We start from the raw sequence: 248,044 nt of genomic DNA on the forward strand, positions 1-248,044 counted from the left end.
GCCTCACACTTGAATTGTGCCTTTCTAAACAACTTGTTCTGTGTTTCTCTGAAAATATTCATCTTGTTCGCTCGGTCTTGGTAGTCACAATGAACTATCGATCCTGACCATAGCCCCTTTTTATACTAGTCGCAATGCAGTCTCCAGCTTGTACATCTTTCCTTTTTTACGTTTTTTATGTCCTGTTCTGGAAGGTACCGTCTCTAAGGTACCGTCAACATTGTACCGTAGTGTGATGGGTGGAAAGGCCATAGAAAGGTAAGGGCAGTGCGGAGACCATCGAGTATGTTCCAGAATAGCTGAATCTTTATAGATACATAGATCCATTCGTAACTTCAGTCCGCAAGCGAAACACTGTACCTCGTATCCCAATCCTGACTCAGATCCCAAGTAGACAAATCCTGTTCTAGCTAAAACATGCGAAGAAGGTAATCCTTCCCTATCCGTAGGCCATTTCTGAAACGTGTCCAATCGACGGGCACAATCACAATAGTCAGGTAAGAAGACTGGAAAATGGTAGGGTTTGAACTTGGAGTTCTCATCGGGTTTCTCACTCGATTCTTGCTGTGGCGATGTCATCTTTCTGGTGGGGTAACTATCCTCTTACAACCAATGTTTTATACCAACGTGTTCATACGGTAAGGTGAAATGATCGGGAAGTCGCACTCGCTTCTGGTACACGATTTGATAGACTTTTTCCAAGGGCCGACTGACAATGTGGTGAGTGGGTAAACGTACAATCTTGTTCGGTTGATATGTGGTCACTTTAAAGTGTCCATCCTCTCCCGATTGCAAGGCTTCTTTCAATACCCCAAAGTTGACCACTCGACTGGTACGATAATTCAGAGTCAGTCCTTTCACTTTGCACGTCGTGTGCACTTCTCCTTGTTTGTCACGGTATTCGTAGTCGTAATTTTTGGGACCGCCACTGACGAAACTTAGAATCTTGTCGTCGGGATGCTCGTCTGTCCAGGCTCCTAAACGGTCTCCTTCGGTGTCAGGGTGATGTTGAATCGGGTGATGGATGTAAATGCAACTGTCCGTGTCAAAGTACAGGACGCGTTCTTCTAACAGTTCTAAAGCTTCGTACAATTTTAAGCGAGCATGAGCTGTCACATAAGCCGCAATGATGACGTTTCCAAAAGGGTCGTCTTGTACAAAGTCCAGATCTTCTTCGTAATTGACCAAGATCAAATCCTCGCGAACGACGTCCACGTGTTGCATGTACTTGGTTTTGTCGTGAATCATCTGGAAGTAGCAGGAAGGTTCTGTCAAATATTCCGTCTTGGGTAAACACGGTCGTTGTGCCATTTTACCCCACAAGCAATTTAACATCACTTTGGCAAACGATCGCCTGCCTTCGTTTTTTTCGATGTGGTCTAAAGAGATGCCTTCTTGTTCATAGTATTTCTCTTTGAATTGTATTTGGTCTTCGGGAGTGTGACACCAGGAAGGATAGCCGCTGGCTTCTTGTTTCAGTTTCAAAAAGGCATCCACGTAGTCGGCGAAAATGCCTTTCTGAGTAGGGTCACCCTTGTGGTATTGTTGTGTCTTGGGAAAGTGGCAAATTTCATACACTTCTAACAGTTGGTATCCCATGTCCAGAGCTTTGAACAATTCTACGCTGACCCAGGTTCCCGTCAAGGCACGTTCTTCCTGGGTATGCTGACAAGGTTGGTCTTGGTTGCACGTTTCGGCACAAGTACGGTACAAGGGAAACATCAGTTTGCCTTGACAATGGTGAGGTAAGACGGGATGGTATAGGTTCGTGGGAGGCAAAACTTTGCACTTGATCAAGCCTTCGTATTGTCGAATGCTTTTCAGGTCGATGTGTTCCGTCAGCAATTGTGGGTGCCCTACAGGAAAGCGACAATATTTGCACACGTAGGGATACAGCGAACACACGTCCAAGTATTTGATTTCTTCTCCTTTCTCTTCGTCGGCTTGGTACAGCAAACAGGTGGCATTGGTCCTTCCTCCGTACAAACTATCCCTCGGGTTCAACGGGTCCATGAACTGGTAACTTTCCACGAGGCGTTTAAACTAGGGATCGGTTTTCATACTGTGATCGTACTCGTGTTCCCACATTTCCACCACTTGGTATCCTTGCTGTTCTAACTTTAGGCGCCGCTGACAAGTGTCCTGGTACAAGTCTTCCATGGTTCGTTGCAAAAACTGATTTTTAGTGCCACGGTCAGGGTAACAGACGGGACATCCGTGAAATAAGCAACCGTTAAACTCGTACACGATCTTGGGGTTTTCTAAGTCCCAGCCATCGACCGAATACGTTCCGATGGTCTTTTCGCCCCCTCCGTTGCGGGCATGCTGAATCCACTTGTCTTCCTTGTCGCACAAGTAATGTAACCAACGTAGGGCTTTGACCGAGTATTGACGTTTGACATAGTGGGTCGTTTGAGGACTGATGACAGCCACGGTGTTTTCAGGCATGAATCGTTGTCGATACACTAAGGAACACGCTTTGGCAATGGTGCAAGCTTCTTTCAAAGGATCGACCCCTCCGTGTTCCATGAACAGTTCTCGAAATTTTCCACAGCAACGCCGTAAAATGTCCACGTCGGAACGACAATACTTTAGCATTTCTTCCTGAAAGTCGAAAGGGTCAGAGGCGTGAGCCTGGTACCAAGCGTAGAAAGCTTCTCGTTCTTCGGAACGCATGTTGTCGGGGTCGTAATAGTGAGCCTCAGGCAAATGGGGTAGAACGGCGTGTTGATTGGCTTCCGTACTGAAAAAGTGTGGAAAGTAGCCTTTAGCCATTTCTGTCATTCCAAACGTTTTAGGCATTTGACTCAAAGGCATGGCCAAATAGCTCATCGAATCTTTAAACTATACTTGTCCCACTTGCATGAAAATGATTTTGGCTCCGTTCAAAGTCACTTTAGGACGTTCGGTGCCTTGTTCCGTATAGTACCTCAAAAGAAACTGTCCATCGTATCCGGAGAAATTGTGAGCCATCACCGTGGCATGACGATGACAATCTCGGTAACGTTCGATGTCCTCTTGGCTCCACGTCTTGTCGACGGGGTCTAAGACCCATTGGGCAAAATCGGCTAACGTGTTCGGTCCCCGAAAGATTTTTTCACGTCCTCCAGGAATCTTGCTGCAGTGAGGGCAATGACTGAAGATAGGTTCTTGAATGCACTTCTCGCACGCTCGATGAGCCACGCAGAAATTAGGAATGTGAATGCCGGTCTCTTGCATGCATTCGAAATCGAAAAAGATGAAATTGCCTTTCTTCTTGTGACCATCCTCTTTCTCTGGTGGGGGTTGGTATTTTTGCACGTAACATTGGTGTTCCAAGTCCACGATGTGGTGACAAATGTGACATTTTTTCTTTCCTGAACATACGTTTGCCTTGGTATTATTGGTACGTATGACTTGTCCACACATAGGGCACAATCTCAGCAGTTGACAAGCACATTTCTTCTGTGAACCTTGCGTCTTCAGATGTTGTTGGTAACAGGTAGGGCTGACAAACGTGCGCAGACAAGTTGAACAAGGCACTGGTTCTTCGCTCAGACAGGGTGAAGAGGCCAAACATCCTGAGCATTTCAATCCACAATGCTTGTGTTGCTCTCGATTATTATAACCATGGTCACATTTCTCACAGTAATAACCGTATCCCAGGAATCCGGTGATACTGGTAATGGTATCGAAATGGTCATCGTGATAATAAACATGAATGTATTTTCCGTCCTTAAAATCTTGCCCTCGAAACAACAGAGGCCTGCGCATTTCTTGAGGGTGCACTTTCAAGGTGTATCGTGGAGCTAGGGCATCTTGCAATTTTTGCATCTCAGGAATGCCACAGGGTGTGTCTTTGGATAGGCCAGCTTGTTGCAACAGGAGTTCTGCTTCGTTTCGTTGTTTGGCTCGATAGGAACGTTGAATAGTGTTCCAGGTTCTTTTCCATTCTACCGTGTCGTTCTTGTTGGCATAGGTTCGTCCCACCACGATGGCACGGGCTAAACACATCTGGTCATGAGGATTGTGAATTTGGACAAGGCTACGCTTAATGCTGCGAAGCTCGTTCACCAATAACATCTTTTTGCGTCCGGTCCCTTGAGGAGGAGAGACGTGGGTCATGTCCAATGTGGCTTTTCCATCGGTGATGTCAAACTGGTCATTAGATTGTTGCACGTGTTGAATCTTGTCCATGACTTTGGAAGCGGTCAATTCTGCAGGGGTGCTAAACTCGATCCAAACAGGGGATTTCAAATCGTCGTGTTGTATGGAAAGTCTCAAGCGATCGTCTTCTTTGGGTTGACATTGTCGCTTGAGTGCGGTGAGCAAAGAATCCCACACCCCAGTGATAAACACTTCTGCTTTCTCTAACGGCACTTCAGCCTTGAAATCTTTAAACTTCACTGTGTATTTGTAAGCCGTGGTTCTAAATTTTCTAGAGGAGCGCTTTTCCGTCTCTCGAATGGAATAGTATTTTTCAGGGTTGACTAAGGGTGGTGAACTTGGTTTAGAGGGTTTGGATTCTGCTTCACTCATGTCCTCTTCAAAATCACTGGCATGAATTTGTGCCAAGATTTCAGCCCTGGTACGAGGCGATAGATCACGTTTCTGCCTCTTACTTTCTTCTTCTTCTTCTTTCTTCTCGAATGAATGGGATCGTTTCATCTTCGGAAGAAGAGAGGGATTCTTCAGAGGAAGAAGAGGAAGAAAGAAGACAATTCTATTTACAAGAGGCAAAGAAACAGGAGAAGAAAAGAAGAAGGGAAGAAAATGAGGAAAAAACGGTGAAGAAATTCAAAAAACAGAGAGACTAAACAAGGAGAAAGAAGAAGTGTATGAACTTTATATTAAAGTGTTCTGTTGTGAATTGTGAATTGGATTGTAACAATGGATAAAAGAATAAATTAATGATATAAGGTAAGTGTCTTTGAGTTTTGATTTTAAAATAAGAAGCTACACTCACGCACTCATACACAGACACGTACTATAAGGGTAAAATGGGTTGGTTTATTATTTTTTTGAGTTATTGGCAAATTGAAATTGTATTTCTTTTCGAGAAATGTGAGTGGCCCTGAAAAGGGCCTTTTTTATTTCGGTGTAGGGGTGAGTTTAAGCAATCAACTTTAACTGCCTTAAGCCTTTGCCACGGCCAAGGCCTACTTCTGGGCTACGTAATGTTGATGATGATGACTGGGTTGAAATCACTAAGGGTGGTACGGTAGGCTTAGTCACAGGGTTGGCGTGTTTAGCTCGGGAAGGTCGTATTCTCTTCGGTCGTAATAAAGAAGTCTGATACATTTGTTTCAGACTTCTTAACTCCGCTAAAATGTCCAACAGTACCGTGACCGTTTGATTTTCACCCTCTTGTTTCTTTGCTGCTGCTACTTCTTCTTGCTGTTGTTGCTGTTGTTTTTTTCTTACCTCTTCTTCTTGCTGCTGTTGCTGTAGGAGAAAAGCTTGTTCCGCTTCCTTTTGTCGTTGTGTAAATTTCTCCAATTCTTCTTTCTGTCTCTGTCTAAAATTCTCCACTTGCGGTAATGAAGAAGGTAACGAAGGTTCCGGAACAAATTCTTGCGAGGAGAGAAAATCCACAAAATCCCAATTCACCTCTTCTGAAAGTAAGTCCGGGTTCCCTTGGGCAGTCTCCCCTGTTGGTGCACCCCAATGGATCGTTTTCTGAATTTCCGTCATGTTGAATCACTGTCGTATAGATTGACTGCACACAAGCACTAGCGAATCTATATAGACCAACTGACGTCACAGACTGCTCTCTTCGGATTGGATGCGAGCTGACTGAATTTTGTAACGCGTGTTTGGATTGGTGAATGAACTCAATCCGTTTCAATCCTTCCTCTAGCTATAAATAAGCGCAGTTCACTGCACTGATTCACCTGTTCTCGGCGCCTCAACATGTGGACCGATGTGCACTCTTCAACGCTTGTGTCAACGATGATGTTCAGGACGGACATGCTCATGTATGTCCGATCCAAGTGGACCGTTGTCCACAGGACAAACACCAGTCTGTGGATACGTAGGATCTTCGTTGAAAGACAAGGATGCCTGAAAAGAGTGCTGATTTACGGGCCAACAGTGAGACGCAGCCTAAGAACAAGAAGAAGACCAATGCGGTGCCATTTATGTTAATGAATACATTAACATAAACCCAAAGGCACCTTTTCAGGGCCAGCCATATTTCTCGAAAAGAGATAGCCTTTCCATTGCCTACCCCTTTTTTTAAATTTAAAAAAAAAAAATCCCATGTTAAATTCCCTTTGTACGTATATTGACCCACGATTTTTCGCCATGTTAAATTCCCCTTGTACGTATATTGACCCACGATTTTTCGCCATGTTAAATTCCCATTGTACGTATATTGACCCAGGGGGGTCTGTAATGCTAATTCCCATTGTACGTATAGTATCCCCCTTCACTACTTCCGTCGCCAGTACTGTATTAAGCAGTTTTTGAAGACATATGGTAAGCCGCCACGATGGTATTTGAGCCTGGATCCTGTCCGTTGTCTTCAGAGTTTATATGGACTGTGGTGTCTAAATCAGTGTTCTTTATAAAGAGTTGTTCTCTTTCAGCAGCTACTGTCAAGGACTTTATACCTTCCCTAGCGCTCCGAAAGCAAACCAAATCATATATACTCAACAGCATCATCAGCATCATTATCGAAATCATCATCATAGTCATCAGCATCGACCACTCCGATGGCTTCAGTAGTTAGAGCTCAGTTTTCTTGTTCCCCATGTAATCTGGCGAAATGTGTTACGAACGTAGGGCTACCCATTAATAAACATTGCTCTCTGTTTTGAAATAAACAATATATCATATATATATTTATATGTTTACATAAATGAATTAAATCTTATTATCTAATCTTGATGCCATCTTCTGTTTGATTCTAAACAATGATCAATTCGATCTAAATAATGCAGTAATTTCACATCATCCACATAGATCCCATCCATATTAACAAACTAAATTGAAATTATCGTGTTGACATTGTATATATATATTTTTTTTGTGTGTATATATAAATAAAAATGTATGTCATACCTTCTTCAAGCGTTCTAAACCCATCAGATAGGCGAAAGAAGACCCGTCACAATCACACAGACATAGTCCAGGGGTATTCTCCCCCATAATTTGCAGTCTGGTTCATCAATGCCCTGACGTGTAGTGCGCCCACGTCTGGCATGTCTAGAAAATTTTCGAAAAGAAAAAGTCAAATGAATTTTAATGGACATTTATAGTATTGTATTACGCCATGCGCCGTAATCCTACTGTCAACTTTTTTTTATAAAAGCTTTCCAAGAATATTAGATTATTATATTCGGCAAACAAAAGGAAATTTTAGACCACATATTCGAAAATAAAACAAGTATCCCCTTCTTTTATAACTTATCTAAATTATGGTTAACATATATTTGAGCTGACATTTACATGTGTGTATGTATGTGCATGAATATGTATTTTGACTTATTTAATATTTTATAGGAAGATAAAATGATTAACATTTTTATGCTTATTAAAGTGATTTCACGATATTAAAAAAAAATAATAACTAACGTATTTTACAAAATGTTTTTATAACGTAGAATGATAACGTATGTGTCGTAGTGAAAAACACGGAAATATGGTAAAGTTCAAACAACGTCTAGCCATTCCTCAAGACACTTTATCTTAATGCAATCATTTTCATTGATTTAAGGAGACAACATATAATTAACACAGCCTTTCAACAGAAATTAATAAATTAGGTAAGATGAAACAGTTACATACCTCACAGTAAATACAGTCCGTCTTACAGTCCAGAGAACAAACACAACAAATATACTTTTTCTACATTTTCTCAGCGAATGCAAAGTAGAAATAAAAGCAAGAATATACAGACCGCAATATATAATTTTTCATCTAGAATTTGTATACGCAACAATTATCATTATTTTTTAGTTCAATACAAACTATGGATTGGTGAAGATATTCTTCTTTGATGTCACTGTTTAGACATGGTCACAAATCTGAAACTCAGTAATTAATTGTAAGATAATTACCGCATTCACAATTTTCCGTATGTTACCTACACATCAATGATTATTTAATATTGTGCAGAAGAACAATTATAATAAACAAAAGCGTGAGAATCAAGTCAATTTATCCATCGTGGACATTACAATATCGGCTTTGACTGAAGTTGACAGATAAAAGAACCGCAATCGGCTTATTAATGGTCACCTTGCGTATGCCAAATGTACATAATGATATCTTGACCAGTGCTGACGAAATTTTCTTTTAATCCAATTTAGGCGAATGAATGCTTTTTCCTTCCAGAAAGACTTCAAAGTCAATATCCTTTCAAACTTTATAAATCTTATTGCATTTCATAAAATCGAAGTAGTGATTTAATAAACGAACCTAGAAACACTCGTTATAAAAACTATATGTTAAATGATTTTGAAAATCAGTTATTACACACTATAATTTCATTTGTAAAACAGAAATGCTATTCGCAACCTTTCGTAACTATTCGCAACTTTTCGTAACTTTTCGCACTTTAGTCATGACTAAAGTGCGAAAAGTTGCGAAAAGTGCGAAAAGTTACGAAAAGTTACGAAAAGTTGCGAAAAGTTACGAAAAGTGCGAAAAGTTACGAAAAGTTGAGAAAAGTGCGAAAAGTTACGAAAGTGATAAAAGTTAAGAAAAGTTTAGAAAAGTCACAAATACGAAAAATTACAAAAAGATGAAAAACAAATAAAAAAATTAATGTAAGCTAGGACGAGAAAAGTTGCTTTTAATTTATTATTTAAGCTTCTTTTATTTTACCAAAAGCTATACTATATCTAAAATTACATTAACTGTTTTTCACGGATACTTTTATTTTGAGTCTTTTCCGCCATTTTTGGAGATTTGGGTGAGGCATTGATCGCAATATATTCCGATGTCAACTCTACGCGCTCGGACGTTTGAGTCAGTGAAACCAGGGGTACAAAGTGGTTGGGAATCCACAGTGCTTTTCTTTTCTTGATGAAACCGTTCTTGTTTGCAGTATTTGTGTTTGTCCACATGATGGTCATGGTTGGTTTCTCTTGATCAAAGAACATAATTGTAAATACACAATTCAGTTTGACAAAGCTATAATTCTTCGACACATTCATTGCAGGGTACACGGATTCTACTTTCAAATTTAACAAATTTGACAAGGCCATCATACAAAAAAAACTGATACAGACTTTCCAAGAGTTGGACATTCCTGACATTCATCGTGAAAGTCAGGCGAGCACAGTACAAAGCCCGAATACATGGGATGTTTCTGAATTTTTTCTTTGTTTAGGACAAGTTCGATGCTGCATCTGTAAGGGAGTTCTATACTTTTTGATTCGTTGCCGACGAGGTAGGTGGAAAAGGAGTTGAACAGGCAGTCTCCGTCACCAGTACTGTACAAAGCAGTTTTTGAAGACATATGGTAAGCTGCCACGATGGTATTTGAGCCTGGATCCTGTCTGATACCTTCAAAGTTATTATGGACTGTGAGTTGTGAAGTGGGCCACCCTAGGGACAATGGGAATTACCATTAAAAACACCCCTGGGACACTCTAGGGACAATGGAAATTTAACATGGAGAAAAACGCTGGGCCACTCTGGGACAATGGGAATTTAACATGGAGAAAAACGCTGGGCCACTCTAGGGACAATGGGAATTTAACATAGAGTTTGGGCTTGTCTAGGGACAATGGGAATTTAACATGGGAATAGAGTTTGGGCTTGTCTAGGGACAAGGGGAATTGAATATGGGATTTTTTATTTTTTTTTAAAAAAAGTTTTTTTTAAATTTAAATTTAAATTTAAATTTAAAAAAGGGGTAGGCAATTGAAAGGCTATCTCTTTTCGAGAAATATGGCTGGCCCTGAAAAGGGCCTTTGGGTTTATTCTGCTTCTTCTTCTATTTCCTCCATTTCCTCATCCATCCCCTAATCTTTCCCCAAATTCCTTTGTTCTTCCTTTTTTCTTTTTCAGGTAACCAGTCTGGGTGACCCATAGCCCTGAACTTCTCTTGTATCTTGATCCAATTTTGATTGACTTTGTCAAAGGCCTCTTTCTTCTTTATTGTTTCCTTATCCTGTTTTTCTTGACTCCATTTTTCTTTTATCTTTTTCACCTCTTCAGTCATCACTTGTTTCATTATTTCTTCTCCTTTTTTCAACCTGTTCAGTCCCCTCTTCATATATGACAACTCCGTCCAATACACTATATGTTCTAGGAAGGACTTGGATGACATAATCCAGTGCTTCCTTCAAACTCCCCACTCTGACATAAGGTGGGTCAATAAATCCTCTTGATTTGTTGACTTCATCTTCTATCATTCCTTCTATTATATGTCTGGCGGTTTTTATACGTTCGACTTGACTGGTTACCAAGTGTTCTTTATCTTCATACTCCCATTCCTTTTGTATCCTTTCTATAGCGTATTCTGCATCTATTATCCAGAAATGTCACTTGCGTCATCTTGTCTAGATTATTCTTTGTAGAATGGTTTGAACGATTTGTTGTTGTTGTTGAGTTGGATTATAGTGGTGTGCGCTCGCAACGAGCATGTACCACTGGTTTGTGGTGCCACAAGCACCTTTTTGATTGCTCCTGGGGGAAGGAATGGTGCCACTTCCTCCAGGCATTTATGTGTTCACAGAACACTTTTTGATTGGGCCGTCAGGTCGAAGTACTTTTGTGTACATATCAACCTGATTGTAAGGCCTATTATTTGTTTGTGTTTGTAAGAGTGGGATTGGACCCAGCACGCACTCTGTCATTCATTTGCATTGATGAGCGACCAGTGGGATTGGACCCGATCTAGTTCGCGTTTTAATTTATGATGCGTGCACTGCACGTATGGGTTTTGATGTCTGTCCGTGGTAAGGGGTGAAAGTGGTCGGGCTCGGGCGGAGTTGTCTTGCCACAGGTTAGCAGGGTTTTTCCGATCCAGGATATTTGTTCTAAATTTCCGTCTTTTGGAATTTGAATAAAAAACTGTGCTGTTTTTAAGAGTGGTAGAGTTTATCGAGGTAGATGTTAGCTAATAGGTGACAGCAATTTGATTGGTTTGTTTTGCAGCATTGTGCTGCTGGCCCTGGATGGAATTGGTGTTTTTTCCATCTTATTGAGTAATTATTTAGGGTCCTATTTTTCTAGTTATAAGTTTTGGTTGCAGCCTTGTGCTGCTGGCCCTGATAGTCATTGGGTTTTTTGACTACCTTATGCTTGTAATGTTTTGGGGTATTGTTCTATGTTATTGTTATATTTGCAGCATTGTGCTGCCGGCCCTGATAGTCGTTGGGTTTTTCGACTTCCTCATATGTGTAAGTTTTGGGGTCTTAATAAGGGTATCCCTGATGGTCTATTCTTGCGACCACCTTATGCGTTCTATTTTTGGGATTACATAGTTATATCTAGGTTTATCTTGGCTGTCACCTATGTATAGAGAAAAGAGTTTTTGTAGCTGTTGGTTAGGATGTTAGGAGAAGGATAGGTAAGGAGGAGTGGAGTAGGATTTTATTTTCACCACCTACCCCCCTGTACATTTCTTCCTGGTTTTTGTACTAGTTTTTTTTTATGGTTGGTGTTTTTTATTTTATTCTTGTTATTTGTAAAGTTTTATCAGCCAGTGGATTTGTTTTGATTATAATTGTTTGGATTTATCCTTAGTTTGTTTTAGTTTATCAGGTCCCTGAACGGTCGTGTTAGTCTGTGAACCCACCAGATCTATCCGGCCGTCCCAGTTCCTAATTAATTGTATTTAAATTTTTGTATAAAGTTCGGTTTTTTAATGAAAGTAATTCCTTAGTTTGTTTTAGTTTATCAGGTCCCTGAACGGTCGTGTTAGTCTGTGAACCCACCAGATCTATCCGACCGTCCCAGTTCCTAATTAATTGTATTTAAATTTTGTATAAAGTTCGGTTTTTTAAAAAATAATTCCTTAGTTTGTTTTAGTTTATCAGGTCTCTGAACGGTCGTGTTAGGCTGTGAACCCACTAGACCTATCCGGCCGTCCCAGTTCCTAATTTGTTATATTTAAATTTTTGTATAAATTTCAGTTTTTTTTAGGAAAGTAATGATATTGTTGTATGTGGTGTTTAAGTTGGGGTTTGTGCTATTGAGGAATTCTGGATATGTACTCGTCGATCCTATTTTATTCTGTTCAGTTTTGAAAATTTCCCTTTCTTTCCGTAATTTATAACATATGTTAAAGATATGGTGCAGGTCTTCAGGCTCCCGACAGTAGTAACAATTTGGGTTGTGAGGTTTTGGTCCTATGTGTTTTCCGTAGCTGTTGGCCAACTTGGTTTTTCCTGTATAAATTCTATTTATTACTTTTTGATCTTTCCCTTTAAGTAAAGGCGGTTTTCAAACACGCATACACTCACACTATTAATAAAGAGTTAGTGTTTATATTCACACTACTCTACCTACACACATTGGCAAATTAATAGTTATTTCTTTTCTAGAGTATTGGGTAGCCCTGAAAAGGGCTGTTTTTTGTTTGGAACTTCATGGGCACCTGGTTAATGGTGGCACCTTCCAGGCCTGGCGCCACATACACATCTTATCCCCCAGTTACTTTTTACCTTTTTGGGGGAGAGAGCAGAGGCACGATATGTGGCTTCAGAATCCCAATTTTCGGTTTCTGGGATTCTGAAATTTCTTCTTCTTCTCTCCTTTTCCTCCTCCTCTTCTTCTTCTTCTTTCTTTCTTCTCTTCTCCTCTTCTTTATATTTTCTTTCCTCCTCTTCTTTATTTCTTCTTTCCTCCTCCTCTCTTATCCTTCCGTCTTCCACAATGGCTTCCGCGGCCAGTTCATTCAACAGGCGCCTGGCATATTCCAGATGCACATGAAGTTCCAACATTTTAGCCAATCTCGTGTTCATTCTTCTGGTGGTGGTGTTGATCAATCAACAAGGGTAGCTAGACTGCCGAGCGAGTTTCAATTTATAGTGAAAGCGCGGACGTGAAGGAAAACATCCCCCTAAAAACATAAAATTCATCTTACCTAGATCATGACCAAAAAAAAACAACGCGCGGACCTAAAAGAAACACTCACTCACTTTTTCAATGCTACCCATCACTATTTTAAATTTTTTTATAAATCACATCAATATACTATCCACATACGCAAAGCAATCCAATCTAACTCGAAATATACACCTCAAACACCAAAAAAGACATTATTTTAATCTACTATTGACCCAAACTTACGTGAACTGTTACTAACACAAACACACAAACACATGCACTCTCACTATCAATAAAGAGTTAGTGTTTATTTTCACACTACTCTACCTACACACATTGGCAAATCGATCGTTATTTCTTTTCTAGAGTATTGGGGTAGCCCTGAAAAGGGCTGCTTTTTTTTTTTTTGCTATGGCATTCTTTTTTTTAGTTTCTAAGAATGCGATGTCGTCTGATTATAGACTTTCTGGTAATAGGTCTGCTTCTTCGGAAAGAGAAGATGAACTCTTTGGTGTCGATACGGCAATCGACAAAGCCTCTGTCAGGTTCAGGTTGCTGCTGCTGTTGTTGTTGTTGCTGTTGCTGCTGCTGCTGCTGTCTCTGAAGTCTGCACTTCTCTGTCCATTCTTCTTTTTCCCTGTTCATTTCTTCTCTGAAGAGCTCTTCTATCAGGTCTTCAGTGACTTTTAGCATTCTCACATTCTCTATTTCTTCTGGCTTCGGTATCAGACTGTGTCTGACCCTATGCAAATTCACGTAGGCTTCGTTGAGTTTAGCTAGTTTGGAGCACATCTTCGTAGGAGGATGAGTCGACAATGGATGGTTAGACTGGAAACAACCCCGGTTCTTAAAGTCAAAGCGCGGACGTGAAGGAAAACATCCCCCCACACGGTTTTCGAGTCGCAACGTTCAATGAGTGTCATGAGAGGGATAGTAAGAAATGAAAGAGCATCAATCCAGCATTCTTATAGCTAAACAAACCACAAAGGCATTTTTTTCAAAACACAACATTTTTTATTCAAAAATCACTTAACACTAAACAACAACAAATGTAATATTTTTTAACAATAATCCAACATGATAACATCAAACATTTTTTTCTTCAAAACATCAAACATTTTTCTTCAAATACAATCTACTTTAAACAGGGCTGACAACGTTGTGAATGAAATTGTGATTTCCACTGTTGGAAATCATTAGGCCATTGATGGACACTACGTTTCCTAGCTTGAGACAAAAGATAAGCATAATGGTCACAAAACCATCGATCTACTTTCACATCGTTTCTAGTAGAAGAACGAGGATCAAAATGAGTCACTAAATGTTCTAAGGAATAGCCCAGGCTGCAATGATGCAGAAAATACACACAGTACTGTCCACACACCAAGGAATCTGTGCCTTGTAATTTCACATTATTGAATCGGGTGGTCTGAGCATTTCTTCTCATAAAGTCGATGATATCGTCTTCCAAAGGGGGCAATCCGTACGAATCGAAATATTCCACACATCCTTCTTGAGGAAAGTAAACGGCTACCCAGTGGGTTCCTGGGAGATGACTGTCGTCCGTGTTGATCACGTAAGCTTGATGGTCTTTAGGTTTGCGATGAGGGAGTTCATCTTTAGCACAGACGACAGGATTCCAAGAAGCTGTATACGAACTGTGGTTCAAAAGGTAATAAAGTTCCCAGGTATCCATGTTTTGTGTGTGCTTTTTTTCTTCTTCACAGGTAATAATACGTTGTCAATTCGATCCTGACTTTTTGCTTGAAAATGTCTGACGAATAAACGGTTATTCGTTCTGTTTCCTCACTCTGATTCAGGAGAGATTCGATACGATGGATCTCTTGAGTGGTTAATGGTGGACAAGAATGTTCACGCAAGTCTTTATACCACTGATGCAACACGTCTTTGTCCGAGATGAGACTCCAAGATTCGTCCAGATATTCGTCCAATTTTTCTTCTTGACTCAGCATCAGACATTTATCGTGTTGAATTTGACTGGGATGATCGTTTTGACATCCATAGCAATTTTTCTTGCCCAATTCCGTTATTTTTTCAGCCAAGTGTTTGGCAAAACAGGAGACTAAATGGGCTTCTTGTTCTGGCCATCTCGACTTCATCATGATCACTTCTTCTTCTTCCACAGTCTCCTTACATTCCATGTCCAAAGTTTCTCCACTAGGTAATGAGGGATAACAGTCTTCCATGGTTTCTAGTAATCTAAAATGACTTCTCTCAAACTGTTGATTTCTATCGTATTATCGAATTCGGCATACAGGATGACGTTCACTGTGTGATCTGGAGGTGGATTTGCAAACTGAAGTTCCACACGAATCTGCCCGGATTTTATAGGATGGAAATGTCCCTCGTCGCTGCCTTGGTCTGGAGTGAAATCAAAACCCCACAAAGCATAGCCTCCTGCATAATCCTCGTACGTAATACCGTGACTGGTGTTGGTTCCTAACTGTCCCGTGGCTTCGTACAGGGACAAGTACGATCTCAAATAATTCTTTGCGACACCAAAGTTGGGCTCAAAGGGTCGGGTACACAAGGTCTTGCCGTCGCGACTGACTTCGATCTTGGACACATTGTAATGTTGAAACTCAAAAGGATTTTGATCGTGGGTTCCGTTGAAGGCTGAATTCCTGACGATACCAACAATCAAACGTTTGGGTAACTGTCCTTGGAACAGATGATCTTCGATCATAGATCGCTGTCCAGCAGGAATGGTGAACGTTTTCACTTCTACGCGTCGTATCGGATACTTTGCAGTCGTTCTGCTCAACGTCTGACTGACGTCGTTTCCCACTTTAGGTAACACTTCCACACGACGCACGTAAAGTCGGGCTTCTTGAATGATAGTTTTGTATTCGTTGTTATGGGCCATCAAAGGGAAAGTGGCACTGCTACGATTCAGTCTCAGACGGATATCCACCCCGTTGAGCAAATACTTTTCTTGTAACCACATGTCCAAATGCAAACGATCCATCAGTTCTAAACTTCGCCCTTGCAGAATTTTCTTACGACGGTCCTTAAACCCCACATTGTGAGGATTGTCATCTTCTGTCAGGACTGTGTCGCTAAACGTGCCTACACCTGCCGTGTCAGGTTTCCATACCACGCAAGCATCCAGATGAGTATTCTTGGCTTCTTTTCCGTACGTCAAGAGATTTTCCAAGTAGGCACGATATGGGTAAGTATCCATGCTGCTGCTGACTAGTTTGTTATTCAAGTACAAGTCAACTTCGCTAAATAAGGAATGCATGAAATTGTTGACAGGAGCTACTCTAGCATCGCCTCCTGGATTGGTGTTGTCCGTTTTGATCACTTTCACTTTCAAATACAGGTAACTGCTATTCAGATCGATGTAATCTTCGGGTTGTCCTTTGATTTCAAACTCGATGGGAGCGGATTCCGTCAAAGAGGAGACGGGATGAAATTCCACCCACTGGGATTCTTGCATCGTCATCATGGTGGGGGGCATGGCAAACAGATCCAGTTCCGTCTTGGAACAAGCGCAAGACTCTCGGTGCATCATTTTTTCTCTTTCTAAATAATCGAAAACGTCTAAGTCTCGAACGGTTCTTCTTTTCTTGGCCTTTCTCGCTTGAAGTCTGGTGAAACGGTGTTTTCTTCGTCGTCTCTTTCTGCCTTGTCCTTGCTGAATGCCCGACTCGGTAGCGTGTAGGGCATTTATAGGTGTTCCTCGTCGGCCCAAAATGTCTTTACCTGTTGCAGCAAGACATTTTTGCCAGCCCTCATGAAGGCTTCTTTAGGGTTTTGTTTGTCGATGATGACATTTTGGAGAAATTCTTTGCCTTGCGTCAGTGCCGCATCTTTCAAGGCGTGCAATCCGCGTGTCACCATCGGTTTCAACACCGGGTCCACCGAACGAAAGGCCGATTTTAACATATCTCCTAAACCGTGTCCTCGCTGTCGAGCAACCCCTCGGTACACTGGATACATGACTTACTTACGAGTCGTGAGAGAACCGTTTTCGAAAATGGAGTTTCACCGTGACTTTTCCTTTGGTGAATGGAATATTTTGTCCCAAATCTCCTTTTATAGCAATGTTGACCGTGTCCAAATACGATTTGCTGACCGGTAAATAGTGAGGATGGACAAATTCGCGGTGGACGTGGTAAGTGTTTCCACCTTCCTCGTCAGCGTTCGTGGCAGAATCCACTTTGAAAGGAATGACACGTAGTAATGGCACGGAGGTGTGTCCCACCACGTTATACTCCACCACATCGGAGTACACAAACATCAAATTCAGTCCTTGGTTCAGTTCTACCGGGGCACGAAATAACTTGCTAAAAGACTCGTTGTCGTAAACGATGGTTGATTCGTTTTTCTTCATCATGGCCATTCTCATGTCCATGTCTCCGCCCAACATGTCAAACAATTCAGGACAAAATAAAATGGACAGGATTTTACTCCATTCAAATTTCATCAAGAAGCGACGAGCTGTTTTGTGGTATTCCATGGTGACACTTTTTTTGACACTTTCCAAAGCTTTCAGAAACACGACATTAAACCTGGAGGTAATGGTGCTCACCAAATGTTGACCACTAAAATAATACCCTGGGGGAATGAACAAGTGATAGGTGGTGTACTTTTGATTTTTTGTGCCAGGGGTTTTCTTGTCATATTTGCCATAGGTATCCAAGTACTGTTGCAATTGTTCGTCATCAACTTCCACATCAAAAACATTTTGATTGGGAAGGACATTGAGGACTTGGGTCGGATGAATGATTTCCACTAAAGCCACTTCCCAATGGGCTTCGTGATCTAAGGGGATGGTCTGAGGTAATTTGGCCGTGTAACAGCACAACGTGTTGTGGGGAAACACCTCCATGGAACTGTCACTGGGTAAGGTTAAGTAAAATTGGTTTTGGTGACTCATAATTCCAGAGTTCTGTGGCTGTCCGAGGGGATATTACTGGACGTCAGAGGCGTGTCTCCGTCTAAAATGGGGTTCTGATTGTGGTTGTTGTTGGAGTGGTGACTGACACTGGCACTGGACACAAGGTTCCCGTTCGAGGAGAATTTCAGGGAGGGATTGGGAAGCAGGTAACCGATGCAACTGCTCAATAAAATGGTCCACAATTGTTTGTCTCCTTGTTGCAAACTCAAATTGGCAATGGCTGCCCCGATGACACAATACACCACGAAGATTTGGCAGAAAAAGACGATTTGCGTTTTAGGCACACGTTCTCCACACCACACCCACAAGGGTTGTTTTTGTAAATCTTGCACAGAAGAACTAGGTGAATGAGGAGTTGTCGACGTAGAAGCTGCGTCTGTGTGAAAGGGCATGATGGTCACTTCTTCTTTTTATAGTCGATGACTTGCGAAGCGTCGATCCAAGAATCAAAACTGGGTGGATATCCTTTCCAACGTACTTTGACTTCTTTGACACGTCGTTTGCCCACTTTACGGGTTCTGCGTTCGAGAATGCTTTCGATGTCGTACACGTCGTCTTCTTTTTTGGTGACACGTTGTAACTCGGGCAAATAAAACGTTCCTTTGAGCACTTCTCCGTTCATGTCTTCCAATTTATAGACGGTAGGATGACGGCCATGCACTCGTCCAGTGACGCGAAACAATTCGGTCGTCCAGTTAGGTAAGTAACCTTTGTCAAAAGTGCGTTTGGTTTTACCAATGCGCACCCAATCTCCTACGGCCAACACTCCACTTTTCTTGGGGACAGCCCTCGTCGGGGACGTACCAAACAGGCGCTCGAACACCAGCACTTCGTTCTCGGGAGTCACGTCTTGCGGGGCACGTCCGATGCTTCGATGGTAAGATTGGTTGTACGCTTGCACCAGGTGCGGTAAGATGTCTATGTACATCAGAGTGTGGTGATGCGTAAAATATTTCCACATGCGTTCTTTCAAAGTGCGTTGAAAACGTTCCACGATGCTGGCTTTGGTTTCGGGATTCTCGGTGGTAAAAAAATGAATGTCACGTTTCTTTAATTCTTTTTGGAAAGCTTGGTTCAGAAATTCGGTGCCTTTGTCTGTTTGCCATCGAAGAGGGTGACGACCGCTTTGTTTCAACACCCGTTGCAGGGCTCGCACTAACTCGCTGCTCGATTTGGAAGTCAAGGGCACGACCCAGGCAAATTTGGAAAAGACGTCGATGACACAAAACAAATATTTGTAGCCACGATTGTAGCTGGACAAATGAGAGACATCGGCTAAATCGGCTTGCCATTGATGATCGATGCCTTCCACTCGGGTGCGACTTCTGGCAAACTTGAGACGAATGGGTTTGTGTAAAGTGTAGGTAGCTTGTTCTTGCAACCATCGTTGCACTCGAGGTAAACAGAGACTTTTCAGTCGTGTTTTGGCAGCACGATACAATTTTTGAACTCCTGCGTAACCTGCAGGATGGGAGGGATCGTAGTAAATGCTGGCTAAGACTTTTTCCATTTTTATTTTTTGTGTTAATAAGACACCCACTCTTGGAGGATGCTACTCTTTTTCTCTTGGGGTACTTTCTTGGATTGCAATGCTTTGCGTGTGCGGCCGGCAATAGGTGTTGAAGAGGAGGAGGATGTCTGAGTGGGGGATATCGGTTCTTGTTTCACTTCTGTCTTCACTTCTGTCTTCACTTTCTTTTTCTCTTGTGATGAAGAAGGGGTGGCCATCATCTTTTTAATCCATCCAATTCTGGAGGTAGGTGGTGTTGTTAACTTGCGTACTTTTTCTGGTGGAGTTTGAAACCCTTCTTCTTCTTCTTCTTTTCCTTTTTCTGTCTTGGTCACTGGTAGTGATGGTACTGGTACTGGTACTGGTGATGGTGCTGAACTTTTCATCAAGCTCTTAAAATCTTTCAGAGTGGGTAGAGCTGTTTCGTCTAAAGCTTTCTGGTGAAAGAGTTGCAGTCGTTGCAAGAGTTGACCGTACTTTTGCGATTTTTCTGTTTCGGACAAATCTTGGCGATCCATCAAGGACTGCAAATTCGTGTTGTAACTGGGACATCTCGCTCAAATTGGGATTGGGACGTAAATGCGGGGTGCGTTGTTCTTGCCAACGATGGTATTCCATCCATCGTTTGTAAGGCACTAAAGCTAGTTTTCGTCCTTCCATGGGGTTGTCAGGGGTCAATTCTGAGATCTTGGGACTTCCGAGGGTCTTTTTATCTTGCTCCCACCAGTCCTCCCAACATGGTTCCCAAGACTCCTTTCAGTATGGGACCTAACAAGAGGGGTAAAATACCTCCACGTTGGACCAACATGTTCTTCTTTTGACGAATGGGAATTTTCTTTCGAACCATTTGGCGAAGAACGTGACGATGTTTGCCTAAGCATTGTTTCTGGTGTTTGGACAAAGGGATCGTGCCTTTCAAGACGTTCAAACAACATTCGCACACGGTATCGATGACCTCTTTGGAGACCGATTGAATGAGTTTTTTTCGTAGGGGTGGAGAAACTTTGGACAGGACAGATAACATGTCCCCATGTTTGACTAAACGTGGTGGCAGTCCTTTCCTTTTCTTTCCTTGGGGTTTTCTGGAGGGTGACATCTTTGAGTCTTCAGGAGCACCAAAAAAACACTGATACCGTACTTGGTCACACGCCTTTTTTTATACTGGAACGCGTCGCCACTGATTGTCTTTACGTCGTATCAGTTTGAGGACAGGCATGACACGTCGTGCAGGGGTACGTAACGGACTAAATCGAGCCAGTTCTTGCTTGGACAAATCCAGTAAACTTTGTAACATGCCCGATCTTTCATGGACTTTGATTTTGGGAGAAGGTACTTTGTGAGCAGCAGCCACTGCCGCTAAATTGGAGGGTCCTGCCACTGGGGAAGTTCTTTTGGGGGTCATCACCGGAGAAGTTCTTGGTGTGATCAACGTCTCCAAGTACTCTTCAGTTCTTGGTGTCATCAACGGAGAAGTGGATGAACGTGAGGATGCCGGAGACGCAGTCACTGCCGTGGCAGATCATGGTTTGCGAGTGTAAGGTTGCGTCCTGGCCGAAGTGCCTCTCTACGACTAGTTTTCTTCTGTGGGCTTTTCTTTTTCTGGGGACTTTTTCTCTGTTTCTTTTTTGGGGGGCTTCTTTTCTTTTTCCGGGGTGGTGGTGTCTGATCAGAGGAGGGTCCCGCCACCGGAGAAGTTCTCCTTGGGGACCTGGTCTTTTTCTTCTTGGGGCTTCGTTGGACTTTTTTCTTGGGTATAACTTTGGGGGCATTAGGATCCCATCTTAAGAGAGAGCGAATGATGACCCCTCCTAGAGTACCGCTCCCTCCAGGTTTCAAAATGATTTGTTTTTTGGTTTGAGTGTCGATGCGGGGATCGGCCAGTTGGACCAAAGCGACTTTGTTTCGATCGAAAAAGCGTTTGATTTGATGAGGAATCTGAATGATTCCTTGGAGTATTTGACGTGCTGTCACCGTGAATCATCGTAAGACTTCTTTGAGACTAGCTTCTAAGACACGAGCTCGTATTTGTGGATTTTTTTCTCGACTGATGCCATACAAGGCACGAATCAATTTGACGGGAAGATGCGACTGAAGGGACGTCATGTTGACGTTGTGTGAGACAGACGAAAAAAGGTCTGAGGTTTTTATAGATTTTTTTATGGGGAGTGAAATTAAGTCGAGGACGGAGACGTGTACAGGACAGGCCCTCCGTCTTGGCACCAGTGGTGAAACAAGTGGGTACGAAATCGCAAATCCTCGGGGGTCGTAGGTTTCAAATCGACGAGTAAATAGGCGTGTGGCGTTTGAATGTTTCGATCGAAAAAGCGTTTGATTTGATGAGGAATCTGAATGATTCCTTGGAGTATTTGACGTGCTGTCACCGTGAATCATCGTAAGACTTCTTTGAGACTAGCTTCTAAGACACGAGCTCGTATTTGTGGATTTTTTTCTCGACTGATGCCATACAAGGCACGAATCAATTTGACGGGAAGATGCGACTGAAGGGACGTCATGTTGACGTTGTGTGAGACAGACGAAAAAAGGTCTGAGGTTTTTATAGATTTTTTTATGGGGAGTGAAATTAAGTCGAGGACGGAGACGTGTACAGGACAGGCCCTCCGTCTTGGCACCAGTGGTGAAACAAGTGGGTACGAAATCGCAAATCCTCGGGGGTCGTAGGTTTCAAATCGACGAGTAAATAGGCGTGTGGCGTTTGAATGGCATCGTCGTACGCCTGAGTCAGCCAAGGCGTTCCTAACTGTTTGGCTAAGACTTGCACTTGCGATTTATCTCGAGGGCTTTTAAACAAGACCACGTAATGCGCATTGAGACTGATGTTGCGATGAGCTTTACTTTGTTGAAACAAATTTTAGGTGATGTAAACGACACTGGCATTACGGTGATGCCCTTTGCGCGTGAACCACAGTTTAATTTCTTCTTCGTCTTCTCCTAACATGTCGTCGAAATTGACCAAATGGGTTTGACGGGAGTCAGAGACGATGCCGTCGTCTTCTTTAGGAATGCCTTCCACAAACACGATGGAATCGCCTTGACTTTCTCGCAAGAGGCTGTACGCCGATTGCCACTCTTTGTAACACCACACGATCCGTTGAGGTGGCCGATCGATCAAATGATGTTTATGTTCGATCAAACGTTTGACAAATTCGGTTTTGCCTGAACCGCTAGGTCCAGCAATGAGCATATTAAAGGGATGGCGAAGATACAAAGCCTCACAACTGGCAGGATCTAAGTGTTCGTCGATGACTTTGACAGTAGAGGAAGAGGGAGCGGAGACAGCAGAGGTAGCCATTGTGATAGAAATGTCACTTGTGACACGAAAACAAACAAGACAAGAGTTTATATACTTTTTCAGAACAAGTAGTATAAGAGAATGGGAGTTCAAACACAGTATGCTCATACAGCACTCAACAAGAAAAACTAACAGCAGTAACGAGCACAAATGACGAGGAAGGGTTAGCAAGTGGAAATCGAGAGAGACTCAAGGAAGGGTTAGAAATGGCTGTAACGGGGTTTTGTGGAGAGTGTTGGAAACCGAGATTGGGAAATCTGAGGGAAATCGCGGATGAAATCGATACGGAAATCGAATCAGGAAGAAACAATGTGATGTGGGGCTGAGGAAACTGATGTGATGTTGTGTTAGGTTGGAATCGAAGTGTGTTGGCGGTGTGAGAAAAATAGTGTAAGAGAAATTAGATATTAGAGAAAGAGATATAATATAATGACAATGCACCAGACTAAGATGTATCGGAGCTATCGAACTGTGGTAGAAGCTGAACAGTCGCTGGTGAAGAATGGGAAATTTAGATCAGTGCCGATCATACAACACTATGGGGGACAACACGAGGAAAAGTTTCATGTGAGGGACTGTAAGTTTGATGAGAGCACGAAAGAGATATTTAACAACTACTATCTTGGAAAGACAAATGTCAACGAGATTATTCCGAGATGCTGTACAAGAAAACTTGTTGTTGATCTAGATGAGAAGAAACCTATCAGCGAGATCATGGCGATGTTTACGGCGGAGTATCCTGGGTTGGAAATAGAGATCTTTGAAACCAGGGGAGGATATCTTGTTGTTGCCGTGGGGAACATTGTTGACTATCAGCAACACAAGAGCGAATTGAGGAAACTATCCGAGAAATATGGTGAGAAATACGTTGATGCGAAGGCGGGGTTAAACAGCTTGAAGTTAGCTGGGACGAAATCAGACAAAGTTGGAAGCATTTGTAAAAGGTCACTTAGTGGGGCCTCTGTGTTTGATTCGTTAGTGACGGTACACGGAGTAGAGTTTGATTACGTCGACTGGAGAGCTAAGCGAGATGTTGACGCGGGGGAAATATCGTTGGAAGACATTGAAATGATATCTACGGCGCTGACTGGCGAGAGAAATCAAATAACTGGGATGGTTGGGACAAGTGGGCGAGCACTAATATACTCGAAACGACCTGGACACTTTTGTGTGATTTGTCAGCGACGACACGGAGTCGATGGGAAACATATCGCGGATAAGTGTGATAACTGTCTTATTTATGATTATGATGATCATTACATTGTGAAATGTCCGAGAAGCGAGTGTTGGAAAAAACTCGTTGTTGACAAGAATGATTTGACATCGCGAATACAAGCGGGAAGTGATTGGCGAATAAACAAAATAATATCTGAGCTGCCTGTGCCGGAGAGAAATGCAAAATATATAAAGTATTTAGCGAGGTTTCAGCGACGGAAATATCCTGGAGAAATACCGACGAGAACACCTACGCTAACTTAAACTGAACCGCCAGTGCACGAGGGTGGAAAAGGTTGTAGAGAAATTTATGGGGATTATCTGGATGGCTCTGCTTGCGGAATGGGGAAAACTGAGGCAGCCATGAGAACGATATCTGAAACAAAATCGGTGTTGTATCTCAGCTACAGAAAAACACTATCGATTAAAACCTCAGCGGACAATAACTGTAAAATTTATTCTGATATCACCGGGGACATAGTGTTTGAGAATGATAGCAGGAACAGAGTTGTAGTGCAAGTGGATTCCCTGGAAAGAGTTATGGGACACCCAGATGTGCTGATCTTGGATGAATAGCACGGGCTTCTACGGCAGATGTTTGACAAGAAACCAGCAACGAGTAAGCGGTTGTGGGACGCGCTGACAAAGCTAATAGCGGCGAAAAATACACAGATTATCGCGTTGGAAGCTTACGCTAATGACAATGATGTAAAAATCTTCGAGGGTATGGGAAGAGAAATGAAGTTTATCGTGAACGACTATAAAATTGATACCGGAAAGATTTTCACGGAAGTAAATTCACACGATGACAATTTAATGTCAGCGCAGAGATATCACGAAGATAATCCGGAAAAGGGTGTCGCAGTTTTTACTCACTCGAAGCGGCTAGTGGAAGAGTATGCTAGACAATTCCAGCGATGGGGTTATTCAACTAAGTATTATACCGCCGAAACCGACACTGTGCAGAAAAGAAAAGATTTCTCTGATCCGGTTGGGGCTTTCAGTGATGTTCGGGTCATTATTTTTAATGGCACACTCGAGGCCGGAGTGAGCATAGTCAGTGAGAGGTTTACTCGGATGCACGTTATGTCGGGGATGATGGGGTCGGTCGAAGCAATGATTCAGTCGTTGCATCGCTTCAGAAATGTGACCGAGATTTATTATTCTTCGAAACAAATAAATTACTTCGGCAGGGGAAACCCGAATTTGTTGACTCGCGATGATATTCTGGCTAAGGTTATGAGCAACGACAAGAAAATGACCGATGAGGACAGGAAAAAAGAATTAAGTTTGCCATCTGCATCTGAAATTAATAGTCCATACGGGTTGGCCTTTGTTGAGGTCCGGCGAGAACAAAACAATTCGACAAAATATTTTAATCAGCTAACTGTCGAACTGCTCACGAGAACAGGATACAAATGTGTCACGGCGACACCAGATGATTATCAGACGTGGAAAGTCAAAAGAGAAAACAAACAACAGCAGGCAGTGAACAAGTTAGTAGATGAAATAGTGAATGACGACCGCGTTGATCCTTGGCTGAAAATGACGCCGGGAGAGCGCATGTTAGATTCTGTGAAATATACTGGCAGAAATAACAACGAAATCGCCGAAGAAGACCCAGAAGAAGACCCACTGTTGTATTTGTTGGAAAACGAATCAGAAGAGCCAGCGATAGCACCGACGATCAACTACTGCAAGTATAATCCGCACGAAGAAAATGTGAGCAGAAAAAAGTTTTATTACACGTGTGAAAATTATCAGTGGGATTTCAGAAACGGACCACCAGAAGAGGTTCAGAAAGCGCATGACAACATAAAATACGATTTCGCTGACTCGGTGGAGAAATTGTATCTGATCACCGGCGACATAAGATTGTATGAGATAAAGACGTACGCGGACGTGCTGCTGAAAAATATCAACGGGGTTACCGAGACGAGGTCATCGCGCAGTGCAAGTTACCACCGTGCGTGAGTTATCAAGATCAGGTCGAGGTCGATCTTAACGAGGCAACAAAAATAATTTTGAAATCGCCGGAGAAATATCGGGCAGCGCTCAACGAGGGCGTGATTCGGACACAAAATGGCGGGGAACTAAATACGAGATCAGTGCGCGAGGGACTAAAACAACTGTACACGAGATACGGAGGAAAAGTCGTATCTAAGGATAGCAGGCACGCCGACAGAGGAAAATATACAATACACTATCTACAGCGACCGAAGCCAGAATGTTTTGACCTGCAAATGTGGCGTGAGATGATAATTGACGACGATGAGTCGCCATGAGCAATCAAAGACATTTTAGCGACCGACGACAAGAGTGCGTGGATGAAGTTCTTTATCTGGAGACACAATAGATGGTTTGAGCGGTTTGATCAGGAGTAGGTCGACATAGAAACGTTTGTCAACCAAAGTAAAGATGGGGGAACTAGCAAACTCATTTTCTTTTCTTATGTATTTGCTAGTTCCCCCATTTCTATCTCAACTCTAATATTTATGTGACCGCGATGACATCAACGACGAAAAAATTAGCAAAAAAAAAATCATCGCAACGAACTCTAAACATGAGATGGGGGAACTAGCAGACTCATTTTCTTTTCTTATGTATTTGCTAGTTTCCCCACTGTATTTAGCCAAATCATGTCGTGACTGTTGTCGTTGATGCTGTATTAGACATAAGATATCAGATATAATATAACAGATATAACAATGCTTTACCAACCAAATAAGGCTCGTGTTAGATTTGATTATAGCGATCTCAGAAATGACTATGGTCCTGATAGAATCTTAGGTGATATTGATACTAATCCGCTTCCTTACGATGAAAGGTTTAATCTCAAGATTGTAATTACTTGGAACGGATATATTCATGTGATTCCCACGAAATTGCCGGATGATGCAACCGAGCAAGAACGAAATTGTTGGAACAGCGACCACGATAACGTTGTTGATGCGCTGCTGAAGGCGTATAATGTGTCTGAGGAAAATCGTAAAATTCTTTGTTCATCCAAGAAACCTTTTGTGGTAACCCCAGATCAGTGGGATCACCTTGTGTTACCACCTGGCGAATGTGAAGTAAGAAAAACTTGTAGTTGCTGCGGTGAGAAGGCTCGCCCGCGCGCTTAAAAACAGCGTCGTAACAACAAGAAGTGGTAAAAAATATATATTATTTTGTGTTTATTGGGCCGTTATTTCCTGCTGCTGAAATTGTTGTGGCTGTGGTTGTGCTGGGTTTTTTTCGGCTGGTATCGCGCCAGAAACTCTTCGATGGTCGGGACCTTTGTGCCCCAGTCCAACGACCTCAGTTTCCGCTGGTTATAGTAGTTGAGCGAGGCCCTATAGGCGGTCCGACCACAACCTTTACAAATTTGTATCTTACCACGGACTCCAATGCCGCACTTCAATCACGGTCTTGCGCCCGCGTTAGCTCTGGTTCTCAATGCGTAACCGTGAATTGCACAATATTCGCCTACACATGGTTTTTCACAAATCACTGTCGAGTTCACGAATAACCATTTACACTTGTTTTCAGGCATCACTGTGCTATATACTACATTAGATTATATGTCTAATAAGAAATATGATATAATAATTATCGATTGCATCGGCAAGACAAATGCTAAATGGCACAAATATAACTTTGAATCAGAGATAATTGTCCTGTGATGGTTTGTCGTGGCGATTGTCTGCAATTTATTGTCTGTCGCTGATAAATAAGTGATATTAGAAAAATGATAAATTCCATTTGAATAATAGTATAACATATAGTCTAGAATGTCAAGTGGAATCAAGGCAGCCATGCAACGTCGTCGTGATGCCGTTGAAAAACTGAAAGCACTTGTCCCCGGTCGTGTAACGTGGCCAAAATCAAATGCGCAGCTCGCAGAAATGTTGGCCAAGATAGAATTTCTTGAGAGGCAACGTAGTGTCGTGGCCGAGTTTAAACATCAAGAACAACACCGACTTGATAAATTTCATGTCGAGCAATCGTTTGACGGGCTTGATAATTATTTTAAATTTATTCCCGATTCTGTGAAATACAGTCGATTTGACACCAGAGATCTTCGAAAGATCATTCACACTGTGTTACCACCTGTGCTGGAAAAACATCCGGCGCTGAAAGTTGATGTCGCTTATGACGTTGAAATGCGGGCGCTACATGATGAAACAATACGACAACAACGATTTCTTAACGCGAAAAGTCAAACAGTGTTAGCGACGGCCGATCTTGATCGTGTCGCTGATGCGTTCCATTATGAGATCAGAAACCGGGTCGAAGAACATGAGGCCGAGCAATCAGGCTGGGCGATTGAGGAGGTCAACAGTATAAACGTTACCACATCTGCGTTTAGTATGTCTAGGGCTGGCAGTTACTGTCCGCTGCCGGAGGCTATCATTGCCAAGCGGGCTTGTGTCAACGTGAAGAACAGTGACCAGAAGTGTGTGCTGTGGTCGTTGCTGTCGGCGCTGTATCCCGCGGCGAAAAACCCAGACAGAGTCAGTAATTATACTCGTTATCAGCATGTACTTGATCTGACCGGAATCGACTTTCCGACTCCTTCAGAACAAATCAGACGAATCGAGACACAAAATCAGAATTTATTTCCCAGCGGTATTAACGTGTACACGCTTGATGAAAAGACTCTCAAACCAATTCCGCGCGAAATATCTCCCACAGCGAGACATGTCATAGATGATTCAGCGATTAATCTGCTAATGTGAACGACCACTATTGTTGGATAAAACACTTTAGTCGGTTTGCAAGTTCATCAGCGACTGCACACCACGGTAAGATGTATTTTTGTTATAGTTGTTTCACAGGATATGCCAGCCAACAAAAACTTGCCGAGCATAACAAATACTGTTATGAGTCTGCCCCAGTTGCTACTCCGACCGCCGACAATAACGTTCTGTGCTTTCGGAAATATCAGCACGAGAACAAAATGCCTTTTGTTATCTATGGTGACTTTGAATCATTTATTGTTCCCGTGATCTCCAACCGCAGGTCACGACACACTAAACGTGTGCAGCGACATATTCCTGCAAGTTATTGTCTAAACACAGTCTGTGTCGCCGACAAATACTCGGTGTTGTCTCCGGTTTATCGAGTCAGTCACCGCGATGATCTGCCGCCAGAGGTTCACATGTTAAAAAATTTATTTGCAGAACAGGCACGAATAACAAAGATACTTACCGTCGACGACAAGTACACGAAATTCGGATCGTACAAGTCTGCGAACACTTGCTGTCGCTGCAGAAAACCATTGTCCGAGGCAGAGAAAGTTCCGCTTGTCAATGTTTTCGCGGACAAATACATCGGAGCTGTTCATGAACGGTGCATTCAAATCCAGAAGTTTATCCCGGTTGTGTTTCACAATCTTCGAGGTTATGACGGACACTTTATTCTGCGTGCACTTTGTCATCCTGAAATAGTTAAGTACTGCGACGATAACAATATCAAGATCGGTTGTATACCAAACAACTCGGAGAGACTGTTATCACTGACTATTGGCAATCTAAGATTTATCGACAGCATACAGTTCATGAACTCTTCGCTGGACAATCTGGCACGAAACTGTGGTGACCTGCGGCACACCAAGAAGTATTTCCCAGATCAATTTTGCAACGAGAAGATATTCAAGGGAATATTTCCTTATGAGCACTTCACGGGGCCGTGGATCTTTCATGAGCGCTCACTTCCGCCGCGAAAAGCATTTTATTCTTCGTTGAACAACAGCGATATCACCGATGAACAGTATCAACAGGCGATTACCTCATGGAACAATTTTCACTGCGAGACTTTCGGCGACTATCATGACGCGTATCTGCAGTTGGATGTGCTGTTGTTGACAGATATTTTCGAAGAGTTCAGAGTAACCTCGATGACGCAGTATAAACTTGATCCAGCGTACTATTTCTCCGCGCCAGGTCTGTCGTGGGACGCGGCGCTGAAACACTCTCGGGTCAAACTTGAACTACTCACTGACCCTGACATGTACTTGTTCATCGAGAAGGGGACTCGCGGCGGGATATCGACAATCACAAAAAAATATTCTTGCGCCAACAACAAATATCTTCACGACTTTGATCCCACCTTCGATAGCAAATTTATTTGTTACTTAGATACGAATAACCTTTACGGACCTGCTATGTCAGCGCCGCTACCTTATGGCGAGTTCAAGTGGATTCCCCCGGAAGAGTTTAATATCGAGCACAACGACCCTGATATTGGTTATTTTGTTGAGGTCGACGTCGAGTATCCCGCGCAGTTACATGACCAACACAATTGTTATCCGTTTCTGCCCGAGCATATTTTGATCAGCGACGATATGTTGTCGCCGCAACAACTAGCACTGCGAACAAATAGCGGATGTCCTTACAATAAACTTGTGCCGAATTTATTTGACAAACACAATTACATTTGTCACTGGGCGCTGCTGAAACAAGCTCTTGATGCTGGCCTCGTCCTGAAGAAAGTTCATCGTGTGCTGAAGTTCTCACAGCGACCTTGGTTAAAGTCGTACATAGATGCTAACACCGCACGAAGAACAGCCGCGAAGATTGATTTTGAAAAGGATTTCTTCAAGCTCATGAACAACTCTGTGTTCGGGAAGACCATGGAGAATGTTCATCGGCGGGTCAACATCGAAATAGTTAACAATGTTGTCCGGCGAAATAAACTAGTCCGCGACAATAATTTTCAGCACACCAAGAGAATCTCGGACAGTCTTGTCATGATCACAAGAAAACAACGCACAGTTAATCTGAACAAACCGATTTATGTTGGCGCGACCGTGTTAGATTTGTCGAAGACTATCATGCATGACTTCCACTACGGGTTCTTCAAAAAACATTTCCCGGCGTCAACGTTGTTGATGACCGACACAGATTCACTCGTGTACGAGGTTACATGCGACGATCTTTATCAGGAAATATTTAACCACCGCGAATTGTTTGATCTATCAGACGTGGTCGGTCAATTTCGTGACATAACCAACAAGAAGGTCATTGGTAAATTCAAGGATGAGCTCGCGTTTAGACCGATTCGTGAGTTTTGTGGGCTTAGATCAAAGATGTACGCGCTGATCACCGAGGATGACGTCACAATAAAGAAAGCCAAGGGAGTCAATAGCGGTTATGTCAAAACTAAACTGTCTTTCGACGACTACATGGACGCGCTGGCAAGGACACCCGGCACAGCACTGAAAACTCTGACGACACGAGGTTTCAGATCATACCGTCAAGAGGTTGTCACCGACGAGATCACAAAAGTCGGACTAAATAACTTTGATGACAAGAGATTTACTCGCGACGGAATCAACACAACAGCGCTAGGTCATTATCGTAATTTTAGTTGATGTTGTCGATGATACTTTTCGCAATCTCATCTTCAGCTGACTCTTGTTGATGCAGCCGAATCTGCTGCGTCAGTTTAACGCGATCAAGATCGTCGATAATTTTTCGATTTTCTTCAACGATTTTGGTGACCTTATCATACCGCCGACACAACTTTTCATTGTCATCCTGTGTTTTTTTTATGCTGGTGCGAGTAGAATCTCGTGTCCGAAGAAGTTCCTGGAGCGCTTCGTTGTCGCGATTGATGCCAGTGCGCAGCAGTTTGATCTCGTTTTGTTTTTCTTGTGAAATTTGTTGGTACCGTTGTATCTCGGCGGTGCAGTCAGCGACGGTGTCGCGCAGTTGTTGTAGCGTCAGATCACTCTCGTCACGTTGTTGACGTAACCTCGCGAGTTCTTCGGCGTCGTTTCGTGCCGCAGTTAATTCCTGTGCCACTTTTTCTCGGTCAATATTAAGTTGTTCTAGCTCGCTGATGGTGATTTCTCTCGTGGCAATGTTATTCTCCAGCGCGACCTTACGCAGATTCATCGCGGCGAGTTTCGATTGTTGTAGCGAAAGTAGCTCATCGAGAGAGTTAATAGCTTCTTTGGCAGCGTTGGCCCTCTCATTACCGCCCCCGGTGATCCCTTTCAGCGCCGCGGGAAACTCGACCACGTTGTTGTCTCTGGCCCAAATTTCATAGCACCGTCGCGTCCCAATGTGATATCGCCGACAAATGTCAATAACCTTGCACTTGCCACGAAGTTGAAATATTTCGAGCTCTTGCTTCGGTGATAAGTATGTTGCTCGGGCAGGCATTGTATAAAAATCATGACAAAAATTATGACGACAACAATGACAACGTAAAAAATTATGAAATTTATCGGTTGCTGCTGATGTCGATGGAAAAATCATGCGGGTGTGTTGTGAAAATCATGTAAAAATCATGGCGAAAAAATAATGACAACGATAATTATAGAGATATGAATAAAACCGGGGTTCCTCGGAAAACCAGGTTTTTCATCACACACGATGAAAACCTGGAAATAATTCGAACCGCTATGATTTCTGAAAGATCCATTATTATCGTCGATTCCAAGATTCTTCCCTAATTTTCATATCATTATGTTATCGTTGCCACTCTATTCTTTGATGACACACCGCCGAAAAAATAAACCCTCGCGGTGTCATACTAACAGTATAATAAAAATTGTACAAGAGATTTTAACAAATAGTAATTGTTATATAAATGGCCGATGATTCAATATCTCCTGAACAAGTTGAGCTTGCCACGTACAGTATCACCGCCGATTTTCAGGATCTGATAGTCAGGGTGGAAAACCTCGAGAAAATCATAGCTGATCTTGATGCGGAGATTCAAGCGTTTCAAGAAGCACAACGACAAAGAAATTAATCCGACCGAACAATTCTGCCGCGCTGAGCCAACCATCTTGTAACAAAATTGTGATACTCTCTTGCCCACAGTTCAAGCTGATTCTTGGGGACCCAAGGATCCGGAGCATAATTACAAACATCAGCGTTATTGTCTATGGTAAACCGAAACAACGACAATAACTTCTCATCGGGCACAGTTTTTTGATAATCTTCACTGTTGCCAGCACGATTAAGATTTTTTACGTAATTTTTCCAAATCAGTCTTCTTAATGATTCTGTCGATCTATCAGCTATCGGATAAAAAGTAAGCTTTGTTCCATCAGGTCCTTTTTTTCAACAATGACTCCACGGCGGGGATCTTTCTTTATTTTTGCTCGCAATAAATCATAGATGTTAAGCTTGTTATAAATTTCATGAGCGACATCTTCTGGTTCGTATCTAATAATTTGCTGATGTAACTCTGTCATTATCTGTTATATTATATCTGTTATCTAATTACATCTTTGATGTTTGTCGGGATTCTGCGGTCCGGGCGCAAGACCGTGCTTGAAGTGCGGCATTGGAGTCCGTGGTAAGATACAAATTTGTAAAGGTTGTGGTCGGACCGCCTATAGGGCCTCGCTCAACTACTATAACCAGCAGAAACAGAGGTCGTTGGACTGGGGCACAAAGGTCCCGACCATCGAAGAGTTTCTGGCGCGATACCAGCCGAAAAAAAAAAACCACAGCCACAACAATTTCAGCAGCAGGAAATAACGGCCCAATAAACACAAAATAATATATATTTTTTTACCACTTCTTGTTGTTACGACGCTGTTTTTTAGCGCGCGGGCGAGCCTTCTCACCGCAGCAACTGCAAGTTTTTCTTACTTCACATTCGCCAGGTGGTAACACAAGGTGATCCCACTGATCTGGGGTTACCACAAAAGGTTTCTTGGATGAACAAAGAATTTTACGATTTTCCTCAGACACATTATACGCCTTCAGCAGCGCATCAACAACGTTATCGTGGTCGCTGTTCCAACAATTTCGTTCTTGCTCGGTTGCATCATCCGGCAATTTCGTGGGAATCACATGAATATATCCGTTCCAAGTAATTACAATCTTGAGATTAAACCTTTCATCGTAAGGAAGCGGATTAGTATCAATATCACCTAAGATTCTATCAGGACCATAGTCATTTCTGAGATCGCTATAATCAAATCTAACACGAGCCTTATTTGGTTGGTAAAGCATTGTTATATCTGTTATATTATATCTGATATCTTATGTCTAATACAGCATCAACGACAACAGTCACGACATGATTTGGCTAAATACAGTGGGGAAACTAGCAAATACATAAGAAAAGAAAATGAGTCTGCTAGTTCCCCCATCTCATGTTTAGAGTTCGTTGCGATGATTTTTTTTTTTGCTGATTTTTTCGTCGTTGATGTCATCGCGGTCACATAAATATTAGAGTTGAGATAGAAATGGGGGAACTAGCAAATACATAAGAAAAGAAAATGAGTTTGCTAGTTCCCCCATCTTTACTTTGGTTGACAAACGTTTCTATGTCGACCTACTCCTGATCAAACCGCTCAAACCATCTATTGTGTCTCCAGATAAAGAACTTCATCCACGCACTCTTGTCGTCGGTCGCTAAAATGTCTTTGATTGCCCAAGCAGCAGGGAAGCTGGACAGACCTTTGCATTCCCACAAAATAAACCTTCCTACGCAAACTTTCTCCGTAGAAGCCTCAGAAAGCAAAAATAACGCCTTCTACGGAATCCAATTTTCGTGTATCTCAGACAGAATGCATCGGCGGCGTATTCAGGTGTGTCAATAAACATAGCGCCCGAGACAGGAAAATAAATTATCGGGATAAATTTGCTGTAATTGGGGCCTGCGTCTCATGAATAAATTTGATCAAGGCCAATTCGGTACCGACTCCGTGGATCATGAAGATTCATCGTGATGAAACCATGCGGCGTTGACTGAGCGCGACTGAATAAATTTTTAAATTTATTTATATCCATGTCGCCGTTGCACCAGGTCTGATGGATATTTCTCAGCGTGTGTGTGTCCACGCCGTTGAACACAGATAAAATGTTGCAATTGTCCCTGATCACCTTCGGAATCTGCGTGTACCTCTGTGTCACGTAAATAACATCGGTGTTCTTGTGTCTGCCACGCGAGAATATCCTGGCCGGGTTAGTTTGCTTGTCCAGCATAACATCATCGAATACAACAAGATTATTAATATCGCCATCAAGATTCTCAACAGATGGGGCTTCGTTGATGTCCGTGATGAATTCGATTGTGCCCTCATCGGTATTGTCGCTGAATTCTTTTAATACTTGATAACAACGCTGATCGTCCACGGATGGTGCAACCAAGTACAATTTGTCCCATTTCAGCCATCGCATGATCAAATTCAATAACAATTGTGTCTTGCCAGATCCAGACGGGCCAATGATTATCATTCTGATCGAATTTGGTAATACCGCATTATGTTTCACCTGTTCGCGTCGCTTCGTGGCTGAAAAATCAATTACATTCATGTTACTAAAATACATGGATCTATATTGTGTTAAGTGTCGCGCGCACACAGCCACGATAAATCCAATCGAAATCGTTACACGCAACAACAGGAACGCAATTGCAGGCGAATGCGAAGTTTGCAAGACACGCAAGTTCAGATTCGTAAAAAAAAACCTAGAATCGGAGGAGACATTGCCGCCTCCATGAGAAATCTACCTGGGTTACCTTGGGCGAAATATCCTGGAGAAAAACATCTGCCAAGATACAATTACTGCGGACCCGGAACGAGGCTCGATATCAGACTTGACGAATATAATCAACCAAAGCAAGGCGAGGATCCGGTAAACGCTATCGATAGAGCTTGTTACGTTCACGACCTCGCATATCGCAGCGGAGATTTACAACAAAGACATCTCGCTGATATCAAGCTAATTCACGCATTAGACGCGATTCCTGATAAAAGTTTCAAAGAAAAATTGGCATCCTGGTTGATAAAAGGCGCGATGAAAGGCAAATTAGTATTCGGCGCTGGTAGATAATAATGGAGCAGATATATTATTCTCCGCGAGGATTCTGGCGAGGAAAATCAGCAATTGACAAACTCGCTAAGGCTGCCAAAGTAAAATCATCCGTCGCCGAATCGTGGTTATCGAAACAGGCAATCTGGCAAATATATCTCCCTCCACCTAAAAAGATACCATATGCGAGTTTCACCGTCAGTGTTCCCAACGAGGTCCATCAGGCGGATCTTATGTTTCTTCCTCACGATACCGTCGACGGAGTCACATACAAATATGTGTTGACAGTCGTACAAAGAAGCAGAGCCATTATCGAATAAAACAGCAACGGAAATTGCTAAAGCGTTTAACGAAATTTATTCACGATCCCCGCTAACATGGCCGAATCTTCTTCAGGTTGATCCAGGTCGAGAATTTCTTGGCGCGGTTACTTCACTGATGAAAAAGAACAACGTCAAAATCCGACGCGGTATTGTAGGCATTCATCGCAATCAAGCTATCGTTGAAAGATTTAACAAAACGCTCGCAGAACGATTATTCGGATACCAATACGCGCGTGAATTTATTCAGGATAATCGATCTCACGATTGGGTATCAAGATTGCCTCATGTAATTAATGCGCTAAATAACGAGATAACTCGAACAATATCAATGAAACCCGCAATTGCAATTACAAAATCGAATATACCTCTGAAGCGAGATTCCACAATTCAGCCTGTACTAGGTAGCGTCACGGTCAGGTATTTATACAAAGAAGGCGAGGCCGAAGGAGGCAGAAAAAGAGCAACCGACCCAACCTGGAGCGTTACAACACATAAAATATCCGCCGTAACAAGATCATCAGGAAGACCAGCGATTTATATCCTGGATTCGCTAGCGCCACAACGCGGATTTACCAAAGAAGAATTACAAATAGTACCAGAAGATACTCAACTACCGCCAGCGTCACTAATGTGACTCATTCGAATTCGTCCTAGCTGGGATAATTTTCTTACTCTCGACACGGCCAAATATACCAAATTTGACCAAGATATTCTATCATCGACGATCCAAACTTGGCCATCCACAGTTAATCCTTGCGATGAATGTATCGTTGTTGCGTATCCCAATTTCCATGGCGATTTTTCTGCATTTATCGCATCGTTGACAAAATTAATATCAACGAATATAATATCATTCAAGACCAAGATCTTTTCCTCTCCGCATGGCAAAGTAACATTAACATTTTGTCGTGGAGTATTAGCGGGCCTATAGCACAATGGTACCTGCAATGTCGGAAATTTCTCACAATGCAACTTGAATAACATTTCCTGAATAATATCACGAGTAATTTTCCTACTAGCAACGATCAAATGATCAGGACGCCACAAATTTAGAAAATTACTCATCGGAGTTTCATCGATTATTTTCCTCATGACGTCACACTGAATCTTATTCGGTTGTAATCGAATTAATTTTTTAAATTCGGTCAGTAAAGTATCTGTCGATCTATAATCGGCGTCAATTTCCTCGTAATAATCAACGAAACTTCTGAGCCACTCGTGAGGCGATTCACCATCAATCGGATCGGGCTGGCCATGATCGCCGCACATTATCACAGCGGTATTTTTCTCCTCCAGCCAAGCTAGGATCGATTTTAATAAATCTAAATTCACTGTGCAAATCTCATCGAATATTATGATCTTGTTGATGTATTTATTTCCCATACGCGCCGAGTCCCATGATCCGCCGCTGTACTTGAAATAACTGTGATACGTGCAAGAATCAACGCCGCGTTGCTTTATTTCTCGCGCTAATCTATGAGTCGGAGTCAACACGATCATGTCAGAATTCGCAAATAAATTTATCGCTCGCGTTGTTTTACCGCTACCACCAGGTCCATTTAGGTAAGTAAATTTGCTGCGTGAAATTGGATCAAACGCAGATGCGGCTGTCGAAGATTCTTCAAATTTACCCTTGTGGAATTCATCTCGATCTTCAACATCCGCGTCTTCGCAATAACCTAGAATATCCTCGTTTTTTATCCTCCAGGTTCCCCAGGGGCCGCCATCGGTGATTAAATTTTTCAGCCTGTATTGATATTTTTTATCGATATAAAATGAATCCGTGGCGACCCTTACTGCGATATCAGAAAATTTATTTATCATCGATAGTAAATTTATACTCACATAAGCAAGCATCGTCGATCGCAAATGCGTATATTGCGCTGATTCTCCGTCAAGGTAACTAATCACGGTACCTAACTTTGTTCCATCAATGATAATATTTTCTCTGTTGCAAAATATTCCTCGCGATACCGTATCGGCGATTATAAAATCCATCTCGGCGTCGTTGATAAACAACCTAGCGTGTCGATGCTTGTGATCAACAGATCCGCCTTGAGTAAATTTACCAATAATTTTTCTTCCTATATCTTTCGCGTTATCACAGTCCGTCGGTAGCCACACATTGGTCTGTTTTCTGTAGGATATAATCGCCTCGCTCACCGTCAACGACACCAACATCGACGAATCTAGCATATATCTCAACAACACCGTAGGGACCCAACGACGCTGAGATAAATGCCTGCCAAACCAAATATAACAAATTTTATGTAAATTTTCAGCAAACTCGAACGACGTTACGCAAGCGAATCCGGTCATGACAAAATCAGGCAACGACCCGTTAATTGCCACTCTTGTCATCTCGCTGGTAGGATGGCCGAATTTAGCAAAATAATCTGCACAATCGCCATATCCGAGGAAACTTCCAGGATAACACGCGCTCATGTCGACGGAGATCATATCTTCGAAATCGTACCTGGTGTTCCACAATCCGCCATGGCCGTATTCGACACAGCTAAGTTGAACATCGGCGAGAAATTCGCTCCTTGTAGGCTTCCACGAGTTTTTCTCTCTAGCGGCGTGAGCAGCAACGGACGGAACTGTAAAGCAATTCGTTAGTAATTGATCAGGATTCGACGAATATTTCACCGCCAGATTTCTCATCGACTCGTGAAGTATCTCATCTCGGTAAATATCACCGCATGGCAAAATAAATTGATCGTATCTTTCCTCGCTCGAGAACAACCACATCGATATTGGATCGGATGCGCTTATTTTTCTGATAAATCTGAACATGACATCGGAATTATTCTCCGCAGGATTCTCTGTAGAATCCACGGGATAAAATTTAACTACACGATCCCGCGGAAATATCATCACCGATTGTGACCACGCATGTGAATTGTGATCAACAATTTCGATTGGTGTTCCTCGAGATCTATACGGCGACGAGTATAATATTTCTCCCGATAGAGTTTTCACTGTGATAGGAAATTTAAGTTTTTTACTCAACGCAGCAACGTCATCCACCGATGCACCATTAGCAACAGTCTTATCCCACGCATTAATTTTATCCAACCTTAATTGTGTCAGACCAGATCCACGTCGAGCGTTTTTCATGTGTTCAATAACACGCTCGGCCACGCAATTTATTATCGGTGATTCTTTCATTACGGGCAGGTTTTTCACGTCCGGATTATTATTTAGCCGATAAATTCCATAAACAACAGCGCTGGCTGGATAAAATCTAGCATAATAAGGACCGTCGATTCCAAGTAACAATCCGGGCTTCGAGTTTTTATCAAGAACAACGTTTTTCTTACCACCGCGCACAGGATCTCGTTTATCGCGAATAATCCAAGTATCGTCAGGCATTTGTGCGATGAATTTTATTCCAAAAATAAATCGCTCCTCCTTGTGTTCGTTTTTTATATGCTCGATTATTTTCTTAGCTCGTTCCAGATTCATCGTAGCATCAATAGAATTTGTTTTCCAAGTTGACCAAGTGTGAATAGCTCCGTCATCAAAGAATTCTTTCTTCGCTCGATCAACTTCAGGAATATATTCTGCCTCATCAAGATCAAATGCATCCATGATTATATTTTAGACAAATGTTTAAATTATAATGAACCAATGCAAATGGATATTGATCGGATCAACAAAATTTTGTGACAAATTCTGCAGAAGCGATTATTGCGGTGCTCACATACATGCGATTCGGCGTGGCAGTAAAGGACCACAGCGATGTTTAGTTTGTCAAGTTGGCACTCGAGGGAAAACTCGATTGTGTTTGGCTTGTGGAGGGAAGAATTATCGGGAACTAAGGCGATATTATGAAAAAAAATCCTCGTCGGTGATATCTTGCGAGGAAGATTATATTAATCGATTTAAGGCAAATACGATTTAAACAAATGATATTTTTATAATGAATCCAAAATCAACGATTCCAGAATCAACAATTTCAGAGGAAACGACATGCGAGTTTAAAACTCATCCTACGATCGAGGGTTACGAATCATTGTCCAATGGTACCGTTAGGCATGTTAAAACAAAGAATCGTGTTGGTCATGCTTGTAATTCGGGTTATCTTATTTTTACCATCAATAAAAGCAAAAAAGGAAGATGCGCAGGTTATTTTTGTCATAAGTTTGTATTCGAATGTTTTCGCGGTCCAATAAAAGTTGGTCTTGTTATCGATCACATCGACGGAGATAAACTTAACAACAAACTATCCAATCTTCGGGCGGTAACTCCAAGTCAAAACTCTAAATTTGGTAATACCGGTGGCGGACGGCGACCAGCTAAGACAGTTAAATCAGTAAATCAAGAAACAAACGAGGAAATTGTATTCACATCGATGAATGCCGCTGCAAGATATTTTGATATTAATCCAGCATCGGTGCAACGTGCGACAGAAAAAATAATCAACGCGACGTTCTCCTATAAACTTGGTGAGTGGATCAAATTTTATTATGTTCCGATAATATCCGAAGAAAATTAATTGAAGATTACAAAGTTATAATACGAAATGAACGAGGAAAACGTAAACAACATCATCGAAGCCATCGAGGATCTGAAAAATAAAAATGTAAATTTATCTTCAGATTTGGACGCAGATAAAATCCGGTCCGAATTTGAAACAATCGTCCAAGGAAAACTCGAATACAGGTACACGCTACCATCCGAATACAAATTCATAAAGAAAATCCAAATTGCGATGTATCAATCACTTGCGTCTGTCAGTGATGATCAAATCGAGGATTTTGTTAAATTATCGACGCTGGTAGAAAAAGTTAGATCGAGTTTATCAGACGAGTACGAGTCAAGAAAAATTACTAGCTCACGTGTCAGGCAGCTAAAAAAGCTGGTTGACGAAAGTAGAATCAAGGATTCTTGAGATTCTTAAAAATTTCTATCACAAAAAAAGCAAATTTTATTCTTTTTTTTTTATTTATTTACTGAAATTGTGCAATTTTATTAATTTTGACTACCATTTACCCCATCAAATTTACTAAATTCTACAAATTACTTAATTCGACGGGTATTTACCCCAATAGATTTACTAAATTACACAAATTGCTCAATTTGACGGGTATTTACCCCATTCAAAAACATAAAATTATACAAATTTCTTAATTCCCCTTATTTTATTTTTTTTTTTTATTTATTTACCGAATTAGTTTATTTACTGAAATTGTGCAATTTTATTAATTTTGACTACCATTTACCCCATCAAAAACATAAAATTATATAAATTGCTCAATTCGACGGGTATTTAACCCATCAGAAACATAAAATTATATAAATTGCTCAATTCGACGGGTATTTAACCCATCAAAATTAAAAAAATTACTTAATTTTAAAAAATTTCCTGGTTTTTATTTATTTTTTTGGCCTATTTTTTTCTGGCGGATAGATTTTTAAATCCTGAAAGTGAAAAATGAAAATTTTTACGATCTTATTAGCAAATTAATACTTAGCGTTTCTCCGCGTATATCAAGTAAATATCCATTTTGATCCGTTAGTTTGAAATTTATTCTCGTCAATAATCGATTATGACATCGCAGGTAAAACGGATTTACTGGCTCTTTTATTATCAAATAACCCGGAGAGGCGCTAGGCGAGAACGAATACAAGATAAATCCCTGTTGTGCCTGCTCTGATACAGACGAATCCACGTTGTAGCTACCTTCAACAACATCCGCGTGAAGATAAATCGCAATAACCTCCGTTACGTTGACGATACCTGGCGAGATATGCCGTCCCCCTCCGGTCGGATCATTATTGTGTCTGAGAAACAACGCTAATTGTATTTTTTTAGTCCACGCGGCATGTAATTTCGGAAATAACTCATCAACAGTATCAGTGACGGATTTTCTCATTTTATCAACATCATAATCGGGAAATTTGAAATTTGGTAGCGTTTCCTTAGTTAATCCAAATACTCTCATGAATTTTTGTTTTTCTCCTGAATTTCTGATCAACTCGAATTTGCTAATAGGAAGAATATAATCGGCAATTGATATATCGTCGATTATCGCCTGAATGAACATGTCGTGATAATATTCAACATCATTCGCGAGTTGATTTAAAATCTTCACGCGTTCGATAATTTCGCTACATGAACCTGATTTATTTAAGATGCATTCATGAAAGGATTCCCGCAATAAATTTAAATGTAATTTATGTTCTTGATTAAATTCGTTGATGGTTCTTCTTATCGAGGTGCCTTCTATGGGGAATATTTGCCTGTTAATGTTGGTAGCGTCGAAGATTTTCACACCGGGGGGAATTTTGGGAAGAACCAACCACGATAGAATTTTTTCATTCCTAAAAGTAAAAGCGAACATCAACATTTTAAATTTGTGGATGTTCACGAGGCTGATGGCAGTGTGGATCAAAGACTTGTGTTTGATAGTTCCGTACCACCCTTCATTGGTAGTAAAATCAGATTTTTTTGGCTCCGGTAGTTCTGGAGGAGCTTCCTCGTGCCAACCTGGAATAAAAACATCTGATTTTTCTGGTTTTGCCAGAGGTGCGATTTCGGGCCAACCTAGCACGGTCCTAATCGATGATTGGTAAATATCAACGACATATGGCGATTTTACTTCGATAATCGACGACAATGTTGGCTCATGTGTTAATATTTTTTTTCCTGGCTTAGCATCGCCGGTTATATTTGATATCCTACCGGTAAGTTCCCTATCGATTTGCTCAATCTCGTAACTGCCTGTTGGTATGCCAACGACGATCCAATCGGGGGTTCCATCAGGTTTGTTTTTGTTGGCAAAAACGAATGAATTATTTGACAATAATCTACCGAACGATTTCGATCTAATATTGGGCCAACTGTTATAGACGCGTAACTGCGACAGCGCAATTTCCTTGACGCTGATTGGTGCTGGAAAATCTATGCTAAATTCTGGCTTGGTTGAGCTTGCCGATATCAGCGTTGTTATCAGCGGCGTCGTGTTTGTCACGATTTGAGCCAGTTCGGACATTATTGATATTCATTTGTTCAATCTCGGAGTAAATGAGTATCATTGTGGAAAATTCTAGATCGGATATAACGCCGTCGTTGAGACTCTCAGAAAGCAACGACGATAATTTCGAATACGCCTCGTTGATCTGAGATAATTTACTCGTGTACAGGGATAATTTCTCATTCGTGCATGAGTATATTTTTTTTGCGATGATATTAAGGACGCCAGCGATTGTCGTTGTTGATGATATTACTATCGTTGCTACGATTGGCGCGATTGTTGTTACCGCGGATAAAATTATACCTGCACCGGCGACTATTGCACTTGCCGCGTACACGGCGACATCGATGGTAACTAATCTACGCTGGTATTTTTTTATTTTTATTTGGTACTCGTCGAGAAGTTTCTTTAGCGAATCCTGCCACGAACGCGCTTGATTGTATCGGTAGTCCGATGCGGTCATTTATTAGTTAATTTATCTAACCAATTGCATTCCATCCGGATAAATATTCGAAAATCACATAATATGCAACTGATCCTGTGGTGGTTCTATCTGGCGGTTCTAGTATGAACCTTTCCAAGGTATTTCCAGCCAGCGAAATGACTGAAAATCCGGGATGATATTCATGAATTTCATTAAGTGAGGTTGTTACCTTGAAATTTATCTTGGAGATAAAATATATTCGATATACGCCAGTAATTGGCGCAATGAAGTCAATTATATTGTCATAGGGCGTCCAAATAAGATTCTGTGTTTTTACCACAAATGGTACATGGCAAGGAATATTTCCTGTTTCTACCTCCGATGGTATAATAATACTCGCTAATCTTCCAAAATTCACTGACGATATTTTTGTGTTAATATCGCTAATTTTTGTAGATGCGTCGAGAAGTTTTGTGTTCAAGTCTCGAATTTCTCCGTCGTACAATGATATATCTATCTTTTGACGCGCCAATTCACGTACCACGTTAATATCCTCGTTGATTTTAATAATATCCTCGTTGATTTTTCTCACACTTTCGCTGAAATCGTCGTGTGATGTTTTATCGCTTTTCTGACTCATCATGGTTTTTATTTCGGTAATATCGGCGAAAACGTTAGTAATATCCTTGTTGATTTTTTCTACCTTATCATTGAGATCATCGTGCACGGCTGCAGAAGTGTCGATGAATTTTTTTATATCCTCGTCGAGTTTTTTACCAAGTTTACCTGAGGTATCGTCGAGTTTTTTAAGATCGTTATTTAGCCTGTTAATTCTTTTTGTCAATCTGTCCTGAAGATCATCGTATAATACCTTATCGGCCTTCAGAAGCAACTTTGCAGATAATTCGTTGTCCTTTTCTTCCACATCCGCGATATTGGCCTTCAAGGGTAACGTTGCTAAAAGATCAGTAATATCAGCGATAGATTTTAGTACTAATTCTGATTGACGAGTAAATTGATTGATATGATCGTTATATTCGTCTCGCTTGATTATATCGATCAATTTCACGTTGCTTGTTTGTAATCTTCCTTCGCGGCTCTGAAAAATAGCAACTTCGCCAGGATCTACTTCTGACAACGATAGAAGATTATTAATATCATCTCTGGTGGCGAATTTTGATAAATCGACGTCAGTCAAATCAGCCTCTTCCTTCTTCCTGTAGATAGATCTACCGTAAATGTCGACCATTATATTTATTTACGGCGTATTCAAATACAATCCTGTGATACGGACCGGATGATTTTGAAATTGCGTCGAGAACGTTAATTGATTCTGGGCCGCATATTGGTGGATCCGTTAGTGTCTGAGTCGGAAATGTCGAGTACCAAATCGGAATATTTAGCTTCGATACGTAATTGATGAACTCTTTCGGTGGCGCTAGTCCGTATGAGTCAAAGTAAACAACTTCACTAGGATTAATCGCGTAGGCAACCCAGTGCGTGCCATGGCCGGTATTTGCATCGAGATTTATTATTCCTGTCTCGGTGGTGTTTGGTTTTTCTGGTAGTTGATCCCGCATAAATACGCCTCTGAAAAATTTTATTTTTTTTTCTTTGCTTCGCTGAGTAAATCTAAATTTGAATAGGGCGCGATAATCTTCTCAGGCCGGATCCGTACGGGGGTCGTCTTAGATAAAGGCCGCTTCCCTTTTTTTACCGTATCGCCCTCCAATTATATTTTTTGCTAATTTATCGCCTGCGGCTCCGGCCGCACCTAACCCTACCGCTTTTGCAATTGCCGGAAGAGCCCCGGCTATTAGTTTAGGAATAGCGGCTAGGAAAGGGAAAAATCCACCCGTTTTGACCATGTCTCTGATAGCGCCTATGCTGAGATTCACGTGAACGCCAGAGTTCGCTGATTTGGCTTTGGTGAAACGTTCGCGCTGGCTCTTAGTTAGCGACAGTTTGTTGGACCCGCCCTGAATTTGATCGTTTCTCAGAGTCAATTTCACACCGCATCGCTTTGCTGTTGCTGTCTGAAGTTTTTTCATCTGACCCGGGGTCAGAGTTACGCTGACGTGTTCGTATGGCATATTAATAATCGTTTAATCTAAATTTAGAAATCTAGGTTTTATCACATTTTCTCGACAGGTGCGTCGATGACTCTCATTCTGCCACTGATGCCTTCTAGGATCAATGTTCTATCGCTGAGGATTACCGCGATTGTTTTGTGATTAATTCCACCCGTGTCAACTCTGGCTTTGAAATGGATATCAACGACAGATTGTTTTACCAAATCAAGATCCTCCAGGGAAAAGTAGTAGATAGGATAAAGTTTATTAAAATCCAGCTGTGATATTTGTAATCCAGTATCGATATTTTGATCGCGACCCATGAAACTTAACAAGCGATGATACGCACGAGCCGTCGAATGATTTTCAAAATCGATTGATATTTCCTCGGAGGGTTCTTGTTGGCCATTTACTCTTAGTGATACATTTGTTGCTCCAATGTGATCAAATATCATGTGACTATATAGTTGATGATATCTACTGGTACGCAAAAAAGCGACAAAGATATGCCTAGGTGCAGAGGTACCCTGCTGCAGTGCAATACGCCAGGTAAAATCACCATTAAAATTGATAGTTGTGTAATCTGTTGTTGTTGTCAGCCATGACATGACAGATTTACCACCTTGGTTCATGAATGATAATAGTTTTTCTTCCTCGATTATTGATGGAGTTATCGCTGGCATCCACAAGGTAAATTTAAGTAATTTTACCTGGCCGTTATTTTGCGCGGCATCATTAGGACCTATTATACCAGTAGCGTAATCGACAGCACCTTCTCGCCAGATAGCATCGTTGCTATTTTCTTTTCTAACAAACGCAATTGTATGTTTTGCTCCGTAAATAATTTTCCTGAAATGTCTGCAAAATCCGAATATATGGGATAAAGGAATAGCACAAGAGAATCTTCTGCGATCTGGTGATAGCATAGACTTTCGAGTGGCAAATCCGAGATTATAATCAGGATAAGATTTAATGATCATATCTTCGATACCAGCTGCTGCGGGAGGAGCGGCGCGATCATTGGGTTGTCTGATAAGGAACGGCCTACTTTCGGGACGATCAGAATTATCCTTGGCAAACATCATACTAGGGCCAGCTGATCTAGTAAAATCATCCGAGTATCTAGCTAGACCTATAATCATTGTTGCTAAGTCAGCATCGTTGGTAATTGACTCAATTTCTCTTCCGTCAATCATGTAAGTGGCACTCTTGAATAATGCCATAATACCGTTGTTAACAAATCCGACCCTAAAATCTGCTCCATAAGCAGTATTATCCATTTTAACAACTTCCCCGATAACTTCGATATATGCCTCAGATGGAAGAAAATATCTTGTCGTATCGTGGACTTGGATTTCCAAACGATTAGGTGTGTTTGGTTCAACTGCAACGTACGAGAAATACTGAAAATCACGCACGGAGGTGTCCTTACCTACAGGCTCATCCATGTCGAACACTTCGTTTGACACTTGTGCGAACATTTATTATTAAGAATTATCGTCTAAAACGAAGACCGCTACCCGAAATAAAACTTGTATTTGCAACTTCCTTTGCTAGATTATTTGCGAAACTTGTATTTGCAACTTCCTGTGCTAGATCATTTATTTTTTTATTTGCTGCGTCGTTTATAGCTTTACTGACATTAGCAGGCATTTCGCTGGTGCTAGGTAATTTGACTGGTTGCTTTTTTTTACGCATTAAGTTTGATATTTTGCTTTTGACAAAATTGAAGCCTTTACTGGCCAAATTACCAACACCGGAAATAACAGTCTCGCCAATTTTTCCTATTGCTTTTGATGCAATTTGCTTAGCTGCGGGTCCGATTTTAGGGACTACTCGCGTGACGAGGCTTCCAACAATATCGCCTAATCCGTTACCGTGAATATATTTATATACGGGCAATCGAGAGTTAGCTACGCGGACCTGTCTAGGTCTGCGTTGATGTTTGTGAACTATCATGTTATTTTAATTGTGTTGTTTTAATCGATGAGTTCATCAACGAGCTCTTTGTAAATGTAGGAGTTAATAATACCGCCGCGAAATAATCGCTGGCAAATATCTGAGGCCTCGTTGATTATTTCATGAGAGTTATTTCCGGCTCGTTTTCCTCCTATTAGTATTTCAAGGCGAGATACGTCGTTGACAACACTGTCAGGACAAATTGTATATCCGCTTCCTATTTTAGGATCACTCGGTGGTGGCGTGCTTAGTCTAGGATCTGGTGGCGACGGTGTTCTTTTTCTAAGTTTTAGTAATTGCTCTATTCGTTTTTTGTGTTCATCGATCTCCTTTAGAAAATTTAAATATCCGTGGTCATATAAATTCATTGGCTTCCTCAAACTACCAAAATAAATTACAGCCGGCCATGTTCCTGGTCCGATTGAATCAAAGAACTCGTCTCGTAAAAACATCATCCTGTTTCCCACAGAATAGTCCGAAGCAATTTCTAATCTTGTAAAATCATCATTGAGATTATCAATGTGTTTTTCCTTTAGGTATTTATCAGCAGATATAATATTAGGATCAGATAATAGTCCCAAAAGATTTGAAATTTCATCCTCAGCTAATCCTTGAACTTTCTCACTCCCATTTTTTTCTTTCTGAGGTTGAGTTCTTTTCTTCGGTCTAGCTCCTAATTCCTGTGGTTGAATTCCTTCTTCAAATTCCTGTGGTTGAATTCCTTCTTCAAATTCCTGTGGTTGAATTCCTTCTTCAAATTCCTGTGGTTGAATTTCTTCTTTTAATTTTGTTTTTTTCTGTCGGGATTTAGGTATTTTCTTGTTATGCAAATACCTTCCAAGTGCATTTTCCAAGAATTGAGTATAAATTGGATCAGAGATTTTCGCTTGAGATAATTTAAATCTAGCTCGGAATAACGTATTATACCAAATTCTTCGATTATTTTTTTTTTAATCCTTCCGGTGTTAAGTAAGCTTGCCTACTGTTGAAGGAATCTTCCGCAAATGTACCAAATTCAAAAAGATCGTCATGGCCAAGTCTTCTAGATTTATCAAATTCTTTAAATAGTTTTGCCAATGATTCCCAACCATCATCGGTGAAGGTCTTAGTAATTTTCCCGGTAAACTCTTTTTTTACAACTTTTTTATCTTGTTTCTTCTGTGGCATCATTTGTTGTTGTATTGGCAAATTCGGCAATGTTCGTGTGTGTTCCTCGATGTCTCTCAACACGGGAAGAATTCCGCGTTTCCTGATATCCGAATCTTTCTCCTCGCCAAAAAAGACTCGCTCGGTTACTTCGGTGACCGGCTTCAACAATTTCGACGATAATTCGGTAAATCCCTGTTCTGCGTCCTCGTGTTCTCGAACTTTTTTCTTGAATAATTCTTTTGCTGGGATAAATTTCTTTAGTGCCACTAATTGTTCTCGCGCTAGTCTAGCAGAATGAGGCTCTCCAACTGTGCTAGTTTTCCGACTCATATTATTTTAATCAATGTTGTTTTAATGTGACGTGAAATGACAGACGCAGGCCCCAATCACAGCAAATTTATCCCGATAATTTATTTTCCTGTCTCGGGCGCTATGTTTATTGACACACCTGAATACGCCGCCGATGCATTCTGTCTGAGATACACGAAAATTGGATTCCGTAGAAGGCGTTATTTTTGCTTTCTGAGGCTTCTACGGAGAAAGTTTGCGTAGGAAGGTTTATTTTGTGGGAACGCAAAGGTCTGTCCAGCTTCCCTGCTGCTTTGCCCATGGCGACTCATCGTCGTCAATTATCATCTCACGCCACATTTGCAGGTCAAAACATTCTGGCTTCGGTCGCTGTAGATAGTGTATTATGTATTTTCCTCTGTCGGCGTGCCTGCTATCCTTAGATTCGACTTTTCCTCCGTATCTCGTGTACAGTTGTTTTAGTCCCTCGCGCACTGATCTCGTATTTAGTTCCCCGCCATTTTGTGTCCGAATCACGCCCTCGTTGAGCGCTGCCCGATATTTCTCCGGCGATTTCAAAATTATTTTTGTTGCCTCGTTAAGATCGACCTCGACCTGATCTTGATAACTCACGCACGGTGGTAACTTGCACTGCGCGATGACCTCGTCTCGGTAACCCCGTTGATATTTTTCCAGCAGCACGTCCGCGTACGTCTTTATCTCATACAATCTTATGTCGCCGGTGATCAGATACAATTTCTCCACCGAGTCAGCGAAATCGTATTTTATGTTGTCATGAGCTTTCTGAACCTCTTCTGGTGGTCCGTTTCTGAAATCCCACTGATAATTTTCACACGTGTAATAAAACTTTTTTCTGCTCACATTTTCTTCGTGCGGATTATACTTGTAGTAGTTGATCGTCGGTGCTATCGCTGGCTCTTCTGATTCGTTTTCCAACAAATACAACAGCGGGTCTTCTTCTGGGTCTTCTTCGGCGATTTCGTTGTTATTTCTGCCAGTATATTTCACAGAATCTAACATGCGCTCTCCCGGCGTCATTTTCAGCCAAGGATCAACGCGGTCGTCATTCACTATTTCATCTACTAACTTGTTCACTGCCTGCTGTTGTTTGTTTTCTCTTTTGACTTTCCACGTCTGATAATCATCTGGTGTCGCCGTGACACATTTGTATCCTGTTCTCGTGAGCAGTTCGACAGTTAGCTGATTAAAATATTTTGTCGAATTGTTTTGTTCTCGCCGGACCTCAACAAAGGCCAACCCGTATGGGCTATTAATTTCAGATGCAGATGGCAAACTTAATTCTTTTTTCCTGTCCTCATCGGTCATTTATTGTCGTTGCTCATAACCTTAGCCAGAATATCATTGCGAGTCAACAAATTCGGGTTTCCCCTGCCGAAGTAATTTATTTGTTTCGAAGAATAATAAATCTCGGTCACATTTCTGAAGCGATGCAACGACTGAATCATTGCTTCGACCGACCCCATCATCCACGACATAACGTGCATCCGAGTAAACCTCTCACTGACTATGCTCACTCCGGCCTCGAGTGTGCCATTAAAAATAATGACCCGAACATCACTGAAAGCCCCAACCGGATCAGAGAAATCTTTTCTTTTCTGCACAGTGTCGGTTTCGGCGGTATAATACTTAGTTGAATAACCCCATCGCTTGAATTGTCTAGCATACTCTTCCACTAGCCGCTTCGAGTGAGTAAAAACTGCGACACCCTTTTCCGGATTATCTTCGAGATATCTCTGCGCTGACATTAAATTGTCATCGTGTGAATTTACTTCCGTGAAAATCTTTCCGGTATCAATTTTATAGTCGTTCACGATAAACTTCATTTCTCTTCCCATACCCTCGAAGATTTTTACATCATTGTCATTAGCGTAAGCTTCCAACGTGATAATCTGTGTATTTTTCGCCGCTATTAGCTTTGTCAGCGCGTCCCACAACCGCTTACTCGTTGCTGGTTTCTTGTCAAATATCTGCCGTAGAAGCCCGTGCCACTCATCCAAGATCAGCACATCTGGGTGTCCCATAACTCTTTCCAGGGAATCCACTTGCACTACAACTCTGTTCCTGCTATCATTCTCAAACACTATGTCCCCGGTGATATCAGAATAAATTTTACAGTTATTGTCCGCTGAGGTTTTAATCGATAGTGTTTTTCTGTAGCTGAGATACAACACCGATTTTGTTTCAGATATCGTTCTCATGGCTGCCTCAGTTTTCCCCATTCCGCAAGCAGAGCCATCCAGATAATCCCCATAAATTTCTCTACAACCTTTTCCACCCTCGTGCACTGGCGGTTCAGTATAAGTTAGCGTAGGTGTTCTCGTCGGTATTTCTCCAGGATATTTCCGTCGCTGAAACCTCGCTAAATACTTTATATATTTTGCATTTCTCTCCGGCACAGGCAGCTCAGATATTATTTTGTTTATTCGCCAATCACTTCCCGCTTGTATTCGCGATGTCAAATCATTCTTGTCAACAACGAGTTTTTTCCAACACTCGCTTCTCGGACATTTCACAATGTAATGATCACCATAATCATAAATAAGACAGTTATCACACTTATCCGCGATATGTTTCCCATCGACTCCGTGTCGTCGCTGACAAATCACACAAAAGTGTCCAGGTCGTTTCGAGTATATTAGTGCTCGCCCACTTGTCCCAACCATCCCAGTTATTTGATTTCTCTCGCCAGTCAGCGCCGTAGATTATCATTTCAATGTCTTCCAACGATATTTCCCCCGCGTCAACATCTCGCTTAGCTCTCCAGTCGACGTAATCAAACTCTACTCCGTGTACCGTCACTAACGAATCAAACACAGAGGCCCCACTAAGTGACCTTTTACAAATGCTTCCAACTTTGTCTGATTTCGTCCCAGCTAACTTCAAGCTGTTTAACCCCGCCTTCGCATCAACGTATTTCTCACCATATTTCTCGGATAGTTTCCTCAATTCGCTCTTGTGTTGCTGATAGTCAACAATGTTCCCCACGGCAACAACATGATATCCTCCCCTGGTTTCAAAGATCTCTATTTCCAACCCAGGATACTCCGCCGTAAACATCGCCATGATCTCGCTGATAGGTTTCTTCTCATCTAGATCAACAACAAGTTTTCTTGTACAGCATCTCGGAATAATCTCGTTGACATTTGTCTTTCCAAGATAGTAGTTGTTAAATATCTCTTTCGTGCTCTCATCAAACTTACAGTCCCACACATGAAACTTTTCCTCGTGTTGTCCCCCATAGTGTTGTATGATCGGCACTGATCTAAATTTCCCATTCTTCACCAGCGACTGTTCAGCTTCTACCACAGTTCGATAGCTCCGATACATCTTAGTCTGGTGCATTGTCATTATATTATATCTCTTTCTCTAATATCTAATTTCTCTTACACTATTTTTCTCACACCGCCAACACACTTCGATTCCAACCTAACACAACATCACATCAGTTTCCTCAGCCCCACATCACATTGTTTCTTCCTGATTCGATTTCCGTATCGATTTCATCCGCGATTTCCCTCAGATTTCCCAATCTCGGTTTCCAACACTCTCCACAAAACCCCGTTACAGCCATTTCTAACCCTTCCTTGAGTCTCTCTCGATTTCCACTTGCTAACCCTTCCTCGTCATTTGTGCTCGTTACTGCTGTTAGTTTTTCTTGTTGAGTGCTGTATAAGCATACTGTGTTTGAACTCCCATTCTCTTATACTACTGAACACGTTTATTGAATGTTTTTTTCAAACATGAATACGAAAGACAAAAATACATAAAAGCCAAAGGCTTAAGTACAAGGATAAAAGGCACATGATAACCATTAACGTGGAATAAACACAAGTGTCTGTACAACAACATGTTTTGGGTAATGTTCTAACCAGTTCTATAGTAGGGGTTAAGGTCACACAAGTGTCCTCCCGAAAGGGTCTTTGAGGCCTGTCCACGACAGTCCTGTCCTGGGTGACGGGTTCTTCTGGCACCGTCACTAACACGGGTTGAAAAGTAACTTTTTTCCTTGAACAACTCTCGTGCATACTGGGTCACTTCTTGGGTCCAAGCCTCAAAATCCCATTCTTTCCAGGCACGGACATCTGTCCAATGGGCATGTAAGTCACAAGCTACACACACATCGTCATACACGTCTTGGGTAGCTAAAAGTTGACGAATCTTTTTTTCCCGTAGAGGTCGAGAAGTATCCAGATGAAACCGCAAGGCTTTGAGCAAAAGGAGTTTTTCGTGACCATTTAAGGCCATTGAGGCGGTAAGTACTGATCGTAAAGAGTCCACAAAGAATCGGCTGGTAAACGAAATCCCAGAAAACAAGTCACTAAGACACACACCACTTGTCGTCCCAAATTGAATGGATACAGTTCTTGTAATAATCGATGGTAATGATCCACGGTTTGAATATGGTCATTGAGTTCCTTCCACGGAATCTGTTCAATCACTTGTGACATAATCCGTGGCATGGCAGCCTAATTTTATAGTCTCTTTGTTTCGGAAGCAATACAGCTCTCGGTAAATCCTTTCTCTCAACTCCTCAGGCAAGCCCAAAATGTTCTCTTGTAAAGTATCCATAAGTATATACACTGTTTTTGGAATCGTTGGGTGGTGGCCAATAGCCTCGTTTAACTTTGTGCCTAATGTAATATCCACTCATAATCAGTCTTCTTGTACTTTGGAACAAAGCATAATTTAAAAACGGTTGAATCACTTTGCGTTTGCGTTTCACTTGTATTTTGATCAGTTCTCGGTAAATGCGTTCTCTCAACTCCACAGGCAAAGCAAGAATGTTCTCTAGCAAAGTATCCATGAATAGGTCATACTAAATCCTCTTTGGTCTGACACAAGAAATGTACTCTTTGCACAGACATGGTTTTACTTCAGTGTCGAATTTAAATCGTTTAGTCACTAATCTACACATTACAATTCGTTCAGAAGTTTCCTCTTTCACCAAGTTGACATTGTGTTCAAGATGTTGGTAATTCGTTAACTCTTCCTCTGGAATTCGATGCAGTAAGTTTACAATGATGTAGTAGATAGAATCGTCCATAACAAACCAATCCTTTTTAAAACCAGGGGATCGTTGATCAATGTCTGTCCAATGGAACACTTTCAATTGAATCAGTCCTTGTATAGCCTTCAGGTACCAGTGGTTCAAACACCGGTGACGTAACGGATGCAATTGTTCTTTACGTTTCACTTGTATTTTCACCAGCTCTCGGTAAATGCGTTCTCTCAACTCCACAGGCAAAGCACGAATGTTCTCTTGTAAAGTATCCATGAACAGATTATGGTAAGTTACTTCAATGTCTCGGTCCCACTAAGGGTAAGTAATGACAATTCGGTGACCATCGAGCATGTTCTACGTAGGCCGAATCTTGCGGTTCCCAGTGGTGAAGTGACACACCGCAACTGAAACACTTGACTTTATCTCCTTCGCCCAAGTAGAAAAATCCGGCTCTGGCTAATTCTTCGGGGGTCGGTCCTCCCAGATACTTAGACCATTTTCCTTTAAACGATTGAAGACGATTTTCAAAGTTGCAGTATTCCGACAAACGCACAGGGAACGAATATTCGTCTTTCACAGGTTCGTTTCGATGAGGGTTGAGTGACATGGGGAGGAGTTTGCTCAGGGCTGGATGACATCCGTAGGGGGGTAGACGTGAAAGTGTACATTCCCCTTTAAACCCAGTAAAGTGTCCAAGAGGACGAGTGTCATCACTTTCGCATCCCACAGGTTTGACACGCACAGCATCCCTTTCCATGATAGAGGTAGTGACACTAAAGTTCCCATGATGCTTTACGGCATCGCTAAGGTCACAGCGTACAGCATCGTACCCATCGCAAGGCTCACAATCGCATTCCACTTCCGAAGCCTCACACTTGAATTGTGCCTTTCTAAACAACTTGTTCTGTGTTTCTCTGAAAGTATTCATCTTGTTCGCTCGGTCTTGGTAGTCACAATGAACTATCGATCTTGACCATAGCCCCTTTTTATACTAGTCGCAATGCAGTCTCCAGCTTGTACATCTTTCTTTTTTTACGTTTTTTATGTCCTGTTCTGGAAGGTACCGTCTCTAAGGTACCGTCAACATTGTACCGTAGTGTGATGGGTGGAAAGGCCATAGAAAGGTAAGGGCAGTGCGAAGACCATCGAGTATGTTCCAGAATAGCTGAATCTTTATAGATACATAGATCCATTCGTAACTTCAGTCCACAAGCGAAACACTGTACCTCGTATCCCAATCCTAACTCAGGTCCCAAGTAGACAAATCCTGTTCTAGCTAAAACATGCGAAGAAGGTAATCCTTCCCTATCCGTAGGCCATTTCTGAAACGTGTCCAATCGACGGGCACAATCACAATAGTCAGGTAAGAAGACTGGAAAATGGTAGGGTTTGAACTTGGAGTTCTCATCGGGTTTCTCACTCGATTCTTGCTGTGGCGAAGTCATCTTTCTGGTGGGTGACTATCCTCTTACAACCAGTGTTTTATACCAACCTCTTCTTCTTGCTGCTGTTGCTGTAGGAGAAAAGCTTGTTCCGCTTCCTTTTGTCGTTGTATAAATTTCTCCAATTCTTCTTTCTGTCTCTGTCTAAAATTCTCCACTTGCGGTAATGAAGAAGGTAACGAAGGTTCCGGAACAAATTCTTGCGAGGAGAGAAAATCCACAAAATCCCAATTCACCTCTTCTGAAAGTAAGTCCGGGTTCCCTTGGGCAGTCCCCCCTGCTGGTGCACCCCAATGAATCGTTTTCTGAGTTTCCGTCATGTTGAATCACTGTCGCATAGATTGACTGCACACAAGCGCTAGCAAATCTATATAGACCACGTGACGTCACAGACTGCTCTCTTCTGATTGAATGCGGGTGACTGAATTTTGTAACGCGTGTTCGGATTGGTGAATGAACTCAATCCGTTTCAATCCTTCCTCTAGCTATAAATAAGCGCAGTTCACTGCATTGATTCACCTGTTCTCGTCACTTCAAGTTGTGGACCGATGTGCAATCTTCTACGCTTGTGTCTTCCATGATGTTCAGGACGGACATGCTGATGTATGTCCGATCCAAGTGGACCGTTGTCCACAGGACAAACACCAGTCTGTGGATACGTAGGATGTACGTAGAAAGACAAGGATGCCTCAAAAGAGTGCTGATTTACGGGCCAACAGTGAGACGCAGCCTAAGGACAAGAAGAAGACCAATGCAGTGCCCTTTATGTTAATGGATACATTAACATAAACCCAAAGGCCCTTTTCAGGGCCAGCCATATTTCTCGAAAAGAGAATGACTTTTCAATTGCCTACCCCTTTTTTTAATTTAAAAAAAAAAAAAAAAAAAATCCCATTTTCACGTTCCGTTGACATACATTTGAATTTGTTGCAATGCGACGGTAGTCGAAGTATGCCGAAGTAAGTTCAAGTAGGTTGAGGTTTGGGATATGTTTCTTGAACGAAACGAACCGTTGCTTACAGTTTCCAATAGACATAATATATTTTTATTCGTTTCGTTAAAAAGTAATATTTCAACTTTATCCGATTTTGGCATTCTCGGCTTTCATCGCCTTGCAGCCAACTGAAAAGTAGGCCATAGAAACTTGAAAACGGTCCATTTCTTTTGTGATAATTTGAATTTATTAGAGAAAAGGCACCATAGTAAGTAAAGTCTTACTAAAACATTATAACTTTACTTTGTAGAAAAGCGTCATTATTTTATTTGTCAGTTGTGTGAAATATTCCTGAAAATTTTACTTTCGTAACGATGTTAGTCGACATCAAACCACACTACACGGCGCCTTTAGTTAGGCTGTAAGACCCTGACGCCAACAACATAAATATCAGCGTCGGGTCTTACAGGTAGGACTACCTGCCACCTACTCATGCCAGTTTATTTTATCGTGTAAGGGCTTAATAAATTTAAAATAAGCCAAACTTCTTTCACAACATGATTATACATATGTAGTAGATTTCTACACTGTTTGTTTTTCTGACTTTATTGATGACTTTCTTTTGCTCCATTACATGATATGGGAATAGTTCGTAGCCTCAACCACAAAAAGTTGAGGCTACGACATCGTAGCTAGAGGTGATGAAAAGTATGTTAATTTGTTATAGTACTAGTGAACTTTATTCATGCATGAGGCACATACTGATTATTTTAGCTGCCTTGTCACAGGAAAATATTCAAATTAGCTATTTCTTGTCAAAAATGAATGTAAAATTTAGGGGTTGGTGGCAGTGTTGGTTCAGTATAAAGTCACCAGTTGCACCAGGAATTAACCTGATTACTGCAGTCAAAATCTCACATGTATGCTTTCTACAAAAATGATTAGTTTGTTTTTATTTGTATCTTCAGTGTAAAATTATTCTCATTTTTCTCCAATTGGTCATTGTTGGATGAAAATTCATCAGATAGTTTTGTATTTTGACACCCCCATAATTTTTCAGGTAGAAGGCATGAACCTAATTATCACAAGCCTAGCATTTATAAATTCACACAGAAGCGAAATCTGTAATGTGGCTGAGATTTACTTTGAGTTAGGCTTGGAAATGGGTTGGCTTTTTGGTGACTGCCTGTCATAGCTAGACGTTAGACGAGCATTGGAGATTAAATGCGTAGTGTGTAGACCTATATGCATCTGGACAGGCATATTGCGGTTTGCTGCCAAAATCACTATGAGCTATGATGCTTCACTACCCCTAGGAAAAATGTTATCAGTTGTACAGACCCAAACTACATTTGTGTTAAATACCATTCATTAGTCAACTTTTCTGTCTAAAATTTGTTAAACTATGTTTTAAAACTTATATGAAAATTTAAGTTTTCAATAAAATTTAGTTTAAAAAAATTAAATGTTTATTTAATTTGCCATTAAAATTTAATTTATCAAAATTTGTAACTTTCAAACATATTTTCAGACAGGACTTATCTTGTATTACAATTAGGTTTTTACTGCATTGAAAATTTCCTAAAATTAAGGAAGATATAGCAAATTTAGTTTTGGTTTCTCAAGAGCACTTGGACCAGAACTTGCACCCTGTGGAACACCAGCACTACATACTTTCTCACAGTGTCACATGTTTTGTTAGCAAGGAAATTCAGAAAGACTTCATGTATAAAGTTCAAATAGGTATAGCATGCAAATATAAAAGTTTGAGTAAAATTGGCGTAAAATATGGAGCCTGTCAGGAATTATGTCACAATTAATACTTCCAGTTCAGTACCCACGAATGTTGTTCTAGTCTATTTTTAGAACATTTTTTCCTGTCTCATTTTGATGGTGATAGAAGGGTTTTATTTATGCATTTTTTGTAGGAATTTAAAGGTAACTGTTTATTCCTGATAGTGTGAGCTCAGGGTGTTGTTGTCTCTGTGTATGTCAGAGACAGTGCAGGGTGAGTAATAAGGCCTTGGTGATGATCCGGAAGTGAAATCTGTGTTCTGTTTACATGCTATGTTGACAGTCCAGCATCTCAAAAAAGAGCAGGTCAATATTTGACAAGAACTTCACCGTGTAGTCATCTTTCAAGGTATTTTACATTAACATATGATTTACATTGATTGTCACACAGTGGAAAGGTCAGTACTGAGAAACAAATGTAGAGAACATATAGTAGAATTAATTGTATTCTATGTCCTTCTGCTACAGAGGTAAATATCTAAAAATCTAGATGATTGAGGGGTGATGAAAAGTATGCTAATTTGTTATAGTACTAATGAACTTGATGCATGCATAAGACACATACTGATTCTTTTAGCTGCCTGTTCACAGGAAAATATTCAAAATAGCTCTTTCCTGTCAAAAATGAATGTAAAAAAGGAGGGGTTGGTGGTAGTGTTGGTTCAGTGCAAAAGCCACCAGTTGCACCTGATTGCCGCAGTCAAAATCTCGTGTGTATGCTTTCTACAAAAATCGTTACTTTGTTTGTATTTGTATTGTCAGTGTAAAATTATTCTCATTTTTCTGCAATAGGTCATTGTTTGATGAAAATTCACCAGAAAAACTGTCCATTGAGACCTTAAGAACCGGTGTCATTTTTTTAGTCTTGTCAAATGTGATTCTCTGTGTCATAAATCATTTTATTATTACCTCCATTTCTTGAATCTGTCATAGTTAGGTATTCCAAACATACACTTCCTACAGATTTGATAGCACTTAATCATAGTAGGAGAAGGGAGTTAACTCAGCACTATTAGAGTTACCAGGTATTGCTCCTGATCCATTCTCCTAATGAACAACAAAAGCCTTGTAAGTTTCATGCAAGGTGATTTAATTAAAACATTTCATATACTTATTCAGTTTCTCAATATTTGCAGTACATACTTAGTATATTTTCCAAATTTAATGATGAGTGCCTTAATTTAATGCTTTTTACATACATATCTACTCATGATGTAATGTTTCAGTGTATAGATTTCATCTTATTTCCAGAAATTTAAGTTATAATGACCTATATATAAGAAGTTCAGGGTTTTATTTTCCTGTAGGCCTCAAGGTGTATTGGAGCATACCTGCTGAAGTGATAAAGATTTCCTTGGTAGTCAGCGGCACCAACTTTTGTGGAGCTTTCACAAAAACAAATGTATCTGGATCAGCATCATTGGAGTTTTTGGTGAGTTATTTGAAATGGATGCCCCTTTTTACATTGTAATATTTCTCCTCCCTTCTTTGAATTTGCATGATTTTCTGTTTCCTTTAGATTTGATTCTATGCAGGTTAAAATCACTAGCAAAACAAACTTCTCTAAATAGTGGCAGGATCAGCAATAATATGTGATGGCCAGTGGGAAAATGTGATGCAAAGGTGACCTTCTTAGTGTTCTTAAAATACATTATTCATAAATATTGTTTTATCATCAGATGGGCTGAATCTGGGTATAGAATTTCATAATTTAAATTTCCCAGTTGATGTGGTTCAGTTTGCAAAGATTGGTCCATACATTTTATGTTACCTGATGAGTTGCCTCCCTTACAGTCTATCTAAGATTTCTCCGTTTTAATGTATATTTGACAGTCTTCATGAAATCAGTGAGAGAGTTCTGGTCAGGTTATATATGCTGTGCATCGTTCATATTTTGTTAAGTACTTAGCATGCACATTTTGCAGTTATTTTACAGGAAAATCAGCTTGGCTTTTTTTGTTACATCTTTTATTCCTTACATTTTGAGATTTCATAAATTGTACTATTTTTGTTCTAAGATCTCACAGATATCACCAGACACTAACACTACACGCTATATTAGCTATGAAAAATGATGACATTGACTTGTTATAAGGAAACTGTATATTTAAGCTTGGAAAGTAAAATGAAAGTATGAAAGTGTCTCATAGCTTTTGCTCTGTATCATGGCTCTCAATCATCGACAAATGCCATACATCATAGGAAACAGACAATTTTGAATTTTACACAGGTTGAGGTTGCATTTTGTTCAGAATTGCCCAAAGTTTTGAAACTGAGAAGCGTTTCCCTTAATCCGACTGGCATATAAATTCTTAAGAACCGGTGTAATTTTTTCAGTCTTGTCAAATGTGGTTCACTGTGTCATAAATCATTTCCTTATTACCTCCATTTCTTGAATCTGTCATAGTTAGGTATTCCAAACATACACTTCCTATCGATTTGATAGCACTTAATCATAGTAGAAGAAGGGAGTTAACTCAGCACTATTAGAGTTACCAGGTATTGCTCCTGATACATTCTGCTAATGAACAACAAAAGCCTTATAAGTTTCATGCAAGGTGATTTAATTAAAGTATTTCATATACTTATTCAGTTTCTCAATATTTGCAGTACATATATAGTATATTTTCCAAATTTATTGATGAGTGCCTTAATTTAATGCTGTTACTTATATATATATATATATATATATATATATATATATATATATACACATGATGTAATGTTTCAATGCATATATTTCATCTTATTTCCAGAAATTTAAGTTATAATGACCTATATATCAGATGTTCAGGGTTTTATTTTCCTGTAGGCCTCAAGGTGTATTGGAACATACCTGCTGAAGTGATAAAGATTTCCTTGGTAGTCAGCGGCACCAATTGTTGTGGAGCTTTCACAAGAACAAATGTATCTGGATCAGCTTCATTGGAGTTTTTGGTGAGTTATTTGAAATGGATGCCCCTTTTTACATTGTAATATTTATCCTCCCTTCTTTGAATTTGCATGACTTTCTGTTTCCTTTAGATTTGATTCTATGCAGGTTAAAATCACTAGCAAAACAAACTTCTCTAAATAGTGGCAGGTTCAGCAATAATATGTGATGGCCAGTGGGAAAATATGATGGAAAGGTGACCTTCTTAGTGTTTTTAAAATACATTATTCATAAATATTGTTTTATCAACAGATGGGATGACTCTGGGTATAGAATTTAATAGTTTAAATTTCCCAACTGATGTGGTTCAGTTTGCAAAGATTGGTCCATACATTTTATGTTACCTGATGAGTTGCCTCCCTTACAGTCTATCTAAGATTTCTGTTTTAATGTAGATTTGACATTTTTCATGAAATCAGTGAGAGAGTTCTGGTCAGTTTATATATGCTGTGCATCATTCATATTTTGTTAAGTACTTAGCATGCACATTTTGCAGTTATTTTACAGGAAAATCAGCTTGGCTTTTTTTTACATCTTTTATTCCTTACATTTTGAGATTTCATAAATAGTACTATTTTTGTTGTCAGATATCACCAGGCACTAACACTACACGCTATATTAGCTATGAAAAATGATGACATTGACTTGTTATAAGGAAACTGTATGTTTAAGCTTGGAAAGTAAAATGAAAGTATGAAAGTGTCTCATAGCTGTTGCTCTGTATCATGGCTCTCGATCATCGACAAATGCCATGCATCATAGGAAACATACAATTGTGAATTTTACACATGTTGAGGTTCCGTTTTATTCAGAATTGCCCAAATCCGAGACCTACAAGTGTGTTTGTGTGTGTGTGATTTGGATTTTTAATGTAGCTTTAACTTTTTCAGTCATATCGCTACAATGTCTGCAGTGCGGCAGTTTATAGTGATGTTTTGCAATGGGACGCCATGCTGCAGACATGTAGCATGATGTCCCACCCAGTCACATTATCCTGATACCAGGCCAACCAGTCCTAACACTAACCTCATAATGCTGAGCGCAAAGTACAGCAGCTGTTAGTACCATTTGTATAAGTCTTTGTTAGGACTCGGCCGGAGATTGAACCCACGACCTCCTGCATCCAAGGCTGATGCTCTAACCACTAGGCCACCAGATCGGTCCCAAACCTACTACGAACATGGACAAGAAAAAAAGATAAATCATTTGTTTTTCTTCCAGTGGAACTGTACTTGAACATTGCAGTCAAAGCAAATGCACATGCCCAAAAATGCATTTTGATATCACCCAACAAAACGTGGTATCAACAACACCAGAAAAGATAAAAGCCCTTTTGGGGGTTCATATTGATTTGGGAGTTCTTCCAATACTAGCCCAAGATATGTATTGGTATAAGGACAAACTTTTCCATCCCTCCTGCATTGAACTGAAATTTAGTCGCATTAGATTGAAAACCTACAGAAATATTTTCATGTGACTGACACAAGCATGTACATGAATGGAGTGGACAATGTAGATAAAACACGAGCATCATACAGCAATGCTAGAAAGTCTGTAAAATGGTGGAAGTATCTGTTTTTGTTTCTTTTCAAAATTTTGACAGTAAATTCATCTCAGCTTATGAATGAATCACAGAACCATAAAATCACCACCAAAAACAATAAGGAAAGAGCTAGAACCTAGAGTTTCAAATGGAGGACTTGTGGGTAAAAGGAAAAGGGAAATAGAAGTTCAACGCCCACTTCAACAAGTACAGATGTGGTCCATGATCATGCTAAAAAAAAAAAAACCTGCAAAATGTTTTCACACAACAAGGTTACAACTGAACAAACAACTGGATGTGAACAATGTAAAGTTAATCTTTCACAAATTGTTTCCAACCATACCATAAATTAAAGTTTTCTGGATTATTTCAATGAAATTAAGGACAGTTTACCTGATATTTAAAAAAAGTGATGGACATAATTTTGTAAATAGGGTATAAATAACTGGTGGAAGTCTTGGACTGATACCACAAAAAAATATATGACTGGGAAGATAAATTTATCTGTAACAATTGATGAAAACTTGAATGAATTTTATTGGATAGAAGATGAGAAATTAAGGTAAGAATGAATGCATGTGCATGATACTTACAAAATGTTCTGATTAACTAAAAACTCTGGTAACAGTACTGAGGCTGAATGAATTAAGCAACCGGGTGTTTCATCCCAGTCCAGAGTTCCTGAACCTGCACATCTGGATCTTTTTAAAATACGCCATCAGGAACAAACAGTTCTTGCAACAAAAGGTAGCAAGATAGCTCCTCCACCTTAAAGGTGTATGAGGGCAGTGGAATAAATTTTCACAGTGATGCGCACAAGAACATTGTATAAAAACAACTGCCAGCATCCATACCTCAGTAGCTAACTTTATGTGGCTCTTCAACGATAAACAGCACCAATCACATTTAAAACCTATCTTTCCGTGATGACTGGTACACTGTGTTATTATAGAAAACAGGATGTCAGACAAGCTAAAGAGCTTAAGAACTATTTGATCTTCTGTCCATTTTTAATGACACATGTCCAGTGACGATGGATCCTTGTCTAAAGTGTAATCTATCATAGGTACTAATCTGGTTGAACAAGACCCATTTGAACTGCTGCCAAGAGCTTCATTTGCTCACCTCACATGTAGGACCTGTCTGCATGCAGTTCCGACAAGATTGGTCAGTATCATTCATGATGAGCCCCTGCTTTTACCATTCATGGCTAATCAGACTTGGGTAATAAATTCCAGTCTACTCTGGAAACTTCATCTCAAAGTCACCTATCGGACAAAATGCGAGCTCTGTTTTCATACTTAAGGATGACTGAGCCCGTTGTGTCGATTGGAATCATGCCTCATCTTACCCTCACAGAGGTAAAGGACCATATAGCAACACAGATGTTTGTCCTGGAAAAAGTGGGTTATTCTTTCTGCTTGTTGGAAATGAATTTGCTTCACATCTCTGCTCAGAACAGTTGCCACAAACATGCATATAAGCAAAACTGCTCTCTAATTGTTATTATCCATGGAATGGAAGTCCAAGTGCACTTCTCTAGTTTATATCTCAGCTGGTGGGGCCATGGCACAAAAAGTTACCTTCCACAGTTACATGATAGCTTGGTAAGGATGCAGCTTTACTGCTTCAGCTAGATTTGCAGGACGGAAAAATTTTCCCTTTCAAATGCCACTCCCAGACATGTATAGTCTATTTTCAAGTCCGGTTATCTAGAGGCTGTCTCACCTATCTTAATAGTCTCCCTGGGGTAAGGGGATGTATTACACATACAGCCTCCCCACAGTTACATTCATATAGAGAGCATGCCTTCTACTCCAGTACTAGGGGCCACTCACCAATGATGTATTGTTATGCCGGTATATCTGGTTTAAGTCAACAGCATCAACTTTAGCATGTTTACAGCATGGCATTTCTCGTTCACTGCACCATCGTAATATATATCTTGTTCATGAAGTGAGCTATTTCATGCAACTAGGAATGACCATATTAGTTATATGTACTTTTTATGCTTAAAATGCCCCAGTTTTAATTCACAGATATGTAGACTTATTTCGGCAGATGTGATTTGAACGTTCATTCATGTGAAGCACATGTTGTGTATTACCACTACGATGTGTTGTCGACGGATGTTGGAAGAAACGTATTTTGAACTGATTTGAGATTTTGATCACAAGGCTTGTCTACTTACATCTTAAATGTATGATGCCTTGTGTAGTTGCACTTTATTTCTATCATTTGTGTGAAAATCTGTAGAATTAATTCTTTAGCATGTCCCGTGTTGTTGGGTCTTCATGTTTATACGATTACGTCACTTTCAGCATAGAATATTTGATGCTTGATTTTGATTGGTCAGTAAATCTTTCTTGCCCGATGATCGCAAGTGCTAAATTCTGATTGGTCAATAATAAAAGTATAATAGGAGGTCAGCGTTTACGAACTTTGTCACTTTCCAGTCTTTGTCCAAGGCGCTAAATACAAAAATGGCTCAACCAGCTTTAAAATCTGATGTGGCTATGGTAAAACACATTTTAAAGCTGTTTAACTAATTCCATTGCATAAAATAACACTAGCAGAGTGTTATTTTGTGACTTAGTAAAATGACGTGTTTTGAACTTATTTATTTAGTCATTTAAAGGAGACTAGAAATCAAAATTTTCCTTTTACGTATGTAATTCTCTACAGATTTTAATTCGACTGCAATGTTTATAAATTAAATATCGTAAGCGGGTAGTGATTATATTGCGTGGAAGATACCACGATTCCGTAAATTACCGAGTTTTTCCGAGTTTTGATGAGACGACAGATCACGTGGTACCGTGACGCTATACTAGCCAGTCCTCGAATACAAACATAAACATTGGCGAGCGAGGCAGACAGGAGACCACATTTGGGATGCACATTCAAAAGTTGAATCTGCAGTTTGATATAATAGTTTATGTACTGTACTGGTAAGTGCTGAAAGAAATTTGTTAGGCACAGGCCCCGGGCTGGTGACTTAAATAAACTAAAGTCCTGAATGAAATTCCACAAGCCCGGACAGTTCATACCTGTCAACTCTCAAGCCGGGAGAAAAACCTCCCGATTTTGGGAGTATTTCCTCATCTACATCCCGATCTCGTAATATCTCTCAATTTTGCGCAGCGAAGTCCCGATTATTACATTATGTCAGTCAATTTTCATTTGTCAGAAGAAAAAAAAACCCAACCCAAACCATTTTTAAATATAACGTATGCAATCCACAGTCTAAACTGCCACACTGCTGACATCGTAGCGATATGAATGAAAAATTGTTAAAGCTACGTTAAAAATTCAAATCACACGCACACACGTCTAAACCCGGCACTGGACGAAATAATTAATATCATACAACAGTTCTTTTCTTTCTTTTTTTCTTCTTCAGTAAATAGAACGTGAAGATTAAACATTATTCAAGTAAATTTCAGACTTTTTAAACAACTACAGCAGTACTATAGTAAAAAAAAAATAATTACAAGAATAAAATTGTCACCAATTAGCTTAAATGAATGATCACGTTGAAATTTTCTCTGCAAACAAAATCTCATCTCCATTTCCGCCAAGGAAACTCGGCCAGTTAACACCTGACATTCCTCTACCGTATATGAAAAGTTTAATTACCACGATTAAATTTCAAGGAATAAAACAAAATATACCATGCAGTATATGTGGCCCTAAAGCACTAATTCTGAATAAATATTTTATTCAGCAAACAGTGTTACATGCATTAAGACTTAAACCAAAGGAAATAAGGTGGGGCATAAAACTTGAGAAAAACAGTTGCCACATGTACGGTAACTTGTGACTGCAGATTTGAACTGTTAAAATGAAGTCCATGGCATCGTAAGTAACAACAAAATAGGCATCGTTTATTTAGTAATCAATTGCTGGTGCTTACACACACACACACTGTCGAACATGGTTTCTTTGAAGTATGTCCGAAGGGCAGTCGTTTTCACAAGATCAAGGCAAGGATAAGGATTCTGTTCATTAGTCACACCGGCTTTATTGTTTGCGTACTTGAATCAAAACTTCAGCTATTTTGCAATTTAGCCAGAACTGACCAGAATATGCAAAAGGGGCTTGTCATGGGGGAATAATAAGGCGTATCACAGCGAGAAAAGGCATGTCAAATGGGCGGTCGCACATTGGGGCAAGGGGGGTGGGGTGTCAATAGCCCTCCCCCCCATTGTCAGACAGTTAATGTGAAACTTTGACCTTTTTATAATCGCTGCTTTTTAAACTGCCCAAGGAATAGTTTTATTTCAGTTCCAATTAATACAGATTACCGTTTATGCATACTACATGTAAACAATGCATTTTTTTTTTTTAAAAATTAATTTTTATAAGATTACTGAAAATTGCGTTTTCTCGAAACACGACAGGTTTAGATTCTTATTTTTAGCAAAGCTTCCATTTGATTAAAATCAAATCTAAATTTCACCTAGGACAGTGGTGATTTGATTTAGATTGTGCCGTGTTAAGGCATGTATGTCAACATCTTGAAAATACATTTACTCCTTTCACCAGCGCGATCAAAGTTTCCTCAGGCAAACAATTTTTGTTTCGACAAGCCTGACGGGCACCTCACTTTGAATACAGGATGGGCCGGAACTAAAACCAGAAGGGTCCAGGGTGTCGGGCTATCAGATTTGTTTTTAGCACTGCTGTTTTAGATAAAAGGTATGTGGATTGATTGTTGCATTTTGTGGTCACTTACTCGTCCTTCTGCTTATTTTCGTAACTCACACGTTTAACTCTTTTCCCAGGATTTAAAATGTCCAAAGGTATGTCTGGAACAGCGCCAACTTTTAGTCTAGGCCTAGCATTTGCGTATCTTTGAGCTGCTATTTTTTCATGATCCCTCTCGTAACATTCCTTTGAGAAATGTAACGAGCACATAGTGCTATATGGTGTTGCTTTGAACTCGACTCGTTTGTAATAATGTACCCATTCTTTCATGATGCCTTTATATTTCGAAAAAGAAAAAAAAAATATGTCCACAGGCTTTTCTTAATGTTCTATTACACCCGTAAGCAACGCAAAATGGTATTGTCTTTTACTCTGGCAACTCCCACTTGGGTTGCTGGAGTCGCTACTATGACGTCACATTCCGAAAGTAACCGAATAGGCGCGGAAATTTTGCATACGAGGTCACGGAAATTCAGCTCCTAGAAGATAGGCCAATATTTAAATATTGGCATTACGGTCGCAGATAATACTTCAGAATAAGGTTTTCTGCTATAGTACTTTTATTATTATTCTATATTTCCATTGGTTTCTGGTCTCCTTTAAGTATAAGGTGAATAACCTGCATCTGCATATAGCAATGCGCCTATAATGTATTATTCCAAATTCACAAACATTATATTGATAATTTATTCCTTTTATAGAATTTACACTTTTGGTGTGAAATTCAATAAATAGAACTTTGTCGTCTGCTTGTGAGCAAACCATTATACCAAGATGGGTATAAATCATAAAGGCAGTGAACCAAACATGCTTGGTGCACTCTTGCACCCAAACCTGAAACTGTGAACCATAACCATATGTTTTGGGTGCATCTGCACCCAAACCTTAGAAACATTGAGCACCAAAGACTATGGTGCACCAACAATGGTAAACCTTGAACCCAGATTAGGTTCTTTTATTTCTGTTATCCCCCCCCCACCACACACTTTATGAATGAATAAAGAATATATTAGAATGTATTGAACACCAATAGCTTGTATGACTCAATACTAACCATGTTAACAGTGCATATAAGAAATAACAAGATACACATGAGTATTTTAGTCTTTATTGCTAATTAGTTGCTTGACACACTGCTTTCTCGTGCACTTGCATGCTTCAGTTCTCCATTTAGAAATACTTTCAGTTAGAAAAAACATGTAATTACTTGCTACTTCCTGTTAGTTATAACGTATGTTAACAAGCTTTATGAACAAATTTGTGTTTTACTAACACATTCAGCTTACACTAACATTACTTTAGATCATAATTTATTGCATTTCATAATGTTAGTTATGCTATAATTTCACAATCATTTCCCATCAGTCACTTGAGCTGATTGGATCATCTTTATGTCATTAAATAATGTTACCTTCATTTGACGCCTCTGTTCATTAATTGCACCCTTAGAATAAGATCGTTCCCATAGAATATGATAGTATATCCTCAAGAGAACCAAAAGCTGATGACAAGACGGACCCTTTCTCAATCTGTTGCTGTCCATGATGGGCGACATGACAGATTTGGTGGCAGCAGTGGGAAAACTTGTTGTTGAGATCCTAAGAGTTATCTACCCCTGAATGAATAATGCAGTTTGGTGGGACTGAGTTATTTCCCTTTTGATGTAAAACTATCTGGCGAAAGCTACGGACCAGAGTTATATACCTTTTTGGATATATATTCCTTTTGTGGGAGTTATTTCCCTTACATAGTTATTTCCCTTGGGGATGTGATACTCTATTCCTATATTGATCGAAACATTTTTTATCAGTGGTAAATTTGAGGATTTGATACAGGTGCATATTTCATCCAAGATTACATTTGTGAATGATGATGAAACCTCCCTTGAGGAGGAATGTTCATCGAACACTTCAGAAAAACATTTGTCTGATGTGCAAGATGCTGAAGAGGTGGGGATTGTAACTTCCAAAACCTCTATAACTGATACAGTTCAAGCGAGACTACTTAGTATTGAGTCCAAGATAGAAAATCAGTTTGCTTTAATGTGGCAAAAGATGCTGGAGAAATTACATGCAAACCAAGAGAGTTTGGTGCAGTTTACTGAAATGGCGTTTTTTCGCATGGACAAGGAAATCTCGGTTCTAAAGTCGCAAACTCACAGTGTGGGTTTTAAAAATGACAAGACAGGCGGAGGTGACCAAAACCCACATTCTGAGTTGGTGACTGATGTGAGACAACAGCAGATGCATTCCAATTGCATCAGAGTTGATTCTTCTTCCAACAGAAATACAGAGGATTTGGATCCAGAAGAATCATATATAATCTCTAGGCATAAGAGTGAGCCTAGAGGTACTATTAGTTCAACAACTGGGTATGTACCTCAGAGCAATTCATATCAGTTTAATCAGCACCGTTTGCTGCATCAGGTGCAGGGTCAGCTTGATCAGTCTGTACTGAATGGTTTGGCATCAAGAGGTAGTGCAACAAATGTTCATGATCTAACCCTACCCCACCCTGTACAATCACACAGTCATAAAAGTAATGGATCTTTCAAAATGAAACCCCAGTTGTATGACAGAACAGAAGACTTAGATGAATACTTATCTCAGTTTGAGATTGTATCATAGCTGAATAGTTGGGATTACGACTTAAAGTCCTTGTATTTGGCAAGCAGCCTCACTGGGGGTGCACGTGCCTTACTAAATGAACTAACATCAGCTCAAAAGCATGACTACAACAATCTTGTTAATGTACTTGACTTGCGATGTGGTTCTCTGAACCGAGCTGAGATTTTTAAAGCCAAACTACAAACTCGCACAAAGCGAAATGATGAATCCATATCAGAATTGGCACAGTCTATTAAAAAGTTGACTCACCAAGCTTATCCAGGAGCTCCTACAGCAGTAATTTCCACTTTAGCAAGGGATCATTTTATAGATGCACTCTCTGAATCTGACATGCATCTGAGAATTCGTGAATCACGTGCTAGGGATATCAGTGATGCAGAAATCTTAGTCACACAGTTGGAAGCTTTTTGGCTTGCAGACCACCACAAAACACAGCGTATCCAGTCTGTTGATTTTATAGGTCCTGAAAGTGGTTTGTCAACCTCAGGTAAGGCAGAAAATGGTAAAGCTCTGCAAAACATGGTAGATAATCTGTGCCAGGAGATTAAGTCCATGACTGCTGACCTCAAGGGTAATATTGAGTCCAACCAGACCAGCTTCTCTGCATGTAAACCTGAAAAATTAAGGACAAGCATCAGACTTGGCAGAACAATCAGAATAACAGTACAGAGAGACAAAATCATTATAAATCACAAAGAAAGAATAACAAAGGTTACAATGCGTGGAAGGGCAGTTCCTATAAGCCCAATACAGGCTACAATAAATCAGAAAAAGCTAAAGCTGAGTCCGCACACTTAAACTTGAACCAGTCGAACACAGGGGCCAATGTTCGACAGGGAAATTAAGGCCCAATGCCATTACCATTAGATCGTCTAAGTATGGTGATGAGGGATTGTTTGTTGCAACTCAAGTTCAAGATGTATCAGTAACCATGTTAGTCGATACTGGTGCAAATGAGACAGTTTTGAAAAAGGATATTGTTGATAAATTTCCACACTCATGCGTTGTGGAGATTGAACCAGTAAATTTGAATTTAGTGACTGCAGCTGGTGAAATTTCACCATTTCTTGGAAAGATCAATGTAAAAATTAAATTAGGAAAACATATTTTTATGCATGATGTCTTAGTGGCTGATATACAAAATGATGGAAAACTTGGAATTGATTTCTTATCCAATGTAGGATGTGACGTATTTTTAAGAGAGAGTTGTCTGCTTATTCGAGGAGATAAAATACCATGCTATCATTTTACAAAAGATGTCAAACCTACCATCTGTAGGATTGCAGTTTCTCAAAATGTAGAAATTCCCCCAGAGACTGAGATCATTGTTCCTGGGAGGTTTATTGACCTTGTGGTTAATATTCAGACTGGTTTTGTTGAAGCCATGCCACAATTTGTTGAAAGAACAGGTTTGATGTTAGCTCACACTCTGGTAGAGACTCAGAGTGGCATGGTTCCTCTCCGCATTTTGAATCCTTCAAACCAGACCTGCAAAATATACAAAAACACAATTGCAGCTAAAATGTGAGACAATGGAGTATGCTTTTGAAGAAGAAAAATGTGAGGTGGGCATAAATATTCACAATGTGACTACTTCTGATGTTTTACCTTCACATCTGCACGACATTTTTGAAGCTAGCTCTGAGAAGATGAATGATGATGAAAAGAAACAACTGCAAATGACCTTGATTAAATATCAAGATGTATTTTCAAAAGACTCCAAAGATTTGGGGGTTACAAACTTAGTTGAACACATAATAAATACTGGGGATGCTGCACCCATACGCCAACCCCCTCGTTGCATTCCCCTTGCAAAGATGAAAGAGGCAGAGGAGGAAATCAAAGATATGGCTAGTAGAGGGATCATTGAACCATCAAATAGCCCTTGGTCTTCACCAGTTGTGCTGGTGAGGAAAAAAGATGGGTCTACACGCTTTTGTGCTAAGCTATTTTCAACTCTTGACCTGAAAAGTGGATACTGGCAAGTGAAAGTTGCAGACAGAGATAAGCATAAAACAGCATTTTCAGTTCCTGGTAGTGGCCTGTGGCAGTTTACAGTGATGGGTTTTGGTTCGTGCAATACACCAGCCACATTTGAGAGACTTATAGAAATTCTTAAAATTCTAACCCTGCGCAAAATACGACACTGTAGAGGTGGCGCTATACAGTTTCGCATTTTGCATAGGGTTAGGATTTTAAAGAAAAAGAATGTCCCCGGCTTTCCTCACTGGTTATACTGGCTATTTAAAAAAGACCTTGTATATCTTAGGTATAATGCAAAGAACCTTTAATTCCCTTTATTTTGGTGTATGATTGATGGGTGTACTATGGGTTATAGAGTATACAGCTTGGCCTTACTTCAAATGTGCGCCTTTCAAAAAAGCGCTAGCTCTACTTGGTCATTTTCACTTCCTGAACTTCAGAGGTAAATTGTATAAAAAAGAGCCGATAACTTTTTTTACATTTTATATATTTGGTAATTCATTCATTGCACTTTCAGAAGCTGGTATTGTCTAGTCTGGCAAAATTCATTTTCCCTTTTTTAATAGCTGCTATGTATAGTGTACTTTAGACTAATTCAGACTGACTTTTTAACACAAGGGAGCAGTCATTTTAGTTAGCAGTGTGCTTAAATCATGTAAAATTTCCAAAAGTACAATATCCAAAAGAAATATCATCCACATTACATTAATGTAGCATAGAGGTATGCAAACATTCTCTCCACTGTGCATGTTTTAAATGCGAACTACTTCACCTTACATACGTCACTCTCTCAAAAGTACATATTATCTGGTGAGCGCCACCATAAAGAAGATGTAGGTATTATTTTTGTATGATTTAATTATGTTTATATGGCTGAAACATTTAAGTCGCAAGCATCAAAACAATCCTTATGAATAATTCTCCTGCCTTTTTCCCCACAGAACAGTAATTATGAGTGTCAGAGTCTCTAACAAGTCCAGCCTCCCCCCCCCCCATGATAAAAGTGAGCTATTTTAAGAATGCACATTACATTTTGTAAACATAGCAACCAATGTTATGCTGAATGACAGGAAAATGAAACTAGCCAGATATATTTCTGAGATATCAACAATGAATTTTACAATTAGAAAAGGGAGGTAACTCATCAGCTTCATAAAGGTCAAAGGTCAAAGTGTAAAATATTTGCCTATTGTTTAATATGGAAGAAGCGAATTCACTTTCTCTTCATTTATTTTTTATTTCATTGCAAGTAAATGAAAAGAAACATTTTCACCATATATTTCTGTCACTTATTGCAACAGTTTTAAATTTAAGTTGACTCTATTCCTATATTCTAAGTCTTCTAATTTCCCCATAATTAAGGTCACTACTCACACAAACATACCTCATGGCAAATTATGTAAGCAACAGAAAAATGATCATAATTAGCTTATTTTCATGCTTAACATCAATATGAATGTACCATTTTATTCAGAACATCATACATAATTATATGAAAATAAAAAATAATAATTGCAAACATTTTTTTATTTTCTTTAAGGTGGCGCTATACAGTTTCGCATTTTGCATAGGGTTAGGATTTTAAAGAAATAGAATGTCCCCGGCTTTCCTCACTGGTTATACTGGCTATTTAAAAAAGACCTTGTATATCTTAGGTATAATGCAAAGAACCTTTAATTCCCTTTATTTTGGTGTATGATTGATGGGTGTACTATGGGTTATAGAGTATACAGCTTGGCCTTACTTCAAATGTGCACCTTTCAAGAAAGTGCTAGCTCTACTTGGTCATTTTCACTTCCTGAACTTCAGAGGTAAATTGTATAAAAAAGAGCCGATAACTTCTTTTACGTTTTATGTATTTGGTAATTCATTCATTGCACTTTCAGAAGCTGGTATTGTCTAGTCTGGCAAAATTCATTTTCCCTATTTTAATAGCTGCTATGCATACACACTGCTAACTAAAATGACTGCTCCCTTGTGTTAAAAAGTCAGTCTGAATTAGTCTAAAGTACACTTTGTGCTTAAATCATGTAAAATTTCCAAAAGTACAATATCCAAAAGAAATATCATCCACATTACATTAAGGTAGCATAGAGGTATGCAAACATTCTCTCCACTGTGCATGTTTTAAATGCGAACTACTTCACCTTACATGCGTCACTCTCTCAAAAGTACATATTATCTGGTGAGCGCCACCAGAGCGACACCTTACTGATGATTTCACAGGATTTGGTGCTAGTCCCTGTATAAAGGGAGATCACTGTAACTGCCAGTTAGTAGGGCAGATAACTTTTAGCTTTTTAGCCAAAATGTTTCAATCTGGAAGGGCTGGATTTGCAAGGTAGTAGTTCTCTTAAGGGAACTATCATCAGGCATGTATTTATGAAAAAGTATATTTTACTTGAAGAAGGAAAAAAACTTAGGCTCTTACTTTTTTTAATTTTGGATAATTTAACTGCACATAAGTTAATCTACTTTTAATTTACATAGAAATTGCAGGAAAGCAAAGGAAAGTATTACACCTGTGGGTATTTCTTTGCATTATCTTCTATTTACCATACATGCTCTTTCAAGAAATACAAATCAACATTTTTAGTACTTTATGAAAACAAATGAGATTTATATGAAATATTATATTAACCTGAAATCATGACAATTTAAGTACAAATGATTCTCATGGAAAAGTTGAAAGAGTGAAAGTTAAACTTTTGGAAAATATTTTATTATTTGTCATTTTCCCTAATTTTAAGCCAATAACTTTTTTGGGATGTGAATAGGGACCAGTATAAATTACATTCATCTACATGTATATGATTTACCCAATTATTTCAGATGGAAATGTTTACACAGTTTCAGCTGAAGTTTTTGGAGTTTGAAATGGATGTAGTTGTGGAGGTACCTTGGACTGATGGGTCAATCCCTCCAGATATTTGTCAAAGGTGAGACTACCAAACTTTCTCTTTTTAATTTTCTCATCTTTGCTCTTGCCTTTCTTATCATAAGATACATGTCCCTTTTGATCGCATGTTTTGCTGCTGTTTCTTGGTTCCTTTTGACTTGGCTATACTTATTGTTTTTCCTTGGCATTTCTCTGTATTTATTCCAAAAATTCACCTCCCAAGTCACAAATAAATCTTAGAAGATGTGATCTGTTATATTTGATGACTGTGGCTCTCATTTTACTTACTACACAAGGAAGGAAAGATTTCAATTTTATGTTATGGAGAGTACTGGGGTGCTGACCTGTGTGCAAGCACTGTGGTTAGTGACTCCATGTATCTGCAGTCTGTGAAAAGTGTAGATAGACATTACACCATTCCCTTGATAACTGTTGTCCTGATAACCCTAAAACCTGTTTATAATGTGTGGTTAGTTGTGGATGCTGATTTTTATTAAACTTAAAAGTAAAACCTAAAAAAATCCAAACCTTGTGTACATCAAGAAAATCACGATCAAAATTGGTAACTGAAACTTTGATATATCATTAGTTTTATTATTGTTAAAAATGGTCAATAGTACCCAGAAAGTTTAATCATCATGAAATTCTCAACTTTTAATATATATTTTGTTCATTTTTTTTCCAAATAACATTCTTAGTATGCCATAAATATTCTAAAAAAATTTGATTAATGAATTTTGTCACTAACGCCAACTAGAGGCAGCACATTAATAAATTAATACAGTTAAATAAGGTTTGTCATGTGAAATTTGTGTTCTGGTTCTGTTGTTTAGTTCAGTTTAAGTGTAATCATCTTAAATGAAGTGTGCCCTCTTGTATCCAAACATGAAATTTGTCAATCTACTGTACAGCTATGTCCATGAGTATTTTGTGAGAACCTAATTAAGTGCCAACTATGTTTTGATATCTAACTTGTGGAAGTAGTTGTTGAATTGTTGCACAGAATTAAATGGAAATCTGCTTTGTATCATCGTGTTTATTATGTATCAAATCAAATAAAGGTGGACTGGTGGAATCAAGGAATTTGCAGTCACAGTCTTATGTCAGCTAAACTTATTTCATTGGATCAATTGAACATTGTTTCAAATATTATTGTGTAAGTAATTTAATTGAACTACTTTAAATTAGCTTACTGTTATGTATATATTATGTATATTTAATTTACATTGTTTGTTTGTTAGTTTTTTTAATTATTTTTATATTTCATTACTTGCTATTGTAATGTAACATTATATGTTGCATTTGACCTTGTCCAGAATTGAGTTCATTTCTGCTTGAGCTTAATTGACCTTTTTCTTTAAATAAACTAATACATAGCTAAATTATTCTCCGTGTGTATAGGTTTAAAATCAGAATTATTATTAATAGAAGTAAATATGTTTATTTGGGTCAAGGTCTAGGTTTTGGAATTTACCTAGTGTATTTGACATAATCCAGGTTCTGGTTTCTAATAATAACTAATATTTTTATTTTGTAAACATCAGGATCATTCTAGAAGGTTATTTTTGCATTAGGTAATAGTTTTTTTTTAAGCAGTCCAAATTGTGACCTGAGATGAATTAGAGAACTATATAATCTTGTAACTGAGAGGAAAATTAATTCATGCTTTAAGATCTAGCACTTTCAAGTTATATTAATATGTTGTGTCCAGTTGGGCTGAAATTTATTTCTTCAAATTATTGAATTCAAGTGAATATTTTCTCTGGAAATAAAAAAGTGCTCTGATAAAATTCTTTGACAGAAACATTTACTGGAATTTGTTGTGAATTTAAACCTGGAATTATATTGCTGTGATTCAACAAAAGACTGTTGACACATCAACACTGAAGGAACTTCCACAGACACATAATCATCATTAGTTTTGGATTTAATTTGGACTTCTTCTAAATTTTATTTAGGACTTTAATTATTAGGACTTGTGTTTCTAATTCTAGTATTATTTTGGGATTTAATATGTAGTACTTAAGTTCATTTTTATTATATTTTTACATTGTATTCTAAGGAAATAAATTAATTGTTGAACTTTACAAAGCTTCTTCCTTTTCACTCATTTATGTTACTTATTTTAAGAGCATAGACTTGTAACAATTTATATTGTGTGCTTGCCCTTTTTCCATGATTGAGGGTAGAGTTTTTGCCTTCATGACTGTTTTGCCTACTTGATTTTTGTTGTGATTATAAGTGGTAAACAAGGTGTCTACCAAAATTTAAGTTCAGGGTCTAATTTTGTTTAAGAGTTAGTGAAATTTTCCATTCGTGTTTTTGAAAATCTGTTGTGTTCTAGGTCAAATGAGGTTTGTATAGAAAGAGGTTTGGTACCAAATTATTCATTGTTGTTTTATGATCAGTCTGTGGAGTCATTTATATTTGTGTTGAGATATAATTTGGGAGAAGTTATTTGTTTCAATTATTCATTACAATTACAAAGTGTTCATTGGCTTTTTGGACAAACCACTACTTGGATATTATTGAGAACTCATTCAAAGCCTTCCTGGATTATATCATTGTGGTACTGCAGGACATTCAAGACTCATGGTACATCAGAGCATTCTAGATTATTGGAATTTGTTGAGAAATCTATACTTTTGGACATGTGATTGAACATGTAGAATTATTTTGATTTAATTTGCATTCTGGAGAAATAAATAATTTATTGAATTTTACTTAACATGCTGGTTTTGCTTCTTTGTGTTGCATAGTTTAAGACCACAGAGTCATAACAGAAATTGGAGATCATCCAGGATCTGAATTTCTTTAAAACATTTGAAAGACATTAAAAATTGTCTTTAAAATTTAAATTGACTTTGTTTTGGAATTTTCATTGCCACTGATAAAGATTTTAATTTCACACATTTAAGAAATCTTTAGTGAAACAGACAAACTTTCACAATGCCATCTAATATCAAGAACTTTCTTTTAAATTCTACCCAGAAGGGGTTAGATTCTGCAAAAAAGGACAAGTTGCTTGAGCTTGCCAGACATTATGATATTTCACAAGTGAAAGTGTCTTTAACATAGCAAGAAGTAATGAATATTTTGGTTCATTGGGAAAGGAAATTTTAAATGGTAATGCTTTGGGTTTGATTAGTAAATCTGTCTCTGGTATTGATAAGATATCAAAGGAATTACAATTAAAAAGCCCCAGATGGAATTAGCTAAGCTTCTGCTTCAGCAAGAAATAATAGAAAGCAAATAGAGAAAGAGGAAAAGGAGAGGCAAATACAAATGCAGAGATAGGCATAGAGAGAATGAAGAAAGGGAAATATTGATGCACAGAGAAAGAGAGAGAGAGAGAGGAAATGCAATATAGATTAAAAGAATTACAACTGGTAGGCAGAAAATACTCTCTGTGGCCCTTTAAACAAGTTTATTTTTTATGTTAATAGAAGTACATGTACTGAGTTAGTAACCACTTTTCAAGTAAAAGAAGCTGAGAAATACTTTATTCACTTTGAGAAAATTGCTGAAAACTTGAAATGGCCAAGAGAACAATGAAATTAATTATTACAGAGTGTACTAATTGGCAAAGCTCATGACGTCTACACTTCATTGTCACTACTACAAAGTGCTAAGTATGACATGGCTAGGGAATGTAGGTACATGTAAATGGGTCTTATTGACAGCTTGGTTTATGAATTGTAGAAAAGAAACTTGAAAAACCTGGATCAGATTTGCATGGGAAAAAGAACAACTGTTTGGTCAGTGATGCTCAGCTAAGAAGGTTGATCAAGATAATATAACCTGGGACAGCTCATAGTAATTGAAGGGTTCAAGAATTGCATCAATAATGTTGTCAAGACCTATCTTGATGAGCTAAATGTGGAAACTTTTGGAAACTGCTGCTCACACAGCTGATGATTATTCCTTGACTCATAAAGTTTCATTTGTCAATAGGTTTTCCTCTCAGCATTTTTATTTTGTGGTAAAAACAATCAGCTCAGTCTTGTACAAATGCTTATAAATCTCAATCTGGCACAACTTTTAGAAATAAAAATAAGACTGCTCAGAAGTCTTTATCTCTTCCTATGTGCACTTATTGTAAAAAGAAAGGGCACATCATTTTTGATAGCTACCGATTGATAAATAGGCAGCAGAATAAAGACAGAGCTATTCCAAATGCTCTTAATTTGAAGTGATTAAGGTGATGGTTTGGTATTGGTTGGGTCAAATAAACCCCAGTCTGATTGTGTCATGGATAATTATGAACCATTAATCAGGTGTCATGCTATCAGGTGATGTGAGTACAAAGCTGCCCCAAAAATATAGACTTTAGCTTCATCTGTTAGGAAAGCGAAAATAACTTTGCACTTGGAATTTTTGAGATGTTCTATAAGAGACAGAAGTTTATGACTTTTGAGATCTTCCCTCACCTTAGCCAGGTAGTTCTGACAATGTTGTGTTGTAGCCCAAGGTGAAATGTATTGCATGCAGCGCTGATACCAATTGCACTGACAAATTCTTGTACATTGACTCTTTCCAGAGCAAGTTATCACTGCATGATTTCCACAAATTACCATTTGATGATGAAAACAAAAACTTCTGTTTCAAAACTGAAACAGAAGTATTTAAATAGTAATATGTGTTTTGAGAATAGAATCAGAGAAAAGCACTTTCTAACTTAAAGAACAAAAAGAAATGAAGATTTTTACTGCTGTTTTGTGCATTATTTTCTTTATAACACCTGTTTGAAATCATAAGTGAACCTATAATGGTGGACAATGCTGTGTCTAGGAAGTACCACATCATTAGATTAGATTGTCTGTTTTCTTAAATTATTGGACAAATAGGCTGCAAAAAGTACAAAAATCATAAAAGCAAAATCAAAATATTATGTGAAAGGAGATTTAGCCTAAAAATTTGATCATATAGGTCAGAAATGTACTGGACAATGATGTATTTTGGAATTTGAAAAACGCTGTAAGGTCAAGGTTGTTTTGTGACATCACTCATTTTTGTGAAAATACAATAAAGCAGAAAAGCCAATACTATTTGATCAATTCTACACGTATGTTGGCAAATAATAAAACTATAAATTTGCAATCCTATCAGTGGACTATTGAAATAAAGCTAGAAAGTGAGTGGTTATATTAAGAAAATCCCGCTTTCTAAACATAGATGCACTTTGTCTAATGTGTCATGCATAGCACATATGGTTGTGACATTTTGGTTGAAAAGAAGCGTCTGGTTTGTTCATGTAGTGATTTTATTTGCTTTATTGCTTTGTCTGTGAATAGTACAGTAATGTTTTGTTGGGAACAATGAAATTAAGACAAACAGTATGGTATGAAGACAGTCTTGTGCATTTGCAGTCATGTACATGTTAGAGGGCCTGTTTCAAAGTAGTCTTGAAATCTTTTGTATTGCCATTTTAAAGTGGACTTTAAGAAGTTAAGAATATTCTTGCTTAAATGGTAGTTGAGTAAGCATTTTACTAACTTGCAGTTACAATACTGTAATCTGGTTACTCCTATCAGTTAGAATTAATTACAATGTACAGTTTCAGCTGTATATAATACAATACATTAGGAAGATACACTTCTTTGGAATAAATCTTTCACTGAATTTCAAAACACAAATATATTTAGAAAAATAGCCGATATGTTTTATTGCTAGAATTAGTCATCATACGATTGAGTGAACAATCGTTAGTCATTGCCTTGTACAATTGCATAACCTGCTTAGATCTTCGGGTTCCCTCCAATTTCACTGTACTATTCTCTGTCCTTTTGCCCTTTTCTTTTCCTTCCCTTTTCTTTTTCTATCCAACCTTCCTACTGTTTCACCTCCCTTTGATCCTCTTTCTTTGTGTGAGTAGGTGGTTATGTAAGCATGTAGATACACAGCTACTTGATTGCATCAGTGCGTAGGTACATCTGATGATACATATGAAGATATGTCTGAAGAGCTGTTTTCCCCTTTTAAAACAAGCAGAGAACACCCTAAGTTTTCTGTTGGCTATTCTACAGGGAATTGATCATTACTCCCCTCTCGTCATCAGATCTTACTTTCGGTATTGAAACAGATACCAAAGCTAATAGTCGGCCCAAGCATGGCAGACCAAAACAAACATAGTTCCATAACATTAATGTACTTCCTAATGGCTAATTCATCACTTCGCATTAACACACGAGACAACAGTTCTCCACTTGTCTCAGTTACACAAATGAATGAATGAAAGTCATTACAGGTTGTAATTACGCTATTTCAGCGAATACATACACTCAAGTCTTTATCATACGTGAAATCATTTAAGATCGGTGAATTCAAATGGATTCCCGTAACTCATATCAGTTATACATGAATTCTTAGAATACCCAATTCCTATACAAACAAGACAAATTCAAACAATTCGATAATCTCATATAAAGAAGATTATTGTACGAATTCATATATATATAAACACAACACAGTTATAGTCATATCAAGAGAATTGATTTACGAATTTAAACAAACTAAATTCATGCACATATTATCAAATTATTCAAGCAAGACATTATATTAGTATAAATGAATTTCAGGAAATTTTGACACAGATATCTTGTGATTTTCTTGCTTCTACAGGCAAATTGTGACCATTGAACCTTCAGACCTCTGGTCCCTTGGACAAGTGTTTTACAAGAGAGAATATCTTTAATATTCCTCTCGGAGTCCACGTATGTTTACTCTTTCAGCAAAGCTTAGACTAATTAGATTTTTCCAATGTGGCGATATTAAAACTAGGAAATTTAGTGTGGGAAACACGCCCTTAATTTAGCTTAACCAATCAGGTTTAAATATATTTGCCGCCTTTTATAACTAGGCACCAAATCTGGGGTCAGTTTGACCTGTAATCTCAGAATAACGTTATGGACAATTTCAAGTTTTTACAGTTCCACTATGAAATTGAAGTTTAACCATGTCCCTAATATTCTGTCTCACTGCTATATAAACAAAAGTGCAATTAGGCTCCCGACCTGACATTTAGAAATTCAGCGCCTGTCTCCATAAATCTAATTAATTCTTCTCTGGTTTCAACTAATGTGTTCTTCATAGATTGAAAGAAATTTGCCCCCTCACAAATACCAGGTCAGGAATTTTTGGCTGTGTGTCAGGCTAAAATGACTTTTTAAGGCACATTATAAATGTAAATGTCTGGTGACATTTTTCTTACTTTGTACACTTTTAATAAAAAAATTAAATATTTGCTTCCAGATTAGAGAAGTCCTACCATTGATAACTATGACCATGTCTCATAGTCAGTCACCTGTTGGAACTGTAAAATTCATTATTAGCATTCAGTCAACATTGTCAAGGAATTTTAGTGTTCTCCTCACTATGACGGCAAAGGAAAAGACAAAACATCTTCCATTGCACACAATTTTAATTTTTTTCAAGAAGGCAGTCTTAGCACACATTATACACAATGCAGTGCTTTTTGCCACAATGTGGTCACTTTTCTAAAAGAGTAATAACATTACTTTTTCAAAAAATATAATTTCCTTTATACCATTTTGCTAGACAATATCGAAACATGTGATATGTACAAAACTTTTGACAGAAATTATTTTGCACAAAATGTTTAATAAAGGTGGCAAGGGTCAGTTTTGTAAATTTGCCCATCAAATTTCTTAACTTGAAGGCTATGGTGTGACTTTTTGAACTATTATTGTGTAATAATTAAAGCTATGGATATATTTGTGAATTTGGTCTCCCTGGCTTGTGTTCTTCTTGAAATTAATGTGAGGCATGTACATCTCATATAGTCACTGCACAGTATGTAGCCAGTAAAATACCAAATTAGTCAGCTAGGAAGCAGAGCTAGCCAATTATAGCAGTAGAAATGTTGGTTCAAAGCAAGTAGAATATCTAGAAGATAACTATTTTGAATTCAATTAAGCTATTAAGTACACAGTGTTTTTCAAAATTATCACCTAGGGAAGGGGGTAGTGTTTGCACTGTGAGCATCACCTGTTCTCAAAAATGGTCTTCAGACTTGAAAAATGCATGTATAAATTTGGGGGTGGGGTGAATCAACTTTTTATTCATTAAATTCCCACTGACTTGTCAGGTCAAGTGAATGTTATTGAAATGTTTGGCTTTGTTATACTTTTCCAATACTATGGACCATTTTGACCTCACTCGTGTATTTTTTTTATATATTTTATATTATGCAGGTGTATGTAACATTAAATTTGTGCATAAAAACTGTTCATTGCACCCGTTTATGTCTCTCAAGTCCTGGACCAGAGAGCATCGGCAGTGGAAGCATTCAGCTTCCAGTGGGATCATCTGTTCACATGTGTCTTTCCATGTTTTCAACTACTACCTGAAGGTCTGTAAAAATCTGAACTTCCACAATCATGGGTCATTGATTTCTAAACCTGTTAGATCAACCCAGGTCTTGAATCTTCTATCATAATACAGGGGCTCTGTACTACACAGCTCACCACACATTCTTCACCTTCATGTTTGGCTCATCTCAGGCAATCTGTATGCTAGAACAAGTTTTCAGGCATCGTTGCCAGCTGCATCATTCAGGCCAAGAGAGCTTCGACATCCAAGGTCTATGATGCCAGGTGAAGAATCTTCTGTGATTGGTGCAGTAGGAAATACATTAATCCTAGCTGACCCACTGTTAACATCCAATGTTGATTTCCTATTGTTCCTTTCGAAAACAAAAAATGTTCACTATAAAGTATCAAGGGTTATTGAGCAGCAATTTCCAACACATAAAATTCTCTAAATAGGTATTAGCAAACAATTTGGAATCACACTTTGTTGACCTCTACATATTTTAAGCTGAAGAGACCTGTCTCTGCTCTCTTTCAACAGATTGAGTCTTTCTTGTGTTTTATGATCTTGAACCAAAAACCCCTGTGAACTACCAAACAGTGCCTTCTTTCAAGACCTCACACTCAAGACTGCTTTTTTTATTCGCTGTAGTGTCTGTGAGAAAATGCAGCCAGGTTCATGCCTTGTCTGTTGACACTAGCTGTCTCTGGTTAGAGATTACAAATCCATTTCTCTCCTTTGTCAGCCAGGATCTTTATAGTCCAAGAGGTTTGATCTATTGGTGCCTCATGGGCCTACTTTATTTTCTCCATCTTGGAAGATTTTCATGAATGCAGCGCTTTGGCATTCCTGAACTGCCTTCTCCTTTTACCTCTGCTTGTTGCCATCTTCTGTGGCCTGTGTTGCTCCTTCAGAAGGAGGGACTGATGTTGTAAGAGTCGATCACTTCTTTCACAAAAGGATCATGTCTGACACTCCTCTCATTTAGCGAGGTGGTGCACCTTACATAACAAGCATATTATTTTTTTCTCTGGGACCTAGCATTGTGGCAACATGTGACCCAGAGAGACACCACTATTGTATACCATAGACCTCTTCCTCAATGGTGAGGACATTCCATTTCCATTGGTTTTTTTCTATTACCATTCCCTACCCACATAACTGAATTCAGCTGCACAATAGGTAATGTATCGCTGCTATTGAAGTTTATGGTCTTTTTTGTTGGGGTGGTGAGTAAAACTGATTTTATTTATTCAATTCTGCATACCCGTTGATATTGTTGAATACCCTCCTCACACCCCATTCTGATGTCCCAAGGAATCATCTCTGAATAAGGTGACCTTCTACATGTGTCTGAGGCCAGGTGCTTGAGTGGATTGCGTTGTACTGACATTTGTCCACTCTGTGGAAGGATCTATTCACATTGAACAGATGGTGAGTTTCGAGTTTAAAAAGTTTCAAGCTGCACAATAGCAATGGGTAAATATTGCATAAATGAAATTAATTTCCCCCCCCAAAAAAAATAATTTTAAATATTAAAACAACAAAGAATACCATGAAAAATTATTACATTCTTTATATTTCATTATACACGTGTCTTTTTATGATGTCACGATGATACATGTTTCAGAAAACTTCTTTTGTGACATTTATGTCATTACTGTTAAAAATTCCTGGGGAGAACAAGACAGTGCATTAGATAATAATTGAAGCAGCATTAAATCAACACATTCGCTTGTGGAGGTACTTAATGATAGGGTTAAAAGATAAATCCTTAAAGTAAATCTACTATTTACAGTTGATACCATATACACTCTTCTATCCTGGTATTACATTACACAAGAAATATCCTAAATTCTCTGTTGAATCAGAACTTATCTAGTTGTTAGAACTGAGAGGAGTAACTTCCTGGAGGCAAATAGCAGTGTCAAAATGACACAAAATACAGGCAAAGAGCAATATCTTCTGTACTATTAAGCATCAAATTCTAACAGGAGAAAAGGTCTTTTGTTGCAATCTGGTTAATACCTCCTGGCTGAGTAGGTCTTTTTAGTTATTTTTTTTATTTTTATTTTTTTTGGCTGTCAAAGATTAAAGGTTTCATTTTACCCTTTTTATGGAGTTGGGTTTTCAATAATTCCCACAAGTGTGGCAGTGCATTTAATTTATGAAAGATCTGAGTCATTAGCTTTAGAGGGTTGAGTTTTACCACTGCGCTTAGTATACAAATCACTTATAATGTTTGCCCTTTGCAAAGTCAACAACAGTTGAGAGTTGTGTTTAAACATTACAAGTATCAAAGACAATAGTCTGTATAGGGTACACTTGTTATACCATAGGGTGGCACAACATCACAAGATATGTTGGTAATTGTTGTATATTACATATTATTCATTTGTGTCTTTTTTTGACATTTGCTAATTTCTTTATGGTAGCTTTAATTTGCTAAATCATATTTCTTCAGATGTAGTAAAGATATTAGTTTGTGAGATTTGACATGAAACTTGAAGTATGTTACAGGTAAATGGTACCACTGAAAATGTTTAGTTACAATTTTTTGATTTATTGTGCATGTGGCTGATTAAATATTTTTAATATCTTATTCATATCACTGATAATGTGCCTTCTGTATTACTGGTTTTAGGTTTTCTTCCATTTTAATTGTGTCTATGTACAAGTGTGTGGACATGTATATATGTGTATGTTACTCACCATGATCATAATACATTTTCTAAAAGGAACTGGAAATTCAATTTCTAAAAGTGGTAAAACATTGGACTTTTTCTTTGCTTGGTTGCTAAAATTGTTGAATAAAGTTAATAAGTGATCATGTTTGCATAATGCCCATCACTACTGTGATTGAGACCGCACCGGTGGCCTAGTGGTTAGAGCATCCACCTTGGATGCAGGAGGTCATAGGGCTTGATCCCCGGTTGAGTCATACCAAAGACTTACAAAAATGGTACTAACAGCTGCCTCGCTTGGCACTCATCATTAAGAGGTTAGTGTTAGGACTGGTCGGCCTTGTGTCAGGATAATGTGACTGGGTGGGACATCATCTGCGGCATGATGCCCCAGTGCTAGACATCAGTATAAACAGCCACACTGCAGACTTCATAGCAGTATGACTGAAAAATTGTTAAAGCTACGTTAAAAATCCAAATCACACACAGCCACACACACACTCACAAGCACACACACACACACACACACACACTACTATGATCAGGGTGGTATAAACTGGGATGAGCAACACCTGGTACTAGACCAATGTCTCAGTCTGTCAAGAGGCTTATAGTGAGAATTTAGAACCAGGCAAGTGTATTTTCTAATTGTGTCCTTTTACAAGTGTGAACATATAATCGATCTTGTTCATTGTCCCTTTAAAATGTTGTGTTCCCAAGATTTGGAGAGGGGGGCAGACACAGCCCCTCTCTCCCCACCGGTTCTTGGGAACCCAAGTGCAACATTGCTACTGTATTTTTTTCACAGATGCATATTTTCTAATCCAGTGAAATCCAGGGAGCAGAATAAACAAACCCTTGAACCTTTGCTGTCCCCTATATTCCAGTGTAAAATGAAATTTATTTAATATTTGCCTGATTTCTAACATTGCAAGTTTATGTGTGATATTCATTTAGTCATATACCTTGTATACAGACTAATTAAGAAAATCTCTGCAGATTTTATGCAAATTAATTTTTAAAAGAAACTAATTTGAAAATGTTTTCTTTAGTTTGCATTGAATGGTGAGACTAAATATTGAAGTCTGATTGTTGTTGTGGGGTTTAACGCCATTTTTCAGCACATGATAGGCTATACATGGCGGCCAGTATTAAAGATGGAGGAAGAACCAGGGAAAACCCTGGAAAGAACCACCGACCCACAAGAAGGTACTGTCAAGCTTTCTTACCTACCCACATTGACCAAACCCGAGACTTGAACCCACGCAGACAGAGGTGAGATGGCAGTGATCTATAACAGAGAGCGCTTTAGACCACTCGGCCACTCAGGACCCCTGCTGAATGCAATGAATCATGATATAGTGAGAGCAAAAACAGTGATGAAATGTATGTAATTCCTCTTGTCCTTGGTTAGTATTAAACACACACACACACACACACACATGGCAATTGTATTGTAATAAATACGATATACTTGCCATGCATTCAAAAGCAAGACAAAATTTCACAAATGTAGTCTGTAATAGCAATTGGTCTACATAAAAATCCGATCCAAAGTTGATTTTTTTGTTTCACAGAATTTATGATTTTTTAAATCTTTTTTTTAGTTGTAGAACTAATACATCAGAAAAAAATCAGATTTTCTATTATACTTTGCACAGGATATCATAGACCTTAAAATGCTTAGATATAAGATGTACAATCACATGATCATCAACTCTTAGCTTTGAATGTTTCTTGAGTATTCGATCTTTTTCTTTTTTTGCATCAATATTGCACATAGATTACAAAATTAGCCTGGATTCCTTGACAATTTGTAACAACTTGTTAATTCTTTGTCACTTGAATTGAGGGAGACTGCAAGAGAATTTTATGTTTGCATGTATGAAGTAAGGAAAGCATGTGAATAGAGAAAGATGTAATTATGAGTGAACATATCTGTATTTGTGGGTGACAGCTTGCAAAAAGTTAAGAAAGCTGTCAGCTTATTTAACAGTTAATAATAACTAGTTGAACCAACATCCTTCTCAATACCGTTGTGTTGGTCATATTTGGCTAAGTATCAAAAGGACTGGCTATTAAAGCCCAGATATTTAACAAAAGTTATATTGATACATGTGGTACAATAATGTTTGGTTATTAATAATGTACCTTTAAAGTGGGCCCTTCTTTAAGATACAAAAACTTACATGAACCTACTGGCAGCCTTATAGTCTGGTCAGCACGTGTATGTTGATTTTACATCATGACCCTTTGGGACATTTTGGAAAAATTGACACACTGGAAAGCAAACTGTAGTGTTTGTGTGATTTACATAATGCTCGACTTGTAAAAGGCCATTTCTGGGCCGTTCCTATTTGCAATTTGAGAAATTTAGTTGCTTAAATGCAGTTCCAAGTTTTAAGTCATTTTTGTTTTTATGTGGATTTCATTTAGTGGAAATTGAAATATGAGACAAAAACTTTGTTTTGGTTTTGGAGAGTAGGGGCAGAAGTGATAATGAAAGAAAGAAAAGTTCAGAACCAAATAAAGTTTCCGATCTTATATATATCATACAGGTTAGAGACTTGTGTGTACTCTCTAAGCTTGAATTACAAGCAAGGAGTAAAGTAACATAGACCCAGACCCAGGTTGAATGCTAGTACATGTATGTGTATAACAAAACAGATAAACCCAGATGCAGCTTAGCTTGTATGTATAATAAAAAACAAAGACCTACACCCAGCTTGACTCACAGGTACGTGTATAACAAACATACTAGATCCAGACTCTGCTTGGCTGGAAGGTATAATAAACAACATAGACTTAGACCCAGCTTGAAAATTTGGTATAATAAACAACATAGACTTAGACCCAGCTTGACAATTTGGTATACTAAACAACATAGACATGGACCCGGCTTGACAATTTGTTATAACAAACAACATAGACTTGGACCCGGCTTGACAATTTGGTATAACAAACAACATAGACTTGGACCCGGCTTGACAATTTGTTATAATAAACAACATAGACTTGGACCCGGCTTGACAATTTGTTATAACAAACAACATAGACTTGGACCCGGCTTGACAATTTGTTATAATAAACAACATAGACTTGGACCCGGCTTGACAATTTGTTATAATAAACAACATAGACTTGGACCCGGCTTGGCAATTTGGTATAACAAACAACATAGACTTGGACCCGGCTTGACAATTTGTTATAATAAACAACATAGACTTGGACCCGGCTTGACAATTTGGTATAATAAACAACATCTACTGAAGCTCCGCATGACTCATAGGTATAACAAACCACAACCTGTGTGTGATTTGGAATTTTAATGTAGGTTTTACAATTTTTCAGCCATATAGCTACTATGTCTACAGTGTGGCAGGTTATAGTGAAGTCTAGCGCTGGAATTTGTCACCAGAAACTTTATTCTGACAGTACATTTTCTTTCTTCATATGGATTTGTAAGTTGTTGACATGCCACAAACTACTATGATTTTATGCTTTAAACAAACTATAAGAACAACATAAAAATCCCTTTTTACAATCAGACTCAATTATGTGCTCAAACTGGTTAACAATCCTCAAGTTCTGCTATCCACTGATCCACGAAGAATTTGAATTTGAATAGAAAATCTTCTCTGCACACCATTCAGGTAATTTGATTTATATTGGTTAGATGATTTGCGGTTCAGTGGTTTGTAATTTATTCTACACACATTTATCCCATGATGTGCAGCGAAATTTAAGAAAGGAGAATATTAATTTAACTTAGAAGCCTCATTAATCAGCAGAATTAGTTGAATTTGTTTCTGTGTGACAGAGAAGAGACACACACACACATACTGTGTGAGATAGTTTTTCTTTCTTTTAAGGAAAAATGATTTCCACAAGTTAAAATTTCATATTGTAATAGTCTTTGTAATCATCAACAAGCAAAAACTTAATTAACAGTGGTCCCGGATGACTGAATCATTTAAAACACTCATCTTTACCAATCATTGCCATCTCATCTCGGTCCACATGGGTTCTTAAGTCTTGGGCTCAGCCAGTATGGGTATGTAAGAAAAATGCTAGTAGCTTCCATTGGGTCAGTGTTGGTATTCCTTACTGGTGTTTTCCTGTGTTTTTCCTCCACCAATTATTCTGGCCGCCGTGTATATTGTTCACTGAGAAATGGCATTAAATCCTATAACAATTTAGTTAAACTTATTGTGGTGTGATGGGTTGTTATGCCACCACTATGGTAGGTGTGTTATGGTTGGGGTGGGGTACTCCCAATATTCTATTTAAATTATTATAGAAGTCCCACCAGGCTCAGATTTGCTTGGAAGTTAAATTAGTGAAAGATAGATGTAAAGCTCCAAGCCCCATGTCAGCAATATCGACAGTCAAATGATTAAATATACAAAAAAGTGAAATTCAATGAGTAACAATTTAATGCCAATTCAATAGTCAAGTTCTTTGTCCTCCAGAAAGCTTCCTATGAAAACACAAAGATGGTACAATATTTTCCTTAGCCCTCTCATCTCACATTACACCCAGCCTATGGTCAGATAATGGCTATTAAATTTCTTTGTTCATTCATTCATTCACATCAAAATACTCATATGTTCTTGTATGGTAAAACAGCGTTGTAATAAAAGCACAGTATCAATTACTTTTCATACATACATCAATAAATTGTGTCACATAAGTACATATTCTTAATCCCATTATAATAAACAATATCACAGCAATCAGACACATTTCTTTACATTGCAACTCATACAAAATACACAAATATTCAAATATCCATGCTTTGATATATCCATACATCCATATTAACTAATCTTGCACATTTCAACCATTTTCCAAATTCATAATTCAAGCATGTGTAAATTCTAACATATGAATAAATGCTCTTGTTTACTACAAAGTAACCTAATAGCAAATTACAAAATTAATTTTGACCACAAGTTAACAATCTGTGTAATTTTCTACATAATAGTCAAATAAGCCTGTAAATGAACACTACAAAGGTAATTCTACGTACTAAACAATCGTAGTAATTAAGTATACATTCTACACATGCTTACAATTACAATGCCATAAAATTCTGCAAAAATCGAGCAAATAACTTACTAACCTTTATGAAGCTTTATCCTTCCTTAGAATCTCCTGTCTAAATTTTACTGCCAAATTACAAGTGGCTTCCTCTGAGTAACCCTATATTGCTGAGCTATCTTCCTAGCTGAGACTAAATTTTTGCTTGCTAGTTAGAAGGTATAATTCAGATCAAAACTTATCACACCCTCTGTCTCAATTCTGATTGGGTGTCACTGTGACCCGATGCAATCAAACTTAGTGGACAGTGTCCTCTCACTGTCTGTCCACATGGAGATGGATTTAGAACACGCCCCGTTTCCCTTTTGTGGGTTCCTCTGATCTTAGGACTAAGCTGTAACACGTAGGTGGGAAGTTGCACAATCTAACGCCTGTTGCGATTCATGATGCCAGATTTTCTCTTTGTTCACGGTAACCTTGCATAAGAGATTAACTCTAGCCTGCGGCAATGTTTAGACATCAAACCATGGCTTGTACTGATACCTTAGTTTATACACGACTTATGAATTGGGGCTGAGCAAACGTGAAACTTACAAAAGAAGAAGATGGTATTTGATTTGGTCTGATCTAGTTTTTGCTGAGATATACTTTGTCACTTAACACGAAAGTTTACTTGTTAATACCAGTCCATTGCTTCTCAGACATTAATCTTTAAAACAATATTTATCCTGTAAAATTCTTATCAACCAAAAATGACTATGCATTATGTTATTATTTCTAATAAATCATCATGTGTGAAGTGTATGGTAAGTAAGGTAGATATATGCAAAAATTGTCATTGTTAAAATTATACCTACCTGCACCTTTTTAATCTCAGTGAAACCTAGAGAGCAGAATAAATAAGAGAAGTTATATGAGACTCCCAAGCCTCAAAAGAGACTGTGGCCTCAGTGGGAAATCCCATGTCAGAGAGGCCCATAGGTTAACTTGTGGAGGATTGTGTGTGCTCAAAGTGTATATGTAACCTCAAACAGTAACAGTGTTACAAGTGACTGACTATAATGGGGGTCTGTGTTTGAGTTGACTTCAAAAATGCCACTTTAGGTAAGAATGGGAAATTAGGTGTTAAATTTGTCCATAGGTTTAACATGGGAATGGTTTTATAGCCTCAGAAGGGTCTATAGCCTCGGAAGTTTTTATGATGTCAATAGGGTTTATAGGGACATTTAAGGAAAATGTAATGGTTACTTTGTAATTGTTTTGTGCTATCTAGATAGACCTAATTGGAAATGGTGATGATCTGACAGTCAATATGGCCACCGAATATATCATGTTGACAATCATTTTAATGCTTCTGGAAAGTCATATCAACATGGGGGCCCTGAGTGGACGAGTGGTCTAAAGTGCTCTCCGTTACAGATCACTGCCATCTCACATCTGTCTACGTGGGTTCGAGTCTCGGATTCGGCTAATGTAGGTATGTGAGAAAGCTTGTCAGTAGCTTCTCGTGGGTCGGTGGTTCTTTCTGGGGTTTTCCCCAAGTTCTTCCTCCACCATTAATACTGGCCGCCATGTATACCTATCGTGTGCTGAAAAATGGCGTTAAACCCTACAACAACAACAACAACAACAACAACATATCAACATGAGATTTTCACCAAAAGACTTCTTATGATATTTATTTGGTCCACATGAAAACGGTTCTGATCTAAATCCAGGATGGTCGTCACAGCAGCCATCTTGAAGATCTTATTGCTGCTCTACTTGAATGGAGTGTCATCTTCACGTGGAGTTTTTCAGCCGAAGACCTGGTGATGTCATATTGATCTAGAATTAAAATAGTGCTGATCTTGCATCAAATATGACTGCTAGTCGGTTTCTATATTGAAATTCTTCACATTGCACAAACATTTCAGAGATGGTTTCAACACTTGGTTTGTCTTTAATTCTTTGCAATTCTTTTTGGCCAGTAGAGTATCAGTCCCTTTGAGGAATATTTGTGGCTATTGAAGTTGTTGTTATTGTGTTTTTACAGAACATGTGAGTAAAACTTCATGAATGAAAATTGTATACTTAGGAGTGGCCCTTTTATGTTGTGGGGGAAAAATAATTAATCAGTTTAGTTGGATGATACCCATCTAAATATCTGTCTCCCTAAAATATGTACACTTTTATCTTAATTGTACTGATTCAAAAACTTTCATACAAGAAATGCTGTGGTTTCCATTTACATTTGAAATATTTTTGAACAATAAGCAACCACTACATAACTGGAATAAATATGACCATCACATTTTACCAGCAATTTGCACATTTTAAGTCGGATATAAATTAAGAATAAAATAATATCTTCACGCACACACACACACACACATACATATATATATATATATATATATATATATATATATATATATATATATATATATATATATACACATACATACATACATATAGGTTGGGTAGTTCTAGAGTCAGCAACTAAAAACAATGAATCGCCTGACTTTTTTTTCTGGCCTCATGCAATTTTGTGTCTTTTTTTTGTGATGTTCCTTAATACACTTTGTAAGTTGGTTTGTTTTTTTAACAATGAAGGAATTCACTGAACACTAATGAAAAATGGGTCATCTGAGAAATACACTGTGTACTGATCAGGGTCCGTTTTCTTAGGTTGAATCGCAAGTTTAGCAAACAATATAAATCCGGATGTATCATCAGGTGTCTAGTGTCCTGTCTTGAAATTACAAGTACAGAAAACTACAATAACACACACACACACAGACACAGATGCGTATCATGAAACTTAAATCAGGATCTTGTCTCTTTGCCAGGGCTGACGGGGGGGGGGGGGCAACTGGGGATATCTCCCCAAGGACCGGGCCTGTAAGGTGGCCCGAGCTGAACATTTTTTCATTTTATATATAAAAAAGTTTGGTTTGAACAAGAACTAGTAGAGGCCTGGGTGTTTCTCACCCCAAGGCTGTGATCGTTCTCTTAACAGCCCTGCTCCAAGCTTGAAAGCACAACTATAACAAACAGCGCAGATTATATTGATTGACAGGTATAACCAACAGCATATACCTCGATCTACCAGCAGATTTTGTATTCAGAAATCTTGTTCCATGCTGTTTACAGTTGGGTAAAGGTATTACATAAACAGATGTGGTATTTGTGCAACTATGGAACTAGAAAGCTGATAGGCATTTAGATATAAGGTGTACCAAACAGTGGTAGGTCAGGGGTAAAAGCATTGTACACAGGAATTGCAGTGTGGTTTAATTTGGGTACCTGTCAGATAATTTCTGAAGTGCATCTGTTCTGTTCTGTGGGAAAATTCTGACTATGTTTCGTCACATTATTATGGACCACATAACCAAAATAATGCTAGTGTGTATATCTTCATTTCCTTTTCAAATTTCAGTTATTTAAAAAAAATTATAGTACCCACTGTATCATGGTTCTTTATATTAAGCTATTCTCAATATATCATGATTCCATCTATAGATCACAGTAATCAATATAATGTGGTTTGGTACATAATGTGGTTAGTGGTTATGGTCCCTGACTACCATGTTACAGTGAGGGAAAGTTTTAATAGCATTGTGAGATCAAAGAAATGCATTTGTAGAAGACAGATCAGTAGTATCAATAACAGGGAAACAGTTAATTAATGCATTCATGCATAATACTGTTTCCATATTGATACAAGAGGTGAAGAATCCATACAAAACAGTACCTGCCATTTACGAGTTACTTTAATCTTCAGAAGTCATGAATCATTATTAGTTATTTGCATTTTTATTCTTTAAGTTAAGAATTTATCTGAGACAGCTGTCACAGGCATATACACTCACTTTTATCAGATTTAAAAAAATATTTTATTATATTAATAATATCTACTTGCCTTCTACAAATGAACACAATGTGACTAACTCATTTTTTTAAAAATCTGCCCCTCCCCACACGATGCTAATTATTTTATCACATCAGCATGTTCAGCTGATGATACGATACATAAACATAAAGGAAATATTTCAAACTTGTTCCTCATGTATGATTTGAATGCTTACCAGTCATTTAATAACTTTGTCATGAAGCTTCTCTGTTGCTTCATATTTTGTCTACATGGATTGAATTTGAAGGTTACACTTTTGGTGTGTCATGCAGCCAAATGTGTTACTTTCAGTTCTGATTGGTGGTTATTGTTTCTTCATGTCCAGGGTAAAACAATAACAATCAATCAGAACTAACTGTATCTAAGTAATATACACTGTGTAACACATTGCAAGCATTGCATCAAAACTTTATCCAAAGAGATACAAAGCAACAGATAAACTTTTCACAAAATATGGCTATTTAAATGATCAGTAAAGTGTTCAAGTTGTACATTGGAACAAGTTTGGAAAACGTCTCCTTTTATGTTGATATTATGTATTCCATGGCTGACTGTGCCAACAGGATAAAAAGAAATCTTGCACAGAAATTACTTATTCAGTTTTGAAAATAACAACATAATGCCTTCCAAATTTACCTGAAGATATGAAATAAGATGATCATTATAATTTTTCCTTTAATCAGTGCATAAATATCTTTGATATCTTAAATTTCAACATTTTTGGCAATATGACATTGCCTTCGTCAGTTACTACTGTTGATCATTTGACTTGTTATGGTCACATGATCATAGGTAGTGTAGATGGGTGATGTTACACGGGGGGAGTGAATGTCCCTCCATATTTGGTTTTCGTTATCTAGGGGTTGACCGCCCTCGATGTTATTGCCCAGTTCGAGTAAATATAAATATAAGTGGTGAAACTTATAGGTGGAATAGATAGAGATCTGAGCAGGTATATAGAACAAACCAACACGAGCCCCCGTACATGTAAACAAACAATTTAATCAATTACATACAAACACTGTGAAAATTCATTACATCAGGAATGTACTCTGCTTTTAGAAATTTAACTTTCACTGAAATACAAAGAAAACGCAAATAGATTAAAATAAGATAGTCGATCTGTTACTGATAGATTTAGTTCATCATAGGATCGAGTGAACAATCGAAGTCAACGTCTTGTATGGTTTCATAACCTGCTCGTCCTCAGTCTGTTTTTGCTTCCTCTGTCGCTGTTCAGACCCCTTGGATCTCGGGATGATACTTTCTACCACCCGTCTCAGGACACTCTCAAAATACTTCTTCAGAGATTAATACATCGCAGGGTTGCGTCACAGGATTATATGTCTCACTGCACTCTTCTCTATGCTTCTCTGTAAAGGTCTCAGAATAACATCCCTCATTCGTTCTATACGTCTCTGGAGCTATTTTCTCCCTTTGCTGTCAACATTTTCTCCCTCTAATCGGTAAATTAGTTCGTCGGTTCCTTTCAACAATCATTCCCCTTTTTGGACAACAGTTTTATGAAAATTTCTTGCAAATTTCCGGAGTCATAACCTTTGGGTCTCCTCTTGTAGGAAAAGCTTAGACTGATTAAAATTCGATGCGGGCGATATTAAAACCTATGAAATTTTGTGTTGGAACACGCCCTCTCATTTAACGTACCAATCAGAATCAAATATTTCTGCTGCCCTTTTCCAGAGGCGCCAAAGTCAGGGTCAACTTGACCCTGGTAGTCTGAGTAACAGAGTTTCTGCATTCTCTCAATTGTGACAACTTTACCATGAAAATGAAGTTTTCCTTGTCCTAAAGTGTCCGCCTGGCTGCTGTATAAACAAATGTTTAATTAGGAACAGAATTCTCCGTCTAAAGGACATTACCGTACACGGTAGTATGGCGATATGATACACGCTTGTCTCCATAAATCTAATTAATGGTTGTCTGGTCTCAGCTAATGTATTCTTGTTAGATCGACATAAAATTTGCCACTTCACATAGGCCCCCCCTTGAAGAGTAAAATCAGGGATTTTGCTCTCCAAATTTTTGGAGATCTAATCTTATTCAGTTACACGACCTCAGGTGAACCCTTCACCTCAGACGTCCCTAGTCTACTTAAGCAGTCAGCTCCTACATTCTCGCTGCCTTTAATGTATCGTACCTGGACTTGGTACTGCTGTAGAAATAATGACCATCTCATTAGACGTCCATTTGTCAACTTAGCTTGAGCTAAATAAGCTAGTGGTTGGTGGTCAGTTTCCAAAATAAATTTTCGTCCATACAAGTAAAGTTGAAATTTAGTTATCCCAAAGATAATTGCCAAGCATTCTTTCTCAGATACCGAATAATTACATTCTGCAGTCGACAATTTCCTGCTACTGTAAGCAACTGGGAATAAGCTTCCGTCATGCTCTTGTAATAACACTGCCCCTAAACCTCTATCACACGTGTCAGTACGTAAGACAAAATCTCGGGTCACATCAGGCAATTTCACTACTGCGTCTGACGTCAGTCTGTCCTTTAACGTCTGAAATGCTCGTTCACATGCGTCTGTCCATACAACTTTAGTCAGAGCTTTTTTCCGAGTTAAGTCAGTCATTATAACTCTCATGTCTATCATAGCTTGAATTTCATTTCGGACAGTTTCTAATTTTGCATAGGGTAGCGGATATGGTTTTAACTTCACTGGTTTCTCATCCAGTAATTTCAGGGTGAACTCCTCCAACCCCGTCTTGCCAGGTCGTTCTGTCAAGACGCTTGAATAATCTTGGAGTAACGACTCCACTTCCTTACGTTGCTCTGACGTTAACATCCCATCAAGCACAACGTCGACGTAGGTTTCTTCCCTCGTCAAAGGACAACTAGAGAGTACTTCCGCCTCTCCTCCGTTGTCGTCGACTTCTTCTGTTACAACTGTAGCTACCACGAACTCTGTGGGTGTTTCTCTTTCACGGTAATGTTTCAGGAGATTTACGTGGTACAACTTCTCCTTGTCTCCTACCTGGATACGGTAGTTCTGTCCACCTTTTCTCTCCGTTACCACGAATGGTCCCCTCCATGAGACTTGAAGTTTGTTGTGTTCTAACGGTAGCAACAACAACACCTTGTCACTCACCTCGAAGTGACGTTCCTTCGTCCTTTTGTTGTAATATTTGGCTTGACGTCCCCTTGCGTCACAGAGATTCTCCTGAGCCAATTTCGAAACCTCTTCCAGCTTGTTGCAGAGATCAACAACATATTGGTATGTTGTTCGCACTTCCTCCGAAGCTTTCTCATCCATCCATAATTGTTTTAACACAGCCATGGGTCCCCTGACTGTCCTTCCATATACTAATTCAAAAGGTGAAAAACCCAAACTTGCCTGTGGCACTTCTCGATACGCAAACAGTATCGCGGGAAGGTATCGATCCCAATCCCTAGGTCGACCTTCACATAGCTTCTTCAGAGCCTGTTTCAATGTCCCATTGAAACGCTCCACCAAACCATTACACTGCGGGTGATACGGGGTAATCGTCAGGTGTCTAATAGATAGTAATCTATTTACTTCTTCCATTACCTGGCTCACGAAGTGCGTCCCCTGGTCAGTCAGTATCTCCTCAGGGACACCAACTCTAGGCCAAACTCCTAACAAGGCCTCAGCCACCGTGACTGAGTCAATGTTCTTCAAGGCCACTGCCTCTGGGTACCGAGTGGCGTAATCTACTATCGTTAATATATAACGATTACCGCTTTCTGCCGCCGGCTTTATCGGACCTACCAAGTCCATTGCCACCCTCAAGAAAGGTTCGTCAATCAGTGGGGTGGTTCCTAGTGGCACCGGGTGATGGGAGGTCTTGGGTGCCACCCGCTGACACTTGTCGCACAACAAACAATACCTTCGAACATCCCCATACACACCTGGCCAGTAGAACTCCCTCACCAACCTATCTCTGGTCTTCGCCACGCCCATGTGGCTTCCAAGTAGACCCTCATGTGCCAGCCTAAGCACTTCTGCTTGTTTCGCTCTGGGCACAACAACTTGCTTGAACGTATTGGTCCCTTTCTTGGCGTACCGATACAAAATACCGCGTTTCGTCACGAACTTTACCTCACCGTCTGGCATTCTCCGTATAGACCCATCTTTTGCATACCTGCGTACCTTGTTGAGAGACAAATCTTCCTCTTGAAGTTTCCTCAACTCGCCAGGTAGCAAATTGTCTATGGGCGAAGTCGTGGGTCGTAGCGGCTTTGACCCTGACCTTCGCTTCATAGCCCTCGTCTCAACAGACCCGACGTATACAGGTGTACACGTCATAGGGTTAGGTTGCGGCAACACATACCTACACCCTAATATTACATCATGAGACAGTCCCGACAAACACGCTGCTTGAATTCGTCCCTTTACATACGGCGAATCAAGATCAATGCTAATGACCGGAAGCGAATCCTTCGTCCGGTTAGCAAACTGGACTTCAACAGTCTCGCCTGTATAATCCCCAGGCTTGACATACTTACTATCCACCAAGGCAGGATAACTGCAGCCAGTATCATACAGTACGGTTGCCCTCTCACCATTAACCGTAGCTACTGCTGTATTAGTCAACTCCACTGTTTCTTGTCTCTTAACAGTGTTTGGAGTTACCGAATTAATCGTTGTCGGACAATACTTCCTACAGTCCTTAACGACATGGCCTGGTCTGTTGCAGCCGTAACACACCGGCTCACCTTTCCTCCCCGTGACATCTTTCTCTACCCCCTGAATCTTCCCCGACTCATGGAAATGTTCTCGGCTGAGATTTCCGGCCCCTGGCCTCCCACCATTCTGTCCATTCTGTCTTTGGGGTGCCACCTCAGTGGTCTTTCTATGCTCACCGATTCCAGGTCGGTCCCTGCCACCCCAGGTGGTTGGACGCGAGTGCGCGCTCTCATAGCGCTCGGCCATCACGTTTATGTCATCCAAGGTCGAGAACTCACGCTCCACTAAAAATACTATTAAATTCTTCCTGTACGTACTTAAGACGTGCTCTTTCAAAATTTCTTCGCGTATGCCTTCATACGTTAGCGCGGTGCCAGACATTTTCATCCATTTATCAAAAATTAACGCGTACTCGGCTATGGAATTGCGCGTGCGTTTCAGTAGCCTTTTTCGACGATTCCCTAAAGAGTTTCCAGAATGTTTCTGCCGACAGCTCATAGTGCCGTAGTAGTGCTTTCTTCAGAGCATCGTAGTCGTCTATCTCCTCCGGTGTCATATTGTGGTAGACGTCTTTCGCGGCTCCCTGTAAGAATGCTGAAACATTGATAGCCCACTGGTCTCAGGGTAGCTGATGAACCAGTGCCAACTTTTCGAACTGTGTCAAAAAGTTGTCAACAATTTCGTCCTTGTCATTGAACATGGGCATGGTGATCTGTATTGGTCATCTGTCTTCAGATCGTCCACTTGTGGACCCTGGACGTTCGTTCAGATCTTCACCCCTCCTGAACTCGGCTTTGATCCTCAGTCTCTCCATGGCTAACATATGTTCGTGTTCTCTAGATTTCTCCTCGGCCTGCAATCTGGCTAATTCAAGCTCTCGCTCACGCTCAGCTGCTTGTCTGTCTTTCTCACGTTCATGCTCAGCTGCTTGTCTGTCTTTCTCTTGTTCCGCGGCTAATTGCTCCTTGTGTTCCCTAACACTTCGTTCGACAAATTTAGCTAACTGAGTTCCGTCGTAACCTAATTCCTCTCTTCCTATTGACTTTAATTCCCTAACTAATTGTCTGTCTGTCGCCATCCTGGTCTACTTGTAAGGTGACACAAGAATTAAGTCTTTTACCTATAACTTAAGTTTTACTGCCCTATCTGAAAATAGCCCCTCACGTATTTATCGTATGCCTGACTCAGTTAAACCAGACGGTCCCTGTACCAATCAATCAATAAATAAACAGGCAATACGCAGCTGGAATGCCTCCCCAAATTAGTGCAGCGCTTAACCATTAACAAGGCGTAATTTATTACTGCGGGCTTTGCCTAAATATCTCTTCTCACAAGAGAATACAAAGGAAATTTTCCACTTTACCCCACAAATTTAGAATACGACTTGATAGCAAAGGTATGTGTCTCAATTCTTACAATATTCTTGTCACAATATGAAAAGAAATGGCAAGAAATTAGCATGCACAATATATATATGTATAAACAAAATAGCAGACAATGACTCGATTCACTCAGATCCTTATTTCTTATAGTAATAATGGAATTATCACTGTCTAGATACTGATTTTGTTCTATATTTGCTCAGACTCTTTTACTCGAATGAAAATGTTCTGATATCCCAGACGAAAGCTCCCAAATTGTTACACGGGGGGAGTGAATGTCCCTCCGTATTTGGTTTTCGTTATCTAGGGGTTGACCGCCCTCGATGTTATTGCCCGGTTCGAGTAAATATAAATATAAGTGGTGAAACTTATAGGTGGAATAGATGGAGATCTGAGCAGGTATATAGAACAAACCAACACGAGCCCCCGTACATGTAAACAAACAATTTAATCAATTATATACAAACACTGTGAAAATTCATTACATCAGGAATGTACTCTGCTTTTAGAAATTTAACTTTCACCGAAATACAAAGAAAACGCAAATAGATTAAAATAAGATAGTCGATCTGTTACTGATAGATTTAGTTCATCATAGGATCGAGTGAACAATCGAAGTCAACGTCTTGTACGGTTTCATAACCTGCTCATCCTCAGTCTGTTTTTGCTTCCTCTGTCGCTGTTCAGACCCCTTGGATCTCGGGATGATACTTTCTACCACCCATCTCAGGACACTCTCAAAATGCTTCTTCAGAGATTAATACGTCGCAGGGTTGTCACAGGATTATATGTCTCACTGCACTCTTCTCTATGCTTCTCCGTATAGGTCTCAGAATAACATCCCTCATTCGTTCTATACGTCTCTGGAGCTATTTTCTCCCTTTGCTGTCAGCGTTTTCTCCCTCTAATCGGTAAATTAGTTCGTCGGTTCCTTTCAACAATCGTCCCCTTTTTTGGACAACAGTTTTACGGAAATTTCTTGCAAATTTCCGGAGTCATAACCTTTGGGTCTCCTCTTGTAGGAAAAGCTTAGACTGATTAAAATTCGATGCGGGTGATATTAAAACCTATGAAATTTTGTGTTGGAACATGCCCTCTCATTTAACGTACCAATCAGAATCAAATATCTCTGCCGCCTTTTTCCAGAGGCGCCAAAGTCAGGGTCAACTTGACCCTGGTAGTTTGAGTAACAGAGTTTCTGCATTCTCTCAATTGTGACAACTTTACCATGAAAATGAAGTTTTCCTTGTCCTAAAGTGTCCGCCTGGCTGCTGTATAAACAAATGTTTAATTAGGAACAGAATTCTCCGTCTAAAGGACATTACCGTACACGGTAGTATGGCGATATGATACGCGCTTGTCTCCATAAATCTAATTAATGGTTGTCTGGTCTCAGCTAATGTATTCTTGTTAGATCGACATAAAATTTGCCACTTCACAGGTGATAATTCAGGCCCAATGTCTGTCTCACCTTAACTTTTTTGCCAGTCATCATCTGGAACACAAGAAGTCACTAATGAGATTTTGATTGCATCGAGCTAACTCACATGTCACTGATGAGACAGATCGAACTGAAGATGTAGAGCATCTGAAAGCTGCACTAAGTGTAAATGGCTATCCAGAGTGGATTTTCAGAATTCCAGATAAGTAAAAAAACCAACCCCAAATAAAACCAGTAGTGGCCCAAATAAAACCATCATTGGTATGCCATACATCCACGGTATATCAGAATTCCTAGCTAGAGTATTCAGACAACATGGGATTAACATATGTCACAAGTCATACAATTCTTTAAGAGAACAACTTATATGTGTGATGGACAAAACAGATTTTTTTTTAAAATGATGTGTGATTTTTCATGTCAAATGTAGCGATTGTGAGAATGTACTATTAGAAACAAGGTTGAATTTGTAACATATGAGCATTGTAGCAATATGGGACATTGATTGTCCCCAATCAGACCAAGGTCATCACATCTATGAACAACATACAGACAAGGAGCATGAAGGAGCCAATTGAAATATGACAGCAGAGGCCAACACCAAACAGGGATGAGGGGCTTGATTTATGACCCATCTACTCCATCTCATTTTGCATGACCATAATAAACACATGATCAACAGTAGTTGCTGATGAAGGCAGTGTGATATTGCCAAAAATTTTGAACTCTAAGATATTTTTGCTCAGAGTAAACGAAAAAATTAAAAATCATGAATTATCCAGAGCAAGGAAGCAGCCTTTTCAGTTTTATGAAATAAGATATTTCAAAGCATTCACGCAGTGCAAAACAAATGGCGTGGTCACATGAAGAGGAGCCCGGCATCTTATCAAATGGAGCAACCTGACATGTCTTAAAGGTTGAATTAAAGTCACTGAAAACTAACTGGCACTGGCACTGATGTATAGCTAGCAAAAAGATTTATTGTACATGTACATTACTAAATATATTTGACAAATTCATATTGGTTATATTATGTGTATCTCACTCATAAAAATACATTTATGTTCACACAACATTCCTGATAGTGAACTGCAAATAAAACTTTTTAAAATTAATTAAAGTTTAACTAATTCTTTTTTGGTTGCTAAAATTTTAACTAAAGTTGATTAGTGATCATCTGTAGCCTTACAGCAAGAATTTAGTTGCTGACAAGTGCATTTTCTTCAAAACTCTTATCTGTTCACTAGGGGTGTAACACTATATCTTTATATTGGTTCATATTGATACACTCATAATGCAATCCTTGTCACATCAAATTCCTTCATATCAATATTTTAACCCTAGATCCTGTTAGATATACTGGTTGTGGAACCTTATTTGTTTACTGAAAATATTACTTCATATTAAAAAAGAGTAAAACCTGTAAAATATTGTGGTTTAGTATTTTCTTACGATCAATTACTGTTGAACAATCATTAGCCAGAGCTTTTGATATCATTAATACATTGACTGTTCGTATTGCATAGCATAACTTGTTATTCTGGGTGGAATTGCCCTCATCAGTGTAATCAGAATTCATCCTTCCTTGGATCAATCACCAGAATTCTGGAAAGAATCCAGCACATAACATAGACCCAGTCTGCTGCCCATGTCCCTAGCACATATGTGCCATAGACGTCATCTTTTTCCTTGATGCCCTTTGTAATTGCAAGTTCACGAAGTCACCCTGTAAAATATGTTTCTTTTCTAGCATTGAATTGCACATCAATTTTGATTAGTGTTTAATAAGTGTTTCCATATTTTTCAGAGTTTATTTTTAATGTGATGTGATTTGTATTTTTAAAGTAGCTTTAACAATTTTTTCAGTCATATCGCTACAATGTCTGCAATGTGGCAGTTTATAGTGATGTCTAGCACTGGGGCATCATGCCACAGACATGTAGCATGATGTCCCACCCAGTCACATTATCCTGACACCAGGCTGACCAGTCCTAACACTAACCTCTTAACCGGAGTGGTCTCAGAGTTTGTTATCTGTGGTCCTTTATTTAATTGTGAAAGATGGATGCTTACCTGAAGTTTTTCTATGCGTTTATTGTCAGTGATCTTGACAATGCCCCGCTAAAGTAACCTCCTCACTTCATGGCTGGTATTACTATTTACCTGTTTAATTGTATTTTATTCATGCTTTCTTCATTTCCAAACCTGAGACCTGTTTTCTCATTGATTAGTGAACATTCTTTTATGTAGTGTGTTGAGTTAGCTTGCATAAGGGTGCACTCACCAACTTTAAAGTAATTAATTAAATATATTTCTTTTGTATCTAGTATTGTGTCATTAGTTGTCCCTGACAGGGTTAAGTACTAATGCACTTTTTATATTAGAGTGAGTTACTCGCACTCCCTCTTTGTGTTCTTATTAATTCAGAGAATTAATTTTGCCTGGTTTTTTTTCCTACTTAGTAAAGCAACACTGTATTCATTAGGAACAACTAGAGTGGTGTGTTGCCATAGGCTGCACACATCTCCTTCATCTTCTTAAAACCCATGATTGGCAGAGTGTGTGTGTCAGTTTGTAGGCTTAATACTATAGGTAAAGCTGTATGGTTATACGCTGGATAGCACTCTTTGTTTATTACAATTATAGTGTACTGCATACATATATATTTGCAGTACACCATGTGCATGCAAGTTCTCGGGGCCCTGAGTGACCGAGTGGTCTAAAGCGCTCACTGTTACGGATGACTGCCATCTCACCTCTGTCTGCATGAGTTCGAGTCTCAGGCTCAGCTAACGTTGGTACATGAGAAAGCCTACCTGTAGCTTCTCATGGGTCGGTGGTTCTTCCCTGGGTTTTCCAGGGTTCTTCCTCCACCAATTATACTGGCCGCCATGCATAGCCTATCGTGTGCACATGACATTGTTAGTACTCACGCTTCTTATTCTTTATATTCTTCCTTGTCATCATACTTGTAGGAAATGTCAAAGTAAAGCATGGGAAAGTGTAGCACACAAAGGCCCCCAATGGGATTCTCACACCACATGGCTCTCGTGCAAAGGATGCAGATGGACAGAGATTTGTCCACTCTGCTGCCTCTGGGCTGATAATGTACGAGACCCACTGGAAAAACATCAGTTATATGAAGGGAGGAGAAAAGGACCTTTGTCCTCTATTCTCCAGTACCCTGTCTCCCTTGGGTCTATCCGGGGTCAGAAAGTTAATATCCAGCCCTTCTTGTTTGGATTCTGCCTGTTTGGGGTCCAGGATTTCTCCCAATGGAATGATGAACAGAGTGGAGAGTTATGCCCTCCTATAAGGAATGAGACATTTATAAACCCAAGGGGGGGATTATGAGATGAGCCTCCCCTATGAGAGAGGAGCAGTGCCCTTTCCAAACTAAAAGGGAGCAGAGTGAGATGCCCCTCCTGCATGAAACAGCAGCAGCCTCTCAAAGCTTGTAAGGTGAAAGGTCAGGCACACCTTCCCATGATGAGGAGCCGTAGCCTTTCCAGAATCAGAGAAGAAAGTGCCACACACCCTGCTATGAGGGAAGAGCAGTACCAGCTCCATGTCCTTAGCTTAGTGGCTTAAGAATGTCTTTCCTTCCCCACAAGGGAGGTGAATCACTAATCCATAGCAGTTAGCTTTCAGGCAATTTACAGATGAAGCCTTCCTGGTGTACCTCAGTTATGCTCAGTTGTTCCGAGTAGTGATCCTCCTACAGATCTAATTTGCCTAACTGGTCATAAACTGGTTACTGGTCAATGACTGGTGACCAGTCACAAGTTAATGGTCACTGGTGACAGGTTAGCAGTCACCAGTCATAGGAACCCCATTAATACAGTGACAGGAATAGAGTTGAAACTCTTCTTGTCAGGCTATCAGTAAACCCATTTTGGCCTTGAGAGTCTTTGTACATATACCCAGAAGGGGGAGGGGATTCAATCAGCACCCCCTCTTTTTTCCCCCATATCCCTCAGAATCCTTATAGGATGTGGGTCATTGCTTTAAAGGAAGTGATATATCCTTCCCTTTCATACCACCATGGACTTCTTGGCCTTGAAATCAATGAAGGGCTGATGTTACCAGTCAGCACCTGACATCCCTGCCTTACTGTGGAGCCCAAGAGGTGGGAGAGAGGTAGGCCCTCTTCCCCCAGTTGTCTCAGAGAAGATGAGAGGCATTCTCATCCTTGAGTAGTCTACAACTAGGGACAGTCCTCTCACTCAGTGGTAGGAATCTCAGGACATGACTTCTCAAACCCCAAAGTTGGGACAATCAGAATAGGTTCTTATACCCAGTTAATGCATTATACATTTGTTTAGAGGGCCATAGGTAGATGAGCGGTCTGAGGCACTCACCTTTACAGATCACCAACATCTCACCATGTTCTGTTTGGGTTGGAGTCTGAAGTTAGGCCAGCATGGGTACATGAGAAAGCTTGCCAGTAGCTTCTAGTGGGTCAGTGGTTCTTCCCAGGATTTTTCCAGGTTCTTCATCTACCTTCTATACTGTCTGCGACACATATCCCACCTTGTGCTAAAAAAGGGCATTAACACTCAAAGAACAACAACAAGCATCTATTTAGAAAGAGAAAATAAAGTATAGGTAGTGTCTTTTCCTTCCGTAAAAAGGCTGTGGTGATATTTTGGCATCCACTATTTCAAGGTAGATCCTTGTAATGACTAAGAGAGCTTCTCAGTCCCTTACTGAGAAAGACTTTTCATTTGTGAAGATTAAAGCCTATGAGGTTTGAGCCATTGCTACCTTATGGACCTGTCTAATTCATTCATCATTGTAGGATGTAAAAAACAATAGCATTTTGGTAGCCTCATGTTGTCTTCTTCTACCTTCATTTCTTTTTGCACCAGAGTGTTAAGTATATATGTATTGTGTCTTGAATATTTTTCTTCATCATTATAGATTTTAAGGGTCATATTTTATTCATCAAATAGATAATTTGATCCATAGTTATGAGTTTGTACTTTAAGATAAGGTCATTTTGTTTGTAACCATGTTTATTTGGAAATTCTGTAGTCTGCCTGATTTCCAATTAGTTGGATGCTAAAATTTCAGTCAAGGACTTAATCTTGTTTACATGTTAGAATGTTCTGCAAATGAACTTAAGGCTCTCAGCCTGGTTCTGTTATTGTGTCTTAACTTTTTATATATAAGGTTGTGATAAATATAATCAGTTGTTCTTAATCTGTAGTTGAATCGGTGTTTTAGTTGTGTTCAATTATTTGAGAGGATTTATTTGTTTCAATTATTCATTGGAATTACAAAATGCTCACGGACTTGAGGATACAATAACTATTTTGGGATTATTATGAATTCATTTAAAGATATTCTGGATCTGGATTTTACATTTGTAGAAAGGTTGATTGGCTGGCATGCTGTTTATTTTTGTCCACTGGACTCATTTTAAACACCATTTTCAGGCTCAAAATCACCAACTGGTATTTCCATTAACACTTTTCTAGCTCCATTAATCTGATATGCTTCATAACTTTAAAAATTATTGTCATTGTAACTATAATCATACAGTAATTCTAAATGAAATCGTCATCTGATAATCAACCATTGTGGGTTTTCTAAGTAGACTGTAATTTAAACATGATTAAATGACAAGTATAACAAATAACATAGTCCCATATTTACGATCACATATTACATGGACATATGATGTACTCTCCTAGCTTGAATAACATGTATAATATGTTTAAGAACATCCACATTTGCATGTTTGTCCTTGCTCCATTTTTTAACATCTTGGTAATATATGGTAGTTATATTGCACTCAAGTCTTGCCAAACCAGATTTCTTTTCTAGTTTTGTCAGTCTTGCTCTCATATTATTTCCATTGCTTTCTGGTTGTGTAAAAAATTTGAGATTTTCAATCACCATATTTTTTAATCAACTCTAATTGACTCACCTAAGTGGTACCACTCTTTTGTAGTGACTGTGTTGTTATTATTCTATGGTCTTTAAAAACTCATGAACTCCTGGTGCCACGTTTGTACATCAGGAGCCAGTACACTACTTCTGAGCTCTGTAGCATCAAGGTCATTTAAGATACACCAATGTTGGTGGTATTACAGAAATGTAGACAGATGTAGCTCTACAATGATACCAGATATACAGGACTTTATCGCATTACAAAATACAGAGGGAAAAACATATTTTTTTTAGACTTGATTTTTTTTATACCAAAAGTTCACCCGTTGTCTAAATCTGATTTTTTGTTCAGATTTTAGACTTTTTGGCCTCAGATCTAAGGCAGACCAGTCTGAACTGCACACAGACAGGTCAAACTTTGCAAAAAGTAGGATAAGATTGGGATTTGGAGTAACAAGTGGCCAGGACACAAAAATGATAGGTCGTATAAGCAAAAAAAAAAAGGAGAAAATGAACTCCAACTTGTACCCTTCTACACATGCTTGAGAGACGTTTTTAAGACAACTAGGTATCAGGCTGAACAAAAATCTCTTGGAAGCCAATTTATTTGGATGCGTTCAGAAATAGCCCCCCAAAAGTGTCTCATTCGCATTTCAGGTGAAAATGACAAAATCTCTAGTGGTTAAATGAGTTAAACTAAATAACAGAAGAAAGCCAATACCAACAAGTTTTGCAAAATCCAGCAATTTATTTCCCTAGAATACAAAGTAAAAATATAAAAGGATGTTACAGTATTGTGAATTAAATCGAAATAATTCTAAACGTTCTATCACAAGACCACAACTGTTATCATTTCTCTGAATTAATTCCAATCTAGAATGTGCTGAAGTACCAATGGTGTTGATGTATAACAGTAATATAATCTAGGATGTCTTTGGTTGAATTCATGATAATCCCAAAATAGTGTTTTAGTCCAAAAGTCAATTAGCACTTTGTAATTCCAATGAATGATTACATAATTCATCCTTAATTTTATATGAACACAACAGTAAATAACACCATGCTAATCTTCAGATAGGAATGAATACCCATATTTACCGTATATTTTTGGACACCATTTGTTTTTGGACACCATTTTTTGGGGGAAAATGTAATATTTAAATGCCTTGTAAGTTTTCGGACATTGCTCTGCTGTAATTTTTTCTACAATTTATGTTTTCGGACACAATCTAGGAAGATCTGTTGCTTTGTTTTATTGTAAAATTCACAGCCTGTTTACCGTTAATTTAACTGATACAAAGTTCACTTCATTTGGTAGCCAATTGTTTATTGTGATCATGAACTTCCATGAACTAATATAATTTAAATTTTTTAATCGTATGTATATATTTATTTTTGTCTGCAGATAGATAAATAGATAAACATTGTTATATTAAGCCATACACAATAAGTAGCAATATCAAAGAATGAAATGAAATATGATTTAATGCTGTAATATATTTAAATATATTATTCAATATCAACTAGCTTGTCCATAGCCTTTTGTAGGTCCACGGTTGAAAAGCCCTCAAATTCTGTATCGCTATCATCATCCATATTGTTTAATTGTTTGTCATTTCTGATCAGCGCATTTTCACTTCTGCTCAGATTGACACTGATGCCGCACACCTTGAAAGATTTAATTATCATTGTGCGCTTTTCCTTCAATGTGTCCATGGCATTTACAACCCAGTCCAGTACAGTCTGTTTGCTGGCTGTCTTGATCCATTCGTTGCTGCTTTCATTAGATGATATTAATGCATTCGTAGCATCCCTGATGTATTCCGTCCACCTGCGGCAGAGGTAGCTCTTGACAGGTTTATTGATGCTCACATCAAGAGGTTGCAATTTGGATGTGCAGCCTCCAGGTATTATTGCTGGCATAACGTTTCTGCACTGCAACTGTTTCTTCACATCATCAGTGATGTGAGCCCGGAACGAGTCCGTAACTAACAGTGATCACTCTCTTCTGGTGAATGGCAAATAAATTTCTTCAATCCATCGCAGCATTAGCATTTCATCCATCCATGCTTTCTCTTGAACTGCAATAATCCACCCTTTTGGTGCCTTCAGATCTAGCTGTCTCTTTCCCTTGAAAATAATCATTGGAGGTAATACGTCACCAGAACCTGCAACAGCTAAAATGACAGTGACGTGTCTCTTCTCCGTGCCAGTGGTATGAATCAGGATGCTTTTCGTTCCTTCTTTGTCCACCATTTTCCCTGGCACAAGATCAAAGTACATCGGTGTCTCGTCCATGTTAATATTAAACATATTGTCCTCCTCACGTCTATCCATCTTTTGATAGTAAACCTCTTTGTAGACGATAAATATTGACTGTGGGTGCTAAATGTTCGGTACATCGTGTGATCTTTTAATGAAATCCAGATGGCTGCATTTTATTTCCGAACACACATGTCAAAGAAATCCCACAAGTTTTATTATTAACAATTATCACCTAGACACCTTGAAATCTCCGACATACCAGTACATCAAAACAATCTTTGAGCAGTCTATTGTTTCGAGTCAGCAAGCTCTACTCATTTTGAAGCTACCCTTGGCTAGGTGGGGAGAAAAAAAAAGAGAGAACCACAACAAATAGACCACCTTTATTTTAATAAAAAAAAAAATACCAACATATTAATCATGCCAACTCGTATATTGCAACTTGCTTGTTATTTTTACCCTTCCTATGCGTGCATACAACACTCACCCCATATGGAGCCTCTCACCCTTGGCGCTCTAAGATTAGCCATCATACATGTACCGGTATTTCTACTCTCGATACTAAAATGTTAATGTCATAAATATCTTAAAAATTATAATTCCAGAATCTTTTTATTTAGTTTGCATTAATATCTTAATTGCACAGAAATTAAGCTTGCACGTGTTGGTAATGTAGATTTTAATGATCACCAATTAGCAGAGGGTTAAACTGTGGATTGCAAGATTATATAGTAATATGGCAATTCTTTTGGAAAATATGCACACAATCGTGGCTTTAATACATGTATGGCTGTGTTTTCTGGTGGATGGACATGTATCACATAGACAAAATAGGCAAGTAATGCCTGTTTTTCATTCATTATCCTTTCCGTGGTGCTTGACAAAATACTTGTTTTACTTTATGACAGCACGTTGTCATGTGAGCTAACAGTAACTTCGTTACAGACATGGGGGGGGGGGGAATAAATATATCTTCAACTGTATGTTTTTGGACACCTAATTAAAGAATTTGATATGTATTCGAACGACAAAAAAGGTAACTATTTGTTGCAATCCGAAAACATATGGTAAATATGGTAATGTTTGTTTACCTTTACCTTATATAAAACTGAAGATGCAATATCAGGTTGATTAAGTTTGCTTCCAGAACATTCTAAGGTCACAAAGGCCATGTCAGCATGTTTAGAAATTATAATTATCTTAAAGTACAATTTATAATCATGGACTCCAGTTAGCTATCTCAACATCCTATTTACAAATGACCACTAGCTTAAACTACAACCTACAATTATGGATAAAGTTTAAAACACAATATAGATCTACTTAACACTTGCCCTACTAAAGAAAAAGTAAGATTTATAAAATAAAGCTTTCTTTGACATATTAGTTAGATATGCACATGATAATATAATATTTAAAAGGTGTCTTGTTAATGATACGGAATATGCATAAATCAGTATAGTACTTCTATACATGTGAAAGTGCATCTTATTACAGAAAAAGTGAAAACAAACCAGTTTTGTAAAATTCAACAAATAATTTGTTTGACTAGTATACATTGTGAAAATTTAAAAAAAGCTTACTGTAAACAGTATTGTGAGTTAAATCCCAAATAGTCTTAACAAGTTCTATCACAAGTCCAAATGTTGAAGTTCCAATTGAATTCCAGTGATGTTCCAACTAAACTCTAGTATTGAATGTGTTGGTGTGCCTGTAGTCATGAACATGCTGATGTGCTAATGGCCTGGAATGTGGTGATGTGTGTAATAGTTTTTTGATGTATCAGAATAATATAATCCACAATGTCCTTGACTGAATTGACTATAATTTGAAATTAATGTTTTAGTTTCTAAAAAGATAAATATACCCAAATTAAAAACTGAACACAACAACAATAATACTGATTATGCTTTAGATAGTAAGGCAAGAATGAGTTATTTTTCAAGTAAACAACATTAATATAAAAAGTTAAGACACAATAACAGAGCCAGGATGTCAGTCAGTCTCTTTAAAACATTCAAAGTTGTCAACAAGTTTAAGAATTTCCCAGTGGAAAACTGACGTCCTACCTTCAGATAGAAGTAAACATGTTTACTTCCATTGATAATTATCCAAATATTTAATCTGTACTGATAGAGAAATATTAGCTATGTATTATGTTGTTTATAAAATAATTATTATCCATCAGACACTCCTGTAACTTGATTTTGGATCAAGGTCAAGTTCAAAATACAGATATACGTAACATATAAACATTGAAGAAAGCCAAGAAACAATACAAATTAAATATACATGTACATAAAAATCTGCAATCAGATTATATTTTCCCCACATCCATAAGGTTAATAATGTATTCCTGCAACATCAAACTTAGTCTCAACAATATTGGTATGAAAGTGGGCTTTTTACCCCATTTGCTACCCTATGGGTCCCCGGTCACCTGTCATTGTCCCTACTTCCCATGATAACTTATCCCCTGTGCAACTCACAGATGTTTGATCACTTATATTTTGTCAGGTGAGAGGTTCCACCAAATGAGATGTAAATACACGTTACATGAATGAGCCAGTCATGGGAGTTAGAGACTTGTACGGCTGTCCATATTTCCATAGGGCATCGAATAAGGCGCAAGCCCACTATCATACTACTCTAGTCTCCAGTGATTGCAAAAATTAAAATTCTGCAGAGAGCAAGTCTATGGTAGCAATCAATATATGCATGTTGCACAAAGATTTTTTTTGTACTTGATTATTGTATGTAAATCTGCAATCATGGAGTTTCTTATTGAGCTTGGAGTTGGCTGTGATTTTCCATTGCCACAAGCACAGTTTCAAACTAGTCTCAATGATTTTTTTTTCCTCGATTGTTACCAAGTACAATTCACTGATTGTATTGAGACTGCTCTGTGTGGCTGTGAGTAATTCAGAATAGATGTTTACTCAGGAATGAATTTGCATTGAAATTAACTTGCTAACGCCACCAAAGACACTGGTTGCTAGCAATATAGTTTAGACAATGATACCAACTGGTATACCTACATTGATAGATGTTGTCAAGATTCCAGTCACACCAAGACCATCAGTTGTTGCCACATCAAGCCCGTAAATAACATCTGCGACCAGATATACACATTTGTAGGTATTTTGTTTAAATTACCCCATCCTTGCATAATTACATCCTACGGACTCCACTTTATACATTTTATTCTTCTTTATGAATTATTGAATTCACCTTGCCTTTGGCATGAATTATGTTCTTTGTATACATGATAAGGAGGCTGCGCAAGACTTTTAACTTTTTATCTCAAGCTCAGTTATTGAATACAGGTTCATTTTTAATTTTAGTTTCGGATAACCTTCCTTAATGTATTTGATACTTTGGATATGATTTCTAAGTAATTTTAACGTCAATATCCACTCAGGTTTTGGAAGATGGCAGTCACCATGGACAAAATAAAAACTTGAGAATGTCGTTAACATTTCACTTAAAAATTCAAAGTTTTTGAATTCATTTAACTTATCAATGTTATCTCTTTATTGTTGAATGTAAATCATGCAAGCATCAGCTTTGTTTTGTTTATTAATTCTGGAAATATTTAACATGTATTCTATGACGTTAAATTCTGTACCATATACATAGTCACTGATCATGCCCTTATTATTGGGGAACACTCCGGTGGCCTAGTGGTTAGAGCATCCAACTCAGATGCAGGTGGTCATGGGTTCGATCTCTAGCAGAGTCATACCAAAGACTTACAAAAATGGTACTAACAGCTGCCTGGCTTGGCGCTCAGCATTAAGAGGTTAGTGTTAGGACTGGTTAACCTGATGTCAGGATAATGTGACTGGGTGGGACATCATGCTACATGTCCGTGGCATGATGCTCCAGTGCTAGACATCACTATAAACTGCCACATTGCAGACATTCTAGCGATATGACTGAAAAATTGTTAAAGCTACGTTAAAAATCTGAATCACTCACACACACATACACCCTCATTATTGGATAGCTTTGAGAATAGAATTATTAATCTTTCATCCAAAGACAAGGTTTTAAATGAATCTAATTCTTCAGCATTACTAGACCTAACCACTTGGTAGGTTATGATCACTCCTTTAGTCCTTCTTTTCTTTTTATGCACAGTTTGCCGCCATCTTGCTTCATATGAATGAGGTTTTTCTCTGGTGCCTTGCATCAGTCAGGTACAAACCACATGAAAATTAAAGGAGTATTTAAAAAGGTTTTCTCAGTATTTTTTTTCTTTTCTGTACAAGTATGTTTCAATATTTTATTGAGCAAATGTAACACAAAAACACTTTGTTATTAATTGTGATCCTAAATGAAAATGGGGCCAGTCTGATGTCCAGTATGGCCACCAAAGCAGCCATCATGAAAATCTTACAGTGTTACAGTCTTTTAAAAAGAAAATCATGTCATCATAGATTTTTCATGAGAAGACTTTTTATGATGTATAGTTTATGATCCTAAATGGAAATGGTACCACTTGGACATCTAATGTGGCTGCCACAGTAGCCATCTTAAAATTCTTGCTAACATGGTGACTAGATGGTCCGAATGTAAATGTTGCTATAGTAGCCATCATGAAAATCTTGCCATCACTACCCCTCTTGAATGAAAAGTAATATTGCTATGGATATTTCAACAAAAGACTTATTATGATGTCTGGTTGGTCCTAAATGAAAATGATGCTGCTTGCTTATCCAGCTGCCATCTTGAAAATCTTGTTATTACTACTTCATCAGAGTTGGATTGTTGTGTCAAGATGCAGTTTTTAGTTAAAGACTTGTTATGATGTCTAGTTGGTCCTAAATAAAAAATTTGATGCACAGACATCTAAAACAGACCCCACTGGCCGTCTTGAAAATCTTACCACTACTCCTGGAGGAATGGTCATATCAGCATGTGGTTTTCACAGAAAGACGTCTTTTGATGTTTAGTTGGTCATAAATGAAACTGGTGTTGATCTGACTTACAATATAGCCACAACAATTGCCATCTTGTTATGGCTACTTTTCCCAAAAGGCTTGTCATTTCGATATTGTTCTTTTATGAAAAGACTTCTTATGAATACCGGTATGATGTATAGTTGGTGCTTAATGGAAATGGTACCATTTTTATATTAAATATGACCACCATGACAGCCATCTTGAAATCTTTTTCTTTCTTGCTTCTCTAGCTTGCTTCTCTAAGACTGAAAGTCATATCAAAATGACATTTCCATCAGAAGACTTGTTTTTGATGTCTTGTTGGTCCTAAATAATGTCCTATTGGTCCTAAACGAAATTGACTCTGACATCCACAGCAGATAATTTGAATATCTTTTTATTGCTGAAGAATATCAGAGATTTCATCACACAGCAGTTTATCAGATGGTATGGTCTTATCTTGAGTTTATGGAAATTCTTTGAGGCCAGTTGTTTATCAGTCCCTTTGAGGGACTTGTGCTCTTTTACCTGACAACTTAAAACAAAATCAACCATTGTGATATGATTGATAAAATTATTTTTCTTTTTTCAATTTAGAGCAAGAGTATTTTTATTAAAGCTGGTTGGTTTTTGGTGACTGTAACTTTTGCCCCCCAAGTCCCAGCCCATCTGCCCTCCCTCTTTCCCCTGTCTCCCCTGGGATGGAAAATTATAATTGTCAGTCTCAAAATCCTTGGTACGAGTGATTTAAAACCAGATATCCACATGAGTCCACCAGATATCACCAGTTCTGACAGTATTATTTTACTTATTATTTACACATAGTGGTAATAAAGAATTTAAATTTCAGTTTGGTATGCAAATGAGATTACCATTGTTACACGGTTCACCACTCAGAGTAAAGGCACAGCAGGGGTGAAGTTTTGCCTTAGAAGCCTATCAGAGCTTACTTAAGGTCACAGGATGAAATTATCTGTAAATGCTTTTTATATTTGCTCTAATATTTTTCAAAATGAAAATTTAATAATTTGCCAATTCATGACAAAATGATTCATCAACCTTTTGTTTCCTTTTAAGATATTTTTTATTTTACTTTTTGTAATTTGATGATAGACAGTGCAAGTCCAGCATGCAAAACTATTATTTCTTTCTGCTATTCTTGAGTTGGCCATGATTTTCAATTTTAAAGTATAAGAGTAGGTAAATTTAAGTAATGGACTACATTTCAATTAATATAATCAACTTTTAATTGTATTGAGAGAGTATAAATAAATAAATATATATATATATATATATATATATATATATATATATATATATATATATATATATATATATATATCCTGAATAGAAATTTTAGTTTTTTATTTTAAAAATAGATGTGGTGCATAGTGCATCTTTTACAGATCATTTTTTTAAACAATGCTTATATTTCCAAAATAGATGTAAATTACACTAATGGACTCTCAAGTCATATTTGCCAGTTGAAAGATAGTGTTGTTGCTTATGGTAATGTAAAGGAACAGCATGGTTTTCAAGATGTGTACTAAGAATGAACTCTGAACAGCTCACCAAATCCACTTTTGATCTTGAAAAAATGTGCACTGGGAACTTCATTTGCATAATAAATTAGGGAATGGGTGAAATCTGGTGTTAGAACATGGCATTAATGACAAAATACCAGACTTGGTATATGTGTGGTTTATCTGGTGAGTCAGTTGTGAAACTAATTTGAGGGCAATATTTTGGATAAATGTTACAATTAATTTTTCTACCCCTGAGTTTATCACATTTTATTTCAACTGTTTGATTTCCATTATAACAAGACCATGTCACTGCATAGTAGTGTTATGTGACCACAGAAATGTGCAAGAAGTGCACTTATGATGCTGCATGTGGCGTGCTTGAACGATGTCCATTGACAATGGCAGATTGTAAATTCACAGATAGATCAGCACTGCTTTCAGCCACATTTTGCAGAGGCATAAAAGCCAGTCAGGATTTTACAAATGATCCAGTTTGCCATCAAATATGGGAGCAGGTGAAAAGAAGAAATATTTAAATGACTTGCTCTCAACAACTGCTCAGTTAGAATTTGATCAAGTATGGTGTAACTGTTAAAGATTTTTTTATTTTTTATCAAATCTGACAGACAGCATCTTGGCTTATAGGCCCTGCACTTTGTAGAAAATGTTCAGATGCCATCAAACATGGCTGCTGTTACAACAAAATGAAAAGTTATATGTAACTTTTTAATTTAATTTTGATAGAAAATATCCTGGCCTGTAAGCCATTTGAGTGTATACAGATGATCCCAGTTTACTTTGTCAAGTTGTTACCTTACTAGAAGAAAACATACCCCAAAAAATCCAATGGCTTCTGAAAAACCGCAGACAGAATTTGACATATTTTGACAAAAAGCATATGGGCATTAAGGCCTTTTAAATTTTACAATGATGGCAATCTGCTGTTAATTTTGCTTCCATTACTAGAAACATAAAAAAAGACAACCCTAAAATGACTTCTTAAAAGGTGGCAGACAAAAGTTTAACAAATTTCACATCCTGGCATAGTTTTTAAAGTTTATCTGCCATCTAGTATGAAGGCTGTTACTAAAAGTTAATCAAACAGAAAAACCTTTAGATGTTGCAGTTCACAAAACTTGTTAACTACTATTTACTGGTCAAATGCGAATGTGCTTATCTGTTTGCTAAAAATTGGATGACCAATCTTGGGCCAACTCTGGCCTTTTCTTTTTGGTACAATCAACCAAATACACATCAGTAGTGACTTCTGTAAACATTTTTAAAAGATCTCATATGTATTGAACTTAACTTCGATTTAGAGAAAATAGCAAGTTAAGGATCAATTTTTTTTGTTTCTTAATACATGTACTGTGAATATGTTCTTATTTCACCATTGATAATATACATATAATAAGGAGCTTCACTTCAAATCAGCTACATTTATCAAACTCCTCCAAACCTGCATAGTATATATCTGACTTTATTGATAAGAAAGTTAATAATCTGTTTAGATGATATTACAGCCAGTATGTTGATTTTACAGTAGCAGTGCCAATATGCGACATGCCAAGTGTAAACATTGACTGCTATTGCTTGTTATTTAATGCTCATTTGTATAAAACAATATATAAAGTAAGCAATAGTATCAGAGGTACAATGTAATTGATTGGTTTTAACTTCAAATTACCATAATGTCAGTTCTTTGGAGACAGTTTTTAATTAACACTACTACTACTACTACTTTATATGTATAAAGTGTTACAACTCTATAGTCTTAAACTAAGTAACAGAAAACAAAACCAGACCAAAAACTTTTGCATTTTTCACTGGCCATCGATAGACACGGATGACATTATAACCATGAAATTCAAAGTTATTCTTAATAATAATTGCCATTTAAAGGTATTTGTAATAGTTATGTGTGTTAATTTTTTATGATTATAGATTGTTAGGGGCATTTAGTAATTAGTAACTAGCATGTTAAATACCTAATTTTGTTCATTTTGTGGGTTTGTACTTTAAGATAAGGTCATTTTGTTTCGTAAACTTTTTTGTGGCCTTTTGACCTTCCAAGGTATACAAGAAATCTTGTTGATGAATTTGATTTGATTTGAGTACAGGTCATTGGTGTCCCTCTCAGAAATTCTGGCCTGCCTAATTCCTTATTGGTTAGCTGCTAAAGGACCTAACATTGTTGACAAGTTGGAATCATCTGGAATGAATATTTGAAGCTCATTCTGGTTCTGAAATTGAATCTTAGTATTATATATATATATATATATATATATATATATATATATAAGGTAGTGAGAACAATTGATTACTCATATTTTAATCATCAATCTTATGAGAAACAGCTTTAGTTGTGCTCAGTTATAATGTATAGGATTTGTTCATTTAAATAATTCATTGGGATTACATGGTGCTTATAAACTTTAGGCCTAAATAACTATTTTGGAATTACTTTGAATTCATTTAAAGACACTTTGGATTATATCAGTGCGATATATCAAGACTTGTAGCACATCAAACTATTCCAGACTTTTGGCACATCAGCACAATAGATTGAACTTCATTCAGAACACCACTGGAACTCATATGGAATACTCAGTACTTTTGGACTTGTGATAGAACTTTTCGGACTGTTTAGGTTTTCATTCACTACGTTACAAGATGTTTTTTATTATTCACTTTGTATTCTAGGGAAATAAATGATTTATTGAATTTTACACAACTTGTGGGGTTTATTTTTCTGTTATTTATTTGCAGACCATAGTGTCATTATGAACATAATCAGATTATAAACAGTGACACCCATTAATGAAATAGTCAGTACTAAATGCATTCATGACCTGTATTTAATTTGCTAGTGATGCTAATGTAACTGAGTGGTAACTATATCCACCTCCTATAGATCAAGGTGCAAATTATTTTATTTTTCTTGATGTTCTATTTTACTTTGAATTGAGTTGAAGGAGAATTAAGTTACTGTTTGTATGTTCATATCTGTCATGTTTACAGACAATGGGAAGTTTTTTTGAGACTCAAAAAGTTTGGGGTTGTTTAGGTTCCAAGATGGGTGGCAGTGTGCATGCCCCCAAAAAGCGATGCCCAATTGAGAATAAGCTAACCTTTCATTAAACCTATAAGAAATGATTGGAAATTCAGATCTGAAAATACCTTGTCTGTCTTGTTCAATGCATTTAATACACTTACAAAGAAAAAAATAGTTGGTAGACTCAGTATTGTCAAATATCATCACCATACACATACACATATGTGCAAACGCTCACATAATCACAACCACATTGACATTAAATAAAAACATACACCAAGTTTATGTCTTTAAAATACAATTTGATGGTAAACTATAGGCTTAATTAGATGCAGTCTTGCTATTCTTAATAGCTCACCTGGGGGTTTGAAGGTAATGCAAGTGTCATTAGTGTTCATCACTACATTCACTAGATAATGGATTATTACTGGTGTTTAAACTTTTCTGAATGAATCCTGGTCACAGCCGAACATGAGCATTATCTGATACAATCTGCTCATGAGATTTTCTTGTCTTTATAGAAAAATCAATATACATCACATTTGGGACTGCCCATTTCATTGGGGAAGGGGGAGGGGGCATAATATTTTCAAGTTTAATAGAGGCTTTATAGGTAATACACAGTAATGCTCTGGAATAGTATTCCAGCTGAGATTAGAAATGCCCACTCTATTTCCTTCTTCCAAACCCAATATATTCAGTGGCTTCAGAGATGCAGCTTAAATAAATAAATTCCTTTGTATGAGGGCCTCAAGGTAGATTAGTTTTTAGCTAATTGTGTTACCCTCTTTAAATAAGGTCATTATTATTATTATTATTATTATTAATAAATGCATCTATCCAGTACGGTTGTTAATGCCTTATCAGCACAAATCAACTGTGTACTTATTATTGTCTTTCAGGCAGTCTATTTCATGACTAAATGGTTAAAATCATACTGAAAAACAGAAGTCAGTTAATAATATTTTAACAAGATTCAGATAATGAATAATAATAAAGATGTTGAGTTAAGCTTGTCGAATATGTTATAGATGGTTCTCCTATTTTGACAGACATCGTACACAAAGGAATGACATATTTCAATATGTTGTTTGCAGTATGTGCAAAGAATTAAATGCCCACCCCACACCCCCGTGTTGGTGTGCTTCACAAAGTAAAACTCCATCAGTCAGGAGTTGGGCTTTGCTGATAGCTAATTGCTTCTTGAATTGTCTTCAGAGATGAATTACACTTGAACACTATCCTGAAATAATCATGATGTACATTTTATATATGGAGTAAAATTTGAAATAAAAGAAACACTGCCACTATTCACAAACTTTCATTAATTCTTAATGCAGGTGGTTTAAACATTCTCATTCAAGGCAATAATATGTAATAAATTTTGTTCTTCAACATGGATCTTTTATTTGCCTATAAACTTTACCTTTCAAAATTTCACAATGTCCTCACCCACTGCAGTCATTAAGATACTTAACACTAACTGTGGTTAGCCAGTTAGGTAATATGTGAAATTGTGGTTTATACCGGACCTATTTTTCTTTTAATTGCTGCTACACTGTATTCAATAAATTGTCCCAAGAATAGTTTTACACCAGCTCCAATCAGTATTGTTTACCAGCTATACATGCAACCTGTTATAGACCTATACTGAAGTGGTGGGGTTCTTTTCTTCAGAGATAACTGAAAATTGCCTGTTTTTGAAACATAAGTGTCAGGGGATTTGGGAATCAAATGTCATGTTTTTAGCATGACATGCCATTTTATGACAGGTACATTAATTTTCTGTGTGAATAATCACAAAGCACAGCAGAACATAAATGGCAAACTGCAGTCATCACGTGGGATCTATTAATAAAATTACCTGCTGCTTCAATCAATTATGCAGTACATCTTGCTAGTGAATATGCTTGAGCATAAAAAAAAGAAAATTTGCTTGTTGCAAGTGGATAACGGATATATTTGCTTTGCCATTTGTGAAAATACATCCATTATATATATATTGATTCTTAATATTGGCTAATACACCCCTATGAAATGATCATGAATAATTCTTGAACTGGCATGAACTGCTCTTGAACTTGGTTCATGAACCTTTCATGAAAGTTCATTGAAAGGTTCGTGAACTATTCATGAATGTGCATGAACTGAAAATGGTAAGTTCATGAAATTATGAATTCATGAACTGTTCATGAACCAACAGTTCACAAACTGTTCTTGAACAGTTCATGAACTATTCATGAACTCCATTCATGAACAGTTCATAAAAGTTCACAAACTGGATCATCACCATTCATGAACAAGTGCATGAACATATTCATGAACTATGATGAACAAAGTTTCTCAATGATTCATTACTTCATGAACAGTGCCTGTTTAAAAAAAATTGATTACTTGACAGTCACAAATACCAATTTCATCCTGAATTGTAAAATAACCTTAGATGTGGGGGTTGAATACAGTATAAAATGCAACATATTATCTTAAAAACGGTATTTAATTTCAGATAAATTTTTAATTAAGCAACAAAGAACATGTAAACTGACAAATGATATTCTTTTTTTGTACTCATAGCAACACTTTTTGTATGTTTTGTAATTTTTCTTTGAAAATTTTGCAAGAGATATTGGGACAGCTGTGTGCAATCAACTGTTGAAGCATATTTCATCGTCAAGGGGCTGTCTTTCAGCTGAGGTTTCTCCTGACCAATCTTTTTCCCAGAGACTGACCTAATTGATAACTCTTTTGTGAAGATGTTCAGGGCCTATATTTTAATCAAATCCTGCATTGTCACTATTGAATGTCTCCATCTGCAACTTAAGCTGTTCCATCCGATTACTGTTTGGATCTTTAACATTGCTGCAGCAGTCACAATTTTATGTCTCTTCCATCTTGGCCATAGGATCCTCCAGTTTTCAAATTTACCTAAATATATATCTGTATAATGCATTCCAACTTGAATTATTTTCTTGCACTCTTATTCTCTGACTCAGGATTTATGTGTATACAAGTTTTCTATCGAAATTATAGATTAATTTATTCATTTATTTATGTTACAGTGTATTGCTCTGACTGTGCATTTTTTGTATATTTAGGATCTATTTACACAGGTCCAACTCATTACAGGTTAATGTGTATGTTAGGCCCAGGTCAGTAAATCATGGCTGTTAAGATTCTTTGTATGGGCAAACAAATTAGTCTTTGGATTTGTTTCAGTGTTCCTACCAGGTGTGATAATGAAATAACACCTGTCAGTTTTGCACAATATAATCTATTAGGTCAAGTACTTGGCAAAGGCAGAGTGGTTACAGTAAACAGAACATTAAACAGATAGCTGCCATGAAAGGTAATGAGGTCTCATTTTATTTGATATATCTGATAAGACAAGCTAGTTAACTGATATTGCAGAAATTTATCAAGCAGGGAATAGTTGCAACTGGGATTTGGTAACATGCCTTTTAAATCAATGCCACATTGTATATGCACTCTTTCATAACTATTTAACATTCAAACTCATATCCTTTTGGCGAGGTGAGAGTGTGTTGAAACTGAACAGCATAAACAAGTTGTACTCTTAAACTGGGACACATTACTGGGTAGGTTGATTATTTTTGTAAATTGTTTAATAATTATTTGAGGACAAAATTCTGTTGTTACATTCTCCTCCAAAGCATGTTAGGTATTTCTTGCTAGATATTGAAGAGATTGGGAAATTAGATACCAACATAGACATAATTGAGGACACATTTGGGCTTCTCAGTTCAGCTGACTCCAAATATATGAGCATATCAAAATGTTTGGTAATGGCTCAGATTTCAACACTTTTGACAAATGACTGAAACATGAACAAAGGAATATTGATTAGCACTTATAGCTGGCTATATCATATTTGCTATTTACTCATTTCCTTACAGTAGCTTTCATCTGTTAAGCCATGTGTCTCTTCAGTTGTACCAGAAATAATAGCTTTGCCTTACCTGATAGGAATCTTGAACTGGTATGGAATAGACATGGTACTAATGAATATGTATAGTTACATTTTTTTTATACCAGAACAGTTTATGGAATGGTCTATCATCCATTTGTCAACTTCTTGCAGCTTGCCATGAAACTTAAACACCCACCCATGGTTTGATTGTTGCGAAAGGAAAATAGACCACACTGGCATCCAATATGGTCACCACAGTGGCCAGTTTAAAAATCTTTTTGTAGCAATGTCTGCTGAACAGATGGTCATATCAATATGGAGTTTTCACTAAAACACTTCTTGTGATGTCTACTAAGATCAAAATGAAAATTTGGTCAACCTGGTGTCCCATTTGGCCAATGTTGAAAATCTTATTATTACTCCTGAATGAATGGTCATATCAGTATGGGGTTTTCACATAAAGACTTATGATGTCTTAGTACAAAATTAGTTTGGTCATTTTGCCATGGAGTTTTCACCAGAAGACATTTTGTGATGTATATCCATCATCCATCAATCAACTGTTGCTTCTTCGACCATTAGCACAAATGTTATCACTACTCCTAAACTACTTGGAGGATTGCAGTAAAACTAAATTACACACACATTCATCTGTTGGTCTAAAATTGGTCCTAAATGAAAATGATGTCACTTGGACATCCAGTATGGTCACCACTGTAGCCATCTTGAAAATATTGTTATTGCAAATCCATCTGAATAGATTGTCATTCAGATGTGGTTTCCACAAAAAGATTTCTTATGATGTCCGCTTGGCCTCAGTTGAAAATGGTATCGATCTGATATCCAATATGGTGCTACAGTGGCCATCTTGAAACTGTTGTTATTACTTTTCCTCTGGAATGAAAAGAAATATTGCTAACAAAGTTTTCACCAAAAGACTTCTTATGATGTATAGTTAGTCTCAAATGAATATGGTGTTGATCTGATGTCCAATATAACCACCACAGTAGCCATCTTTAAAATATTGCTATCACTACTTCTCCTAAACAGAGGGGTTTTGCTAAACAAGTTCTTGTGATGTCTAGTTGGTTGTAAATGAAAATGGTGCTGATCTGATGTCCAATATGGCCACCACAACGGCCATCTTAAAATGTTGTAGTTGAGATTCCTGCTGAACAGAAAGTCAAATTGATATCCTTTATTTGGTAACAGTTGAAACTGTTGCAGATAAATTGATGTCCAATATGATCACTGCACAGTTTCCATCTTGAGCATCTTACTCTTTCTGAATGGAAAGTAATATTGACATGGCAATTTTTGCCAGAAAATGTTTTATGATCTCCATTAGGTTCTCAGTGAAAAGGACGCTGATCTGATTGATGTTTAACAATATGGCAAGCACAGTTCTCATCTTAAAAATCTGTTCTTGCTATTCCTTCTGAACAGAATAATGTATTGACATGGAGTTTTCACCAGAACGACTTCTTATGACTTCTAGTTGGGCAAAAATAAAAATGGTGCTGATCTGACCACCACAATTCCCATCTTAAAACCACCAATATGGCCACCACAATTCCCATCTTAAAACCACCAATATGGCCACCACAATTCCCATCTTAAAATCTTGTTGCTGTTCCTTCTGGATTAACATGTGATTTTCACAGAATACTCCGTGTGACCTCTAGTTGGTCGCAAATGAAAATGGTGCTGATCAGATGGCTACCACAGTGAGCTTTGCATATGTATTTGCGACTGTGATAAATATTTTAATTGGAATATATTGTACTAATTTTATAATGATGTTTGAATGATGATAATATTAGTAGTATGGAATACTCCCAGTAACTGTCAATAGTGCAGATTTAGGTTATAGTTTTCATATAAAGAACTTTTGTTTTCTTTTTAATTTTTCTTTCACTTTAAAGCTGTATGAAAATAACTAGTTATCTAACAAGGTATATGTAAATAGCTCATGCTGATGTATATGCAGATGAGAAAAAAGGAAGGGTTGGAATGCAGATATAGTTAGAAGAGTAAATTCATAGACAGATACATGGATAGATAAATGGATTGGTAGATAAAGGTTTTGGAAGTAACTACATTTTTGAGAGATGTTTAGGTAAACTTGAACCAAAAAATGAAACATCTGTGAAATAATTTCATCACATTTTTCTCTGTGTACTTTTCTTTTCTCTGCAAGTTCTTATGCAGATTTAAGTGTCCAACAGAAAACAAAGTAAAAGAGTCTGTAATAATAATAATACATGTAGTAATAATGATCTTATTTAAAGAGGGTAACACATTTAGCTTAGAACTTATCTGCCTTGAGGCCCTCATACAAAGGACATTTATTTATATTTGCTGCATCTCTGAAGCCACTGGATATATTGGGTTTGGAAGAAGGAAATAGAGTGGGCATTTCTAATCTCAACTGGAATACTATTCCAGAGCAAAGTTCCAGAGTATTGGAAACTTTTTTAAAATAACTCCTTATTTGGTTTGGGAATTTTTTACTGTTTGGTAGACATTGACCGCAGGTGGGGAGTATTACCAGGTCGTCTATACTGGAACAGTGATTGTAAATATTCAGGAGCACTATTATGGGATATTCTGTACATTAGTTTGGCTTTTCTCAAACAGATTCAAGCTTTAACCCTTTACCTCATGCAAGCATCTTTGGACTCCTCTACTCCGTTTGCATGGAAGCGCCTTTTGACGTTTCTACTCCATTTGCATGGAAGCGCCTTTTGACATCTGCTGTAAACATCAGCCATTTTAAGCCGGTTTTCGTAGCATCACCTTCAGGGAAAATCCCCTGTTAGATACTACATTCATTTCTGCAAATGACATTTACGCCAGATCACGTCGTCACTGTTTATGAACTGGTCAATATCTGCTATTTAAAGTAACTGGGTCATAATCTCCACTCTCCAAAATGGCGGTTGTGGATTTCATTCAGTACTTACAAAGTTTTCATGATTAGAATCACAACTATGAAAGATTCAATAACATAGGTAAAGGCTCTGATATTGATGTAGGCAGCAATTAGTTTTTATAAACTATCAAATTCAGATGACTTAGTGGTGTAGACGAAGACAGAAAATTTCGAGTTTGAGAAATGGCAGTTATGATTGGTCACGCAGCCTCACTGTGATGACAGTGAATGAGTTCTCTCAAGATTTTAAAGCACATAAAAAATTCTTCCATGAAAAATAATTACACAGCTATAACAATCGGACTTTACTCTTAAATCTTCCCACACATAATAGATGTGTACCAAAAATATAATATGGTTAAAATTGCTGTTAAACATAACATACACTTCATCGCTTAACAGTTAACAGGCAGGCCTAGGCGTATGGAGTCAAATAGGTAAAAGATGTTCTATTTATAGCGCGCTGCACTTTGTAACTATGCTGTATGAGGTAAAGGGTTAATAGGTAATAATTTTAACTTACCAGCTAAACTTTCCTTGCTTTCTTTCTGGATTTATATTAGCCCTAATGATCTTTTTTGAATATGTGCCAGCTTTGCTATGTTTTTATCATTTGAATTACCCCATACTGTATTACTGTAGTCTAAATAGGGTTGTATGTAACTGTTATAAAATAGTTGTTGGTGCCTTTCAGGGAGAAAATGTCTTATCCTACTGAGAAGTCGTAAACTTGAATTGACTTTTTTACTGATATGTTTGATATGTTCAGTCCATGATAGGTTATTATACCAGAACACCAAATAGTCTATAATGACAGACCATTTGCAGATTTTTATCCTTCCATGTCAGACATAATTCATCACTATCAAGATTTGTCCTTTTCTGCTGTGTTGAGATAAGTAATATTTTAGTTTTACCAGTATTTACCACCATGCCATTGCATGTGCACCAGTTTTCCAATTTGTTTAGGGCATTCTGTAAGAAATTTTGAGTTCATGCTTTGTGTTTCAGATGTCTGTAGATGTTATTGAGTCTCTTAGTAAAAGTGGTAGGTCATTAATAAATAAAATGAATAGTAATGGACCTAGAATTGAGCCTTGTGGTACTCCATATCTAATTGTTCCAGGTTCAGACAGAACATTATTTATGTAAACATGTTGTGTTCTCTCACTTAAGTAAGAAGTAAACCATCTAATTGTTCTTTAATCACATTGGTAGATTTTCAGTTTCTCCAAAAGGTTTTCATGATCCACCATGTCAAACGCTTTCCTGAAATCTACAAATACATATCATATTATTCTACCTTGGTCAAGTGCTTGAAGCCATTTATCAGTTAGGGACATCAAGGCAGTCTCACAGGAATGTTTATGTCTAAAGCTTGATTGATTAGGGTGTAACAGCATAACAGCAAGTGTTTGATTAAATATGACATGAATGAGTCATAGACATGTTTTTCAATCAATTTTGACAAGTTTGGTAGTATTGAGATTGGTCGGTAATTATCAGTATCATCCTTAGAACCAGATTTGTGAATAGGAGTTACTTTTGCAGTTTTCCATATTTTGGGGACAGATGAGGTTGCAATACTTAAATTGATTATGAATGTTATGCTATCTACAATAGCAAAGGCAGAAGTTTTAATGAGTCATGGACCAATCTGATCAAGTCCTGTAGCTTCCTTGGTATCAAGTTCACTGAGCCATTTTTTAACAAAGTTTTTTTTATACTGGTGGGATAGAGAAACATACCTCCTTAGAGATTTTGCTGCTGCAGAACTTTTTCAGTTCATTAAAGTTGTTTTCTATCACTGGTTCTTTTAACTCTGAAATATTCCAATATCAGTGAATTTACTCTTTGCACTTTTCCGGGAAGTGCTGCGTCAGCTCATGCCTGCTTCCTCATACATGTACCCTTGAAATGGACAACATCCATCAAAACAATAGATTAATGTCTGAAAAAATTACATGCAGTATGTAATAGAAGAATGCGATACATATAAGCCGTATATAAAGGTACTGATATATATACTGTTGCATAATTGCAAGTGGGTTTGTAAATTTTATTATTAATATAAGGAATGCTTTAATGAATAACAGTTTAGTTCACAAACACTTATTAGTGGCCATTAGCTTAAAGAGACAACTATTTGCACCTGTTGGTAGTTGTCCAATTAAGGATCACAGGTGACATTTTCACATTTTTGTAATCAAAAAGGGAGACAGGAGACAACATCAGAGAGAGAGAAATTCAAAATGGTCTATTGAGGTATTAGAATTTGTCACCCAAAACTATTCTGACAGTACATTTTCTGTCTTCATATGGATTTGTATTCCATTGACCTATGATGTCTGCAGTGTGATAGTTTATAGTGATGTCTAGCACTGGGGCATCATGCCGCAGACATGTAGCATGGTGTCACACCTAGTTTTTGACTAAATGTTTACACTACACTGTCCATATACACATAACAGACCTACTTAAATGTTATCAAATATACACATTGATGTTCACATCACATTCTATAGTATGATATGCTAATTTGTTATTGTTTGAAGTCAAGATGGGTATGTATGGATAATTCTTTTTTATTGCTCAACTTAATTACCTAAGTTGTTGACATGCCCCAAACTACTATGATTTTATGCTTTAAACAAATGAGAAGAACAACATAAAAATCCCATTATACAATCAGACTCAGTTATGTGCTCAAACTGGTTAACAATTATCAAGTTCTACTATCCACTGATCCATGAAGAATTTGAATTTGAACAGAAAATCTTCTCTGCACACCATTCATGTAATTTGATTTATATTGGTTAGATGATTTGCGGTTCAGTGCGGTTTGTGATTTGTGCTATACACATTTATCCCATGATGTCTGCAGTGAAATTAGAAAGGAGAATATTAATTTAACTTAGAAGCCTCAATAATCAGCAGAATTACTTGAATTTGTTTCTGTGTGTCAGAGAATAGACACACATGCATACTGTGTGAGATAGTTTTTCTTTCTTTTAAGTAAGACTGATTTCCACAAGTTAAAATTTCACATTATAACAGTCTTTGTAATCTTCAACAAGCAGAAACTTAATTAACAGTGGTCCCAGATGACTGAATCATTTAAAACACTCATCTTTACCAATCTCTGCCATCTCATCTCGGTCCACATGGGTTTTTAAGTCTTGGGCTCGGCCAAAGTGGGTATGTAAGAAAAATGCCAATAGCTTCCATTGGGTCGGTGTTGGTAGTCCTTACCGGTGTTTTCGTGAGTTTTTTCTCCACCAGTTATACTGGCCGCCATGTATATTGTGCACTGAGAAATGGCATTTAATCCAACAAGTACTTAACTAAACTTTTTGTGGTGTGATGGGTTGTTATGCCAGTACTATGGTAGGTGTTTTATGGTTGGGGTGGGGTGCTCCCAGTATTCTATTTAAATTATTATAGAAGTCTCATCCAGGCTCAGTTTTGCTTGCAAGTTAAATTAGTGAAAGATAGATGTAAAGTTCCAAGTCCCCAGTCAGCAATATCGATGGTCAAATGATTTAATATACAAAAAAGTGAAATTCAATGAGTAATAAATTTAATAGCAATTCAATAGTCAAGTGCTCTATCCTCCAGAGAGCTTCCTGTGAAAACACAAAGACAGTACAATATTTTCCTTAGCCCTCTCATCTCACATAACACCCAGCCTATGATCAGATAACGGCTATTAAATTTCTTTGATCGTTCATTCATTCACATCGAAATACTCATGTTCTTGTATGGTAAAACAACATCGTATTGAAAGCACAGTATCAATTACTTTTCATAAATACGTAATAAATTGTGTCACATCAGTACATATTCCTAGTCCCGATATAATAAACAATATCACAGCAATCAGAAACATTTCTTTACATTACAACTCATACAAGGTACACAAATATTCAAATATCCATGCTCTGATATATCCATACATCCATATTAACTAATCTTGCACATTTCAACCATTTTCCAATGTCACAGTTCAAGCATGTGTAAATTCTAACATATGAATAAATGCACTAGTTTACTAAAAATTAACATAATTGCAAATTACAAAATTAATTCTGACCACAAGTTAACAATCTATGTAATTCTGTACATAATATTCAAATAAGCCTGTAAATGAACACTACAAAGGTAATTCTACGTACTAAACAATCATAGTAATTAAGTATACATACTACACATGCTTACAATTACAATGCCGTAAAATTCTGCAAAAAATCGAGCAAATAACTTACAGACCTTTACAAAGCTTTATCCTTCCTTAGGATCTCCTCTAATTTTTACCGCCAAGTTACGGGTGGCTTCCTCAGAGTAACCCTATATTGCTCAGCTATCTTTCTATGTGAGACTAAATTTTTGCTGGCTAGTTAGAAGGTATAATTCAGATCGAAATTGTTATCACACCCTCTATCTCAATTCCAATTGGTGACCTGATCCAATCAAACTTAGTGGACAATGTCCTCTTGCTGTCTGTCCACATGGGAATGGATTTAGTACATGCCCCGTTTCCCTTTCTTGGGGTCCTCTGATCTTAGGACTAAGCTGTAACACATAGGTAGGAAGTTGTGCAATCTAATGCCTGTGCCAATCCAAGATGCCAGATCTTCTTTCTGGTCATGGTAGCCTTGCATAAGAGATTAACTCTAGCCTGTGGCAATGTTTAGACATCAAACCATGGCTTGTACTATACCTTAGTTTATACATGACTTATGAATTGGAGCTGAGCAAACATGACACTTACGAAAGAAGAAGATGGTATTTGATTTGGTCTGATCTAGTTTTTACTGAGATATACTTTGCCACTTAACACAAAAGTTTACCTGTTAACTCATTCGGCCCCAGCACTGTTTACAATATATCTGCTGCTATGCCTCAGAAGCACAAAGCTGTGTCTAGCTGCTTGTGCCCCATAGTTTTTACCTGTTTGAAAACATCGTGCACATGCATCCACTCTTACCTTAATTTCTCTTCTTATATCCAAACAAAATCCATGAAATTTGCACCATTTATTTCAAATGAATTTGCCGACACATTGATGTAATTTTTCCCCTATTTGTCAAAGTCTTTCACAACTTATTTATATAGTATTTACACAATTATGTGTAATGTTTATCTGCAAGAACTCCATCATCATCGCTGTCAGCATCATCATCTTCGGACGATTCAATCTCAGAAACTTCTATGTCTAAATCTAAATCTCACAAAATATCCAACTGCTGAACATATCTTTCCTCAGCTTGCTCAATATTTTCAAGATCAAACCCGAGAAACTCCACATTTTTGCTCTCATCAAAAATCACTCTTCCGATTCCGCCATCATTTACAATTTTTCATGAACAGAACGCATATAGTTAAACCACTCTCAAACTTTAGTCCTTGGCTTCTGAACAATTCAAATTTCCACAAATGAAAGTAAAATCATTTCTGATTGGTTTAATAGTTGTTTAGTTCTTGGAATAAACGATTTCTAACCAATCAGAGATGTTGTATCTAACACACATTCATCATGCCTGGAGACAGGATCGGCCATTGAATGCAGTAAACAATTCACTACAGGCAGGATCAGCCAATGAATGCAGAAACTGGATCACGCCTACAGACGGGATTGGGGTTGAATGAGTTAATACCAGTCCATTGCTTCTCAGACATTAATCTTTAAAACAATATTTATCCTGAAAAATTGTTATCAGCCAAAAAAGACTATGCATTATGTTATTATTTCTAATAAATCATCATGTGTGAAGTGTATGGTAAGTAAGGTATATACATGCAAAAATGAGCCAGTTTGATATAACATGGACATATCTAGGCTTCAAAGTATCCTTACTGTAACTGACTTGCAGAAACTAACATTAGAATTTACATTAAAAGAAACACTGATATCACTATTGTCATTGTTAAAATTATACCTACTAGGGCATAACCGACTTTTGATCCAGAAATCAGATTCCACCGGATAGTATGAACTTCCGATTAATCGGAGTCGGACAAGGCAGAAACGACCGATTCAGATTTCATTGCTTTTATTTAAGTCGCCGCAAGAGGCCAACTTTATAGGACCAAACAAAAGCCTGTTTTATTTTTATTTGACCGCGACATTAAAGCATGGCGGCAAGATCAACTAATTGTTGAATAAAGTACAGGATGGAACTGGCCGCTTGCCGACATAAATGATTAAGGCGGGAAAATTAAAGCCTGGCGGCAAGATCAACTAATTGTTGAACAAAGAATGGGTCGGTACTGGCAGCTGGTCGACATAAATGATTAGGCTTTGAACTTCGTTGCATTTTGCTATAGTCCTGCCATATCCTTCCCCTTGTGACATCGGTGTGATATGCAAAACGTGTAACACGGTTTAAAAAGTTAATTTGAAAAACCTTTTAATTTAGCATTTCCGATTAATTGAATCGTATCCAGAATCGGAAAAATTTCATGCCCAAAATCCGGAATCGGAAATCAGTAGAAAAATGCTAATCGGTTATGCCCTAATACCTACCCTGCACCTTTTTAATCCCAATGAAACCTAGAGAGCAGAATAAACAAGGAAAGTTATATGAGACTCCCAAGCCTCAAAAAAGACTATGGCCTCAGTGGGAAATCCCATGTCATTGAGGCCCATAGGTTAACCTGTGGAGGATTCTGTGTGCTCAAAGCGTATATGTAACCTCAAACAGTAACAGTGTTACAAGTGACTGACTATAATGGGGGTCTGTGTTTGAGTTGACTTCAAAAGTGCCACTATAGGTAAGAATGGGAAATTCTGTGTTAAATTTGTCCATAGGTTTAACATGGGAATGGTTTTATAGCCTCAGAAGGGTCTATAGCCTCAAAGTTTTTATGAGGTCAAAAGGGTTTATAGGGACATTTAAGGAAAATGTAATGGTTACTTTGTAATTGTTTTGTGCTATCTAGATAGACCTAACTGAAAATGGTGATGATCTGACAGTCAATATGGCCACCATTCTGCCATCTTGAAAATCATTTTAATGCTACTGGAAAGTCATATCAGCATGAGATTTTCACCAAAAGACTTCTTATGATATTTATCTGGTCCTAAATGAAAACGGTTCTGATCTAAATCCAGGAGGGTCATCATGGCAACCATCTTGAAAATCTTATTGCTGCTGTACTTGAATGGAGTGCCATCTTCACGTGGAGTTTTTCACCTGAAGACCTGGTGATGTGATATTGATGTAGAATGAAAATAGTGCTGATCTTGCATCAGATATGACTGCTAGTCGATTTCTATATTGAAACTCTTCACATTGCACAAAGATTTCAGAGATGGTTTCAACACTTGGTTAATGTCTTTAATTCATTGCAATTCTTTTTGGCCAGTAGAGTATCTGTCCCTTTGAGGAACTTTTGTGGCTACTGAAGTTGTTGTTATTGTGTCTTTTCAGAACATGTGAGTAAAACTTCATGAAGGAAAATTGTATACTTAGGAGTGGCCCTTTTATGTTGTGGGGGAAAAATAATTAATCAGTTTAGTTGGATGATACCCATGTAAATATCTGTCTCCCTAAAATATGTACACTTTTATCTTAATTATACTGATTCAAAAACTTTCATACAAGAAATGCTCTGGTTTCCATTTACGTTTGAAATATTTTTGAACAGTAAGCAACCACTATATAACTGGAATAAATATGACCATCACATTTTACCAGCAATTTGCTCATTTTAAGTCATATATAAATTAAGAATTAAATCATATCTTCACACACACAAACACACACACACATATATATATATATACATATATATATATACATATAGGTGGGGTAGTTCTAGAGTCAGCAACTAAAAACAGAATTAATCGCCTGACTTTTTTTTCTGGCCTCGTACAATTTTGTGTCTCTTTTTTTGATGTTCCTTAATACAATTTGTATGTTGTTTTTGTTTTTTTTTTACTATGAAGGAATTCACTGAACACCAATAAAAAATGGGTCCTCTGAGAAATACACTATGTGTACTGGTCAGGGTCCATTTTCCTAGATTGCATCACAAGTTTAGCAAACAATATAAATCCAGATGTATCATCATATAATACATGGACATATTAGGGTCTAGTGTCCCGTCTTGAAATTACAAGTATAGGAAACTACAATAACACACACATACACAGATGCGTATCATGAAACTTAAATCAGGATCTCATCTCCTAGCCAGGACCAACAAGGAGGGGAGCAACTGGTGATATATCCCCAAGGACCGGGCCTGTAAGGTGGCCTGAGCTGAACAACATTTTTTAATTTGATATAAAAAAAATTTGGTTTGAACAAGAACTAGTAGAGGCCCTGGTGTTTCTCACCCCAAGGCCTGTGATCGCTCTCTTAACAGCCCTGCTCCAAGCTTGAAATCACAACTGTAACAAACAACACAGATTATATTGATTGACAGGTATAACCAACAGCATATACCTCGATCTACCAGCAGATTTTGCATTCAGAAATCTTGTTCCATGCTGTTTACAGTTTGGTAAAGTTATTACATAAACAGATGTGGTGTTTGTGCAACTATGGAACTAGAAATCTGATTGGCATTTAGATATAAGGTGTTCCATACAGTGGTAGGTCAGGGGTAAAAGCATTGTACACAGGAATTGCAGTGTGGTTTAATTTGGGTACCTGTCAGATAATTTCTGAAGCACATCTGTTCTGTGCAATTTATTGTTATATTTCTGTAAAGAGAATATGACAGATATGAACTGGATCTTTTGTTTGGTTGTTTTAAAAGTGATGGATGCAATTTGCAGAAATGTTAACTCTCAAAGTTGCATGTGCAATCTGGCATTGAAAGGATAAAGAATATGTTGGTGTGAAATGCGTGGTAAACAATAATATGTTGGTGAGGTCAAAACCTAATGTGGTTAAGTTGTATTGATTTAATCAGGAGGTAATTTTACCGACCTTAGAAATTGGCGACTTCAGGGTCAATCAAAGGTAATTTTATCAACTGAGTATGGCATCTGTGTATTCCTAGCACTTGAAAAGTGTCCCCTTGTTGGGCTCCTTGGTGGGTGGGGAGCACGGGTGCTGAATTTTTATTCAGGACATCATGGATAATTAAAAAAATAAAAAAATAAATGTACCAAAACTGGATCAGAGTCGGATGATGAGCCATGTCATGTGGAATCCTTTCCTTGCTTCATGGTCATCCAATTGAAAGACGAGTCTATACCACTTGCTGCACTATTGCCATTTATAGTCAAAAAGACTATACTTGGATTAGCTGGCAAGTCGAAAAGTGTCAAAAAACTAAAATCAGGCGGCCTACTTGTAGAGTGTGAGTGCAAAGCACATACTGAAAATATCCAAAAAATTAAAACCGTTCACAATATTCCAGTAACCTGTTTCGCCCACTCTTCACTTAATACATCAAAAGGCGTCATTCGTTGCCATGACCTAGCTGGAGTCAGCGACAAAGAAATCATCAAGGGGATGAAAAATGAAGGTGTCACTGCAGTCCGCAGAATTCGTATCAAATGAAACAACAATCTGCAGGACACCAACACTATTATACTCACCTTCAATAAGCCAACAGTACCTAAAGTGGTAAAGTTGGATTCCTACAAGTTAAGGTTCAGATATACATACCAAATCCCCTTTGATGCTACAAATGTCAAACATATGGCCATCATGAAGACTGATGCTCTAGAAGCCAAATATGCAGCTGATGCGGCAACCCCTCTCTTCGGGAACCAGAGTGAAAAGCCGCTCCGCATTGCGTCAACTGCGGCAAGGAACACCATGCTAATTCAAAGGAATGCAACACATGGAAACAGGAGAAGGAAATCCAGAGGGTTAAATACACATCCAGTATCCCCTATCCAGAGGCCAGGAAGCTTGTTCAAGCTAGATCACTCCCCGGCCCATCCTTCTCAACTGTAGTGAAGAGCAACCAAAAAGCAATGAAAGACGCCCAAACTCAAACAAACCCACCTGAATCCCATTCCGACTCGAACATCCCACACGACAAACCCCAGAAAAACTCAACATCGATGCAAACAACATTCAAAAATACTCCAACACCAAGATTACCAAACAGTAAAAAAAAGTCGCAAACAAATAGGCAGCAAAAGGGGTCTGATGACCCCATAAAGTTGCACAATAGGTTTGGAGACTTAGAGGACATGGATGCAGAAGAATCTGCTCCATGTCCTCAAGGTGGCTCCAGACCTAACAACAAAATACACGCCCGTACTTCCTCCAGATAAATAACCAAACAGATTGCCTCCGCGAAAGGTCTAACCTAGCTCCAGAATCTTAATATAAACTTGTAATGAAGAACTCCATCATACAATGGAACTGTAGAGGACTTAAAGCCAACTACCATGATATTCTTCTGCTTTTAAACGAACATGATCCTGCAGTATTAGTCTTCAGGAAACATTTTTGAAAAATACGGATAACATCTCACTTAAAAACTACTCCCTGTTTAACAACTACTCTCAAAATGTTGACAGGGCCTCAGGAGGAGTCTCTGTTATTATGAACAACAGAGCCCCTCATAGCGTCATCCCTTTAAACACAAATTTACAAGCCATTGCTGTAAGCGTCACTCTTCATCGAGTGATTACATTTTGCTCTATTTACTTACCACCAAACACTAACCTAGTACCAAACAAATTAGATGACCTTGTTCAACAGCTTCCCGCGCCATTTGTTTTACTCGGGGACTTTAATGCCCATAACATTTTATGGGGATCAAATCATATAAGTGACAGAGGTCACAAAGTTGAAGACTTTATTTCTAGGCATGATCTGTGTCTATATAACACCAAAACACTGACATATTTACATCCAGGAACGGGTACATACATGTGCATCGATTTGACAATTTGTTCTCCTTTGCTGCTTTCGGACTACGAATGGAAGGTCACTGATGACCTTCGCAGCAGTGATCACTTTCCAATATTTATTGAAAATATTAACTCTACAATTGATGATGTAATTCCACAATGGAATATAAAGAAGGCCGACTGGACTAAATTTGAAACACTCTGTAAACTAGGCTGAATGCAGATACAGTTTTCAATGTTAATGACCCTATTCAACATTTTACATCTGTTTTAATAGAGACTGCAGAAGAATCCATTCCCAAGTCCTCACTGAATTGTAAAAGAGCCCCAAAACCTTGGGTCACTAAGGAATGTAAGGAAGCCATTAGACTATGCCAAGAAGCATTGAAAAAATTTAATAATCATCAGATGCCCGAAAACTTAGATATATATCGTATTTTCCGGGCCAAAGCTCGCCGCACAATCAAAGAAAGTAAAAGAGCATCATGGAAAAAATATATTTCCTCTTTAAACTCTTGTTCCTCTGTTAAGAAAGTTTGGGACACTATACGCAAAATAAACGGAAAGAGAAAACAAAACCTTCTCCGACATCTGACACTGAACAATAACAATTTTAGTTCAAAACGTGACATTGCAAATGCACTTGCTGACAGTTTCTCCAAAAATTCATCATCATCTAATTATTCAGAAGCCTTCCAAAAACTTAAAACTCAAAAAGAAAAGTCACGTTTAAAATTCACATCCAACAACTCGGAAAGTTATAATCATCTGTTCTCACTATCGGAGCTTAGGGAGGCTTTAGATAAGGCCCATGATACATCCACTGGGCCTGACGAAATACATTACCAGTTTTTGAAACACCTTCCAGAATCATCATTAACATCTCTTTTGAAACTCTTCAATGATTTATGGATTACTGGTAATGTACCAAAAATCTGGAAAGAAGCAACAGTAATACCAGTTCCCAAACCCGGTAAAGATAGCGAAGATCCCAACAGCTACCTATTGCACTCACCAGCTGTGTTTGCAAAACCATGGAACGAATGATCAATTCTTGGCTTGTCTGGTACTTGGAAACTAACAATTTAATATCTCCTTTCCAAAGTGGCTTTCGATATGGCCGTAGCACCAATGATCATCTGGTTAGACTGGAAACATTTATTCGCGATGCATTTATCAAGAAAGAACATTTAGCAGCAGTTTTCTTTGATTTAGAAAAGGCCTATGACACGACATGGAAGTACGGGATACTAAATGACCTGCACGATCTAGGTCTAAAAGGCCTTCTGCCATATTTCATATCAAACTTTCTCTCAGAGAATTCAAAGTACGAGTGGGCTGTACCCTCTCAGATTTGCACGAGCAAGAGATGGGTGTGCCCCAGGGCAGTATTTTATCTGTGACGCTCTTTAACATCAAAATTATTAGCATCACCAAGTGTTTGGCTCCTGGTGTGGATTGCTCGTTATACGTTGATGATTTTCTAATATGTTTTCGATCAAAGCACATGCATACAATTGAAAGACAACTGCAGCAAAATACAAACAAGATTCAAAATTGGGCCAATGCAAATGGTTTCAAATTCTCTAAATCCTAAACAGTATGTATGCATTTCTGTCTGTTACGAAGACATCACGATGAACCTAACCTCACTCTGGACGGAACACCTATTCCAGTTGTTGAGGAAACAAAGTTTTTAGGTATTATCTTTGACAGAAAACTGACTTTTATTCCACACCTAAAGATCTTGAAAGCTAAATGCTTAAAAGCACTTAACCTACTTAAAGTAGTAGTGCACACTGACTGGGGTGCTGATAGAAAAGTCATCCTCAATTTATATAGAACGTTTATTCGTTCTAAACTGGACTATGGCTGCATTGTATATGGTTCAGCCAGAAAATCGTATCTTAAAATGCTTGATCCAATTCATCATCAGGGAATAAGACTGGCTCTGGGAGCATTTAAAACATCCCCCTGTGAAAGCCTACTAGCTGAAGCAAATGAACCACCATTATCGCACCATAGAGAAATGCTTTCCGCACAGTATGCTCTCAAATTAAAATCAAACCCTCTGAATCCTGCTTTTTCGGCTGTTTCAACCCAAATACCAAACCTTATATGAAAACAAACCAAACGCCATACCTTCCTTTGGCATTAGAATATCATTCAGCCTTGACAGTACAAAAATAGATCTTTCTAAAATTCAGAAAACATCCATCTCCGAACACCACCCTGGCTACTTAAACAACCAAAAGTACTTTTTACGCTACACGATGGAAAAGAATCCGAAACAAACCCTTATGTCTTCCACAACTATTACCATGAACTCCTCACCGAATTTGAAAACTACACAAGAATTTACACCAATGGATCAAAGGATGAGGAAAAGGCTGCTGCAGCCTTTGTTTGTGGAAACCACACAATGCAAGTTCGCTTACCAAATGGAACATCAATTTTTACTGCTGAAATCAGAGCAATAGACCTTGCTCTGCAACATATAGAAAACAAACGTATTTTAAACAGGATCATCTTCTCCGACTCACTGTCAGTACTCCAGTCACTACACAAAAGAAAACTGGAGAATCCATTATTGAAAAACATACTCGTCAAAAATACCGAGCTGAGTGTCTCCCACAATATAATATACTGTTGGTTACCTAGCCACATTGGTATTAAAGGTAACGAAAAAGCAGATCGCGCTGCTAAAATGGCCCTTACTCAAGAACCATCTGATTTTAAAATACCGTATACTGATTTTAAACCTAGTGTCAGAAAGTCCCTACGTCAGAAGTGGCAGGCATCATGGAATGAAGCATTGAATAACAAACGTCATGCAGTCAAGCCAACTCTAGGAGAATGGACACCTTCCTACAGAAGCTTGCGTAGGGAGGAGAGAGTCATTGCAAGAATCTGAATTTTTGGTCATACTTATATCACCCACTCCCACATACTAAAAGGTGAAGACCCACCGGAGTGCATTTCTTGCAATGAACCATTCACTGTTAAGCACTTTATGGTAGAGTGTTTTGACCTGCAACCTACACGCGATCAGTATTACAATGTGCATGATATGAAGGAACTTTTTGACACTATAAACATCACTCGTATTATAGAGTTCCTGAAAGCAGTGAATATTTACTCTACGCTCTAACTTTTATGCTATCACCTTGTGCAGTTTTATGCAATATATATACTGTCCCTTTTTAATACCTTTTCATCATTTTTCATTAACATACAACATTTACATCCCCCGTTGATGGGGAAGCTTTATTTTGCACCGTTACCATCCTACCGTTTTAATTTGAAATATTTGGTTTTTTTTATCGCTGGTCGATATGAGACTTTTTATAATTTTTAAAAGATTATACATATAACATTTGTTTGGCACTAAATAGCCTTACAGTGCTGATGCGCCATTAAAAATAGAATCAATCAATCAATGTATTGATTTAAAGCCCCATGCATGACATCATGGTAGTCAGCCTTCAGGCTGGCATTGGTTGATCTGACAGTAGGTTTCAAACCTCTTCTCTTTCAGTCTTATATCCAACATGGTAACCACAGAGCAACCGTTGCTGCTCTAAAGATGTTAGGATGATAGGTATACATTATAGGATTTGGATTGACAAATTTGCGCATCATACTCAGAAACCTGTGGACACAAAATCCTGTCTATAAAGGTCACTCTATGAGCTTTTAAGTTTGTCCTTCTGAATAGTTGTCCTTCAATAAGAGGTTAATGTACATAATGGAACTTCAGTTAATGTTATGTTTTAATTAGGTGTCCTTTATAACAGAGTATCTTCTGTGACTGTGATATTGCTTTTTTCTTGTAGATTTAATTTTGGTATTTTTTTAAATAGAATCTTTGAGCACAAAAACTTCAAATTTGAGACTCAGAACTTGAAAAGCTGGATATGATGCAACTTTACTTGGTGTAAGTGCAGTGTTGGAAAAAGGTCTAAAATAGGTTTAAAATAGTAGCACTTAAAAAATCTTAAATGGAATCATAAACTCATGGGTTTTGTCACAAGAATTCAAGTGATGTCTAGTTGGCCTGAAATATAAATTGTGCCAGTATTGCATTCATAAGGCAAAATAAAGTGTTTCCTGTTGTACTGGTTTTAAAATTTGGGTAGGAAGGTTCATTTTTATTGTTAGAAAAACAACAAATATTTAATGTTATTTTTTTGTGATTTTTTGTTGTTGTTTAACCATGGGGGAAAAAGTTTTAGGGTTGGCATTGAGAAACAGGGATGGTCAGCTCACCGGAAACACTTTTTTGCCTAATGACTGTCACAGTGGAAAATTTTAAATTCTTGTTGTTGCTATTTAAAAAATTATCAGAATTGATTTCAACATTCAGCAGTTAAAATGAAATTTTTTGTCTTTTCTTGTTCTCCTTGAAATTCTTTTCAGACTGTTGAGTGTAAGCGTACCCACGTGTCCACTTTGTAGAAACTTCACACAAAGTCCCCTCTTCTTGCAAGAGGTGTGTGGGTTGGCAGATTGTACCTTCTTTCAAGGTGTCCGCTTGACTTGGTTCTCATTATCTAGAGGTTGACCACCCTCAATGTTATTGCCCGGTTCGAGTAAATACAAATATAAGTGGTGAAACTTATAGATGGAATATACAGAGATTTGAGCAGAGATATAGAACAGACCAACATGAGCCCCCATACATGTAAACAACAATTTAATCAATTACATAAAACAGTTGTGAGAATTCATTATATCAGGAATATACTCTGCTTCTAGAAATAAAACTTTCACCGAATTACAAAGAACACAAATATATCTATATAAAGTAGCCGATCTGTTTTCCTGATAGAATTAGTTCATCATAGGATTGAGTGAACAGTCGAAGTCAGTGCCTTGTACAATTGCATAACCTGTTTCTTCGTTCACTCTACTTCCACTGTAGCTGTTCCTTCGATTTCCATAGGTCTTGCCTCTTTCGGTCCTCACTCCCTGCATAGCACATAGATTCATAGATACCTGAATCTCAGGATAAGTACATCTCACTGTATTTCTCAGAATAATACATCGCACCATACGTCACAGGAGCTATTTTCTCCCTTTTAGCTTTCAGTGTTCCTCGCTTCTACTGCCAAATTTGTGCATCGGTTTTCCCTTGACAACAGTTTTACGAGAGAATTTCTTCCAAAATTTCTCTTGAAGTCTTATTATGCTTGTTTTCTCTTGCAGAAAAGCTTAGGCTGATTAAAATGTTTGATGTGGCCGATATTAAAACTATGAAATTTAGTGTGGGAAACACGCCCCTTATTTAGCATAACCAATCAGGATTAAGTATATTTGCCACATTTTACAGAGGCACCAAAGCTGGGGTCAATTTGACCTTCTACGTTGCAACCATTGGTCACTGGAAATTCTCAATTTTGACAGTTTTACCATGAAATCAGAGTTTACCGTGTCCCTAATAGTCCATCTGGCTGCTGTATAAACAAATGCTTAATTAAGAATAAATTTCTCCCCTCAAAAAGACATTACCGATAATGGCGGTATGGCGAATTGATACTCGCCTGTCCCCATAAATCTAATTGTTCTCTGGTCTCAGCTAATGTTTTCTTCATAGATCGCCAGAAATTTGCCCCTTTTCAGACAATTGAGCATCAGTCCATTTAATGGATTCTTGTCTTTCCTGGGATAGGTGCTTTCACTTAATATCAACTTTACCAGAAAATTGCTTTTGAATGAGCATTATATTTTTTTTTTAAATGAACAAAAAAGTATGTCCATTAAATAGAATATTAACAGTTTGATAGAACCCTTCCAGTGATTTGGAGAGACAGATGGGATTGCTCTTGGCAAACAGCTAGGTGAGGGTGTTTGCCAAGGAATGAGTGCTGAGGGTGGAGTGGGGGCTTTCTTCTATTTTTGTTTTTTGTTTACTTGGAGTACTGTGTACTGGTGCAACATTAAAACAAAATCTAATCAAGATAGAACATAGGTGGAACAATGCACATTCTACAGATGTCAGTTATTTATTAGATTGAGTATAATTTCAGAAACAAAAAAAAACCTCTCCAGGTTCATTACCTTTTCATGAATGAAAATGCTATTCAGAACTTGGCCTGTTTGAGAGCATATCTTTTGTTGAGGAAGAAGAATGCCATGATATAAAATGTTCATTTGGTCACCAAGCCAATTTTCTTCCTTTAGGCCTTTTGACAGTGGTGTATGATATATGATTTTACAAGTTATGGTGTTGTTAGTAAGAGAGCTTTTGAACTAAATAATTGATCTTAAGCTATAAAACACACTAAGTGTTACAGATAAGGGTTTTTAATAGTGAGCAACAGGTAATGTTTAATCAATATGTCACTTATTGTTAACATAGTGGTTTGTCATGAAGACAAGCCTTTTGGTAAAACAGACTATTTCAGAGGCATTTGTAACAACAGGTCAAGTGTGGTTTCATGTGTTATACTAGAGCAGTCTATCTAGAGCTAGGTCATTGCACATATACCTTTGACAGAGAAGGTAGACTTGTATTGTAGACCAGGACAAAACCAATTGGTTGGTTCATATTTATGGGAGAGTATACATTTTTCTTTTCTGGAGATACATTTAACAGTAATTATAATTTACCGTTAGTCACATATTATTATCTTTACAATAGCTTTCATAATTAAACTTGATTTTCTTCAGTTTTTATTAAGAGGAATTGAACTAGGAAAGAAATAGAAATAGATTTGTGAGATCTGATAGGAAACTTGATATAAAACACACTTGTAGGAGATAGAAAAATGACACTAATGAATGTCTTCTGAAAAAAAATGATTTACACATGATTAGCTATAGATGACAAATTGCGTTTGTCATTAATTATAGCATTAAAGTTCCCAACTGATCACATCAATGTAACTGTGGTTCTGATCAGTTAAGTGACCAGTGTCATCTCATGGGATCATGGCTTGGCACTTATGGGGGAATTGGAATGAGCTTAATCAAAGAAGTGATGAGTTCCAATACAGATGTTTAGATTTAATTTAGAAAGCCATAAGTATTTAGATACAATATCAATTACCTTTTAGCCATTGATTTGTCCTTCTGAGCCATTACCTCAACAACACATAATTATCAATTGCCACTCCTGTCATTTCTCGTGTCATTAATGTAGTGATTTGCCATGAAGACAAGCTTAAGTTGTTTATACAGACTATTTCAGAGGAGTTTGTTACAATTTGATTTCAAGTGTTAGAGGAATCGATAGAGAGATCATTATACGTGCATATATATATGAGACAGAAGATAACCTTGTTATGCTACCAGGAGTATAGCTCTGGGAAGATTCATAATTTATTATTCAGTTGTATTAACTGTCATTTGCTGTCTAAGCTACTGTCTTTACAGTAGCTTTTGTACACTAAGCCACAAGTGTTTCTTCAGTTGTGATACAGCTCTCCCTTGTTATAACATAACTCATTATAACACGATTCCAGATTTAATGCTGTACTGTTTGTCACAATCCCTCTACAGCATTACTAATATGGCAGGAAGATGAACATTTAAATTTTAAAAGACTCACAAGTGCCCCCCCCCCCCTTATCAATACCAACAGTTTAAATACATGAACAACTCAAGGTAAATTATATAACAATTTAATCAATATTAATAACAAATAAAACTATTCAAGCAATTTCTGGATATAAATCTTCCAATTACACTCCACTTCTAAATTAATACATGAATTGGCCTATTCTCCATTCTTCTTTCCTCCTGCACTCTTTGTGTGCCACTTGTACTTTTTCTATTTCCCAGATAACCCTTTCTTTGCTACTCATTGTACTCCTCCCTTCTGCACCCCTTCTGTACTATCCTCGTACTTCCTTCTTCCCTCTTCTGAGAGTTTAGAGATGTCTCTTACTTGTGCCCTGGGAGCTTCCAGTAGAAGCTTTCTATTTCTTTCCTAGCTTAATTCCTCTGCCCGTTTTTGCAAGTCTTGTTTGCTCAGAGTGATCTTTTCTCCCAGAATATTTTTTTTAAATTCCTTGTATCCTCCACTCCTTTCAGCATCAGGAAACTACAGATATTTCATTGTCCTCCTTGTCTGAGACATTAGCTTCTCCTACTGGTCAGTTTTTAAATTCCTCTAATTCCAATTGTCTGGTATGCTTCGTTTGATGGTCATTGGCGTTCTGAATGGGTCCTAAGTTTTACATGTAACTGTAAGTGCAAAAATCTGGCCTTCCTAGTGACACAAAGAGCTTGAATCATTTGAAGCAACTAGCCAACTCAACCATCTAATTACTGAATAAACACATAGCTGGCTATCCGCTGTTTGCCTCACACCTTTAGTCAACTGTCATAAACCTTACATAACCCTTTAACCAGCAAGAAGTTAAAATCACAGCCATAATGATGGGAAAATTCTGACTATGTTTCATCACATTATTATGGACCACATAACCAAAATAATGCTAGTGTGTATATCTTCATTTCCTTTTCAAAATCCAGTTATTTAAAAAAAATTATAGTACCCACTGTATCATGGTTCTGTATAATAAGCTATTCTCAATATATCATGATTCCATCTATAGATTACAGTAATCAATATAATGTGGTTTGGCACATAATGTGGTTAGTGGTTATGGTCCCTGACTACTGTGTTACAGTGAGGGAAAGTTTTAATAGCATTGTAAGATCAAAGAAATGCATTTGTAGAAGACAGATCAGTAGCATCAATAACAGGGAAACAGTTAATTAATGCATTGATGCATAATACTGTTTATATTGTTACAAGATTTGAAGAATCCATACAGAACAGTACCAAGTTACTTTAATCTTCAGCAGTCGTGAATAATTATTAGTTATTTGCATTTTTATTCTTTAAGTTAAGAATTTATTTGAGACAGCTGTCACAGGTATATGGACTCACTTTTATCAGATTAAATTTTTTTAAAATTCTATTTATAATATAGTTGTCTTCATGATACAAATGAGCACAATGTGACTAACTTATTTTTTTTTAAAGATCTGCCCCTCCCCACGCCACGCTAATTATATCGCATCAGCCTGCTCAGCTGCTGATATGATATATCAACATAAAGGAAACATTTCAGACTTGTTCATCATGTATGATTTAAATGCTTACCAATCATTTAATAACTTTGTCATGAAGCTTCTCTGTTGCTTCATATTTTGTCTACATTGATTGAATTTGAAGGTTACACTTTTGGTGTGTCATGCAGCCAAATGTGTAACTTTCAGTTCTGTTGGGCGGTTATTGTTTCTTCATGTCCAGGGTAAAATAATAACAACCAATCAGAACTAACTGTATCTAAGTAATATACACTGTGTAAAACATTGCAAACATTGTATCAAAACTTGATCCAAAGAGATGCAGAGCAACAGATAATCTTTGCACAAAATATGGCTATTATTAATGATCAGTAAAGTGCTCAAGTTGTACATTGGAACAAGTTTGGAAAATGTCTCATTTTATGTTGATATTATGTATTCCATGGCTGACTGTGCCAACAGGATAAAAAGAAATCTTGCACAGAAATTACTTCTTCAGTTTCGAAAATATCACCATAATGCCTTCCAAATTTACCTGAAGATATGAAATAAGATGATTATTATAATTTTTCCTTTAATCAGTGCATAAATATCTTTGATATCGTAGATTTCGACATTTTTGGCAATTTCACATTGCTTTCATCAGTTACTACTGTTGATCACATGACTTGTGATGGTCACATGATCATAGGTAGTGTAGATAGGTGGTAATTCAAGCCCAATATCTGTCTCACCTTAACTTTTTTGCCAGTCATCATCTGGAACACAAGGTCACTAATGAGATTTTGACTGCATCGAGCTAACTCACTTGTCACTGATGAGACAGATCGAACTGAACGTCTAGAGCATCTGAAAGCTGCACTAAGTGTAAATGGCTATCCAGAGTGGATTTTCAGAATTTCAGAGAAGTAAAATTAAAAAACCCAAATAAAAGCAGTAGTGGCCGAAATAAAACCATCATTGGTATGTCATACATCCACGGTATATCAGAATTCCTAGCTAGAGTATTCAGACAACATGGGATTAACAAGTCATACAATTCTTTAAGAGAACAACTTACATGTGTGATGGACAAATGAGATTTTTTTTAAAATGATGTGTGGTTTATCATGTAAAATGTAGCAATTGTGAGAATGTACTGTTAGAAACAAAAATGAAGAAACACATCAGTAGAAAGTCATCTGTAAAACATGAGCATTGTAGCAATATGGGACATTGCATTGTCCCCAATCAGACCAAGGTCATCTATGGACAAAATACAGAGAAGGAGCATGAAGGAGCCAATTGAAATATGACAGCAGAGGCCAACACCAAACAGGGATGAAGGGCTTGATTTATGACCCATCTACTCCATCTCATTTTGCATGACCATAATAAACACATGATCAACAGTAGTTGCTGATGAAGGCAGTGTGATATTACCGAAAATTTTGAACTCTAAGATCTAGAGATATTTTTGCTCTGAGTAAAGGAAAAAATTTAATAATCATGAATTATCCAGAGCAAGGAAGCAGCCTTTTCAGTTTTATGAAATAAGATGTTTCAAAGCATTCATGCAGTGCAAAACAAACGGCATGGTCACATGAAGAGGAGCCTTGTATCTTATCAAATGGAGCAACCTGAAATGTTTTAAAGGTTGAATTAAAGTCACTGAAAACTAACTGGTGATCTGAAGTAGTACTTTTATCTTGTCAAGGATGAGAATGGCATATGAACAAGTGATAAATCTATATACTGTATGTCTGTTTGTAATCTGCATACTGAAAATAAAACCAAGATGTAAACATATAAAACAGCACCACCCTGCTGCTGACAGGCCTTCAAAAGATTAAAAAGATCATAAAGTTGATATATGTATCAATAATTTATCATATCATATGTTGTTTATCAAGAATCATATAAATATAGGACACAATGGTATATCATTTTGTATCTAGACACTAATGAATAGGTATAGCTAAAAAAATTATTTATTGTACATATACATTATTAAATACATTTGACAAATATTGATTATATGCATCTTCATCTATGATTTAAGGCTTTCAAATGTGTCACATGTATATATATATATATATATATATATATATATATATATATATATATATATGTCACTCATATACACTATCATAATGCAATCCTTGTCGCTTCAAATTCCTTCATAGCAATATTTTAACCCTAGATCCTGTTAGATATACTGGTTGTGGAACCTTATTTATTTACTGAAAATATTACTTCATATTAAAAAAGAGTAAAATCTGTAAAATATTGTGGTTTAGTATTTTCGTACGGTCAATTACTGTTGAACAAGCATTAGCCAGAGCTTTTGATATCATTAATACATTGACTGTTTGTACTGCATAGCATAGCTTGTTATTCTGGGTGGAATTGCCCTCATCGGTATAATCAGAATTCATCCTTCCTTGGATAAATCCAGTACATAACAGAGACCCAGTCTGCTGCCCATGTCCCTAGCACATATGTGCCATAGACGTCATCTTTTTCCTTGATGCCATTTGTTATTGCAAGTTCACAAAGTCACTCTGTAAAATATTTTCCTTCCTATGCATTAAATTGCACATCAATTTTTATAGTGATGTCTAGCACTGGGGCATCATGCCACAGACATGTAGCATGATGTCCCACCCAGTCACATTATCCTGACACCAGGCTGACCAGTCCTAACACTAACCTCTTAATGCTGAATGCCAAGTGAAATAGCAGTTGTTATTACCATTGTTATAAGTCTTTGGTATGACTTGGTTGGGGATCGAGCACATGACCTCCTGCATCCGAGGCACTAACCACTAGATCACCGGAGTGGTCTCAGAGTTTGTTATCTGCAGTCCTTTATTTCATTGTGAAATATGGATGCTTACTTGAAGTTTTTCTATGCATTTGTTGTCAGTGATCTTGACAATGCCCCGCTAAAGTAACCTCCTCACTTCATGGCTTGTATTACTATTTACCTGTTTAATTGTATTTTATTCATGCTTTCTTCATTGCCAAACCTGAGACCTGTTTTCTCATTGATTAGTGAACATTCTTTTATGTAGTGTGTTGAGTTAACTTGCATAAGGGTGCACTCACCGACTTTAAATTAATTAAATATATTTCTTTTGTATCTTGTATTGTGTCATTAGTTGTCCCTGACAGGGTTAATTACTAATGCACTTTTTATATTAGAGTGAGTTACTCGCACTCCCTCTTTGTGTTCTTATTAATTCAGAGAATTAATTTTGCCTGTTTTTTTTTCCTACTTAGTAAAGCAACACTGTATTCATTAGGAATAAGTAGAGTGGTGTGTTGCCATAGGCTGTACACGTCTCCTTCATCTTCTTAAAACCCATGATTGGCAGAGTGTGTGTCAGTTTGTAGGTTTAATACTATAGGCTAAAGCTGTATGGTTATAAGTTGGATAGCACTCTTTGTTTATTACAATTATAGTGCACTGCATACATACATGTATGTATATGCAGTACACCATGTGCATGCAAATTCTCACATTTTTCATTTGTATTGTATTTGTAAGTTGTTTTGTTAGAGGTCCCACACCCCCTCATTGCAATCTGTGTTCATACAATAAAACAGTACATGACATTGTTAGTACTCACACTTCTTATTCTTTATGTGCTTCCTTGTCATCATACTTGTAGGAAATGTCAAACTAAAGCATGGGAAAATGTAGCACAAAAATGCCCCCACACCACATGCCTCTCGTGCAAAGGCTACAGATGGACAGAGATTTGTCGAATCTGCTGCCTCTGGGCTGATAATGTACGAGACCCACTGGAAAAACATCAGGCATATGAAGGGAGGAGAAAAGGACCTTTGTCCTCTATTCTCCAGTACCCTGTCTCCCTTGGGTCCATCAGGGGTCAGAAAGTGAATATCCAGCCCTTGTTCGGGTTCTGCCTGTTTGGGGTCCAGGGTCTCTGCCAGTGGAATGATGAACAGAGTGGAGAGTTATGCCCTCCCATAAGGAATGAGCAGTTCCCTTTATAAACCCAAGGGGAGGATTATGAAATGAGCCTCCCCCATGAGAGAGGAGAAGTGCCTTTTCCAAACTAAAAGGGAGTAGAGTGAGATGCTCCTCCTGGATGAAACAGCAGCAGCCTCTCAAAGCTTGTAAGGTGAAAGGTCAGGCACACCTTCCCATGATGAGGAGCAGTAGCCTTTCCAGAATCAGAGAAGAAAGTGCCACACACCCTGCTATGAGGGAAGAGCAGTACCAGCTCCATGTCCTTAGCTTAGAGGCTTAAGAATGTCTTTCCTCCCCCACAAGGAAGGTGAATCACTAATCCATAGCAGTTAGCTTTCAGGCAATTTACAGATGAAGCCTTCCTGGTGTACCCCAGTTATGCTCAGTTGTTCCGAGTAGTGATCCTCCTACAGATCTAATTTGCCTAACTGGTCATAAACTGGTTACTGGTCAATGATTGGTGACCAGTCACAAGTTAGTGGTCAATGGTGACTGGTTAGCAGTCACCAATCATAGTAACCCCATTAATACAGTGACAGGAATAGAGTTGAAACTCTTCTTGTCAGGCTATCAGTAAACCCATTTTGGCCTTGAGAGTCTCTGTACATATACCCAGCAGGGGGAGGGGATTCAATCAGCACCCCCTCTTTTTTCCCCCATATCCCTCAGAATCCTTATAGGATGTGGGTCATTGCTTTAAAGGAAGTGATATATCCTTCCCTTTCATACCACCATGGACTTCATGGCCTTGAAATCAATGAAGGGCTGATGTTACCAGTCAGCACCTGACATCCCTCCCTTACTGTGGAGCCCAAGAGGTGGGAGAGAGGTAGGCCCTCTTCCCCCAGTTGTCTCAAAGAAGATGAGAGGCATTCTCATCCTTGAGTAGTCTGCAACTAGGGACAGTCCTCTCACTCAGTGGTAGGACTCTCAGGACATGACTTCTCAAACTCTAAAGTTTTCATTCCACCAAAGACACAGCTTCCTTACAGAAGCAGGGGGTCACAGAATTGAGTCTGCCTGCAATGGGAGCAGGACAAAGATAGCCTGTGAGTCCTGGAGTTCAACTCTGAGCAGACTAAGCTCATGCCTCTTATTTTATGGGAAACTTTGGTAACCCCAGCTAGTTATAAGATTCATACCCTTGCTTGACCCCTTAAATCTCCTGCTTTGAACATCAGGGCATCATGTTGGAATTTCTCAGGCGCCTGAACCTTCCTTCCAGTTAAGACAATGGATGTTTTAGAACTCAGGTTGCCAAGTGCATCATTCTATTGAGATACCCAGCCTCAGTCGTATATGCACTTGGGACAATCAGAATAGATTCTTATACCCAGTTAATGCATTATGCATCTGTTTAGAGAGCCATAGGTAGATGAGTGGTCTGAGGCACTCACCTTTACAGATCACCAACATCTCACCATGTTCTGTTTGGGTTGGAGTCTGAAGTTAGGCCAGCATGGGAACATGAGAAAGCTTGCCAGTAGCTTCCAGTGGGTCAGTGGTTCTTCCCAGGATTTTTCCAGGTTCTTCATCTACCAGCTATACTGTCTGCCACACATATCCTATCTTGTGCTGAAAAAGGGCATTAACACTCAAAGAACAACAACAAGCATCTATTTAGCAAGAGAAAATAAAGTATAGGTAGTGTCTTTTCCTTCCCTAAAAAGGCTGTGGTGATATTTTGGCATCCACTATTTCAAGGTAGATAGATCCTTGTAATGACTAAGAGAGCTTTTCAGTCCCTTACTGAGAAAGACTTTTCATTATGAAGATTAAAGCCTATGAGGTCTGAGCCATTGCTACCTTATGGACCTGTCTTTTTCATTCATCATTGGAGGATGTAAAAAACAATAGCATTTTGGTAGCCTCATGTTGTCTTCTTCTACCTTCATTCCTTGATGCACCAGAGTGATAAGTATATCTATATTGTGTCTTGAATATTTTTCTTCATCATTATAGATTGTAAGGGTCATGTTTTATTCATTAAATAGATAATTTGATCCATAGTTATGAGTTTGTACTTTAAAATAATGTCATTTTGTTTGTAACCATGTTTATTTGGAAATTCTGTAGTCTGCCTGATTTCTGATTAGTTGGATGCTAAAATTTCAGTCAAGGACTTAATCTTGTTTACATGTTAGAATGTTCTGCAAATGAACTTAAGACTCTCAGCCTGGTTCTGTTATTGTGTCTTTACTTTTTATATATAAGGTTGTGATAAATATAATCAGTTGTTCTTAATCTGTAGCTGAATCGGTGTTTTAGTTGTGTTCAATTATTTGAGAGGATTTATTTGTTTCAGTTATTCATTGGAATTACAAAATGCTCATGGACTTGAGGATAAAATAACTATTTTGGGATTATTATGAATTCATTTAAAGACATTCTGGATCTGGATTTTACATTTGTAGAAAGGTTGATTGGCTGGTATGCTGTTTATTTTTGTCCACTGGACTCATTTTGAACACCATTTTCAGGCTCAAAATCACCAACTGGTATTTCCATTAACTATTTCCTAGCTCCAGTAATCTGATATGCTTCATAACTTTAACAATTATTGTCATTGAAACTATAATCATATAGTATTTATAAATGAAATCATCATCTGATAATCAACCATTGTGGGTTGTCTAAGTAGCCTGTAATTTAAACATGCATTTGTAAAACTTCCTTTATGCAAGGTTCAAACTAGGATACTGTTACAAGCCAGGGGTCCTTACTTGACCGAGCACTGTCAAACCCTGGTGCGATTCTCGCTAGAAGTCATAAGTTTATCCCAAATTTCCCAAGACTTCCATACAACTTCAGTTGTATATTAGAAAGCCCGATGTGTCCATTCTATACATAAATTTTACTCTAATCAATGCAAGACCACAGATCTCACAACCTGCCAAAATCCACCAACCACACACCTGCATGGCCTCTCTTCATTAAGTTTCTGTACCGCCAGCAGTTCTCGCCATAGAAACTATGCCACTGTCCCTTAAGACAGGGAACTATTTTAACTATGCCACCTTAGGCCAGTCAAACCATGGTTTGCAGGCACCTTTCACCAGGACAACTGCATCACCTTTGCCACCATGGTGACATAAACAGTATCTGCCGAGTCCCTTCTTATTGGTTCCATAGTGTAATTTACCTGTTTCCTATCGTAAATACTGCCACTGCAGTCACACTACCAATGTACACCACTAGATTTTAGTAGGGACTTTATTATTCCATAGACTTTCATTTGGTTTGGACCTGAATCCACTACTAGTGAACCATAGCATCATGGAAACTCACTAAAACTTTACTCTGTGAATTTGCTTCTAGTAATTGGCTAATTATTTCGGACAAAGGAATATCTCTATTGCACTGAATTCCAATAATCAGATAAGTAATCACAAAAATCTAAGTATTCCTTAAAATGGGGCACTATAACCAAATGCGCATACTCCAAATTTATTACAGTATAATGCTTGTTCCAGGGCACAATGTGCCAATCAGATTTATTTTAACATCCATTCATGTCAAGCTGAAGAACTGAGTTGTATAAATAGTTGCCAATAGTTGCCTACCTGAAAAACAAATGTTGTGACAAGTACTATGATACATCACCTGGTGCGACTAATGTCACGAAAAGCACTTTATGGGTGAATGGTTAAATAAATATTTGATACTGCACAGGGCACATTTTCACCTGCATGGCTTTCAGCTAATTTGCAGAAGTTCTCACACATCACTGCTCTCCATATATTTGTACAAATTTTGCATGCTTTGATTTGCACATCCTGGTAGCATCACTGTTAGGTACTTTCCAGAACAATTAATCAACACATGTGCACTAAGTTTCTCTCTTGCTTTGCCAATACTTCCTGTTTGTCTTGCAGCAAAAAAGCTACATTAAGTTCTGATTGGTGGTTATTGTTTGCCCAGGACCAGAACAAACAATAAACACCAATTAGAATTCAATGTAACATATTTCTCTGCATTACACCAGTAGTACAGGCTTCAAATTTGCCCAAAGTAGACAAGATACAAATCGACAGTTGTTAATAAATGATGCATAAAGTACTTGATTATAAATGTGGAACACATTTCAAATGTCTGCTTTATTTGAAGAAGTTGTTGGCATAAAATAGCATGATATTGGCAGCAGGGGTGTAACTGTGTGTTTGATTTGGTTATTGTTATGTAGAGGATGATTGACCTTGGTTTTATAGCTTGGATCAAGTGAATAATAAAAGTATGATATGAAATTTATAGATGGAATAAATGGAGATCTGAGCAGACAAATAGAATAAAACAACATGAGCCCCTGTATACAGAATATAACAATGATATAAATAAAATGAAATTGAACTTTACATTTGATTGATACAGTATTTTTAGAAATAATTCCCAACTTTACAAAAATGCTATTAGCCATTCTGTTTATACACCAGTATGGCAAATTTCATCATAAAATTGAGTGAGCGATTAAACTCAATTGTCCAGCATGCCTGCATAACCTCGTTGCTTGCTGGTCACTCCAAATTCAATGATGTTGACAGGTTAGAGTCAACATATTACTTTTGCTCCTTACTCTCTCTCTCTCTTCCAGCCTCTTTCAGGTCATCAACTGTAATTTGGTTGCCTGCTCTCTGTCCTCTCTTTAACAAATATAGAGCTATTTCCTCTTAAAAAAATAAATTAATAGACAACCTAAATATTTTGTCAGGTTTTTACTTCTGAGATGGAACAATATCCCCTCTCTCATTATGTCAGATATTATCATATCATAGTTCAACAGAAACTAAGTCTAATATGGGTCATTTCACAGCCTGACAGCTCATAAACAAACCCTATTACAAGAAAATTACTGTATCTCCCTAACTGAACTATAACATAATGCAGACACAATAAACCTGTACACCCCGCTGTGAACTATATGTCATTAAATGGATTAATTGTCGGCCAACAGGTGCTAGATTTCTCTTTTAAAAGAATTTACATCTTCATTATACAAATGAAGGAATGAAATTCACTTTTTGTCCTAACTACATTATTTGCTAACAAACACTCCATTGGCCTGAACATACTATAACCTAGGAATATTCAATTCTTAGCATACATGATTCATATCATTTAAGACAAATAAATTCATTCATTTCTCTCAAACTTATAAAATAAAATTGACACATGAAATTCTTAGAATACATGATTCCCATAACAGTCAAGACAACAAATTCAAGCAATTACCTTCTGACTCGTATCAAAGAAATTGATGTATGAAATTGAAACAAGTTAAAACAGATAACTACAGATTTGTATCATGAAAATTGCATGAGACTGAGACAAATACCTTGTGCTTTTGATACTCCCTTACTTCTATCATAGCAGAATCATCTCTGTACCTTTAGCTTCCATGTCCTTCAAACTTTCAGACACTCGTGCCATGGACATTTTATTTAACAAGAGCAGATACTCACTATTTATCCATGGAGTCAAAACTTTTTTCTTCCACACTAAAACTTGGACTGCCTAATCTTGCGATGGAGAATACATAAAACATTGAGTTTTGTCCAGGAAAAGACACTTCTTTTTAGCTTAGCCACTCCGGATTAAATTTATCTAACTGCCATTATTAATAGAGTAACTCTCAATTCTACATGCTGTTAATAAACTGATTTGTGGAATGTTTCATCTTTTGACACTTATTTCAACGTGTACAAAATTGTCTCTGCATCATTTCAACTCTTATATTATCCTATACTTAGACCCAAAATTGACCTCACCTTGTCCATTTGGCTGTTATCAAAGAGACCCTAATTAAAAATCAATCATGCCCCAAACCAGGGACATTAAAACACTGTTGTCTAGTGATTTAACATGGTACCTAAACCCATTCATCAACTTAATTGGTTATGTGTCACACGTATCATGGCAAATGTGCTACAAGAACATCTTCAAGACAGTTACAAAATTTTGCACTGTTACATGAGGAATATTATGAACCACATGACTTTATATTAATTTGTTCAAGGCAAGTGAGTGTTGTCAAGTCTTTTTCATTTTTCTTAACCAAAAGTAGTGCCAATGCCTGTAACAGCTGTCTCAGATGAATTCTCAGTTTAAAGAAAAACAAGGCAAATGACTAATAATTATTGACAGCTGCTGAAGATTAAAATAACTTGCACATGGTAAGTATCCTTTTTTATTGATTTTCCAATCAATATCTGTATCAGCCCAGCAAAAGTATTGATGCATTGATATATCAGTGAATTGTTCACCCCCTAGTAAGTTTTACATCATTAAAACTACTTTTGCTTCTCCCCCCATCCCCCCAAAAATAATAAAAAATGGTGCTGATCTGATGTTAATTTGACTGCTGTGTATGTCATGTTGAAATTCTTGCTATTGATGATTTTCATGAACGAATAGTCAAATCAACCTGGTCTTATCACAAGAAGACTCTTTATGATTTTTAGTTAGTCCTAAATGAAAATGGTACCACTACGACATCAATATAGCTAACAAAGCAGCCAGCTTGAAAATCTTCTTGTTGCTTCACCTCCTGATTGGAAAGTCATATCAAATTGGAGTTTTCACCAAAAGAATGTTTATAATGTTTAGTTTGTCCAAAATGGTGCCTATCTGACATCCAATAAGACCACCTTGACAGCCATCTTGAAATTTTGACATGGAGTTTTTCATCGGAGACCTTTTATGATGTCTAGTTGGTCCTGGATGAAAATGATGCTGATCTGACCTCCAAATGTTGGCTTGCACAGCAGTCATCTTGAAAATCTTGGTTTTGCTACTCCAACTAGAAGGATGGTCATATTGATATTGGGTTTTCACTACAAGACTTCTTTGAATATCTAGATGGACCTAGATGAAAATGGTGATCATCTGACATCCTATGTGGCCACCATGGCTGCTACCTTGAAAATTTTGTTCATGCTACTCCACAACGGAAAGCCATATTGACTTGGGGTTTTTATCAAAAGAATTTTTGTGATGTGTAGTTGGTCTAAAGTGAAAATAGTGCTGATATGACATTCAGTATACCGCCATGGCAGTCATCTTGAAAATCTTGTTATGGCAAATTCTCTAAACAAAAGTCATATTGACATGGGGTTTGCATCAGAAAACTTCCAATGATGCCTTGTTTATCTCAAATGAAAATGATGCTGAGCTGACCACAAATGTGACTGACGAATGGTCATGTTCATTGGGGATTTTACGAAAAGACCTCTTGTGATATTTAAATGGACCTAAATAAAAATGGTGATGATCTGACAGTCAATGTGGCCACCATTCTAATAGCTTGAGAATCTTTTTAATGCTACTCCTCTTAAATGGAAGGTCATTTCCACCAGAAGACTTATGTTTAGTTGGTCCCAAATGAAAATGGTGCTGATCTAAATCAAGTAAGGCCACCAATATCAGCCATATTGAAAATCTTGTTAATGCTACTCCACCTAAAAGTAGGGTCATCTTCACATGAAGTTTTTCACCAGATTCAGACTTCTGGTGATGTCTTATTGGTCAAGAATGAAATATGATTGATACTCTTCACATTATACAAGATTCAACACTCAACAGTTAAAACAGAAGAAATGGTCTTGAATTCTTCAAAATTCTTTTTGGCTAGTATAGCAGAATTCCCCTAAAGAGCTCCTGTGGTTATTGATGTTCTTTTAGCATGTTTCCAGAACATGTGAGTAAAACTTCTTGAATGAAAAATGTAAACTACAGGAGTGGCCCTTTTATGTTGTAAATGCTGGGGGGAAAATTAATCAGTTTAGTTGGATGCTACCCATGTAAATATCTGTTCATCTAAAATATGTAACTTCTATCTTGACGTTTTTACTAATTCAAAAACTTAGATTGAAAAAATACTGTGCTTACCATTTACATTTGAAATACAGTAAGCAACCACTACATAATTGGAATAAATAATATAACCATCACATTCTAGCAGCAATTTGATCTATTATGACTCTATGGTCTTAAAATAAGTAATAGATAAGAGTGAGAAGCAACAAGCTTTATAATATTCAACAAATAATACATTATCATAGAATACAAAGTGAAAATGTACAAGAAAGGAACATATAGTATTGCAAATTACATCCCAAATAATCCTAGGACTACAGACACAAGTCCTAATGATTAATGTTCTGAATAAACTTTAATAGAAATCCAAACTAAATCCAGTGCTGGAGGTATTGGCCCTTGTAGTGGTGATGTGTCAACAGTCTTTTGTTGAATAACAAAACTAATACAATCCAAGAATATATCCTTATTTTAAATTTCACAATAAATTCAAGTCTATGATTTCCAAAAAATGTTATGTTTGGCACTTTGTATTTTCAGAGAAGAATCACTTTAATTAAATTATTTGAATAAACAAATTCCAGCCCAAATGAATTACTGGACACAACAATAATACAGTTGATTCTGCTAAGTTCTTAAAGCATGAATAATTAATTTCTAGAAAAACAAGATTATATAGTCATCTACCTGACCTCAGGTCACAATTAGCATTTTCTATATTAAAAAACCTATTACCTTATGGTATTTTCCTTCTAGAGGCTCCAAATGTTTACAAGATAAAATCTTAGATGTAATTAGAAGTGTTACTAAAATTATGATATAAAATATAGCAAATAACAGATAGACTTGACATTTCATGGGGAATTTCCAAAGTTCTAGACTCAGATAGAGGTAAACATGTTACTAGAAATCCATTGTCAGTGTTTCAGGTCAGGTGGAAAATTAACTTCGATTTTGGGCAAGTCCAAGTCCAAAATACAATTATCGATATCATATAATGAAAATAAAAAAAAAACTAACAATCAAGCAATGCAAATTAAATATACTTAACAGTTAATTTTAAGTCTTAGATAATTAGGAATCATGTACAGTTTTGTGTCTTTTTTTTGGTTTTACATCTCTTAATAAAGTCTGTATTTTGGGCATTTTTTTACTAGGAAGGCATTAATCTACTCAACACTAATAGAAAATGGGTCCTCTGACATGCTGCATGAACTGATGAGGGTCCCTTTTCCAAGACTGCGTTACAAGTATAGCAAACTATATAGACCCAGATTTATTATCATATAATACATGGACAGATCAGGGTCTGCTGTCTTGTCTTGAAATCAAAGGTATAGCAAACTACATACACACAAATGCATCATATAATACCTGGACAGATCAGGGTCTACTATCTAGTCTTGAAATCAGAAGTATAGCAAACTACAATAATGCATATCTACAATCTTCACAAGACTGACAATACAGGTATTGAGATTAATCTTGAAAGCCATACAAGTGCTTAGATATAAATTCACAGATCAATATGAAGTGCCTTTTATCTAGAGATTTGTCATTCTGAGCCATTACCTCAGCAATGGGTAATTATCAATTATCAGTTGCCACTAGTGTTATTTCTCAGGTCCTTAACAGTGATTTGACATGAAAACAACCCTTTTTAATGTAAATAGACTATTAAGAGGCATTTGCTGCAACCACAGTTAAGGTATGGCATGATTACAAGTCTTATACTGTAGGAATCCATCCAGAATTGTATACCTAATGCTTGCTCAAGGAGGATAAAAGGCAGAGAGAATTTACAAAGGATTATGTTGAGTATATCATTTATGTGCAACTGACACAGGGTAATTAACACTTTGACTGTCACTTGTAGATTGTTTATTGTTGGGTTTTTTTTCTCCATAGAATATTCAGCAGGCATCTGGTGTTACACCTCATTCATAAAATTAGTCTTGCCTTATTTCTGAGGACATTTTGAGGATATCCTCATATTTCATGAATTCCTCAATTGTTATTTCAAGAATACTTGTAATTCAGGTCATTTTCCTTTTACTCTCTGATGTTCATACAGCATCTATCCATATAAATATTCAGGGCTGATCAAATGACTGAGCTTTAAATATTTCATATTTTTTGCACCTAAAGGGGATCCGAGTGGCCAAGAGGTCTAAAGCGCTCTCTGAGTGTTATAGATCACTGCCATCTCACCTCTGTCTGCATGGGTTCGAGTCTAGGATTCGGCTAATGTGGGTATGTGAGAAAGCTTGCCAGGAGCTACTCTTGGGTCGGTGGTTCTTCCAGGGTTTTCCTGGGTTCTTCCTCCACCATTAATACTGGCCGCCATACATAGCCTATCGTGTGCTGAAAAATGGCGCTAAACCCCACAACAACAACAACAATTTGCACCTAAAACTTCATATTTTTTATCCAGTCCTTTACATTTTTAGGTTATATTGAAGAAAAGTCAGGGATTCCATGAACAAACTCATTTGGTTATGTACAAGTCTCTGCTAAGGACATTCATCCCTGGAAAACTTTTTACCCCCCCCCCCCACTTATGATTTTTTTCAGGCAGATATTTCTCACATGTCTCTTTGTGTTTTGTTTATATCTGTTACAGACTGGCAGTATTTTCAGTATTTGGTATTCACATAAAAATGTATCGAAAGTGACTTTCTCACAAATTTAATGAGTAAAGAATTCTTCAAAATACAACTTCAGTGAAAGAGAATAAATAACAAAAGATATTTAGAAACATGAACATGTCACTTGGTGTGAAAAAAGTAAATGTGATTTCTCTCTATTCCAACTTCATACAGAAATTAATTCATATATTCTGTTCTACTGCATTGAACAATTACAAGTGTAAACTTTGTACATGGTGCCTTCTTGGTCATAACACCAAGTTGCTGTGTCTCTAACAAAATGTGGCCATCAGTATACCAACCTACCTCAGCTGGTCATTGCATTGTAAAGACAGAAATTGGTTAAACACTAGGTGCACATACCATACACACAAGTACTTTGGAAATGAAGGCTGGGCAATGAACACTCCTCTCCTAAATCTCTTAAGTAAAACATTATTGCTTAGAGTGGACTGAAAAGTAAGACTACTAAGGATGAAATTGCATATCTAGCAGAACTATAACCTTAACCTCTATCTACTAATTCAGCTAAAAGCTCTATAACAAAAGTCACAGGTATGTCAAATGGATTATTCTGTCTTTTATTTGAAAGTAACATCCACTTATGGAAATGACTCTAGTAATGTTTTTAGTGATGTTCTACATAAATTTATGATGATAAAGGCATCTCTGTCTGATAATTTTTGACTGGATATTGTTGTCCAGATAAGTGAAAAACACCCATCTTCAATTTGTGGAGGGGGTGGTGTCCTTGGTGGTTGTGTGCCAAGTGCGGAATCTCTTGTGGGAAGGCAGCTGATGTTTTTGATATGCTGATTAGGGTGAATATTAATAAACCCTCTGGATTGGATGGTATTGGTCCACAAATTCTTAAAATTGGTGCACCAGTAATAACAGTCACTAATGCATATCATAAACTTATATTATAAATATTATAAAGTATAATGAGTAGTAATTTTCCAGAAACACTGAAATGTGCAAAGGTTACACCTATCTTTAAGAAAGGAGAAAAGGAGGACCCAGAGAATTACAGACCAATATCAATTCTACCTGTATTGTCAAAATAATTTGGAAAGCATATTGCCATTCAGGTCTATAAATTTTTTGAAACATACTCTCTATTTTATAAAGTGCAATCAGGATTTAGAAAGTACCACTCATGCCAAACAGAACTTACCAAATTAATTGATCTTTGGCTGAAGGAAATGGATAATGGACATATGACTGGGATTGTTTTCCTTGACTTCAAGAAAGCCTTTGATCTTGTTGATCATGAAATTCTGCTGCAAAAGTTGAACTGTTACAGGTTCGACAATCGATCATTAGACTGGTTTAGATCATACCTAAACCAAAGGTCTCAACAAGTAAGCATTGGAAATATTAGCTCTCAAACTCTCACTATTCATTCAGGAGTCCCTCAAGGCTCAGTTTTGGGCCCTCTCCTCTTCCTTTATCTATATCAATGATCTACCATTAAATAATGAATCCACAAATACAGATTTGCTTACAGATGATGCAACCTTGTATACATCTGTCTAGAAAATGTCAAACAGGAAACGCTTGTAGGTGTCACTGTAGATAATAATTTTTTATAGAATGACCATATTGATAAGCTTTGTAAAACACCGTCATCCAAAATTGCCCTACTCAGCAGAAGCAATAAATATTTACCTATGGAAACTTGAAATCTATACTACAAGTCATATATTCTTCCAACAATGGATTATTGTTCAAATGTACGAGGAAACAGCGCTAAATCTGAGCTTGACAGGATTTATGAACTTCAGAAACTAGCAGCACGTGTAATTTTAGATGCATCTATTGATCATCCCTCAAAAGCATTATTTACAGAACTCAAATGGTTCACAATATATGACAGGATAGATTTTCACAAGGCAGTTCTTTTATATAAATCTCTACATGGAACAGCACCAGAGTATCTTCAGGACTTATTCAGGCCTTTTTCAACACAATGCCAATCGAGATCAATATCACATGGAAACCAAGAACAGAGCAATTTAAAAAGAGTTTCCAATACTCTGGTAGAGTTCTGTGGAACAAATTTCCACTACATGTAAAATCTGCTGAAAATATTAGAGTTTTTAAGAAGAGATATCATGAGCATGTATGTGCTTCTAATAGATAATGGAATTTAGTATTTTAATACTAAACATGTTACAATAAACAGTAATTATTGCTATCTTCATATAATGTACATTGTTATACTCTCCTTAAGAGGGCCTCAAGGGAGAATAGACCTTGACTAATGACTCACCCTCTATAAATAAAGCATTATTATTATTATTATTATTATTATTATTATTATCTGGAATTCTATCTGTGGTAGGATTATCAATCATGTAATCCCTACAACAGTTGGACTCCATATCTGGTACAACTAAAATAGGGACACTGAGTTCAAAATCACACAAAAACGGCATTAAAATCAGATACTCAATGTATCCCAGATAACTCAGAAAAGAGCCATCTGCAGTAGTCACCTTGAGACCCAGTGATTCAAGAGAGTGAAGCACCGGCTTATCACCAAGCAACATATAAAAACTATTTGATGTGGTCGTCACCATGGACCTGCTATCAATAAGGGCAGTAACTGGAACATTGTTTAGATATACAATACAGTACTAGTATTGGAAGAACCAACCGAGTGCTGAAATAGCGTATTCTGGCCGTTAGGATGGTTACTGGCCACTGTATGGCCATCTACAGAGGCAGTTACTCTTAACTGCTGCACTCCTCTGTTATAGTCACGCCCTCTGTTGCCATTATTTTTGTTACCATTCTCCCGATTTCCTTGGTAGTTGTTATGGCCCCTGTTGCTATGGTGGCATCGGTTGTTATAGCTGCCATTTTGGGCCTGTCTGTTACTGTTATCCCGCCCTTTGTTAATTCCAGTCAGTACTCTGAGGAGTAGTGACTGTTCATGCAGCTGTTTAGCAGGAGCGCTGATTTGAGATTCTAATCTCTCCTCGGTTTGTTGGATCCTTAAGTCAAAATCTCTCTCCACCTTGCATCTCTCATTACCGCTTTATACCATGGACTGGTGGTGTACTTTCTTGGGTGGGGATAGGGCCAGCATCCCTTGGCAAGTTCAGCTGGTTGTCGACCATCCTAATTTCTCGCAGTAACTCATCATAATTAGTGATGGAGTAAAAAACTTATGACGAGTGTGGCTCTTGAGGAGTTCACTCCTCAGTGAAGACCAAAACTTCCATATGAGGAGGCCATCCTTATTCTCTTCTCTGATGTGGCCCGCTTTGATTGCAGTCTGGAGAAGTGTCTCCAGCTTGCAACTGAACGTAGTCACCGATTCCCCATCTCTCTGGAAAGAGTTGAAAAACTCTTGCATAATCATGCCATGAGTTGACATATCTCCAAAGGCAGTATCTAGGTGCTTCAGTATGGCTTTAATGGATGCTTTCTCAATTAATGCTATAACGATATGTTTCACCCTGCCCCGTAGAGACCATCTAAGAGCCTGAATCATGATCATTGGATGATATTCAGGTATAAGACATTTTACCTCGAATCTCCATTCGTAGTCATAATGTAATGACACCTTTCTGTGTTGGGTCATCCCCTGGAAAGAAAGAGAACTTAGGTACTACAACAGACGTGTTTGGGGTGGGGTAGCGTTAGCTGCAGGCGAAGTACCCTGGGAACCACCGAATAGTGCTGAAGCACTTACTTGAACCTTGGGCTTAATGTCCACACTCATTATACCAAACTGCCTGAGCGAGCCCCTCCCAACTCCTGCAATTTGAGTGCTTTGCGACAAAGGGGTAGGCTATAAAATCAATAAAGGTCTACATCTTCTTTAAGGTAGATATCAATATCACTTCAAAATTGCCTTATGTATTGAAATATGCTGGCAGTTCTAAATAGCTCCCTAGAAACTGTCTGGCACGCCTGGAAATATCAAGCACAAGCTTATACATATAATAAATACATATAATAAACACATAATCGTGTATACATATATGACCCAAACCTAAATGTAAACAGTACTATCACCTAGCTTTCTGCCACTTTCACTCCTGCATTGAAGCGCTGCAAAATTTTGTGAGTGGGGTTTAAAGCATAGTGGTATGTTAGTTAAGGAGGTCAGAGAACTGTCAAGTCAATAACACGTGATGCCTAATGACTGTCACGATAGAAAATTTTAAAATCTTTTTGTTGCTCTTAAAAAAATATCAGATGTGGTTTCAACACTCAGCAGTGAAAATAAATTTTCGGCCATTTCTTGTACTCCTTGAAATTCTTTTCAGACTGTTGAGCATCAGTCCCTTTGAGGGATTTTTGTCTTTCCTGAGATAGGTGCTTTCACTTAACATGACCTTTATCAGTAAAATTCTTTTGAATGAGTATTATATTTTTTTTTAAATGAACAGAAAATTGTGTCAATTAAATAGAATACATTTTCTCAACTCTTCTGTTTAAACATCTGTGCAATGATTTGCAGGTATCTGATTCATAGTAAAGTAAATAATTGATCTTGACAGCTATAAAACACAAAACCTGTTACAGATAAGGGTTTTTAATAAATTATTTGCAGTGTAACATTACTATCAACAGTCCTTTCAAGACTAACATTACAGCTGTTGAGAATTAATCCTGACAGAAAGCCAAGCACAGGCATTTAGATATAAATTGGGATCAATATCAATTGTCTTTATGTAGTGACATGTTCTTCTGAGCCATTACAGGTAATGTTTAATTAACCTGCCACACTTTTTGTTAACATAGTGGTTTGTCATGTGTCATGAAGACAAGCCTTTTGGTGTATATAGACATTACAGAGGCATTTGTTTCAACAACAGGTATAGTAGGGTGTACTTTCAAGTTATATTCTAGAGGGATCTATCCAGAGCTAGGGTATTGCACATACTGTATACGTGAGACAGAAGGTAGACTTGTAAGACAGGCCCCAGCTCTGATTCTGGGCTTGGCTGCCAGTGTTTGTTCTGTCATGAGTCATGTTGTCAGCAAGTGGGATTTTTACCCCAGTCAAATTTAAGTGCTTTTAGACTGGAACTAACTGTTCCCTCTACAAAGCCCTGTTTCAGATTCCAATTAGTTCTTAAAGGTGGACTCATTTTATTTGTTTTGCTGTGCTATACCTTCCTATCAACCTTTTCTTCCATGTCTATCCTGCACATCTTCCTTCCTATGGTATAGCAGAACAGATGTATAAATCCCACACTTGGACTATTGACATGGGGCCCCGAGTGGTCTAAAGCGCTCTCCATTACGGATCACTGCCATCTCACCTCTGTCTGCGCTGGTTCAAGTCTCAGATTCAGCCAATGTGGGTATGTGAGAAAGCTTGCCAGTAGCTTCTCGTGGGTCGGTGGTTGTTTCCAAGGGGTTTCCCCTGGTTCTTCCTCCACCATTAATACTGGCTGCCATGTATAGCCTATCATGTGCTAACAACAACAACTTGGACTATTGACAGCTATGTTTGCACATTCCAAATGGATTATTCTTTGCAAACAAATAACTTATGTAATTTTAAAGCAGTCTATGACACAATGTTGGTGCCAGTTCTTATTCAGTTCAAGAAAATCTTGAAATCCTTGTGATACCTGCAAATTACATTCAAAATGAAGTGACATTCATGGAACATTATACAAGGTACTGTAGACTGGTGAGAAGTCAGACATTTATGGAACCGTTGTTCATGTGACTTTTGATAGACAAAGATGATATATATAGAAAGTATTAGTGTGATTAATAATTGTTTGAAATTATTTAGCATATACATGTATCAAGATAGTTACCTAAAATTAGCATCCACAAGATTATAAAGTTATTTCTGTGTCTAATTGAAAAGTTTGTAACAAATTGCAATATTGTTGTACCTTAATACCCTGCACTATGGAAAGTAAATTCTCTTTAGGGAGTAGATTTTGTATGTTTGTAGTGTGCGAGGAGGTGTGTGTGAACACAGATGCCACATAAAACATTATGAAAAATACATGTTTATTCCAGTTTATTCAATATTTTGACAAAAACAATAGTATGTTATTAAAATTTGGGGACCAAATTTTGCTAGGCCGGAGAGACATATTATAGGGCTAAATTTAGACATTTCAGGTGCTATGGTATTTATATTAGTTTTAGAAGAGAAGATATATTTGTGTATAAATTTTCTAAATTCTCTACAAAAATTTAATAACAGTATGTCTATGATAGAGGAGTAACTCTACAGCCTGCTGTTAGATTTAGAGGCAGACATTTGGGGTCAATACTATGTTATCAGCAGCTATGGTGTCAGGTTACAGTGCTGAGAATTGAAACAAAGGAGTCAATAGGACAGCTGGAAGATGTGTTTGTAAAGCTAATTAAAATCAATTATAGCAAATTTGCCTTAATACTTAAACATTAAAATTAGTGACCTGTTGAAGGGAAATTTGAATCTCTTTTAGTAGGTTTAAAGTGCTTAAAAAGAGTTGGGTAGTTATATTTTAATTTTGAATTAATTTGCTCAAAGTGTCGCAGAATAGAAACCAAGTGGGTTTTGGACTAAATGAATAAGACAAACACAATGTGTGAAAGATGGAAATTTATTAAATGAATTAATAAAGAAAAATATATGGTGTATAAATACAATGATTCTCTCATGCTCTCAACATATGATTGACCTAATCACTCTACACAAACATTTACACATTGAAAATAAACCAAGAATATGAATTCAATATGAAATACAGATCCAAGAAACCTCATGAACTGCATATACATTTCAAATAATATTATACACTACAAGAGAGATTCACATAATCTCAAGTATGGACTCCGATTAAGATTCAAAATAATCTTATGATATTCAGATGTGTTTCAAATGTTATAAACTATAAGAGCGATTCATATAATCTCTTGGAACACAACTAAGATTCAAAATAATCGTATGAACATAAAAATGCACCCAGTTGGAACAACAATTGAACCAAACGTGTGCTTCTAGACCCTTGTACAGTCGTATGAATCCTTGGGTTGGCCCACACTCTTCAGCTGCTCGCACCCTTCATGGATCCACCACATGTACAGTCATACGTATACACATATAGACAGCATACAGCCCCCTTTGAATTAGCTATGTCTATGTCCGTGGCTCCACCACATGTACAGACATACATACATACATATCGACAGCACGCAGCCCTAAATACTCTGCAAACTCCAGACAGCTCTAAACAGCTCTTGTCAGTTCTGGTTATAGTCAGCCACAATAAAACCAAACTGGTCATAATAGTAAAATCTCTAGATATATGCTAATACATTAACCTCTAATAGCAACTTGTAATTCAAAGTTCAGACCTGCATTGTAATAAATGCAGTATTGCACGATATGACATTACAAACCGAATAAGCTTCGCATATCAAATGAAATATAAATTTAACACTTACCCCTATGGCTGGAAAACAATGGAGAGCGTACACTCCTTGACGTGATCCAAAATGACCAGTGTGTTGGTTAGAAACTGATCTTGATCAGGGTAAAATACCCGTGCATATCATGCTTTTAATGTCCCTCATCGCAAGTAATTTCTGGCGAGGTACATGTTAGTACAGTCGCTTACCTGGAAAAACACTTATTCACCCTAGATAACATTGTACGTATGTACAACGAAAAATAGTCAAATAGTTCTAAGGCAAAACCAAGTTATTTTTTTGCCTAATTCTGTGACATAAAGTTTACAAGTAATTTCATACTCAAAATAATATTGTTGTAAATTCTAACACACAGCATCAGTGGGAAAAGAGTGTGTATGGAGAGTACATATATGGCATTATTTTGGATTAAATAAATTAGGTTCTGTGCATTTTGATATGTAGATTAGAGTTAGATAAAGGGTCTGCACCTAACACAATTAGACCAGAAGATTAGTTTAGAATAGGTCTTCAGGGAATGTTTTCTCTGAAGTCAGCTGTGATTGTTTAAAAAGCCAGGTCAAACATAGTGCAGGGAGTCAGCATGAAGAACTAGAGGCAACAGAATTCCATTAAATATAGAAAAGAAGAAACCCTCTTGCTTGTAACTAATTCCCCATAGCGCAATTACATCAGAAAGGTGCTACAACATATATATGAAGTGTTATGACTCTATAATGTCTTAAACTAGGAGGCAGAAGAAGGGAAACTGACAAGTTTAATAAAATCAACAAACAAATGTATTTCTTTAAGTTAAACTTCACAGTGAAAATTTACAAAGAACTTAAAAGTATTGAGAATTAAATCCAAAATAATCCTAAATGTTTTATCAGAAGTGCAAACATAAAGAATGTGCCCAATTAACTCCAATAAGCTTCAGTGTGCTGATGTATAAATATTCTTGATGTGTTACAGTGATATAATCCACAATGTCTTTAAATGAATTAACAATAATCACAGCACCAAAAGCATCAATTAGCACTAATTGTACTTACAGCAAATAATTAAAAAATTCCTCTCAAATTATGTCTGAACACTGCTATAAACTCATAAATTCCCTAAGACTGATATTAAAAACAGAAATGAAGACTTTGCTTACAAAAACCTATATATACTATTTCTCTTGCCCAAGACACAATAGAATTTCTCAGGGAAAAATCCAGGTTTTGAACCCAAATCAAAGTAAACATCTTTTTAAAGGATATGAGAAAAGAGAGGTAGGCCTAAACTCTATCCTAAATCAAGGACAAATGTTCAACATACAGTATAAATTATATATACATAAGTTACATAAGAAATAATTAACAAGCTTCAGCTTGAATACTGAAAACTTCCAACTTTATTTAATGATTACAAAACACAGCTCTCAATGAAAGGAATACTTTTAGAGCAGAATTATAGTTCCCTTTGTAAGAAAGAAGTCTCTGGCAATGAAGGTCATTCGTATGATGTATATGTCTCTGAAGGTAAGAAAGAAAATGGTCATAGATTTGGCAGAAAAGGAATAAGAATTGTTTGAATGTCTGTCTGCTTGGATGTTTGCTGCTGATAAAATACATGGAATTACAGTTAGTCTTGAAAGTATCAATTGAAAATAAAATGACATAGAAAACCCTCTCAGACTCCTGTTCTTCAGTTTTAAAATATCATATGTTTTGAGTACAAAAATTAGTGTGAATGCGAAGCAGGAATATATATTGGTATATAATTTCAAGAATTGCAACATAATGATGAAGCATAATCTCTCTAATAGTTCATGCCTCTCTGAAGAAAAGCTACCATGCCCCCATATACTTATCTTTCCCAAAGGCTGTCTTCTCCTGGTGAGCATTTCATGCAAGAAATCTTCTGGAATCTGGAAACCTGTACCCCATTTTGTGTCCTTTTCATCTTGACCAGATGACCAAAAGCTTCCAGAGGAATTCAGAATTTGTGGCTCCTTTTATGTTCACAAGGAGAAGCATTGGGTTGCTGACCCCTTAGATGTGAACCACTTTGAAACAGTGAGAGAATAGTACCTATATGTTCCTTTACTATTCCAGTGCTTATTAGAACAAACACTACTGAACAGACAGCTGCAGTTGTTGATCACTAGATGATTTCTACACCTCAAAACTGGCCTGTTTATATGCCATTTTTGACTCATCACTGAACATAATAGAAATTACAGTGGTCTCATACATCATATTATGCCAGACAAATTGTTCATCAACTACCATGACCTTGCTTCAGCTGCCAATATAAGCCAGTCTGTGAAACTAACAGTCTCAAAGAAAGCAGCAGATACAGACATTTGTCAAGTTAAAATGGATTTGAAACCATACCCACTATGCTCTGTTAAAAAAGCAATGTCTCATCTATTGAACATTGGTTAGTCTTGGAGATGGCTATTTTGTACTTTTCATGATCAATCTTGTGCAGCTCATTATGAAAACAGAACCTCAACCCTGAGAAAGAAAACAAATCAACCCAACAATGCTTCAAAGCCCATCACATTCAAAGGCTTTCCAAACAATTCAAAAGATGTATTGTTATTGCATCTTCCACTGTGTGACAAAAAAGTAGATTGAGTATGCAAGGAACTAACCCAGCTAAAAACAATATTCTGGAATGGGTGCTACTAAAGACGACGTTTTGAGAAGAAAGCCACCTGGGACCTGAAATAGAGCTGGACTAGAAATATATCATTATACCCCTTCACAAATGTTTGAGAAAGCAGCTTTGATTGAAAAATTCTGAATTTCAGTAGGTAACTTGGATCTAGACAAAAGAGTTTCATCCCTGGCCTTTCATGATATGGAAGAAATGGACAATGTCAGTATTAATTACTGTATGTCAAAGAAGAAAACTTGACAGTTGACACCTCCAATGAAGAAATTTAATGCATTTCAGGAGCTCTTTCCTAAATTGCAGCAGCTGTCATACATGCATTTATCCGAATAAATCTGAAAATATTGCAAACATCCAGTATGATCCAGATGTATCATGTTATTTGTTGCCTTACATTGATGCCAATGATATGGAGGATGTAAAACTCATAATGGAGAGGAAAAGAATGAAGAAAAAGAATAGGTGGAGGAGGAGAGGGAAGAATATTTAAATGTTAGGGTAATAGAAGACAAAGATATTCTCCATGATGTTTATGTCCACATTGAGGAAATACAAGTACCATTTATGACAAAGATGAAACTGCGATCTGCAGTACTGACAGTAGCACAGTTGAGTATCAAGATCTAAAGGATACACAATTGTCTACACTCATATGCCACTATCCCACACATTTCAGCAGTAACTATGATGATATTACCAAATTAAAAGGGGTTGTCAATGACTTTTTTAGAAGGCTGAACTGAGTGACATGAAAATATTTTGTTTGCACCTGACTAATAGATTGCAAGAAAAATTTTAAGTCTATTGATGAGAATAAAAAGTATACAATATTTCTTCCAAAATTTCTAGTACTGCACTTGAGAAAGTCCAAAATCATGAATTTAATATCAGCCAATGAAGCATCACTCCAACATTCATATACTAAAATAAGATATTATGAATGCGATGAAGACTGCAGTGAATTATTAACTATTGAGAACATCGAAACAGCAACATGAAACATTTGGCGATTGTCATCATCGTTTAGCCTTTACATATCTCAGTTCCCATGATGTTCCTCAATTTCCTGCTACATTCCTAAGCAGAGGAACTAAGAAACACTATGTGTGACCAAGACATTTCTGTTAGCCAGCTTGAAGCGAGAGGGGACTATCTAAGCAATGTAATAATAAAGATGTCCACAGCTGATGAGCAGAGACAAGTGCATACAGTAATCTATTAGGTCATCCCTGGAGAAGATGTATCAGAGATTATGCAACATGAGACAAAAGGAGATATCATCCAGAAAATCTTTCATGGTACATGGGGATAAAGGATAGTGATAATGACTTGGACCATACTTTATGAACAGTCCATCTGTTACATCGAACGAAGGGAATGTCATTAAGTTTTAACCCCATTCTAAGAAATGCATATCACGAGAACAATCCAGATGTGCAGCAAGATATGCTTGATTGTGCCACAGAAGAGATAGGAAAATTCATGTTTCACAGATATACAGCTGGAGAGGGTCTATTAGGTATGACACTTACTGATGGAATCAATAAACAGACCCAAACATGCCAGTAACAGAATAAAAAGATCGAAAGGGTCAACAATTGAGAGGACTGAAGATGTACATAAATACATCATGCAAGAGCATGAAAGAGAAAAGCAAGAGAAAAGAAAAACATTGACAGTGATTGTGGACTGTCTAGACTCTGACATGAATATCTTCCAAAGAATTTTTTAAGCCAGATGGGACACAAATAAATAAGATAGCATGAAAAGAGCTCCTCGAGTTCATCAAGACAATATTTTATATTGGAGCTGCAAAAAAGAAGATTTGCAAGGGCTTAGACAAGTTCTTGACAGGCAATTTCAAGGGTGTTCAAGTTATTATAAAGGAACACATGAAAGATCCAGTTGTGAAATTTGCCAGTATGAGGTTAAAGACAGCCTCTTTGACTAGAAAACAGTACATACAATAAATGTCAGTGGCGATTTATCGCAATTTGATAGGTCAGTTTCCAAAGTTATGACACACTGTTATAAGTGAGGAAAAATAAAGGAGAAATATCTTGCTCTTGAAGGAAGTAAAAGAGGTGATTATTGATTAAACAAGTTTCAATTTCTTTATTGTGAAAACATCGACAGGCAAAATTTTGTTTCTATTCCGGTAGTCACATTGATCTTCTTAAGCATAATATTACCATGGATATATACAGAGGAGCTCTGGTGACAGCATGTAGTTGTCAAAAGGACCTTCAGGACACATGCTGTCCTTTCATGACATCACTAGCGCATGCTTTCCTTTCATGATACCTCTACGAATTCAGTTTGCTTATGAATTGTTAATGTCAAGATGCTGTCTACCAGAGAAAGAGAGAAGTTGAAATGACTAATTTTAATTGGATGCAGGAGCTTGATGCCAAGTAGGCTGATGGAGATACAGAAACAAGACTGGTATCTTTATAAGCCCAGTTTATGTTTGGTTACAGAAATAAATGTCTGGCAAAGAATAATCCTGACATCTACAGACATGAATGTCCCCAGAAAGTGCACTGAGGGAGTTAGGAAGCCCAGATTAATCTCTGATAGTTTATTTATTGTACCAGTATAAGAGATTCATACATGAAAACGATGGCATAGAAAAATCAGTTTTTTTTCACAAGAAAATGTGCTTTCCATGTTAGCATTTCTTAAATTATGATGCGTTCATTTTGTTTAAAATGCACATCCTTTGAAATAACAAATGAATGTGAGTGCATCATTCTTTGACATGACAATTTAGAAAGTTGGGAAAAGAATATTTCATTTGACATTTTATAAAAACATTAAAAAATTTCATATGTGGCTGGAAATTACATTGGTGAGTGTGATTAGTAGATTGATATGACTTAATTATTAAGTTACAGTCATCGGAATCAATTGCGTTTTAAGGTCATTATGTGGACTAACAAGTGGAACTATATAGTAGTTAAATATCAACCAGCAACAACCGATCAGGCTCACAGAGTCAAGTTGATAGCAAAAGACCAGTGAGCTGGGGTGTCATATTACCATGGATAGAAACTATCCACATTCTTGGGGCCTGTCATAAGGGTATTATTTTTGATTTCTGGAGATACAATTACCAATAGCTGTATTTTACCATTAGTAATTAAATTAGCTATTTTCTTTACAATAGCTTTCATAATTACAGTTGTGTTTCTTCTGTTGTAATAAAGATAATAGATTTGTGAGATCTGGAAATAAAATACACTTGTGGAGATATATAAATGTCACCAGTGAATATGTATAGTTAAAAAAATGATTTATTTACACATGATTAGATATATTTGACAAATTATACATCATTGATTATATGCATCTACATTTATGACTTTAGGTTTTGGAATATTTGCATTGTGTCAGTCTGCAAGTTTGTGCACAGTTATACACATATGTCACTGTTTTAAAAACACATCATGATGTTCCTACTGTATTCTTCAGAACTGTTGACTAATTTCAGTTTTTATACTGACCTGTACTACTTTGATCAGGGCTGTACAAACTGGATCACCTTAAGTGAGCAATGTCTCAGTCTTGTAAAGATCCTTACTTTAAGAATTTTGTCCCAGGCAAGTGCATTTTCTTCAAGTTAGACATGCTGTTTTCAAAGTAATAAACTCACTCATTGTGCATATATTTAATCCTTGCTTAGAAGGGATAAAAGGCAGAGAGAATTTACAAAGGATTATGTTGAGTATATCATTTATGTGCAACTGACACAGGGTGATTAACACCTTTCTACTGTCATTTGTAGTTCAAGGTTAATACATGGTTAGCTACCGGTGTGTATTTCTAAGCAGACATGTGCGCGTGTGTGATTTGGATTTTTTACATAGCTTTAACAATTTTTCAGTCATATCACCATGATGTCTGCAATGTGGCAGTTTATAGTGATGTCTAGCACTGGGGCATCATGCCACAGACATGTAGCATGGTGTCCCACCCAGTCACATTATCCTGACACCAGGCCAACCAGTCCTAATACTAACCTCTTAATGCTGAGCGCCAAGCGAGGCAGCTGTTAGTACCATTTTTGTAAGTCTTTGGTATGACTCAGCCAGGGATAGAACCCACAACCTCCTGCATCTGAGGTGGATGTTCTAACCACTAAGCCACCAGAGCGGTCTAAGCAGACATGTTTTGGAGGATTTGGAAAACCAATTGAAGCACTGATTGTCATGCTGGATTTGACCCCCTCAGTTTGTCAATGCTTTCTAAGTTTTTTGTTTGTTTTATTACACATCTTAAAATGTCCTTCTTAAATTCAGATTTTTTATATATTTCTTATTGCTTGCATATTAAAAAATGTAGGGTTGGTTGTTTTTCTTCTCCACAGAATAGTCAGTAGGCATCAGAGATTACAACTCTTTGATATCATTAGTCATGCCTTATTTCTGAGGACATTTTTAGGTTTTCCTCAAATTTAAAGAGTTGCTTAATTTTTTTTGAAGACTACCTGTAATTGAGGTCATTGTGTTTTACTCCATGATGTTTCATATAGCATTTATCCATAAGAGTCATCTTTAAATATCTGCTATTTCTTGTACATAAACTTAATATATTTTATCCAATCCTTTGCTTTAATGCAAAACAAGTTTTAATGAGATTTACATTTTCAAATACTTTCAAGATACTGCACAGTTTTTAGTGAAAAAGAATAAGGAATTAAAAACATATACATTTAGGGCTCTTTTTTGTATTTTGTTATCCTTGTGTTGTTTTTAACCTCTTATATTTTTTTTTAATCAAGAAGTGATGTTTACATTCAGATGGTTTTAAAACCATACTGGTATACAAGTTAGATATGTCAAATGATCAAATGCTGTGTATATGTTTGATCTTCACTTGCCTAATAACTTGACGAAGACTTTTGAAAAGCCTGAAAGTGGTGCCAATAAATAAATACGAAAAGCTTCAGATTGTTGTATTTGGAAAGAGGACTGATTTGTTAGTAAACCACGGGTTGTCCATGAAATTTGGAGGGACAATCATTCAGGAAACCTGTTGGGCTACTCACTTGAGGATATTACCAAGTAGGTCACATTGTTCTGTTAATTACACTAGTGATACCTTTTGGAAAACCTTTTCTTGGCTAATTGCTTTATCTTAGATTTGGAACTCCAGGTCAAAACACAATAATGGCTGCTGTTCTATACAAGAAAATTGTGAACTCAGTACTGCTGTATTGTTGTGAAATTTGGAACAAGCTTCAAAAGAGAGAATTCAGTATACTCAGCAGACTTCAACATTTTGTTCTGAAGAAAAGTCAGAAATTTCATGATCGAACTCACCTGGATATTTATGAGTAACTGCTGCGACTGATAAGAATAAAAGCTGAGATTGATCAACATAAAATCATTCCTGAAAACTTTCTAACCCATCAAATTTTGCTGTCTTCAAACAGACATTTTTTTTATGTCTCAGTGTTTTGTGTACATATATATCAGGTGCGAACTGGCAATATTCCCAGTATTTGATGTTCACTTAAAGATATATATCCAGAGTGACTTTCTCATAGATTTAACAACAAGGTATTCCTCAACAAAAAAAACTTAAGTGGAAGAGAATAGATAAGAAAGCTATTTACAAACATGAACAGGTCACTTGGTGAGAAAGAAATAAGTTTGATTTCTCTCTATTCCAGCCTAATACAAAAATGAATTCCTCTGTTCTCGTTTAGACTGCATTGAACAAATACAAGGGTAAACTTAGAAATGATGCATCCTTTGTTGTAAAACCAAATTTGTAAAAAATGTTACTATCAGTACACCAATCTTCAACATATGACATCCTGTTTTTTTTTATACAAGGTAAGTCACCATTTTCACAGGTGCATTTGTGATCAGTTTGACCTAGCTCTCCATGATTTGGACTTGACTGGGGACATTCTTCCTTGTATAAGACTCCACAGCACCAATTTTACATTAGTTTATTCCAGTTACCATATATTCATTTATAAAATCATCCTAACTGCAGACTGTGCAGACCCTGATCTGCTGTTGCATGATGTGCAATTTGTTAGGAGTATTCAGTAGAACAATCATCATAGATCCTGATCTACAGGTCCATTATGCTACGTCAGATCAGGATCTTTGTTGTTTGCAATTTGACTCAACTTATAAGTGAGTACGTATATTAATTATTCTGATATCAAGAGCAGTTTTCCTTATTTTAATTTTAAAATTAATTTTGTAGTTTTATCAGAGACAGAGTTTCTAGTACAGGTCATGTGCAGATAATGAGAGAACCCAACAAAAGGCACTTAGAATTATGGAGCCACTTCATGTGATAATATTAATACTTTAAACCTGTGATTACTGGGAAATACCAGTATTATATATGAATATAATGGCAAGCAAGTATATAATTATTGTAAATAATCTAATGTATTTTGTCCATGTATGCATTTACAGAGATTTTTTTGTCGTTCTCAAATCGTTGCTTAGATATGCTTGTTTGCTCGCCCTTGATTATTTCTAAGTAAATCTTTTGAACCCAGGAATCCCTGTTTAAAAAAATTAAGCTGGATGCATATTGAAAAAAGAACTAATTACAATAAAGCTTTTTTACTATATAAAGTTCTAAATGGAATTCCCACCACATTATCTACAAGACATGTTTAGCCAGATACACTATACCATAAAATCTACAAGACATGTTTAGCCAGATACACTATACCACAAAATCTACAAGACATGTTTAGCCAAATGATATGTACCAGAATGTCTACAAGACATGTTTAGCCAGATACACTATACCACAAAATCTACAAGACGATTAGCCAGATACACTATACCATAAAATCTACAAGACATGTTTAGCCAAATGAATTGTACCAGAATGTCTACAAGACATGTTTAGCCAGATACACTATACCACAAAATCTACAAGACATGTTTAGCCAAATGAATTGTACCAGAATGTCTACAAGACATGTTTAGCCAGATACACTATACCACAAAATCTACAAGACATGTTTAGCCAGATACACTATACCATAAAATCTACAAGACATGTTTAGCCAAATGAATTGTACCAGAATGTCTACAAGACATGTTTAGCCAGATACACTATACCATAAAATCTACAAGACATGTTTAGCCAGATACACTATACCATAAAATCTACAAGACATGTTTAGCCAGATACACTATACCACAAAATCTACAAGACATGTTTAGCCAGATACACTATACCATAAAATCTACAAGACATGTTTAGCCAGATACACTATACCATAAAATCTACAAGACATGTTTAGCCAAATGAATTGTACCAGAATGTCTACAAGACATGTTTAGCCAGATACACTATACCATAAAATCTACAAGACATGTTTAGCCAGATACACTATACCATAAAATCTACAAGACATGTTTAGCCAGATACACTATACCACAAAATCTACAAGACATGTTTAGCCAGATACACTATACCACAAAATCTACAAGACATGTTTAGCCAGATACACTATACCATAAAATCTACAAGACATGTTTAGCCAGATACACTATACCACAAAATCTACAAGACATGTTTAGCCAGATACACTATACCATAAAATCTACAAGACATGTTTAGCCAGATACACTATACCATAAAATCTACAAGACATGTTTAGCCAGATACACTATACCATAAAATCTACAAGACATGTTTAGCCAAATGAATTGCACCAGAATGTCTACAAGACATGTTTAGCCAGATACACTATACCATAAAATCTACAAGACATGTTTAGCCAGATACACTATACCATAAAATCTACAAGACATATTTAGCCAGATACACTATACCACAAAATCTACAAGACATGTTTAGCCAGATACACTATACCACAAAATCTACAAGACATGTTTAGCCAGATACACTATACCACAAAATCTACAAGACATGTTTAGCCAGATACACTATACCATAAAATCTACAAGACATGTTTAGCCAAATGAATTGTACCAGAATGTCTACAAGATATGTTTAGCCAGATACACTATACCACAATATCAAAACATGTTTAGCCTAACACACACTGCCCAAACCAAAACTGCAAGCTTGTTTTAAAGCTTGCAGCAAGCTTGCCACAAGCTTATTTATAAAGCTTGCGGCAAGCTTGTATTTGGAACATTGCAGCAAGCTTATTTAACAAAAGTGTCATAAGCATGCACAAGCTTGCGAAAGCTTAAGCTTGCACAAGCTTAAGCTTGCACAAGCATGCACAAGCTTGTTATTTATTTACCTAGTACAGTAAGTATACACAAGCTTGCACAAGCTTGTTACTAGCTTGCGCAAGCTTGTTACTAGCTTGTTGCAAGCTTGCGCAAGCTTGTTACTAGCTTGTTGCAAGCTTGCAGAGATTTCTTGCTACAAGCATCTGGGCTTTCAAAAATCACATATGATTGTGTTTTCCCCCCTTCCCAAAAAAAACCTGAAAATGTGAAGGGGGGGCGTCTGAGAGTCCGAAGGCCCCTGTCCAAAAATGCATTTCAGACTTAACTGCTCCTGGTGGACCATATTATCATAATATATTGCAAAGTTTTGCTTCATTCCAATGAAGTAATCTGCATATTTAATGATTAAATAATGTAATCTTATAGTTGCAATGCAGTGGAAAACAAATCTGTTCTGCCAAAACATTAAGTTTAATTCCATTGTTCAAGTTTATTCATTCACTGCAAGTTTACCCAAGGCTGCAGAAGCTTTATGTGTTCCCCTAGCTGCAAGTGTCACGCCCCTATGAAATGATCATGAATAATGAATGAACTTTTCATGAACTTGGTTCAAGAACCATTCATGAAAGTTCATCAAAAGGTTCATGAATTATTCTAGAATGTGCATGAACTAAAAACAGTCTACAAATTGGATCATCATCATTCATGAACAAGTGCATGAACATATTCATGAACTATGATGAACAAAGTTTCTCAATGATTCATGACTTCATGAACAGTGCCTATAAAACAAAATATGATTACCTGACAAGTCACAAATACCTATTTCATCCTGAATCATACAATAACCTTAGATGGGGGATGGGGTTAATACAGTATAAAATGCAACATATTATCTTAAAAACTGTATTTGATTTCAGATAAATTTAAACTGACAAGTGATATTCTTTTTTTTTTTACCCTTAGCAACACTTTTTGTTTGTTCTGTAATTTTTCTTTGAAAAATGTTCAAGAGATATTGGGGCAGTTGCCTGCAATCAACTGTTGAAGCATATTTCATTGTCATGGGACTGTCTTTCAGCTGGGGTTTCTCCTGACCAATCTTCTTCCAGAGACTGACCTGTCTGATAACTCTTTTGTGAAGATGTTCAGGGTCTATAATTTAATCAAATCCTGTCCATTGTCACTACTGAATGTCTCCTTCTGCAACTTAAGCTGTTCCATCCGATTACTGTTTGGATCTTTAACATTGTTGCAGCAGTCACAATTTAATGTCTCTTCCATCTTGGATCCTCCAGTTTTCAAATTTTCCTCCTTAACCTACAAACTTCATCCTCTAACAATTTTACTTTTCTGCTGTCTGGTCTGAAAAAAAGGTAAAGTTAGTTAATTACAGATAATCTCTGATCAACATTGTTTTTAGCTTTTAGCACATTATCATTGTACCCCACTTTACTTACTGGAATAATATGATCCAACTCAAAAATGATTTAATCCCTTACGCATAATACTGAGCATTTATATTATTGCAGAATTTTATCACTGTTTTATATTAATTGAATCTGTCTAGCCATAGGTATAGTCACAGGAGACGGATGTTTTATTCAGTAAAATATGACAATTTTTTTGACAACATCGTTACACTAAATAACCGTATATATTACAGATAACGGTTATTTCATGCTTTCAAATATTTTCGCCATTTTTTATTGATAAAATGCCAGACTTATGTGGTATAGGCCCTTAGTATGTCACTAATGCATCCACTCCGACTCCGCATGTTGCATACAGCTGCTTCCGGTTTCACCACGTTATTTGCACTTTTATTGTGAACAGTTTCACACATTAGCTTCTTTCTTAAGGTTTTTTTTTTAAATTACCAAATTACATCAGATTATAGAAATAGTGATGTCATGTAAAAGAAAACAATCTCGAACATCTCAACTCCTATCGATATCGTACCACGTCTGGTATCGAGAACTGGGGGGTGGGGGTGATAATGTTTAGTGATTTTCAAAACTTCAATGAGCAAGTTTAAATTAGGTCTGAACAAAATCATGTCATTAGCTTGGTTATAAATAATATGATGACATATATGAACCAATAAAATATCCATATAACTTCTACTGAAATAATCACGAATGACCAAGAAAAAGATACTCACTGTAATTTTGGTCATCCAGGCTTGGTACGCTTTTCCGCCTAATTTTGCTCTCACCAAATCATTTCCTTCATATTCTTCAAAATCGCTTCTCTGCACTTCTGCTTACTTTAAAAAAATGATATTGAAAATATTCTCATCTGTCCATTCCATGAAGTCCACGGTTTTTGTTCGAGGTTTTTGCCTAACCATCTGCATGATTTTTGGTTTCTGAGGAAGCTTAACTGTTGAAATCGCGTGCGTATATTAACCAATCATATCACGTCTTTTTTCATAGTCATCCAATCAGGATAATCGTTGTTAATATATTTCGGCTTTTAATGCAAATTGGCAACCAGTGACTAAGTCAATAGAATATGCAGTTTATAACAGTAATGGAGAGAAGAAAAAAAAAATGTTAGGACAAAGCCATTGAAAGCTTTTTAAAGCAAATACATTTTGTTGATGCTGGCCAGAAAATATTTTCCCATATTAATCCAGAAATACTCAGGTTAAGTACACAAGTATTGAATTAAAGATCTGTATGAACATTTATACAGTATATCATTTTAAAAAAAGAAGAAAAAATTCACCTTTATTTAAATTTCACTAATATTGTGAGAAGTTTGTATGATAAATTTTCATGAACATTTTGTGAATATAATGATATAGATATTTAATATACATTTTTTTAAGAAATACCATGGTATTGCATCAAAGTACTTGAATTGTTCATGAACCATTAGTTCATGACATTTCAGAAACTTCAAAGATATTATAATAGTTCATAAAAATTCATCAGTGTGTTCATGAACTTCAAGTACATGATTCATCAAAATTCTTGAAGTTCAGGAACTTTCATGAACACTTCATGATTGTTCATCAAGTCATGAATTTGTTTTCGTAGGGGCATGACAGTGATGGTGCCTGCTACTTGGATACATGGTCTCAAACTTTCACAAGCAATGGATATATATATATATATATATATATATATATATATATATGAAGAAACTTGTTGCAAGCTAGTTTAAATTTACTTTCTGAAACATACAAGAAAGCTTGCGCAAGCTAGTTTTACTTTCTGAAGAAAACAAGCTTGCGCAAGCTAATTTTACTTTCTGAAGAAAACAAGTAAGCTTGCGCAAGCTAGTTTTACTTTATGAAACAAACAAGAAAGCTTGTGCAAGCTAGTTTTAATTTCTGAAGCAAACAAGAAAGCTTGTACAAGCTTGCGCAAGCTTGTGCAAGCTTGCGGTTATATCCAGCTATCTCGCCTAAGCCTGCACTTGCTTGTACAAGCTTGCACAAGCATCCATGTTAGCTTATAAACATCAAACTAGCTTATTGCAAGCTTACCGCAAGCTTGCCACAAGCTTTCAGCAAGGATGCATTTTGGTTTGGGTGTACCACAATATCTATAAGACATGTTTACACTCCACCACCAGATACACTGTACCACAATATCTACAAGACATATTTAGCCAGATACAATTTAGTTACATACCGGTACTTCATTCACTAGGAGCTGGAAGTCTGTGCTACCAAAAACCTAAAATCAGCAATTCAAGAAGAGCTATGTATCTTCAGGGGATGATTTTTGGAGCAGCTTGCCTAAATTTAATACAAAGTAATCAAATTCTGTCAGTGCTTTTAAAGATAAATGTTTTAAATACATGTTCAATAAGAAAAAGCATTTTTTCAACTTGTATTAAATAATAGATTATATTCAATATATTGTACATAAGTAAATTGTTGATGTACCAATAGTCTTTAGTGAGCTGATGCACTGATAGTCTTGATATATGCCAATGATATAATCCAGAATGCCTCTGAGTGAATTCACAATAATCCCAAAGTATTGTTTTGGAACATAATTTCATTCAGCACTTTGTAATTCCAATGAAAGCCTTGTAAATATATGATTCTTCTCAAACTTTATTGGAACTCAACAGTAAATAATTCCACTTGCTGAACTTAAAGGAGGAATGAAAAATTTTGTTTACTTCAACCATACATAAAAACCTAAGACACAATAAAGTCACCAGTATGTGAGTAAAAATTTCTCATCCAGAACATAGTAATTTTGTAAATAAGGCTAGACCTTGAACCAAAATATCAGTAAACAACATTTTAAAAATTTTTAAAAGTCAGGTAGGCCATAGCAACTCTACCCTCAGTCATGGACAAAGGTCCAGCACTTAAAATAAATGTACATGATAGTGGTTAGATTCAATGTAGAAAGCTGTACAGGTATTTATTGCAAACAATAGCAGAAGGTAAAGGCATTGAATTTTGAAAACATATGCATAACTGTTTTCATTTTCATGCCTGTCACACAATTTATGATTTACATCCATTAAATGCATCTAATGTTATTTATTTGCAGAGAAGCAGCAACAAATGAACCAAATATTTTTTTGGGCTGTTCTAGGAATGATGCTTACCATTTATGTATCAGGCAAGTGCACATTTTAACTTAAAGTTAAACTTCTTATATGCTTACCATAAGGCAGAGTGTTATGTCCATCAGTCCATCTGCCAAACTTTCACCAATTTGTTTTTGGAAAAGTACATTAGTTGTCCACCATCAGTAGTTATGAAACTTTGTGGATAGCTTACAAACATGGGGGGGGGGCCGAGTGGTCTAAAGCGCTCTCCATTACGGATCACTGCCATCTCACCTCTGTCTGCATGGGTTCAAGTCTAGGATTCAGCCAATGTGGGTATTATATGTGAGAAAGCTTGCCAGTAGCTTCTCGTGGGTCAGTGGTTCTTCCCAGGTTCTTCCTCCACCATTAATACTGGCCGCCATGCATAGCCTATCATGTGCTGAAAATGGCATTAAACCCAACAACAGCAACACCAACAACAAACATAGGATAAGGAAGAATCTTATCATTTTCAGATTCTAAAGCTCAAACTTAAAATAGAAGAAGGTTTTCAGATAATAACTTGAGTTTTGAATGTATCTTACTAACAAAAAGGAGTAGGAAAAAGCAAACACACAGCATTTAATAAAGGAACAATCAAGTGATATGGCTGTATATTGCTCATAGGTCTATTTCATTATGCCTTGTAGAGTATTTTTTAAAACATTTTCTGACATAAGTGTACATATATTGTACATCATATTCACTTGCATTACAAATTCAAAATAAGGATCACTTTGAACATTAAATAAAAAGGGTTTTGAGATCAATGATTTCAGTGTTCTCCTTGGCAATTTTTTCTTACGTTCATGAAGTAATGGTTAAAAATGTGTTGATTCGTGTACACTTGTAGTTGAGTTTCCATTGTAGTCTAATTTGGTAGGTATTATTATCCACTGTACCACTTTTGCTCAATTAAGATAGACTTGTTTGACCACTATTTTTGCAACTTTATTTAAAGATGGTGACATGATTAGTTACATTGACCTAATCATCCTTGTGGACATCTGCATATTTGCACCCAATAATAAAAATGTATTGATCATGAGCTGCATGAGTATATGGACAGAGAAAAATTTGTAAGAACATGCTCCAGCTAAGTACATCGTTTATTTACATTATAAAAAAATTGTGAGACAAAACATTGGAAGGTTTGAGAATTTGTGATTTAAGTTGTAATGTATTTGTCAAATTGTGCAGGTTCTGCCACTAAATTAGATTATAATAAAATGCATTTATATTTGTATTTTCTCTAATTTCCTTTGGGATTTATAACAAATTAAAAGGGTCTAGATTGGTCAGGTTCTGCATTAAATTCTGAATTTCAGGTTTTTGGGCTAGAGTCTGAATAAACTGTGCCACAAAATTTGGAGTGGGTACTGTAATGTTAATGTATAATTGCTTACTGTTGTAATTTTATTTGAATTGCATTAAACATGACAGGTTTTATTTTGTTTTATATCTGAATTTTTTTATGAATTAAGAAACTATTATGGTAATAGATTAAGACACATTCAGATGTTTATTTTTTATATTTTACATATTAAAATTTGTAAAAATTAGCATTGTGTAATACATACCCATTGTATTGTTTATCATCCTGCCATTTCATACCAAGTTTTAAGCAACAGTGCTTGTATCTTTGTATAACATGCTGTTGCTTTGTATCTTACACAACGATTTAATACCGGAATACAATACATAGCTTGCCCTTATGTTCCAACTTTGCATTTTGTTGGACATTAGTTTCTTCATAGTTGGGTTTATGACTGAGTAAAACTACTCAGATAAGCTCAGCCTGTCTATTTATTATGTCATTTAAGCAAATAATTTAATATCAGTAATACATAGACTGTTGTTATTGCATAACTTACTCTGCAAAAAATACCCTAAACAATATTATCAAAATTCATCCTTCCATAGGGTGATTCCAGAATGTAGGATGGTATTCTTTGTTATGATTGTTGTATTAAAAAACTGTATTAGCAACCTAACCAAGCTGGTTTTCTGCTGATTATTTATCTCCAGTACTTAGATAGGTATGGTTTATGTCATCTTTGATTAACATTATAGTATTATTGGCTGTTTCAATTCCTTTAATCCAGTACTCAACTATATTGCTGACTTTTTGAATTAAAACATCAGTGGTTGTTTTAAATCTTTAATTGGATGATGATACCTGGAAAGGATGAGTTCTTGCTGTTTTAATTAGGGTATTTTAGGCTAAGCAAATACATCACACTTTTACATGATACTTGTATATAAGTTTTTTTGAAAATCTTGTTTTCAGCATTTTCTTGCAGCAGTGTTGAAGCAGGGAGTGGGCAGGTGATACAGTGGGCATAAGAAAGCCCTCCAAGACATCCCCACCTACCTAGCTTGTACCACAGGAGTCTGACGTTTTATCAATAAAGTATGGCAAAATCTCTGACAATATGAAATCCCCTTATCGGTAATATAAATAAACACAAGGAGTGCAAGCGAGACCACAACCCTTCGCTCAATTCGACTTTTTCTCACGTGTCTTTTATCGCTTCAGAATTGCAAGAAGACTGAAAAACTACACATATACATTCAAAAAACAGTAACGTACCAACGCATATCTCTTAAATGACCATGTCCTGAAACCAATCCAGCGAATCAACCTTTATTTTCACCACTACAGTCAAAATCCCTTTCTAGCAAAATTGGCTAGACGGGAGTAGTACATTCTACCAGTTTCTACCCTGCAGTAAATATGCTGAATAATGTGATGAAAGTAATTTCACAAGATAAAATGTTTATCTTGCTTTGTATTTCAGATTGTATCATTTTATAATTTTATTTAAATTTCCAGAACAGAAATATGTACCGGTAGTCAAAGTTTTGATAGCAGAAATAACTGTTGATGTCGTCATCAACCGTCATAAATTTCCCTAATATTCAACGATGATTCTGCGCCATGTTCGGTACAATTATTAGACCCTAACACATATTTACTGCAGGGTAGAAACTGGTAGAATGTGCTACTTCCGTCTAGCCAATTTTGTGAAGGGTTGTGGTCACGCTTGCACTCCTTGTGTTTATTTATATTACCGATAGGGAGATTTCATATTGTCAGAGATTTCGCCATACCTTATTGATAAAACGTCAGACTCCTGTGCTTGTACTGACTGCAAAAGGAAAGATGGTTGTCTCAAACATACTGTATAATAGAAGAAAGAAAGTGTGTTCATCTTTTTTTAAAGAAATTTTCAGGGTTTTCCTTCTTCGAGTATCTTGTCTCTTAGAGTATGGTTAGAAAAGTCTTTTTGTAGATGTTTAAGGTTTCGTGAGTCATAAAAGTGGAGAGTGAGTCATTCCATACCATGAGGTAGGAGCAGAGACCAAATTATACCCTCCTGCCATGGAGGAGCAGTACCCAGTCCTATCTATAATTAAGATGTAAGCAGAATTCACTATATACTAGCCCAGAGCTTGGTGTTGGCTGAGAGTGAGTTGTCCCCACCAAGATGACGGTGGTGCAGGACCAAATTGCTCAGTTAGAACATCAGTCTACCCAAATATTATTATGGAAGAGTGCGAACAAAAAACAAGATCAAGAAAACCTCAATGGTGATCTATGAGTATGACACAGATTAAAAAAAGATCAGAAAAATACATGTGTCATCCACTCTGGGTGGAAAAAGAAAATAATAGGTGATTGCATGTGTGTGCTTATTTTTTGTATTGTTATTTATCCGTGTATGAGTTTTAGTTCTTGATGTATGCAAGAGATGCTGTGTTTGATAAAGAGATCGTTATCATAGATGATGTTGAGCATGCCATTGTCAAAGAGCTATTTTTGCTGTGCCTCTGTGAGTAATATAAGATCTGCTCATATGCCTACCACTTTGGTGAGCAAGATATGTACAATGATGTCTATGTTGAAATGGTATGTATTCACAATGGCATCCTTGAGATCTATACGATTTTCAGTGATGGCATAAGTGAGATATCGGGTTTGGTCCACTTCTTTAACAGGGTCAACATGGTCAGCTATGTTTACTAATCTGTGGTCAGCCATATTTCCTCTATTTTGAGGACTGAGATAATTTAAGAGTCTTCTGTACCCATACATTTCACACAATTCTGCCTGAAGAGGTCATTGTAATAAATGAGTCAGAAATATTGTTTTGGATAACTCTGACTGATGCTTTTGTGTGAGATAGATCTGCTTGCATGCTGCTCCTAAAAATTTCATTGCAGTACATTCTAAAGTTCAAAATCTACAGGAACATTATTCCTCACAATAGTTGCGATAGCTTCATCGAGCACATCTGGGTTGTGCAAGGTCATGTCTGTGACAAATAACTCCATCGTCATCATTGTCATCATCATCGTAGCTGTCAGACATTTTTTATATTAAGAGATGACATTTGTTTAAGACCCCCCCCCCAATTTTCTATTGTATGACTTGTAAAATCTGCACAGAGACATTGGAACCATATCAATGATGAAGTCATCGATGGTTTTTATTTTGTGATTCAGCAGCATGGACTACTTTGTGCTAGTATTGTTGGCCTCCAATTTGGGCTCAATTTTTCTAACCATCATCTGCAAGTCCAATCCAGATAAAATGAGCATGAACAGATTAGCCAGTGCACCCATGGAAACTACTCCTGCTGCAATCACAGCTAAATGTGTTGATATGACTCTCAAAATACACTTATAATGCCTGTATGCATTCTTGTGCATTTAGACTCTTTGATGGTGATAGCAATAATATGATTCTAGCTCATGACGGTCCTCCTCAAGAAAATTATCGTCACTGTCTTCAGAGTTGATGACGGGCTTCATTTCTTTGCTTCTGCATCGACTAAACTTTGCAACAGCAGCTCAGACTGTGATAAATGCTCACTTAAGAACTTTAATTATATCCTCGCTGACCTTAATTTCACTTACTGTCTCTCCAACAACCCAGAGTGGATATCTGTGATTTTCTTCAGCTGATTGAATTTTACAACAGCATATTAGGAGTCACTTTCAGTTCAAGATGGTCGAGATAGTGTTGTACTTTCATGACATGCAATAACCAGAAATCTTCCATGGAATAAGGTATATTTGATAATATTTGTAACATAATAAGAAGACAGCAGATTTTTCCACATTGACATTTACTTTTTCAATGTCTGTTATCGTTGGAATCATAAAATTTTTGTCCTGGAAGTCCACTGACTCCAGCATTTTCTTCGATATTTTTCTCGATCGTTAATTTTATCAAGCAGTTCCTGAGACGCTTTTGAAGGATTCACAAAATTTCCTTGTGGAAGAACTCTTTCTTAAAAACACTTCATTGATGACATCCACATCTTTATATTCTAATCCAGCATGTTAAAAAATATTTCACTGTCGATGGCAGAATGCAGTTCTCTGTTGCCACAAAATCTCTTTTTCGATACCCCTTTTTCCATGCATTCAGTATCTTTTTTTGTGTTTTACATTACCAGTTTCAATATGGCATTAACTATATTTCGATGCAGTTTATGGATAACCATGTGAACAATTCCTTCGATGCTTTTTACCAGCCGTGTAAATTCTTTATTTTTGCAAAATTTAAATACAGCAAAATACTTGTCTATAGAGTCTCTGAGCTGCTGTTGTTGCACATGTCCAACTTGAAGATGAGACAGTTTTATCTAGTTGTGTTTCCACAGTTCATGAGCATTTTCTGCTGATAACTTACAAATTTCTCACCTGATTGATATCTGCATAAATTCCAGTGGTCTGTTTGAGCATGTGATTGTCATTTCTAGCATATAATGCATCCTGCCTGTAAGTATCATCGAACGATAATTGGTAAAGTTCAGTAGCTACTCTGACAATTTCCACCATGGTTAAACCTATATTAGCTGGATAATGGTAAAACAATCCACTTATGTTAGGTCGTTGAGTGTAAAAATTTGGAAATAACTTAACCCAGGATTAGAAAGTTCTGCCATGGGTGCAGTAAACTTAAAAACATGGAATACTTTGTGTACGTGCTTGCAACAGATATGTGATATTCAAGCTCATAGAACTTAGGAGAGGTACCATTATAAAGAGCATCAGCAGTGCTATCTGGTCTTATTCCATCTCCCACCTTATGAAAATGTGCTGTGTTCTGGAGCTGCACCCACGCACTTGAAATTATCAGATGGCTAGTGCAGCAGGTAACTGCATCTGAAGCCGGAAAATGGATGTAATTCCAACCGTGGCCCACTTGTTTCCAGCACTGGACGACACCAAGTGATTTGCAAAAACATAATAAGCCCAGTAAGAGGTTGAGAATTCCAATGATGCTGATACAGAAACTTCACACCAGTTTCCACTATTTTCTGTGAATGACAGAATATGCCCAGAGATGTTTATGAAATGGCAAATATCCATGTGCATTTTCATGGCTGTCTTGTTCAGGGTTCGCACAGTACCTTGAAAAGTACTTGAATTTTTATTCATCCTTGAAAACTACTTGAATATCATTTATACCTTGAAAAGTCCTTGAAAATAAGCATCGGTCCTTGAAAAATATATAATTAATTGGCAAATGAGCGTTAGAGAGTTTCTTTTCATACCATTATGTCATGTAATCAAAATAAAGCTGTTTGCTATCGGGTGGTTTACAACACGTGAGCAATCAGATATTTATAATTGCATGTGGACCTGATTATAGAGAGCAATAAAAAGTGAGCAAATCTTTTCCAACGATCATTCTTCATTGATTTATTTTCTGCATGACCGGTACAGCTTTGTACTTTAAATCATGGCAAATCAGCAGTTCAAACTCTCAAAACAAAAGATAATGAAAAACATACACAAAAATGGTCACAATTTGTTCTTATTGTACATCCAAGCTTCTGATTTTTGGCATATGATCTAAAATTCATAAGTTTGCCGAAAGTCAATTGTTGGCTTTTTCAGCATCGCGACCATTCTTTGGGCATAAATCATGGCTGTAGGCCTGTTAACAGAATGTACTTACAACTACGTGTAACTGTACCTGTACAATTTTGATCAGTGATCATGTGACAGCAGATATAAAAATTAGATGCAGCAACAAGCGGCATACTTTTGCAGCAGACAATTTTAAGATGCCATGTGAATGCATCATATCATGTGTCAAAATTATTCCAGAAATCAATTTTGTCCACCACGTTCAACTTCATGTGTGCAGATTATATATTTGAGTGTAGAATCTAAAGAAAAGATTCTACTTTGTCTACTTCTTATCCTTCCATTTTATTTTGTTTTTCATAGGATGATTTGTGACTGTCATACAAGCAGTCTCTGATCTCCAGTAGTTGTACTTGTTATGTAGTTGGAGTTAAAAATTTAAAGAACTGTTGAACCTAGTGTACCTTATTTGCATGTGATGAATAGGTTTTTTTTTCTTCATGTAAAAATCTGAATTCATTTGTTTTTCTTAGAAATAAAGTGTTGTTATTCTCCTAAGATTTTATTTTTAATTCTCTATTATAAAATTTAAATCCTATTGCACAAATATTAAGAAGCCCCTTGTCAGGAAATTACAACATTCTCACTAATCCTTTAAATGGCCATTGATAAATATACCTAATGTGCACTGGGCGTGGGGATCCTTGAAAAATTGATAAAGTCCTTGAAAAGTACCCTATTGTTGTTTGCCATTGGTGGATAATCTGTCACTAAGATTTTAGCTCCAATTGCCACGATGAGATTTCCTGTGAGTGTTTCTCCAGCGGTAGATAATTTTGTGCCACCTGATAAGTTCAACAGTGTATACAATATCACCTGGGTGTTATCCATAATAGACCATGTGGTGGGAAGCCAGTATAATTTTTCGTTTTCCATTGATGTTGTTCTCATGTTCAGCCTGATATACACTCTAACTCATCTAGAATTCTTCTGTGTTGTTCCAGATGGAGGTGATGAAAGATTGCTAGTAACTTGGCTAGTCATAGATAAATTTCCAGATAGCACACAGTTTTATCATATTTGTTAGCCAGTACCACATCAAGATCTGATGACAAGATGACTTGAGAAGATACAAGAAGAGCCTGTCCTGTTGGAGCTGGTAAACCATACAGACTTGTTCCTCCCATGTAAATAATTTATGTCATTTCTCCTCTGGTCAGTGATAACCTTGTTTGTGCCAATCTATTTACATCGCTAATGCTACGACCATTCATGTTGAGATTACCCTGCATGGAGTCCCCAACTCAATTGACTTTTTTCAAGTGAAAAGTAGAGGCTTTGTAAACAAGTTCATTCATTCCTGTTAAGTGTTTCCTTTCAGTCTTTGAGAATCTATGATCAGAGCAAAAACAAGTTATGATGAAAAATAAGGTCAGCCTCTTAACATGCTAAAATCGACCCAGTGATATCAGCAGAAATTGCTGGAGGAGTTAGTACCTGCTCTAGATAAAAGAGGTAGCTGAGATGATGAGAATGGCTGAAGCATAATAAAAAAGAAAAGCTAAAAAGACTGAGCTGTGAAAAATGAAACAGAAGAAGATAAAACAAGAAAAGAAAAAAAAATGGAAGCAAGCATAGAAGCACTGAAAATGGAGAAAGAAACGTGAGATGGGTCAGAAAGTTCAAGTTAGCGACACTAATCAAAATCTTGTGATGGTAATTAAGTTTACCCTCCATGATTCAATCAAACAATGGTTATATGATTTTGTGGGCAAGAAGGCTCCAGTTAAAAAATAGTTTACAAAACCATTGTGGTCTAAGGTTGACATTGCCCGGGGTTGGAGTGGGAGACAAGCGCCCCAATCCTCCAAAAAATGCCCCATATGGCTTGCGTCTCTGACTGCCTCTGTCAACTAAATCCAGCTCCTGGCCTTCATGAGTGGCTTAGATTTGAAGCCCGGCAGACCATGTTTTCTACTAACAGGAGAAGGGGTGAAGGCGGTCCACTGGCACCTTAAAACCAGTTGCTTCGGGTAGATGGGACTCATAAACCTTGGATGGTAGCTCATCTAGGAGAAGGAAAACTCCGATTCCAAAACTCTGCTGCCTTGTGGCTATACCCACTCACAGGAAAGGCTAAGGGAGTAAACCCCAACAGAAAATCCGGAGATGGAGTCCCTAAGGCGGTCTGACATTGACTTCATTGTCATTCCGGCAACTCCTGTGACACCATTGGTGCCAAGCTGTATCGGCATTCGTCGTTCCCTTGGGCACACCAGCTGCGTGGAGAGGGGGGATCTGCTGCATGGACAACAGCTGATTCTCCATACCACCCTGCCCAGGCTTCATAGCTCCACTGGAGAGGACACTCCAGCGTCGTCGTACGGCGTCGGCACAACATGAGAAGTAGCAGTTTACTGGTTCTAAGTCAAAGCTCGATTGGCGTAGAGCTTGGCGCCAGGGGTTACTTCTGACGGTGGGAGAGATCACCAGGTCTCACTGGACAGCTGCTGCCCGCCATGGCCTGCCTGCTTCACTGGGTGCATGGAGCTTAGAGAACCATCTCGACAAGTGGGCCACAAAACTCCGCACCAGGAAAGACTAAAAGAAGAACTAAGAAGACTCCAACTCTTTGTTTTGCAACCTGGAACATCAGGACCATGTGTCCTGGATTGACCGCTGACCTACAGCAGATCGACGATGCACGGAAGACTGCCGTCATTGACAGAGAACTCTCCCGACTGAACATTGACATTGCCTGCCTCCAGGAGACCCGACTGGCTGACAGCGGCACCATCAGGGATGCCAATTACACATTCTTTTGGCAGGGGAAGCCCTCGGATGAACCTAGGCAGCATGGTGTAGGCTTCGCTGTAAAGAACACGCTAATCGCCTTCATTGAACCTCCATCATCAGGTACTGAGAGAATCCTTGCCCTCCGGCTGTCAACATCCTTAGGCCCAGTCAATATCTTCAGCGTGTACGCCCTAACCCTCTGCTCCACCTACGAGGAGAAAGACAAGTTTTATGAGGCTCTGGATCAGGCAATATCCAGTATCCCCAACAATGAAAGCCTTTACTTACTAGGAGACTTCAGTGCTAGAGTGGGAGCTGACCATGAGGCCTGGTCCACCTGTCTCGGCTTTTACGGAAGGGGCAAGAACAACGAGAATGGTCAGCGACTGCTGGAGATGTGCTGCTCCCACAGCCTATGTGTGACCAACACTTTCTTCAAATGCAAGGAGATCCACCAGGTGTCGTGGAGACACCCACGTTCACGCCACTGGCACCAGCTAGACCTCGTCATCACCAGGCATGCAGAACTGGCCAGTGTCCTCCTCACCCGCAGCTACCACAGTGCCGATTGTGACACGGACCATTCCCTCCTGGCCAGCAAGGTGCGAATGTTACCCAAGAAGCTGCACCACGCCAAGAAGAAGGGTCACCCACGCATCAACACCTGCTGTGCAAGCAACCCAGAGAAAACACAGCAGTTCATCAGCAAACTGAAGGAAGCCCTCACCAAAGTGACACCTGATGACACCATCGACTCCAAGTGGTCCCATATCCGTGACTCTGTGTACAATTCAGCCATCACAGCTTATGGAAAGAGGAAGCGAAAGAATGTCAACTGGTATGAGGCAAACTGGGAGGAGATGGAGCCCGTGACTGAGGCAAAGAGGAAAGCCCTCCTGGCATACAAAGCTGCACCTAGCCCCAGAACACTACAAGCCCTCAGGATTGCAAGGAACAATGCCCAGAAGACTGCCCGCCGCTGTGCCAACACCTACTGGCTGAACCTTTGCAACAGTATGCAGACAGCTGCTGACACCGGGGATGCAAGAGGAATGTATGAGGGTATCAAAAAGGTGACAGGCCCCCATGGCTACAAGACCGCCTCCCCTCAAGACCAAGATGGGCGAAGTCATCACAGACCAGGGGAAACAACTGCAGCGATAGGTTGAACACTATCTCGAGCTATATGCAACCCAAAACAATGTCACTGGAACTGCCCTGGATGCCATTCCAGACCTGCCTGTCTTGGAGGAGCTAGACACACAGCCCACCCTGGAAGAGCTCAGAAAAGCCATCAATTGCCTTGCCTGTGGGAAGGCTCCTGGAAGTGACGGCATTCCGCCTGAAGTCCTCAAAAGCGGAAAACCAGCACTGCTGCAGCCCCTACACACACTCCTCTGCCTTTGCTGGGAACAGGGATACATCCCACAGGACATGCATGATGCCAATATCGTCACTTTGTACAAAAACAAAGGAGACCGTAGCGACTGCAACAACTATCGGGGCATCTCCCTCCTCAGCATCGTTGGAAAGGCTTTCGCCCGTGTTGCCTTGGCGCGCTTGCAAATCCTAGCCTCCCGCGTCTACCCAGAGTCCCAGTGTGGATTTCGAGCCGGCAGGTCAACAGTACACATGATCTTCTCACTACATCAGCTGCAGGAGAAGTGTCGCAAGCAGCAGATGCCCCTCTACATTGCCTTCATAGACCTGACGAAGGCGTTTGACCTGGTTAGTCGCAGTGGACTCTTGAGACTCCTGCAGAAGATCGGCTGCCCCCCACGTCTGCTTGCTGTCATCATGTTGTTCCACGAGAACATGCACAGCACAGTGTGCTTCAATGGCGCAACATCTGAAGCATTCCCAGTCATCAGCCGAGTCAAACAAAGCTGTGTCCTTGTGCCGACGCTCTTTGCCATCTTCTTCTCCATGCTTCTCCAGTACGCATTCAAGGACTGCAGCGAGGGAGTGTACATCCATACCAGAGCTGACGGCAAGCTGTTCAACATCGCCCGTCTCCGTGCTAAGACTAAAGTCACAGAGGTACTCATCCGTGAATTGCTCTTCGCCGATGATGCAGCCTTGACATCACACACGGAAGATGGACTACAGCAGCTGGTATGCCGCCTCTCCCATGCTTGTAAGGAATTTGGACTGACCATCAGTTTGAAGAAAACGAACGTCATGGCACAGGATGCAGACTCCCCTCCCTCTGTCACCATTGATGGGTACAACTTGGAAGTTGTTGAGAACTTCACATACCTCGGGTCTAACATCTCCAGCTCACTCTCCATTGATTCTGAGGTGAACGGCAGGATTGCCAAGGCAGCAGCAGTGATGGCCAGACTTAACCCCAACCTCACAGAGAAGACCAAACTGCGTGTCTACCAAGCCTGCGTACTCAGCTCACTTCTCTACAGCAGCGAAACATGGACCACCTATGCAAGACACGAGAGGAAACTCAACAGCTTCCACCTGAGATGTCTGCGGCGCATTCTGCACATCCAGTGGCAGGACAAAGTAACCAACACAGAGGTTCTAGAATGCGCCAACATGAACAGCATGTTCTCCATTCTCAGCGAGAGGCACCTTCGCTGGCTTGGCCATGTCAAAAGAATGGACCCAGGTTGCATTCCCAAGGACCTGTTATATGGGGAGTTAGCAGAAGGTGCACGACCAACTGGACGACCACATCTGCGCTACAAAGATGTTTGCAAGAAGGATATGAAGACGGCAAACATCAATGTCAACGACTGGGAGAGCTGTGCAAACAACCGTTCCAGCTGGCGCCTAGCTGTCAGGCAGGGAGTTCAAAATGCAGAGGAAGAGAGAAGAATAAAACAAGCTGAAAAGAGAGCTAGAAAGAAGGATAGACAAAAGCTTACTTTGGAGCTACGCCATCGTCTCCCGTAGACGGACGGATGCCAAGGTTACAAAACCAACATCATCTATCAAGGATGATTAAATCAGGATGGTAGCAGCATGTCACCTGTTAAGTAGGGTTAACAACAGCAATGGTAAATTGATTCTTAATATAAAAAGTGACAGTGATAGAAAAGATATGAATGATATGATTGACATGTTAATAACAATGAATAACAAGCTGAAAGACGAGTAGGACAAAAGAGATAAAGCATATTGGTGCTCGGTCCATCTTGTCATGATTAACAGAAACACCAGATGTCAGGAGACAGCTTGAAGTAGTAGCACACACAAACCTGCAACAGGAAGGAAGCAGAAAAGCCTCTGATGATAGAGAGGCACATAGATGAGGTTCCTGGTGAGTTACGAAGTCATGAAGATGAAGCTGATCGGTATGTGGAGGAGGAAATAAAAAGGAAGAATGAAGATGAAGAGGAGGAAGAGACGCATTTGAGGATGAGCTACAAAGAAGACTTGATGAGAAGAAAAGTCTTGATGAGAGGTTAAGAGAAAAACTTAGTAAAGCTGCTAGTATTAGTAGACTGCATGGTGATAAATCTGGCACAGATATTGGCGGTGCCATCTACAGTTACAAAAATCCAGCTGAGATCATGGAGCGGTTAGAATTGCTGATCAGTTCAAAACAAATGGGGAATGTCTGTGTGGAGGTCAATAACAAAATGGTCGATATCATCAATCACCTTCTGGATAGTCAACTGCTCGCGAAAAAATCAGTACCAGATCTTATATGGGGATCTGATCAGTTAACAACTTCATTGTCGACGATCAGCAGTATTTCGTTGTCTCTAATAGCTATTTCAAAACCTACTTTTATCATGTGTACTTAAATAAGAAAATGCCTCTTGACAATACCACATTGCTGTTCAGTTCACTTTTGGTCACTTCCACTGGAATTAGACTAGCAGGTGCTATACAACATTATGCTGATTTTTGCTGAAATATGGAACAGCTTTTTTCATATCACTGCGAGCAATAATCAGTTTTCATACTGGGCATCTGCTCAGCGACAAACGATTACGATTTCCCCAGGCTTGTACAATATCACCAACATCATCACGGAAATTTCTAGACTGATTATTGCTAATGGACACAATTCCATGCTGAAATCCAGAATCAAATTGTTGGGCAGTTATCGTGTAGGATTTGATACTCCCAATAATTTTGGTGCTATTCTTGATTTTTGTTCAGGTACTCTTTTAAATGGAAATAGAGTGTAGTAGGGAGATTTACCTGTTTATCACTGACATGAACAATTTACTCATCAACTCCTCGATCGCTCAGGGGTCTCTTTTATTGGTCGGTTCTGCATCCAGTGTGATTTATTCCTGAGCAATTAACATTCCTCCTGGATCACTCAGATTCATCCTAATCCATTCATTTAATGGAATGGCAGTGGGTAAAAAAATCACTAGTAATATCATACCACAGTCAACTGTGTCAACCACAGCTCCATATGCCAGATCTTTCTTTGCAGGCAAAAAATGCTCTTGAAAAAATCCATCATTTCTCAGTGCAAGATCAAAAAAGATTTTGCAGGGTCTTGAGAAAAGAGTTAACACACCAGCGCCATCTATTGGTCAATCATATCAGGTTTTCGATTAAAAAGATTTTGGTGATGAAAAATTATTAGGTATTTTGTAGGTGCGCAGTTTTAATAACACTCCCGTGGTATACAGAAACCATGTACTCGAGATTTTCTTCCAGTTACCTTTGACTGAATAATGACACTCCCGTTGATGATTCCACAATGGAGTATGAATATGTTGAATACCAGGATCGAACATCACCAATCTCAATGCAAGCAGGTACCAAAAAATAGAAACACACGACGAAGATGTGTACTTACTTCCCCATAAGGCCTTTCTGGAAGTCCAGGGTAAAATCCAGACTAAGGCAAATCCTCCAGAAAATTATGCTGCCAATGCCCAGATCACGCTTAAGAACAATGGAAGGTCATTATTTAAGTCAGTACTGTACAAGCTGAACAACCAGACTGGAAGAAATCAATAGCTACTTACCACAAGCCTGTATGATCCCAAATCTGATCATGTTCAGCGATGACTACATGCGATCATGTGCTACCAACATGTTGTGGTTCAGAGATATGAGTACTTGAAAGGCTACATCATTTCTGAATTTGCGACCGTGGCAAATATGCTTACAGTGGCTAATGTTGGTAATGATGCTAATGTTACCAGAACACATTTTACTTTTGCATGAATGCAGCATACAATGTTGGGTTTGCTGCTCGACATGCTCTTACAGATTCCAATCATGAAATTTGTATGTTGCTTCCTTTGAGCAACATTTTCGATGTGTGTGATGATATCTGCATGGTGTTCAGAAGGGTTAAACACACTTGTTCTGGAAAGAGATTCCTCTGCACAGTACATGCACAGATCTGCTGCAGCTGGAGCTCCAGATGATGGGCAATTCGTCATGATATGGCTTTCATTGTGCATGCCCAAAATTGCACCTACTGATCACTTGCTTGAATTAGAATCCTGAGTGTTGGCCAGATTTACCAAAAATTTTACTTTGAACAAAACAGGATTTACATGCAACAGTTTGCTGCCACTGAGTTAATAATAATAATAATAATAATAATGACCTTATTTAAACTGGGTAACACAATTAGCTGAAGAAACCTGAGGCCCTCATACAAAGGAATTTATTAATTTTAGCTGCATCTCTGAAGCCACTGGATATATTGGGTTTGAAAGAAGGATATAGAGTGGGCATTTCTAATCTCAACTGGAATACTATTCCAGAGCAGAGTTCCAGAGTATTGGAAACTTTTTTTTTTTTAAATAACTGCTTTTTTGGTTCAGGAATTTGATACTGTTTGGTAGACATTGATTGCAGGTGGGCAGTATTACCAGGTACTGGAATAGTGATTGTAAATATTAAGGAGCACTATTATTGGATATCATGTACATTAATTTGGCTTTTCTCAGATGGATATGGTCTTTTATAGGTAATATTTTTAACTTATCGGCTAAATTTTCTGGATTGATATTAGTCAAAACACTGTTTTTTGAAAATGTGCTAGGTTTGCAATGTTTTTATTATTTGAATTACCCCATACTTTATTACAGTAGTCTTAATAGGGTTGTGTGTAACTTATAAAATAGTTTCTCTACTTTTCAGGGAGAAAATGTCTTATCCTATTGAGAAGCCATCAACTTGAATTGACTTTTTTACTGATATGTTTGATATGTTCAGTCCAAAATAGGTTATTATATACCGAAACACCAAATTGTCTATCATGACAGACCAGTTGCAAATTTTTATCCTTCCATGTCGGACATAGTTCATCACAATCAAGATTTGTTCTTTTTTGCCGTGTTGAGATAAGTAATATTTTAGTTTTCCCAGTATTTACCACCATGTCATTGCATGTACACCTGATTTGTCCAGTTTCTTTAGGGCATCCTGTAAAGAAATTTCCAGTTCATGCTTTGTGTTTTGGATGTCTGACAATGTTGTGTTATTTGCATAGAGATCTGTAGATGATATTGAGTCTCTTAGTAAAAGTGGTAGGTCATTAATAAATAATATAAATATTATTGGACCAAGAGTTGAGCCTTATCGTACTCCATATCTAATTTTTCCAGATTCAGGCAGATTCAGGCAGATCATTATGTAAACATGTTGTGATCTCTCACTTAAGTATGAAGTAAACCATCTAAATGTACTTTCATCACATTGGTAGATTTTCAGTTTCTTCATAAAGATTTCATGATCCACCATGTCAAAAGCTTTCCTGAAATCTACAAATACAGATCCTATTATTCTACCTTGGTCAAGTGCTTGAAGCCATTTATCAGTTAGGGAGATCAAGGCAGTCTCACAGGAATGGTTCTGTCTAAAGCCTGATTCATTAGGGTGTAACAGCAAGTGTTTGGTTAAATATGACATGAACGAGCCATGGACACGTTTTTCAATCAATTTTGACAAGTTTGGTGGTATCGAGATTGGCCGGTAGTTATCATCATCATTCTTAAAACCAGATATGTGAATAGGCATTTTCTTTTGTGATCTTCTATATTGTGAGGACACTGATGAGGTTGCAATACTTAAATTGATTATGAATGTTATGCTATCTGAAGTAACAGAGGCAGAAATTTTAATGAGTCATGGACCAATCTGATCAAGTCCTGTAGCTTTCTTGGTACATGTATCAAGTTCAGTGAGACATTTTTAACAAAGTTTTATGATACTGGTGGGATAGAGAAATATACATCCTTTGGGAGTTTGCTACTGCAGACTTTTTCAGTTCATTAAAGTTGTTTTCTATCACTGGTTCCTGACTTTGTGGTAATGTTTGTGAAAAAATCATTGAAAACATTTGCAATGTCAGTGTCATCAGTGACTGTGGTGTCATTTACCAGAAGTGCATGTATTTTATTGTCTGATCTTTGTGTGTTACCCCAGTGAGTTCATTGAAAACTTTCCAAACAGAGTTTGTGTTACTTTTTTTGTTTTCAATTATTGATCAATATTTTTTATAGCTTTTTTTTAATCATACTTGGTATTTTATTTCTCCATACTTTATATTGTGCATGGTTTCTCATAGACTTGAATTAGTCTCATGTTTTCATTGTATCTAGGACTTCAGTATAAGCCAATTTGGCTGGATTTCATACTTTACCGAACGTATTTTCAGTGGTGTATGTTTAGAGACTACTTCCATGAAAAAGTCAGTCCACAACCTAAGAGCTTCATCTGTTTCATAAAAATTTTGGATTATATTCCATGGAACTAATAATAAGTCATAGTGAAATTGTTCTTTATAAAAAAAATTTTTTATCTGTTAGTGATAGTTTTGTGTGTATTTTTCCTATTTTTCTTGCATTTAACCTTTCTTGTTAAAAAAGTAGGATAGTGGTCACTAAGACGAACATTTGGTACATTAACACAAGCCACATTTTCTGGTAGGTTGGTATAAATGTGATCAAAAAAAGTGCTTGATTTTTCTGTTACCCTTGTAGGCTCATTTACCAGCTGGACTAGGTCTAATGATTCAATAAATTACATCCAGTTGTTCCTTATTTGAGTATTGAGTAAGTCCTTTTTTACATTGCCCAGTATATATGATTCTTCTCCTGTGCAAGAATATTTTCCATTTGTTTCAAAAAGTTATCATTCCATATTGCTTTGGAGGAAGGTGGCCTGTAAAGGAAACCCACTAGGAATGAGTTTGCATTATTTTGAGAAAATACTCTCAATTTCTTGCAACTCCAAGTCAGGTCGCCTTTCTGCATTTACATCTTCCCTGATGTATACAACAAGCCCTCCCCTACTCTCTCTCTTTCTCCCTGTGTAATAGTTTTTTGTTGCCTTGACAGTGAATTAGATTATCATTGTGATTAGCATTTAATTTCAGTGAGTCCTAAAACGTGTATGTTTTCCTTGGAAGACAATGTTAACTTAATCTGGTCTATTTTTTCTGCCGTACCTTGTACATTTAAGTGACCTATGTTAGAACCTTTTGCATTTATTTTCATATCAATTATATGTATGTCATCATGCATTAGGGTGCTCACTGAGATTGTCTCCATATTACTTTTATCATTCTGACAACTATTTCTATATTTAAATGTTCATATATATTAGCATCTTCAAAGTCACATACAGACCCTGAAAATCCTTTAACATTGCATTGACAATAGTGTCTATTGAATAGTTAGAGCCAATAGTCTCACTAGGTACATTTATTGTTGTTGTAAATGAAGCATTGGCATTCTCCTCTTTGCCAGCTTTCTTGTATGTATAATACATTGATTCACAGAGTTTTTGTTTGTGTCCAGATTTATGGCATCTGAAGCACCAATCTGTTTGCCATGATGGGATACCTGTGTCATGTGCCCAGTTCCTCCACAGTAGAGACAGTACTCTTCATTATAGTGCCTGACAATGGGGGCATACATGTTAATATTTCTCAGTAGTTGAGAGGTTCCTTTTTTGCTTAAATGAAGTTTCTCTCTGTGGCAGAGATTGAGGTTGACATCCTGGACCTGAAGAAAGAATACTGTATTTTGGAAGAAACTGCACATCCTTAAACACCATTCATCTCACTGGGAAAAGATCTTTTAAACACTGTTGTATTATAATATCCCAGAATTGCTTAACTATATTCATTGTGCTAGATACATCATTTACATGCAGCATAAAGAAACATAAAGCAGATGAAAGGTTTTATTTTATTAAATCCTACCATGTGGGTTAAATTTACCCCATTGGTGCATGATGCAGATGGGGTTGTAAACAGTTTATTGTGTATGCGGTTGGTAAATGGAGATAACTACATTTCTCCTGCTTTCTGACACCCTTATCAAAGGACAAAGGTCAAGTCAAATTTTTCCTTGAAACAAAAGAATCAACAGGCACTTTTCTTACTGCAATCCCATGATCAGCACCCTTCAGAAGCTCAAATGAAATGACCACCACTAATATGCTGTTCATGCTATGTTGTTTATACAGACAGGAAGTAAACTAACCAATCAGAAAGTTACTTACCACTTGTCATACAGTAGAACAGCTCAGTATGAACAGTAATCAGGGTAACTTCATTGCTTACAGTGAACAAAACTTGAACAGGTAATCCTGGTTCATGGTTGCCTAAATGGCTAAATATGTGTAAAATGAGAACAACACAATAATTGCAACTGATGACTTTATTTTACTCATCAGTGAACATTAATTACATAAAATAATAAAATACCTACTTCTGCCTGATTGATATATGAATATGTAAAATTATAAAATATATGCTTCTGCTACATTAATTTACTGATAATGCTGATAAAACATTCTGATAAACTACCTGTATTTACCTTTGAAAAAGGATTTTCAACAATAGAACTGTGCATTGCTAGCTGTGTTAAATAATGATACAAATAATGTTAACTGTCTTTAATATTATATGTATCACAATATTATTGTATATGTAGACTATAAAGAAAACAAGTGAGTCCTTGTTTGCAGTCACTGTTTGATTCATTATATAAATCTATTGTAGGATTCCAGAAGAAAAGTAAAAAATGTTCTTTTTTTTTCTTTCTGACTTTCACTTGTATGTTCACTAAACATTGTTCGGTATATAAAAATGTTTTAATAGCTGCAGCAATTACTTATCCTGTGAATACAACCTCCCAGACTGGAGAAAAATTTAGAATGACCTTTTCCACTCAACTCTCTCATTTTACACACTACTCTATATGTCACGTGGTTATATGCAGAAGGTAGATATTATCTGTCATATTCTGGCAAAACTGTCACCAGAGAAATTACATCTGTAGCAACTTACCACAAACAACGGTCCTCTACTGCAGATTTTAAATAGTCTCATTGTTACAACTGTCAATTCCATTTTCTAAGAAAACTGTATCATAGCATTTTCCGCTTTAGAACTTAGTTCTTTTTAGGGCTTCAGATGCTACCTTGTGTTCTATCTTTTTGGTGGACACACATTCCTTACATATATACAAATCACTGTGGTATGGATAAATCCTTGTGTTCTAAGGAATACAACAAAAGGCCATGCCTCACATTAGGGATATCATTTTCCTTACATACATAAAACACTGGTACAGGGAAGTCCTTGAGTTCAAAGGAAAATAACAGTAGGCCCTGATTAATATTGCAGATATGTTTCCTCTGTCTTCAAATTCATGTTGTATTCTTCTTATCTGTCCATGCTATGCATTGACTTTGGATATGTATTTGAATGTTGCTTTGTTATACAAGTTCACAGGTGAATTATCTTGTTTTTTTATCTGGAAAACTACAGATTGCATACGGAATAATCATTACACTTTCATGCAAATTTAGTCTTGTATCAAGGCCAGAGGAACCTGACTTCCCCTTTTTGTTCAGAATTTTCCAAACAAGAATCTCTTTCAGGTCTCACATGTTGGGACAAATGTCTTTAGTGGCCAATGAAGCCCCTCTCAAGAAGGGTGTAGACATTCCAGAAGTTGATAGACTTCTCCATGTAGGGAGATGATGATCATTTCTCATGTCTCTAGCAGTGTGCATTTATCAGGTTGCAGATTGCTCCCTTCTGTTGGGGAGGCAGAGTACTGTGACAGTTGGTTGCGCCCTTTTGATAGGGATGTTGAGCACCGCAATATCAGATTGTGCCCTTTCTTTAGGGAGATTGATCACTGCCACAGCGGGTTGTACCCTCCCATGAGGGAGGTAGAGCACTGCGATAGTGGGTTACACACGCCTCCCTTGAAGGAACTGGCACACCACAATTGCACCCTCAATTTAGGGAGGTTGAGCACCACATCAGTGGGCTGCTCCCTTGCATTAGGGAGGTAGAGCACCACAATACATATCATACTCTGGCAATATGTTGCTCTCCTTCTGTTTGGGAGGCAAAACACCACACCCATGATGCACACAGTGATAAATCAGTTAAAGATGAGATCATCCCAGTCTATCACTCATTGGCTTCTCGATATGGGACAAGACAGGACAAGAACCGAGCTTCTCCCTTTTCGCCCATATACCATCCCACCCTGTGTAGGATTTGTAATCTATTCACATAACTCAGGCTAAGAAAGGGGACCACATTGGTGTTCCCTGGTTCCCAATTATACTTATGAACCCTTGTTGGAGGTGGGGCCTTCCACCTCAGGGCCTTTAGTCCATTATTCACCCATGGGCTAGTGGAACTTGCCCTCATAGTTGAAGTAATGCTGTTGATCATGTCCCACCATTATGTCATCACCAGGTGGCTTCCTTTTGGAAGGCTATGGTATTACATCATCTAGGGTAGACCTACGTTCTTGTCTTCCTTCTGTAACTCATGATGAACCAGGGACCATGGTACATAGTACTCCTATACCCCTTCCATCAAAGGATGTCCAGCCACTCTCCAACTCAGAGTAACCTTTACTATGATGATGATGATCCAGTCTCTCTCCTAATTGCCTTCAGTGATTTTGAGACAGAAGCTGTGGCAGTGACACCTTCTTTCATGCCCACCCCGTCATCTCAGATGAATGAGGAAGAGGAGGTCTCATCCTGTGATAATGTGGTAATTGAGGTTTACTGTCTGTTAGCCCCGGATTTGTATTGTGACCTCTGGCACTTGGCACACAGTCCATAAGGATCCTTTCCATTTCAGGAAAGATCTCCAGGGTACCAGCTCAACCAGACCTCTTACTTCTCCCACATTCATCCATGACTGAGGAATTATCATGGAGGTATTCACAAGGCCAATGTAGGTCAACAACATAGAAGATGGTCTGTTCTTCCATCAACACTGAGACCCCCAATTTCTTCTTCCAGTTACCAGGTACATTCCCCAAAGTGGCCTATCAAACTTCCTTTGGATGTCAAAGCAGCCAAAGTGAGTATTTCTGTTGGAGCCTGGACACACCTTCCCCTCCAAACAATTGATGCCATGGAGCTGAAAACCAGTTCCTTGTAACCATATTTTTGCATGCTGACCTATTTTTCCTTTAGTTTGCTGAGAGGCCTCTTTAAATCTAGCCACATTACTACGTGTGACCAGGTATCTTGTCATGCACTCTGTTGCCATGACACTGCATTGGACTCTTCGAAGGTCTTGCTTAAACACAGTAAAGACCTTCTAACTTCTAAGAGCTGCTCCTCTGGAAGCCAAGACCCTCTTGGGGGCCTCGTTTCTATCCATCTCTTCACTCCTGGCCCATCACAATCGACCAGGAAACAAGATCAGGCAAATTGCCCTCAGGGGCCATCTGAAAATTTTCAAGCAGATGCGAGCCAGACCAATCCCCAATTCCTGTTCTACTGCTGGTCCACCTTAACTCAGATGTGTCTCTTACCCATCGTTGAAGTCAGAACTTGTTCCATCACAAGTCTCTATTTATGTGGGGATGAACTTCCTCACAACTTAAACTTGGTCTGAGTTCCTCTGGATCAGGTAGATTGAATTCTGGGTCTCATATAGATGCTATGAGTAAACTATGTTGTTTGCTAACCTTTATCTCCATTACATGGAACCTTGAATGCCACATGTGTCATCTACATTTGCTTCTTCTCTTCAAGCCAGAATTGCTTAAGTATATTCATTGTGCTAGATACATCATTTACATGCAGCATAAAGAAATATAAAACAAATGAAAATTTGTATTTTATTAAATCCTACCATGTGGGTTAAATTTACCCATTGGTGCATGGTGCAGATGGGGTTTTAAACATCATAGTATTTCCATGCTAGAGGCAGAGCTGGTACTAAAGGTTACTTGCATGTTAATGTGTGTGTTTTATGCGTTTATTGTTTTATAAATAAATTTAATTACCCTAGTTGTAGATGGTAGGATATTGATGATAGTACACCTGAATTTGTTTTTAATATGCATTAATGTCAGTATTTCATTTCCCTCTATTACAGCTGGTCATCAGAATGCCATTCTGACTGCAAATGTAATTGAGCATAGTACTGTCACCCTCATTTGCCAATACAATGGAGCTGGAAACGAAACATTTATAATGTGGCGTAATGGTTCGAGTTTTGATGTTTTAACTCTGAGACCAGACTGTACAATCTTTGGCAGTGTCGCTGAATCATATGATCCTCATCGAACAAGTCATACTTGTGATGCAGAAAAAAACATATACACCTTCAAAATATCCCCCCTAGAAACTGTAGATGATTCAGAATGGTCCTGTGCATTTCAGGATCCATCAACACCTGATGAGTGGGCAAAGGTTAACATAAGTCTCACAGGTAATGTGTAGAAAAAATGCTTCAGATAATTCATATTCAGTATCTTTACAATAATATTCTAGAATATAACTCTATATTTTCAATGTGCACACCAGTTTAGAATCAATTATTTGATGTTTGAAGTGGATGAGGAGTTGAAACCATACGTTTCAGATTCTTGTTGCAGATGGGAGGCAGGGTGGTGAAAGATGGGGCAAATGAAAAATGTCCTATTTCACATCTATCCCATCTATGATTGAGAAAGCACGATCATATTTGACAGATTATATTTTTTATTTCATTAAGATGTTCATAAGGTTTTCAGATTATTGTCCTTATTCTAATTTTGGAACCACTCTAAAAGTTTGACCTTTCCATTTGAACTTGTTACAGTTTCCTTTAATGTTCAAAATTTGAAAATTTTCTGGGTAATAAAAATAGAAAGTGTTAAAAATATAGCAAGTTATCTAACTCCAAATCTGTCCTTAAGACGACCATTTAGTGGGTTTCTTTTCCTGTTAATTCTACCCTTGAAGTATGTCTTGAAATGTATCATCACCAGGAAAAGTCAGATGTGACAGGAATTGGTTGTACTGCCCATGACACAGTTTGTTAATGCTACAGCTCATGCCTTCTACTCCCAGAATAGAAAATACAAGTCCCTTTTTGTTCTAAGAAATTCGGTTTATTGTGTATGCGGTTGGTAGATGGAGATAACTACATTTCTCCTGCTTTCTGACACCCTTATCAAAGGACAGAGGTCAAGTCAAATTTTTCCTTGAAACAAAAGAATCAACAGGCACTTTTCTTACTGCAATCCCATGATCAGCATCCTTCAGAAGCTCAAATGAAATGACCACCACTAATATGCTGTTCATGCTATGTTGTTTATACAGACAGGAAGTAAACTAACCAATCAGAAAGTTACTTACCACTTGTCATAGTAGAACAACTCAGTATGAACAGTAATCAGGGTAACTTCATTGCTTACAGTGAACAAAACTTGAACAGGTAATCCTGGTTCATGGTTGCCTAAATGGCTAAATATGTGTAAAATGAGAACAACACAATAATTGCAACTGATGACTTTATTTTACTCATCAGTGAACATTAATTACATAAAATAATAAAATACCTACTTCTGCCTAATTGATACATGAATATGTAAAATTATAAAATATATGCTCTTGTTACATTAATTTACTGATAATGCTGATAAAACATTCTGATAAACTACCTGTATTTACCTTTGAAAAAGGATTTTCAACAATAGAACTGTGCATTGCTAGCTGTGTTAAATAATGATACAAATAATGTTAACTGTCTTTAATATTATATGTATCACAATATTATTGTATATGTAGACTATAAAGAATACAAGTGAGTCCTTGTTTGCAGTCACTGTTTGATTCATTTTATAAATCTATTGTAGGATTCCAGAAGAAAAGTAAAAAATGTTCTTTTATTTTCTTTCTGACTTTCACTTGTATGTTCACTAAACATTGTTCGATATATAAAAATGTTTTAATAGCTGCAGCAATTACTTATCCTGCCACTTTCACGTAGGTAACATATTTTCATGCCAAAAACTCACATTCCATTCGATGTGAATACAACCTCCCAGACCGAAGAAAAATTCAGAATGACCTTTTGCACTCAACTCTCTCATTTTGCACACCACTCTATATGTCACGTGGTTATATGCAGAAGGTAGATCTTATTTGTCATCTTCTGGCAAAACTGTCACCAGAGAAATTACATCTGTAGCAGCTTACCACAAACAACGGTCCTCTACTGCAGATTTTAAATAGTCTCATTGTTACAACTGTCAATTCCATTTTCTAAGAAAACTGTATCATAGCATTTTCCGCTTTAGAACTTAGTTCTTTTTAGAGCTTCAGATGCTACCTTGTGTTCTATCGTTTTGGTGGACACACATTCCTTACATATATACAAATCACTGTGGTATGCGTAAATCCTTGTGTTCTAAGGAATACAACAAAAGGCCATGCCTCACATTAGGGATATCATTTTCCTTACATACATGAAACACTGGTACAGGCAAGTCCTTGAGTTCAAAGGAAAATAACAGTAGGCCCTGATTAATATTGCAGATATGTTTCCTCTGTCTTCAAATTCATGTTGTATTCTTCTTATCTGTCCATGCTATGCATTGACTTTGGATATGTATTTGAATGTTGCTTTGTTATACAAGTTCACAGGTGAATTATCTTGTTTTTCTATCTAGAAAACTACAGATTGCATACGGAATAATCATTACACTTTCATGCAAATTTAGTCTTATATCAAGGCCAGAGGAACCTGACTTCCCCTTTTTGTTCAGAATTTTCCAAACAAGAATCTCTTTCAGGTCTCACATGTTGGGACAAATGTCTTTAGTGGCCATTGAAGCCCCTCTCAAGAAGGGTGTAGACATTCCAGAAGTTGATAGACTTCTCCATGTAGGAAGATGATGATCATTTCTAATGTCTCTAGCAGTGTGCATTTATCAGGTTGCAGATTGCTCCCTTCTGTTGGGGAGGCAGAGTACTGTGACAGTTGGTTGCGCCCTTTTGATAGGGATGTTGAACACTGCAATATCAGATTGTGCCCTTTCTTTAGGGAGATTGATCACTGCCATAGCGGGTTGTACCCTCCCATGAGGGAGGTAGAGCACTGCGATAGTGGGTTACACATGCCTCCCTTGAAGGAACTGGCACACCACAATTGCACCCTCAATTTAGGGAGGTTGAGCACCACATCAGTGGGCTGCTCCCTTGCATTAGGAAGGTAGAGCACCACAATACATATCATACTCTGGCAATATGTTGCTCCCCTTCTGTTTGGGAGGCAAAACACCACACCCATGATGCACACAGTGATAAATCAGTTAAAGATGAGATCATCCCAGTCTGTCACTCATTGGCCTCTCAATACGGGACAAGACAGGACAGGACAAGAACCGAGCGTCTCCCTTTTCCCCCTTATACCATCCCACCCTGTGTAGGATTTGTAATCTATTCACAGGACTCAGGCTAAGAAAGGGCACCACATTGGTGTTCCCTGGTTCCCAATTATACTTATGAACCCTTGTTGGAGGTGGGGCCTTCCACCTCAGGGCCTTTAGTCCATTATTCACCCATGGGCTAGTGGAACTTGCCCTCATAGTTGAAGTAATGCTGTTGATCATGTCCCACCATTATGTCATCACCAGGTGGCTTCCTTTTGGAAGGCTATGGTATTACATCATCTAGGGTAGACCTACGTTCTTGTCTTCCTTCTGTAACTCATGATGAACCAGGGACCATGGTACATAGTACTCCTATACCCCTTCCATCAAAGGATGTCCAGCCACTCTCCAACTCAGAGTAACCTTTACTATGATGATGATGATCCAGTGTCTCTCTCCTAATTGCCTTCAGTGATTTTGAGACAGAAGCTGTGGCAATGACACCTTCTTTCATGTCCACCCCATCATCTCAGATGGATGAGGAAGAGGAGGTCTCATCCTGTGATAATGTGGTAATTGAGGTTTACTGTCTGTTAGCCTCGACTTGTGTTATGGCCTCTGGCACCTGGCACACAGTCCATAAGGATCCTTTCCATTTCAGGAAAGATCTCCAGGGTACCAGCTCAACCAGACCTCTTACTTCTCCCACATTCATCCATGACTGAGGAATTATCATGGAGGTATTCACAAGGCCAATGTAGGTCAACAATGTAGAAGATGGTCTGTTCCTCCATCAATGTTGTGACCCCCAATTTCTTCTTCCAGCTACTGGATACATTCCCCAAAGTGACCTATCAAACTTCCTTTGGATATCAAAGCAGCCAAAGTGAGTATTTCTGTAGGAGCCTGGACACACCTTCCCATTCAAACAATTGATGTCATGGAGCTGAAAACCAGTTCCTTGTAACCATATTTTTGCATGCTGACCTATTTTTCCTTTAGTTTGCTGAGAGAGGCCTCATTAAATCTAGCCACATTACTATGTGTGACCAGGTATCTTGTCATGCATTCTGTTGCCATGACACTGCATTGGACTCTTCGAAGGTCTTGCTTAAACACAGTAAAGACCTTCTAGCTTCTAAGAGTTGCTCCTCTGGAAACCAAGACCCTCTTGGGGGCCTTGTTTCTATCCATCTCTCCACTCCTGGCCCATCACAATCAACCAGGAAACAAGATCAGGCAAATTGCCCTCAGGGGCCATCTGAAAATTTTTCAAGCAGATGCAAGCCAGACCAATCCCCAATTCCTGTTCTACTGTTGGTCCACTTTAACTCAGATGGGTCTCTTACCCATTTTCGAAGTCAGAACTTGTTCCATCACAACTGGCCTGGGTACCTCTGGATTGGGTAGGTTGAATCCTGGGTCTCATATAGATGCTATGAGTAAACTATGTTGTTTGCTAACCTTTATCTCCCCTACGTGGAACCTTGAATGCCACATGTGTCATCTACATTTGCTCTTCTCTTCAAGCCTCAGAGAGATTTTTTATCAATCTCAATTCACCTCGGACAGGGTTTTCATCACCATTTGCTTTATGGATGAATCAAGACAGATTCATGATCGGGATTCCCATGCATGCACTCGATCCCCACTCCTATCTGTTTCACTGATGTGTCATGGGGAGGGTGGGGTATTCTCATTTAGAGCTTGAGGGACTTATTCTCTATGGTTCTTGGATTCCGACAGAATTGTCTCCCCACATCAGCAACCTAGAAATGAAAGCAGTATTTATAGGACTGCAAGAGTGCATCAGCATAATAAGGGGCTGATGTGTCATGGTCTCCACAGACAACAAGTCTGTCATAGCATATCTATGATTTGAATGAGGCACACATGCCCGTTCTCTGCATGGATGTCTGGAAACTCTTCATCTAGGCAGCATCAGAGAATGTCACAATCCGAGTTTGCCACATTCCAGGCAAGATAAACATATTGACGGACAGTCTATCCAGAATAAACTGATCCTTCCTCACAGAATGGCCTTTTCACCACTCAGTAATAGAGTCCTGTTTTTCCCTCTGAGGAAGAGCTCTAGTGGACCTGTTTGTGACTAAGCTTAACAACAAACTTCACTATTACATGTCTGTCCTGGATCAGAGGGCATGGACAGTTAATACATACAGCTCCCAGTGGGATCATCTGTGCACATATGCCTTCCCAACCCTCAGACTACTACCACAAGTTCTGCAGTGAGGCCTAACATCTCTGCTTGGATCATTCTCAACACCCCATTGTGGCCCCAGCGATCATGGTCCATCGATCTTTTTGACCTGTTGATAAATCAACCCAGTTCTCTACCTCACGGGAAGGAACTCTGTCGCAACACTGGTGATCCCTCCTCCACAATAACCCACACATTCTTCATCATCTTGCCTTGCTTGTCTCTATATTCTCTATCCCAGAATAGATTTTCAGGACAAGTTGCAAGTTACATCATTCAGGCCAAGAGAGCTTCAGTCTAATATGTCTGGTGGAGAATCTTCTGCATTTGGTGCAGTAGGAACACGTTGATCCTCTCTGCTCCCCTTAACTTCATTGCTGATTTCCTTTTTTTCCAAAAGATGTTCAGTATCCACTCTCAAGCTTCTGTTACCTTGATGCTCTTGTTAAGTCTTTGAGTTCCAGAGACCTCACTCTTCTTGTCTTATGCCCAGATGGAATCTTGTGTCTTATGGTCATTAACCAAGTTCTATGTAAACCTTCCTTTCAAAACCTCCCACTCTACTGTGTTCCTACTTGTTCTAAGCTTCTGCAAGACAAGGAAGTGAGATTCATGCCTTGTCTTTTGACACTGGCTGTTTCAGATTTCCAGTGGGTCACACCCTCCCATTAGGTAGGTTGCCATTTTTTATGGAGGTAGAACATTATGACAGTGGATTGTACCCTCCCATTAAGGAGGTGGAGCACCACAACCATGGATTGCACCCTGTCTTTGTGGAGGTTGATCACCACAACAGCTGGTTGCTCCCTCCCATTAGGGAGGTAGAGCACTGCAACACATATTTTTGTTTCTTTCTGGGGCCCATTTTAGCGACACCTTCATCAACCTTCAACTCAATTTCTGTTTTTGATTAGAGCATCAGCCTACTCACCTAACAGATAAATTCATTAATTGAGCAGGGTAAGTAATAAGTAGTTTTTTAGGGGGTGATACTAATTTGCATTATGTAATGCTTACATGCTGCTGAATGCACTCCTACCACCCCACTCTAACATCTTGCGTAATTGTTGTTTGTGAAAAGATGACAGATAATACCTACTTTCTGCATATAACCATGTGACATATAGAGTGGTGTGCAAAATAAAAGTGGAGTGCAAAAAAGTCCTCTACAAAGTCATCATTAAGTCTGTAGGATTTGGCTAGGGATCCACATGCTAAACAGCAAATCTTATCTATCTTCTAGTATGTTTCCACAAATTTGAAGAGAAACTCTCCACAAATGGCAATAATTCAACAGAAAACCCATACTGCATGCAAGTATACATTCCATTGGTGTTTTTATCACAGTACATGTAGCTGATGATGTACTTCCACTTTCCATAGGTTGCATAGCCAACTTAATATTCAGAACATCTCTGTCATTACTGTAGGATGGATTCATTTCCAGATTTGTTGCTACTTGATCATGACTTGCAGATTTGTCCAAAGAGTTAACTTTCTCGATCAGAGAAGATTAGTTGTTGTGCAGACTGTTGACCGTTATTGTCATTTCTTTCATAGCTACTACTGTTGTGATTTGGAACATTATGGTATTGATTCTCAAATGTCTAGGTGGGTTGAGTCAACTCTACTGTTCCTTTTATTGACGTTCAGCATTAAGAGGTTAGTGTTAGGACTGGTCGGCCCGGTGTCAGGATAATGTGACTGGGTGGGACATCATGCTACATGTCTGCGGCATGATGCCCCAGTGCTAGAGATCACTATAAACTGCCACATTGCAGACATCGTAGTGATATGACTGAAAAATTGTTAAAGCTACGTTAAAAATCAAAAATCACATCACATCACATCCTTTTATTGAACTGATACTGCTATTGCTTATGAGCATTTGTATTAAAGGAACTGAGCATTTGAACAAAGAAATAAGTTTAGAAGGAGAAGTTTTGCCTCATGCTCACAGTTCACTTTTAACTTCCTTACTGTTGGATTCTTGGGCAACGTTAGATCATATGCCAGGCCTACTCTACAAGTCTGTGCAGATGGGGTAACAGATAAAGAAAATGTAATGAAACTCTCTTGTACCTCTATCCTATAGTAAAATGGATAATTAAGAAGCAGTTTGGAAACCATAATTTGGTACATGTATGCAAATTATGTGTTTACATGAAGAAAACTAAGCAAATGGTGAATTAGACACTGTCCCAGATGGAATCTTTGTATGTACAGTTAAAGTCATGGATATGTCCAAGGCCACTGAAATGGTCAGTATACATGTATTCAGAAAGAATCATATATATGCCTCTAATCCAGGGTAATGAATGTCTGCAAAGCAGAATCAGAAGAAAACATTGCACATGGATAAATATCACAGCTGATCTTGTAAAACAAAAGATGAATTAATGTATGAAATGTAAAAAGAAACATGAAATCCCAGAAAATAGTGACTGCTTGTAAAAAAGAAATGCTGCTCATGCCAGTCATGACATACCACTGGTCACTACGGCCATGTGACTACTTAATATTCATGGTATTACAGATAGACAACAGTTTGACTGACACTTAGGTGAATGACTAAATAATGACATTGCATCTTGTCCCCTGTCAATCAATACCTAAACTTAACCCATACTTTGAAATAGAATAACTCTCAAAGTAGTGAAAATCCACATAATCTACAATTATATAAATGAAAATTTTATGATACCTGTTTCAGTGTTAACATGAGTAATATCAGTCAATGTGAAACACTATTGCAAGTGTATATATGAAGTTTAATTTCATAAATATCTTTATGGTCACAGTAATACTCATGGCTTAGCAAGTTATATGAACAAATGAAGCAGTTTATCAGAATGAACTATAAGTTTTAAATGTGGTTTTGGCATTTGCAGTGCACAAGAAAGAAGCAAATTATATTAATGCATTTCTATAATAAATGGAATCAGTCATTTAGAGTAGCATTTGTCATGAAACAGGTCCAGGACACTTTTTATGGGCTGGTATAAAATAAAACCCAAAAATTGGAGATATGTCTTTTCTTTCCCAATTTTCCTATTGTTCATTGATTCATCCTCAACACTTTTAGTTGCTTCTTTGGGTAATTTCAAGTCTTGTGTGTAAAACTGGTTGATAGTTATACTTTTGCTATTTCATTCTCTATAACTTCAAGAAAAATCCATCCATAAAAGAAATTTAATGCCAGGTATACCTGTAGAAGCTTGCAGAAAATTACGCAGAAAAACTTGCAAAGATGGGCAGTTTGATTTTAGTCAGTCATCAGTTGCTGTAGATGTAGCTGAAATCTACATTGATTTGAATAACAAAATAACTGAGCTCTCGTGTTTTCAGGATCTGTAGCTATCATTTTATATGCAGGCCATAGGGTAAGACATTTATGTTATAATGTTTTCGGTCGATCCATGTGTCTGTTACCAATTTCTTTTGCACACAAGAACTTTAGTTCTCACCATCCAGGGTCACCCAACATTGTAGTAAAGAGGTATCCTATCAATTCCAGTTTCAAAAGATGATGGTCACTATGACCAAAAGAAGAAACATGAATTTGACAGACGTTGTTGAGTTACCCTGAAGGGGGAAGTAGTGCAACTGCAGTAACAGTTAAATCCGTGAATATCTGTATGTTTAATTCATCATCCATGAAATATCTCTGACCAAAAGGCTACATCATGTTTCTTTTCATGAAGCTTTGACATTATTTTTCTGTTTCAATACAATGCAAGAACTATTTTATGATGTGAAAATTTGCTCATCCAGCAGCCAGATTCAACATGGCAGATCGTGGTTCCTTTGTTTCTATGGATATTCAAAAGAACAGGTTTAGTCCTCGATGTTGGTATATTGATTCCAAATTTCAAGGAATAAAGGAGTACTAATATCTTCTATGTCTCTAACATTCAGATTCAGTAATTATTAGTATTATTTTTTTAACAAAAATTTATGTTTATTTTAAAGCAATTTAACATCAGGCATTATATCTTTGACTATAGATACAGCTCAACATTCAAGGGATCTAACTGGTGTAGAATAAGCTGATGCCTATTGCCATAATGTCAGCTTTCTCACACTCTTCTGACTTGGAACAATTTTCATTTGAAGGATTCTCTGATGTAGAGCAAGACCTTCCTGTTAAGGACTATTTAGATGGTATTATCTACAATGTGAAACATTTAAATTCAACCAATTTCACAATAACGATTTTGACAACTGGATTTTTCCATCAGTTCCTGGAACAAATTAAAAAGGAATTCACATTTAATTCATCCCAGTCCAAGTGTACTATTACAACACATGCTGATGGACTAAAATGTGTACTTATTTTTAATTGTGCTGAAAGTCTAATAGAAGTTAGGGGTTTAAGGTCAATGAAATGGAAAGATAAGAACTTCATCAGAATGGCTACTGATCTATTTTTAAAATCCCCTATAATTAAGAATAGTTTCAATTCCACATGTTTATCAGATATAGTGGACTCAAATGAGAGTTGTAGTCATAGAAACCAGGAATTATCTGATGAGAGAGCTGACCCACTTTCTAGGTTTCCTGCAATGAATAGTACTCCAGTGACTATGACACCTATGCCACCTACAGAGGGCCCTACTAGAGATCATAGACAGCTCTCTCCATGTATGTGTAGTACTGACCTGCTGTTGACTGATACAAACACTCCAGAAGCAAGTGGGCAAGATGCAAAAACAGATTGACAAGCTAATAAATGAGAAGGTTAAATTAGCTGCCCAGAGAGAGACACCTTTGACCATCAGCAGACATTCACAAACCATTGGTCCTAAACCTATTTCTATAAGTAAAAGTGTACAGACACATGAAGCATTGCCAAAAGAAAACCCAAAGCAGTTTTCCAACTCTGCCAATAACTCAGCCAGAACTGATAAAGTTAAGAGTAATAAAGCTCCATACAGACTAACTACGTCAATACAAAGTAAACATAATACTTTGTCTTCTACCAGCAGAGATAACATCCTCCTTCTTGGTAATTCCATTTTACATGAAATTAACAACAGAGGGCTGAGGCACTGTTAGAAAGCATGCCATTTCAGGTGCCAAAATACAGACAATACTGGAAGATATAAAAATATATGATCTCTCCAAGTTTACTAAAATAGTCCTCTATATTGGAGAGAACAATGCCAGTGAAGGGACTGATCTAGAACTTTTTGAAGAACTATATTACCAATTACTAATACACACATCCATAAGCAAACTCTAGGCTGCCAGGTTGCATTGTGTAAAATGGCCCCCAGGGGAGATTGTGATGAGTTAGATATCAATAAGGTCATTTGAAGACTGGCAAGTGAATGGAAGTTTGATATTGTTTACAATTATACGAGTTTCCTGGATGAAGAGGGGCAAGTGATGCAACATTTATTTGGAAAAAGAGATAATATCCACCTGTCTACCAAAGGGGTGGAAAAACTGGCAAAAAAATATAAATGCAGTCATTTGTGTAGTCTGGTCTTACAGCCACATTACAAACTTCATCCGTCCCTATAAACCCAATGTAGGTCAAAACAGCATCAGACAATATGGTCAGCCATATCAATACAGTCAGTACACTTTGGGATGTCATTACTTTGGTGAGATCAAACATTCAGCACAGGAATGCAGGCACAGACAGTCAATACAATGCCATCAATGCGGTAGCTTTGCAAGACACAAAGCCAAAACTCGCTAGATTTATGGAATAGGAAAAGGGCTATGAGGCCATCTCAACTCCATGGGAAGACTCTGTTCAGCAGGAGGACTATTATATATCTATCAAGGACTGTCATATACACCAGGCATCCCTTGTAAAAACAGATTTGATCCTCTTGCTGATGCATGTTCTGAATGTGGAAACTTCTAATTATACAGATTCAAATACGACTGATAGTTCAGATTTATGCAATGATTATAAAAGTAGAAAATGCAGTTGTAGACAAATTAATTTAATAGTTGTAATGATGATCACTGTGAACATAGTTTTAATACTTTTAATGTCTCCTTCAGTGCCTCTAATAGCATTGATATTAATCTCATGAATTTAGGAGTTTCTAGCAAAGGTTTACACATAGGTCATTTAAATATTCAGGGTTTTCATGGAAAGATTGATCAAGTGAAGTTACTGCTAACCTATCCAAATAATAATATGCATTTACTTGGACTCCCAGAAACAATGTTAACAGAAAATCAGGGTGAAAATTTCTTGTATATCAATGGCTATGACGAACCTTATCAAAAGGATAGGAAAACAGGCGATGGTGTGCTCCTTGTGTATGTTAGAACTGGTACTATTTGTAAAAGATGGGAAGACCTAGAGATACAGGAAATAGAATCCATTCACTCCAGAAAAAGCTAAGCCCGATTTAGTGGGTTTTGTTTACAGACCCCAGTCATTACATACTGATTGGTGTGAATATTTTGAACCTCAAGTAGACAAAATTTCAAAGAGAAAGAATTTTACATTCTAGGTGATATAAATAGAGACCTTCTTAATGATCAAATAAAAGTGAATTGGATGAATTTTATTGCTTCATTAGGTATGGAGCAACTAGCAAATGAACCACCAGAGTAACATCTACTTCTAAAACACTTATATATCATATTTATACCAATACAAAAGAAAATGTTTTGGAAGTAATGGTTCCAGAGATTGGTATAAGTGACCACTTTGCAATTTTTCTAACACGTAAAGTCAATGGCAAATCAATGAAAAATAATATCCACACATCCATGTTTTAGATGTTTTAGATACTTGGACAGATCTGTTCATCAGTATAGTGAACAAGCATTCCACTTTAAAAACACATAGGATAAAGACCACCTGAGCCAGGCTGGATCTCCCCAGAAATTTTAGAAGCAATAAAGCAAAGATACCAACTAAAATCAGTAGGAAATCAAACTGAATGTAGAGTTTGAAGGAATAAAGTTAATAAAATGATACATCAAGCCAAACAAGTGCATTTTAAAAAAGTGATGAAAACCAAAATAATCCCAAAGCTATCTGGAAAGTGTTTACAGAGTTTGATGCAGGTAAATGTAAGAGTAAAGCTGAAATTTTATCCCTCAATCATGAGGGCATTTATACTGATAATCCAACTGACATCTCAAATATTTTTAATGACTTTTTTGTTCAAATTGCTGAAAAACATAAAGAACCCAGAACTTCATCTGATCATCTGGAACTTAAACATTTTTATGCTAAAAAAACTACCAAACAATTTAAATTTTGAAATTCCTGAAATGAGTCCCGAATTTGTGTTGAAATACATTAAAAAAATGGATGATTGTAAAGCTACAGGGCTTGATAAGATTGGACCAAGAGTACAAAAGGTAGCTGCACCTGCAATTGTAGAGAGTATAGCTTTCATTTGCAATGAAAGTATTAGTTCTAATAAATTTCCACAAACATGGAAAACTGCCAAGGTTATACCATTACATAAAGCAGGAACAAAAGATGATGTAAATAACTACAGACCCATCTCTATCCTTCCTTGTCTGTCCAAATTACTAGAATAAATGTACATGATTCTTTTCTCAACTATTTAAACACTTATGATCTTATTCATGATAATCAGTCTGGCTTTCGCCCGAATCACTCCTTTGAAACTGCACTTGTATCTTTGATTGATAAATGGCTAAAAGCGTTAGATCAAGGAGAAATGGTAGGCACTATTATGGTTGATTTTCATAAAGCTTTTGATCTTGTAGACCATGAAATTTTGCTTGAAAAACTGAAAATCTATCAATGCAGTGAAAACTCCCTAAAATGGTTGACTTCTCACTTAACCGATAGAGTGCAAAAAGTATCTTTAAATGGTCAACTTTCTGAAAGTAAAAATATTAATTGTGGAGTACCACAAGGCTCTATCCTTGGACCTCTGTTATTAATTCTATTTATCAGTGATTTAGCTCTTAAGATTGGAACTTCAATTTCTTCCACCGACCTCTATGCAGATGATACTACACTGTCTGAGATTGGTAAAACCAAAACAGTACTTGAAAATAACTTACAAGATGCTCTCAACAGACTTCAAGTATGGTGCAAGGAAAACAGTATGATCATAAAAGCAGAAAAAACAAAAGCCCTACTAGTTACAACACAACAAAAATGAGCAGGGCTAGATAGCGACAAACTCCAGGTTCTATCTGACAGCGTGAACCTATGACCTCTCAAGGTAGAATTCTTGGTGTATTCGTGGATAACAATCTTACTTGGTCTATTCACCTTAAATATATTTCAGAAAAGTTTCATTCTTATCTTTGGCTACTGAGGAAAATCAAAACATACATTCCTCTTCAGTATAGGGTCATCTTTTATGAAAGTTATATTCAGCCATATCTGGACTACTGTAATGTAATTTGGGGTAATACTTCTAATTCAAACATAACAACACTCTTAAGACTCCAAAACAGGGCTTGCCATTTAATTCTAGATCAAAGTATAGACAATTTTCAGGATGCAATGAATAATATAAAGGTTTTAACAATACATGAAAGAATATTTCTTAGAAAGGCCAAATTCATTTATAAAATATCCAGAAAAGACATTCCTGTGTATCTAAGCAATATCTTTCACCAAAGAGATGCTGATGGTACTCCAAATTTAAGGTCCATAAGAAGAAAAAATTACATTATACCAAGGCCAAAGAAGGAATTGTTTAAAAAAAAGTTTTCAGTATACTGGTCCAGTGGTATGGAACAACATTCCCAGTGACATAAGGCAGGGTCTTAGCATTTCATCTTTTCACAATGAATGTTTTAAATGGATGAAATCTTTAGACAATTTAACAGTTCTAGTACAAAAAATACCGCCAGCTTTTTTCTAATTTTGCATTATTTTCATAGCTGAATTTTTCAATGCAGGATGATATTTTATGTTTTATATATGTTTATGTTTTCAGTGATGGCTGTGCATGTGTTCCAAGCTTGATACTTTGAATTTTAGAATTACTTAATTATTTAGTGTCAAGCCAGACTCTTCACATCATGTTGTATATACTGTGTATATTGTACATAACAGATAGAAGGCCTCAAGGTAGATTAGTTCTGTAACTAATTGAGTTACCTTCTCTAAATAAAGTCTTTATTATTATTATTGTTATTATTATTATTATTATTATAACACCTATAATTACCAGACTTAGGGATATTTTGTACTTAGGGTAATGAAGAACCCATTCCATTTCTTATTCAAAAGATCAAAGGTCAAGGCCACTTTTGAAAGTGGGAAAAAGCATGTAAAATTAAAATTTAGGTACAAAAACTGATATCTCACTAAACAAATATCCTGCATTGGGAACACAGATCTCCAGCATCAGCAGTTTGGATGTATCACAATAATGCTATTTTACTCTGCTAATTACTCTATTTAATTGATTTCATGCAAATGCCTTTAACTTGTTTGTCTATGAAGTGTAAACAAATCTGATTTTGCAGTGATTTGTACAGAGAAATACAATGTTAACTTAACTGGTTTAATATTTCTTCATACAAAAACAACAGCTTATTAAGTTATTATAGTTAATAGTATATAAAATCTTTGCTCTTAAAATTTGCTCTTTCAATATGTTAACTAGATTGTATTTGTGTAAAGATTTTCTCCTGAATATTATTGTTTTATTAATTTCAAATTTAACTGAGTTCATATGGTTGACATGTAAGAAGTTATAAAAAGGTGTACAATTTCTCACAGGGAAATATCATTTTGCCTATAGAATCTCAATATTTCTCACTACAGACACAAGAACCTATAAATGCAGACTCTTATGAAACTAATTGGGAAAATTAATAGTGCATGGAAACTTTGCCCACTTGTATTGGTGCTTATTGGTCTGGTTTGCTCAGTTACAGAAAATTCTCATGGATTCCAAATGGAATACTTATGGAATCCGTATGGAAGAGATACGGACTGAAAAACTTATGGAATCAGACAATTTATTCCATATCAATTCCATAAGTAGTTCACAGCAAGTGAAAATTCCATATGGAATAAAGTTGCAACTTTAATCCATAAGTACTTTTTTCCATATGGAAAGCAGGCTCATGTATTATAGCATCATGGAAAATACTCTCTGAAGAATTAATAGCCTAAACTATCTGATTAAAACAGAAATATTGGTGGGAGTTAGAGTACATGTATATGTCAGTGTAGCTGATGTGGAAGGATGAATATATACTCATATAAATTTGAAGAAAACACATGCATGTCAGTTGTTTTAAATTTATTTCCATGGATGTTTAAAAAAAACAGGCAAAAACATGACCAATAAAGTATAGAAAATGTAAACGTGATTAGATGAAATAAACCAAAGTCTCAGAGGGAGTATTTCAAAATCAGATTTCACATCTGCTATTGCTGACTTGGTGAAAAAAGATGACCTAACAGAAATTGTTTTAACTATTGTGAGGAAATTGTTAGAGAATGTGAAGGAAGATCTGAGAAAGGAGATAGTTGTAAAAAGTGAAAGGGTAGTAAAGGAGAGGACAGGAGAGTTGATAGATAGGGTGGATTCACTGGAATTCGAAAACCACCAATTGCAAGAAAAATTACAAGAGGCAAAGAAGGAAAATGATAAAATGAGGAGTGACATGAAAGATGCTAACAGGAGATCAAAGCAAGCAGTGCGGCTTCAAACCAAATCAGACAGTATTGAAGGAAGCTGAATGTTAAAGTTTTATAGCTGGAGGAGGAGGAAAATGAAAGTCAGAGAGAGAGAATTCCAAAATTGGTGAAGGAAGCTACAAAGATTAATTTGGACAACAGGGACATAGTGACTGTGCATAGGATCCCTGGAGGCCAACAGGGACAACCGAGGCCAGTGATTGTCAGATTTTGGAGTCTAGATTGTAAACTTCCAATTATCAAGAAGTGGAAGGATTTTCTGCAGTACAAAGGAATTAGACTGATAGAGAATGTGACCAGGATGAATACTGAACTTATCAATAAATTATCTAGGCATCAAGAAATTGACAGTGCATGGTATTTTAATAGATCTGTGTATGGTAAAACCAAATCAGGAAAAAGGATCAAATTTGACATCTATGATGAAATTGATGAGAAAATTAGAATATAAGTGTAATATGCAACTCTATGAACTTATGAAATCGACCAAATAGGTATGTGAATTTTCGTTTGGATACTTCTATTTCTACTCTAATTTGTTTTAATATTTTTCTATAAGACACTTCTTTCCCTCACCAGTTTTGTCCTTAATTAATAGATTTGTTTATTTGCTTTTCCACTGTGTCATATCTCTCCCTAATCAATTCACTCACTAATTCATAAATCATCTTTCACTCATATACACATTCATTTACTCAGTCGTTTACTCACCTTTTTCAACACTACTCTTCCACGTTCAATTTTACAGTCTCCCTTTCTTGCTCATTCATTCAATCTCCCACCACTTCCATGTATGCTCTCATTCATACTTTCTTTTTCTTCCCATTTACCTGTTCTTTCATTCATTACTTTGTAATTTATACTCGTATTAATCTCTGCCTCTTGGTTTACAAAACTGTCTTAGCTCCAGAAAGGTCTGACAGAGGTGCATGAGTTATCGCAAATGGAGCAGCTTCACTTGTTGTCTATCGTATACTGTATCAATGTTAAATGCAGCCAAATCTACAGCATGTACTGTAACACCATGGATGATTTTATTATGGACATTTTTATTCTGTGTGAGTGTGAGTATGATAAACTCAAGGTGTTAATTACTTCATACATTCCTGTACAAGAACATGTATATGTAAAATTTCTGCTGTTTTCATGGATAATTAACATAAAAATTATATATATATAGATGTTACAGGCCTGCAAGGTTCAGTCTTTAAGAAGGGACATTTTCCACTGGGTAAAACAAAAGAATGTATATATAGTATGCTTGCAAGAAACTCATAGTACAAAAAATGATGAAATATATTGGGCAGCTGAATGAGGATACAAATGTATATTTAGCCACTGCTTTAATAAGCTTTCTAATAAGTATTTGTTCCGTTTATTAATTAACAGATGATCGCTGTAAAGAGCTTTCTGAATGGTCAAAATGTTTTGTTCTTGCCCAATGAATCATCGCATAATGGAAACTGATGGGAATAAGCATGCTTGCCAGAGTTGCCAGATACGCGGTTTTTTCGCCTAATTGGGCTCCTTTCGAAATTTGGTTGCATGAAAAATTTTGAGATTGCGGGTTGCGGTTTTTTGGGCTGGTTTCTGATTTGTGTCGCCGTAATTTGGGCTGCATCAAATTGCTATTAAATTCTCTGCATTCAGTTTCAAATTGGCGCTAGTGACGATAATATCTAAAAATCTTAATGAATCCATTATTCTGGATGTATCTCCATAGATGTTATCTCACATACGTAAATGTTTTTTTTTTTTAAGAATGAAGCGCGCTTCTAATTCCAACCATATTTCCGTCGTGGGGAGCAATAATAGCGTTTGATCTAGAGAACAGGTCTAACCATTTACCTTTAGCAGTGATCAACTTTGGCAATGAATTCAACTTGCTGCTGCACGACTCCAAAATTGAGTGCTCTTTGGCAGACCAAACAAAAGAGCGCTGTCGTCATTATCTGTTGGAACTACTAATGGAACTGCGTCAGATATTGCCGGCAAATGTTGAGCAGCTTGAAAAATATGTGGCTGATCTCTCACCTTCTGTCGTCCTTGGAGCACAGAAGCCGTATTTGTCAAAGTTGTCCTTTTTACCTCTGTACAAGGGAAATCTGGGAGACCCAGAGCAGCAATGCATGCGAATAAGTTTAATCTCTTGGCCACACTATAGTGATTATGAAGTTGAGCAGTTTTGGATAACTGTAGCAAATCATCCAGACGCTTGCGGAGTTTTTAACTTTCTACAACTGGGACAGTTCGTCTTATGTGTGTTGGCGTTGCCTTACAGTAATGCAGCCGTCGAAAGAACTTTCTCTCAAATGAATCTGATTAAAACGAAAGTAAGAAACAGGATGGGGCAAGGCATGATGTAAGCTTTGTTACGCATTCGAAGCTATATGAAGCGCAACAGGATCTGTTGCAACGGATTTGTCTCATCTACAGCAATGCTGAGTAATTTCAATTCGAAAATTTATGTGACAACTGAATCTGCTGATCACAACGAGGACATTCTATCTGAGGAATACTTTGAAGTTGCAGATGAATAAATGTCTGTAGTGATACTTAATTTATGGTATTTGGTTCTTATTTACTCTTCCAATTTTATTATATTAATTGGGCTGGTTTTGGGCTGCTTTTTAAAGGTACACGTGCGGAAATTGAAAAAAGTATCTGGCAACCCTGATGCTTGCTAAACATAGCGATTTGAATTTTCAAGTGGGATACGAGTTTGATTTTGAATAACCATTTGAAAAATGTGTGGCAATGAGAATAGTTTGAATGCAAAGTCTGTGAGAACATAACTGGTCAGTCTGTACGAAAACTAAATGCCAAGACTAGCATTTTGCTTTTTGTGCCATAAAGAGCTTTACAGTAGCAGCTAACATGCTAAATATGACAAGGAATTGAACCAGGATGATTTTGAAGTTAACTCCAAACTGATTAACTTCCAGAAGTTAAGTAAGGACAATGTATAGATCACTGGTGGGTATTTTGCCAGATACCCATGTCTATCAAAGGTAGTCATATCTGGGTGAATAGAAATGCCGGAACGCAATAAAAACACTGAAACACACTTCGATTATATTGTATATATCATAGTGTATATTGTTTTTGTATGTATAATTCATAATTGTGACATTTTTTGTATGACCAAGAATCATCCAAAGGATAGCATTTGTTTTCTGTTTGACTCTTTGTATAATTCCAGTAGTTCACAAAAAAAAATATCATTTGATTAATCAGTGTTGCCAGTGCCCTCTGATAAATGTTTTTACCAGATGTTGACATTAGTTTACCTTTTATGACATTAACTAAGTTAATTGCCTCTCCTAGAATTCAAATAAATAAGTTTAATTTTTTTTTTTTTTTTTGAGTGGGTTTAACAGAAACTATGAACATAAAAATGCAAACATAAGTAAAGAATAATTTTGAACTTGCAAACTCTTGTTTGGCATGGGGTACGCAAAGAAAGAAAGACAAATATTGGTGTTTATATATAAAATAGCAAAGCTGGTAAATTACTGGATTCATTGTCAGTACTTCCTATTTTTATCAACAACCCTCTATCAGCATGTTTTACCGTGTGTTGGCTATGATGTAAACAAAATCATCCAACTTCGGTTAGATTTTAAAAGACAACTTGTAAAGCAGTTAACATGTAAATGACAAATTCGACTACTACAAGGTACTGACCATATAATTTTTTCAGGGGAGGGGCTGTGATTTCTCTCTAGATGAGATATATTTTTATATCTCCTGATACACATAATTCTTTTTTGTTTTCTTCAAATAATGACATAGATATAACACTGTGTTATAAATCAGAGTAAGTTTTGTTTTAGCTATATGACAGTTGGAAATTTTAAAAAATCCCAGGCCCCTGCCCAGAAACTTAAACTTTTGGTCCCTAAAATCCTAATATAAGTGCGGTATACTGTAGTATGTATCACGTTATGTTCAGAAATGCCACTGTATAGTGCAGGATTGTTTGCCCAGCTCTACTGCTTGGGTAAGTCAATAAGTAAATAGTGCTGTTTGATTTTATTAAAATAAACATTTTTCTGTATAGTAAATGACATTTATATTGAAAATGTCCAAACATACTAAATTCAGTTAATTTATTTATTTATATTGACATCTTTGTGCAGTTAAATATTTTGTTGCAATTTCAAAAAAATATTGTGAATAAGCTGAAGTTTTTAAGCATTTATAACTTTCAAGTCTTCAGCGCATTTACAAATTTTGACATTCATCGATATATAGTGAATAGAGTTGAAGTTATTGATCAAGTCTATATGCAGTTACTTGTTGAAGTTACTCCAACAGAGGTACGCTCATGCTCCTTAGGAATATTAAAGTATTTAAGAAGAGATATCATGAACATATATGTGTTTCTAATAGATAATGGAACTTAGTATTTTAATACTAAACATGTTAAAATAAACAGCAATTATTGCTATCTTCATATAATGTCCATTGTTAAACTCTCCTTAAGAGGGCCTCAAGGGAGAATAGTCCTTGACTAATGAGTCACCCTCTATAAGTAAAGCATTATTATTTGTGTGTAGGGACCCCGAGTGTTCGAGTGGTCTAAAGCGCTCACCGTTCCAGATCACTGCCATCTCACCTCTGTCTGCGTGGTTTCAAGTCCAAGGCTTGGCTAGCATGGGTACGTGGGAAAGCCTGCCAATAGCTTCTCGTGGGTTGGTGGTTCTTCCCTGGGTTTTCCAGGGTTCTTCCTCCACCAGTTATACTGGCCGCCATATATAGCCTATCTTGTGCTGAAAAATGGCGTTAAACCCTAGAACAACAACAACAATTTGTGTGTATATTTACAGGTACATACAATTCAGTTATGTACCTATTTATGTGATAGTAAAAGCATAAGAATTAGTGAACAAAAAGAAAAGTGAACAAGCAGGTAACAGTGCTAATGGCAACAATGTTTTTACAACATTTCTGTTTCAGACAGTTTTGATAATTAGTTAAATAAATTAAAAGTTTGAAAATAAGAAATAAATAACTGATGAAGATGAGAATTATTCCATGAATTTCAGCTTCATGATAAAAAAGTCAGTTTGATGAAATTGCATGGGAAAATAATTAAATTCTAAGAACTATGTAACTTTAGGATACTCCATTCTCAAAATATTATTTCTCATCTGTTAATTTATACATCTGATGAGGTTAGGCATTTGTTCTGGTATAATGGAATTTACTTGTTCTAAATACATGTACATTTTTTGCAGAAAATTCAGGGGATAATGATAGAAAAATAGATGGATCTTCAAGCCATACAGCCCTTATAAGTTGCAGCATAGTTGGCGGAATACTTCTCATAATAGTCGTGACCATTTTATTCATTTGGAAGAAGAGAACATACAGGCATAATAGTAAGTAATTTAGTGACAGTTTTGTGTAAAAAGCGGCAGCTGTTATGAAAGTCAAATGACCCCAGGATGCTGCACTTGTGAATTTTTAAAAACTTATTTTCTCATTTTTATTTATACATTGCTGTTCCTAACCTGTATTTGGAAGATGCTGTATCCCATTTTATTTTAGGTTGTGATACACCCTCACTTGAGTACACCCTTAATTATAATAATAATAATAATTTTTTTAACAAAGGTAGCTCAATTAGAATACCATAGTCCACATGCATGTATCTCACTAACAAAATCTGTTGAAAAATTAAGTCACAACATTTAATAAAGGAACAATCAAGTGATATGACTTAACTTTACTGTGAACATAACATGCACATAAAGAACACAGGAAATGTTACAAAATGTAAGGAATAACTCAATTAAAATCAACGCTTTTATATATATTGATATTTTTCTTTTAAACTTTGAACAGATGTGGCTGATCTAAATGATGTAGGCTAAGAATATTTGTTGCAGATTATTTAAGACTACAATGAAATTAATCAGTGTTGGGTTTTGGAAATTTCAATAGGCCATGCAATGTCAACCATGAAGGATATGTCCCATGATTTTCATCACATAGTTCTCATATATTTAGGCATATTACAATTTACACATTTATGGTCAATTACTGCCTGAGGCAGAACTTACATTTCAAGATGAAATGTTCCTATTAGGCATAATGAAGCATAATGAAGGATTCTTTTTTATCACGTCTGAACCAAAAATGAAGGTCCAAGTCAAAATGATACATGGTGATTATTTATGTAACTTTCAAACAGCTTATCAATTTGAAGGTTAAGGTCACTGTCTGAAAGATGCAAAATGGTTTCCATATAATAACATTTTTTTGCATCACAGTCCTGTACCAGATTTTGTGCATTGCATACATTTACAGTAAGGTAGAAGGCCATCAGTCTGAGGTAAAAAAAAGATCAAAAGTGAAAGTCAATATGACTTGAAGAAGAATATTGGTTTTTGAACTATACCATTAGTTCTGCATCACATACCAGGTTCAGATTTTTTAGATGGCTTGCAGTTGGAGTAAGGCAGAAGGCTATTGATTTGGGGGGGGGGGGGTCAAAAGATTAAAGGTCATGGTCAACATGGCTGGCAGATGAAAATTGGTTTCAGTAAAAGAAAATTCAGTTTGAGACTATGTACTGTACCATGACCAGAGTTTATGAATTTCATTTGGGGTAAGAAAAAAACACTGATTTTGTGGTCAAAAGGTTAAAGGCAAGGCACACTGTTGCTGAAAGAGGTAATATGGTTTCTTGACCACAAAACTTATGGTAAGAGGCCTGTTGATTTGGGGATTATAAGATCAAAGGTCAAGAGCAGTGTGACACAAAAAAATGGTTTGTTCTAGAGCAGTTTCTTTGACTAAACTTTGTTGATGGCTTGCACACAGGTAATCTATAAATGTTTTGATCCAATGGTTGGAGATCATGGTCATGGTAAGTCTGATAAGAAAATTTTGGTATATGCACACTATGTTTAGTTCAATGCCATTGAGCCTTACAATACTCTGTGTCTACAGAGGTCTCGGAAACGCTTAATCACGTGCATTTGGATGCAATTTTATATCTGGGATGCAGAAAATCACTGAGGCAGGAATCCTCCGTGTGCATGTAATAGGTGTGCAACAAAATTCAGAGACTTGCCAGTCCTGCTTGAGCCACCTGCTTTGTGGGAAAATGTGTTCATCAGTTAGCTGTGCTGATGTTTACAATGACGGAATTCAGTGGCTGAAAGACCCCTTGATGTACATGTTGCAATTATATGAGTACATCAAAAGATCATGATGCAATAGCTGGGCATCATGTTCAAGGCTTTGACTGGCAGCCGGGTGGGAAAATGACTGATATCTGCAGTGATTGAATTCAGAGGCAGAAAGACCCAGAGATGAACATGTGGTCATTTATAAGAGTACATCGAATAAACAACTTTAGCTTTCATTATTGTGTTCATTTCTGTATGTAGTGGAATAAGTAGTGCACGTGACCTCAGAATCAAGACATGTTGAGACTTAGACAAAATGCCATTCGCAAATTTAGATAAGTATTTTGGGTTTAAACGGCAAACTTACAAGGATTGTTATGATATTCAGAGAACCGATTTGGTGGCCTATTGGTTAGAGCATCTGCCTCAGATGTGGGAGGTCGTGGGTTTGATCCCCAGCCGAGTCATATCAAAGACTTACAAAAATGGTACTAACAGCTGCCTCACTTGGCGCTCAGCATTAAGAGGTTAGTCTTAGGACTGGTCGGCCTGGTGTCAGGATAATGTGACTGGGTGGGACATCATGCTACATATCTGTGGCATGATGCCCCAGTGCTAGAAATCACTATAAACTGCCACACTGCAGACATCATAGCAATATGACTGAAAAATTGGTATAGCTATGTTAAAAATCCAAATTACACACACACACACACGATATTCAGAAGAGTGCTAAAGTTGCTAGAACTGATAGTTCAGATGGGACAGTAGCCAAGTGTAAGAAAGTGTTTGATGGAATAAGACCTTCCTTGGATTGACAAAATTTAGACTCACTCTGATGGACAAACAAGAGCTATGTCAGTGTTATAAAGAATGTAGAAATTAAACTCAATGGCAACCAAAAGTTTTTCTAATTTTCATAGTTTTTTGGGATATCCAGGGGTTGCGCTACCTGAGTTGAAGTGGGCAACTAAGTTGCCTAAATAATGTAAACTTCTCCTTCTGTTAGGAAAGTGAAAACGACTTCACCCTGTAATTTTTAAAGAGGTACATTGATTGACCATATTTTTTGGGACGTCCCCTCGCCTTAGCCTGGTTAGTTCTAGTGTTGTAGCGAAATGTATTCATCAAGACATTAGTAGCTAGGCCTAGTTTTGATATCAGTTACATTGACAAACTCACTATTGCCCATTCACACACATGTGTTTAGATAGCTGATTGACCATTAACCATTTCCCGAGTAAGGTAGCAACTATCACTGCCCAATTTCCGCATGCTATCCTTTGATGATAAAAACATACATACTTGTGTTTTGAAACTTAAACAATAGTGTGTAAGTAGCAATTTGTGTTTTAAGATCAGAATCGGTGATCTGGATATATATTAACTGCCTCTTGTACACTATTTTCTAATAGAATTAGTTTGAAACTGCAAGTGAACCAGTAGGCCTAACGGGAAATAATGGCAGACATCGCTGAGTCTGATATGTACCAGTTATATTTTTGTAAATCATCGGGCAAATATATTAAGAAAAATGTACAATTCATTGAAAGCAAACCCCATGTATTATTTTATTAAAAATTTAACTTTAAAATGCAAATTATGAAGGTCAGAAACATATGGGACAATGCAATGTAGTATGTTGTGGAATTCGTGAGATGGATTTTATGGTCAAAGTTCTTTTTCTGATTTGAGAGAACACGGAAAAATAAAGCAGCAAAGCAGATAATTGCCTAAAATTACTACAAGACAAATAAGCCATAAATTTTGCAGTCTGTAGTGAAGCTCTATTAAAGTAAGTGGTTACATGATGAAAACCTATCGTCCTAAAAATAGTTGCACTCACGTATGTGTTGATTTTGTAGGAAAGAAAGGTTTAATTAATATACTGACTATAAAGGAGACATGCCTGTAAATTTTGGCATTTTGGTGTGTTCTCTATGAATAGTTACGGTAATGTTTTATCTGCAATGAAGAAATGAGGATGAACAGTATGATCTGAAGACAAGTGTGCATTTGCCCTCATGTACATGGTACAGTGGTTGTTTCAAACGTGTTTAGAAATCTTTGAAAGAGTCATTATTGTGAACTTTTAGAAAGTATAAATAAATACAAGAATTTAAAAAAAATGATTAAGGTTAGGTAATAAAATCTGGTTACTCAGTTAAAATTTATTACAATGTGGTTTCTGTTATCCTCATTTAGAGTCATATGGCCAAAATAAATCATAAAATTGTCTTATTTGAAAATAAAGTATTGCATAAATCCAAAGTTAAATGCAAATATGAATACTGGGAAATAGAGGGCCTAATTGAAATAAGATAACATATAAATGTGTGCATATATATCTAGCTTGACCCCTGGAGGGGACTGCAACTTTTGCTGGTGGGACTCCTATTTTTAACAAAATGGGAGATGTGGACTCCTAGTTTTAAAATCCTAGCAAGACCTCTGAGTCTACGTAGAGAACTATGAAACATAAACATCACTTTGCTTTAGTGTTAGTTATCAAAGACTGAATATTTTGTTTTTTGTGTCTTGCTTTACTTCACATGGTTAAAGGCCAAATAAGTTTATGGTATGGCAGACATGCCAACTCTTAGATTTCGCTGTAAGTCTAACGAAAATTACCATTAAAATACAGACTTACGGCATACAAGCAAAAACTATGGGAAAATGATAGTTGCCGAAAAATCCGGATAACTAATTCAACTGGGTTTTATTTGGATCCAAGTTTCATATTAGAATTAGTAAAATTAGGTAGGAAACAAGACTTTACAGCAGCACTCCAGATACTTTATACTGTACCTATTTGTTAATGTAAAGCATCAGCATGATTAAACTGTTGATTATATAAAAAAATGTTAAATGGCGTTCTGAAAATGGTGCAAGTTTAACAAGAAAGGGAAAATAAGCCTCTAGAAAAGTGTTAATAATTAACACAGAAAAATAAAAAGGAATATTCAGATTCTTGTGAATGAAAGATGGAAAGGACACAATTACGTTTAATAGACTTCACGTGCTAATTTGAGTATGTCTCGTGGAGAGAGGTGATTGCCATTATGATATGAAATGGAAAAAGAATTTCCAAGAATCACGTCAAGTTGAGAGATAGCAACAAGCCATTGAGTTGCATAGGGTTTAGAACTAAAGTTTGTGAAACTGTACTAGTGGTAAATTAGGTCTATGTATACTTTACAAACTTTTCACTTGACCACAATGTTATCATTGCTGCATCAAACTTTTAATTATGTTTTCCAGCTTTACAATAGCAGTTATTGATATTTTGTTACACCTTACTGAAAACTGGTCAGTCTTACGGGAAAAAAATCAGCTGTCTTACTGAGACGAACTCATCCGGGTTGGCAGGTCTGGTATGGTCTGGCATATTTTGTCTATCTAGTATTATCCATCCATTTTTTGGCCAGCACTTGTTTACGTACACTTGGAAAGCTTCAATCAGACTTGGTATGTAAGCATGTGTCATCGGGATCTCAGATGAATTCATATTAATGAGTATCAAGACTAGGTAAATGGTAGGAATCAAACCCACAATATTTTGGTAATTGGCTGCTGAGTCAACAGTCACCTTGGGTGGGGATCTCTATGGTTTCAAAGTTATGACTGCAGCAGCAGAGCCTTAGAGAAGAAAGGACAGTCCCAGGACTCCACATCAACTTTGCACAATTGTAATGTAAAGCAAGTTTATGTACTTTGAAGCAGCGGCTATTAACAGTTCCTGTGTTATGGATTATGACCCGACAGAGCCAGTGAACACTGCTGGATGTATCAACGATATCCTTTTTTTTATGCTGAGATTGTACCCTGCTTAATGTCAGGGATGCATGCATCAGAAGTAAGCATTTTTGTGTAAATATGTATAGTGAAGCAATGAATGTATTAGTGAGGGGATGTGTGCACATAGGCAAACAAGCATCAAGAAGATTTAATACAACAGTTTTGTATATTTAATTGCAATTAAAAGCACAGTACACTTTATAACATTTTTAAGCATTGTCCTCACTGTTGTTGGAGGTAGATTCAAAAGATATGCAACATCAACAACTCACTTATTTGCCTCGACCATCCATCAGATTACCTCGATTTAAACTTCTAAAGTCACTCTCTACCTTGCCATCTTTGTAATATGGCCACTAGCAGTAATTGATGTGAAGTTGACAAACATTTTCTTTTACTATTCTCTGATTTTCCAGCAACAGCTGCATGGATGATTGGCACAGTTGTATTATATCTCCCCATTGCACATGCCATTGCTCTACATGGAATTATACTTGCAAAATTGGATTTTGACATACATTTCAAAATTTCAAAATGAATTTTTTTTAATAAAATATTTAATATGGAGGTTTATTTTTTAAACAAACTATACTTTTTGAACTCCGCTTCTGTGCTTAATGAAAAGGAAGTGGTATCTATCCCTTTTGCTTAGCTCTTCAAATCATTAAATGCATTTTAATTGGAAAAGTAGAGCGGGTGTAAGCATGATGTGGTATCTGCAGTTTTATACATGAAAGGGCTCCAACCTAATAACTAAAGTCATCCTGAGACGACTTTATGGCACGGACCTCTATAACCCGAAATCGACTGAATTGGTGCTGACCGTCAATAATCCAAATGGTTAGTATCATCTCTCTAACTGAACAACATAATCTGACTTTTCATTGAGATTTGCTAACCATTGACAAATGATACTTAACTCGATACAAACCACCAGGAAACTCCGTTGCTATTGAGTTCAACATCATGGCTAATGCACAGAATTTGGGCGGTTTCTGAAAGGTATCATGTACTACGCCCATCATTTAGTTTATTTCTTCTTTTTTGCCAGTGTTTGTAATTTTATTATTTCTCAATACAACAAGCTATTTAAAGTTGAACGAGAAGTTTAAAAAATATTTAACTACTAAATTGCCGATGCACAATAAACATGATTAGGTTATTTTATTATATATAACAATGCCATGCTCACGCGTACTAATGGAATTTTGTTATTTTAAATGCATATTTGAACTGCTCAATGTACTTGGGACATAATGAGAAGATCATCATTAAAAACAAATTTAAATGTCACATTTAAATCCTGGACTAAACTGAATAACATTTCACATGGTCTGAATCAGCTTGGAAGTTTGGAGAATCAGCCATATATATGGGCCGAATCAGTCAGTGATTTGTACCGAATCAGCCTGGTCCAAGTTTGAGAGTAATTACCACATTAATGAATAATGTTACTATAATAGATTTATCAATCGAGAAAGTTAACAGTAACATTTGTTTAAAAAATTGTATCGTGGTGTTCCGGTGTGTGTAGTTATAAGAAATCTAATGAGCTTATATGAACATGCAGACATTCAGTTACAAGTGATTATTTTTCTGTTATTGACATTACACAAACAAGATGAATCCAGAATGGGAAGGAGGGGTTTATTATATAACGAGTCGAGAACAGTCTTGAACGTAAGTGTGGAAGATAAAATGCAAATTCATCTGATGCAGTTACATACAAAATCAACCATACATAGTAAATCAATGTTGGAAACATTGAAAGAAAAAGCGTAAACATTTATTTAATGTTATTTCTTTTGGTAGATAATATCTTACTTTTCAAAGATGGAGGGGGAAAACAAGAGTAAAATAACTGAGGATTGTTCCAGAACTGCTTATTATTCATGCAATTTATAGCTGCGCATTGAACCTTCTAGTTTCTACTTGTCACTTCGCTGCACAAATTGAATACCACTTTTATACGTTAATCGTCTCAAATGACGCCACATCCTGTTTGTATGGAAGGGAGCTAACAAATTCAGGGCAGGCTCTTTCCATTTGATCTCGGAATACAGGACAATATTTTGTATGAAATGTTTGTGCACATTACATATAGGTACAGCCACTCGACCATGCAAAGAAAACAATACAGTCGAACCCACTTATCTCGACCTCGGTTAACTCGCCAACCCTATTAAGTCAACGTTTTTGAAGTGGAACCGCCAAATTCTCTCTTTGTCTTAGCATTTTCTCATCGGTTATGTCGATTCTTTTATGTCGCCGAACCCTAATATCTCGAGCACAAAAGAAGGCCAAATTTGCCACTTAACGTCGGTTATCTCGATCCCCATGACCAATCGCTTTGTTTGTATCGACAACCCCATCTTAGCAGTCATTGTTACATCATAATCTGCTTTTGCTGACATCTGGGCTGAGTACTACATGCTGTGACAGTCAATCATGCTACCGTACTATACCTACAACTGGCCGACTTCTGAAGACGCGAATAGAACAGATAAAAGTTATGGTTACAGAGACTTAAACTCCGCAAGAAGAAATAGCAAACAACAAATAAACCAGTTTTGCATAATTAAAAATAATTATTTATTTCTCAGAATACAGGAGTGAAAGAATCCCTATATTGGGTGTTAACTTGTGCTACAGTAATATATACGGTCCAATATTGCCAGGTGTTGACTCGTGTAAGTTTCTTTCGTGGGAATGGAGATCCTATTTTGCAAGAACACGGTCTTTTGATAGTAACCGCGTGTACGATACTTTTCAGAGCTGTGTCAGAGTGAAATGACTCGTGAATTTAATTTTGACACTGGTTAGCTTTTTGTAAAAACGAACTACACCCCGCACGTTTTTTGTGATTTTGTGAGCGATCTTTGTGTTTGCAATGTTGGAGAATATAATAAAGGTTTGTATCGAGAATCGACGGTGGTTTGTGTTGTATACTGGTAAATCTCTGCTGTTAGTTGGTGCACATATGCCTTTTGTTGTTAGCAAACATGTATGTACATTTTTATAGCATGCCGATCGCTTCATCAAACAAATCGTGGCAACGCTGTTGTGAAGAAAAAAAACTCCAAAAACACGTGCATGTACATTCTCATTTATTAACGCACATCATGTACATAAAGAAATTTCAAGCACATGTTAATATATTGCCGCCATATTGGTTTTCGTTTATCTCGATCATCGGTTATCTCGACGCTTTTTGGCAAACCCCTAGACCGACGACATAACCGGGTTCAACTGTAGTTGGGATAGATTATATACACAAACTACTTATTTATCCTTCTATTTACAATAAAATTGTGCAGGTCGGGGTTTTTGTCCCCTTTAATATAGGATAGTAAAGTTACAGTTGATTCAGTTGTTGATATTATTTCACTGATTTTGTATTTTTTCAACAGTGTTGACATAGCATTTTTGGCTTTTTCATCAATGCTGTTATAGGTTTTTCCTCAGTGGTCTCAACATTTGTGTGGGCAAGTCTTTGTTGATGAATGCAATAATACTTGCATACAGATCCACATGGTTGGCTTAGTTGATTACATGTACATGACTTGACTCTGATACTGTATTTGAGGCATGGTCGAGTGGCTGTACCTATATGTAATGTGAGCAAGTGAGATTAACACCATTCATAATGGCATATTACAGATTTATAGTATTCATAATGACTCGGGTCAAGTGATATGAAAGAGAAAAAACCAACATGTTTTGTATAATTGTAAATATAATTTATTTCCTAAAATGACAAGGGTAAAAGTAAATTAACTTACAATATTGTGAATGAAACCTTAAAGTAAAGATATCAGGTAATCCAAGTGAGTGCCAATGGTATTCTAAATGAAGTCCTGTACTATACAGATGTACAAACATTACAGAAGAATCACTATGATATAATCCCAAAATAAACTCACAGTAATCCCATGACAACTATTATTCCAACTACTCTGAATATTTTGAGCACAGTAATTCCAATGAATGATTAAATCAAATAAATGAATAGTTCTCACTATAACTGATTAACTTCAAAGACTGGTGGTCAAACTAAAAATGTCTAATTCTACTTAACAGTTGCTTGTGCAGATTACTGAAAGATGCATATTCATTCCAGAATGATTTGAACTGGTAAACAAGGTCAAATGGGTTACACTAACTAATCAGAAATTAGGTCAGTCTTGCCTCTAAAAAATCCCATGACTCCATTCACATCACATGTTTATATAAATTACAGTACATCTCAACCTTGAACCTTATGAATGGATCTACACACTATTAGACTGACTCATCCTACAGTATAAACCAATTAATTTAGACAACCAATATTTAAAATATTAGGAACTAAATGATACATACTAGCTATAATCATAAATGATAATAAAAATAATATAGCTGTACATAACAATGTTTTGCTGCAAAGTTCATGTTTTGCTAGACGAACACCTTTGCATTGATTACATCCCTGTGCCATCAGACTTATATATATATATATAGACACATACACACACACACACACACACACACAAGGTTTGTTTACTTAGTTAAAAAATTCTGTTTATGAAACCTCTTAATTCCTGGTTTGTGTAACCTCCATTGGCTTTTTATCAGATGAAAATGCACTGAATGGTATACAACATTATGCCATTCATGAACTATATGAGACAGTGATGCCTCGATGGTGATACTGAAAGTCTGTGTAAGATCTTGTAAAGATTGGCAGTCTCTGCAGCTTGCTATCAAATCACTCTTCCTGTTGAAATAAAAACTACTGTGCACTTGCCATCATGACAGTGCATCATGCCAACTTGTAACTGACCATCCATTTACACCTAACTGCTTCGGTGGCCTAAGTGGTTAGAGTGTCCACCTCGGATGCAGGAAATAATGGCTTAGAACTCCAACTGGGTCATGCCAAAGACTTATAAAAATTACACTAACAGCTGCCTTGCTTGCCTCTCAGCATTAAGAGGTTAGTGTTAGGACTGGTTGGCCTGGTGTCAGGTTAATATGGCTAGGTGGGACATGATGCTACATGTGTGTGACATGATGCCCCAGTGCTAGATATCACTATAAACTTCCAAAATTTAGACAATGTAGTGTCATGACTGAAAAATTGTTAAAGCTATGTTAAAAATCCAAATCACACACACACATTCACATCCAAGAATTTGTAATTGAACTTGGAACTCCCTACAATTACTGTGTCATTTCCTGGATTCTGTGTCTTCACACTAGAATAACTGTCCACAGAAGTCCCCTCATTTCTTTGGGTTTAGTGTAATTTGCTCATATTCTTCATTGCTGCAGATGAAACCTGTTATGTTTCCGTGATTTATATAATGAAGGCATCTATCTAATTATGTTCTTCATGGTGACCATGGAGATCTTTGCTGCCATTACTGTCTTTGTTGTCTCCACTTTCTTCATTGAATATTTCACTGCCTTCACTGGGTGCCTCACTGTTTTCAAGGTTGTCAGTGGTCATTGATGGCAACTCAGTTAATGTCAATGACTTCAATGTTTTCTTGCATATCATCCAATGTTGTTTTTTTTTTGTACTACTTGCATTTATTGCTGAGTTTTCCCGTATGTGATTCCTAATACAATTAATTTTTCAATATGCTTGAAAAATCAACACTTTTGGGGCTTCTTTGATGAAACAATGACACATTCAGGCTGAATAATGATTTAATATTTTCATTGATGGCACAAACACATATTTGTCAACCACATTAAATACTGCACTGGCCAAAGACACATTCCTTCATGTGTTTGTCAAACTGATGGTCTTGGCATGTTATGCAGTTACTTTATGTCATATTCTCAGATATTCTCAGATATGAAAATGAATCCAGAGTCATTAATTGGCATGTTCACCAACAATAATTCAATTAGTTTTCATATCCATGGTGATTAAGATTGGCTGCTAGACATTTTAAGCCCAAAAACATCTTTAGATCCATTTTTGAGAATTAGGCCTGAATAATAAGATATTTTGGGGATTACTCTATTCTCAACAGTAGCAGCCCAACTTATGTCCTTGCAGCTTTAGGGAGACACAATCACAGTACTAGCCTCCATCTAGAGGCACTGTAAAAGTTTCTCTGTCAGGCACACCAGAATGACTTCACTGGACCCAAGCAGCTACAGGGACACACGTTTGCCTCAGGGGCAAACTCGTTGAGTCTGTTTCTCTCCTAAAATGATAGGTTTGGGTTCTTTTTCCAATCACCATAGAAAAAGCCCTTTTTATGCTAAGCCTCTAGCACTTTATTTGTAAATGAATGTGACATGAATTAATACTTTGGTTTTTTTTTTTCCTTTCTTCTAACCTTGAGGTCCAAGAGGAATTAGGAACACCATAAAAGCAATGTTTAGCTGCAAGCATCAAGATCCAGATGAAACCTTGTCTGTACATGAGCTGGAAAGGATGAACCAGGAGTAAGTGAATGACAGTGACACACATATTTTGCCCTAAACCTGAAGTTCTCTTCTTTTAGCCTTCCTGGCTGTAAGATCCATTGAGCACATGATAAAACATTCATATTTACTAGGCTTGTCCAATGGGTCTGATTTCTGACCAAGAATAAAATGCATAATTCAAAAAGAGTTTTGAAAAAGAAACATGTATTTAGGCTTGAATAGTACATTTATATCAGCTGGAATGGTCAACGGTATTGACCTAGTAATGCTCTTGGACCAAGAATTCAACAGGTTTCTCTAAATGATGGGAAAAAATAAACCCAGTATTCATTGACATATTTGTTTTTGTAACTATGACTTTCCTTCACTGCAGAGCATCACGAGTAGATTGTTTGATTACATTAGCCAATATCTCCATCTCTGTAATTTAAATTGTTTTATTCCAACCAGTGTTGACACCAGAAGGATGGTTTCCTATGTACAGTGAATGAATTAAAGCCAGAAAATTTAAAGGATTAAGATGATGGGGGTAGGTGTTGTTTTTACATGTGTGTGGCAATGACCATAACTGCAGACAATTCAGTCCATAAACTTGTTTCAGCAGATATTTATTATGGATGACTGAGCAGGCATTGATAATCCATTGGTTTTTTTAGACCAGTACATTGTCTGCTTGACTTGTAAACTCAGAATCTCCAAGCTAATTGCATTTATTTAACTCTGGACTTTTAATCCTACCTGGGGCTGCAAGCTTCTCATTTCTATGTCCCATTATTCATTGTAAATACTCACTAAATAACACCTTGAACCCTTTTTATTTGAACAAGAACAGAAAGAATAACTTAAAGAACAACATGGTCATTTTTGTAGGAAAGGCAGATTTAATATTCACTGGTCAGCTGACTGCATGATGATTGATAACACCACAAAGCCACATGTGCATGCTATTGCTTCCTCATTTTTTTTTTGGGGGGGGGGAGTGTATTTTATATATCATTGTTCTATAATTGTAACAACCTTTAGTAAGGAGATTAACACTGATGATTAGCAGTTTCTAAAATGAATTGATCATAAATTTGGATTACAATCTTTTCTTTCCTTTGAGCAAAAACTGTATGCAGAATGTATCCAAAAAAAACAATAGAAGACTTGCTAGTTTTATTATTCCTAGTTCAGTAATAGTAAGATACACAAATCAGATTTTTGATCTTCTGTTCTATTTAAAGTCTAAGCTAAGATGAAAGGGCAGTGATCGACTGCTGACACATTTGAAATGAATATTACTGCCAACAAATTATAGAAACTTGGAACAGCTTTTTCTTATCAAGAAAGATGCAGTCATAAGACAGTTTTTTCTTCAGGAATGCATCACAACTTGCCAACTTATTAAATCAAATTCTTGTTTATTTTGGCACAAAAGTTTGCACTTCTTTAAGAAATTGATGACATTACAGTGTATTGTTAAATCTTGTGGCCAATGCTATGATTGTGTTTAATATCTGAGTTCATACACGATCTCTTCCCAAAAATGATAATTAACTTTTTACACATTAGTTTTCTTATTTAAAACTTAAATTTTTTCTTTTTTCAAATGAACAAATATATGAATATTTGGGAGCCCTGTCATAATTATGTTATTTCCAAATTCATGTTTTAATGAAGCGTGCTATAGCGGGATCACACTTTATACACTTATATCCTATCAGTAACATCTTGGATGAGTTCATTAATGAGCATCGTCCATGCATTGTTATGAGATGATCATGCAGTTGAGCTTGTAACCATTGTAGGGGCAATATTTCTGATATGACGTTTATCTGATTTGTAATATAGGTTTATATAATTAAGATATTGGATGAATTTGATATTGAGGATATATGCTTATATCCTAATATCTCAGATTGGTTCAATAATGAGTGAGATCTATGCTTAGTAATGAGGTGATCTTGCATCTGAATGTTTATGTATTAAACTTTTATCTTCAAGGCTTCAAATGAGTTAATAATGAATATTATGTGGGGTGATCTTGGGGAGAAAAAGGGGCGAGGGACAGGTTCATGCCTATCATCTGTCTGATGTGTTGGATATCCTGAAAACTACTGAAGCAGTTCACCACATATCGGCTATTAAAATATACTTTGAGAGGGTCCTGTGACCTAACACCACTATCAGAGCACAAGGATTAAGCTCAGACTGAGAATTCCAAAATAAATTTTAAAGAAAACAATTGCTTAATCTTGAAGAAATTGCCATTTATATAGATAAAAACAGTTTGTTAATGCTGAAAATGTCCTGATTCTACCAGCACCTGGAGCAGTTTTAGAGGATCAAACATTTCGAGTTTTGAGTCCAAGTTTGGTGACTACAGGGCCACATTAAATTTTCATGATACCATACTGGGACATTCCCAGATTTACTTGTCATACATGTTTCCACCTAATTACAGTAAAACCTCCCTTTGAGCAGACACATCTATATTTATGGCATCATGCCTGTGTCTCATGTATTATGCAATCATCTTTAACTTGTATAAACTACATTGTCCTTAAGAGGCAAAATAGGTGGACCCTTGTGTGTTATTCATAGTTTTCATTACAACTACTATAACTTTCCTTGACTCTGTTATGAGCATCAAATGTTTTCATCATTTGTCTGATCAAATGAGTTCATAGATTTCCTAACCACCAGCAAATATTCACTGCCTAAATATATAGAAAGTCAGTTAGTTCCCCAACATCTCTTCAAAGAATTTGTGTGTTGAAAAGCATGAGATGTCTAACATTTTATGACTTTTAAAAAAATGAATGATGTGGGTGCATTTTACATATCATTCTTATGGTTCATAGACTAATAATAGTCTATGTGTCGGGCATGTCTGGCAAGCTTTGTTGCATATTTCTAAAATTATTCATCCTAAAGTAGATTGAACTCAATAACTCTGATTTGTGTATTAAGTTGAAAATGATATAGATTTTAAGTTATTGGCCATGGCAATTAGTCATTCAACAGACATCATAACTGTTACTTCACTCTGTATCAAGACCAAATATCCATGCACACATGAGCTTTATACAAGGGTTATGACTAACATTTTCATGTTAATTTCTCAGCAAATGTTCAGACTTGTACAAATTTCTTCATACATGATTTCTGTGATAACTTTTAGCAAACATTCTTTGATATATAAGTTAAGGATGCTTTGTATAATTTCAGGCAGAATACAGATTGAGGACTTCCTTGCCAAAAGTGATGTGGAAGTGCTTGTGGATTTTTAGGACAGAAACACTAAGTTCTTTTGCATTTAAACATGCCTGGTACTCATGGAAGGCAGGATTTTAAAAAAATAATTCTAAATTGCATTTATGAGTGATTGCTCGACATTGCAAGTGTGTTCCCAGGGTCATATTTTACTCAGACAGCCCTAAGATCAACATAACAAGAACAAACATTTTTTAACAAGAGAGCAAACTATAGGAAAAGGGTTGGGGAAAATATTTGTCACAATCATAGTTTAGCAAGTTGGGAAGAAGGGTATGTGAGATTTGCATGAGCCTTTACTATGTCGCAGTATTTGTAAGTACCTGACTGTAGGTAATGTGGCATAACAGTGCTTTGCTTTCATCTTCTTATCTATTTTTATGACTAGTCGGCAACTTTTTTTGCCAGGAGGCTTTATTTTTATCAGATTTCAATTGAAGCTCACACTTGTCATCCATGCTCTTAGGATGCATACTGTTATGGGATGTATAGAAAGGGGCAATGTCATGTGTTTGTAGCAGATAATCCTGTTATAAAGGCATTGAAACCGTGACTTTGCACACCATGAAGATTGCCCATAATGTTAATTATTACTCACAAATGTTACTTTTTACTGTGGCTGTACTGATTGCAGAGTTTTTCATCATAAAAATACAATGACACAGTAGTGGGGTCTATAAACATTGACTGCCAAAGGCACAATATAGCATGTGCAACATATTTTGTTTAACATGAACAGTTGGGGGTATGGGGAGGGACTAGCAACTTGAAGTGACAAATGAGAATTATAATAGTTGCCCTTCACAAATATTTGTATCAAATGTTTTAATATTAGATCTTGAAAGGTCAATTAAAGATAACAAATTGATGACAGACTAATGATATATTTCAAATTGACATGTATTCACAAAATTATGCAAAGTATAGTTTGGGTTACTTCCCTCTCAGTATCAATATCATGTCTGTTCTCTATATGCAAATACAAATGAGCTAAACATTCATAGCTAGAATTAAATCCAGCTGGGACAAAGATCAACCAAATAGAAATAGACAAAAATGTTTGTTTTATTGGAACTGTCAAGTTATTTCTTAATGTATCATTGCAAATTTTGACAAAGAACATACAGATTAGCCAAAGTAAAAACTTGGGAGTTGCCTACAATGAGACTTAATGAGAAATTAGGTTGACCCACACCCAGATGTCACTTTGATGTCAGCACATTTCTTGAAATTGTAATTGACTGGGGGACAATCTGTTAATCAGTTTGAATGTATCATTGTCTACAAGAACCACTAAATTCTCAACATTTATGTTTTTTTAAAATCATGCCTTCTTTGCTGCTGAGTAAGCATGCATTTAGCTCATGGGCATTGCTGTGACATTTGTTGACTGACTCTCTTTTTTATTTGAATAGATAAAGACATATCACATTTATGATGTTTACACTGAAATAAATTGAAACGTGAAAATTAATATGAATCTCACTTCATTAATTAGTATTTATTTCTAAGTGTCACCACCAGTAGGCATTTACCAACATTTTCATTGGTTGATATGTTGGTACATACAGAAAGACCTCGAACATTCGCGAGGTTAGGTTCCAGAACCAGTCGCTGATCAGGAGGAATCGCGAATGTTTTGTACGAGTCACTAAAATTGCTAATAATGCTTATTTCTAGGGTTTAAACCCTAAATATGACCTATATCATGCTCCCAAAGCACTTTAATTTCATTTAAAAGTTAGCTTAATACATTACCCTTAAAAAGAGAAATAAATGGTTGACGTAAAAATAGAGTACAATATCGCCTAATGGGTATTTGCCACACTAGCGCATTTACAGTACAGTACATGTATACATGTACTAATATTATCCCTATGCTAATTCATTGGCTGCCGTTTTCTTTTGCACTCACAGTAAGGTAAAACCAAGTAACGAATGGGACTGTAAACTTAATGACTGACGTTTTCTTTGTCATTGTTAGAAAGGTAAACTAGGTAAACTTCATATGTCACAGAAGTCATATAACGAAGGTACAATTCAATAAAATAAAGAAAACATGTACGTATAGGGTACCAATGAAAATTTCATGAATCCGTGAATTTGCGAATCCAGAAACACGAATGCACGAGGTATTACTGTATTATTTTATTGAGAAAATATTTTAAGATCATTCCTTTATAAAATTTGCGCATTTCTTGATGTTTTCAAGCTTCCATGCACTGCCATTTTTGAAGATAAAATGAGCAATCTCTAATTTTCATTTAGTGATTTATTTAGTTCAATTGATATGTTAATTTAGTTCAATTGATATGTTAATGTTATGCAAATTTTTGCCCTTCTGTAAGAAAAAGAAATCTAATCTGCACCTGCCTCCTCATTAGAAATGGATTCACAAGTTACTTGGCTGCAATAAAATGAGGGAGTTATGTACCAATTTTGAATGTTACAATTTTTCATTGAATTTGGCATGTTCATACTTTTATTTTAGTATTAGAGCACTTAAACATTTTTCTTACAATGCTTTTGTTACTGATTTTTGAAATCATGTCTACTGTTCAGTTATTGGATGCACTGTTATGTTATGTGATAGTATTTTTATCATTGCTTTGTTGGCAACACGTGCGTGAAGAACTTGTATCATTTGAGCAAGATATGTACTTAATTTCCACAATGTGTTTTATAAAGGGAGACAAAAACATGCTGATATTTATCATGAGCATCAGCTTTTATCTATTTGATTAAATACCATGTTGATTTAAGCATAATGCATTTAAGCAAGGCATACTTGTGCAAAAATGTATAATTAGTGATCTCATGACTGAGTGACAAAAATTGTGGAGAATAAACTACCTAATTTGCATAGGATTTAACCTTTAAGACAGTAATTTGGCATGCTTTTTGAGTTTACTTCTTGTGCAATAACAATTTATAGTGAGAAATTTGTTGTGGGCATTGGATGGGTATTAGATATGCTTTATTTCAGCATGCTTGGGATGAAATGATTGGTTGCTATGTAGCGTAGAATGTAAAAATCATGTCAGAAATATATCTTTGTCAGTATCTATTTATATTGATATTTCTTGCCAAATCAGTCATGCTTTAAATTTCCTCAATATAGGATTGAGAAAAGTGTTTATTAACTCATTAACCCCTGGAGGTTATTATCATTTTCACCTGAAATGCGAGTAGGAAACACATTTTGGGATTATTTCTAAATACATCGACTTCCAATAGATTTTCCATTAGCCTAATGCCTAGTTGTGTTAGAAACCTCATTTTCCACTGGTTAATTTGCTCACGCATGAGCAGAAGGGTAAAAGTGGAGTTCTTTTTTTCTTCTTTTTTTTTGTTTAATGGACCCATCATTTTCGTATCGAGACTACTCTTTATTCCTAATGCCCACTTATTCTACTTTTTGCTAAGGTTTGCCTGTCTGTGTGCAGTTCAGACAGGTCTGCCTTAGATCTGAGTCCAAAATGTCTCAAATCTGGACACAAAATCGTATTCCGAACACAGGCGAATTTTGGCTCCTCCTGACACATAAAGGCAGCACCAGGGATTAATGAGTTAAATTATTTATTATTGATTTTCCAAGTCATGTTTTTTTATAAGCATAAGAGTTGTTATATTTGCAATGAAGTGTTAACATTGAGCAAATAAAGCAAATAAACTTTGGCTGTATATTCTGTTTAATTTTTTCTTTCATATGCTCAAATGGTCTTAAACATTTTGATACATAAAAGTATTTTGGTCTAGCAATGAATTTCTACAATTTATACCAAATATCTGTGCTACTATGGTAAACAGTTCAAAAATAAATGCAGCAGTAATATTAACGTTACATTGATTCCAAAGTACACATTTTTTATGATTGTCTATGTTCAAGTTCAAAAGAAAATGAAAGAAAGCTGAAAAAAAGTTCCTAAAAAGCAGGAAGATGAAAGTAGTATGAGTAATGTTATGGATATATATATGTCTGCATGTACTTTGGTACTGCATTATTTTTATCCTGACAAGAGAAATATACCATGATGACCACTGATGATAAATGAAACTATTAAGATCAGAATTTTAGCAAGAGAAACTGAGATCAGCTTTAAAATGTTTAAAAAAATTTCTGTTGCTGCAAATTTGAAATAAATGAGAATTATTGTACATAATCAGGGATTTGTTTCTTGCATCATGGAAGCAAGCAGATTTTATGATGAATGCCTTGAGTTTACATATAAAAACAAATTAACTTTCATAAAATTCTATGTGTGCTCCTCATTCATATCTCA

The 248,044-nt window shown here is 37.4% G+C and overlaps 1 long non-coding RNA gene across 1 annotated transcript; it reads left to right on the top strand.

Annotated features, from left to right (window-relative positions):
* The first annotated feature begins 56,529 nt into the window (after positions 1-56,529).
* LOC149796074 (uncharacterized) lies at positions 56,530-207,341 on the top strand. The gene is made up of 5 exons (XR_016422164.1): positions 56,530-56,609; positions 59,443-59,567; positions 60,948-61,072; positions 183,941-184,012; positions 207,007-207,341. It is a non-coding gene; the product is annotated as an uncharacterized LOC149796074 (long non-coding RNA).
* The last annotated feature ends 40,703 nt before the right edge of the window (positions 207,342-248,044 follow it).

This window comes from Sinohyriopsis cumingii, chromosome 7 (genome assembly GCF_028554795.1).
Source record: "Sinohyriopsis cumingii isolate HCF-2022 chromosome 7, ASM2855479v2, whole genome shotgun sequence".
Taxonomy (NCBI): domain Eukaryota; kingdom Metazoa; phylum Mollusca; class Bivalvia; order Unionida; family Unionidae; genus Sinohyriopsis; species Sinohyriopsis cumingii.